This window comes from Bacillus rossius, chromosome 1 (genome assembly GCF_032445375.1).
Source record: "Bacillus rossius redtenbacheri isolate Brsri chromosome 1, Brsri_v3, whole genome shotgun sequence".
In the NCBI taxonomy this organism is placed as follows: Eukaryota; Metazoa; Arthropoda; class Insecta; order Phasmatodea; family Bacillidae; genus Bacillus; species Bacillus rossius.
In genome coordinates, this window is record NC_086330.1 from 314,237,074 (window position 1) to 314,476,098 (window position 239,025).

A 239,025-nucleotide genomic window follows, 5' to 3' on the forward strand; every position below is an offset into this window, starting at 1 on the left:
ATTTAATTTATGACAAATTTAAAGTAAAATTATGGAATTATGGATATTTTAAACCATTTCAAGTTGAAAAGCCAAATTTAAATGTCTATTTATTTATGTACTTGTGCCGTCGTCCGGGGTCTCGGGCTCGAGTCCCGGTGTGGCTCCTAGTGGGAAAAGGCGGTTCTTGCTACGTATTGTCCGGGTGGGCGCCAGACTAGCTCGGTTCTAGTCGTGAGTTTGGGGGTCGTGGATGTATGTGCCCCTGCGTGGCCCACTAGGGCCGGCGGCGGTGTTGCGTGAGATGATTTTAAATAAGAGGCGTGGAGTTGAGGTGGTGGTGTCGTACCTTTTATTCATAGGAACGAGTCGTACACAATACAACACTCTACAGAGGTCCCCGGGGGGGGGTTTACTCGTTATTCCGTGGCGCCGTATGGTTTGTGTTCCGCGTTACGTGGCCTCGGACGCTGTTACGTCTCATACGTCTCACTGGTTACACAGGTAACGTAATTTCGTAACACAAAGGCGGGACACAAAATACACTGAATTAAGGGGGTGCGCACAAGTTACGTTGCACTCGTTACTCGGGTAACGTAAGTTAGCAATACCAAGTACGGGACACAAAAATACACTGAATTAAGGGGGCGCGCACAAATTACGTGGCACTCGTTACTCGGGTAACGTAAGTTAGCAATACAAAATACGGGATACAAAAATACACTGAATTAAGGGGGTGGACGATTGGAGACGGCCAATCCCGTATGCAAATGTCTCGGCGCGGGTGTTGTGCCCACTGTGGTAAAACACGCACCGCAATTAAGTTTGTCCAAGTTCCCTTGCGGGTTTGTGGTCAGCGCCGTGCGCGTGACCTTAAATAAAGTTCTGTAAGTTGCGGGAGGCGGCCCGTGCCGTATACTGAAGAGCAGCCCCGCTGACCAAGTGTGGTGCGGGGTGTCTTTAAATTGATGCGGCCGGATTAGGTCCTGGACCGAAAAAAGGGACCGGGTACTCACGGAGAGGTTAAGTAATAAAAGGGGTTCTGTTAATTAGTGACTATATTTACCGGACGTTACTTTCGATGTAGACAAAGGATGTTGCCTCTCCGTGGGACGTAGGTCCGCCCCGGTCCGTGAGCTGCGCTGAACTGCCGAACTGGCATGGCGTCCGAGGGAGGCTCGGCCTCTCTCGCGCCAGGCGTGACCTCATTACGCTAGACTCCAAACGGGTGTGTCTGGAAGAGATTTTATTGTCGCTAAAATCCTAATTTAATGTTTTAGGAGGAATGGGTACGGTTCTTCTCTTGTCTACTCAGGTTTCCGCGGCTTTGTCTTTGATTGCTGTTCGGGTCGCCTGACTCGGGTGGGCCATGGCCAGGGGTGTGTTCCGTTAGCGGGAGCGTATACTGGCGGGTGCAGGTCGGGCTCTGGGGTGGTCGTCGGCCAGACGACGTCAAACGCCCCCCCCCTGTGAAGCCCGACCTTGCGCCGCTTATGGTCCCGCTAACATGGGGCCACCCCTAGCTCCGGCCACTCCATCCCGGCGTGGTTCGCGGCTCAGCAGCTGGTTGGCTCCGCGTACTGGACCTGGTGATCAAGGCCGACTGGGCCAGCGTGCGCGCCGCCCCGGTTGCCGTCGTGGCAGGCGTGCCGGGGGCGGCGTCGTGGCGCCTGGGCGGGGTCAGCGGCTGATAGGGTCAGCGCACTGGACCTGGTGATTGTGGCCGACTGGGCCAACGTGCGCGCCGCCCCGGTTGCCGACGTGGCAGGCGTGCCGGGGGCGGCGTCTTGGCGCCTGGGTGGGGTCAGCGGCTGATAGGGTCAGCGCACTGGACCTGGTGAACGTGGCCGACTGGGCCAGCGTGCGCGCCGCCCCGGTTGCCGTCGTGGCAGGCGTGCCGGGGGCGGCGTCGTGGCGCCTGGGTGGGGTCAGCGGCTGATAGGGTCAGCGCACTGGACCTGGTGAACGTGGCCGACTGGGCCAGCGTGCGCGCCGCCCCGGTTGCCGTCGTGGCGGGCGTGCCGGGGGCGGCGTCGTGGCGCCTCCTAGCTCCGGCAACAGCTCCACCCGGGTGGCGCTCTCGGTGGCCGCAGTTGGTAGGGCCCGAGCACCTGTCCCGGGTCGTCCCACGCCGAACATCCGGGTGCTGGCCTGTTGACGTTGGCCCTCAGCGTCTGGTACGGCGTGGATGGGTACAGCCTCCTCTCCCGTTCCGGTGTACCGGGCGGGTTTGGAGTAGAGGCCTCCTCGTCCCCGTCGTCCAGTTCCATCATCATGAGGGTGGTGTCGGCGTGGTCGTTGTGCGGTTGTGCCCTAAGCACCTCCCCGGACTCGTTCTCGGGGGGTGACAGTGGTTCCGAGTGTGGCTGCGGTGTCTCGCAGCGTGCAGCGGTGCGGTGGTGGCCAGGGTGCCGGCCGGCAGGGGCGGCGGCGACCAAGGTCAGGTGGCTCTCGGTAGGCGGGCTGCAAGCGCGGGCGGCGCTCGGCACGGCCCGGCTCAGCCTTGCCGACATGCGGGCGTTTCGCGGCCCGTCGTGCCAGACGGATGACAGGTGTCATCGGCCGAGTGGCGGTCACGTGCGGTGGGGGGGCGGTCGGGCGTCCAGGTGCCGTGGCGTCGACCTGCATTGCGTCAGGCAGATGCAGGGAGCTCAGGCGACCCGGTAGCCGCGGTGACGTCACGGTGTGGCGTCGTGGCGCCTCTTGAGGGCGGAGCGCGCGTCGCCTCGGCAGCTGCTGTGGCAGGCTGTCCGAGGGGCGGCGTCGTGGCGCCTCTTGAGGGCAGATTGCGCGTCGCCTCGGTGGCTGCTGTGGCAGGCTGTCCGAGGGGCGGCGTCGTGGCGCCTCTTGAGGGCAGTGTGCGCGTCGCCTCGGCAGCTGCTGTGGCAGGCGGTCCGAGGGGCGGCGTCGTGGCGCCTCTTGAGGGCAGAGTGCGCGTCGCCTCGGCAGCTGCTGTGGCAGGCGGTCCGAGGGGCGGCGTCGTGGCGCCTCTTGAGGGCAGAGTGCGCGTCGCCTCGGCAGCTGCTGTGGCAGGCCGGCCGAGGGGCGGCGTCGTGGCGCCTCTTGAGGGCAGAGTGCGCGTCGCCTCGGTGGCTGCTGTGGCAGGCTGTCCGAGGGGCGGCATCGTGGCGCCTCTTGAGGGCAGAGTGCGCGTCGCCTCGGTGGCTGCTGTGGCAGGCTGTCCGAGGGGCGGCGTCGTGGCGCCTCTTGAGGGCAGAGTGCGCGTCGCCTCGGTGGCTGCTGTGGCAGGCTGTCCGAGTAGCGGCGTCGTGGCGCCTCTTGAGGGCAGAGTGCGCGTCGCCTCGGTGGCTGCTGTGGCAGGCTGTCCGAGGGGCGGCGTCGTGGCGCCTCTTGAGGGCAGAGTGCGCGTCGCCTCGGTGGCTGCTGTGGCAGGCTGTCCGAGGGGCGGCGTCGTGGCGCCTCTTGAGGGCAGAGTGCGCGTCGCCTCGGTGGCTGCTGTGGCAGGCTGTCCGAGGGGCGGCGTCGTGGCGCCTCTAGCGTTTTTGATGTTTCAGGCGGTGCCGAAGACGGCGTCGACGTCGATGTCGTGCGCGTCTGTCTCGTTTTGGTGGGCTCCATCCCCTGTGCCTCGAAGCCAGGCGGGCACCGCGGGGCGAGTCCCGGTGGCGGGGCCTCGCACAGGCGTCTCGGCGTCGTGGCCCTGGGCATTCCGTTTTCCAGCGTCCCTTTTGAGACCGCGCGCTCATGTGGCAGTGACGACGGCTGCATGTAATTGAAGCTAGGCGGTGGCGACGGTGTGGCGCGACGTGTCGGTGCCGAGTCTGGTGGCGTCCCGGATGAGGCGTGTGTCGTAGACGACGCGGGTTGCGTCGGAACGGTCCTTCGCGGCACTGTGACAGTGGTCAGGTGCGGTGGCGAGGCCATCCCGGCGTCGTGAGGTGTCTCCGACACGCTGCGGATTCGGGTCGTCGTGGCAGACTGCGGTGGGACGGTCGGCGTCGTGCGTCGTTCGGTCGGCTTTGGCGGGTCAAGCGTCGTCGCAGTCATGTTGAGTGGCGTCAGGTCTGCGAGGGGTGTTGAGGCTGGTGGCGTTGGGCCCGGAGGCGGAGGGAGCAGGATTGGCGGCGAGAGGGTGACGAGCGTCGGCGTCGGGACGGAAGGCGTCCTTGGTGAGGCGTAGTGCGTCGGCGTGAGTGGCGTCAGGTTGATGTAGCGTGGTCTCGCTGGTGACGGTGTTTCCGGACTTGGGTCGGGAGGCGTCAGGTCTACGAGGGATGCCGAGGTTGGTGGCTCCGGGACAGGAGGCGACGGGAGCGGGATTGTTGGCGGCATGATGAAGGTCGTCGGCGTCGGGACGGTTGTACGTGATGGTGCGGATGTCGTCGGGGCGTGAGTTCGTGATACGTCATGCGTCTGCGTGAGTGGCGTCTCGATGTCGTGAATTGTCGCGGCGTATCGTAGGGGAGGAATTAGTAGCGCTGCTCCCGAATACTGCACTTGGGTGGCTCGTTCTGCTGTACATCGCGCGCACGTGAACGTGAAGGACTCGCGCCTCAAAGTACCTTCACGCTCGTTGGTGCAGTCACGATGCCATAGGTCGGTACACTCGTCGCAGTGGTAGCCCATGCTACTTCCTCCAGGACACGACCGGCTTCCACACATCGTCATCCCGTATGTGCGATACTCTTGACAATAGCCACACTCGTACCCCGCGGCGATCCTGCCGTTTAAGTACCATCTCGGGTAGAGGTGGTAACACCCGCTGCATTCGTCTGCATCCATCTCTTGTTATCGTGCGTGTTCAGCTGTGTCGAGTCGTGTTTTTCACTCGTGGCTCTGTGCGCGCTGTGCAAGTCTGCGCGCGGGGTCGCGCTCGCCGGCTAGGCAGGTGCCCGGACAGCCGCACAAAACAGAGGCCGAGAATGGCCGCGGCATGGGCGGGGGTGCGGATGGGCGTGTGAGGCGATGGCCGAGAGCGCCCGGACAGCCGCACAAAGAGGAGGCGAAAACGGTCCGCGCGGGGTGGGGGTGGTGACGTCGCTCCGTTGCTCGCCTCGCCGTGATGACGTGTGGAGGTGGGGGTGGTTGGAGTGTCCTTTGTCCGCTCGCCTCGTCGCGCCGGTCTGTCTGGCCTTCGACCCTTCCTGTGTCCAAAATGGCCGTTTCGTGTCTCCGCTGTCGCCTGTTGGTGAATTTATTTCGAAAATGTCCAGAAGTGAGAAAAAACAAATTTTTCACGTTATTTTCTGCCCCACGCAGCGGGCGCCAAATGCCGTCGTCCGGGGTCTCGGGCTCGAGTCCCGGTGTGGCTCCTAGTGGGAAAAGGCGGTTCTTGCTACGTATTGTCCGGGTGGGCGCCAGACTAGCTCGGTTCTAGTCGTGAGTTTGGGGGTCGTGGATGTATGTGCCCCTGCGTGGCCCACTAGGGCCGGCGGCGGTGTTGCGTGAGATGATTTTAAATAAGAGGCGTGGAGTTGAGGTGGTGGTGTCGTACCTTTTATTCATAGGAACGAGTCGTACACAATACAACACTCTACAGAGGTCCCCGGGGGGGGGTTTACTCGTTATTCCGTGGCGCCGTATGGTTTGTGTTCCGCGTTACGTGGCCTCGGACGCTGTTACGTCTCATACGTCTCACTGGTTACACAGGTAACGTAATTTCGTAACACAAAGGCGGGACACAAAATACACTGAATTAAGGGGGTGCGCACAAGTTACGTTGCACTCGTTACTCGGGTAACGTAAGTTAGCAATACCAAGTACGGGACACAAAAATACACTGAATTAAGGGGGCGCGCACAAATTACGTGGCACTCGTTACTCGGGTAACGTAAGTTAGCAATACAAAATACGGGATACAAAAATACACTGAATTAAGGGGGTGGACGATTGGAGACGGCCAATCCCGTATGCAAATGTCTCGGCGCGGGTGTTGTGCCCACTGTGGTAAAACACGCACCGCAATTAAGTTTGTCCAAGTTCCCTTGCGGGTTTGTGGTCAGCGCCGTGCGCGTGACCTTAAATAAAGTTCTGTAAGTTGCGGGAGGCGGCCCGTGCCGTATACTGAAGAGCAGCCCCGCTGACCAAGTGTGGTGCGGGGTGTCTTTAAATTGATGCGGCCGGATTAGGTCCTGGACCGAAAAAAGGGACCGGGTACTCACGGAGAGGTTAAGTAATAAAAGGGGTTCTGTTAATTAGTGACTATATTTACCGGACGTTACTTTCGATGTAGACAAAGGATGTTGCCTCTCCGTGGGACGTAGGTCCGCCCCGGTCCGTGAGCTGCGCTGAACTGCCGAACTGGCATGGCGTCCGAGGGAGGCTCGGCCTCTCTCGCGCCAGGCGTGACCTCATTACGCTAGACTCCAAACGGGTGTGTCTGGAAGAGATTTTATTGTCGCTAAAATCCTAATTTAATGTTTTAGGAGGAATGGGTACGGTTCTTCTCTTGTCTACTCAGGTTTCCGCGGCTTTGTCTTTGATTGCTGTTCGGGTCGCCTGACTCGGGTGGGCCATGGCCAGGGGTGTGTTCCGTTAGCGGGAGCGTATACTGGCGGGTGCAGGTCGGGCTCTGGGGTGGTCGTCGGCCAGACGACGTCACTTGGAACTAAACGATAATTGTTACATATCGACCCATTAGAATGACAAGGTTCCACCTCACAAAATCGCAGAAAATAAGTTGATACTGTGACAAGGATCCATCTGATGTCTGGTAAAAGTAGAACGTTGAAATGACAAAGTTCTCTTTGACAGAATTTGTTTCTACAGATGAATTTCAGTTATGAATAACAAAGTTCCAAGTGCTCAGTTGGAACCTTTTCATACGAAAGCACTCTAGTAAGTGATTTTAGAACTATCGTTTCGGCCACTCGATATTGTTTCTATTATTCGTGAACATTAAAGGCATTTTCTGGTTGATTGTTTGGTAATCATAATAAATAGTAATGCATTAAAATGGAGAAAATAAAAATACAAGGAAAAGGATGCATATTGCTCACAATAAGTTATGGAAATCAACAGTAAGAAAAATCCTTTGACGTCGTCCCAAGTGCTCCTCCGGCTCGCTGAGGCCATTATTGCCCGTTGCTGCTTCAGGCTTATGTGTGCGCCGGCGCCCGTGCGCGAAAGTGTAACAAACGGCCTTGGCCGAGAGGGGATTGTTTTAGTTCGTGCACGCAAGATAAACGGTAGTGTTGTTGCAAACAAGATGGAAGCTAACGTGATCAAGCTAAGCTCCGAAAGTAATTGGAAAACTTGGAAATTCCAGATTGCTGTTACATTGCGTGCAAAAGGTGTTTATGACGTAGTAACTGGGACATGCGTAAAACCTGAGCCAGGAAGTGAAAATTATGAACAAACATTCCACGAATGGCAAAAGAAGGACTTTCTAGCTCAAGATATAATCGTTATACGATTTAATGAAGGACCTATGGCGCATGTCTTGACATGTGAAAATGCAGAAGAAATTTGGAAGAAGTTGTTAACTGTGTTTGAAAAAAATTCCGAACTTTCTGTACACCTGCTGCAACAGAAATTCTTTAATTTACAGTGTGTGCCGGGTGAAAGTATGTCTGAATTTCTGTCCAGAATCGAAGAGACTGTTAGTAGTTTAAAACAACTTGGCGAAAAACTGTCTGATAATATGGTAATAACCAAAATTCTTATGGCCTTGCCATCAACATATGCTCACTTCGTCAGTGCCTGGGATTCTGTTTCAGGTGAGAAGCAAACCCTAAATTGCTGGCACGAAAAAATGGCTCATCAAAATAAACAACAGGTAAAAGAGGTGTTAAAGTCGTATGGCCAAGAGATTACAGATGAACTTGATGTGGTATGTGAACCTTGTATTTTAGGTAAACAGACAAGAAGCTCCTTCAAAGACAGCAACACAACAACTTCAAAAACCGGGGAAATAATACACGCAGATGTGTGTGGTCCCATGGAAACCCAGTCCATAGGTGGATCTAAATATTTCTTGCTTCTAAAGGATGATTATTCACATTTCCGGTTTGTGTACTTCTTAAAAAGTAAGAGTGAAGTTGGAGAAAAATTGAAGACGTTTGCAGCCTGGTTTAGAAATCAGAAGGGTGAGATGTTTAAAATCCTTCGTACTGATTGCGGAACAGAGTTTGTTAACAATGATGTGAAACAGCTGTTATTCAATTTAGGAATTGTTCATGAGAGAAGCGTGCCATACTGTCCAGAACAGTCCGGAAGGATAGAACGGGAGATGCGCACAATAGTTGAGTCAGCCAGGACTATGATGATAGCTAAGGAATTGGGAAAACATCTGTGGGCAGAAGCAGTAAACTCCGCTGTCTATGTGATAAATAGAACCGGTACTAGTACAGTTGCAGGCAAAACACCCTATCAATTGTGGGAGGGTAAGAACTATGACATAACATTGTTGAAAGTTTTTGGATCAGAAGCATACATCCATGTGGCTGATCAGACCCGTAAGAAGTGGGATGCAAAATCCAAGAAAGGCATATTTGTTGGCTATAGCGAAACATCAAAAGGATTCCATATTTTCCTACCAAAAGAAAACAGGGTGACAGTGAGCTGCAACGTAAAATTCTCAAATGTGAGAGATTGCAGGGAACCATTACAAACAAGCTCTGGACCTTTGAAAAATGGTGAATGAGAACACTTGTTAGGATTTCCTAATCATCATGAAGAAAAGCCACATGGTGAAATAACCATACCAGGTGCGCTGACACAGAAAGATATAGAGGATAATGAAAAGGAAGATTTTCTTGGTTTTCCTAACCTTCAGGAAGAAGATTTCCCTGATACAGACATACCAAGAAAGCCAACGCCAGAAAAACCTAGAACTGAAAACATTAATTGGGAGAAGCGTGAAAGTGTTGAAGAAAGGCGGGGTTCATTGGAGGCCAGGTGTTTAAGAGATAAAAACGAGTTGCGTAAACCGAAGAGATTTGATTATGATTTCAATTTGTTGTGCATGAGCGAACCTGATGATCCCAACACATATGAAGAAGCCATAAACAGTGTAGAGTCAGAAAATTGGAAAACTGCAATGAAAACAGTGTTGGAAAATTTAAAGGAAAACAATACATGGATTGAAGTGAAAAGGCCGACAGATGTAAATCTTATAGAGACAAAATGGGTATTTAAAACAAAAAGGGATGATAGAAGCGACCCACCAACAGTGTTCAAGGCCAGACTTGTTGCTAGAGGGTTTCAGCAACAGGAATATTTTGATTCATCTGATGTATATGCCCCTGTGGCAAGACTTTCGACAATGCGGGTGCTTGTAGCTATGGCAAATCATAAGGGCATGCCCATTCATCAAATGGATGTAGCAGGAGCTTTCCTTTACGGAGACATAGAAGAAACTGTCTATTTATCAGTGCCCAAAGGTGTAACAGTGGAAGAAGGTAATGTACTACAATTAAAAAAATCCTTGTATGGCTTAAAGAAGTCACCTAAATACTGGAATTCAAAGTTCAACAAAGTTATGGAGAAGGAAGGATTCACCAGGTCCACAAGTGACTTCTGTCTGTACTACAAGAAAGATTAATCAAGTGGCCTGTATATTCTCCTGTATGTGGATGACGTGTTATTAGTGGGTACAGATGAAAAGGGGATAGAAGCAATTAAAAACACATTATGCACATATTTTAAAATGAAGGATCTGGGGACGGTTTCAACATACCTAGGAATCAAGATTGAATATAACCTGTCGACTGGAAGAACCACGCTGAATCAGACCTCATACCTTACAAGTGTCTTACGTAAGTTTGGAATGACAGAATGTAAGCCCGTGGGAACACCTATAGATCCAAACCAAAAGGTCAGTCTTCATAATACTGAGAGAAGTGAGAGAAACGTTGAACTTAGGTGCAGGCAGCTCATTGGTTGCTTAATATATGCAGTGTCAGGTACAAAACCAGATATTTGTTGGGCGGTAAGTTTCTTAAGCCGCTACCAAGAACAAGCAAATGAAGAACTGATGACAGCCCTGAAGAGAATACTCCGCTATATTAAGGGGACAATTAATTTGAGTCTGACATACAGGAAAGGACAAAGTAAATTGCAAGGCTACGTCGATGCAGACTGGGCAGGGGATCTTGAAGATCGGAAGTCAACATCAGGATATGTGTTCCAGTTGGGAAAATCCACAGTGGTGTGGTCGTCTAAGAAGCAGACTTCTGTGGCTCTATCAACGACAGAAGCTGAGTATGTAGCTCTGAGTGCCGCAGTAGCAGAAGCATGCTGGTTGCAGAAGCTGACCCTGGAGCTAAATTTATCTCAGCAGTGTGGGTAACCAACAGCTATTTTTGAAGATAACCAATCAGCTATCAGAGCTGCATCAAACATTGAAAACAAACGACTGAAACACATGGATGTTCGCCATCACTTTGTTAAAGAGAAAGTGAATGATGGGACAGTAGTGTTGTGTTATGTGTCAAGTGAAGATCAAATAGCTGACATTTTCACAAAGGCTCTTAGTAAGCCTACTTTTGAGAGGCTCAGAAAACAAATGGGACTAGAGTAGTCATATGTGTAAAGTTCGATGAGTTACTTGGTTGATTTAATTGAGGGAGGGTGTTTAAAATAATTAAATCAACGAGAATATGTGAACTCAGAAGTTGGTAGTATTTTTTTTTATATGGTATTTTGTTTTTGTAGTGTTTACGGTTGTCGAGGCTGTATCTGTGAGTAATCTAAAATGTATTTACATATTATCTATTGTGGTAAATCTGGTTGAGAATAAAAAGGAAGTGGGCTAAAAGTGTTTATTTACAACAATCGTCTACTGTGCTGTTACATGACTATCCCGTGCACAGAAAGTGTATTGTTTTTATTATAAATAACACTATTTTAATATTATTATTATTTGTTTATATTTTCATGTCTATGTTCTATTGTTGGTTATTTGGACGTATCTACGAGTGCTACACTCTATGGCGTAGCCCGAGTGACTTTGAAGCCTCAATTGACAAGACCCCTCTAGGGAACCAATGACTTAAACGGTAAATTGAACTTTTTGCACACAATTTGTATAAGAGAATTTTCATTGTTGAAAATTCACGTTTTAAATTTGAGACATTTTAGTATTTTAAGATGTATTGTTAAATGTCTGTATTTTATTTTGATGTGTTAATTAAGTCAACGATCTTTGTGCCTCGGCCAATGAGAGGCCAAGTTGCTTAAGTTAAGCATCGTTAAGAAATTAAGAAAAAAAGTTTGGAATGGCTACGGCATTGGCTAGACAGCCTGGGTTGCAATCCCCTTGAAAATCCGATAATTTACCGAGCTAAATAGATCATCCAGTTGAAGGGATGTTTTTAATCGCCGTTTAAACATAAATTATATGTAATTTATATAGGGCACATCCTATATGATGTGTAATTAGGTGTGAAATTAACGTGAGTAAAACCGACTCATATTGGTACATTGAAAAGACAGTTTCATGCTACAAACGTAATTTGATCCTGCCAACACGCATATAAACATTAATTTTTGTGTCGAACTCAGTAAAGCCCTGCAACGACAGTTTTAAGCCAACTATTATTCTGATTCACACATTCTTAGTTCTAACCCAGAGGTGAAATGAGACTGAGTTCTCATGAGGTTCTACCATACCTACATACTGAATTCAGCCGAGGTACACTATTTTAAATTTAAATGACAACGATCATAAACTATATTTTTGACAAACTAACTTCGATCTAAGAGTGAGAGCAACGGACACGATAAATTAAATTCATGAACTTTTGTTGCATTTGTCATGTGTGCAACCTACCTCCTGTTTATTTGAAAACATAAGAGTATACCACTGGTCAAGCCAATAATTATATATATATTTGTCTTATTAAAGATTATTTGCTTAATTCTATTCTCATTCTATATTATTACTTCACAGTGTATATGTTTGTTTTTAATGACACTAAACTACATGTTTTCACTCTTATAAAACTACTAGATCAGAAGTGTTATATATTTTTTTTCTCTTATGTATTACGCTACACCTACATGTATCCTATCCTGATAGCGAAGTTAAGTGTTACATAAGAATGGCGCCCAGAAACAATTCTAAAAATATAATATTCATATTTATTCAGTGTATAATTCCCAGTGTTGTAGAGTAATAATTCAGAGTGTTCACCAACGTGGTTTCTTAGTAACTACAACTAAACCATTATACACTCCAGTAAACAACTATTCAGAGTGAAATATTCACAGAGAGAGTAGGGAAAACTCTCACTACCTAATTGTAAAACCACGTAACTCCAAAAAATTCAATTATGTGATTTTTGTCTTAATATGTTGGTATTATTCTTCCGCACCTACTGTAAAAATGCTGTAACTCCAAAAAAAATATGAAGCTTCTTGAAAAGGAATTTTCAAACCTCATATCTTTTAACAGAGAAATTTGTTATTACAAACCTGCTAACTCCAATCGAACATTGGACTATGTCAGACAAACTACCACAGCTCAGTGAAGTTTGTATCTGCAGTGTATTTGTATTGTGTCAACTCCTGCAGTTGTACAGATAAATAGGTAAGCTATGATTTGTGTTGCCATTGATTTGCAAATTCTGAACAGTTAAATAAAGTGAATAATCAACAGTTGGAGTTATGTGGTATTCCATGTAGATTATAGATTATGGGGTAGAAAAATAAAATAAGAGAGTTAAATGTTTTTATTTTTATACTTTTCTTTATTCATTATCGCGTTTATCTCATGTTCTTTGGCTTATAGTTTTAATCAAATGCCTTATTAAAATATTATGCAGTGATAATAATATGCACTATTATTGAAAATGCGAACAGTTGTAAATAAAATGTGAGTTACCTGTATTGCAAGTAGCCAATTTTCGGAGTTATGTGCTTTGTAATGCAATTGTGGTTTAAGCTATCTGTTTTGTGAATCCCTTTTTGTCCAATATGCAGAGTTAAGTGGCGATGGAGAAATCACAAATTTAATGTTATTTTTGCTTCATAAATTATCTAGAACCTGGAACATGTTTTGTTAACGAGCAATGACGAAAATGAAAATGAGCTACTGGTATCTAGTTTACACCAAAACATGTTAATGGACACTGAAAATAATGACAATGAACAATCTACAGTGTATCAAGATCAGCCGTCGGCCTCAAAAAAGCACAGTGGCAGTGTTTTTTGTGAACCAATTGAGACAGCAGTGATTGAGTGTGTAGATTCTTTTACTGATAATGACTTAAAATCTAGTTAATTCTTTGATGTACAGGCAGACGGAACTCTTGTGCGGATAGACGTTCCTGATATAGTGACTGTTAATGAAAGTATTGCTACAGACTCTCTTCCACCAAATAATCCAGTGAGCTTCAACAATCGTGAAATATTGCTATAGGTAATGTTGAAAATATTGAAGAGAAATCGTAAATATCAGTACTATTCGTGGTGAAAATGAGAAGAGTAGTGAACAGATTGAGGTAGGAAATATGCCAGGTTTTCATTCTGGTGTTTCTCAACTTGAATCTGATGAAAATCTCGTTACAGACAATAATGAAATATCAGAGGGTCCTAAACATCCTAAGTGAAGCAAAAGGCACCAGGTAATTGAAAGTGATTGGGAGAACAAGAAAGCTAAGATATGTAGAGAAAGGGGCAAAGGAATACAAAGGAAGAAAGTTAGTAGATGGCAAGTCACAATTTGTTGTAGTCAAGCCTAAAAGACAAATGAAAGCAGTTACATGTAAATGTAAATACCCTACATTCCACTGTGTTTCTCTATCTACTGAACAGAGAACACAGACTTTTAACACATTTTGGGAACTTTCGTGGGAAGGAAAAAAATGTATGTGAGAGGGTTGACAGACATATATTTAACAGGAAGAGAAAGAGACAGGAAAGTGTCGGGAAAGTCTAGAAGAAAATTTACGTATAAATATCAGTTGTATGACAGCCACACAAAAGTTCGTGTTTGTAAAACCATATTTCTGGCAACACTTGATATTGGTTATTGGATGATAAATAATTGGCTAAATACCGGTGAGGAAGAAATGAACCAAAGTGATGATAGCAGTGAAACAAGGCCAAAGAGAAATGTAGGTAATGAGAATCTAAAATCAAAACGAGAAGACTTGCAAAAAATACAAGAAGCTATGAAACAATTTTTTTGGAACACTTCCACATGTTGAGAGCCACTATTGCAGGGCATCATCAAATAAATATTATTTTGAACCATTTTGGTCATCAAAGGCAAAATTGTATGATGTGTATTGCAATGATTGGTGCAAAGAGAAAAATATGGAACCGTTGTCTACTTCCACATTTCATAAAATGTTTGAAGATCTGAACCTTTGCCTCTATAGACCAAAAAAGGATCAATGTGACAAATGCATTGCATTCAAACTTAATCACATTGATAAAGAAATGTATGATGCACACATTCAAAGCAAGGAATCTGCAAGGAAAGCTAAAGAATTCGACAAAGCTAATGAACAGCATGTGTACAAAGCAGATTTACAGTCGTTACTTCTGTGCCCGAAATCCAACGCATCAGCATTATACTATCGGTGTAAACTATCTGTTCACAATATGACATTATTTGACTTAAAAAGTCAAGATGGCTACTGCTATTTATGGAACGAAAGAGAAGGGGAACTAACAGGCAATGATTTTGCAAGCATATTGACAAATTCATTGTTTCCCAGTTACCGCTCAGAAACAGTATCAATAAAATTATCATTTACAGTGACGGTTGCAATTACCAGAACCGTTGTGCTATCTTGGCAAATGCATTAATGCATTTAGCAAAACATGACAAGATTTCCATAGAACAAAAGTACCTGGAAAAAGGACACACTTAGATGGAGTGCGATTCTATCCACTCCACCATTGAGAGATGCGTAAAATCCACAGACATGAATGTTCCAACAGATTACGTTGCCGTGTGCTCCATGGCCAGAAAGCACCCAAAGCCTTACAAGGTTCAGTATTTGGATCACACATTTTTCAAAGATTTCTGTAAGGCAATGTCGTACATGTCCATCAGACCTGGTGTTGGTGCCGGACAACCAAAAGTAACAGACATTCGCTGTCTTTTGTATACAGAAGATGGTAAAATACACTACAAACTAACTTTTGATGACGAATATAAACCATTTTTAGCCTGCGAACCCAAAAAGTCTACAAATACTCGAGCCAAAAGGAAAGTGGCTATCGACACATCTGAAGGAACTGATGAGATTGGTCACTTCGTTTTCCCACAACTGTACACATCAAGACGAAAAATTCCTCTGGCCAAGTTCAATCACATACAAGAATTGAAGAACTCGGTGCCCACTGACTACCATCATTTTTATGACAATTTACATCAGTAAATGAGCAACTTAGTGTAAAATGTTTTGTGTATGGTGTAACAACAATTTACATAGACTACCGTATTTGTGTTTTATGTACAGTGAATACATTCAGTTTAATTATTGGTAAATGATATTTTACTTTTGAAGAACTAAACTGTAAAGTTATAGGACTAATTTGTACCTATGGGTGATGTAAGAAGGTAGTTAACTTAGAGACAGGTAAACTTATTTGTGTGATGTTGTTTACACTAAAAAAATATTAAGAAGTCTTGAGTACATTTGTATAATCATAGTTATTTTGAGTATTGTACAATATTTTTACTAACAGCCTATATTATTCTTGTAAATATTATGGTATGTCTTCACTTTGTGTTTTAACTAAATAATTTGTGGTTTAAGTTACATGGGTAACATTAAAATACTTGTGTTGCTAAAGATTGATGATTGATGATTTTTTTGGTGATTATTTTTTGTAATCGATGAGCCTAGATGATTTACAAGACCTCTCAAATTATTAAATTATTAAACACGTAACTCCATCGCAAAACCGTTGTAAGTTATTAAACATATGGAATAACCATTCCTATGTTCAAAAAAAGTAACTCCAAAAGATGACATTTACATACCATGTAACTCACTTAATAAATATGACAAAAGGTTTACATTTAACAATATATTGTTCAATAAAATATTATTATCATGTAAACTTAATTATTTGGTTTTATATTATAATTTTAAGAATCCTGAAATTGTCTAATTCATCAGTTTTTTTCTTTCCTGTAAAGTTGACTAAATGGCAGTTACGTGGTTTTACAATTAGGCCGACGATATGTAACTATGTGAGGGTGTAAATATCTATTTGTGTTGTTGTGTACCTCTAGATGTGTTTCCCGGGCGACTGAGTCGCATCTCGCCGCCTGTGACCATGTTGAGCTCCACGCACTCGCACACGAAGGGAAGGAGGGGATTCATGTGCGCGCGGCAATGGGGGAGGCCGCTGAGACGTCATTTTGGAACAAGAAATACCTCTTAGGGTTTAACTAGAGTTAGGCATGGCGAAGTCTGTTAAAACCTTCCTGAAATTTTTTATATGCTCCTTCATGGTATTTACAACAACAATATAATCATTTATGTATACCATGCAGGTTTTCCAAGTCAAACCATGTAACCCAAGTTCCATAAATCTTTCAAAAGTTGCAGGTGCATTACAAAATCCAAATGGCAGCACAGTGAACTCAAACAATCCACTTCCTTTTGAGAAAGTTGTCTTCTCATTGTCCTTTGGGTGAATTTTCACTTGCTATCAACCTATATTTAAGTCCAGTGTCAAGAACCACCTAGGGTCATCACGTGTCCCCATGGTGTCATCAATATGTGGAAGGGGGTAGCTATCTATCATTTTAAGCGACAACATTCAGCTCTCGGAAGTCCACACAGAACCCCAGTGTTCCATTCTTCATTGCGAAAATGACTGGGGATTCTCAGTTACTCGCAAATGGCTCTATTACCCCACCCTATATTCATATCAACAAACATCTTCTTGGCCTCTTATTGCTTTGCTAAAGCCAGCTGGCATGGGGCCTGCCCTATTAGTTCTTCCTTTCCTGTGGTTATGCGATAGTAGAAAATGTTCTTCCTTCCAAGGTCAGTATACCTATGGGAGAACACACCCTGATTGTTTCGTAGAAAAGCAGTAACTTATCCTATTTCTTCAGGGGGAAGGGTCTCCTGAGATAGTTTTAATAATTGCTCTAGTTCACGACTCAGTGGTGGTAGAGTGCGATCGTGAGGTGGAGTAGCTTCACTTTGAGTAGCCCAAATGTCTAATTCGCAGTTACCTATTGGTTCACCCTGTTTCAAAACCTTAATTTTTGAATCGAGGTGCCAACATCACTGGCACAATCTCACCAACCTTAGTAATGTTTAGAGTAACCAGGAGTCTCACCAGGCCTATTTACATAACTGGCTCAATGATTTAGGTCATGTCGCCCCCAATTTCTCCTTTCCCCTTCTGTTATTATCTTCTCATAATTGGCCAGAATAAAACAGTTTTATCGGATATACCCAGAATTATAGGCACTTTTAGTTGTTCGGGAGTGAAAAATTCTACCTCTTCATCTCTGATTTGATACTGCCTCACACTACTCAATCGTTCGTCACACACACAACCCAGTTCCGGATGCTTCGGTCTCCAATGCAGAAATCTTTGCACACGAAGCCCGTCGCTCGGGGTTCACTTTCGCTTACCAAGGGGTCACTCACCGTCTTCACTTCACTGCTCTCTCAGGTCTGTCTTTCTATTTATATATCTGCCAAGTCCTGCCCTGGAAAGATCTTGTAGCCCTCCAAATTGTGTCACATCGTCGAAATCTCTTACCTACTTAAAACTCAATGCTCCAAGAACAATTGTATCCTAAGTATGCCACTTCATACAGATGGGGCTCTGAGGACATGCCAAACCCTTGAGGTCACAGATAATTCTCAGGACCCTTAGGGAATGCGCTGGGGAAGGGGAATAGTTAGTGAGGCACCACTGCAAATCGGATTAGGCATGTGGCAGTAATGGAGAGATAGGCACCACCTGCATCGCGCCCCACTTACAGGTTAGCATGTGGGCTGGCTGGCCAATATCATTGATAGAGTTTCATATAAATACTTTTTTTTTCCTTCAGAATTCATGGGTTATTTGTTTGTACTATTTATTCAAACTAAGAATAATTTTTTATCTGTGTTTCGATGAAGAAATATTTAAATAGGTCCACGGGAAGTGTGTAAAATGTGAACTTATAGTCTTTCGACACTCGTGGCAATCCTCTGCCACCTTGTGGCACTGGTGTTGTTTACAAAAGAGGACCGAGACAGGCATAACCCTGTCTCAGGCATCCTCAGTTGTAGGAATGGGTACCAGAAATGGGGAATGGGCTGAATTTGCGGGCAACAGAAGATACGATTGAAACCTTCCCAGGGGGTTAGAATACTGAGCCATGGTGGTTGTTAGGTCCAAAGGCCTGTCAGACTGTAAAGATCCAAAGGCTAATGCAGAAAGGAGAGTACTGAAAACTTCGGTGGGGTCAGAACTACCTGAGCCTTAATCGGCTATAATACCCCTTGGATCATGAGGAACCAAGGCATGCGGAGGTACTCCTGAGTTCTGACAACAGCATTGACAATTAGTTCTAACCTAAGCAAACAGTGTGAAACAGTGTTAAACCTGCAAGAGCCATTACAAATTGTGTAGTAGTGCGGGCTGATCCATGAAGTGACTAGATCCTCGCTGAAGTTTTCTCTGTTGGCCCAGGATCAAATTGGTATAGAACTTGCACTTGTCAGCAGTGCTCCTATCACTTGGAGCAAGCTCGGGTGGTTCCCTATTTCTGTGAAGAGCTGAAGTAGTGAGCGACAACACACCTTTGGTTACTAGTCTAAACAGCTAGGAGAGGCGATGGCTACGAGTGCTGGGTTAAGAAATAAAGGGGGAGAAATTCCAAAAAAACATGCGGGTCTCTCTAGGGAATATTCTAAGACAATCACTGAAACTGTTAAAAAATATGTGCTAAACATATGGTGACAGTCAAGAGCAATAACCTGGATTACCCTTAGTGGCACCATGAATTAGAAAACAAGAGAGGATATTAAATGTATTAGAGAAATAAGTTGAAGGGAAAGCATGATCCTGACCTAATCGAAGAACTTCTAATGGACTATAGGGTTCATAAACGAGCATATAAGAAGACTGTGAAAGACAAATTGAAACAGTATTGGGAAAAATTGATGACTGAATATTAATGGCTTGAACCTTGTGACCTAATCTACAGATTATGTGCAGAAAAGATCCTCCACTCTTAAAAATTCTCAGACTGGTGATTCAAGGTCCCCAGAGGTGTACAGTATAAGATAATATAAGTGCTATTTGGGAAAACTTGCTTCCTGATGATTACATAGAGGTGAATTGAAGAATATGAAAAGAAACAGCATGCCTACATTATTCTTGACTAAAAAGTCCTTAATCTTACCTTAACATAATGGTAGTAAAAATGTGAACAAAAATTAATATTATCTTGATAAATCAATTCTTTGGATTGACAAGGTATTAACTAACACTTCACTTGTTTTGTGTAAATTGATGTCAAAGTTTCAATAACTCATTATTCAGTTATCTCTCCACCAACAGTAGTGAATTATTGATATTATACTGGTCAAAGCCCATCACAACGATCTGTAATGAGCATTCACAAAAACATTGTAATAATATTACAACATAACTGTGTTAAGCTTCCCTCTATCTCATTCTTTGTAAAACTGATGCTGCAATAAACCTCCAAAAACTACAAGAAATTGGTATCTGATCATGCTTTCAAGCATATAGTGTATTTTCAAGTATCACTTACATCTATACATACTTGTTTCATCAGACAATTTATGAGAGGAAATTTCCCTGTTTAAATCTGCTAGGATGATAATTTCTGATTAACGAAAACAAATAGTTGTACAAATATTCAACTTTAGTTATCATTACCTACAAGAAAAACAATTCAATAATAAGAAAATTTAAGTCCATTTAAATCAGCCTAGGTATATTTTTTTCATAAGGAAATTCAACCTTAAAATAGCTTTATAATATTCTTGATCCACATGAGCTATGTACTTCAACATACCATTGACATCTTTCTCATCTTCTAATAGGAACGATTTAATTTTTTTTTGTTTAAGTAACTGTCCATTCACTTCAGTACATTAATTATCTTCATAAGTGAATGTTGGGCTCTTTGATCGTTTGCATCCACAGCGAAATTTCAATTTGAACTTTTCCACAGTGTTGTGAGTACAAGATGTTTAGTATGAAATATGTGCCAGGCTTTGTGCAAATTCCAATGCTGTAACTCGTGCAAATGGGATAACTTGAAAATTAAATATCTTCAACACAAATCCAAAGTCATAAAAATCTCAATTTCAGAGCAGTATTGGTCGAAGAGTGTGTGTTTTTTTTTATCAAAACTTTTCGATAATCATATAAATCCAGAGGGATAGAAGAACTCATTTTTTTACCATGGTTTTTTTTTTTTATTGGCACTGTGTGCACTATCAAACTCCTGAATGCATGAATGTCCCGGTAACGAATAAAATATTCCAATTTTATTCACATGAGGATTTTCATTGAGGAAATTCAAAACCGCATAGGAAATAAAAGAATCCAGATTCTGCGGAATGCAGGAATTGCTCCTTGTGATCAGCTCAGTAAAACAATGTTTACCATTTACCTTGTCTATAATCAGGGACTGGAAGTAACGCGCTACTAGTAACGATGTTATTTGTAACAGTTACTTTTTATGGTAACGATCGTGGTAACGCAATATATTAAGTTTTCAGTAACTGTAACTGTAACTGAATTACATTTTTCCGCCTTAAAGTAACGATAATTGTCGTTACTTCTTGCGTTACATTTTTTAAATGTATTTCTTATTGAACGAACAACGATTTGTTGATTTTTTCAATCCCAGAACAAAAATCCCGACAAGCATATTATTTGCGATGGTATTTCTTGTACTTGTAAAACTACTGTTGGCTAGCCTGCGCTCGTATTTTGATTGTCATTTATTTGATATTTGCGACATGCGGCTTTACTGCTGTTCTTTAGGGCGCGGTTACACGGGACCCTGAACTACTTCAGGTGAACATGTTTAAGTAAACACGTTTACAAACGCGAAAGTGTGCGGTTACACGGTAGTTGCTGAAAAGTGTGTTTAGCTCTAAAACCGATTGTCTACTGTCAACGAATGACTGTGTTGTTGATCTCTATTTTTTAATTGCATCCAGAAAACGCGGGATTTTCTCACTTGTTTATACAGCATTATCAGCAGAAATGAAATGTGTTTACATATTGCTCAATATTTTTTTACAAATCGGGAATTCAAACATGCACAGTAAAATTTTTAAACTTATTTTTTATTATTTTTTGAGCGAGAGTACCTATCTCAGTTTTAAGAAAATTAAGGTCAGGATAAATTAAAAAAATATGTATAATTATCTGTTGGTTTTTTTGTTGCATTCGGTAAAATATTACTCGAACTTGTGCCAGAAACACTTTCCATCTAGAATTTCTGCAAAAGACTGTTTATATTCTAACCAGCCAATCAGAGGCTAATGTAGAAGATATGTCGATCTGAACTACTTTGCCAACTTTATTAAGTTAAATGAGAAATGGCCTCGAACGAAACATGTTCAGACTGTGTGTAACCGCACTCAACAGCTGAACATGTTCACCTGAAGTAGTTCAGACTCCCGTGTAACCGCGCCCTTAATTAACCTACCTGTGCACATGCGCGAAAGCAATGACAGAATCTAATGAAGCGACAAGCCGAGAAAGCAGTCCAGAACTTCCGTTGCCTTGGCCTTCATATTCTAATTATTTCGAAGTTCGGTCGAGTGAGCAAAATAACCTTATTGTGAAGTGCTTGTTGTGTGGTGCTGCGAACAATAAGATGATCCGAACGAACGCACATTATTTTGTTGTGTTAACTAATTACTCAATGTAATTTAAGACCTAATTTAAATTTTTTTAGTTTAAATAAACATATATCTTTACTAAACACAATATGTTTTATTAGCTTTTTATTATAACAATATTACATATCACATTTTTAGTTTTTCACAAAGTAACTGTTAAAGTAACTTACAGTTACTTTTCTCAGAACTGTAACTGTAACTGGTTTATTTTCAGTAATGTAACTTGTAGTTGTAACAGGGTTACATTTCCAATGGAGTATTTGTAACTGTAACTGAGTTACTTTTTAAAAGTAACTTTCCGGTCCCTGTCTATAATGAATTTAAAGGCACTAGCTAGGTAATTTCCGGATCTTCCAGACAATGCTTCTGTGCACAAATCACAATATACAGTTTAAATGCTTGAGTAATGAGCCGTTTTATTTTATAAATTTTATTTTATTTTGTAAAAAATGTACTTACTTCTGCTTTTGGACATGAGATTACATTCTGCAGGTCAAAGCAAAGCACAGGAAGAGACTTCTGTTTCCTGTGCTCATCTCTCAGTTTTCACATCCGTTCCTTTTTCTTTAATATGTTTACAGTACTTCTTTTTTTGCAAATTTTTAGTGATGCTATTGTATGATTTTGACACTTTGTATGATAAAAAAAGGTAGCACCGATAAAATTCTCTCACATTGGATCCTAATTTGAATTCGGTGACAAAAATACGCCTATACATATTATACAATGACGTCGTCCACCCTAAGGCCACCTCAAAGCCCGACCTACACCTGCCAGTATCCGACCCCGCTAACGAAACGCACCCCTAGCCATGGCCCACCCGAGTCAGGCGAGCATCCAACGCCAAGGTAGAATCAAGGGCCGTGCCTAATTAATTAGACACCTCGACCCCAGTTCATTAATAATCAAACATGATTTAATAGTAACTCCACTATTAATTAAAACCCCCGCTCAAGGAAAGTGCGATGCAGGAGTGCCCGAGTCACTCACGTGTGAACTTACCTTAATAAGTTTGTGAGTGCTTCCTTTGCGGCCTTCAGTCTTAATTAATTATAGTGTTGTGTTAACTTAAATATTACCACCCCGTTTTTTGTGTGTAACTAGCCACTGGAGCAGTCAGCAAGTGACGAACTGTCTCTGGTGTGACTCAACTTAATTTATGTAAATTAGTAAATAATAATTATTAAAGGGTATCTGCCACTCAGGTTAATTAGCAATAATTAATGTACGAATTTAGAGCTGCTCTCAGCTTCTTCTTATTAAAAAAATTCCGAATAATGGAACTTTAGCAACTTTGGCGCGAGAGAAACACTGAGACCTTCCCTCGCGCCAAGGGCAAACGCCAGTAGGTACCGAGCGACTCGCGGACCGGGGCGGACGTGCGTTCCACGGGGAGTCATCATCCTTTGTCCACACTGAACAGTACTTCTGGTAACTATAGTCATACAACCAAACCTATTTGCTTCGTTTATGTTAACTCCCCGTGCATCCCCGGTCCTTTTACGGTGTACGGCCTAACCCAGCCGCTTAACTTTAAACTCACTGCACGAGATATTACGCAGGGTAGTTCAACTTATGGCACGGGCCGAGTCCGCTACCAATGAACTTTTTATTCAATGTTGAGTGCACAGGCGCCGATGACAACTACGTGTAAACTTTGTATTTAATTTAACTGCGGGCCGCAGTTCACACAGGTGAACACGGGCGCCGCCAAATGTACAATTCTCGGGATTGGCCGCGTGAGGGCTTAACTAGTGACAGTGCGTCAGAGCACTCATATTGAATCAAGTGTCATTTTGTAGGGTAATTTTGTGTACGCCATGTATGTGTAATTTGAATGTAGGTATTTTGTCTAGCTGGTTAAACGACCACTCCGCACACTCCGTGCGCGACGTTTCACCGACAGTCTAAACCTCGAGTTAGTGTCCGTTACTGTATTGAGTCTCCCTATCCCAGCTAGGAATCAGTGTATTATGCTGCACAGGGCCTGTGATGTGATACCAGCTAGGGATCCCTCTCACCACGAACTTCGCCGACGGTCCTAGTGGGCCACGCAGGGGCAACGCACCCACGAAACCCAAAATTGGTTAGACGCTGAGCGAACCTGGCGCCCTCCCGGAACACAATTTGAATCAGAGCCAGTTTTCCTGCTAGGATACGCACCCGGTCTCGAACACGAGAACCCGGACGGCGGCAACATGACTGGTGTTTTAACTTTTTATGAACACTTATCTTGAAAAAAAATAATACATTTTAAATGAGAAAAACTTGAATCAATGTATTTTATTGCTGTTTGAGCTCTGCAATAGTGTAACTCTACAATTGGAAAATAATTACTATGCTACTTCTCATATTCTTTTTCAGCCTCAGAAAGCTTCCTGGAACTTTCTAATTCAAACATATGTTGTTATGTGGTAGTGTATTACTAAAGGTATCCTATTTTATGAACATTGTGTACTGGTTTTTGTGAAATACAAAGTGTCCCTAGAAATATTTATTGCATACCCGGATTTTTTCTTCTCGAACATAAAAAAATCTATTTGAAAATCTATTTGACATACATGCCTTTGCATTATCCTTCAGTGTTTAGGAAAACAAGTTCCCAGATCCAAACGGTATGCAAAATTATTGTAAAGGAATGGTGTAATAGTGTTATTATAATTGCTCAATTGGTATAAGTATACCAATTATAACAGATCGTACCTAATTTCAATAGTACCTAGCTACTGTGGATATAATATATTGTATAACTTCATTTGTTCTATATGATCATAACATAAAACTACAATTCTGTAGTAATTTTCGCACATATAAGAGTACCTTGATATAGATAAGAGTTTCTTACTCTGCTATACTGCATTGAGCTTAGCTATTTTTTATTTGCACTTAATAATTTTCTACTAATAGTAAATACAATTTATATGATTTTTCTTTTGTATGTGACTCAATAGTTTGCCCGATTGGAAATGTTTAAATGGTGATTTAAAATTGGAACGGTAATAAGTACAATTGCATAAAATCTTCATTAGTCATTGAGATAATAGTAAAAAATATTATATCCTTTTTTATATAATCATTGTAATTGTCGGTGTTACATTCATGTACGTTGATTTAACAGAATAAAGGATTTTATCACAATTATCGAGTCAGTAACCACTTATTTTCAATCTCTATCTCACACACATATTAGAATCACGGTTCAATATATTGTAATCTCACAATGGCGCCCTATTTTTTTGTGAAACATAATATATTTTTGTTTATGAACTTCTATGTGGAATAGTTAATTTATAAGAGTAACGCAATAACATACTTTTATTTATTTATTTATTTTTGTTCCATTGAGCCTTCTTTTGGTAAAAAATCATAAGGCTATGGAACATGTCATTTACATATTTACAGTTATATATATATACCTTTGAAGTAAAATAAACATTGATAAAATTTTTCAGATAATCTGAATTACAAATATTACAATAATTCTTTTATACATACCCAGACATGATATGGGAAGCGATTTATTATACATTATTTATTAAGTAAGAAGAAAGAAAAAAAATAAGCAGGATTTAGGGTATAAGGATATTGTTGTTCTTGTAGCCAGAATGCTTCCCCTCTTTCAGCAGTATACTCCATAAATTCTTTTCAATTGTAAAATGGATTGCATACAAGTGTATTTTTTATGGAAGCTTTATATTTATCTATGTTGCTAATTTCCATTATTTTGTAAGGTAAGCTATTAAATAGTATTCTGCCAATGTGCTCTATTCCTATTTCAAATTGAGTAGTGGTGTGTTGTATGGGTCTCAATTTATTGCAGCCTCGAGTATTATGGTGATGGATATCTTTGTTTCTTTTAAATTTGGTTTGGTGTATATAGCAAAAAATTAATGTTCTGTATATGAATTCATTTTTGAATGTTAGTATTCCTAATTTTTTAATTTTTTTTCAGCAACTAGATGTTTTTTATCTTTAGTTATTATGCGAATGGATTTTTTTTTTATTTTTTTTTTGCAATTTTTGTTTTTTTTTTCCATTTAGTTTGGCGTTTCCCCAGATTTCGATATTGTATGACATGATTGTATGGAAATATGCATGATACACAGTTTTAATTGTTTTTTAAATCGACTAATTCTACAAGATACCTCAAGACATAGCAGGCTGAATTTAATTTTTTCGCACTATTATTTATGTGTTCGGTAAATTTTAATTGTTCATCAATATATATACCTAAGAATTTTACTGAGTTAACCTGCAATATATTGTTTCCATTGAATTTTATGTTAAACTTGTTTTCATATGATTTGGTACTATTTCTGAATTTAATATAATTAGTTTTAGAGACATTCAATACAAGTTTGTTGTATGAGAACCAATTTTTCATCCGTTCAATGGCTCCATTGGTTTTCTCCTGTACTGATTTTGAAGTTTCTCCAGTGATTATAACTGATGTATCATCTGCAAAAAGGATAAGCTGACCTTGGTCTATATGTAGAGGTAAGTCATTTATATATATTAAAAATAGTAATGGTCCTAAATTGCTGCCCTGTGGCACCCCATTTCTGACAATTGACCAATTTGAATATTTCTTACCAGTTACATTTTTAATTTCTACCCTCTGTTTCCTTTCCTTCAGCTATGATTCCATTAATTTGTGTGCTGTGCCCCTTATGCCATAGTGATATAGTTTATCTAGGAGAATTGAATGATTGACTAAGTCGAAAGCTTTGGATAAATCACAAAAAATTCCTAATGATAAGGTATTATTATCCAGTGCATTTAAGACTTTATTTATGAATTCATTAATGGCTGCTGATGTTGTTTTATTTTTTTGGAAACCATATTGACTTCTACTTAATATGTTGTTATGGGTAAAAAATGAAATAAGTCTTTTATATACAACCCGTTCAAATATTTTTGCCATTGTAGGTAGGATACTAATAGGCCTATAGTTTTCTGGATTTGTTGGGTTACCTTTTTTACACAGTGGCAGGACCCTGGCTAATTTTAAACAATCAGGTACCACTCCTTCTACCAATGCTTCATTAAAGATAGCTGTAATTGGTTTCACAATTAGGTGTTTGGACATTTTTATTATTTTGTTTGATAAATCATAAACATATGTAGGTAGTGTGTGTATTTTTTAGATTACTAATAATGTTTATAATTTCTTGTTATGTGGTTGGAAATAGAAAAATAGTTTTTGGATTTGGCTGGCACATGGTTTGTAAATGTTCTATAGCTTTCGTTATCGGTTCATTGTTGTTTGAATTTAAATCCTCACTGATGTTAGTGAAGTAGGTGTTTAATGCTGAAGCAATTTTTTCACCTTCTGTAAGTTCGGTTCCTTCAACCTCTAGTTTTTTAATGCAATCACTTTTAACATCTGACTTGCCTGATTCTTTCTTTATAATACCCCATGTGGTTTTTATTTTTTCCTGGCTTAGGTGAATTGTTTTTTTTTTAATTGAATCTTTTTAGCTTGATGTAATACCTTTCTGTAAATGTTTTTGTAATTTTTGTAATATTCAAGGAATGAAGTGCTTACTTCTTGTCTCTTACTTATTTGGTGGAGTATTTTTAAATATTTGCTGGAAGTTCGTATACCTTTGGTAATCCATTTGTTATTCTTGATCTGGTTATTTAGTTTTATGTTTTTTGTTGGGAATGATTCATTAATGTATTTAACTAATGTACTTATTAAGGTAGAGCATTTTTGATTAACACTTTGCATGTTATAGATATCTAGTCAATCCTCTGATTGTAATCGTTTAATAAAGTTTTCTTCTAATTGTTTATTTATTGGCCTAAATGTTATAAATTTATCACTATATGATATTTTTCCATTCATACGTATTGTTATTTGTTGAGAATAATGATCTGCTATTCTTAGGTCCTTAACTTCGCTAGTGTAATTTTTAGGATTTATATTTGTTATGATATAGTCTAATATTGATTGAGTGGAGCGTGTTTCTCTTGTAAATTGAGTAATTGTGTTGGTCAGATCATTTGATTTAAAAAAAATTATTAATTTGTCTCCATTTCTGCTGTCTTTTGCAAAGTCTATGTTGAGATCTCCGCATAGTATTATATTATTTTTTTTGCATTCTATACCTTAATAACTATTTTGTCTAACTGTTGAAAAAAATATATTTAAATCCACTTCTGGAGATCTGTAAATGTAAATCAGAAAATATTTTATGTTTTCCAGTTTTATTTCAATTTACAATGTTATAATCGAAAGTGAAGCCGTGGGTAGTGTGTAGCTAAGGTTGGCAAGAAAGAGGAGGGGGGGGGGCTCAGTATCAGTGCTTAATGAAGCACCCCCTCAGCAGACTCTCGTCTGACTGATAAAGGGATAACATCATCGCCAGTGAGGGCCGCGGGGCCCGAATGCCGCAACTTGGCATCGAACTCCGCGACCCTTTAGGAGTACCAGGTGGCTTCCTGCCGACCCATAACCTCCTGTTTTGACCTATGTGAGTTCAGTTTTGACTTTTTGTGAATAACTTTCTAAATAAGCGGCGAAGCTGTGTTTTGATGCAAATGGCCTGGTGTAATCTACTTTAAATTCGTGTGGTGACTCTACTTTAAACTCGTGTGTTGTCCAGCCCTCCCTTTAAGTTTAAAATTTAAATTCAAAGGGGGGGGGAAGGGGGTGAATATTAATTTAAGCTGAGCAGTTGGCCTTGGCTGCTCAGTTTGTTTTGATTTTTATTTACTTGCTTGAAGAGCTTGTTGATTTATTTATTTGCGTGTGGGCAAAGGCTGGACTGATTTACTGTGTTAGCTAGTGTGTTGTGTGTGTGGCGAGGTTCCTAGACCGTGGGCTGCTGACCCCCTCCCTTTAACGGGAAGAGGGGCTAGGCCGGCGGAGGGGACGAGTCCCCTCTGCCCACGGCTGGCTCGGTGTGTACCTAGCGCGGCTCAGCACCGCAGTTAGCATTTCTGCCAACTGCAGCACCGCGCCGCGCGGAGTAGACTGCAGCTCGGTGGGGCCCCAGGCCCTGGGGAGCTGCTGTCTGGTATGGGCTGGTTCAGCTGCGCAGTGGGCGCCTCTGATGGTGAGGCCGGCCTCTAGCAGGCGAGTGGCCTCCTGAACAGTGGCGAAGGCCACTCTGTAGAGGCCAGTGAGGCGCCCTGTTTCCCTGCTGCAGACGCGCCAGCACCTGGTCGGTTTGTGGCCGGCCGAGCGCAAGGCTGCGTCGACTTCTTCGGCAGGTGCCCCAGCTCCTCTGCCGCCCCTGAGGACGACAAAGTGCCAGGGCGCGCGGTGATCTTGTGGGCGCTGACTGGGCTGCTCCTGTGCTGGCTGCCGCGCCGATTTCCCCGCAGCCGAGGCCGCCTTGGGGGCGGTCTGTGTGGCCGCAGAAACTACCGGTGGCGGCAGCAGTGGAGAGAACTCTGGTGCCACGTGGAGAGCTGCAGTGGTGCTCTTCTGAGCTGTTGCAACTGCTACTTGAGTGCCAGTTTCCTGGCATTTTCCTGGGGCGGGCGTCTGGCACCACTGGTGCCGACTCCGCACAGCTGGGTCCGTCTGGCAGCTGCTGTGGCGCAGCTCTGGGGCAGGCTGGGCTAGCGAGCACTGCGTCCAGACTTCAATCTTCGGTTTCGGCGTTGCTACTAGGGGGCTGTACTGGCCGCGCGGCGCCGTGTCCAGCTCGACCGTCAACATGCTCTGGTATGTGATCCACGAGACATATTTGATGGGACCTGAGCACACGCGCACCGCCTGCTCCTCGATGTCGATTTGCAGCGGAGGTTGCGAGAGCGTCACAAGAATCTGCAGACTGTACATTTGCTGTGAGTTCCACATGTAGATTTTCGCCCTATTGCTGTCCTCCAGGTAGGGCGAGAAGTGGGCCTTGCACAGTGATGGATGCTGCGAGAGCTGCGCGCCTAGGTATGCCGGGAATCCACTTGGTGCGTGCAATTCCGCGGCGAAAATCGGGCCCTTGAAGTCGGAGGAGATTCCGCTCTCGTAGCGATCTTGAAAACTTGTTCGTCGAGGCATGGTAACAGAGGGACAGGTCCGCTCGCTCCAAATGCTAGGGCAGGAATGAAGAAAGAGGAGTGATAAAGATGGTAGCCAACAAGGAAGTGTGTGTATTATATGATAGTATCTTATATACAGTGTAATCGTTATACAGAAATAGTGAACAAAGAATATGAGGTCTCTTTTTAATTACTATAAATTTGAAGTACAATTGTAATCATAACATGGCGCAGTCGGAGAAGAGTCAACGTGTCGCGAACAGCAAATAGACACCACGCGGTAACGATAAGGTATTGCAGAGCAGCGTGCCAAGCAACGCAGTCAACATCACAATGAATAATTTGAAACTGCCTAATCCATTGCAATTTATGGAAAATACAGCGGAAAATTTTCGGAGGTTCAAGCAGCAGAATGAATTGTATATGCTAGCGTCGGGATCCACGAAGCAAACGGTGGAGGTGCAAACGGCGATTTTACTGACAATAATTGGTGAAGAAGGTTTGGAGCTTTACAATACATTTGAACTGACCGAGGGATAAAAAAATGACCCAGTCAAAGTCTTAAGTGCTTTTGAGAACTATTGTGTTCCGCGAACCAATGTCAGTGTGGAACGGCATGTATTTTTCAACAGTGACCAGAAGGAAGGGGAAAATATTGATATGTATGTAACAGACCTGAAGAAACTAAGCCGGAATTGTGAGTTTGGGGATATGAGGGACAGCCTGATAAAAGACCGAATTATTGGTGGTCTGCAAGACAGGTAAATTAAAACCAAACTGCCCATACAGCACAAAATGTTACAGATATGTTTCAGAAATATAACTTTTGAAACATTGTAACATGTTTGAAACATTTCGCAACCTACCTGAAACATCTCGGATATATTTCAGAAACGTCAAAATGTCCGCCCTGTGAAATATTTCAATGAAACCTCCCTGCAACATCAAATGGTAATGTTTCTGAAATGTTTCCACTAATGTCCCATCAATATTTCTGAAACATTTTGACGTCCCTCGGCTTCAGGTCCCCGTTTTCCCGTTGAAATAAATGTCCTGTTATGCCCGTACTGCCCTCGTCGGAGAGGTGTGGGTCCAGGCCAACGTGGCCGGGACCGGGAAAGGCGGGACCTGGAGGGAGAGTGAAGTGATTGCGAGGAATGTTGGTAGGTTGTCGCAAGCAGAACATGGCATTAACGAATTTCACGAGCCGTCTTTTATTAACGCTTATAAAGTCCTGCCGCAGCCTGGCGGAACCGTCGCGGAACAAGTGCCCTACCACGGCGACACGGACTCCCTGATGACGGGGCGGTTCTCAAATACGTTTCGGCGCGAATCGTAAAGTTTATTAATGCTAGGCTGACCCAGTGAGAGAGGGCCCGAAGACGGAGCGCTGTACATACGCGGCCCGTTACGTAATGTTCCGTGGACGGCGAAAAGTTCAGAGACTCGTAGCACCACGTTCGCGTTGTAGAAACTGCCCGCTAGACACGTCTCCCGATGACTCGTAAGTTAACAATGCTAAGCTGATTCGCGGTGGCAGCTCAGCTGCCGTGACCGACTGCGGACTGAGCGAACGTTCAATCCCGAGCGCAACGTGCGCGGCTCGCGGAGCAACGAACACATCTGTCTCCGCTCGAGACCAGGACGCGACTGACTCTCCCCGCTCGCCCGCGGGCCGGCGCCCGCGGGTGGCGGGGAGGGAGGGGAAAATCGGCCGGCGTGGGAGAGAGCTCCGTCCCGCGGCGCGCCAGGCTGCAATTACATACTACGGCGAAACACTTCAGAAAAAGTTATTGAATTATTTACAAAGACATACACGAGACATTAATTACACAGCGAACTTGCACAATGAATAATAAATAAAATAAGTTAATTACACACATTCAAATCCCTTAATCGTTTACAAATATATACACACTGAAATAAAAGATAAAGTCACATAGAAAAAACACTCGTTGGCATGCTAGGGCGCACGCGGGTGCGTCCCTGGCCGTCGCACACACTGGGGTTCACTGGGGGGGAAAACAGGCCCCCTCAGGCCCGCGTCGGTGGCCAGGTACGGCCTCTGTATCTGGGAGGGTACGACGACTGTCGTCAATTTAACCGAAATATTTCTATAAATGTTCTGAAATACGTATAAAATGTATCATGTGACCTAAAATACCTCTGGAAATTAGGACGACTGAGGGTATATTTATAATTTAAAAGAGTATTGCACTTTAAAAGATACCATAATGTTACAGATGCATTGGTCAGCTAGTTGCAGTGAAGTGCAGTGACTGTGTTCCAATTCATCACAGCATGCCCTCGTACACTTCCTCTTGATCACTTTGTGCATAATGCCCCTTGACCACTCCCTTAGAAAGTGTTAATCGGTGGATTGATATGATCTTGTTCGTATCTTCTTGTTTTCGTCAAGTTTTGCTTGTCCTTAGTAATGTGTCATTTTTTGATTATATAAAAAAATAGATATTGTAATATTATTTTGTTTGAAATTATTTTAAAGATGTGCTCTGGTAGGGCATAGAATGTAAATTTTTGTCGTTTTTAATGTAATGATAATTTATTATATTACTTAATAATTGGCTTGTACAATTGCTGAAAAACCAATTAAAAATCTACTTATAATTTCTAATGTAAGATTAAAAAGGCCTGCCGACAAAATCCAACAATTCATGTAAATTAATGAAACCATATTCTCCATCCTACTGAGCTAAATTTATATATATATATATATATATATATATATATGAACCAAGTTAAAGAAATAATTTAATTAATCTAATTAGACATCAGATGTGTTCCCAGGTCAGCGTACCAGACTTGCCTAACATTAATTTTACAAACTATTTTATTATTCTAAAAACAAATTATGGTCATGAAAGTAAAATTTAAATAAGTCTTCAGTATGCTTGCAAAGTGAATGAAACTTACATGAATGTCATAGGAAGCCCAGCACTGGTGTCCATGGTTCCTGTCCATTGCATTTTATTTTAATGGGGAATTTGAATGTGATATAGTGGCAGGCAGGCATGCATCTATATCACTAATATACCTATATACAATACACTAACATATTATAATAGAAAATTCCTACTTGTATGTTGCACAGGAAACTGGTATTAACATAATGAACAGCCATGAGACTTGACCTGTGCTCGTATTGTGATGTACTTTTCTCCTTATTGAATGCTATAGTAAGTATATATGGCTGGTGCTTGTGATTTGGACATTTGCAAGCAAAAAAATGTGTGCTTGAAAACCCTCAAAAGACATGTAACAATTTTATGTTATAATTAATGTCTTTTTCTTCTTAAACACACATATACTAATTTACAGAGGGTCTAAATATGAAACAATGCAGTCTTAATACAAATTCATCATATAGCTTTATAATCGACATATTGTTTTCCATTTCACACAAGCTCAACATAAATGAGACTGGACTGGAATCGGCTGTCCTCACTAAACGAAAAACTTGTCTGACCAGCCTAAATGAAGTGAGATGGTGGTGTAGTAGTGGAATATATGTAAATGGGAATGAAACAAATGTGCAATGAGAAATACTCTTTAACATTGCAATGTCACTTTCCCTAATTGAAAGACTTATTGTATCAGACAAGAGCTCAAATTGATCCAGCTTCCCTAACATTGAGTGGCCAGTGACTTGCTGAAGATACAATAGTGGCAGTCCATAAAAAATCTGGTTTCCTTATTTTTTTCTATAGAAAGCATGTTAATCTACCTAAAGTTCGTGGATTAAGCTAGGTTTTATATTTGTATTTTAATACTACCAAATTGACTAAATAGCCTAAGGATAAAACAACAAATACAATATGGCAGTAGTATATAGGTTCTCTAAAATCCAAATTTTCAAAGTAAATACACAAAATAATATTAACACAACAGTACTTCCACACAAACTATATTCAAATGAGATCACAAATTTATTGTAAACAAATAATATAAATAATTTTGTAATATGCAGTACAAAATTTTAAAATAATATGCATGGCGAGTTATACTTTGTACAAAATAGAAGGTAGCTAGTTTGGCCTAACTCGTCAACAATGAAGTCATTAGAGATAGAGAAACTTATTCAAACAGACAATAGGGTTTTGGATTGTAACTTCTATGATCTATGTTATGAAACCAGCCAAGAATGCACCTGAAGTAAGTTAAGAACCATGTATAACCATAATCAGAAAGCCACACCAGGTCAAACCAGGTTCTTTCCATTTGAATACTTAACAATCAGGCAAAGATGAAAAGGGGTATTTTCAATAACAAATAACAACGTAGTCTGAGAAGTAGACTTTAATAAAAAAACTATATATATATTATATATACAATACATGAAATTTTTAACTGACTCTCTATGCAGATGTTCTTGGAGATTTTTGCTGAAAAAAAAAGAGAAGAAAAAAAAATTATTTTTAACTTGTTTCAGGTCAATTATGACATGTGAGATTTTTAAACATGTAGACACTAAGTTGTTACATTATTTATTTTTAAATTACCATGCAAACAGAAAAAAAAAGTTTCTGATGCCAATGATTAATTTCAAAACTGAAAGCATCTTAAAAGGGACAAATTGGTATTGCAACCTATGCATTTTTTTTTCAAACTTATTAAGCAGGAATACTTCTTCACTGGGAATTTCTTAACATGCTATTTACATTCCTAATAATCAATTTAATGGTGTCTGGTTAATGCAAAGAGGCCCATGACATTGTATAATAACACATTTTAAGCAAAGTTTTAAAAGAAAACTTATAAATTTAAATCCTAATGATTTCCTAATAAGTGTCTGTGTGAACAGTGCCTGTGATGTTAGTACATCATTACAATTCAGCCCATATTTTTGTGCAATAATACTCTAAAATTTCTAGTAATTTTTTGAGCAGATTCTCAATATTATCCTTTGTAGTGCACATTTAATGTTTATTTTCATTATTTAAATTGCTACCACTACATAACTATACACATGTAATCTAATAAATCATCATTAAATGTGTTTCCTTTATTGTCATATAATGGATGGAATTAGGTTTTGTCAAACTCTCCAAATCAAACATACTTGGTTACTACCATAATTTAGGATAAGAAAAACTAATTTAAATAGAAATACCAATGATGCTTATGCTTAGTACAACACAACTCGAAGACTTGTACCTTCTCTGCGGTAAAGGACAAAATTTATTTCAATTATTTTGCGCTGCAATTCCAGCCCACCAATAAAATGAAGGCCAGATTGCAGAAATAACTTTGTTAAGCGAAATGGCAATTAATTAAACCACTGTCTAATTATATGTGTAGGCCTAGTGCATTCACTTACAATAAATTACATTTATGACAAGCCAGATATAATAGCAGGCTTTATTAAATTTCCGTTAATAGTAATACGTAGGCCTACAACATACAATGTAAGTACTACAGAGTGCGGAACATAATAAAAAATAATTAATTAACCAGTAGAATTGTAAATTATTTCAAATTAAACACTTCAATATTTATATTAAAATAAACACAACATAATTAATTTATGTGTTGTGCACAGTAAATAAACATAAATTACCCTTAACTACATATTATAGGTTATGAAATATATTTACTTAAGTATATTATAAAAGCCCGAAAGTGATAACTGAATAAAATAAATTGGTTTAATCAAATGCTATTAAAACCAAAATATTTAGGAACCTATAAGCCTATATTTGTGATTTTTAACTAAAGATAACATTAAAGGGACTAACCCATACATTAGCATTCGTGTTCTACAGTCAACGACCATATAGCGGCATAGCTACAGTAAGTAGAAAACTTGTTAGATGCTTTAGCAATTTTATTAAATCGCGAATATCCTGTTAATGCATCACATAAATTAAAAATCAGACTGAAAACAGCGCACATATAAATATGGCACGGGAATGTTTGAGCATAATAAGCATACCGACATTCCTTAACCTACAGCTTTACACATTTCGAAGACGCATAAAAGATTGTTTCTATACCGGTACTTGCTTAAGTGCGAAAGTAAAAACAAAAAATATTAAACTAACATGAAATAAATAATGTACAAACTTACAATTTATTCACCACATATAAAAATCCAAGTACCAAAATACTGCGCCAAAACAAAAAATAATACACAAAGACAAAGATTTCTAAACTTCAGTGCCAACAAGCATGATGGGAAGTTTCAATATAATGTCTCAGATACATTTCAGAATCAACCACAATGTAATATTGCCAAAGGAATCTTGCTGAAATGTATCTGAAACTTCATTTATAGACATGAGTACTATGTGTCCAATGAAATGTTTATGAAATATTCCAGAAACATGACAGATGAAATGTAATCTATTCGAAACATAGTAATGTTACTGGAATATCACAGACATGTTACTGAAACATTGTGTGCTGTATGGGTGTTAAACACAGACGAATTAACCTTAAACAAGTGTGTCCAGATATGCAAAAATGCAGAACTAACACAACTCCAGTTACAAACCGTATCCCGAGGGGAAAACGTGGCAAGTGTGTGCAAAATCAAACAAGCTAATATGTATCAGCAAGCACAACCTTCAAGATCGGCGTATCAAAAACAATCCAGGTATTCGGGGTCTCCACAATCAAGATCAACAGAACTTTACAGAGATGGAGAGGAGAGCAGCAAGCAAATGCCACAGCGGTACGGAGGAAGAAATTAGAATCAGGTCGAGGGCAATGCTTTTAGCTGTTCGCGATGTGGTAAGAAGCATCCACCTATGAAGTGTCCAGCATATGGAAAGGTGTGCAAGGTATGTAACAGACTAGGGCATTTTGGAATAGTGTGCAGATCAAACGTCAATTCCGTACATCAAGTGAATCAGCAAAGCGGTACAGTTGGGGTAAAAAAAATGAGTGATCAGGACAAGGAATTTAACGGACAACAGAAATGGGACGGGAGTCAAGTACATGAGCAAGTATTGTTATTAGGTCAAGTTTCATGTGTACAGAGTGAAAGTGCAAACGGTAAGGAGGAATGGGTTGAAAAAGTGTTAATTAGGAATAGGTATGTCAAATTTAAATTAGACACTGGAGCACAGGTAAAGGCAAGGCACCTAAAAATAAAAATGGTGCCCCCAACAGTAAAATTGGAGAATTATAGTGGTCTACCCATATCTGTAGTAGGAAAGTGTTTCTGTTATTGTAGATTTAAAGCAGGTAAGGAAGGTGTGGTGGAGTTTCAAGTTGTAGAAGGTAACAAGAACGCTCCACCAGTGATCGGCCTACCCACTATAAAACAATATGACCTGGTGAGGAGAGTACTAACGGTAGATACAGTTGAAAACAATGGGGCACAGAAATGTTCTAAACAGGGCACCATGGAAGGAGGTACAGGTAGCTCAGGGTTCATAGATAGTTTAGATAGCAATGCATTGCCTGGCAGCGTTAGTGAAGTGTTACAGGAGTATAAGGAATTGTTCGAAGGAATTGGGGTATTTAACTATACATACAAAATAAAGGTAATGGATGGAGCAGAACCACATGTTGCAAAACCTAGAAAAATACCATTTCACTTGCTAGATGCACTGAAACAGGAACTAGATAAAATGGAGCAGTTAGGAATAGTCAAACCAGTGACAAAACCGACACAATGGGTTAACTCCCTCGTGGTGGTCAGGAAACCGGATAATAGTCTCAGAATTTGTATAGATACATTTAAATTAAATAAGGAAATAGAAAGAGAATACTTTCAATTGCCCACATTCGAAGAGTTAGTCTCACAGATGCCGGAAGCGAAGGTGTTCACAACATTGGATGGTTTCAAGGGTTTCTGGCATATCAAATTAGATGAGGAAAGTCAGGATGTAACAACATTTAATACACTGTTTGGGAGATACCAATTCACTAGGCTTCCATATGGGTTATGATCGGCCCCGGAAGTATTTCACAAATGCTTTACAACCATTTTTGCAGGCATATCAGGTGTGGAAATTTACATAGATGATTTGATTATATGGGGGAAAGATCAGGCGGAACATGACTTGAGGTTACAACAGGTTCTACAAAGAGCTAAAGAAAATGGAGTAAAATTCAACAAGTCAAAATGCAGGATCAGTTCTTCAGAGGTAACTTATGTTGGGCACAAAATCAGTTCCAACGGCATTAGCCCTGATGAGGCAAAAATCGAAGCAATAAGGAACATGCCCACACCTAAAAATAAGAAAGAATTAGCCACTTTTTTGGGAATGATCACGTATGTATCAAAGTTCATCCCTCAGGTAAATAAAAGTAGCCATCCACTGAGAGAAGTTAATAAACTACATGCAGCGTGGCAGTGGAATGATCACCATGAGCAGGCCTTTAGGGAACTTAAGCAAGTGCTAACAAAAAACCCAGTACTACAGTACTATGACAGAAATAAGCCGATAGTTTTATCAGTCGATGCGTCTAGTCATAGCCTAGGAGCAGTTATCCTTCAAAAGCAGTTGCCAGTAGTATATGCAAACAAAACACTTAACAAAAGTGAAGAAAATTATGCACAGATTGAAAAAGAGTGTCTTGCAATACTCTATGGTTGTGAGCGCTTTCACCAATATCTGTATGGAACCAAGTTTGTAGTACAGACAGATCACTTACCTCTCATTTCTATTTTTAAAAAACCCTTAAACGAGTGTCCGTTGCGATTGCAAAGAATGCCCTTGAGGTTACAACCATACGAGTTTACCCTGGAGCATGTACCGGGTAAAGATCTCATCTTCGCAGATGCTTTGTCGAGGCTAGGGGAAAAGAATTCACAGAATAGTGATGTTTGCCAAGAAATTGAAGCACACGTAGGGCTAGTAATAGCTAAGCTGCCAGTCACTCAATGTAGACTAGAACAGTTTAAAGTAGTGACTAGTAAGGATCCAGAATTGCAGGCAGTAATACAGCTGGTTAAAAAGGGTTGGCCAAAAGACAAGAAAGAGTGTGTGGATGTCACAAAACCTTACTTCATGGTGCAGGGTGAGTTAAACGTAGTTGATGACTTGTTATTTAAGGGAGAGCAAATTGTAGTTCCTAAGGCCCTACGGAAGGAGATGCTGAATCGGGTGCATTATAATCATTTAGGTATATCTAAGTGTAAACATCGTGCCAGACAACATTTGTACTGGCCTAATATGGGTCAAGAAGTAGAGAATGTGGTGAATAATTGTGTAATTTGTTTGAGGAGTCAAAAGAAAAATGTCAAGCAACCAATGTACATGAGAGAGGTACCAGGTGGTCCGTGGCTGGCTGTAGGCACGGATATTTTCGCTCTCTTCCAAAAGAATTATGTGTTGGTGGTGGATTACTTTACTAAGTTTGTGGAAATAGAAGAAATCAGAGATATGTCTAGCGAGGGTACCATAGATAAATTAATATCAGTTTTTTCCCGGTATGGGATACCAAACGTTGTGTATAGTGATAATGGCCCACAGTATGCCAATGCGAAATTCAAACAGTTTGCAGAGGAATGGCAGTTTAACCATGTCACCTCCAGTCCACAATATGCACAGTCAAACGGGCTAGCAGAAAGACACATACAGACAGTTAAGCGGATGTTAAAGAAAGTCGGGGTAGAGAACAAGGATGTCAAGTTAGCAATGCTGGAATTAAACAACACTCCGCTAGAAGGAAACTGGAAAACGCCAGCAGAAATGATGTTTGGTCGTCAACCAAACACCATGCTGACAGTGGGTAGAGATAGACAAGGCAAAGATCATTAGCAGACAAAACAAACAGGAGTATTACAATAGGGGATCAAGAAGGCTCAAGCCTTTCAAGCCAGGCGATAATGTATTCTATAGCAGACAAGGGGATCAGGAAAGGACCATGGGGCAGGTACTGGGGTACTCCTCCAAAAGACCACGATCTTATGTGATTATGACCCCTGAGGGCAAGCAGGTTGAAAGAAATAGAGTTCACATACATAAAGGAACTAACAATTTTGAGTTCAGAGTTAAGAACAGGATCGACGAGGGGGAAGGAGGTGAGACAAACAGGCAGGCGAGGGGAAGAAGGGAAAGTATAGACGAGGACTTTAAAGGATGGGATCATGAGAGTAGGGAGTTTAAGGAAACAATACGGTGGGATCAACATAACAAACAGATGTTACACCACGATGACAGTCAGTTAGCCACGGCTCAACCTGCCACGGCTCAACCTGACACCACTCTCACAACACAAAGTGGACGTCATGTACATAGACCTAAGTATTTGGAAGAGTACTGTTAAGAAAGGGAGATGTAATAGTAGAGAAATTCATGGATCGCCAGGAGGAAGTTGTGTAGCTAAGGTTGGCAAGAAAGAGGAGTGATAAAGATGGTAGCCAACAAGGAAGTGTGTGTATTATATGTTAGTATCTTATATCCAGTGTAATCGTAATAAATAAATAGTGAACAAAGAATATGAGGTATCTTTTTATTTACTATAAATTTGAAGTACAATTGTAATCATAACAGGTAGTAAGCTAATCGATCATAACAGTCAAAAATATACACATCAATAAAGCAATCGAAGAAAAAGTCTTTATGGCCGATAGGCAAAGCATTTTCCAACAGTAAATCTATAACCCTTACACAAATATTATGGATTGAAACGGAAATTTGTGATGAAAAAGTCACTTTTCAGACAGAGGAAAGCTGAGGCGAAAAATCAACACTTGGTGTGAAAAAAAAGTGGGAGAATTTCAAACACAATTGTTATATATTTACATTTACCTGAACACTTTTTTTAAGATAACCGGCACAAGGCCCTGCATACATAATGTGACAAAACAGATCATATTTTTTGAATGTATAAGTAGTCATGTTATTTATGTCAGAATTAGTTATTAGTATAAACATTAGTATACCCGCAGTATCTACTCCCGAAGTATCACAATTTTTGTTGGTGCATTTACGCTCAAGTTTTCTTAGCGTCAAATGTCACTTTCTCCATGTCGAAGTCTCAGGTTTTGAAGTCATCGAGAAATTGAAGAAGTGTTGCTTTTAGCATGTCCTAGATACACGAATGTCAGAGGGATTGCTCCCCCTTTTAGTTGTTAACACAGCCCTCTTAGCCGTTAGGCCCTGCCGGGCTGGGGCCCCCACGGGCGTGCATACGGATACGCCGTATACGCGTAACAGGAGAGGCGTTAGAGATCAAGCTCTGTCCAGAGGCTGAGGCTAACCATCTCAGTATAGACACCATCTTCACCCCCTGCCTCACTCAGCTAACCAGACAATTGGCTGCGTCCAAAGATCTATAGACGAATTCAGCATTGCTGGCGCCTACCCCGTTGTCCCACATCTCACTGGGACCACTCAATCAACCAGTGAACCCCTGGTCCAGTGGATGCCTATCCAACCTCTACTAGCTGTCCAGGCTAGCACCGGAGCTGTGTCGTCGCTCACAACGTCGACCCCGCATCGGGCTAGAGAATCCTTGGAGCCTGCTCCAAGCGATAAGAGCTACCACTACCAAGCACGAGGCCTACCCAACAAGAATCCAGGGCCTTAGAGGAAACCTCATCGGGACTCCATTCAAACAAGATGGATCCTTCCCGTACTACTACCAACTTGGCGTCGTCTTGGCAGACCGTTCGCCGGCAGCTAACCGACCGTCATTGATCAGAGTTACTCCACTGGATGTCCTCGTCTCCTCGGACTACCCTCCTACCCACCGTACCTCGGCCCGGCGGATTTACAGCCGATTAAGGCCCGGAAGTGCCTATGTCCTAGTTACAGTTCGAACCTGACTGCCATTTTAGTATAATATGATTTCACACAAAATATCCCAAAACTCAAGATGAAAATAAATAATCACCACGCTAATAACTGCAGTAGTAACTGCTCCCTGATGATGGCGACTGCAATGTCGACTGAAACGTCGGTGAATTATTCACCAAGGACGCGGCTTCAACTCAGCAAGCTACTCCATGCTAAGGCTTGTTCACTTCAAATAACAAGGGGACTAGTGTGTTGTTAGCACTTCTTACACATCCACTATTCAGTTAATTGACACAATTTCATTGTTACACACCGGTTAGGGAGTGCAAAGAAAACTAAAAAAAAAAAAAGCAAGGAGTACTGTATACTAACAATTTATTGACAAATTTAGAAAATATAATTTTATCACAATAATTATTAATAACATTTAATACTGGTAGTAATACTTGGGATCGAGTTTTGAACACACATGCTCGTTTCTGTTGTGAACACACAAATCGTTACGATTAAATACAGGCAAAAAGATTATCACAAAAAATAAGTAAAAAATGTTAAGGGCTGGTTATTAAAATGATTGAGGCTACACAAAAAATATATAATTAGCAATTACAAAAACCAATTATTTGCTGATTATTAAAACGACTGAGTAATCATAAAAAAAATGTTGCAAGTACAATAACAATTAGTTTACCGAATATTTAAAACAAACACATAGAGCTCGCATTAAAACTTTAATAGTAAAAATCCCGCAGAAAAGTGTAGCCAAAGAATTATCATAGCTCATTACTCAGGTGGGAAAAATATGCTAATATTTAATAATACATATAATTAATTTTAATGGTACTTATCTGCGTGACAAAATAAGATGTATAATAAAAAAAATCTTATTAAAGCTCACAGTGGGAAATGCGGTTCTTACAAATGTCGTTACTCGCCTTCTGACATTTTAGTGTCTTCAAAATTCAGGTGGATCACGCCTCCCTAAACGAGTAGTCTACTCGCTCTGTCGACTCTGGCTGTTGACGTGGCCGAACCCAAACGCCCCTGAATTCGTCAGCCCGAACTCGTCCAGTTACCCGCCACGTCCCAGAGATGTCGAACGCTCGTTCCTCGGCGTGGTCCAACACGGGCATTCGTGGACCAGCCGACTCGTTCGCCTGCAGTGGAAAACACTTCAAAGTTTTTTTTTGTGACACACAAAAAAATAATACTTTGAATTTGAACTTACGAGTTTTGGGCTTCAGTGGGACTATATTCCTTCATAGATGGCATGTATTATTCATTCGTGGAGTTCATGAGAAGATATTGGAACCGACGTAGTGCGGAAAATTAGCCATTCCATATTCAACTTCACTTTGAGTTGTTTACATGTGAACAACACACAAATACCACGGAACAACCTGACAAACTGTTGAAGTTACGGCTACACATTTCCACACTGAATTCTTCTTTTCCAGACGTGTACTGTGGCAATATGGAAGAAAGAGTAGATGAACCAGTTATTTTACTCAAAGACAGGAGATGTCTTCAACAAAATAATACAATGAAGGCTGTGAAGAGAGTATGTAAGATGTGGTGTATATAATATTATATGAAACGATATGTTCATGGGTATGATTTGTGCCAAAGTAGCAATGAAGTTCTTGAAGGAGAATTTGCAATGTATGGGCAGGGAAACAGGCCTACTTATTGTTATTTTGTAATGCTCACATAAATGTGTGTTTAAACAATTTATTTACATCCCTGCCACTTTCCGGTAGATTCAAATATGAAAGGACACTTACTTGAGGAACTATTCGTTCTAACTGCAAATAAATATCACAAAACTTTGAAAACGGTTTTAGCACGAAAAGAGTTGAAATTGATTGCAGAATTTATTCTACAGAAACAACAGGTTTTTTTTTTTTTCAGTGGAAAGATGATAAACTGTTAGTTTTTACATCCAATTTTCATAGACACGAATAAAGAATAGGTATCCAGAAAGCTGAGGTTTGAATCGAGTGTTCTATGAATTTCCCTTTTGTGGATGACTACAAGCACATGAGAGGAATCGATTGTGCTGATCGTTTTCGTTGTGTGTAGGTACGGTTCTTCGTTCCAACAAGTGGCGGAACCAGCTTTTCTGGGGCATTCTGGGAATCTTGTTTGCTAACTCGTATGTTATGTACTGTGAATTATTCGAAAGAAAATTCACATTATGAGTTTAGACGCAGGTTTTACATGGTCTTATAAACAAAACTGGTATGTCAAATTCCTTCTAAAACCCACGAAACAAACTCGATTGCAAAGAATAGCTGTATGAAAAGAAGAAACTCATGAGTATTCCATGTCGAAATATGTTCGACTTGTCAATCTTGGAAACCACTCACACAAAGTGAAATTTTTTGGAAATATTGGAAGGAGTGAGGTGTTTCTTAAAAGCTAGATCCAGTGAAGACCTTATTCTAAGAACACTGCATGATAAGTTTTCCTGTGGTGCAATGATAAAAAATAACGGTTTTTATGGGGACTACTAAGTGGCAATTGATTCATCGTGCCAAATGGTGATAAACTTTACAAAATAGGCTTACTTTTTTGTGAATATTTCGTATTTTTCATTTCATTTTGTTGAATATTTTGAAGATACAACTAAATGTTTTGTTTGTCATTTATTACATTGTAAATAAAATTCAATCAGTTTGCTCACACCAGATAATATGTTAAGTATTATCATTTTTCATTTTTAAACAATACTTTGAGTTGCGCGGTCCCTCTCGGTAGGTACTCAAAAATTTATACATTATAATATTAGATATAGTTAAAATACTTTTAAAATACCAAAAAGGTAATATTTGAAAATTACAAAGGTAAAAATAAATTTTATTTTTGTTGTTTTATGCTGTCAGGCAACTAAAGGCTATTAGGTGTATTGGATCTGAACGCTTTGTTCAGGAACAGGTAATATTAGCGGATTGCCGTTGCGATCGAACTACACATCAAAAAGTCCCAGTCGAATATTACGAGTTTTAAAGGAATACCAGAAACGTAATATCTCGTGCCTTCATGTTGCGTAAGGCAACAAACAATCAAATGTTGCCACAACACTCTTGTTTTCTGTCAGCTGCTATTTGCATGTCACATTTTCACGACACGTCCTGACGCCAGCCGATAGTGCGCCTCTTAGTCGCACAGGCCGCGATGCCTCTCCGACGCCTCTCAAAGCCGTGTGCCACGAACACGCCCGCGCGTGCAACATGGTGCAACGAGTGTGAGTGCACCGAACGACCCGCAGCTAGCACCACTACCGGCCACCTCGGCGGAAGCACTCCGCCGGGTGTGGCAATGTGCTTCCGCCGGACTATAGCATCAAGGGCACATGTTTTCTCTCACAGACATAAACTATGTAATGTATATTTCATCAAATGTTTTTATTTGTTAATTCCATTGTTCAACGTGCGAATAGGTCCTAAACTTGGCCGCGTCTGTTTCCCGCGCGCTGCGCTTCTGGCGCGCAATTGGCAGGCCTGCTGTAGCGCTGTGCTACACGAGTGAGTCAGTACCCACCGGGAGCTCGAAGAGGCTGGTCGTCTTCGCGCAACGTTGAGAGGCCACCTTCGCGCCAATTCCGCAACCGCATCTAGATCGTGAGTTACAACACCACTGGCCGTGCATCACCGCGCATCACCGCGCAGGTCTTAGCAGCAACGTCCGCCACGTACTGTTCGCTCAAAACTCCCCCCTCTCCATAGTAAGCGGGGTCATCGCCGAACAGCCGTACATGCGCAGAGCTCTCTAACCCCGAACAGTCGCGGCCAGGGGATGGATAGCACCATGTAGAGGTTGGTGTGTAATAAAAACCACACTTCACGTAGCGGAGTGCATCATTTGTAGTATAAGGCGTCTTGGGTGGCCTAAACAGCCCAAGGATCACCTCTACGGACACGTCCCTGCCTCCCGCCACTTGGCCGAACCCAAACCCCGAGACCCATCCCGCAAAACTTGATAGCTTTGACGGGGAGGCAGCCGGAACGGTGTCAAAATGGCGCCCACCTAGTGTGGCAACATAACAACGCCGCAAACGCCATCCGAATCGCTGAAAATCCGGCAGAGTTACGCGTAGGGACAGCACAAAGGGGAGAGAAAGCGCGCGCAGACGTGCAGGCACCGTGGAACGGGACGCGCCGGGGTAATCAGGCCACACCACCCCCCTCCCGCTCCAAGATCGTTCGCTCACTCCCTCCCGCATTCCACGGTTCCACCCCCCCCCCCCTTACACTCGTACAGATCGTTCGCTCACCCCCTCCCGACTAACCCCTCGAGACCCGACCGATCGCGCGCCGAGGACAAACGAGCGCGCCCGAAGATCACCGAGCCGTCACCAGCCGCGGCCGCGTAAACAACCGCGAGGCGCGTGCGTGCGGGCAAGACCGCTCGGTCGTAAGCGCAAGGGGGCGCACCCCCGGATCTGCCCGCGCCCGCCACCGACGCTTCATCTCGACGCTCGGGTCGGACAGCCGCGGATCGCGTATGGACAAGAGGCCGGACGTAGCCATCACCATGGAGAGCTATTGCGCCGGGTGCGGCAAGCCGCACACCACCAGCCACAGCACCGGTGAGTACCCCCACCTGTACTGCACATGCGAAACGGTACGCGTCAAGATGGAGGGGCAGCCCAGAACCCAAGCGGGTCCCCAGTGCGCCGCTGTCCACTGTCCCGGTTACCGAGGCGAGATAGCGAGATGCCAGCAGTGCGGAACAATTAAACACCGCGCATGCGCAGACGCGCTGGAATTCGTAAATTTCCGGGACGGACTTTTTCTGTGTGGGGGGTGCGAGCGACGCGCACGAGGGCACCCAGGGTGTCAGATAGCTACCACGTCCCGCCCCCTCACCGGGTCTATTACCCTCCCGGAGTTCGCGGGCCTCAACCACGAGGATCCGCGCGTGTTTTTGCGAGCATGCGAGGCGAGGCTCGTGCGGCACCAGATACCGCGGGAAGAGTGGGCGGAACGCGTGAGTGCGCAGCTGCGCGGGGAGGCGCGCGAGTAGTGGGCCCAGGCGGGCAGCTACGACGCAGACTGGGAAGACTTCGCCCGCCAGCTGGAGGCGCGCTTCAATGACACCCAAGCCCTGAACACATGTCGGAGTGAGATGTTCAGCCGTTGCCAAGGTGACGGGGAGGCGGTGGAGACGTTTGTTTATAACAAGCTCAGACTATACCGCCGCCTAACACCCGGGGGTCAAACTAGCGACATACTGCCCTTCATAGTGGAGCTAGTGTCCCCCGAACTTCGCCCATTCTTGCGCGAAGCAGTGACTCGCGGGCTGGATGTTTTTCTCGCACGAGCACGAGCCGTAGAGCATGACCTCCAATCAGCTCGCAGCGCCAAGGGCGTCGCGACGCCCCGGTCAGCCCCGTCCACCAAGGGGGCGGCGCGTGCAGAGGTCGAACGTGCCGTAGTGCCGTACACGGGCCCGCCGCCGCCGAGGGGCAACTACCGGCCCACCGAACCGTCCCCGATGGGGGAGGGGATGCCCCTACCGGGCCCTCCTCACCGTGGCGCTGTACAGACGCGTCGCGACGACCACCGCGGGGGAACACAGGGCGCCCAGGACAGCCGGCCACCCCGCTGCCGCTACTGCGCGACAGAGCAGTACCACTGGCACACGGTGTGCCCGACCCGCGAGGCAGTCTGGCGAACGCGAGGGGGCGAGGTGAAGCTCCCGGGAAACTCCGTCTAGGGGGCGGTGACGCAGCTGGCCACCACCCCCCAATTAACAGCCCAGCTCCGCGGAGAGACGCACCCCGGCGCCGTGGAACCACCCAGCCGCCACCCCGCCCACCTATCACAGCTGGAGAGGGTCCGCCTCACCTGGACGCGGTGTCCGCGTCCCGCCCCAGGTCGCCGGCGAGCGACGCTGTCCACCTGACGTCGGCGCCGCCCACGCACGCTGCTGCGGGGGCCACCCAGCTGCCGTCCCATCCACCTGGCGCGGGTGGGGGCGGCCCGCCTCACCTGGTCGCGATGTTCGCGTCCCGCCCCAGGTCGCCTGCGAGCGACGCCGTCCACCTGATGTCGGCGCCGCCCACGCACGCTGCTGCGGGGGCCACCCAGCTGCCGTCCCAACCACCTGGCGCGGGTGGGGGCGGCCCGCCTCACCTGGTCGCGATGTTCGCGTCCCGCCCCAGGTCGCCTGCGAGCGACGCCGTCCACCTGACGTCGGCGCCGCCCACGCACGCAGCTGCGGGGGCCACCCAGCTGCCGTCCCATCCACCTGGAGCGGGTGGGGGCGGCCCGCCTCACCTGGTCACGATGTTCGCGTCCCGCCCCAGGTTGCCTGCGAGCGACGCCGTCCACCTGACGTCGGCGCCGCCCACGCACGCTGCTGCGGGGGCCACCCAGCTGCCGTCCCAACCACCTGGCGCGGGTGGGGGCGGCCCGCCTCACATGTTCACGGCCTGCCCCAGGTCGCCGGCGAGCGACGCCGTCCACTTGGCGTCGGCGCCGCCCCCACACGCTGCTGCGGGGGTCACCCAGCTGCCGTCCCATCCACCTAGCGCGGGTGGGGGCGGCCCGCCTCACCCGTTCGCGGCCAGCCCCAGGTCGCCGGCGAGCGACGCCGTCCACCTGGCGTCGGCGCCACCCCCGCACGCTGCTGCGGGGGCCACCCAGCTGCTGTCCCATCCACCTAGCGCGGGTGGGGGCGGCCCGCCTCACCTGGTCGCGATGTTCGCGTCCCGCCCCAGGTCACCTGCGAGCGACGCCGTCCACCTAACGTCGGCGCCGCCCACGCATGCTGCTGCGGGGGCCACCCAGCTGCCGTCCCATCCACCTGGAGCGGGTGGGGGCGGCCCGCCTCACCTGGTCGCGATGTTCGCGTCCCGCCCCAGGTCGCCTGCGAGCGACGCCGTCCACCTGACGTCGGCGCCGCCCTCGCACGCTGCTGCGGGGGCCACCCAGCTGCCGTCCCAACCACCTGGCGCGGGTGGGGGCGGCCCGCCTCACATGTTCGCGGCCTGCCCCAGGTCGCCGGCGAGCGACGCCGTCCACCTGACGTTGGCACCGCCCACGCACGCTGCTGCGGGGGCCACCCAGCTGCCGTCCCATCCACCTAGCGCGGGTGGGGGCGGCCCGCCTCACCCGTTCACGGCCTGCCCCAGGTCGCCGGCGAGCGACGCCGTTCACCTGGTGTCGGCGCCGCCCCCGCACGCTGCTGCGGGGGCCACCCAGCTGCCGACCCATCCACCTAGCGCGGGTGGGGGAGGCCTGCCTCACCCGTTCGCATCCTGCCCCAGGTCGCCGGCGAGCGAAGCAGTCCACATGGCGTCCGCGCCGCCCCCGCACGCTGCTGCGGGGGCCACCCAGCTGCCGTCCCATCCACCTAGCGCGGGTGGGGGCGGCCCGCCTTACCCGTTCGCGGCCTGCCCCAGGTCGCCGGCGAGCGACGCCGTCCACCTGGCGTCGGCGCCGCCCCCGCACGCTGCTGCGGGGGCCACCCAGCTGCCGTCCCATCCACCTAGCGCGGGTGGGGGCGGCCCGCCTCACATGTTCGCGGCCTGCCCCAGGTCGCCGGCGAGCGACGCCGTCCACCTGGCGTCGGCGCCGCCCCCGCACGCTGCTGCGGGGGCCACCCAGCTGCCGTCCCATCCACCTGGCGCGGGTGGGGTCGGCCCGCCTCACCCGTTCGCGGCCTGCCCCAGGTCGCCGGCGAGCGACGCTGTCCACCTGGCGTCGGCGCCGCCCCCGCACGCTGCTGCGGGGGCCACTCAGCTGCCGTCCCATCCACCTAGCGCGGGTGGGAGCGGCCCGCCTCACCTGGTCGCGATGTTCGCGTCCCACACCAGGTCGCCGGCGAGCTACACCAGCCACCGGGTGCCCCCGGCATCCCCGACAGCACCTGCGGTGCCTCCTTATGCACCGGCGTACCCAGTCAGGACTGACGGGCATGACCAGCGCTACCCGTCAGCGGCCCACACCAGGTCGCCGGCGAGCTACACCAGCCACCGGGTGCCCCCGGCGACCCCGACAGCACCTGCGGTGCCTCCTTATGCACCGGCGTACCCCGTCAGGACGGACGGGGATGACCAGCGCCACCCGTCAGCGGCCCACACCAGGTCGCCGGCGAGCTACACCAGCCACCGGGTGCCCCCGGCGACCCCGACAGCACCTGCGGTGCTTCCTTATGCACCGGCGTACCCCGTCAGGACGGACGGGGATGACCAGCGCCACCCGTCAGCGGCCCGCACCAGGTCGCCGGCGAGCTACACCAGCTACCGGGTGCCCCCGGCGACCACGGCAGCACCTGCGGTGCCTCCTAATGCACCGGCGTACCCCATCACGACGGACGGGGATGACCAGTGCCACCCGTCAGCGGCCCGCACCAGGTCGTCGGCGAGCTACACCAGCCACCACGTGCCTCTGACGACGTCGGCAGCGCCCTTGGAGCAGTCGGGTGAGTCGCCCCACCTGGGACAGTTGGGACCTGAGGCTGGGTACCTACTTAGGATACCGGTGGCCATGAATGGGCAACCTGTGCACGCATTAGTGGACACGGCTGCCAGTCATTCCTACGTGTCAGCTCAACTCATACCCGAGGGAGACCTGATCCCGGAGCGTGAGAATGTATAATTAGCCACCGAGGGGGCGAAGGCACTTACGGTCGGCCGCACCCAAATCACCCTTGCCATTAGAGATCACACCAGTCAAACCACCGCCCTCGTGATGGATGGGCTCAGGGACCAGTTGATTTTAGGGTTGCCATGGTTAGCCCAGGAGGATCCTACAGTAGAAGTGCGGGCGGGGAGGGTGCACGTCGGCAAGCAGGAGAGGCGTACCGTATACGGCCTGGGTCGGTGGCTACCACCTCGGCGAGAGAACCCCATCACCCTAGATGAATTGCAAAAAGGCGTACCACCCGAGCAGATAGACCTAATTAACCGGGTATTGGCACAACAACCGCAAGTGTTTGCTGCTACTGATATGCTACGACGCACCACGGTCGCTGAGCACGCCATTCCGACCAGGCAACATGAACCCCGGTTCGTCAAACCGTTCGGGTTCGGGCCCAAGGAGAACGAGGTCATCCAGACGCAGATCGCTGAGATGTTGCGCGATGGCGTCATTGAGCCAAGTGAGTCCCGTTACAATTGTTTGATTGTGATGGCCAGTAAGAAGGATGGCTCAATGCGCTTTTGTGTCAACTTCAAGCCAATTAACGCAGTCACCATACCTGCCCCCCCTCCCCTCATCAACATCACGGATGCCTTGGCGGGGCTGGGCGATGCATGCATCTTTACCTCGTTAGACCTAAAATCAGGATATTGGCAGGTGCCGGTACGCCCGGAGGACCGGCACAAAACAGCTTTCACCGCGCCTGATGGGAGGCGTTTCCAGTTCTGCGCCATGCCGTTCGGGCTGATGGACGCCCCTGCGACCTTCCAGGCCATGATGGTCCGCGTCTTGGATGGCTACGCCGGCGAGTTTGCTGCAGCGTACCTAGACGACGTGATCATCTGGTCGCGGTCGTGGGAGGACCACGCACGCCACCTAGGCCTGGTCCTTGAGCGGCTGGCCAGACATGGACTCACATGCGCCCCCCACAAATGCCACGTGGGTGCGCGAGAGATTGAGTACCTGGGGCACCTCGTGGATGCCGAAGGCTGTCGGCCGCTGCCCAAACACCTGAACCTCATTGAATCCAAACCTGCACCCAGCACCCGTAAGCAGCTACAAAAACTCCTAGGTCTCTTGAACTGGCTAAGATCCTTTGTACCCCACTTTGCCAGCATAGTTGCCCCTATGACCAACCTATTGTCACCGAAGACCCGGTTTCGGTGGACAGAGGAGGCAGATCATGCACTGGCCACCGTCAAGCACGAGTTCCGGGAGTGCCACCGACTCGCCCGCTTGCGGCCCGACTCCCCGCTATACTTGCAGACAGATGCAAGCCAAGAGGGGATGGGGGCTGTCCTATACCAGGTAGGGGAAAACGAGGAACGCCGGATAGTGGAGTATGCGAGCGCCAAGTTCGGCCAGCCCGAGCGGCGGTACCATGTGAACGAACAGGAGTGCATGGCCGTCGTTTGGGCGATGCGGCGGTACCGACACCACCTGGAGGGCCGGCGTTTCACGTTGAGGACAGACAGTCAGTGTCTAAGCTGGCTGGATTCCGCCCAAGGCCGCAAGTCGAAGTTCACGCGGTGGGCACTCATGCTCCAGAGCTTCGACTTCGCGGTCGAGCATGTGAAGGGGCAGGACAACCAGCTCGCTGACGAGCTGTCACGTCACCCCGACCCTAGGTCCACTTTCCAGGACGACCACAGCTGGGAGGGGCTACTACCCCCACCAGGTACCCTACCTGTCGCCACCGGGGAGGAGGCACCAGCGGTGTTGTGCGCCGTGACCACGCCCCCGGACATTGTCCCAATCCAGTTGTTCGAGACCCTCACTGCCCTAGTGGCGGCCGTGCAGCATGCCCAGCAGACGGACGAGGCCACTCAGACCGAAGTGCAGGCGGGTGAGGGAACAGTCCACCCCTACCAACGGGTAGTAGACGGAGTGCTACAGACACGGGTGCCTGGCGACATGGAGGCATGGCGTCTCTACGTACCCGGGTGCGCACGAGCTGGCGTACTAAATTTTCACCACGACCATGACTTGGCCCGGGGCAGACCAGACGCAGACGGACATCCGCAAAACATTTCATTGGCCAGGCATCACCCGCGACGTTAGGGGTTATGTGCGACAGTGTCAGCGCTGCCAACAGCGGAAGGCGCGGCGGATGGACGGAGTGGAGCAACAGCGCCCCCGTCGACCCCGTGACCCGTTCCACACACTGGCACTCGACATCATGGGGCCATATCCCCGGACCACTCGGGGCAAAAGATTTTTAGTGGTCATCACGGACATCTTCACAAGGTGGGTTGAGGCCTTCCCAGTGTCCAATGTGCGAGCTGGGACCATAGCAGCTCTACTGGACCAGGAAATTTTCCCGCGCTACGGCTTCGCGAGGGTACTACTGACAGACAATGGGTGTCAATTCACTGGGAAGCGCTGGCGAGCTGACTGTCGTCGGTGGGGCCTAGACCACCACACCACCCCTGTCTATCACCCCCAGGCCAATCCGACCGAGCGTCGGAACCAAGAAGTAAAAGCACAGTTAAGATTGCGCCTGGGGGACGACCATTCTAAGTGGGATGTACATATACCCAAGTTACTGTATTGTCTTAGGCGCCGTACGAATGCCGTCACAGGCCACAGCCCGGCCGAGCTGCTGTATGGACAGAACCTCGCCCTACCAGGGGAGTGCCGGGTGGCAGCGGCCATCACGGACACTCTAATCCGTCCGGAGATTGAGGAAGGGAGGGAACAGGCCAGGCAACAGCAAAACCAATTCCTATCGGAGCACACACCACAGACCAGTCACCCCCCAACGCCCCTACAACCTGGACAGTGGGTGTACGTGAGGCAGCACCATCTGTCATCGGTCGCTCGCAATTTCTGTGCGGGGCTGGCCCCCAAGTGGTCGGAGCCAAGGGAAGTGCTCTGGAAATCCGGACCCACGTCATACGCGGTCCGTACCCCCCGGGGACGGCCTGCCAAGGTCCACAGGGATGACCTGCGGTTGGTAGCACCCGGGGTAATGGAAGGCGTGTCACCAGGGCCCAACTCGAGGGTGCCTCAATCAGAGGGCCAGCAGGTAACGAACCAGCAGGTTCTGCCAAAGGGCACCGCCCCACCATCTGATGATAACATGGGACTTGAGCCGATACATATTGCCCCCCCCCCCGAACTGGAAACTCCAACTGCCCATACACTGAGCCCTCCGATAGACACCGCGGGTGGCTCCCATCAGGACTCCCCGATATGGAGGAGGAGACAGAGGAATGGGATGAGCCATCATGGATGCTGAACATGAGCTTGGTAGATGCCAACCCCCAGATGTCTGTCGACGAGTCAGGTGATGAGTCAGAAGGGGGGGAGGAAGGAACTGACATTGGGGGAAGGTACCCATCACGCACGCGGCGGGCTCCAGTCCGGACGTGCTGTCTAGACGAACATGAGTCCATGGATATCACGCCCCTGGACGAGCCCGGGAAATACATAATTGAGGATGTCACCCCCCCGGACGAGCCTGAGAGAGACCAAGCTAGCCATGCCTACACCCTGGCCGAACATGGGACATACATAATTGAGGATGTCACCCCCCCGGACGAGCCTGAGAGAGACCAAGTTAGCCATGCCTACACCCTGGCCGAACCTGGGACATACATAATTGAGGATGTCACCCCCCCGGACGAGCCTGAGAGAGACCAAGCTAGCCAGGCCTACACCCTGGTCGAGCCCGGGAGATACATTATTGAGGATATCACTCCCCTGGACGAGACTGAGGACAATACCTCGGACAAGTTCTTGCCCCTGAAGGGGTGCCTCCCGCCGAACATCACACCCGAGCAAGCGGCAGCCCCCTCCCCTCCACTGCGGCCACAGAGGACCTGCAGGGCTCCGGTTCACCTTGCTGAGTACGAATGGACCAATCATCAGGGCCAGGCCAGGGACCCTACAGTGCCACCACAGTGCAACTCAATGGAGCTTATCCACATCAAAACATCACTGCCCCTACTGAGGGGGAACGAGCATAGTGAGGGAGGCACACAGTCATTTTCTTGTTTGAAGAGAGATGCTCAGGGCCTAGAATCTCACCCCAGGCATAGTACACCACCCCAGTGCCGCGCTTCGAGTTAATCACTCCCGTGCGATCATTGTGAGGCGTCGGTGCACATAGCGGCCTCAGATAGAGGGGGGCATTTGACGCCAGCCGATAGTGCGCCTCTTAGTCGCACAGGCCGCGATGCCTCTCCGACGCCTCTCAAAGCCGTGTGCCACGAACACGCCCGCGCGTGCAACATGGTGCAACGAGTGTGAGTGCACCGAACGACCCGCAGCTAGCACCACTACCGGCCACCTCGGCGGAAGCACTCCGCCGGGTGTGGCAATGTGCTTCCGCCGGACTATAGCATCAAGGGCACATGTTTTCTCTCACAGACATAAACTATGTAATGTATATTTCATCAAATGTTTTTATTTGTTAATTCCATTGTTCAACGTGCGAATAGGTCCTAAACTTGGCCGCGTCTGTTTCCCGCGCGCTGCGCTTCTGGCGCGCAATTGGCAGGCCTGCTGTAGCGCTGTGCTACACGAGTGAATCAGTACCCACCGGGAGCTCGAAGAGGCTGGTCGTCTTCGCGCAACGTTGAGAGGCCACCTTCGCGCCAATTCCGCAACCGCATCTAGATCGTGAGTTACAACACCACTGGCCGTGCATCACCGCGCATCACCGCGCAGGTCTTAGCAGCAACGTCCGCCACGTACTGTTCGCTCAAAACTCCCCCCTCTCCATAGTAAGCGGGGTCATCGCCGAACAGCCGTACATGCGCAGAGCTCTCTAACCCCGAACAGTCGCGGCCAGGGGATGGATAGCACCATGTAGAGGTTGGTGTGTAATAAAAACCACACTTCACGTAGCGGAGTGCATCATTTGTAGTATAAGGCGTCTTGGGTGGCCTAAACAGCCCAAGGATCACCTCTACGGACACGTCCCTGCCTCCCGCCACTTGGCCGAACCCAAACCCCGAGACCCATCCCGCAAAACTTGATAGCTTTGACGGGGAGGCAGCCGGAACGGTGTCAGTCCCTAAAATTCATTTTTTTATTGTGCGGGAAACCACGTCTCGCCATCAATACGCTGGACTCCGTTTTGTGACAGAGCTTGGTGTGACCTGACATGCAGGCTATGCATAGAAGTTATTTCTCACTCAAGCAGTGCCCTTTGAAGTTCACGTGACTTTTACTTTAACTTATGTTTTAATTCGAATGAATGCATCTTCGCTGGTTGCATTAAATTTAGTTGTTTGTTAGAATTGGTGAAAATAAACGTTAACAATAAATCATCAATAGATGACTAAAAATGCATTTTTCTGCGAAGCCAAATTCTTGACTAAAGTAATAATTTAATATGTTCTCATATTTTTAATTCAAAGAAATTTTTACAATTTAAACTCAGCGATAATGATTTATACATATTAGCAGATAAAAACAAATAATACTTTTATTTCAGTTTTGCTGTGCACTGGTTAAATGTATGCAATAAAATAAGACTACTTAAATCTGGATTCACTATTTTGATAATAATTAAATAGAACCTCAAAATACGAAATTATTTAACCGGATTTAAAAAAAAGATTGATTTGATTACAGGTACTTATTTAAATACATTTTTGGATTCTGAAAAGCTAGATAAATTAATTAAAAAATTGTTTAGTTGAATTTAAATGTTCTTTATTTTAAAAAGTAACGAATTTGTGTACGATACATGAGTAGTTCAGTACTTCTTCAGTTCTTCAATCTACTTCTTCAGTGCTCGTTAAAAAAAAATGTTTTTATCCAATGGAAACATTGCAAATGTTTGTAGACTTTCTGAACTCAAGATAAATACTTGTATTTGTCGACCAAAACTGGTCAAATAATATATCAAACAATTTTCAACCGTCAGTTCTGTTACACATTCGTTAAAAATAGAATTGTTAAGAATTAATGCTGAAAGAAACATAAAAAAAAGTTTTCTTGCTGAGAAAATATTAAAATATACTTAAAAGTAAAAATATCATACACATTCCTTTAGTGGAAGAATTTAGAAGTTAATTTTTATTTCATATTGTAAAATATTTCTTATGTAAGCTTCTCTATTAGTGAATCACATATCTTCATATACAATATTGTTCACATATTTTACAGGTGTTGGTGTACCATGTACTTGAATCCTTAGGCTTGAACTAAACATTTTCTTGGTGAGGAAATCGTTTAGAGATAAAATGGGCAAAGTCTTAAAATGGAATTAAAGGCATAGTTCATCTACAATTCATGCAAAAGAATACATCAGGAGTTTAACTAACCATTGTTAAGTTATATCTTACATTAAGTACAAATACAGGATTACAGCAATATATAATTCTGGCAAATGCAAGGAAACAATTATCTTAACTATGCTGTGATCTGTAAGAACACGATCAAATAAGTGACCACGGTACCGATAAAACCACACAGGAAACGCAAATTAAACGTGAAGAAACCACTCGCTGAGAATTCAACCGAACAGCAAGATGCCTCCTGGAAGAAAAGCTTGACTTCTTCTAACTCATGTTCGTCAAGCACTCCCCACAAGATGAGTTTCTGCAAGGATTTTCTTGTCTTCCCAGCTTCAGAGGCAACAAGTCCACCGGCGAATGATATTAAAACAACATTTAAGAAAACCAAGACACTCCACATAATGTAATAAGTAACTGACCAACGAGATGGGTCATAACCAAATCTGTGCTTTACAATACTATAGACAAGCATGATCTCTGAGGAAAAATCAGAAGTAATACTAAGTAACATTGGTATACCATATAAAGAGTTTACCAATTCTATAACCTCAGACAGAGTAAAATAAACCTTTCTTAAGAGGTTTATTTTGTATGGTTGAAACCCATCTTCATTAAAATGTTTTGTCATCGAAGAAGGTTGTGTAGCCATTATATTTCTTTGGAAAATTGAGTTAATTTTCAACGTGATAGTGAACACTCTTGAATTTATATCGACAAAAGGGCGGTTAAGTGAGTTGTTCAAAAGCCTGTATCGATACCATACTGTCACCATCAGAAGAAAAATGAAAGAGTGCGTCATGACGATAGCACTTCCGCAGTACCATGTGATGAATGTAAGTGGAAATGTTTTTCCTTTTATTTTCAAGTTCGATCCCACAAAGATAAGTGCTCCAAGAACTGCAAGCAGGGCAGGTACGACCAGCAACTGGATAGCGCAGGTTTTGCGGTACATCTGTGACGGGTGTTTCAGCAGAATGCCATCCAACACGGACATCCTCGCCATGATGTCTCCGGTGATCCGACGACCCTTCACCAGGTTGGCCACCATGTGCGAGACCACAGTGCTGTAGATGAGGATAATCTGCAAGATGTACGCTAGTTCGACCCGCATGTCGGGTCCTCCTGTAGAGAAGGTGATGATGGTGTCTGCGGCGGAGCAGACGACCACCGCTGCGGTGCAGACGACGTTGTAGAGGACGTGCAGAGCCGACTGTCTGGAAGGCGCGAGGCCAGCAATGCTCAGGACCAGGCGAGAAGGCCAGAGAGAAGCTGAGAAGTCCGCCATATTCCACCAGTTAGGACTCATACTGCAAATAGCAACACACGTATATAAATAACAAAAACAGGCTATATTTTTGGAAAATTATGCTTTGAGAGCCATTTTTAAAAGGTTAATCACATTTGTAGATAAAAATTTGCTGTAGTTAGGATATTTTTTAAAGATTACTCTGTTTCTAATGAAAGTTGCACACTTATGGCCAGACATATTAATACATTTTGATTAAATGAAGGCTACTTATTCACTTTTTTTCATTGTTTATTGATTTCTATGTACATTATAAAATTTGTGTTTCCTCCTTTATTTTGATTTATACATGTTAACATTGTAAAATAAAATCCATTTTCTGAAAGTTTGAGCAACTGTTTTTCTCAGGTGAAATTTTGAAGACAGTATAATAAAAAGGGTCAATTAAAAGTAAAGAGTTCCTAACTCTGAATAACGACCAAAATATATCAAATGACAACAAAACTGAACATAATGGAACTTTTTTGTTTTCTTTAATTAATAATATTATATAAACACTATTCAAAGATATAATTGAATGCCCTTAAAATAAACAAATAGTAAAACATTTTAAATTTATTTGCATAGTCCAATAAATAAATGTATTTTATATATATATATCTTTCAAAATACAGTATTGAAAAAAAAGTTTATAGACAGTGAAGCAGGATCCACCATGACCGTCTCACCAGTGACCACCCAACATTCCCGTTGAGTGACACGGAACACCGCGGAACACTGAAATCAGAAATACCTGACCTGAAGTCGAACCCAAGTCCTCTAGAAAGTGAGTCATGTTTCTTACCATTGTGCCTCCTCGCTCATTAACAATAGTGGTTATAGTAAAGGCAAATCAGTGGTGAATTCAATACTTTCGTATATTCTCTCATTTTTTGTTGTTGTAAATATGCGTTTGGCATATGCATGTTTGTGTATGCCACGCGGCTTGATTACATTCCAATCGCTAGGATCTGATAACGTTTGCATATATTTAAAATATAATTTAATATCTGGGATACATTTGCATTTTAACTCATATGTCGTTAGAGGATATGATGCTCCAGGGGAAACAGTGCGAGGCTCGGGCTCTGTGAATGCAGGTATGTATACTATCTACAAGAGCTATACAGCATGTCCATAAAAGAATGTCCCAGTTATAAATTTCAATTGTATTAACAGTAAGCGTTATAGAGTAGGTATTGGTTCGAGGTGACAATTAAGTAGTAACGCAAATAGTTTTGGATAAGCGCATGCGCGAGTAGGTACTGCTACTTTGTTTTCTCGCTTGCAGCACCACCTCCGCAAAATGACGACTCCTGAGCGTAAAGAGTTTTGAGTACTGCAGTTTGCTAAAAGTGAGTCTGTAATTTCAGTTCGACGTGCGTTTCGTTTGTACGAGAGTGGTTGAACGTCAAAATCACTGACCGATGAATTAGTCATAAGTTGAGACAACAGAGCTCTTTTTCGCTGGCCTCTACTTACACCTGATATAACGCTATGCGATTTTTTTTCCTTTGGACCTTTATAAACGATATTGTCTACGTTCCGTCGCTACCTAATGATCTGCCAAAGTTTATAAACAGAATTAAACAGGTTATTGCATCAATTACTCCGGACATGTTAACCAAAGTGTGGGAAAGAATAATTGGATTTTAGATGAGATGTGTGCCGTATAACTAAAATGCACATTTTGAACATTTCTAAGAAAACTGGGTTAGTTTACTTTCAGATTTATGTCAGATTTGTTGTATGTAGTCTAAATTAAACTGATATAATATACCATTGAAACTGGGACATTATTTTATGGACATCCTGTCTTATATCCGTGATTTCCGGGGCGTTTGTTGGACTTCTGGGGGGCTTTATTATTTATTTCTGTTGTGGATATTTACATTATTTAAAGGGTTAATATTAATATTAAAATGTAATTACATGAATATTATTGCATTTTCATTTTTTCTTGTAGCTTGAGTTTCCATTCTCAAAGTATCTGTATTATGAATTTTATGTTTTACAATTTTAAATTATATGGTGTTTTATTTACCGTTTTGGTGCTACGGCTACTTAGGTCAATGGTTTTTAGCTTAATAGATGTTCCACTAGCGGGCGGTTTCAGTGATTTTTCCGAAGATATTTTTAACATCAGGTTTGTTTGCAACCATTATTTCCTGATTTCCTAGTTGGATTGGTGTTTATTTCGTGACAGACATAACTGCGTCGTTATATTATGCAGCCTTGCATACATGTATCTTATTTCTCGAATGGATATTGCTCTAGACATCCACTTCTGAGTGTGTTGCAAATCTATAGCGTCGGTTGTGTTATATATATATATATATATATATATATATATATATATATATATATTAATTTGGAGATTTGTAATTATTTTTGGTAATTGGATTTTTTATTGTGTAATTTGGTTAAACCATTGGATATAAATAATACTAAGGCCTGTTCCACAATGACACGGAAACGGAACAGACGGAAACGGAGACGAAAACGGAGTATTGTTCCGTCCGTATTTTTCTCGTTCTACAATACACGGACCCGTAAGAAATCTTGGCCAATAAGAAAGAGCGAGCGTGACGTAACTGAAAACTACGAGTATCAAGTGACCTACCTGTTAAATCGAAATGTATGGTTGTTAACTTGGTAATGTAGTAAGTCGATTTGTTATTTTTTTTTTTTGCGTTGTGGTGGTGGTAAAGTAGTCCTTCTCCGTCTTTTCATATTTAGCAGGTATATCTTTAACCATGAAAATTAAAAGTTCATCAAAATTCGTTATGATGAAACCCACGTGCACAATTCAAATTTTAAAACAAATCATGTTTTGTTGTTCACACATAAAAAAAGTAGTCGAGAAATACGGAAACCAACATTAGTCAAAACTAGTATTTTAATTAACATGAACGCGCAACTGTAGCTTGACAACTGCAGTGAATAAATAACGTGCTCCTATTGGTCTAACGGAGTAACGTCTCCGTTTGCGTGTTATTGTAGAAGCTCTGTTCCGTGAAATACGTCTTCGTTTCCGTGTTCCGTCTCCGTTTCCGTGTCATTGTGGAACGGGCCTTATAGAAGTCAATAAGCCATAAGAAATATTTTGTGCACTTTTAAAGTTAGTAGGACTGGCTGACACGAGATGGCATTTTAATCGCCTCTTCAATCTGGTGGCGCCGTTGTGCGGTGGGCAGGGAGTGTATTAATTCATTCATTATTCCTGATAATTTTTTACTGTCTTAGAAATAAAGTTAGCTGGTTTCATGAATGACCCTGGAGAAAACAGACCACAGAAAAGCTGCCCGCTTTCTCCTTGGGAATCTAAGGTCATGTTAATTGGCTTGATCTTTGATGATTCACATTTTGCGATTTATTGTATACTTGCAACGGGAACACATCATTCAATTATGTTGCTTATATCTTGCTATTTTGGGTGTGCTGGTTTTTAATCAAACTTTTATTTTAAAAAAACTAATCTTTAACCTGGACAATAAAAAATTTTAAGATTGAAGACCTTTACAAATTTCATCATAAAATAAAACAACCAAAACTTTCTACATATATATAAAACGAAATATTAAATTAAAATGACTCATTACATTAGGATACTGTTCTTCCGATTCTACCGATAATAGATTGACATATGTTGTGGCTGAAGATCTCGTTATCTGAATTCGAAAGAACAAAGTTTGTCGTAACAAACACAATCTGATATTATCAAACATATAAAAGTAATTTTTTCTCACAATTAAAATTTTCTGTATGGGACCTAGAGATGAAAAGGGCTGACTAACCAGAAAGTTGCTTTTTTGAAAGCTTCCTTATTAATAATAATTTTGTTAGGTATTGGCCATTATAGCCAAGCAAAAAAATTTTTTTTTTGTATTACTTATTTATGGTTTCATTCAAATTAAAACATATAGTGAATGCTAATATGTGATTAAAGTCATGATTTAATGCTAACTTAACGTCACGAAAAGTCTTGTTATAGCTTGACTGTTTTTTTGAAGTTATACCTACTTATTTAGGCGCGTTATGAAAAAATGATGAGAGTGAAATTTTGGGGGAGCTGAATTGTTGCCCCTTGGATGGGCAGCCCTTCAGGATTTTTCTGGCAATGGTTTGTTTGTACAGTGACTGGAAGGGCAGCCCATCCAATTTCTGAAAACATGTTTCTTTAAGTGTTTAAATAGTCCTGAAAACTTGCCCCTAGGAAGTGCAGCCCATCAGGATTTTCCTTACAGTAGTGCTTTTGAAAGGTTGTCTGAATTGTTGCCCCTTGGATGGGCAGCCCATCAGGATTTTTCTGACAGTGGTGTTTTTTAAAGGTTGTCTGAATTGTTTCCCCTTGGATGGGCAACCCTTCAGGATTTTTCTGACAGTGGTTAGTTTAGGTTAGGTTAGGTTAGATTAGGTTAGGTTAGGTTAGGTCACTTTACAATGCATCTGATTATCCTTGTCAATATTATGGTGGTTTTCTCCGTGTAGTCCCGATTATTTTAGTTAATATTTTGATGGTTTTCTCCAAATTCTTCTGATTATTCCTGGCTAGATATCTTATGGTTTTCTCCGAGTGCTCCTGATTAATCTTGTCAATATTATGATGGTATTCTCCGTGTGCTTCTGATTATCCCTGTGGTTTCTTCAAGTGCTTCTCTCTATTCTGAGAAACCGCTCTCTGCATGATGTATTTTTACCTAATGAGTCATGTGATTTTATTCAGAGTTACATTTAATTAGTGGAATTCTGCTAATGAATTGACACTTACAATATTTTTACCAGGTGGAATTCAAAAAATAACCATTACTCGGTCAAATAATATGCTTTGAGACAAACTGCATTGAACTTGGTGGTTAAGACAGGTAATTTTATTCAGATACTCAGTCAAATAATATACCATGAGGCATCTGTGAAGCACTAACATGGAAGACGAACTTCCTTCTCCTTGGTGACTAGCGAAGCCATCCTTCTATTGCAATCGTTAGTGAGCATCCCGCATCATGCATAAAAGAAATAAATAATATTTACCTGTAAGCAACGTGTGGTGTCATCTGATGACAATAATCGACACTACTTTAAACAGGTTATTTTGCATGAGATAAATTAACTCTCACCACTGAATGGTGCTATTGTAGTCAGTTAGAGTCATGTAGTTTCGTAGCCACGCGGTCTTTTAGCCATGCTGACTCGTAACCATGTGATCTGGAAGCTACGTAGTCCTATAGCCTCGCGATCACGTAACCTTGAAGACTCGCAATCGCGTAGTCTCGTAACCTCATGGCTCGTAGTCTCGTAGTCATGAAGCATTGGAGTCTCGTAGACTTGTAGCTACGTAAACAAGTAGTCATGTAATCTTATAACATAATGCTGCTGGAGTAGTTGGTGCTTATACACTCGAAGGTAGTTGGTGGAGACTTGTAGACTTGTAGAATTGAAGCTTTGTATCCAAGTGGTCTTGTAGCCATGTCGACTTGCAGACATTTGGAGCCGAGGAGACTTGTATCCTTGTAGCTTCATAGACATGTAGTTTCGTAGCCACGTGGTCTTTTAGTCATGCAGTCTCGTAAACTAGAAGATTCGTAGTCATGTAATCTCGTAACCTCATGGCTCGTAGTCGCGTAGTCGTGATGTCTTTGGGACCTCGTAGCATTCTAGCCAAATATCATTGGTGCTGTTGAAACAAAAAGCTGTAGGAGCAATTGGTGTCTTATGGAGCCTTCGATGTCTGTAACTGTATCAAAACAACATCATTGTCAATGAATATTGGAGCCAATGAATATGGGAACCATGAATACCGGAGCCAATGAATATTGGAGCCAATGAATATCGGAGTCAATTAATATCGGAGTCAATGAATATCGGAGCCAATGAATATCGGAGCCAATGAATATCGGAGCCAATGAATATCGGAGCCAATGAATATCGGAGCCAATGAATATCCGAACCAATGTATATCGGAGCCAATGAATATCCGAGCCAATGAATATCGGAGCCAATGAATATTGTAGCCAATAAATATAGGAACCAATGACAAATGTGCTGCCTTTTCGTTGATTGTGCTTCCTTTTTGATGATGTTTGGACTCTAGTATTATAGTAAATTGTTCTTGATTTGACTAGCGTATTATTCCATCCGGTGCATGTATATCAGCGAGTCCTAGATATCAGGTCTCTCAGTTTGTTACAGTCGTCGACGGTGTAAGGATCACCTAGTTTGTTTCAACTGGTGCATAAGTCGTGTCAATTACCTGTACTTGCGAACTCGATGGCATCTTTACCGACTTTAACGACGAACTCGATGGACGTTGTACCATCGTCTACGGGAACCTTGTCGTCAGCAACGTCGATGGTGGAGCAGATCCCGTTGTCAACGACGACGTCAACATTGGAGGAGACTTCATCATTCGTGGTACCACCAGCAGAAGAGACTTTAATGCCGGTAGTGCTGGCTGTGCAGGAAACCACGATGAACGACGATTCTACCTCGATGGAGACTTCAATGGATGGAGAATCGTCAACAACTAACGATCATCGGTGCTGTTACTGCGACAAGATTTTCTCAAACATCAGCAATGCACGACGTCACGAGAAGAGAGAATGTACTAAGAACCTATATCGTAAAATGTTTGTTTGTATTAAGTGTCGCAAGCAGTTTACAAGAAATGCTAATTTGAAGCATCACTTGGAGACATGCAAAGGTCCTGCAGTGCGGCAGAAAGTAAAGGTTTCGGTGCAACAGCGAATGATTGATGTGCATAAGAGTATGCCTGGAAATTGTACTACTGTTGCAACGCCAGTATCTGGAACAGGTCTGAAAGGCTCGTCTTCATCACCACGGTATCCTTGCAGCTACTGTGATACGTCGTTCGCATTTTCCCATTATGCACGAAGACATGAGTGGAGCAAATGCAAGAAGAATCCTTCTCGCATGAAGTTTCGCTGTGATGAGTGCCTTAAATGGTTTACTCGAATTGATAATTTGCACCGACATGTGAAAAACTGTAAAGGTAAAGTCCGTGTGCCTACTGCTGAACTACCTGCAGACTTTTAGACTCCTCGCTTTAGATTGGAGACACGGAAGTGTACAACTATAAAAACCGGTGTGCAGCAACCGATTGCTATGACGTCTGTACATGAAAATAAACCTAAGACTGTGATCGGATCATAAGTAAACGATAATGGCGTCTAGTTGGCGCAGTCTGCATTTCGTGGAACATTGAAAGACTACTATTATCTAAATACGTTTAGTGAGACGAAATACATTTGTAATTTTCTTAACGATATCAGACAGAACAAAATCAATCAGCTTACTGATGACGTAGCAACAAACGGACCTTTGAAGTGTAATTTGTGGTTGGACTGTTTATATGAAAAGCCATATTCGTTCGATGACAAAGTGAAGAAGTATGCATTCAAGACATCGGATGCAGTAATTTACAGTTCTGACGATGTGAAGCAAACTGTTAAAAACGGTATCCAGAAACTCTGTCAAGAAGAGGAGGACTATGTCTGTAAAGGTTCTGGTTGGTCTCTGTCTAGTATAAACCGATTGGAGCTAAAAATTAGTCATTTCACGCCTATGCAGGGCTAAATGCTTATAATATTGCTGGCTTTCGCAAGTGATCCTGTACTAAAATAAAGATTATGTAATAAATATTATGTTTGAGAAAGTACTTGTGTTGATTTATTTTCGAACCTGTCGCTATTATGTTAAATTGATGTTATATTTAATTTTTTTTGCATCAACCAGGCTCGTACCATGGCCCTTAGTCGATCTAATTAATCAGTATATTGATTGCAAATTTAATGCCTTTTGAACCTTTTCCTGAATTTCTAGGTTAATTATTACGAGCTTCCAATATGGTGGTCTTGATAGCTTATAGGATGATGGTAGTAGAAGTAAAGTCTCATTAAGAATTTTGAACATGGTTTATTGAAATTATTATTTTTTTACATAAAATAAATCATTACTGCATCGATCGAGTATCGAACCAAAGACAGGAACTGATCGAATCAAAAGTAATTTGATTGCTAATTTTTTTGGTGAATTTTGGAATTTTTCCATAATTTCTAGCTAAATAATTACACAATTCCAAGATGGCGTCTGAATGAAAAGATGGTGGGTGTCACAGTAATAAATGATTACTGCACTGTAGCAGGTTAGAATAAAACTAGCATGATGGTAAGACGAGTACACACAAGATGGTGTCCTCCAGCAGACGAAAACAAGGTGGTGGTAATGACCACTAGCAGGTGGTAGCTCCTGGTAGCATGTACTGAACATAAAATGTCGGATCTATGATGGTCGTCAAGGTCAAAGGCAAAGATTAAGGTCAAGGTTAAATTTCAAGTTCAAGATAAAGTTTAATGCCAACAGTCGAGGTTAAATGTATGGTGAACAGAAAATTATACTAACATGTCGCCAGCACACTCTAGCAGACGAAAACAAGATTGTGGTCTCCAGCGGACGAAGACAAGATGGCGGACATGACGTCATACCAGCTGACGATGTATACCTTGGTATTGGTGGTAGGTCAGTCTGTAGGTGGCTTGTGTGGAGGAATGATCTGTTTTTTTTTTTGCCCTTTGTAGATTCGAACCAAGGACGGAAATCGATCTAATCAATCAGTTTTCTAATAAGTTAATTTTTTGATGAATTTTGGAATTTTTTTCATTATAATCGGATAATAAATATTTTCAAGATGGCGTCAAAATTTCAAGATGGTGGACATGACGTAATACTACCTGATGATATATATGCTATGAAACAAGTGGCGGGGTCAGTCTGCCTGCAGCCATAGTGAGGGAAGGATTGGTCACCATTTATAATTTTATTTTTGCTCTCGTCGGGTTCGAACCGAGGACTCCGAGCTCCGTGTCGTAAATGTATGTTTTTTTTTTTTGATAATTTTTATTAAATTTTTTAATTGGATATTTTTATAAATTTTAATTTTTTTCATTAAAATCGGATAGTAAAAAAGCTAAAGATGGCAGGCGCAACGGAAATTGCAACGGTGACGTCATAATCCATGATGACGGCAGAGACTTATCGGAGGCTGTAGACATGGATGCTTAAGCCTCTATACTGACATTTTCAGCCTCTGGTATTTTTATGGACTAAAACGGGAAATTTTCCCTCACAAATGGAATTTTTCCCTCGAAAACGGGAATTTTTTTCTTAAAACGGGAATTTTTTAGTAATTTTGAGCCATTTTTGAGGAAATTTAAGGAATTTTTGAGTCAAAAATGGCCGCCGTGACGTCACAAATCCATGATGGCGAACCGACAATCACAATCCACGCGCCGGCGCCAGGCGCAGGACCGTCTATTACACACTACTCTGCTCCTGTCACGAATTCTAGCGGCCGGTGCGGAAACTACGAATGATTCGCGTCCAAAAATGTAGTCGGAAACACAATTTGCGTACTATTATCATCTTCAGCATTATTTTTTAAGAACTCAGCGTTAAATTTCGTGTCCGAGTATCGTATCATAAGTGTAGGCCAATTTGCAACAAGATAGGTAACACATGGTATTTACTCGTTTCCGAAGATAATTGTTACACATCACTGGCGAGTACTGAAAGACTCGCTCACGTATTTTTTTGCTTCTCCTCCTTTCTCTCTCTTTCTCTCTGTATTCCACTCTCTTAATTTCTGTGTGTGTGGTAGGCAATATGTGGTTCGAAACTTCTTTGCATGAGGATTTCTCATTGGCCCAGGTTACTCCAAATGAACTATGAACCAATAGCAGAAGTAGTATTTCTGCAAATTGGCGAAAAATGAGTCCACGCATGTTCTGGGGCACAATGTGTAAAACAAGCTAGCGAGTGAGAACTAGTTGTAGGTTACTCACGTGGGCAGCGGAATCGGTTGGAGGACAAAGGTCGCCGGTCGCGGGCAGGACTCGTGCAGCCCCGGGGCGAGATGATGGCGGAATACCCGCCCCGAGCGACGACTTCTTCGAGGGCGAGTTTCGCCTGAATGCTTTATCGACCTGTTGATCGTTTATTCTTTGTGAAGAAAGTTATGTGACTGACACTTTGACAATATTATAACATACAGTCACTGCACATACTTTTGTATAACGTCCTTATGCTACAAGAAAAGTTCAGAAAACTTTGCATCGAATAACACAGGGTGATGATCGATATATGATCGATTCATGCCTCAGCCCCGTTCTCTTGGTACAATCGTGGTTAAATAAACTGAGAGTTTGAAATAAACTAAGCCCACTTTGGCAATGTTCGACTCCAGAGAAGAAGGGTACCCTACGGACTTAGTCAACACGCGAAGCGAAAGCCAACATCTTTGAATAATCACTCATTCTTTTATTGGTAGAATCTCTTGACTACGAATGTCAATAACCATGCCATTATTGCTGAAATGGCAAAACCCAGCGCGCGAGCCAAGTTGTCACAGTGAATGGATGAATGATTTATATCAGTTGAACTATTTGAGACCATTTGCTTTACCGATTAATGGCGTTTAGCATTGTAAAGTGAAATACAGTGAAGAAAGCACAAAACTGTAAAACTACACTAACGATATTGGTTTTTAAAAGTGTTTGTAAGTTCAAAGGCTTCCATACAGGTTTAAATAATGTAAGCTTCAATTTTATCGGACGAGTTTACGAGTTACTCGCCTACTAATTTATACATCTAGCAAACCAAATCGCTAAGGAGCTACCTAGCTGGTATCAAGAGCTCTAAAGGCGCTGGGTCGCTAAGGGCGACACTGGCTCGTTCATCACACGCCTCCTCGCCTTTACGCACCAGGCACTGGACTGGCGTGCAGTCTTCGCGTCGGTAAGACGCCTCTATGGGACTTATTACTCTAAAATTTTTTTCTTGTAACTAGCTAATAACCTATGACATCGCTTGCGCAATTTCAGGGTATTGCTGATATTTTGCCATGTAAAGAAATTAATGTGATTAATTCCAAATGGTTTTACTAAATGGCCCAATAAAACGTCAACTGTATTAAGATTTAGTTTATGACAAAACCGTTTAAGATTAAATTTTCTAAATTGTTAATACGTAAGTGTGTTTAATTTTTAGTATAAATCAAGTGTGCCGATTTTAAAACTCCCGTTTAAGTGTAATCGAGAAAAAAATCTTCCTTGATAAAATAACGTTTAATGTCATGAGTTAGTTAACTTAAAAAAATAGTGAACTACGAGCTTGTTTATTTTTAATTAAGATTATGCCATCGTTTACATTTAAATTTTCATTTTTTATAGTTAGTTCAGAATGATTAGTTATTACAGATACGTATAAGTAATAATTGCAGATAACTACAGTATTTTAAGATTCTTGAAACTATTGGACCTTTTTTTTTTTGGCTTATATAGGCCTACAGGATTGATCTAAAATACATAAAAACTGTTGGTTCACATGCAGGACACGTGAACACTGTTATATACTGTGTAACTGCTATGTGGAATGTAATTTCGGTAATCGTATGGAGGGTACATTTGGGCATGATATGGGTGAAACCGAGCCTGAAAGGATGATTAGAAGTATATTTTTCTCTGTCTTACTTCTTGTCATGGCTACGGTCTTATGTGTATTAGTTTAACTTCTGCTGAGCGAGCTTTAACCATGATATAAAAAGGTGGATAGGGTGTGGTGGTTTGGGGGGGGGGGGGGGGGTGGTGTTAACACTCTCAACAGTGGACTGTACGAATATGCCTCACACATTACAATTCCAATGTCTCTTACAAGTCTGTAGCTACCTTGACGAAGCACACCCATTTTTTCCTCGTGGCCTGACGCAAACAATCAAATAAGCGACATTTATTTTCTCCAGGCTAGACTCCACAGTCGTACTTATACTCGAGGGATGGCACACTGATCAAGTACTGACTTAGTTGTACAAGCCATTTAAGGCTCGCTTCCTTCCGAACTGAATGACAGTGATTCGTGTTCCGACTGTAGACATGTATTTAAAACAAATTCAATCAATCACAAAACAAAAGTAAATTCCAACTATTCTGGGAATCGTTTTCGTGAAAAATTGAAACCGAAGTTCCTATTACACAATAATAAAATAAGTGGAAGGGAGCTGCTGTAAAGACCAGTCCTATGTATAGATTGTTTCGTCGAGAATCAAATTAAAAAAAACATTACATCGCTTAGAGCAAGAAAGATTACAGCAATACTAAAAATAGTGAATACATATCTATACACGTATTCTAGTATTGGTTAAATTTAATGAATAAAGACATACAAAAATTTTAATTTTATGTGGTTACATTTGGTTAAAGACAATGTGCGACATTCATTAAGAGAGACAGGGAATAACTCGCATTTAACCACGTGTCAAATGTCAGCTTTACAAGCCCACTCATCAAATGTAAAAAGTAAAGAAATTATGAAATTACAGGAAAAAGCTGAACTTAGAAGCTGGGACTTAATAACGCAGCGCTAGAAAGAAATATGTAAGTACCTGGTTCCAGCTAAAGACATGGCAAAAGGTCTGCAAATTCAAACTACAATTGTAGAAAACTACATGTAATTTAAAAAAGAATATGAAATTATGAACTTAACTTATCATAAATCACGAAACGAACTTTAGAAACACCTATGGAAAAGAAATTACTTGAATACAAACACACACACTACACGTTGTCCTCGTTAAACAGCCACAATGTACTCCCTCAGAATCAAACCTATTTATTGTTCTCAAATTCATGACTACATCTCGATAACTGTTTTAGTGCATTTTAGTTTTCTGTAAATATGTTGCCATTAGTCCTCCAGCTTGTATCGCAAAAAAAATATCTATCATTGATTTATGTAAGGACTTCATTGTTCATATAAGAAAACTTCCCATTCTTTTCTTTCTGTAGGACGATGTCTCGTTTCCATCTCCTTGATGCCGGAATGTCATTATCTTTTATTGCAGACAGTGAATTAATTGTCCAAGTGTGACGATGTTTTTTTTTTTGCCAATTTCACCTAGATTCACCCCAACCAATGTCTTTTTCTCAGAAGACGAAGGATGTGTACCTTCACAAGTCATGATATATTTTGTTAAATTAACACTTCGTTTAAAATGTTAACAACACTTTTCACAACTTAGCATTCTCTGCATATAAAAAAATCTTTGCACAATTGCCTTTTTCATGACATCGATCATTGGTGGTTTTAGTGAACAAGGTGTTTCAGTACTGGCACACATATGGTGAAAATGACCTAACCGAACCTTTCAGAAGCATGCTGACTTTTTGTCAAATAGTTTGGGCCTTAATTAAAAATTAAGTTATCCATTAAGAACGTTCACACTCACTATAGCAATGTTTCAATCAATATTTTATCTCTTATACTTTTTATTTAAATATTTCATCTGCGAATGTTAATTATTTCAATTTGAAAAGACATTGTCCAAGTAGTTCCATTTATTACCAACATATAACACTACATGTTATGTTGAAATAAATAAACATATTATTTTTAATTTTTAGTTAAGATACAGAATGCTCTATCGTGATTACAAAAGAAGTAGAGCTTCGCTAGGCCTCAAAGGAAACAGGCATCATCTTGCATTATAGTGTTTATTAGCTGTAGGTACTTAACATAGTTATCGACAGAGTAATGGATATTTTTATTTGAGGACAGCCTGATTAAAATATTAAAAAGTCTATTTGGTATCAGGAATTCACAAACCAATTGGATTGATCTCAATGTGTCTCAAGTTCGATATAAAAAACTTTATGGAGCATCAATGACTCAAGTATAACTGGAAGTCCACTACATTTAGAACATAAAGTTTTATTTTAAAATTCAGAAGTTGATTTTACCATTGGGTACTATCTGTTGTGATTGGAAGTTGGCAGACATGAAGGTCAGCAGTATTCATGTAATGGCGGACCTTTGATAGATCACAACTGGAACGTGTTATTATATCTTGTAAGCAATAAGTGAATAATAAAGAAATAAAACATGGCACAGTCGGTAGGATCGCCTACAGGTATTCAAAATACCGGTAGCCAGCGGTGGGCCATGTGGCGCTAGTGGAACGAACTAGTTTGAGCAGTCTGTGTGTGTGTGTGTGTGTGTGTGTGTGTGTGTGTGTCGGCGGGTTAGACAATGGAGTCGTTCAAACAGCCACCGTGTCTAGCTCTCGATGGCAATTTGTGTAAAAATTATCGCAAGTTCAGGCAGAGTTTTGACATTTTCATGCTGGCGACGGGCTATGAATCGAAGTCGTCGGCAGTCAAGGTTGCCGTGTGGCTCAATATAATCGGAGACGAAGCTGTGGATCTATACAACACGTTTGACCTCTCGGACGAAGACAAGACGGATTTTACAAAGGTAACAGCAGCGTTTGAGGCCTACTGTAACCCGAAAAAGAACATCGTCGTGGAAAAGTTCAACTGTCGTTCGCAAGAAGAGGGTGAGTTGTTTGACTCATTTTTGAGGGATTTAAATAAACTTGTGAAAATCTGTGACTTCAAAGATCAGGCAGATAGTGTGGTTAGGGACCGCATAGTGCTTGGCATTCGAGATAAAGGCCTACAAGAAAGATTGTTAAGAGAGCCTGATCTCAGCCTAGGCAATGCAGTTGAACAATACCGAGTGGCAGAATTAGGCAAACAGCATGCAGGTGTTGTACAGAGCAAGGTGGTCACTCCAGTACAACACCATGTCGAAACAATGAATGAGGAGTCCCAGAGTGAACAGGGGGTCGATGCAGTTTGGAGGACATCAAAACAACAGAGACAACCCCATCTACAGCAGGCGGTCAAAGGAGGCTTTCGGTGTCGATGGTGTAGAAGAGAGCACAAGACAAATGAGTGCCCAGAATTTGGAAAAGCGTGCTACAAGTGTAAGAAATTCAATCACTTTGCAGTTGCATGTACTAGTCAGGTGCCAGAGGTTAGGGTAACTGAGTCGACATATGGGCCAGAGGACTTCTTTGTAAGTACGCTGCAAGTTGTAGGATCAGGCGAATGCCGTGCTATCATAGAGTGTCAAACAGTATCGTAAGGAGTGGGTCCAGGATGTGTGTGTGGGACAAGAATGTACAATTTAGGTTGGACACGGGGTCGGAAGTAAATATACTGTCACAGTCTCTCGTGAAGCAGGTTGACGGCACAACTGAGCTAAAGCAACCTAACGTAACCCTGGAAGGATTCGGTGGTCACAAAATAAAGCCAGTGGGGGTGGTTGCGTTTCGTTGTTGCCCACGGTGGACAGAGGAAACACAGTGCGCGAATGTTGTTGGAATTTGTTGTGGTCAAAGACAATGATTGTAGGACGCCAATTCTGGGACTCCCAGGGTGCGTCCTGTTGGGACTCGTCTCCTGCAGTGTGGTTCACAGTGTGAGCAGTAGGCCAGCTGGTATTGCATCGGGTATCTCATACGCCAAGTTTACAACAGAGTTTGTGTCTGTTCGAAGGAACAGTGTGCATGCCTAACAAATGCAGCTTGACATTGGACAAGTCAATACAGCCAGTCGCGAAACCCCCTAAAAGAGTGCCTCTGGCACTTCGAGACAGGCTGAAGCAGAAGTTGGAGGTCCTGGTAAACTTAGGGATCATTGCAAAGGTCGATCAGCCATCGGGGTGGGTCAGTCAATTAACGATCGTGGAGAAGACAGATAATTCACTTCGGCTGTGTTTAGACCCAGTGGAATTAAACACATCAATCAAAAGGAAATATCATATCATACCAACACTGGAAGAATTAAGTTGTCAACTTAGAAATAAGGCAGTCTTCACGGTGTTGGATCTGAAAGACGGTTTCTATCAAATTGAGCTAGATGAACAGTCAAGTCGTTACTGCATGTTTAGCACACTATTTGGGTGCTACAGGTTTAGAAGACTCCCATTTGGTTTATCCAGTGCACCAGAAATATTTATACTTGTGAATGTGGAGAACTTTGGTCACATTCCAGGGGTAATAGTATATTTTGATGATTTGTTATTTGCAGAAGCTGATGAGCAGGAACATGACAAGATCTTATTGCAGGTAGCACAGAGAGCTAAGGACCTTAATGTAAAATTCAACAAAGCCAAGATTCAGTTCAAACAACCTGAAGTGAAGTATTTTGGTCATGTCTTTTCCAAGAACGGTATGCAACCAGATCCAGAACAGGTGCAGGCAGTGCTCGTGCTACAGGCACCCACCAACAAGGTAGAACTTCAACGGATATTGGGTTTCATAAGCTATCTACGAAAATTTTTGCCTAACCTAGCCTCCGTCATTGCACCCCTGCATGCATTACTGAAAACTAATGTTGAGTGGCAATGGCTGTCGGTACACGAAGAAGCATGAAGGTACGTCAAAGAGTTGGTCAGGACGACTCCAGTGTTAGGTCTGTTCGACACCAAAAAGCCTCTGTCGATGCAGTGTGATGCATCCAAGGATGGCATGGGGTGTTGTTTGATGTGCGGGGATCAACCCATCGCCTATGCGTCTCGGAGTTAGTCTCCAGCAGAGAAAAACTACGCACAGGTAGAAAAATAAATGCTAAGTATAGTGTTTGCAGCACGGAAATTTCATCAATTCATATACGGGAGTAACGTTACTGTGTACACAGATCACAAACCTCTTGTGCCTGTATTCAATAAAAATGTGGGAGAGGTCTACTCAGTACGACTACAGCGTATGAAACTTAAGTTGCTGCGGTACACAATGTCAGTAGAGTACATTCCGGGCAAACTGATGCATGTAGCGGATCTGTTGGCACGGTCTTATATACGATAGTGTGACGATGGAGAGGCTAAGCTGACCAACGAGATGGTTCACACCGTCGGTGTGTGTGACGGTGTTCAGATGTCAGAAGAGCGAAAGGCTGAGTTCAGACAGGCAACGTCAGGTGATGAAGTACTAAGTGAGGTGATGCAATATTGTCAAACAGAGTGGCCAGAACATACAAATCGAGTCAGCCAACAGGCACAAGCATATTTTGTTCAGAGACATAACTTGCATGCCGACAATGGTGTCCTATTTCTAAATGACCTTGTAGTTGTACCAGGAACGCTGCATCCGCAAATGCTACTCCGTCGGCACGAAGGACACCTAGGCATCGAGAGAGCCAAAGCTCGTACCAGACAGCTTTTGTACTGGCCGAACATGTCAGTGGACATCGAAGCAACGGTTAGTAGGTGCTTTGTGTGTCAGAAGTTCAGAAGCATGAACACAGCAGAGCCACCAATTAGTCATGAGGTCCCAACGCTACCATTTGAAAAAGTTGATGTTGATTTGTGTGTCTTTGGAGGGAAGAGTTACTTGGTCTTGGTGGACTACTTTTCCAAGTGGATAGAAGTGGTACTAATTGAAAGCAAACAAGTTGGGGGTGAAACGACAGCACTGTTGACCGTGTTTGCAACACACGGTGTCCCGAAAGTGATCGTGTCTGACAACATGCCGTTTAATTCATACAAGTACAAGCAATTTGCAGCATGTTGGGATTTTGAAGTTGTGACAACAAGCCCAGGTTACCCGAGGTCTAATGGGCAAGCAGAGCGGGCGGTGCAAGTTGTAAATAACATGCTCAGAAGATGCCTGGATCTGAAAACTGACTTGTCAGTCATGCTACTTGAGTATAGAAATACTCCCCTGTCGGGAGTGGGAGTGTCACCAGCACAGCTACTCATGAGCCGGTGTGTGCGGACCAATTTGCCAGTCAGCAAGAAACTGTTAACACCGCAAGTACACACCAAAGTAACTCAGGCATTACAAGACAGGCAAGATAAAAGCAAGCAGTGGCACGATCAAAGGGCAAAAATAAAAAGAGGGTTCAACCAGCAGGACCAATGAGTGTTTCTATATAGAGACAGACAATGGGAACCTGCAGAAGTAGTGCGAGAAGCGGGGACACCAAGATCGTTTTTGGTCAGGGATCAAGAGGGTCGGCAGATCAGAAGAAACTCTGTACATCTGAGACCGTCGGCTTTGCCTGTGGAGAAGCATGATAGACGGTCCAACCTAGACTTCAACTTCAGAGGGTTTACACCAGAAGAAGCAGCAAGGGGCCAGGGAGAAGAGCAGTTGACCGGAGGACAAGGAAAAGTCAGCCAGCAGGGAGATGCTGCTGTGGAGCCGTCGAGCGGAGGACAAAAACAAGTCAGCCAGCAGGGAGAGGCTGCTGTGAGTGAGCGTGAGAACAAGGGGGCAATTGTGGGGTGTCCGGTGCGCACAAAGAGTGGCCGGGAAGTCAGATTGCCCACAAGATTGAGAGACTTGTTCGTCAAACGCTGTGACAGTGCGTTATTCGTTAGGGAATGGTGTTGTGATTGGAAGTTGGCAGACATGAAGGCCAGCAGTATTCATGTAATGGCGGACCTTTGATAGATAATAACTGGAATGTGTTATTATATCTTGTAAGCAATAAGTGAATAATAAAGAAATAAAACACTATCTGCTTGGCTATCATATGTATGCAGATTTTCGGGAAGCCTTTAACGAAAGGTACTAGTTTTTTCCTCTGCTGGATCAGTTAGAGTCCAAGCCAGAAGGCTTCGTAATACTTAAAGCATCATTCGCATACATGAACAGCCTCAAAATGGGTTCTAGTGATTTTTTTTCGCAACTAACGAGTGTGTAGTGTTCTTTGCCTTTTCAAGTGTTATTGTTAATTTCCTGTGCAAATTTTGTAAATGTACAAAATGTAACATGTGATTAAAACCACTTATTATTACAAACATATTTTTTAGTAGTTTGCAATCTTATATAATGCAGGAATCAGACCTCTTTGCTGTCAAGGGAGTGTGTACCTGATTTAATAGTTAGTTAACTCATTCAGCAGCATCCGACAGTCTCGAACCTAGTGGACCACACTGGGGCCGATGACCCACACAACCACAATTGGTTAGTTTGCTAGCTAGCCTGGCTCCCTCCTGGATATATTTCAATAATCCACCTCCAATCATCCCTCTAGGCTCACTCTGATAGAATACACTGCTTGTTCAGGATATATAGGTTACCTCGTGAGAGAAGGGTCGATAAGATACACTGCTTGAATGGTTTAAGTAGGAGATGTTAAGAGAAGAAATATGTAATGGGAATAATAGGATTAAATGTGATACATATAGTAGGATAATGTGGACTATAGAGGGATATGATTGGTTGAATATTATGGAATATGATTGGAAAAATATGTAGGATATGGTGGGATATGGACGGTGGGATATAGTGGAATATGGTGGGATATGGTGGGGTATGGTTGGAGAGATGTAGTTGAATGTGGTTGGTGGAATATGGTTGGAGGGATATGGTGGTATTTAGTTGTTGGGATGTGGTTGGTGGAATATGGTAGAATATGGAGGGGTGTGATGATATTAATGGGATATGGTGCGATATTGTTGGTGAGATATGGTAGGATATGGTTGGAGGGATATAGTGGGATATAGTCGGATATGGTTGGAGATGATGAGTAAATAATTTTTGGATTGATGTAATTTTTTTTCTGTTTATTTGAAATGATTTCGCATTCTTTTACTTCTGCCAGTAGAGATAGGCATAATCTATCCTTTGTTCACGACCATGTATTATCAACTGCCATGCTGCCACCTCCAACCCGCATCACACGGCTGGGTGCATGACGATCAGATTGTTGTGTAGTAGACCTGTCGTAAGCTGGTCAACAGTCCCCAAAAATGCTGCTATCCTGCCGGCTACTCAGGGTTCGGTAGAGGGGGGTCCTGACTGCGTGGCCGAGGGACTTAGTCCCCAGAATTGAAATGAGAACAACTCGAATAAAGTTTGCTGGTCTTTTATACTCAAGACGATGAACACTTTACATGGGGCTGCCGCGTTTTCGCCTGTGACTATTTCTATATGGGACGAAGCCCGGTTCCGCGCACTAATATGGTAATGAAAATACGGGACATCCCGCCCGTGACGAGTATTACCCACACTGTAAGGAATAGAATTCTCTATGACTCGCGTGCAATAGGATGTCTGTCCGACTGTACACCACAATGTCCTGGGAGAAATGTGAAAAACACAGAACATACGACGGCGAATGTCCAGTTTGCAAAATAACCGCAAATCGCAAAAACTATGAGAAGAACACACGTGAGACAAAAATGACAAGATGAGAGAACGCGACTGAATGACAAAATAACAGTGTAACTCCGGCCTCCAGCAATCTCAAAAACCTTGATCGCTACCGGGGTCTACAAAAAACCTTCCACACACACCGCCACAGGGAAGCAAAGGAAAATAATAAAAAAATCTTATATGTACCCTTCCCCTGTCTTGTGTGTATGGGATTCGAAAAAGATTCTATAAGCAACAAATTGAAGTGGGATCGATGGGACATCACATATAAAGCAAACAGACGTACGGAGTATGAATTTAATGCAATACTGTAACTGCGAGTGATGACGCCGTACAATAATAATAATATACATTTAGCACTGACATGAAAAATTAATAAGTGATACAGGGAATATAATCGCAACAACACCATGCGCATGGATTTACTAAAAAAAAGGAATATTATTACTAATTATTATTATGAAAGTTCAAAAAAACGTTTGTATGGTCATTTTTACCGAACGGTATTTTCCACATTGTTTTTGTAGCAACATATCAAGCTATATCGAGCACGCTTCACAAGTAGTTATAAGTTCTTCAGGGTATTAATCACGTTAGCGCCAGGCATTAAAAGCAGTCACGATCGTTTTACGTAGCATTAAGTCAAATTGCAATTTTCTTTTTCCACCTTCCGTGCAGGTGAACCATCACCAGAAAATAAATAAGGGTCTCTAGTCTTACTTTCAGAGTCGCAGCGAGTCCGCCGCTGCCGTGGCACTTGACCACCCCGGGGCACCAGCGATGCGTCCATCGCCTCGCGTCTCTCCAACGCGGCCCGGCCGTCGAAACCTCCACGCTTGTTCAGCGTAGGCACTCGTCCCTTGCGGTCCGTCCACACCGGCATCACCTCGAGCAGTCTCACTTCCTCGCTGTCTTCACACTGAGTATTCCACTCGGAAATCTTCGGCTCGGCCCGAACATTACCGAAAGCGTGCAGTATAGTGTACCAACTTAAGGGCGGTATTCCAAAACATTCAGGTAAGGTAGCGAATAAGCACTATCTTGTTGGGATACAACTGTAACCTATCTCGCAGACTGTATTCCAGAACGCGTCGCAATCCGATTCCTGGTAGGAAACGAAAAAGCAACTCTTTTAATAAACTGTGCCCTGTACGAGGCTAGAAACTGATTTCAATGCATTCTAGCGGATGTTTGGCAACATTCAATGGATTTGCTATGCCAAAATCCTACAGATAGCAGCACTATCGTGCGAATTAATTGGCGTAATTTTTATTTTCTCAGGTAATTTTAAAGTTGTTGATTATTTGTTTTTATGACCATTAAACTATTCAAATATATTCCAGAATAGTTTTTGCTATTATAAAGTTTTATTTGACACACTAGGTAATTTTAAAGTTGTTGATTATTTGTTTTTATGACCATTAAAGTAATCAAATATATTTCAGAATAGTTTTTGCTATTATAAAGTTTTATTTGACACACTAAAACACATTATACATCCCCCGATTATAATCAAAATGACTATATATGAGTTAATGACGCCAGATACGATTCAGCCATCTGGGAGAAATCAACGAAAAAGTGAACTCTGCGCACGCGCGTGATTTTGGCAACGAAACGGCAACAGATAGGACACCAAAAATCAGTGCCTTAAAAATAAGGTACTGGCCGTGTCCTATCGTGCACTTGGAATATGGTTAGGGTACAGGTATCGCATATTCAACACCTAAACCCTTATTTTTGTGTCTTGGAATACGGCCCTAACTCTCGCTAGCTCGACAGTGCAAATTCATAAAAGTTCAAGTAATTAATTTTACCCATTAAATTACCAAAAAGTAATAAAAGTAATTAAATATAACAAGAAATTGAATAAATATATAACAATTAAATATAGTGACCAGCAAGTAATCACACACGGTCGAGGCAGTTACCAACATGGTAACAACCTCCCCCCTTAAAAAAAAATCCGCGCGCCAGAGGTTTGGGCTGTTCAACCACATACCACAAAACTCCCCTCACGAACAACAGATAGTGAAAGGAGAAGCAAGAAGGAAAAAGTTAGAAAAGCTAGGAAAAACTCGCAAGACACAAAAGTTACGACCAAAAAGCACAACAATTAAAAGCTCATGAAAACAAAAAAAAACCAGTGACCCAAACGTCTACCGCGCGTTCACAAAAAACTATTCCTATATATATAAAAAATCTAGGGAGCTATGATATATATAAAACCAGGCAAAATCAACACAAAAAAAATTAATCATCTGTTTTATCACAAAATTTATTCAAGTGGCTTAAATGAGCCTTTCTAGTCTTAAAAGCATTCTCACAGTCTTCCAAAAGAACCGTAACCGGTCCTAAAAATCTCACAATCCTGAATGGACCCACGTAGGCATTTTCCAGTTTAGCACTCTTATATTTACTTTTCTGGCTCAAAACAAATTGCCTACACAACACCAACTCTCCTACCACAAAATTATTTTCCTTTCTACCTTTATTGTATTGGATACTACTTTTCAACCTAGACTTTTCAAGATTCTCCGCAGCCAATACCCAACTTTTTTCTAATAGTCTGGGGCTCGATGTAGCCAAACATTCTGGAGGAACGCCCCACACATTCAATAGGGGATGCCCAATACCGCGCCCTAGAAAAAGTTCCGCAGGAGAAAATTTGGTAGAATCGTGTTTGACCATATTAAAAGCTAAACTTAGAAACTGTAAACGTTTATCCCATCTCCGTTGGTCTTTCTGATGGAAAATAGTGAGCGCCACTTTAATATTCTTATTGAAACGTTCTACAAGATTCGCACAAGGATAATAAGGACTAGTCGTAGTATATTTTATACCCCATTCAAAACACATCGCGTTAAATTTCGTACTGACGAAGTAACTAGCATTATCCGATATAACCTGCTCCGGACCGCCAAATATACTCCACACTCTACTTTCCAAGGCTTTTACAACTTGATTACTCTTCAAATCTCGCATACTCAACAGAAAACTAAATTTCGTGAAACCATCGATAACTACCAACAAACAGTTATTTCCAGAAACTGAACGTGGTAGAGGACCAAAAACGTCTATAAAAACTCGTTGCCAAGGCCTTACAATGGGCTCGACGGAATACAGCCCCACTTTAGTATTCCCCGCTTGTTTTGCTAGCTGACAAGCACTACATTCCTTAACATACTTCTCGATATCGATTTTCATTGTGGGCCAAAAAAAATGATGAGATATTTTTTCCAAGGTTTTGTCTATTCCGCCATGGGCGCCTAAGGCGGAATCATGGAAATAATTTAATACCATACCTCGCACTCCATTAGGTACAAAAACCCTTTTCTTACTATCTTTAATTCGATACAAAACCCCTTTTATACATTCGTACCCCTTATTTTGCATATCATCAACATTTCTCAAAAATTTTTGTACATCCTCATACTTACATTGCCACTCCTTCATATCACAAAAGGCTTCAGGATAATTACTTAACACATTACAAAACTCCTTATGCGACTCCATTTCTTCTGGTCCTAACTCACTCGTCTCCCCTTTTTCTACATTTTGTTCTTGTTCCAAATCCTCTTGGTGGAATTCCTGAGCATCAAACATGCGGGACAGCGCACCGGCCACCGCATTATCGGCTCCCTTAACGTGTTTTATGTCAAACCTGAATTTCGTTAATCTCATAATCCACCTCCCAATTTTTCCTAGTTGGCGGGGGTGCGAAAATAACCACGTTAGGGCCTGATTATCAGTCGATAATTCAAATTTCTCAAATTCAATAAAAGCTTCGAACCTCTCTAGAGAAAAATACATGCCAATGCCTCCTTCTCATATACACTATATTGTTGCTCGGTGGGAGTGAGGGTCCGACTCGCGAACATGACAGGTTGTAACCCCTTCTCGCCCTCTTGCAATAGCACTGCTTCTAAAGCTAAACTGCTAGCATCACATTGAACCACAAATTTATTTTTAAAATCAGGCAATGCTAACACGGGCGTGTGTGAAATAGCATATTTCAACTGCTTAAAAGCCTTATCTTGTTCCTCACCCCACTGAAAATCGACTCCTTTTCTTTTTAGATGGTTAAGTGGTGCGCATAGAGACGCGTAATTTGTGATAAACCGGCTAAAATAACCTAACATTCCTAGGAACCTCATCACCCCCTTTACATTCTTAGGTATGGGGAAATTAACTATCGGACTTATCTTTTCTGGGTCCATTTCCAATTTACCGTTTCCCACCAAATACCCCAAAAACTTTATCTGATTTTTCGCCCAACATACCTTCTTGGGATTTACGGTTAAACCTGCCTCGCGTAATTTAGATAATACTATACTCACATGTTCAACATGTTCCTGAAAGCTGTTAGAATATATACAAATATCCAAAAAACTTATCATAAACTTGAATTGAAACTCTTGCAACAAGTGACTCAAAATACGGGAAAGGCACTGTGCACCAAAATTAACACCAAATGGCACCCGTTTCCACTCATATTGCCCCCACGGCGTCACAAACCCGGTGCACGCTTGACTCTCTTTATCCAAAACGCATTGATGAAAAGTGGTATTGAGATCCAATACCGTGAAATATTTTGCCTCACCTAAATATTGCAAAATAACCTCAATTTTGGGTAATGGAAAAGGATCTAGCCTAATACGTTGGTTCAACAACCTATAATCTAAAACCAAACGAAATTCTCCCGGAGTTTTCTTTTTTACTAAGAAGGCAGGGGATGCAAATAAAGATTTAGACTTAACAATTATATCTTCGTCCTCCAAATTACGTATTATTTCCCTAAATGCTTTTATTTTAGGTGGCGCGCATTGATATGGAGCACACTTTATGGGGCTACTGTCCGTCAAATCTATATGGTACGGCATTATCGTACATTTCCCCACTTTCTCCGTTATGATGTCATCAAAATCTGAAATTATTTTTTCAATCCTATTTATTTTTTCGGCATCTAAATAACCTGTAATTCCCTCTATACTTCCACAAATTGTTTTAACCTTTTTATTTTTCTTTAACTTTACTCGTGCCTTATCATTAAACAAAAACTTCAATTCCCACCTCCTACAATCAATTACCGCTTGAGTGTCTGTCAGAAAATCCATTCCTAAAACTACCTCCTGGATCAGATTCGGCACTATCCAAAAATATCTGCTCCATGAAAATTTATTTATTTTAAATTGTAATTTTATTTTCACTTTAACGACCATCATCTATCCATCAGCTAGATAAACTGTCATTCCCTCCCCCATTTTTATTAAATGTCGGAGTTCCCTTTTCTCCTTCACTAAATTACTCACGAACTCTTGATTTACAAAACTCCTACTCGCGCCCGTGTCTACTAAACCCTTTAACTTTTTATCGTACATTAACAAATTAACACAGAGATTGTTTTCGTCGCGAATAACCGCTAAGCGATGCTTATTCCCAAAACGATATTTATTTTCCCTTTTCTTAAACCTACAAGAATTGCTAACATGCCCACGCTTATTACAATATCGGCAAACAGTATGTTGTTCTCTCCTAATCCGACACGCATATTTCTTATTCCCTATACCTCGGCAGTAATAACAGAATACCTCGCCGCCTCGCCTAGAGCTTAAATTCCCCGCGGCACAATTATATTTCACATGCCCACTTTCGCCACAATTATAACATATTCGCGGGAATTTACTAGCATCATTGTTTTTCTTCAACTCTTTCTTTTCCTTGTTACTACGTTCGTCTTTTATTTCTCCCTTATTCTCGTTCGCAGAAGACTGAATTGTGATGTTTGCTTTTATTTTATTTTCGTCCGAAATTTCCTTTTCCCGGCCTCCGCACTTAGCGGCTACGTGACCTACTATCCCACAATTAAAACACGTAACATTGTGTGCAGTACGGCCTCGCTTTCTGTTACCGATTACCCTTACGCGGCCACTTTCCCCACAATCGCAATCTTCAATAGTATCAGAAAAATTTTCCTTCCGCCCTCCATTAGCTTCTAAGTAAGAAAATTCTTGCCGCACACACCACAAATTATCGACTTCACTAGCCCACCGCAAAATCTCCGTGATACCTTTTGGCTTATCAGTAAAGCTACACTCACATCGCAAAACGTGTAACATGTTCTCAATAACCAGGGAAATTAATTTGTCACGTCCACCAGTTTGGCCTCGGCTGGTATGATAGCACAAGCCCCAAGTGCGCCACCCATCCTACACAATCTATGGGGAGGAAAGTTAGTTCGCCACCCGCCCCTAGATGGCAGACAAAGGGGAATGTAAATTAAGGAAACTTTGTCTACCTGACCAGCCTAATTCAGGACAAATATGTAAATACCCAGTGTTGTATCAAGAAGCCTTTAAATTATACAAGTAAATTTAAATAGTATTGTAATTCGAATATGTATGCACAGGAAGGGTACAGATGTGCCCTCCCTGATGAATATGTACATACATTGTATATTTACTCAGGCTGAGCTAAGCCAGGCAGAAAGCTCTCCCCAGTAATTTCTGGGCTAATTAAAGTTGCAGAATGCTTGAGCAGTATTATTTAAATAGCTCCTCTTCCTACCTCTCACTGCTCTGGGCAGCGACCCCTGATCGGGGACCGTTTCCACTCCCCCCCCCCCCCCCCTCTGCCCGACTACTCCCTGCTCTTGGGCAGCGACCCCTGCTCGGGGACCACTCCCGCTCCTCACTCGGCCCGACCTTCCACCTGCTCTTGGGCAGCGACCCCTGCTTGGGGACCGCTCCCACTCCTCCCCTCTGTCCCACCATGCCAAAAAGGGCTGGCCACAAGCACTCTTGCCAGCAGGGACGACCCCGGAAGGGGACCTCGGAGGAGCTGCTGAAGCCGTACCAGCGGGGCTATTTCACGGGGCCGACGGAACCCAGCCCTACCTACCATCCCGAGTCCCTTGGGCAGTACTCCCCTGTTCCCTACTCCCCAGAGCACTCGCCCTCTGCTCAATTCCTGTTCCCTCAACACCCTACCCCAGTCTCACCCCCCAGCTCTCCCGCTCCTCCCCTCATCCCCATCGAAGTTCCTCCTCTTCCCGACTGCCACCCCACGAAGCCCTACACGGCCGGTGACAGCCCTCGGGACCCGCGGCCGCAACCCATCTCGGCCAGACTTGCTGCCTGGCTTCAAGAGCTCTTCGGCCCAGACGCCTGATAGCGTCATCCATCGGGGGTTTTTACCCCCACCTGAACCACTCCAGGGTCCCCCGCAGAAGCCCGGGACAAGTCAAATTCATTCCCCGACATGGGTATACACATAGCTTTACTCAAGTCAGAAATACATGTGACATACTCGACCATACTTTCTCCTGATTTTTGAAAACGGTAAACTCGTTCCTTTTGTAATTTATCTTTGATTCTACGCGGGCACATATTTTCCCACAAACTTTCTTTTGCTTTCCACCAACTCAAGTTTTCATCTAGGCATTTCCCCAAAATATTTCGAGCTACTCCGTGACATTTTCCGATTACACAATGTAATAAATCCGTATCATTTTAAAACAATTTAAGCTCTCTTATTTTATCTGCTTCCAAACGAAATTGTACAATGTCATCAGCTCGACCACCACGTAAAAACGGAACGTTATTCTCATTATCGTAAGCAAATTTGCTTTCTACATTTAGCAACAAATTCTGTTCTAATTATCTGACGTAAATTCCACCGTACGACCGCCCGACCTCGAGTCTCCTTTAACATGCTCAGCCAGTTTCCGACGTAAGGAATCTACATTATCATCATCATCAAACGGTATTTCTGCCGCTTCAAGATTGACCATGAGCCCTTGTTTGTTTAACTTGTATATCCAACTTACGGCCATGATGATGATTAACAAGTGTAAGTGACGTGTCCCCATTTGACTCCCGTGTAGCAGAGTGGCGCAGCTATTTTTTGTAACCCCGGCCTCCAGCAATCTCATAAACCTTGATCGCTACCGGGGTCTACAAAAAACCTTCCACACACACCGCCACAGGGAAGCAAAGGAAAATAATAAAAAAATCTTATATGTACCCTTCCCCTGTCTTGTGTGTATGGGATTCGAAAAAGATTCTATAAGCAACAAATTGAAGTGGGATCGATGGGACATCACATATAAAGCAAACAGACGTACGGAGTATGAATTTAATGCAATACTGTAACTGCGAGTGATGACGCCGTACAATAATAATAATATACATTTAGCACTGACATGAAAAATTAATAAGTGATACAGGGAATATAATCGCAACAACACCATGCGCATGGATTTACTTAAAAAAAGGAATATTATTACTAATTATTATTATGAAAGTTCAAAAAAACGTTTGTATGGTCATTTTTACCGAACGGTATTTTCCACATTGTTTTTGTAGCAACATATCAAGCTATATCGAGCATGCTTCACAAGTAGTTATAAGTTCTTCAGGGTATTAATCACGTTAGCGCCAGGCATTAAAAGCAGTCACGATCGTTTTACGTAGCATTAAGTCAAATTGCAATTTTCTTTTTCCACCTTCCGTGCAGGTGAACCATCACCAGAAAATAAATAAGGGTCTCTAGTCTTACTTTTAGAGTCGCAGCGAGTCCGCCGCTGCCGTGGCACTTGACCACCCCGGGGCAACAGCGATGCGTCCATCGCCTCGCGTCTCTCCAACGCGGCCCGGCCGTCGAAACCTCCACGCTTGTTCAGCGTAGGCACTCGTCCCTTGCGGTCCGTCCACACAGGCGTCACCTCGAGCAGTCTCACTTCCTCGCGGTCTTCACACAGAGTATTCCACTCGGAAATCTTCGGCTCGGCCCGAACATTACCGAAAGCGTGCAGTATAGTGTACCAACTTAACTCTCGCTAGCTCGACAGTGCAAATTCATAAAGTTCAAGTAATTTATTTTACCCAATAAATTAGCAAAAAGTAAATAAAAGTAATTAAATATAACAAGAAATTGAATAAATATAAAACAATTAAATATAGTTGCCATCAGCCGGGGTTTCGGGTGCGATTCCCGCGGCGAGTCTAAGGAGCTGTACGTGAAAATTGGGGTGTTTTCCGGGAGGGCGCCAGGCTAGCTCTGTCGTCTAACCGTGAGTGGGTCGATCGGCCCCAGCGTGTCCCCTAGACTCGGTGGATTGACTTGGAAAGTAGCGACGGCCGGGTTAATCCCTGCACCGTAGAAAAAAAAAACCGACCCGGAGTCGCGTGGGGAGTTGCGTTGAAAAAGGTATTCGGTGATGACTATAGTTACCAGTCGTGAGGAATCAGAGACAAAACTTGAAGGCTCCCCACGGTACGCGCTTGTCTGCTCCGGGCCGCGAGCTGATCAGAACTGCGTCAGGGGTTGGCGTGCGGAGGGGGGGACACTCCCTCCATACACCAAGGTTACGCTGCTCGTCTCATTTGGGTGAAGACTTGGCGAGGGGTGCGTTCCACCAGCAGGAGCCAGTAATGCGGGCTGAGGCCGGGCTAATGGCCTTCGGTCGGTACGACGTCAAACGCCTTCCACTGAAGAAGCCCAGCCTTGCACGCGATCAGGCTCTGCGGCAGTTTGCACCACTAGCATGTCGTTGACTCCCCATCCTGGCGCCTAGGGTGGCTGCGGAAGGTGGGGCCGGCACTCTGGACCTAGTGGCTGCGGCTAGTGGGGCCACGTGGAGGCGTGATGAGGTAGGTGGTTGTGTGCAGTGTTGTGGTCGTGTGGTGGTGTGGTGTGGTGGCCTAGTTTTCACAGCATGTCCAGGCGGTTGGGGCTCTGGGCGGTCGCAGGTAGTAGTGCGTGTCCACCGGTGGTCGAGTTTTCTCCGTCGTGCCCTCTGGATTGCGGGGGCCGCGGTGGCCTCTCTCGGCCCTCCCGAGATCGTACTCGGCCAGGTACGCGGGGGGCCGCCTGTCCCTGGCGGGTCTCATCACTTGACGTGTGGGCGGTTCGTCGGGCGCTTCTGGTGGGTCGTGAGGCATCCGAGTGGTGGTTGTGGTCTTCCGTCGGTGTTGTACGGCGGTTGCTCGCGTCGTGGTTGTTGGATGGCCCGCTAGAGTAAGGTTGCCTCCTTCATTCGGGTATACCCGGGGTTTCTCCTGCCTCGTCGTCGGGTTCCTCCACGACGGGTGTAGTGCCCTCAGGTAGGGTTGCCGCCTCCTCCTCTGATGCGTGGGCGATCACTGGCCCAGCCGCACAGAGTTGTAGTTGTTGTCTGGTGGCGCCGAGTACCATGTCGTCGGGCTCGTTGATGACAGTGGTGGTGTCTCCCAATAGGCCCTCCAGATCGCTCAGTGAGACGTCGGTGATGGTCACCTGTCCGTGGCGGGTCATCTGTCCTGGTTGGCGTGACGTCATCTCGTGCATGAGATCTTGTGCATCAATTGGTGTTTCCAGGTCATCGAGGGCCTCTTCTGGTGTCCTGGTTCGGATGTCGTGGTGTTGCTCTCCAGTAGCCGGTTCGGGCTCGTCTGCTACCGGTTGTTCATCGTCGTGCATGTCGTTGTGTGTCTCGTCGTGGTCGGGTACATCCGGCATCAGCTCACCCGGTGTCGTGGCCAGTCGTAGATCGTCGCGGTGGATCTTCCGGATGCGCCGCCCCCCGAGTCTGACCAGATATGCGGTCCTGCCCACGCGTCTCTGGATTTTGTAAGGCCCACTCCAGCGCGGTGCCAATCCAGCGCAGTAGTTGCGGGGGGCTGCAGACAGCGGGTGGACCCGGGCGTAGACTTGGTCTCCCGCTCGGACTAGGGGTGGCTCCCGCGTGGTCTTGGGGGTGATATTCTGCGAGTAGGTCGTTTGTCGTCGCCGTGCGTCTTCATACATGTCTTTCCTGCGCTGGTCACGTTCCTCCATCCCTTCTCCATCGTGCAGCATCCCGTGGGTGGCCCATTCGCCTGGGAAGTGCAGGTTACTCCCTTGCACCATCTCGGCGGGTGTGTGGCCTGTGGCTGCGTTCACACGACGGCGGATGCAGAACAGGGCGTCGGCGAGGTGTTGGTCCCACTTCGAGTGGTCGTCAGTCAGTCGGAGTCGGAGTTGGATCTTCAAGTCCTGGTTCCTGCGCTCGGTGGGGTTGGCTCTGGGATGGTAAGCTGGGGTGGTGTGGTGCTGGATATGCACCCGCGCGCACCAGTCCTGCCATTGCTTGCCGATGAACTGGCTGCCATTATCGGTCAAGGCCGACTGTGGGTAGCCCCACCGAGGCAGGAATTCCTGCGTCATGAGGTGGATGATGGTGGACGCCCTGGCATTGCTGCACGGATATTCCTCTGTCCATCTTGTGAACATATCTGTCACGACGAGTATGAACCTCTTCCCTCTGGGCGACCTGGGGTAGGGCCCCATCAGGTCGAGTGCGATGGTCTGGAAGGCGTGGGTCGGTTGTCGTGGGTGCTGTTGCTGTTCCCCGTCGCATCGGCGTGCCTTGCAGACCTGGCAGACCTCGCACTCCCGGACGTACTCCCTCACATCCCGCGCCACGCCAGGCCAATGGTAGTGTTGGGAGACCGCGTGTCGTGTCTGGTCCGTACCGGGGTGTCCTGCCAGGTTGTGGTCATGGTAGAACCTCAAGACGGCCTCGCGCGCCTCGGGAGGCACATAGGTCTTCCACCACCCAGCTACTCCAAGTGCTCAGTGCATGATCCGGCCGTCCTGGTCTCTCCACGTCGGGTGTAGTTCGTCTTCGGCTTGTTGTCGTCGTCGGGTCATTTCGGTTGATTGACGTTGAGCGGTCATGACCCGTTGGTCGACGTCAGTTGCGGTGTCAGGTGGTGGGTCGGTTTGGTTGGCGTCGGTCGTGATCTGTAAACAGGTGTTTAGTGGCGAGAGGTGTTCGGTGTTGGGACCGGGCGGCAGCATGTCCTCCCACTCCTCCACGTCGATGACCTCGTGTTGGTCGCTCGTTTGCCGCGACAGGGAGTCTGGCAGCTGGTTTTCTCGCCCTGGCACGTGCTCCACCACGAAGTCGAAGGACTGGAGGAGTAATGCCCACCGTATGAGTTTCCCTTTTCTGCCCTGCATTGTCTGGAGCCAGGTGAGGCAGCGGTTGTCGGTCCGGAGAGTAAAGGTCCGGCCCTCGAGGTGCGGCCGGTACCTTTTAACTGCCCAGATCACAGCCAAACACTCCTGCTCATTGCTGTGGTATCTACGCTCAGCAGGCCCAAACTTCGCGCTGGCGTACTCCACTACGTGCTTGTCTCCTAGGTGGTCAACTTGAAACAGGACAGCGCCTACCCCTAAGGCGCTGGCATCTGTCTGCAGGATGAGTGGGCGTTCTGGGTCAATACGCGCAAGGGTGTGGCAGCGAGTGAACGCGCTCTTCACCTCCTCGAACGCACGTTGCGCATCGCTGCCCCAGTGGTAGCGCCTTTGCGGTGACAGCAGGTCGGTGAGGGGTGCGATTACGCGGGAGAAATCGGGTATGTATACCCTCAGCCAATTGATCAGACCGATAAACCTTTGGAGCTGCTTCCTTGTACGTGGAGCCTCCGCGGTTACGATCTTCTGGAGATTGCCAGTCTGATGCTGGCTCCCCTCCGCAGTGGCCTTGGTGCCCCAGGAATTCCACCTCCTCGGTACCCAGGTGGCATTTAGCGGGGTTCGTGGTCAGGTGGTGGGTAGCGAGTCTCTTGAGCACGAGTGCTAGGTGGCGGCAGTGGTCCTCCCATGTCTCCGAGAAGACGATAACGTCGTCTAGATACGCGAGGGCAAACTGGCCGAGGTACCCTTCTAGCACCCGCGTCATCATTGCTTGGAATGTCGCTGGTGCACACTTGAGCCCGTTAGGCATGGCCCTGTACTGGAATCGCCTGCCATCAGGGACGGTGAAGGCGGTTTTCTCCCGGTCTTGGTGTTTGATTGGTACTTGCCAGTACCCTGACTTCAGATCTAGCGTGCTGAACACGCGGGCCCTCCCGAGGCCGGATACCGCCGTCTCGACACTGATCTGCGGGGGTGGTGCGCTGATGGTTACAGCGTTGAGGGGGCGAAAATCAGTACAAAAACACAGGGTACCGTCCCTTTTGGGGGCCAGAACGATACACACATTGTAGGGGCTGTTTGAGGGTTCGATCACCCCACTGTGCAGCATTTCAGTTACCTGCTCCCGTATGATCCTCTGCTCCTTGTACCCATAACCCTGGGGTGATTCATAGATGGGTTGGTCGGTGGTGGTCGGGATGGAGTGCTCGGCTACAGTGGTGCGCTGTAGGGGCTCGGCGGTCGCGAACACGCCTCGTCGTTTGTGCAGGACTTTGTTGATGGCGCTACGGAACTCCGTTGGTACATCGTGGTGGAGGTCGTCTAGGGTTATGGTTGGGCCTGATGGTGTTGTGGTGGACGGGGCTTGTCGTGGCTCGTCGTGGTTGTCACCGGTGCTCATGTGGCGTATGTCGGCACGGTGGATGCACTCGGCGGTTGAGCATGGTGCGGCGCTGGAGTCATCGCGTCCTGTCGTGAGTGTCGTAGTGGGTGGTTTACGTCGTGCTGCCCTTGTCGCGGGTGGGTTTGCAGTGGTCGTGGCATCACCTGGTTCGCGCGTCGTAATTGCGGGTGGGGGGCTCCATCTGTGTCCCCCCCTTACTCGTTTCCCATCGGCTCTTGGTCGTGCGAGGTGGTGGGTGGCCGGTAGGCGGGTTGTTTTGTCCGCCGGGCATTTGCCCCCCTAGGACAGTCGCTGTGCCAGTGGTACGTTTTCTGGGAGCATCCTAACCTGCACTGCGGCGGTTGATAACTCGCGTTGGCTTCTGGCCGCGTCAGGCCGTCGGTGCGTAGCGTTCTTGGCTCCCTGAGTTTGGGGCCCCTCTGTTGTGGTTGGGGTGGTTGTGCCTGGATTGCTAGCAGGTGTCGGCGGTTGGGTGGGCTGCTCCATTCTCGCTCGGGGCCACGTGCGCTCCTTCCCCACATCCTCTGAACATTTTGCTCCGTCGCCACCGCGAGTTGCACGTATTCCATGACGGTGTTTACGTGGGTGACGCGCATGAACGGCTGGAGCTCGTCCCTCAACAGTAGGGTGATGGTGGGGAGTGCTCTGGTGGGCTCTGCGAGTTGTGCTATGCGCTTGAAGAGCTGTAGCTTGTGTGCCACGAAGTTCTCAACGGGTTCGCCGTCTCGCTGTGTGTTCCCGTAGAATTGTGCGGTGCATTGCACCATCGTCGCGCCTGCATCGAACCGTTGGCTGAAGGCCTCCGTGAACTCCTGCCACTCCATATCGAAGCGGCCCCATAGGCGCCACCATGTCAGAGCGCTTCCCCGCAGCTCTTCGCTGGTCCGCTCGGGCCACTCGTCGATTGGGGTTCCGCTTCGCGTGAGTCGGATTTCGCACTGGTGGAGGTTTGCGCGAGGGTCCTCGTGAGGCGCACCACTGAATTCGGGTAACCTCGATGAGTATGGGGCGGTTCGCACCGACTCCATGCGCGTGTTGGTGGGTCGCGTTGCTATGTCGTGCCCAATCGGTTGTGCTGTGGTTTGGTGTGGGGGCATTCCTTAACATGTGTTTGGCTTGTTCCCCGTGACTGGCACTGTCAGTGTGGGTTGTGGTGGTATTGTATACCATGTCTCTAATTTTTCCTTCCAAATCTTCTCCCAGTCTATGTTCCACTGTTCGTGGTTCGCTTGGTTGGTTGGTGACATGGTATTGGTTTGCGCTGCGCATTGGCACGTGCTTTGCCAAGGCAGTGAGCCTGTCAGCAAGTCGGCGGTTCTCGGTTGCTTGCAGTGTGCGCATGTCCCGTTGGATGTTTGGTGAAACATAGTTGTGTTGCGATTCTTGGTGCTTTGGACAGCTGTTATCATTGACGTGCCGCGCGCGCCTTAGCGGGTCCGCGGGCTAGGTGCCCGGACAGCTGCACAAAGCGGAGATCGCGATTGGGAGGGCGGGTTGGTTGCGCGCGCCGCTCCAGTGGCCGGGCGAAGGGGGTGGTGCGGACACCCGTGTGAAGGTAGGGGCCGAGAGCGCCCGGACTGCCGCACAAAGCAGAGGACCGAACAGGCGGGGTGGAGGAGGGGGAGTGCGGATAGCAATGCGCAGCGGCGGCCGAGAGCGCCCGGACAGCCGCACAAAGCGGAGGTCAAGAATGGTCGCGGCGGAGGAGGGGATGCGGATGGGCGTGCGAAGCGACGGCCGAGAGCGCCCAAACAGCCGCACAAAGCGGAGGTGAAAAACGGTCGTTGAGGGGAGGGAATGTCGCGCTCCCGCATCACGAAGGACGCGAAGCTTGATGATGCAGGTGGGTGGGGAGAAGCTCCTATGTCTTCTCGCATCGACGCGCCGTCTGTCTGAATCTGATACGTTCTCGCCCGCAAAATGGCCGTTTCGTGCCCGCTTTGTCGTCTGAGTTGGGAATGGCTTGAAGAATTCTGTTTTTAAATTTCCCCTAGATTGTTTTCTATCCGGTTTTGCTTGACGGGTGTTTCTCTTGCTAATTTATTTTGCACTATTTGCCACACGCAGGGGCGCCATTTGCCATCAGCCGGGGTTTCGGGTGCGATTAACGCCGCGAGTCTAAGGAGCTGTACGTGAAATTTGGGGTGTTTTCAGGGAGGGGGCCAGGCTAGCTCTGTCGTCTAACCGTGAGTGGGTCGATCGGCCCCAGCGTGTCCCCTAGACTCGGTGGCTTGACTTGGAAAGTAGCGACGGCCGGGTTAATCCCTGCACCGTAGAAAAAAAAACCGACCCGGAGTCGCGTGGGGAGTTGCGTTGAAAAGGTATTCGGTGATGACTATAGTTACCAGTCGTGAGGAATCAGAGACAAAACTTGAAGGCTCCCCACGGTACGCGCACATCTGCTCCAGGCCGCGAGCTGATCAGAACTGCGTCAGGGGTTGGTGTACGGAGGGGGGGACACTCCCGCCATGCACTAAGGTTACGCCGCTCGTCTCATTTGGGTGAAGACTTGGCGAGGGGTGCGTTCCACCAGCAGGAGCCAGTAATGCGGGCTGAGGCCGGGCTAATGGCCTTCGGTCGGTACGTCGTCATAGTGACCAGCAAGTAATCACACACGGTCGAGGCAGTTACCAACATGGTAACAACAGCTCGACTGCAAGGCTGAAATCGCTTCCGCACGGCAAAGTCTAAAGCTACTGCTAATACCTCGCCCGCTCAATCTCACCGTCCCGGAGCGACGTCACGAACACGTCTGTCGTCTCTCGTGCCGGGTCCACGACTGCCCTCCCACTCCCCTGGCGCGCCCGAGCGCCCGCATCTCGCCCCCCCCTCTCTGCGAGCTCGTGGAACACGCTGATTGGTCACAGGCGGAAGCCACGGCCTTGGCGCCCGGTGAACAATTAAAACTTACACAAATACATAACCCTTCAATACAAAATGAATTATAATAACATATAAGCAATATATATATAAAAAACTTAATACAAAAATATATTTACAATAAATTAATATGTCAAATCCTGTAAAGAAAAAAAACGGTCGCACGTCACCGTCACTTGCGTCTCACTACACACGTAAGAGATGGTGCTGGCGAGGCATAACGGCCTGAAGGAGCCGGGGAGACACTTGGGTCGACTTCAGACCTTATGCCGGAAGTCATACAAGCTGAACTCACTTCACATCTCTTTTGTTCTTTTTTAGAATTTGAAATGATATTTTTGTTGTAAAACATGTTTGCTTACAATGAGGGATGAAACATATTTTACTGTTATTTAAAGGCTTTAATAGAACAATATTAAATGCTTCCTTGCAGCATATGCAGAATTAGGCAGCGAAGCGACTACTTTGTGTCCCACAGTTCCTCCCCTCTCTCTGTGTGTGTCATGTGACACCATGACATCAGATGATTGTACCTCTAGTTGACCATTGCTCATGCTTCTCTCTTGTTCCCAAGATCAGAAAGAGCTAAGGGAACATATCTAATATTGACGTCGACCCAAGTGTCTCCCTGGCTCCTTCAGGCCGTTATGCCTCGCCAGCGCCATCTCTTGAGTGTGTGGTGCGACGCAAGTGACGGTGACGTGGGATCTCGTGTTCCTATACAGGATATGACTTTTTATTTTATTGTAAATATATTTTTGCTTTACGTTTTTGTACATATTTTTGCTTATATTTTATTTTAATTAATTTTGTATTGAAGGGTTTTGTATTTTATAAGTTTTAATTGTTCACTGGGCGCCAAGGCCGCGGCTTCCGCCTGTGACCAATCAGCGTGTTCCGCGGGCTCGCGATGAAGGGGGGGAGACGCGGGCGCTCAGGCGCGGCAGGGGAGAAGTGAGTCGTCGCGAGGACTCGGGAGACAACGGTCACGCGAGTGTCATCGCTCTGCGCTAGCGGGAGCAAGTCGTGGACCCGGCACGAGAGGCGACGGACGTCTTGAGGACGTCGCTCCGGGACGGTGAGGCAAGCGGGCGCGGTATTTGCAAAACCACTAGACTTTTGCCGTGCGAAGACGTTTTCATATACTTTGCAGTCGAGCTTGTCGTTGAGTAGTTACGGTCGCGAGTTTTCGTTTTACTTTTCGCAAACGCGTGCTCTGTTGTCAATTCGGGCGAGTCGCGATTCTTTGTTTCATCCTGGTCATTCGCAGTCTTAGGTTCTGTGTTATTTTTCTTTTAATTTCTATCTGGCCTGTGCAGAATACAGTCAGACAGACATCCTATCACGCGCGGGTCTTAAGGAGTATATTCTTTACCGTGGGAGTGATAGTCATCACGGGCGGGACGTCCCGTAATTTTCTTAATTGGATCAGTGTGCGGAACCGGGTTTCGACCCACCTCGAATTAGTCACAGGCGGAAACGTGGCAGCCCCATGTAAAGTGTTTGGGGTCTTGTGCATAAAGGACCATCAAAATTTATTAGAATTGTTTTCATTTAATATCTGGAGACTAAGTTCCTCGGCCACGCGGCCTGAACCCCCTCTCTACCGAACCCTGAGCAGGATGCAGTACAGCAGCATTGTCAGGAACTAGTCGACCAGACCACGACAATATAGCTGCCATATATGCACTACAATAGACTGATTACTGTTCAGGCAAAGCAGATTACTTCATGATTACATGTTATTGTTGTGCCATAATAGTTAGATGCCGAAACATTGGCTGATGTGTAGTGTTTACTTCGTCGAAACAGTTTGAACTTAATTTTTTTTTATTAAAGTGACTGTTTTTAACGACCAGTTTTCTAGCTCATACTACCTACAATCTTCTGACACTATCAAGCACCATTTCCACAATGTTTTGGGCCAAACCATATGTCTTTGGTGACGTTAAATATTGACTTTAATCACGTCACAGAATATCGTTTCCTAATAACTCTTAACTCTATGAGGCAAAGAGTAAAGATTGAAAAAAAGAAAAAAAAAGAAAAAAAAGACAACCGAACCATAATACACGCGCCAAGAAGTATTTCTGATCACTGGCGCCCGCGTTTATGTGAGTTCAGTTAGGTTTTGATTTTAAAAAATAGGTTGTCTATGTGTCGATCATAGAGAGTTTAGTTCAATAATTATCGTTTTTCGTGGTTTATTTATTACAGACGAGTATTTTGGTTCATTGTTTCAATATATAATTTTTTTTGAGGTTATGGCACGTTCTTTGTTTTGATTTCACGAAACTTCGAAATGGAGTTGTCAGAAGAAAATCTGAACACTTTATCAGGGTACCTGCGCCACACATTAAATCCGGACGTTAATGTTCGGAAACCTGGTAAGTGTACATATTAATTATGTTTTAATATACTGTTTTACTGATAATTATTCAGTCATATTTAGTACACGAAGCTGCTAACTCAAGAGGTTCACTATGTAATTACATAGTATAGCTATATGGTAATGCTGTAATAGCATGTTAAATTTATCGTAATATTCATTATTCAAAATAGTTACAATGTATTAGAAATGTTCGTTAGTTCCGTTCTACAGTGACGTAGAAATAGGGAATTGTGAAGTTTGGAGTCTCTTCTGAAACACTAAAAAGTTGAAAATTATTTTCTTGAGCAGATATAAGGTTCGTAATATTTTATTTAAAAGGGTGTTTTTCAATTCTAACTGGATTCTTTAAAAAAAAAAAAAAAGGTTGAGGTTTAAGAAAACTACGGAAATAGTTGATACAGTTAACTGAAGTATATGTATATAAATAGTTACCGTCATAAGCTTTTACATAATACAAACCTATCACAGTGGCCTGGCTAAAACAGACTTTAATGTAACATCATTCCTTTGTTATCGCGGTAGATGTAGCCTTTGAAAAATTAATGCTGCTGGAGTTTGTAATGTTTAATAATAAGGGGAAAAAATAGTATTTACACTATAAAATCCATAGTATAATTGAAAGTTCAAAATTAAATTCGGAAATAAAAAAGCATATCGGAATTTTAGCAATAACACAGTATTACGCAAGAGAAAGTTGGAGCAAACTGTACTTAATACCGGTACTAATGCCAGGCTTGTGTAGATGCTAATAGATTGGAGGTTTTAGCTAGTCAGAATGAATCGCGTGAAGTCAACTGTTATGCATATGACTTGCGTTGTGGTTGTAAAATGTTGATTGTATCCGGGCCTTTAAGACTCTGTTTTGTATGTTATGTTGATTCTTTTCATTTTATTGTCATTACTATTATTTTAGGGCTATTTCTGTAAATTTTGTCACAAATATTTTCAGCAAATATTCACTAATTGTAATAAATCTAACCCTCACTTAGCACGACTAATTCGTTCCTAAAAATGCTCGTGTTATTCGGAATCACATATTCTGAAGCATTAGTTTCCATAAATAGCAAGGCTAATGTATTTAATGTGTTCCAAAATTGTGCACGATTATACTTAACGTAATATAAATGCGTTTAATAACACTCAACTATAAATATGTCACACCATAACTTTATATGCCTCTTATCACACTTTTTATGACAAATATGACACTGAATAATGGGAGATACGTGGTTATTTACTTTGTCAGTCGGCTGGCTGACCTGCCCGCCTGGGCGTGACCTTCAACTCACGTAGCGTACTTTTCCAAACCATCCTTTACTGACTGAAACCGATATTACTGTCGGGATAACTATAATTTAATTTTTGAAAAATTAAAATGCTTATTCGCGTATCACCACCTGGTTCACACCAATCCTGTCAAGCCAATTTTTTTTCATTGCAACATTCACTAACAACCTTTTCCACATAAATCTGTTCATTTCTGTTCTGGTATCTATTGTCAAATATATTCGGGTCATTCTCATTGAAAGGGATTATTTTCAAGCTAAAAATTTGTTAAACTAAATTTATTTTAAAATTCATGAATAGAGTCCCGGAAATTTCGCGGATTCATCTGGCATCAGGATAGAATTCAAAGTTATGGGTGTGCTCGACCCATGTTTACTTTCCCATTGGTTGATTTCTTAGCGAGAACATTTTTAACCTTGATATTTGGCACTACCTGATTCGCTTACTTCTCTCCTAGCTGGACATCGTTGGCTCATGGTCGTAAAGGGGCGTGTCCAAACAACTGCGGTCCAATCATGAACACGGTGCGATAGTGTGGAGGTTTGCATTCTAGCTTGCGACTAAATGAATCCGCGAAATTTCCGTGACTATTCATGAAATATATTTATAAATGATCACATCATATTTCTCACATTAATAAAGCAAATGATCAAGATGACTCTATTAAATTAATTAAGTAAAAAAGTATTTAAAAATTGAACTGTCCACGGAGGAGAAATCAGTGTCCACGGAGGAGATTTTTAAGAAAACTTGTGGTCAAGACTAATACAATGGCAGAGGAAAAAAAACATTTATTTGTGCAAGAAGAAACATTTAATTAATACTTAACTTAAGGACTGTAGACTAAAATTTAGAAAGGCAAAATATTTTAATTAAACTGCCTTCTTACATACCAATCATATCAGTTTTTAACTTTCCACGTTGAAAACTTCAAAGATTAACAAATAGGCCTATCCCCTAACATACATTATCATAATGGGATGCATCATCATTGAATACATACTGATCCCGATTATTTACGTACAATTGGGTAACTTAAAATACTCTTAATATCACTTCTCTCTACAACAGCTATGTCGTCAGCATCTGGAAAAACAAATTTATATCTGCCAGATTTCCTCATGAATCTAACTGTAAATTCATTTAACCACTTGTCTTCAGAAACTATTACACTTCTTGTATTTGTCAATACTTCTTTGAATTTGCCTATTTTTTTCGTTCATACATTTCATTTCTTTCAGCATCTTCTTCCTCTGTTTCTTTGCCCTTTTTCTACCACTTTCAACCCTGCTAGTGTTCTTACTCTTAATGTTTTCAGTACCTGGACTGTTCTTAAGTTCTGAAATATTTGTACATTGTGGAACATTTTCTTCTGCAAACTCTTCTGAAATTGTTCTCTTTTCTTTTGCTTGGAGATATTTTCTTGCTTTTTCTTTCCATACTTTTCTGGTAGCTCTTTGTTCTCTGCTATTCATTTCAGTGATGTTTTTTATTTTACCACTTTCCTTTCCTTCTGCTTTTCTTTAGCGTGCAGTTCTGGACAGTCTCGTATTTTTGTCTTGCCTTTCTCATACTTAATTTCTTCTGCTCCTGTCTTTTTTTGATTTTATCAGAACCAGGTTGTTTATTTTTTAAATTGTCCATTTTTCCTGTAAACAACTACAAATAATGTAAAATGTACATTATGGCTTTATTTTTAGTTTCAAAGCTACAAAACAACCTTACAAATAGCTGCATGATATTCTGAGTTAGGCACCGTAGAACAGTAACTTGAATCAGGTGGACACACGCGAGACATTAATTTATATATATTAGTTTTTGTGTTGAAGGAACTGAACATTGAAAACAAAGTTGCGGAATGTTTTGAGAGAAAAAATTGTCTACAAATTGACCATGTTTTACAGTAACATTTATATCTTGTAATTTTTTTTTTACACAAATTGTACTTAAGGCTGCATTGCAGCTAGTGAAAGTGAGACAATCTTGAGATCTCCTCCCAATGCATTTTTATGGTGAGGAGACCTCAAGATTTTCTCTCTTCGGCTCTCCAATCCAGCCTAATTCTGGCTGGCTTTAAAATCAAACAGAATGAGTTTTTTTTAAATACAGTATTTGTGAGAAGATCTAGGTGCATTACAAATTCACAACAAAATGTATTCCTTTTTTAAAAATAAACTGATACCCCCTCGCTTACAAGAATGTGTTGATTGACATGTTAATGTGTTAATGTTATTAATCAAAACAAATGCTACAAAAAAGTTTAATTTTTTTGTTGAATAATAGGCTTTTGTTTATTTTTGTCTCTTCCGTGGACAATGTGTTCCTCTCCGTGGACAGCAAGTGTCCACGGAGGAGATGTCCACGGAGGATACAAAAAGTCATAAATTTTTTTTCTTAGCTGTTAATTTTAAGGTTAGAAAAATTAGTAAACAGTTGGTAATATTCAACCTAAAAATAACTTGCCAAGTGAAGACATCTATGAAAAATATCCTTTTCTTTTCGTATTACAGTGGTCACGGAGGAGACACATTCATCTCAACACAAAACATTCATCAAACTTTACTGAATGATCTTCACACAATGGTCACATTTACTATTCAAACAGCAGTGATATCACAAAATGGTTACTTTGACATTCAATTTTCCTTAAAACGAAAGATATTGTAGCACTAGAGTGGTAATTTTTTTTAACTTTAAGTTGTGTCCACGGAGGAGATGCGCAGTCTGAAGGACAAAATGTAAACAATTTTAAGAAATGTTCTGCTTCATTGATCATTGATGCTTTTGAGTAGAATTCATAACAGTAATGTCTAATTAATTTTAACAACAATACATTTATTATTTTAAATTAAAATATACTTGAAACAACAGAAAATGTTAACTAAAATGTCTTGGGTGACAGTCCACGGAGGTAGCCATAGCTATACTGTGAACCAGTTATCTATCATAAATTAAATTTAAATTTTTTTTTGGCTGGACATAGAAATGTCACTCTAATTTTACTTGTTATATTAAGTTAATACCAATATGTAGAAAACATTTTATTAATTTTTAAATGTTAAGGGACGTCAAATAATCCCTGTCAATGAGAATGACCCATTCCCGTTAGTACAAACAACATATAAAAACTTTTGGTAGAGTCCTTATTTCGTACGATTGTGTGCACAGTTGACTTGCTTAAAACTGAAGTGCGACCAACATAAGCGTGTCCTTCATGATAATCTGCGCCCTGTAATACTTCTAGTTTTGTCTCAACTACTTGAACACGATGCATTATAAGTGATCAAGCACGTACAGTTACCGGTTGCTGAATGGGCAGATGTTGAATTTTTTTGAGTGAATTCCCTGCCACTGGCTAGACTGAGTTCACAGCCCGGTCTGTGGCCAGGCGACAACGGTACGGTACGGCGGCATACACGCGGACATAAAAAACATTTGATCCTTTACACTCCATAGCTGCAATTTAAGTTGCCACAGCTGATGTTTGTACAACAGCCGATAGCGTAGATAGACCTGCACACGATTCTCTTCCCCCTCTTGTTTGGCTAAATGTATCCCACAGCAGATGTTCACAGAAGTTGAAACAGACTTTGTGGCGTCATGCTCGGCTTTTTTTTTGCCTGCTGAGATTTCGAGCTAACTGAAGTTTACAGACGTGCTATTTCAATTTGAGACTGGGGCAGTAAAATTGACATTGCGCTAAATGAATTCGCACAATCTGAAGCCATGCTAAGTGAGGGATAGGTGTATGTGTAATGGGTGCTAAAAGTCGTGCCAGTGTTAGTAACATACAACTCATTACATGTTTTACCTTAGTGAATATTTGTTAAAAATATTTGTGACAACAACAAATGCAAGGGAGGCAGCTTGTTTTATTAAAATTTACAGAAATCAAAGTTGCTTATGTGACAGAGCCTTAAGAGGCCACTCCAGTGTTTCAGGGGCACTACGCAACCCGCATTAACCTAATAAGACTCAATGCTATTTTCATTTTGCTTATAACTTATTAACTAATATAGATTTCGAAATGATGCTTGCTTGATATGCAAGACAACGATGCTCTTATCAAAGCCCCTTTCTTCAAAAACGTGCATAAATTATGGTTCAAACCTAGACAATACACTTATGCATATTAGTAAAGATTAGATTAAAACCATAATTTATGCACTTTTTTGAAGAAAGGGGCTTTGATAAGAGCATTGTTGTCTTGCATATCAAGCAAGCATCATTTCGAAATCTATGTAAGTTAATTAGTTATAAGCAAAATGAAAATAGCATTGAATCTTATGAAGTTAACGCGGGTTGCGTAGTGACCCTGAAACACTGGAGTGGCCTCTTAAGAACAAAAAAGATCTTAAAATCAGGAACAGTTATCAGTATCAATGTAGCTGCGAGTAGGTCAGAATGAATACATACCGTATATGCTTCAACATTCAAAATGGTACAGGTTTATGACAATTTTGACATATTAACTTTATATCCTTAAAAAATGATTTTTTGTAGTTTTAGTTATTGCAATTTTGTGAAGTCTTCTTTCGTTAAAAATACTTCTAAAAACACAATTTTTGTATTAGTAGGAATTTAAAAAAAACAAGCTTTTTGAAACTTTGAATTTTTTTATAATGATTTTATTGTACTTTTTTTTTTTTTTTTTAATATGGCTAACAGGACCCAACCAAACTTCATGTTCATTTAACTGGGATAACTCGTTAAATACCTTACCTAGGCTTCCAGAAGGCTCTTTCACAGGGGTGGCTTCAGGGCTGGCATAGGGCTTGGATGATTGCCCTGTCACATTGTTCACCCCTGTTTATTATATAATGATGAACATCAATTATTCCAATTTTAATAAGATAAAGAAAATGTCTTAAAAATTAGCAAAACCATAGCCAAATAAAAGTTGCAGATTGGCTTAAAACTGTTTATTTTTCTAAATTTCCCAGAGAGGAGACCCAGAAACCCTTCTTTTTAATTATGTGGTATCACTAAAATTCACTCTGTAACTATTATTGAAACCACAAGAAGTCTCACTATTATAAATTGTGCATTGACAACAAAATGAAGATACCCTCAACACTCATTACTATAGCCAATCAATGTTTCATACATTTGAAAGAATGACCAAGCACTCCTTTTACACATCACTTTTTAAGTCACTTTTTTAAAATCAATATACTAAATGTAGCTATTTTGTGAAGTATTATTAAAAAAAACTCTCTAAATTTTTAGAATTAATTGAATTCATTTAGGTTTCAGCAGATTATTTTTTTTACATGTGTTACTGTTGAGTCCTTATGAAGCACATCTGAAGGACTTGATATAATAGGCCTACTGCCTGCTGATAACCCAGACTGTTGCAGCTTTCTCTTACAGGGGTATGGAGAACGAAACACTCATGGAAAGTTTCACACTTTTTTTTTAAATTTATTTTTATATATTACTACTATACTAAGAGAAAGAAGAGCTGCTATTAATTGTTTGTTTTTGGTAAATAGTTAGGTAGGTACAAGTTGATTGGAGATATTTTTCTTGGGCTTGGGCTTTCAAGCATTTAGAAATAGCTACCAACAATGCTAGACTATATTAAGACAATCATTGCTAGTGCTTTGTTCAGATGGGCTAAATGTAATCAAAATAACATTGGCTCATGAATAAAAACCTAAAATCTTAGTACAATAAGTGATGTCTGGAAGGTTTGAGATTGTGATGATGTTGCCACTACCGTGTTACGGGTCAGGGTTGGGACTTTGCCCATGTGGTATCACTGCAAAGACCTGATCTGCTGTTGGCGTTGGGCACACATGCGGGTTCTGGGTTCCCCAGGTGTTCCACACACCTTAATTTAAATTAAACATGGGGTGCTGTCATAACTTAGAAACACACAACTTAGAAACATGCAACTTAGAAACACATAACTTAGAATTTTCTAAGTTATGACTTTCTACGTTATGACGTTTCTAAGTTGTGTGGTTCTGCGTTGCGTGTTTCTAAGTTACGTGTTTCTAAGTTATGATCATTCTAAGTTGTGTTTCTAACTTGTGATAGTTCTAAGTTGTGACTTTCTACGTTACGACGTTTCTAAGTTGTGTGGTTCTGCGTTGCGTGTTTCTAAGTTACGTGTTTCTAAGTTATGATCGTTCTAAGTTGTGTGTTTCTAACTTGTGATAGTTCTAAGTTGTGACTTTCTACGTTACGACGTTTCTAAGTTGTGTGGTTCTGCGTTGCGTGTTTCTACGTTACGTGTTTCTAAGTTATGACAGTTCTAAGTTGTGTGTTTCTAACTTGTGATAGTTCTAAGTTGTGACTTTCTACGTTATGAAGTTTCTAAGTTGTGTGGTTCTGCGTTGCGTGTTTCTAAGTTACGTGTTTCTAAGTTATGACAGTTCTAAGTTGTGTGTTTCTAACTTGTGATAGTTCTAAGTTGTGACTTTCTACGTTATGAAGTTTCTAAGTTGTGTGGTTCTGCGTTGTGTGTTTCTAAGTTACGTGTTTCTAAGTTATGACAGTTCTAAGTTGTGTGTTTCTAACTTGTGATAGTTCTAAGTTGTGACTTTCTACGTTATGACGTTTCTAAGTTGTGTGGATCTTGAATTGTTAACATTCGGTTGTGTGTTTGTGGCGAAGGTTTTCATACGGTCTTTCATGCAGTCCCTACATAGTTCTCACTCTGCCCGCTAGATGGAGATGAATACCTAACCATCTTTACCACGAGTGCTTTCTATTGGTTACTTTAAACACTAAATTTTATAAACTTTTTTTTATTAACAATGGCATTTCCACACAGTACGTACATTAAACAAAGAACATTTGTGAGAAATAAATATTATATATTATTAATTGTAGAATAGTCAAAAAATGAGCTTATCTCCAATTGAAACACAAAGTTGAACTATGATATAAAAAAATATCCTAAATTATTTGAAGCGCAATCTAACAAAAAATTACTTCTACTGAATTAAAAAATAAAGTTAACATCCAATTACCAATATGATGGAAATAACGGCCATTAAATGAGCTAGTAATGCCTAATACTTGATGGGTAGTTTTGATTGCATGGTTTTAAAACTGGGAACAATACGATTGGTTTATTCTTTGTAATAGTGAACACCAAATAACTCTTCGTGTTTTGATACTGCGTAATTAAAACAAGTATTTTGAATTTATATGTTATTTCCTTTAATTGTTAAAACTCCGCTTTGTTGGTCATTTGTGAAACGGAAAAATTCATTCACAGTCCAATGTTCAATAATAATGTATGTTCGCTGAAGTATTACGTGTAATAAAATGCATTAATGACTACGGCTAGTCGACGTCTTATAGAAAATGTATAATCATCCCATACAACACAGAAAGTTAGCCAATAGATTCACAATGAAACATTTTGTTAAGTTTTCGTTATGTGCGATTCACAGTTAAGTAGTATTATTTTAGTTTAAAAATTGGTCTAATAAATACATACTTAGCAGACTTACGGGTCTATCTTTTGACAAAAGTTTGAAATCAAAATATTTCATATGTTTTTTTTTTTTGTATATGTAAATTTACTATTTACTGCAGAGCTTTATAATCATGCAAATTTATAATATATACTTGATAGTTCAATGGTTTCATTACACGTTACAAGATATTACTTCAACCATTTGTTATTTGTAAGTAAATCATCTAGAGTTTGTGTTGTAGGCCAATGGAAATGAGAAAGAAAAAATCTTAGCGACATAGTTTTGTACCCTTCAAACGGATTGTCGAATAGAGTTTGATCGTGTATTGGATTATCAAGAAAACAATGCCAAAAACACGTACAAAGTTTATGAGTTGTGTTTCGAAATTATATTCGATACTGCTGTAGCGACCAGCCATCCTATCTTATTTTAACTCAATAACGTTCATTGTTTAAGAGAGTCTTTATTTTAAGAACTAATTTTATAACCGTAAATTAATTATACTGTTCCTGTGCTTACTTTTACTATCCATAATTTATTTGTGTTAACGCTTAATAGGCCCCTTCTTCAGAATTCTATTTTAAAACGATTTCTCTAGACTCATCAAAAATTAAAAACTTTGTTTTAAATTTTATATGAAAAAATTAGGCTGAAAACAAATTTAAGTATTTTTTTTTTTTCGTAACCCTGAATATATTTCTTGGTGGACTGATTCATACTGCTATATTTTTTAAGTGTACTTGGATTTGGTTGCCAAAATAATTAGTGTAACTTCTGCAGTCACAAACATTGTGTCGTTATTTTTACCAGTTACTAAATTCCATTAAATTAAATGAATAAGGAAAGTAGCATTTTAACAAATATTTTAATGTTGGTTAACTTGAATATTTTAACATTAAAAGAGAACAAAATTACATAAAAATTTCTTGGACTAACAAATTTCTGAATTCTTGCAACTAGTAAGGTCTGGCGAGTCGAAAACATAATTTAGAGTTGTTATTGTTGTTAAAGTTGGATTCTACCCGACTTTGACGTATTACTTTTACAGAAAAATAACAGATCTAATATTGTTTCATAACTCAGGTAGAATTTGATGCTTAGAGTGAAATTTGAATACTAGATTCCAATTTTACCTAGAAACTAAAAGATTCAAATAAAAAAATTAAAATAAATTACAAAAATTATGAATTCTTTTTTCATTCTCTTTTCTTCAGACAACTATTTATAAGTATAACTTATATTAAGACGTATTTGAAACCAGTCACATGAAAAAAAAATATTAGTGTCAATTAATTCAATTACGGTATTTGAACTTCGGGAAGACAAAAAATCCACAGCTGTCTTTACACTTCCAAGCCTATTAGGTGACTGATCTCCTCCGCAACAAGCAGAATGTCTTTATGTTCAAATACTATTTCTATTATTTAACTTTTCAATCTCACTGCACATGTCATAAAAATATACAGAATGCTGGTATGTAAATCTTCATACAATTAAAAACAATTAATGACAATTATTCTCATATGATGAAATTATTTCATAACATTTAATGCAAATAATTATTTTTATAAATGTTTGCCAACTTATGGTATATACATAAAGAGTAATTTTAAATATTTTAAGGTAGCAAAAAAATTTTAACGTCATTGTTTTCTTGTCCTATATTTAATTGAATACAGAAATATACATTTAACAAAAAAAAATCAGATTTAGTTGTTGCTTAAAGAAGGCAACACAAGTATTATGTGATGTAACATCATTAAAAAAAATTGCAAAAGTTCTAACCAAGAAGACACAATTTTCTGTTTATACAAATCAATAATTTATAAACGCCATATTTGTACTTATAATTGGATTCACTTACAACATACAAAAGTGCGTGCATTTTATTAGATTTAAAGGCGTAAAATGCATACGCCGTCCATTTCACACTTCTTTTATTCGTCATGACGGGTGAGCGCCACTTAATGTTTACAAATACAAATAGGCTTAGTTATTCTTTTATTGTATTGAATTAAACCTTACATATGTAAGAAATTAATTCCTCTTTCGCTAGACGTGATTTTAACTTTATCGTTGGAAGCCTCCGATTTGATTTACTTCGCGGGCAAATTACTTTAAATGTTGTGAGACACACTGTGCTTAGTTTTCGTTTGGCGAAAACAAGGCTTTGAAAATAACGGTTTGTGGTAATGTTTTGTTCAGAAAACATTTGTATTAAAAATTGTGTTTATGTTTTAATATTGTAGTAAGAAGCCACATCGAATATTCTTTTATCAAATATCCGTCTGATAGTTTTACTTTTCTTTTTGGGTATTTCTTCTTCAATATCTTCATTTTTTAACGAGGATGCTTTGATATCTGTATTTATAAATGGACGTAACTGACCTATTTCTAAGCATCGCTTTGTTTTTAAGTGGGTTCTTAAGCCAGTGATATAACGTTGACTGATTTTCAAAAATTGAGAACACATTAGGCCTTCAGATGTATTTAATAATGCCATTAACCTTTAACATTACTGTCACCAAAATTCTTCTGATGTGGTTTTGAAAGAGCCATACTTTACTAGTACCCGCAATTAAAAATAATAGATTAGGTTTTGTACATGAATTAATGTAATACACCTTACGTGAATAGATAATAAAATAGTTCTAAAAAGTTACCACAATTCAATGGGATTATCTTGAATCAAGGTAAAGGCAGAAATTATTTAAATGAGCGAAAAAAAAAATATACTTTACTAACACACGACGGATTGTTCGTGAAACCACCCATGTTTTTTGCGCGAATCAAATGCCAACTGGCGAGTGAGACGGCGGCGCGGCGGCGCGGCTATGTCCGAGTGCATGCGAGATGCAGAGCGACGGAGCAGCAACGTCGCGCTAGGCGATTCAAAGAGCGGCAAATTTGACTGAATTTTGCGCGATTTGTCAACAAATTCACGATATGGATCCACAAGCCAGTGAGGGATCCCCCAGGCCTTCAGATGATGCTGGATCCCGCGGGATTACGGGATTCCTCTTAGCTGTATTGCAATCCCTAGTCTCAGTGCCTTGCTCCTGTCAAGCTTATACGCCTATAGCGTTACAGTCTTTCATTGACATGTACCTTATTAAGTAATGCGATTGTAGTCTCGTCTTTATTTGCTATCAGCCACGCACACGGAGCTCAGAAGGGAGACGCTAGCCATCAGTGTGTACCTAAATACGTTTTGCTAACTAATCAAACCATCTATCTTTACAATAAATATATTTTTAAGTTTCTCTACTTTTAAGAGCAATGCATATATTTTAAACCATGTTTTGCTATGCATGTTTTATCAATTCTGACTATTACCACATTTCTACAGCTATAATTAAATAAATTTAAATAAAAACTAAATATAAGAAATTGTTCGAATTTTACATTCAGTTTGATATCAGTTATCTGTAGGGACCGGAAAAATTCGCGGTTTCAATTGCCTTTAGGATAGACTGCACATTCCCCTGTACGCTCGGACAAATAATGCAAGTTCATTGGCTGCTGACTTGTAAGTCGTCTCAGCTGGTTTGTCTGTGATTCGATCCTTCTTTGGTTGAGGGTTTATAATTGGTTGATATTTGTCCAGATGAACAATAAGCCAATAGCAAAATCATCTCAAAGGTATATTTATTTTAATTTTAGCCTATCGCTGAAACAATCGGTGAATTTTTCCGGTCTCTAGTTATTTGTACTGCTTCTATAAAGAAAACATGCTAAATCTGAACTATCCATACAACTTACTTAGTCCCACACCTATTTCATTAGAAAAATCTGGTCTAAAATTAAAAAATAAAGAATTATACAACTAATTTTATAAAATAAATGTTTTACAAGTAGTCAGTATGTTTATAGTTCACTTAAGATAAAGTAAATTTCTTAGTTGCTCGTGTCAAAAGTAATATATATTCAATGTAAGTTTTAGCCGCAGCGTCAGAAAAGCATAGTGTAATATTAGCCTAACAACTTCAAGCGCGCAAGGAAAGAATATATATATACAAACATATACACACACCTAATATGTGTGTGTGCTTGTATGTACATGTGTGTATATATAAAACATTTTCAGCAGTTTGTAGAACAAGAAATGAATAAATGATACATAATACATTCATTTCTTAAAATATAATAAAAATAATATCCATCACATTTATTACTTCCTAGCTTTATCCCACAAGGCTTCGCTCTCGTTTAAGTAGATTTTGTCATTCAATTCAGGTTGTCGGTCGACACAGGAAGAAAAACTATTAAATTAAATTAATTAATAATATAATTAACTCATTTCATTCATGTTGTTCAATACGGGTAGAGGTTAAATATTTACAAAAGAAAAAAAAAAACTACAAAAAATAAATCAGGGTTAAGTGTTGGAGAAGAAAAGAAATAGCGGAGTTTATGTTAGTAGAGTCATGGGTTCTGCCTTGTCGCGAATTTAAGATCCCACTCCATATTAAATTTTACCTACAGTTAATTAACATCCCTTATTAACTCCGCTTGTAATCTATATCTTACATAGTATAAACCAAAGTCGCTTCCCGCTGTCAAACTGTCATTATGTATGCTTAGATATTTAAAACTACGCAATGGATTTTGATGCGTTTTTTTTTAAAGATAGATTGATTCAAGAGGAAGGTTTATATCTATAAAACATGCATAATATAATAGAGAAACACTGATAATTTTAGAGGTTTAGTGATGTTGTGATGAATTGGTAGAAAATCACCATGGCAGCGGCTGTAACATTGTTGATGCTTCATTCGTTTCTATGGCAACGACTATTTCATTGTTAGTGCAGTCCCCATCACCGTTGAAATTTTGCGGGGAATTTAAATATATAAAAATTGCTCTTTTTTTTCCAAATATATATCCTACCGACTTGAAACTTTACAGTAATGTTCCTTATGTTACGCAGGATGACGTTTTCCGAAAATCAGCTCTCAAGGGTGGTTAAGTCCGTGCAACAGTGGTTACTTCGTCTCCATGGCAACGGGCATCGCTTTGATTTCTTTTTCCATTCGAGGCGCTGCAGTGGCGTACCCACAAGGAGGGGCATGTAAAATGAGCGGCGTAAAAGTGTACTGCCTGCAGACTGCCGAAGCGAAGTACGGGTACACCAGTTGACGTTGCGTGCTCGAGAGTCGGGAAACCATCGGTGCTATTCGTTTTCTCTCCGATACATTAAAAAACATTGTAATAAATTAATTTCCATGGTATTTCATTAATTATTACTGTAAATGGGAGATTTGGTCTTCTTTGCCCTGTAGTATAGCCGTGCGAAGTCGGGTTGCGCAGCTAGTATATATATAAATGATGAAATTTCTTCTGCTTTGAGGTGCAATCGCGTAAACACGACTAAAAGTACCGGTATGGGACCATCACCATTCGAAGCGGGATCGCATGTAGGTGGTTCTAGGTTATTATTAATTTTTTGAATTCCGTAGACCCTTTCACCAATTTTTGTTTAGATTTTTAAATTTGATAAGATTTTTCACCAGTAAAAATATATACATACAATTTATGTTATGGAAACGTTTCTCCGTGCTAACGGATTGCTCATAGCAATGAAAAATAACTACACCCAGCGATATATTAGTTAGATTTGCTGTAAAAATTTTCTTTAAGTTTATTAAACTATAATTTATTTTTTGATGAAATATATCCTATGTCCTTTTCTGTATCCCTGACAATGTGTATGCAAAATTAAATCATGATCGGTTGAGTAGTTAAGGCGTGAAAGCGTAACAATCAAACAATCAAAATCAAATTTGCATTTATAATATTAGTAGGATGAATGAATAAAAGTGCTAATTGAACGGAACAGGCCTGTGTTTATTTTTCATAGTCGTTTACCTATATTTGTTTAAGTCATTGACATTTCTTTCAATGAAATTAGATATGTGCCTCCTGAAATCAGATACTAAAATAAAAAAAAGTTAATTTAGTTTTGTTTATGAATAGGTTGAACGAATATTTATGCTTGTGTATACGAGCACAGCGACTGCTTGTTGTCAACGGAAATGTTTGCAGGTTTTACTGTATGGCTTGTCATTGTGATGCCTCAGCGGGGCGCCTGAGATCCCGGACTCAAGGTCGTAGGGTCTTGGAGAAGAATACCTGAAATGTGCTGGGGTGGGGTGTGGCAGGAAACCCGTGCGTCACTGGGGAAGGGAGATAAGTTGCCAAGTGGTGGGGGAACAATTTACGGGCAAACGGATTCTCAAGACAAAGGACAGAATGAAACTTACGCAGATATTCGTGCTGGTTTGTATGAAATATAATTCGAGTATTCACAAACACAAAATATTATAAAAACGCAATACAGTCTCCTTGAGTTGTATGGGGAAATAAATTTTTGTTTAGTTTAAGTGTTCCAAGTTACTTCCAAAATTAAACCTTCACATTAAATAATGTTATAAAAATCTACAGTTTTTCACTTTTTACAATCGTATTCTAACACATAAAATTTTTTCACCCGTTCAGATGGTAAAACAACGAGCTTTGAGAGACGCACGTGTACACTTACAAGGGGCCATCCATAAATTGTCACTGGAATCATGATTTTTTTGCCCCCCACCCCCACCCGGGACTTGTCACAGATGGTGTGACGTCACAAATTTTCCAATTTTATATATTGAACTAATTTAATTAAAACAGCAGTTTTAAAATTATTTTTACTCTCATTAAAAATATGTTTTAAACAAAATAACATTAAATCAAACATTTTTCGCTTACATTTAAAGTTTCGCATTTCAATATTTTATATTTGGACATGTGACATCACGAAGCTTATGACTCCTCCTACCCCTTGTCACACAATGTCACACTTCGTCGACCACCTCCCCTCCCCTTAACTCATGGCGTTATTTAGGGATGGCCCCCAATGAGACCGAGTCTTATCAGTTTCAGACAAGAAACTCAAGAAAAGGTAAATAACAATGTTTTCAAATAACCTTTAAAAATCACACAAGACATCTTGTAATTCTGTCCTCCATATTTAATGTAACGTATTCCGAGAACACTGAAGTTATTTGTATGGAAGCCAACGACTTTATTTTTATTTCACGTTTTCACTTATGAAACTACCAAACAGTGAAAGCACATGAAATTTTTTAATGAAATTATAAAGAATTGCTTACTTTGACATAAAAATTAACATTACTTATAGAAATAAGCCAACTGTAAATTGTTTCGACATTTGTATTGTTTCAAGTTGCAGGGTCGGCGATGTTAGCGTCTGGCGTATTTTACCTATAAATTGCCGCAGTTTTATTGCACTTGTTGCATGTAGCGTCCTGTGCGTTTGATTTTCTTGCGAAGTTTATAACATTAGCCTTGTAGTCAACTAGTGAACACCTTAAGGTGTAGCCAAATTATACTTGTTGATTTTATTTAATTTCAGACACCCGTGGTCAATTCTCAAACATAATTTACTACAGTTACATCCAATTGTTAAATTTTCATGTATTTCACACTTCTTCCACGTGAAAAGTGCCACGTATCTACCGCTCAAGCCCGCTCCACAATGTGTAATGGAACTTCAAGAAATTTAGGTTTCAATATGCGTTCGCTGCTTCCACAGTGTGTGAAAACTTAACAAATGGTAATGAAGTGATTGAATTTCACGGTTACGAAAAAAATAAATTAACTGAAAATTGGTTGAGTTACGATAAAATAACCACGGTCATGATTTACACACACACGCCTACACGCACACACACATGTATATAAACATAATTATATAATTAAATATAATTAAAAACAAAGTAATGATTCTGGAGGCAAATTGAAAATAATGTCTTATAATAGCGAACTACATATTAAAAGTTCTCAAATAAAATGAAAACAACAGCATACTCTGTTTATTAATTACTGAAATCCAGCGGTATTGGACGTCTACACTTTTAACTACCATGATTCATAACTGCATTTGCTTTACGAGAACTTGCAAAAAAATCAGTGTAAAAACAACAACATACAGGATTAGCATATATGAATGACCGGATGTAAAAAAAATCATATTTTCAAAGATATTATTCCATCAGTGATACTGAAAAAAAAAAAATTCCAATTTCTTATCAAAATCGTTCACTTCATGGCAGCTTTACCTTAGAACTCGATGATAATCGGAAAAAATGATAAGTGTTTATAAACCAAGTATACATTAATAGTTAATAATCAGGCATTGATATGTTTACATCTCATGACCTAACTTCGTATTACGCTTCATATCCTAGTAATTTCGTCATTGTAGATCCACAAAATGTACTTGTACTAGACCCCAATTTACATATGGGTCAACCGGGCATTCGCCCAGATTTCCAGTTTTTGAGCGGCGAAAGAATTCGTGGTACGAAAAAAATTGGACAAAAAGGTTTGAGGGACGAGAAATAATGCCTAAAAATATAAATTACTAAATAAAATAATTTAGAAAAAGATTTAAAATTTGTTTAATAGTATACTGTAACTCATATTTTATTACGGTACGTATAACAACCGTATAAAAATGCTACAAGCATTTATTAAATTTAAAAAAATACACACAGCCTTTGTCTTTGAAAAACCTTTGTATTTAGTTGCATAACATGCTGTTTTAAAACTTATTCAAATAAGCTTGCCATTGAAAAGTTTTATTATTTTTGCGGGGAACTGGAAAGAAAGGGGGCAGCTAAAAATTATCTTCCCAGAGCGCTGGCTCCTGAAATCGGGGCCAAGTTAGTACATAATACAAGAGCAACCAAATTACTAAAATTGTTTACGATGAAATGTACATATTTTCCACTTTCCCTACAACCAATTCTATAGATTTTGGTGTAAAGTCAAAATCATCCTCACAACGAATTAAGTGAAAGCTTACATTCGAAAATATCTTAAAATAAATGTATTGTATAAATAAAATGGAAAGGCTGTTTGCAAAACAATCTGTTATTCACAAATGCAAGGCTACGCACAGTTAAAACATACTTGTTTTTCCAACACTCAACCCACTCAATACTAAAGAACATATACTGAGAACTAAAATTAACCTAGCCAAACTCAAGAACTAATTATTCTTAGATGACGCTGAGGGCACTATTCATTTGGTTAGAATTCGTATATAAGGAGTATAAAATCTATATTGTAACACAAAAAATTAGGATAGGTTCGTAATATGGTAATTTTATAAAATAGCAGCTTCTTGTAAATAAGGCTAATACAAAACCGTGAAGTGGAAGATTCGTTGCGTAAATTCAGAAGTAGTAATATTCATTTGGTACGTAAGTAAAACTTTATTACGCAATTAATAAAGGCAACCTAACTAACCTTTAACTGTAGTTACTATTCAACTTGTTTTCCAGGAGCCGCTACTCTGTAATTTTGCCCTAAAACATTCCGATATGGCATACGAGTAATATATAAATGTATGTCCGGCATCTGGTGCCAGTACATTGTGTGTGGTTGAGGTCCATCGTGTGTGGTTGAGGTCCATCATCTTGGATTGTGAATTCACGGCGGCCATTTTGCATGACCTTGACTTTGACCTCGGCCGCTTGATATTCCTGACAACATTTTGTTGGTGTTCTCCCTGTGCTCCTGGTTATTCCTGTCAAAACTTTTGTTGAATTTCTTAGTGTGCTTCTGGTTAATCATTAGAAAGTAGGTTCATTTCAAGCATTTTTTCGATATGAGACATGCAATTGTATTCAGTTTTGCGTTTATTTAGTGAATTCCTGTTACCAAATTACTTTCCATATGAGAAATGCAATTGTATTCAGTTTTACGTTTAGTTAGTGAATTCCTGTTACCAAATTACAACTACAAATTAAATCAGGTGAAACTCACACATAAATTAGATTTATCACTGAGTCGATTTCTATGTATTAAAACAGCTGAGAACCACAGCATGCAAGACTATTCTCCTTCTGCTTGAGGTCTAGCAAAGCTCTCCTTCTATTCCGATCGTGAGTGAGCATCCTGCATCTCGCCTAAAACAGTGGCCGCTTTTACAACATAACAAATAACGAATGTTTTATACTTGCATTATTATACAAGGTAAATTGTACTAGATGGATTCAGATATATTGTTTAAAGCAAGAACACTGTGAGCAATTACATGAGGAGACATCTGTAGGTGAAAAGCAGATCTACTTGTAGATGAATTTTTCAACAAATGTAAAATTAACTCTAGCTGATGGTTTACTGAAATTCCTACTTGAATGTCTGTTTTAGTTTGGAACACTCAGTATGCTTCTGACCACATTCACAGAAGCTAGTATGGATTCCGTAGCGATGTCTGTAGCCGTTATCGAACGGACACAAGTGTAGTTATTGCAGCAAGAAATTTACCTTGCAATAATTGTTAAACGTCATGAGAGAAGCGAGTGTATTTTGGGTCATTACCAAAAATTATTTAGTTGCACTCATCATCATTTAGTTGACGAAATATCTTGAATAAACATCACAAGATCTGTACAACCAAGCTAACTGATGATAAAAAGAACGGTGCTTCAACATCCAGAAAGTGAAATAAAGACAACACTATCCCAGATTTCGTTAATGATTTGAAATTAAATGCTAACGAAGAAAGTAGCATCTTTAATGGAAATGAAAAAAAAAAAAAAAGAATTATCAATAGCAAATTGAAGTCATCTTTGCATAACTGAAAACAATATAAAAGCATCTGAAGTTGACAAGTTCGAATAACGTGATGACGCACTTGAACCTTTCAAGATCGAAGACCAAGCTGTAGCACCTGAATCTTACAAGATCGACAATTGTGATGAAGCACTGAGATCTAAACGATGGAAGCGACATGTTCAAATTATCAATTCTGATCATTTCCGTGATGATCAATGGGACGATTATGATTATAATAACTATGAGGCTGGTTTGAAAACAGAAGACTATCGAGTTTCTCAGAAAATTGGCAGTAAAAGCGTAAAGAAGATGGAGGCAGCAGCAGCAGAAGAGATTGATTACACAACATGAGAAGATCCTAAAATATTGGTCGATAGGTTTAGACTTCTACTTGCTTCCCAAAATGTTAAAAATATATCCATTACTAAAGAAAAAGGTGTTATACTTCATGCACTAAGATGTACGGGATAGTACAATAATGCCTTGTTTTACCTGCAAATGTATTTTATTGAAAAAAAAAAATATATTTTGTATTTTGGAAAATATGTTTTATTTCTTGTATTTTAATTTATCGCCTAAGATTGTTTTCTCACACTACAATTTCTAACTAAAATATGCAAAAATCGTCACCAAACAAAATAATAAGTAACAAAAAAGCCTTCTCAGCAATCGAGACAATTTCGGGCTAAATATGACTGAAACCAATAAGAGCTAAATTCAGTTGTAGCTGTTGTAGAGAGTTGGAGACATTGTAGCCGTTGTAGCCAGTTGGAGCTGATGTAGCGATTGTAGCCGTCGTAGCCAGTTGGAGCTGTGGAAGCCAGAGTAATTTTGAGTTGTTGATTTTAATCTTTACTCGGACTGGACAGTAGCAGTCGCAACAATGACGAAGACCTTGATGACGTATGTACCATCAGCAATTGAAGGTTCTTCAGTTCAGTCTGACCTATCACCTATAACAACAGTAATGCTGACTATCGTCAGTAGAGATCATTGTGGAAGGTCTACCATCGTCGTTTACATACTAGAGGAGACTTTAACGGGTGCAGTGTCTTTATCAGCAGTAAAAACATAAGTATCAAAAACGAATACATCGTGGTTCGGATATGCTTGGCCTACAAGGCTGACATTGTAAATGATCTGTTCGAACAGTATTCTGAGAACCGATGAATTAGATCTTATGGTTCGGGATACTTTGTCTATACCTGAAATGGTACATGAGTAAGCTGAAGGAGTTTCCAAACCTCTTGGTGTGGAGACGCTTGTCATACGGCCTGTCTAGAGTGACGTTTTGTTGTAAGGCCAACTATCCAATTGTCAGAAGGTAAAGAGAGAAATAAAAAATATATATTTTTAGTCTAAAATCCCCTTTTTTGCATCGACCAAGGATTGAACCGAGGACTGAAATCAATTGATTCAATCGCTATATTATTTGGCTAATTTCCTAATATTTTTTTTATTTTTTCTCGATTATTAATTTAATAAGTACAGAATTTCAATATGGCGATCAAACCTACATCTGCGGCTCACTAGGAGCCGATAGATTAGGAAAGTAAATATATATATTTTTGTATTTTTAAATGAATTTAATTAAATTTTAAACATAAAACTTTATTTGTATTGCTCAAGGATTGAACCAAAGACTTAAATCAATCGGGTCAATCATTACATTATGAAAGATTTTCTTTTATAATTTTTGGAATCATTTCCGGATATATAGGTTAATAATTACAGAATTACAATATGACGGCTATGATGTCCGAAAATATGGCGGAAGTGACAACATTCTTGCAATAAATACTCCTGCACTCTTGCCAACATAGCGGTAGCGCTCTATAGCATACGGCTGGATACTAACGTGCCTGGTAGCTAGAATTGAAAACAAATATGTTGGCAGCGCCCTCTAGCATATGGTTGGTGTACTACACATGACACTCACGCTCCTATTATTGTGAATTGAAAACAAGTATGGCGGCAGTTCCCTCTAACAAATTCTGATATTTTTATTTCATCATATTGAAAAAAATTACGTCTGAATTTGCGACATTTTTTATATATACCTTATATAATCTCAGTCTGTTAAATGTCTCGATGGTCATGTGGTAAAAGGCGTATGTTTCTAATCCAGAGTTCCGAACTGCCATGGTTCGAATAACCTAACTGCCAATGTATACAGTATAAAAAATTAAATTTAATATGTCGATAAGGGTCATAAACTCATTAGTAGGTAATGGAACATCGAACTTATGTGCATGAGACAGAGAGTATTTGACAAACACTAGGAAAAAATAGCAGTAACAAAAATGGTAGACATTACATAATCCAAGATGGCGACCTCCAGTAGAAGAAAGAAAAGCAAGATGACAACTTCCGGCAGATAAAAACAAGATGATGGAAAAACCCAGATTGCGGCCGTAACGAATTGGGGCATTCGATTTTAAGATGGTGGAAAGTTTCAGAAACAAAATGGTGGATTCCAGTATGGCGGCGAGATCATAGTCCAGGTCATTCAAGATAGCCGCCATGATGTCACAATCCAAGATGGCGGACTCCAAACACACCACGCACCGACTTCAGTTTCCGGACATACATTTATACACTTCTCATACGGAATGCTAGAAAAAAAAGTTTATTTTGAATGCATACTGGCGTGAACTTCTTAATAATTATAAATACTTTTTTTGTTAAGAATTCTTTAAAAATATATCAAAAGGAGTTTTGTGTGTTTCAAGGGAAAGGCCCTGCTGTTAATTTCAGCTGCAAAAAAAATGAGTCAAAATATGACAAAACAACACAAGTGAATATGTTAAAATTACTAGTTAATGGAGTGTAGCACTATGAGGCAAAAAGCCACAGACTAATGTAATGTAGGTCTACACATAACATAACCAACCGCAGACATTCAATTAAGTAATTGTGTCACAGCATTTTTCTCAAGAAAACAATTAGTTAACTCATTTGTGAATAATGCCTCTCCACTCAACCTACTCGCATTTGGCAATGAATTAGTGAAAGTGTTAATTCAAAGTCGAGTACAGTAAATAGTTATCTGGTTGCAAGCAATAGAGCTTAAAATTTTCGTCCAAAACACCTGACACAGTTCTTACTTTTAGAGTAAAGTAAATAATAAAAGGGAATTTTTTTCATAGAACCATTAAAATACATAATATTAAATTTTAAAGTTTATTGTGCGAAATACGAAACCAAAAATAATGTAATCATTAATTGATGAAAACCCGTACTTATATTGTTGACATTACTATAAAAAAAATGGGGGGGGGGGGGGGGAGCTGCCGTAGTACGTACATTTCAACATATTTACTAAGACATTGGAAACTTAAAAGTCTGTAGACAAAATACTCTGCAATCTTACGTGAAGGAAGAGAAAGTCCGCGAGAGATAGTAAAATTTCTGATTTATACGTAGGGCATAACGCAGGTCACACCGAGCAGATCGACCGGCATTTTCAGCTACATGAGTCACGCTGAAATATGAACTCGATTGAAACTTCTACGAGCCGAAGAAAAGAAACAGCAATTTTTCCTAAACTGTTACTAATTCAAAGTTATGATAAATATATAAACGGAAAATACCCTTAAATTTTTTTATAATATTAGTCAAAAATAGTTATAAATAACTACGGGTAACTCATTCAAAAATATGAATAGGTATATTAAAGGAAAATAGTTATCAAATTTTATTTTACGACTTTGAAAATAGGTTAGGCAAACAATAAATTAATTAAAGTAACAATGAAAAAAATTGTAAAAAAATATATACTTTTAAATTTAAAACCTAATTCCCGTGAAAATACCTCATTATCGCACATCAAGTAATGAGTGTTACTCGGAAATGCACTACGTATAATACAACGAGGTAGCGAAAACGCGAAAGCTCAGGTTCGAAATCATTTCATGAATCTTTATTTTTTTACCACCTCTCCTATAACCTTGCCGTCATGTTGGAACCAGCTGTCTGGCCAAAAGTTTTCTGCATCCCCAGTAAACATTGCTTGTGCAGTATTGCCCCGGAAATCAACAGGAAAATAGTACCTTGATATAAATTTTATGAAATGGAAAAATTAAATATTTATGTTCCTCATATATAAAATTTTTAAAGCTTTTTATCTCAAAATGTGTTAAAAAGATTTTAATAACTACCCTGCGTCTGAACATTAATGTTTCTGCTTTCTCTACATTACGTGATTTATCACTTATTACAGTTTTAACGATTATTTTACATACATTCTGTATTTATATTCTCAAGATTATGTTTATCGCTACATTTAAAAAACTGTAAAAATTTTATATTAAATAAAAGACACTAATGTAACCTTCGAGAGAAGAATACCTAATGACGCTACAACGTAAGTAAATGAGATAATACAAGTTTATTTTTATTTAGTTTTAAATTTCCGTCAACAGCGAATTTATTATAGCTCTACAAACAAAACAAACTGTTTTACTAACACAAATTAAATCTTAATCATATGAAAACAGGAATAAAATAAACGTGTAATTCAGATATGGCGAGCAAACCATTAGCTGAAGTCAATTTAGCTATGTGTGGAACTAACAGCACCATCTATACACAGAGAACCAAACTGAACCCGAAAGTAACTGTTTAGCCACAAGAGTGCAGCTCTGAATGCGGGGAATGCAAGCAAAAATATTTCTCACTACAGTCCTTTCAAAATATTTACGCCTTCTCATTCAAATTCTAAGTAACGTGATTCGGCGTTATGTGTTTCTAAGTTACGTGTTTCTAAGTTATGATCGTTCTAAGTTGTGTGTTTCTAACTTGTGATAGTTCTAAGTTGTGACTTTCTACGTTATGAAGTTTCTAAGTTGTGTGGTTCTGCGTTGCGTGTTTCTAAGTTACGTGTTTCTAAGTTATGACAGTTCTAAGTTGTGTGTTTCTAACTTGTGATAGTTCTAAGTTGTGACTTTCTACGTTACAACGTTTCTAAGTTGTGTGGTTCTGCGTTGCGTGTTTCTATGTTACGTGTTTCTAAGTTATGACAGTTCTAAGTTGTGTGTTTCTAACTTGTGATAGTTCTAAGTTGTGACTTTCTACGTTATGACGTTTCTATGTTGTGTGGTTCTGCGTTGCATGTTTCTAAGTTACACGTTTCTAAGTTATGACAGTTCTAAGTTGTGTGTTTCTAACTTGTGATAGTTCTAAGTTATGACTTTCTACGTTACGACGTTTCTAAGTTGTGTGGTTCTGCGTTGCGTGTTTCTAAGTTACGTGTTTCTAAGTTATGACAGTTCTAAGTTGTGTGTTTCTAACTTGTGATAGTTCTAAGTTGTGACTTTCTACGTTATGACGTTTCTAAGTTGTGTGGTTCTGCGTTGCATGTTTCTAAGTTATGTGTTTCTAAGTTATGACAGTTCTAAGTTGTGTGTTTCTAACTTGTGATAGTTCTAAGTTATGACTTTCTACGTTACGACGTTTCTAAGTTGTGTGGTTCTACGTTGCGTGTTTCTAAGTTGTGTGTTTCTAAGTTATGATCTTTCTAAGTTGTGTGTTTCTAAGTTACGTGGATTTTTCCAAGTTTTCTAAGTTATGACAGTTCTAAGTTGTGACTTTCTAAGTTATGTGTGGTTCCCATTAAACATTACTTTTTCATTGTAAAATTAAAATGATATTTTTGTAAATATTTTAAAGAAAATTTTTTTTCCCCTAATATCTTCAGTATCAAGTTCTATATTAGTTATATAGCCTAAATAAATATTAATAAAACTAACCAAAATTAAACAAATATGTAAAACAAATTAAAGCTAAACACTGATCTGTTGGTACTACAATAATTATAGTTGCTGCAGTAAAATATGCTCGAATGTCTACATCTATTCCTACTGTAAAAATATGATAGGTTCAAACTACAAATCATAATAAATCAATAAGATCCAGGATTTCCTAATTCTATTTGAATTAATATACTTATTGATATTCCAAATATTCCTGATCATCCCTATGGGTGTTACCATGTGATCGCTCATTAAAACACGTGGTCATTCAAAGGCAGTTTTACTGTGGCAACATGGCCTACAACTTCTCTTCCATACTTAACGCAGTCGTATAAGTGAAGCGTCTGGACCTAGTCGATCTTAGACAGAAAAGTGGCACAGCTGGCAAAAAGCAATATGTCTGCTTGCTCTGGGTGACGACAGCTTGGCTGGATTGTATCTTACAAATGATAGTTGGGATGGATTTCAAAAGCTCGCCGTAAGGAACAAGGAATTGTTAAATTATCACACTCGCATAATTAAACCCATTTGCTCAGTGCAATATGTACCCTTTAATAAAAACAGCAACATAATTTATTAATCAAAGTATGCTTTAACTTACACCCCTTGGGTGTAAAGATTGCCAGATTTTCTCTGAATAATTTTTGATAAACCAGCCATTATTGTAAGAAACAAAAATTTTGCAGTTGAAAGAAAGAAAAACTTAATAACTCCCTTAGTATGCACAGAATCAAATATGTTTCAAATAATTTATCTGTAAATATTTTTGTTTAGACCAACCCTTATTAATTAAACTCTTAGTAGTCATAACATAGAACCTGTTGAAAATGGTTGTAAATCTTATAAATATTACAAAAATCTTATGTTTTTAAATTGTTTGATAAGCACTGCAACCCTTAGCTTAACTTGTGAGTGATGCATTGGTGTGTTATTTTCATGGGAGTTTCCATTAGCGGCACTGGTTCTACCTACCTCAGCTGCCATTGTCGAGCTCATGGTCAAGTTATTTTTATCGAAAATATTATAGAAGTCATACGAAAATACTGGATGCATTGAACAGAAAACATTTTAGCTATTTTGGCTACATGGAGTATGCTTAAATGGTTTAATCAATCCTTTTGCAATATTTGTAAAATATAGGGTGCTTTCTAGAATGCTCCAAAATTTTCCGTAAATTTCCAAAGAAAACGGATCTTCAAAACTGCTTGGGCCTTTAGGCTGAGCCGAACAGGGATTTTTTTTTAAATTTCTGGTCAGTCATTATCATGCCGGCATGTATGTTTGTGGATAAATTTTAATTTTGATTGTTTGTGTGTCTTTTTATATTGATTTAATGAATTAGTGTGTGTAATTGTCTAACATTTTACCATTATTTCAATATTTCACTAAATTAATGGAACATAACACATTTTGTCTACGAATGTTAATGTATCTAGGAGTCATGCTTATCATGTATGACTGTAGGAAAGGTCCGTCTCTTGTGGGATTTTATCTAATTTTCATCTTAATTTAAATTGGTGTCAGTTATGTAAATTTTTAGTGAATGGTAGAATCTTGCTGTGTGATTTTTTTTCTGCAGTTGATAGGTTTTTCAGGTGTAGATTATTATAACTTAATTGAAGGTTTATTAGATTATGTCTGCCATGTATTAAAAACAGAAAATTTAGAAATTCTCTGAAAATGTGGTTTGGGTTCTGGAAAATTTGCTATTTATAAAGGGCTTAGAAACCAGAACGTGGAGAAAAAAAAATTAGTTGAATGTTTTATAATGAGTAAATATTAAAATATAAAATTTTAAATAACTATGAAAAAATTTCTATTTGTATTTTTTTAATTTTTGATCATGTCTACCTCACAGTTTCCATGAACTTAAATTAATTTCTATTCCTAACCAAGGAATGTATATACTGCTTAATTTTTTTGTTTTACAACTTTGTTTGTTGGTGTATGCCGAGTAAAATAAATTTTAAGTTAGAAGCTTATAAGGCCACGCAGAATACAATTTCTTTGAGGTCTATGAATCTCTTGCTGCCCCAGTGAAAGTGGAATAAGTCAGGAATGTTCCGGCTTGGTCAGGAAGAGTCAGAAATTTGAAAATCATTTTTTAATTGTGGATTACCTGTTGTAAATCTGGAGAACTTGAAAATGCAGGGAACTGTGAGGGAATTTAGACATAAATCAGGTAATAAATTGTGTAATGGGTAAGAAATAATTTTTTGATGGGGAAAATTTAAAAAAAATTTTTAGACATTCATTATTTATTTGAGAACACCATGAAAATAATTATAAATAACATATGGATCCTTATATTAGTCACATGGTTGTTAGCTAACTAGTGATTACGGTATATATTAGTGTGTACCATAGTTTATGTACGCTAACTAAACAATAAACTTGATAAATTATGTTTAAATAATATGAAAACTAAAATACTGTAGAAAAACTATAATCTGATGATGGACAGGTATTAATACATTTTTAGCAGTGCATGCAAATTTTTAATTTGAAGAAACACTTAAGTGCAAATTTTTCTGTTTTGTTTTAGCTGAAAAGTTTTTAGAATCAGTGGAAATAAACCAAAACTATCCCATTCTTCTGCTGCATTTGGTGGACAAACAAGAAGTGGACCTAACTGTCCGTATTGCTGGAGCAGTTGCCTTCAAGAATTACATTAAACGGAATTGGGGTATTGTAAGTAATAGTTTACATCGGCTCAAAGCTATTCTAATGAAACGATAATACCTACTCACTGTTGAATTGTTATGCTGTACTTACCAGATCGGAGACCACTTTGAAGTTATTTAAGAATGTCATAATATGGTTCTTTATTAATACCCAACTCTGGCTAATAATGTGGGTGTGGTTTTAAATTTGAGAGAATTTCACATCAAATTTTCATTATAGTAATGGGTGTCTTGACTTTTGAATTTTTTACTTGCTTCTTCACTTTAGACACTGTGCTAGTTGCAACACTTTAGCCTGCATGCTGTTTCTTACATCCTTTTTTATGTTGCATGTATCAATAAAGGTAAATTTATCATTTGTATAATGCTGTGGCCAATTTCAGTTTCTGTTTGATGCTGTAAGATTACTGTTTTATTCATAGTGCTAGTTGGTTCTTGTCATGGAACTAATCAAGACTTGTTATGCAATTAATCAAGACTATATTCTTTCTCTCTATTTCTTTATAAGTAGATCTAAATTATAATATTGCTCTATTATTTGGAACAACATAAAGATGACTGATAGTAATAAAATTGAAAGCTTTCAAAATAAAGTAATTGAATTAATTAATCTAAAGAGATGCCCTGATTCTTTACTTACACCTCTCTCTGTTCGTAGAGACTATTTGAATGCGTGATTTATTCTAAATTGCTAAAACTCTAAAAATCAATGTAATTTTATCCTTGATAACTCTGATTGAGAGTACCTACCTCAATTTAACAGTCGCTTAAAATCCACTTTATGTACAATTAATAATAATGACATTATCTATATACTGATTTCTAATTATAATAAATTAGGTTTGTAATTATTGTTATGAATTATTTGGCATTTGTAAAATGAAGTCATGAAATCTAGTAATTTATTTTGTTATAAACTTAGTTAATAATTAAAACACAGATTTTTAAATAAATACACAGTTTAAACTCTATATAACGACATTTAACGGACTGAGCATTTTTCGGCGTAGTAGAGAGTGTTCGTTAAATGGAGAGGAATAAAATATATCATTTTACTGTTCTATAATAATACTAGATAATGCCCGGCATGCGTTGCAATGCCTCAATCAATTTTTTAAACGTATACTAAGCATCTCTCTTTATCTCTCTAATTCTCTATCTCTTTATGTATATCTCTATAACTCTCTCTATCTTTCTATTTATATCTCTATCTCTATATATCTTTCTACATATATATCTCTATATATCTTTCTAGCGGACCCAACAGACATTGTCCTGCCCAAATGTACATATGGCGGTAAGTATTTCTACGCTGGACATTTTGTATCTTCTCATTATACATACCCCTCCTCTTGGGCACGCCACTGCCATTACCAAAAACCTTTCCCATGTTTACGCAGAAGGCAACAACAATGCAAAAGTCCGTTGCCATGGAGGCTAATTATCAACAATGCTTAGTTTTTTTGCTTTTAAAGCATGTTTTTTTAGTTTTTTCTTAACTCAGAATCGAGATAAAATATTCAATTGTGAATCTAAACCATCCTCGAATCCCCGTGAACTCACACAAAAAATTTCATCAAAATCGGTCCAGCCGTCTAGGAGGAGTTCAGTGACATACACACGCACACAAGAAATATATATATAAAGATGTATTTACTAATATAGTACACATTTTACTAACAAACATTAATATTCATACTTATTGTGTATTATCTGTTATTATTTCTTTGTTTTACCATATTGTAGACACGGTAGAGCGGCTAAATCCAAAGCATCTTCCAACATAACTGATCTTTTCTCCCGCCTCTATTGAGCGTATTAATAAAACTTTTTTGCCAATGCACAAAGAATTTTGTTTACTCGCCATGTTTACAGTTCGAAAGTCTGTAAGCAACTGCGATAATGATAACGTGTAACAACTTGACAAAAGTCTAGTGACAGAGGTAAACATGTGCAAGTTCATCATACAAAAACAAAAGACAACATTTCTTAGAATCTCCGGTACGTCAGTCGAAGTAAAAACTTGCTAGATAATACAACAACAAAACAGCAAACAAAAGAACGTATACAGCTGCAGTTCTTATCAACTTCGGCAACTTAGAAAGTACTGCTTAATGATTTATAATGCCGTATTGTTGTCGTTAAATAGAGTGATCGTGACGCTATATAGAGTATATTATTGTATGGAAAACAAGGTAAACCAACCAAAGTCAAGCAACAATTTTGAAGTTTTAAGGAGTTTGTTGTTAAATCGAGTGATGTTACAAAGAGTTTAAACTGTGTGTGTGTGTGTGTATGTATATATATATATATATGTGTGTGTGTGTGTGTAAGTATTTATATATATGTGAGTGTGTGTGTGTGTGTGTGTATATATATATATGTAAAATTAATTTTGTGTTGTTTGTAGTTATTGGTGTTTATTATTTTATTGTATTGTATTTGTCGTGTCTGTTGTATTTCTCGTGTCTATTCTTGTATTTGTTGAGTTTGTTATCACCGCCAATATGTAGTACTCTGCCTTTGTGTGTTGGCCATCTGCAGTTGTCTTACCTGCTATGGTACCGCCGGGGGCTGGAGTCCACATGTTTACGGTGATAACCATATATTTGTCCATATATATTTGTCATGCCCACCATCCAAGTCTAATGACTGTCTGTGGGCATTTAACAATTTTAAATAAATAAATAAATAAATAAATAAATAATTGCAGTAGTTTCAGTTTTGGCACAGATGCGTAGAAACACCATCTTAAAAAATTTATGTTCTGTGTATTATAGTTGTCTGTTGAAGGAATATCAAGGAATCCATTTTTATACACTTTTGGAGTCTCATAAATTTAGGATATTTTTACTGTTATAATTCTTATTTTAGATATTTTATGTTGGGGTGACAGTCTTAAATATTTAAAATGAGAAGCCAAGTGGTTAGTTGAGATACTATGTTTTACGTTAATGGAGCTGGAAGTACTGTGTTTTGATGGATTAATGTTGCATATTTTACACTTAAAAATTTAGTTTGAATATTAAGGGTGCAAATTTTAAGCTAATAAACATTAAAGAAACAGTAGAAAATCACACCTTTAAAATTTAGTTTGAATTGAATTTATTTTATTTTTTGAAAATTGTTTGCAAAAAATAGTTGTTCTCTTATTTTAAATGTTGAGAGTGCAAAATCATATTGAGTAGAACCAAAATTATATTGTTTGGGAACAAACTGTACAGTATAGTCTGCATGCACAAAACTGCAGACAGGAAGTTCAAATTTAATAAATAACTTCTTAGTAAACCACATTAAATGTTAATTTTGTGGTCGAATTATCTGATGCTAAAATCACCAGGTAGCTGTCAGAGCTCGCTCAAGAACAGGCCACAACTGCACATGTGAAAAGTAACCCTCTCTTCGGTCGTCTGCCACTTTTAACGATTGGCTATTAATTTAACTGACATTTTAGCTATTAATAAAAAAAATAAATGTTGGCATGGCTGCATGATGGTGCAATTCTCGATGAGAAAACATAATTTTCTGGATGTAATAAGTTGTTATAGCATGCAACAACGGCGATGTGTGCCCTAATGTGTGTGCCCGTTCGGGTGGTCGACCTGGCGATGTTAACTTCATGAAGACTCATAAATTACATGGGAGTATTCGCCAGCACTGGCAGCATTGCTTTTTGTTTCTCAGAAGCTATGGAGGGTTATGTTTCGAGGGGTATGGTAGGCTATGGTTGGAGGGATATGGTGGGATATTGTCAGTCTTTTTTTGTAAATAATTATTTAATTAATAAAATGTCTAATTTTTTTGTAGGCAATTGTGAACATTATGTTTGCACAACCGTATAAGTGAAATAAGCTATTTGGATGTGATTTTCATTTCTTAATGCAGGTAGGTTCATAATTAATGTCTGTGACATTTAACATTTTTTTAAAATTATTTTTGCTCACGTACACAAATATTTTTTCTTAATTAAATGTTTTCCTAGTTTGTTATACGGTGTTGTTTTTGCATGCAAGCTTCAGACAAGGTGAATGGAAGAGAGTGTTTGTGTGTGCTAGGATGAAGATGGTGTCGACCATATCCACGCCCAGGACCGGGAGGCTGTGAAGAGCCTCATCGTCAACCTGATGCTCCACTCGCCCGAGGCAGTACAGAAGCAGCTCAGCGATGCTGTGTCCATCATTGGTCGCCACGACTTCCCGGCCAAGTGGCCGAATCTCATCTCTCAGATGGTCGAGAAGTTTGGCACTGGTATAGTGGCAATGCATGCCATGAAAAATAGAGAGCACACTTAACTCAGTACATATGGTAGAAGTGAAACTTCTTTGGCAATTGAAATCTCGACTCGTAAGAATATCATAAGGGGTAAAACGGAGGAAATAGAGAAAGACAATTTAGGTGTACTAATAATTTTGTGAAACAGCAAAGCTATAGCTGTAATATTTCATTACCTGAGCAATAATTATCTCTCTTTGGCCAGGTACCCATTCTCTGGCCTTTTCGTATCAGAAACTATTACACACACTCTTCTTCATTTGTGTAATGTAAATGTCCCCTTAAAATAACTTTGGGAGACTGGTGGATCTTTTAGTTTCAAAGGCAAAATAACAACAAACGTGATTTCGTCTAAATTTAAGTGCCTCTATATTTATTTTACTTTTAATTAATTTAACATAAATAAACAAAACATGAATTTAATAAACAGGTTAAAAAGTAAGTTAATTTATGTATACTTATTGACAAATATATTAAAATTATAACATTTAATGAATGGGTTGACAAATATATTAAAATTGTATTATTTAATGAATGGGTTGACAAATATATTAAAATTGTATTATTTAATAAATGGGTTGGCAAATGTATCAAAACTACAAGAGTGACTCCTAGCGCTCCGCAAGGTAGCCGGCCAGAATGTGAAGCTTGCGAACACGCGCGGTTGCTGCGGACGTTTCCATAATTTATAATTATTTGTAAATTAGCGAAGTATAACTATCTCTACTAGGCACGCAGACTGACTAATTATTGGTTAGGAAATGAGTTTAGGGACAACATCCCTTGACTAGCCGACTACATTTTCGTACGACGACCAGACTGAAGTCTTGCTGTGCTGTTCGCCGAGGATTCGAGGTGGTCATTCTGCTAGCGCTGTGCAGAGTCCCCGCGTGGCTGTAACGACTCGTAATTGAAAACAGGCGATGGCTTTCGAAAGAAGGGGGGGACTTCGGCTTCCGGACTGAAAGGTTCCAAAGATTTCTGAGGGGGTGGTCGTGAAATACTTACTTTGATATCTTGAAATTGGTGTTAGTAGCCGATTGCAGCAAGACCTACTGAGGAGGGGTCGAAACAAGGAGAGATTGACTCGTTCATCTCTCGCACGTGACGACTTCGAAAGCCTGGAGCTTATGGAGGGGACTAGTGCAGACTCTGGTGGCTTGGAAATGAATTCCGGGGCACTGATTGTTGCGTGACATGCCAGGGGGCAGGCGTTTAGTCGTTAAAACACCCAGGGGAAATGACTTGCAAATCCGCCATGGGAAGGCAGAGGCAGTACTCCGAAGACTAGTGTCGAGACCTTGAGACAGGCCAGGGTTGGTGGCCGGTCAGTGCCCTAAGCTGAGTTCCCAGGAAAGTCTGTAGGAGGAGGGGGTGGTGGAAACTGCACTGCTGTGGGAAATTAAGCCAGAGACATGCCGAAACGTTGGTTTAGACGACTTGCAGGTGGGCCTCTCGGTGCTTGCCTCAGGAGAGCTCCGAGAAAAAACAGTGCTCTGGAAGAACGCCGAGATACGGCATTTTAATCACGGCTCGGAGGAGAATTACAGGCTACGGGCGTGCACTCAAGCGAGAGTAGATACACAGGCTGACTCGCAAAAGACTTGGCAAAATCAGATCTAAGGCTGGGAATAGGTTTGGGGAGTCTGGCCTGACAGATTAAATGGGAGTGTACAGAGAGCGGAAAAAGTTTAAGTTTTAGCAGCAAAATGACTGGTAAAATTATTTTTCAAAATTGTGCCAAAACATGCTAATTGGCGGCACCAAAGTTTCACAACAACATTTCAAGAAAACGTTGCATTAAAATTTTACACTCATTGTGCCCAAAGAAGTTTCACTTCAAAAAATTGTTGTAACTAACTATACTAAACATGTGCTAAATTTGTTAAGTTTTCATGTGCCTCAGGATTGTGACACAACTGGTGTTGCAGGAGACTTCCACGTCATCAACGGTGTCCTGCACACAGCACACTCTCTCTTCAAGCGCTATCGTCATGAGTTCAAGTCTCAGGAGCTGTGGACCGAGATCAAGTTTGTCTTGGACAACTTTGCAAAACCACTCACTGAATTATTCCAGGTAAATATACTGAGTTGGAAACATTTGAAGGACATTGCTAAGATAATTGTGTTTTAGGGCTAGTCAAATATTTAGTTCAATGTGATAAGAAAGTAACTTTTTGAAGCATTGCATGCAGAATTTCTTAAAAATATTTGTTAATCCAGTCTCATTGCGGATAAAATTTAGAACAGAGTTAGTCTATAAACTGGATTAGTCCTTATGTTTAAAACCTTTAGTCCCAGACCTAGAGAAAATTTAGTCAGAAATTAGAAAAATAGAAAATTGATGAGTATACAATGAATATTATTACACAGTTGCTTATTATTACAAAATTGTATATTACTACAGATTTCTACCCCTAAGGAGGTTAAAATGGGGTAATTTCTGTTTTACTATGTACATAATAGGTAGAGTATGTAGTGTTGCCTGGGCCTTGCGCAAGTGAAGAGGCTTAGTTTTGAGCGAAGGGGGTAGCTTTTTTGCAATGTCAGGCGGACAGTGATTTTCCTCATAGTATTTTTTGTCTAAGGGTCAGTTGTGCAAAATTTCACCAATCTCATATAAAACTGTAGATTTTAATTATATGTATAGAAAACAAACAACCAATAAAACATCCTTTTTATATATTAAGAACCTTTTATTGTAGAGCTTGAAGTACATGTGTCTGTGCAAAGTGTCAAAGGATGCAGGCCGCAAAATTTCATCTAAAAGTACCAATAGTCTGCTTCAAGGTGTGGGAAATAGGAGATTGGGGAGGTTTTTTGAAACCACATACACACAGTGATTTTCCTCTCTAATTGTTACTCATTTCTTTACTACTGAATCTGTTTGGATGATATAGGATCTGGGTATGTGGCTTGGATAATTTGAAGTTCACTGTATTGGTGGATGCTATTCTAATATGAATTTATACTATATCCATAGTTTCTTTTTTGAGCAACAATTTACACATTCTAAATAAATTGACAACTATGTCTGAAACATATTTGTGTATTTAGTGTTTTTTTTTTATAACTCCTGTGTACTTTCTTGAGTTTACTGTTTGTTACACCTATTGCCTCAGTTCCAATGAATTTTAATGTTTTCTTCTTATCTCTTCTAAATTTGCAGATGGTTTTACACCTTAAAAATTGCCTATTGGAAGTTTTGGTTGTGTCTCAGCAAAGCCGTTGTAACTGTAACTTTAGTAATGACCTATTTGTAGATTTTGTAGTAATTCCAATTCACATCTGAAATTAAGTTAAGATAATAATTTAAAGAACTCTACAACACATAGGTGTGTCAATTTTGCAGAAATGAGTACATTGTATCCAGTGCCAGCACAAAAGTAGATTCTTTGGATCTTTCAGTCTGGAACTTAAATTGTAATAATTTATAAAACCAGTTACATGCTGAGCTTTACTTTTTTTTTTTTTTTTGTGTAGGCACTGATGAATTTTGCCAGCACCAATGCCAACAATCCAGAGGCACTGAAAGTGATTTACAATTCTCTTGTGGTTATCTGCAAAGTGTTCTACTCTCTTAATTGTCAGGTAAGTGTGTTCTATTTCATAACATTGTAAACATTATTTTTATGTCTTATAAAATCTTTTAGCTGCAAAGACACCAGTGAATTTGGTTGACTATTGTGGTGTTTCTGTATGTGGCATGTGAATAAATACAGTGAAACCTCGTTTATTCGTTCCCGCATTGTAGAATTTCCCGGTTTTATTGTTCAATGTCCGTGGTACTGAAAAAAATCCCGCAAGAACAATGTTAAAAAAATCCAGTTTCCATAGTTTACGAATATTTTTTAACCCGGTTTAACGGGTTGAACTTTACAGGCTTTTTACCGATTTCACATTCAAATTCCCGAGAAATATTCCAGTTTACGTGTGTCTACACGACACACGCAATACCAATATTTACATATGGCGGCCATTACCAAAAGAAAACGAATAAAGTGAGCATGACGCTGTTGCTAACAGGTTCACCAACTTCGATAAAACAACAGATGAAAGCTAACGCTCGCACGATAGTTCTTGCTTTGTGCGATAATCGACACAACAATATAACAGTGGTCGATATACTGTACATACTAGCCCAACGTAAACACGTTTCTATTTAGCGACAGTGAAATCCTGCGAGAAACATAGACAAAATTGTTCATCCTAGCGTTTCAGTGGCTGGCCGTATATGCGAGAGATTTTCTTTGTTTACGGTAAATTAGCTTTACGCATTTAACTCTAATGCACGTGTGAAATTTGTAAAGGTTCATTCATATGTATCGGCCTACAAAAGAGGTTAAAACCATTAAAGAGCGTTTAGAAATTATAAATGCCGTTGAAAAAAATCCAGGCAAAAAACGGGTTGATTTGGCAAAGCGCTATGGTATTCCTCCATCGACTCTTAACAAATTTGTGATTACCAACACCAAAAATATTTTGCTGCATAAAAACTCATCTTATAATTTCTCTGCATTATAAATAAGAAAGAAGTGTGCATCTTATAACATGTGAGTATGTACCTTTTAAATTTTGAATAATACATATGTAATTACTTGCTTAAAACATACAAATTTGAAGTTTATTTTGTTTTGTTCATTTAAAAAAATTAAGGAAATATAATTTTCCAATAATGATAGTGTATATACAGTGTGCTGCTGGTGTCAGTTTATGGAAATATCTAACTGATTCACTGAAAGTTTTTGCAATAGTACATACATTGTGCATTTGGTAACTTTAGGGTGTATTCCCACATTGTAGGATTTCCTGGATTATCCGTTTTTTACTCATGGTCCATTGGAAAATGGATAATCAGGGTTTCACTGTAGTAATCTAAGCCACGGTGAAAGATATTACCAAATTTACCCGCAGGTAACAGCTATAAATCAATGCTATAATATAATTTTTGGCATATAAATCTAACATTGATATGTCAAGGGTCGCCCTTTAATAATGGGCCTCAGTATATATTTGTCCGCACTACTACAACAAAAAGACAGAAAATTAAGTTTTTTACACCTTTTTTATTTTACTCTCCCATCAATTGTATTTTATGTATTTTCCTACCCATTTACTTCTTCAAGACCCAAAAGTAAAGGTGGTAAGCCACTGTTTGTTATTAGTTCAGTCTATAAAAACTAGCACACATGTTACATTACTAATGCGGGGGCTGTAGGAATATAAAAGTAAAAATTCACATTACTAATATTAGAAAGTTTCAACAAGCAAAAAATTGGATTTCCACACAACTTGTACGACTTATGAAATGATGGCTGCACTGTTTATCACGAAATGTGGCAGTTTTTGTAATAAATTGCGTACACTCAGCTGTGGGTAGTAAAACTATCAACACTGCTGGGTCATGCATGTGTGCATACACAAAATCTGATTAATTTATTGTAGTTTTTTTGAAACTCAAAATAGGCATAAAATGTGCTACCCATTGTGGATACATAAAGCAGTTTATTGGCTATTGCAATTCCAGAATTTGTCATAATATGTCATGTACTCGATTTGCACAGACCCATTTACCTATAATTAGACAGATGAACATACATACCAGTAATATGTGTTTGTGGAGGTGGGCTTTATTGTTTTTATTTCACGTTGGTACTATGTTAAATGAGTATTGCTCAATTCATATTGAAATATATGCATATACTTTGGCTAAACTGGAATAATAAACCTATGTGTCCTTGCCTAGCTAGTAAGAAAGTCTTAGCGTTCTGCCCGCTACTGTCAAGTCTGCATGGCCCAACTTGTTGACGAGAAAAGAATTAGACTTGATACTGAAAAATTTGTAAACGTGGTGGAATTTATAACTTAAGACACTGTTAATATTGTTTTTGTCAGTGTTTTTTTGCATGCATATCCTCGTAAATACTTTGCACCTAATTCAGTATTATTGTCGATTAAATCAAGGTGGCCAACCATCAATGTAGTTAGAGCCACTTATTGTAATTTAAAAAATGTAGTGATCCACATTGATATTTATTAAAGTTAGGGTTTCTTAGTGAATAAAACTGAGAAAATATACTTTAATATGTTTTATATTAAAGTAACAAACGATTGCACAGCAAGAATACACAACAGTCATAGACATCTATACAAAAAATATGTAACACAATGGGCAACGACAACGTGGATATTCAACCAAGATCAAAATTTTCTTTTTCTTTTTTAACACTCCCACTAAAATTTTACATCATGAGAGCAAAAAAAATATTTTACATTCAAACATTACACTATTACAGCTTATCCATTATTTGTTCTCTTAGAAAGACAAAAGGTTGAGTGGGCAATGGCTTTGTTAATATATCAGCAAGCTGATTCTTACTTGGGACATAGGATATATTTATTACACCATTCTCCACTTTCTCTCGGATAAAGTTGTATTTGACATCTATATGTTTGGTTCGTTTGTGAAAAACTGGGTTATTAATTAACTTAATGGCACTCTGATTGTCAACATATAGCTTAATACAATCATATTTTTCATCCAAGTCCAACAACAATTGCTTTAACCATAGTATTTCCTTTGCAGACTCACAGGCTGCAACAAATTCTGCTTCGGTGGTAGAGAGAGCAATGGTCTTTTGCTTTTGGCTTAACCATGTTTCTGGCCCGCCATTCATTAAGAATATATATCCAGTAGTAGACTTTCTAGTATCAACATCGCCTGCAAAATCAGCATCGGAGTACCCGATAAGATCATTGCTTTCTCCATATCTAATACAAACATTTTTTGTATTAACCAAATATCTAATCACACGCTTCACTGCATTAATATGTTGTAGACTAGGATTATTAATATACCGACTCAACATGTTAACCGCATATGAAATATCAGGTCTGGACACTGAGCATAGAAACAACAGTGAACCAATAGCTTCCCTATAAGGGAATTTCACAGCAGTTTCCTCAAGATTTTTACATATAACAACATTCGGATCAGCAGGAGTTGATGCATGATTGCATTCACTCATATCAAAAGTTTTAACAATTTGATCGATGTACTCTCGCTGATGTAAACAAATATAGTTATCAGACTTTAACACTTCTATGCCTACAAAATGTGACAAATTCAATTCCTTAATTTTAAATGCCTGTTTCAAGAAACTAATTATATCTTTAATTACCATTTTACTTGATATTATGAGAGCATCATCAACATATATTATCATTATAACCTTGATACTTTCAACATTTCTAACATATACACAGTAATCAGCTTGTGACTGAACAAAACCATATGATTTTAAGAATTCAGTAAACTTCTTGTTCCAACACCTTGCTGCCTGTTTTAACCCATAGAGTGACCTATTCCATTTTAATACATTACTTTTGTCAACAAGCACACCATCAGGAATTTCTAAATAAATTTCTTCTTCAAGATCCCCGTTCAAAAAAGCAGTTCTGACATCAAATTGTTGGATTTCTAAGTTATACTTAGCTGCAATACTTAAAATAATTCTAATTGAATCATACCTTGTGGTAGGGGAAAATATTTGCTGGTAATCAATACCAGGGATTTGATTGAACCCTCGTGCACATAATCGAGCTTTGTAACGGTTTACTTTTCCATCGTCACCCCTCTTAATGGAAAATACCCACTTGGCTGTGAGTGTTCTCTGTCCAGCTCGCTTCACTGGGGTCCAAGTCTGATTTTCATCATGAGCACTTAGTTCTTCTTTAACGGCTTGCAACCATTCATTCTTCTGTGAACTCTTCATTGCATCATCAAATGATGATGGTAATACAAATTCCATTAAATTGGCTTCTAAATTCAAATTTCTCCTGGGTCTCAGATTCATTGGTTCACATGGAGAATCATTGAGGGTATGTGATGGTTCATAATTAGGATCATCATTCTTACAACTGAGCATACTTTCCTCATTCTCATTCAGTGAGATTTCATTTAAAGAATTATCACTCAAAGCAGGGTCGTTTTTGAGTATGACTTCAGAGTTATCCTGTTTGACATTTTCATCACTTTCTTCTATGAATATTTTTGCTATATTCTGTCTTTGTTCAGGATATTTATTCTCATCAAAAACAACATTTCTTGATACTTTAATTCGTTTTGTTTTCATGTTGAACATTCTGTAATTGGTATTATCATATCCAACCAATATCATCTTTTCACTTTTTTTTTCTAATTTGGTCCGCAACTGATCAGGAATATGTACATATCCTTCACTACCAAATACTCTTACATGCCCCAAAACTGGTTTGACTCCATTCCACAACTCTGATGGCGTTTTGTCTGATGTTTGGCTAGATGAGGTTCTATTAAGCAAATAAACTGCACAATTTATGGCTTCTGCCCATAAATCCAAAGATACATCACGTGCATACAGCATGGATCGAGCGCTTTCTACTATTGTTCTGATATCTCTTTCTGCACGCCCATTTTGTTCTGGGGTATATGGAGCAGTACATTCATGAACAATTCCTTCTTTATCTAAGTAGTCTTTAAATGCAGTATTAATATATTCACTTCCATTATCTGTATGCAAGGCTTTTACACTGTGCAGGTATTTGTTTTTCACAATTGCATTATATTTCTTGAAATATTCAAGAGTATCGCTCTTATTTCTCATGAAGTACACATGTCTGTAGCTGGTTGCCGCATCCTTGAATAATAAAAAATACCTCATACCTTGAACCGATATATGACTCATTGGACCACATACGTCACTATATACTAGGTCACCAGGTTGTAGTTCTGCCCGACTTGATTTCTGGAATGGAAACCGAGATTGTTTCCCATAAGCACATGCTTCGCACACACTAAGTCAGTTTCATTACTTTTTTCAATATTTAAACCTTCAACTATATTGTTCACGCTCATTTGTTTTATTTCTTTAAAGTTTAAATGTCCTAATCTTTCGTGCCATTTTTTAATATCACTTTTATTTTTCTGCACTAAGTTGCATGTGTCAGGAACAACTGTTTCAATGTCCAGTTCATATAAATTGTTCAACTTCATTTTTGCACACATCACAACTTCATCACCATTGTAAATTAGAGCATTACTGTCCTTCTTTACAATGGCATAACCTTTTCTTGTTACCATGCCTTCAGAAACTAAATTTCTTCTTAAGTTAGGCACATGTAGTACTTCATGTAACATGCTTAGCTCCCACTGTCCATTGACACATCTTTTTATTAAAATTTTTCCAATTCCACATACTTCTATGGACTCTTTGTTCCCCAATGTCAATGATTTCTGAGTACAAGCGGTATATTCTTCAAAAAATGCTTTTCTATATGTCATATGGGCCGAAGCACCACTATCCAAGATCCAGGTGTCTTCTTCTGAACCACTGCCTATATTTGACTCATCAACTACATTAAAAGCTAGCATGGTATTCTTACCTTCAGCTGGTTTCTTATGTATTTTCTTTGGTGCATGACATTCTCTGGCAAAGTGCCCCCTTCTTCCGCAGTTGTAACATTCAAAACGATGCTTCGCAGGTTTCTCTTTGCTAATTCCACTTGTACTAGGTTCATTTTTGGTTGATTCTTTCTTCGGTTTAGTATTAGCAACCAAAAAAGCCATTTCTTGTTCTTCTTCACAAGTAATATTAGCTTCCTCATCAAGTAGTCTTGCCGTTAAGTTATTCAAGTTTTGTTTTTCAGAATCCAGCGACATCCATGCTTGCCTAAGTGATCTATATTTAGGAGGCAGAGTTCCCAATATTTTCGTGATTATAGCATTGTCGCTGATGCTTTCACCACTTTCCTTGAGCTGCTTTGCGAGATTTTCAACCTTTGCAATATGTTGTGCAACACTGTCACTTGGTGACATTTTATACTGGTAAAACCGTTCATGAATTAACATTTTGTTCAATTCACTTTTTTGTTCATATATGGATTCTAATTTCGACATAATTTCGAAGGCAGTTTCACAGTTTTCTATTAGGGTTATTTGATTTAAATCCATCGACGACGTGATAATGTACATAGCCATGCCATCCTTTTTTAGCCATGCATCCGCATTTGCTTCTGTTCTTTGTATCGAAATATCGATTCCTTTTGCTTTCAGGGCACATTTTATCTGGAATTTCCATTGCCTGAAGTTTCTTCCGTCAAATTTATCCACACACAAAGTTCGTTCCATTTGGAGGTTATATGGCGTGATTTATTCGATAATGCAAAATATGACTTCTTCTTTGCTGTTTTCTTAATTCTTCAGTTTTCAGCGTTTCCTGGGGCCATAACCTATTAAAGTTAGGGTTTCTTAGTGAATAAAACTGAGAAAATATACTTTAATATGTTTTATATTAAAGTAACAAACGATTGCACAGCAAGAATACACAACAGTCATAGACATCTATACAAAAAATATGTAACACAATGGGCAACGACAACGTGGATATTCAACCAAGATCAAAATTTTCTTTTTCTTTTTTAACATGATTTCTATGGCTTTACTACTTACTACTACTACTACTACCACCACCACCACCACCACCACCACCACCACCACCACCACCACCACCACCACCACCACCACCACCACCACCACCACCACCACCACCACGCCCAAGAAAAATACAGACGGAAGCTCGCCGCCCTCCGAGTAGCCTGCGCATATTGCACAATATCTGAAGCGGCGACACTCGTCATAACCAAAACCATACCGATAGACCTCATGGCAAACGAAAGACAAAGACTCCACGAGCGACGCACAAAGGGCACCCTTGACGACTACTCCTGTGAACTCGAAAGGAAGAAGACCCTAAGAGAATGGCAAACTAGATGGGAAAATGCGGACACAGGGAGATGGACAGCTAAACTTATCCCAGCACTCTAAACATGGTCTGACTGCAAACACGCGAAAACTAACTTTTACCTTATGCAACTACTCACAGGGCATGGACTGTTCGAGGCGTACCTGCACCGCATGGGGCTAGCAGACAGCCCTGCGTGTAAATACTGCCCAGCAAACACTGATGATGCCTGCCACACCTTCTTCCACTGCAGTAGATGGGAGACAGAAAGAACAGCGGCCGAAGAAACAATCGGAGCCAAATTGAGCCCAGGAAACATAATTCCCCTTATGAGCAGCTCTCCGCGGAACTGGGAGACAATAATGAGCTACGCCGAAGCAGTACTGAGAGCAAAGAAGCTTGAGAACTGATTAAGAAGAGCGCCTAGTCTCGTAACCTGGGCCAGGCTGAAGTAATGCGAAAATGGTTTCCGGTCTGGCCCCCTTCCTAAAAGAAGGGCAGAAAGAGAGGACTGTTTTTAGTCAGTAAAAATCTGACACTACCAACAATCCCACCTGTTGGTGTCTTTTGAAGATTTTTAAACCTCTCTCTCAAATATAAAAAATATATAAAAAAAACTACAACATACTACTACAACATACTACTACTACATACTACTACTACAACATACTACTACTACAACATACTACTACTACAACATACTACTACTACAACAACATAATACTACTACTACAACAACATACTACTACAACAACATACTACTACAACATACTACTACAACAACATACTACTATAACAACAACATACTATTACTACTACAACATACTATTACTACTACAACATACTATTACTACTACAACATACTACTACTACATACTACTACAACAACATACTACAACAACAACACACTACTACTACAACAACATACTACAACATACTATTACTACTACAACATACTACTACTACTACAACATACTACTACTACAACATACTACTACTACAACATACTACTACATCATACTACTACTACTACTACTACTACTACTACAACATACTACTACAACAATATACTACTACTACTACACACTACTACTACTACACACTACTACTACTACAACATACTACTACTACTACAACATACTACAACTACTACAACATACTACTACAACAACAACAACAACATACTACTTCAACATACTACTACAAACCATTCAGTTTTGTGGCAGAATGTATGTGCTATAAAGGAATAACCGCCAAAGTTAAAGACTGAGGGGACTATTTTTTTTTTTTTAATTTGGGGTGGACAATTATGATACAGAAACATTGCCAGAGATATAGTTATTTTGTGGTTTTGATGACACATTAGTTACATAAAATAGATGAAAGTGTACTTCTTCATGACAGTGCACATGAGCCATTTTAGCTGCATTGTATTGGAACACATATACCTGAGTGCTGTTTGTGCATTTGAAATGTACAAAATGAAAATGGGTTTGTTTCTGTATATTTATATTCGATTCATAAAAATTTGTTTTATATGTATTTATCATTGCAATTTTAGTTGTTTATGCAAAGTTGGTTAACATCATGTCAATAGGAGTGCCAATAAAAGCCATTTTTAATGTTTTTGATAAAAAAAAATTTTTTGTTTTCGTAAAGAGTTGTACTTTTCTGGATTTCATATTTACATAGTTTTTACTTTGGTTTTGCAGGATCTGCCTGAATTTTTCGAGGACAACATGAATGTGTGGATGCCACATTTCCACACACTTCTTATAGCAGATGTCAAGTGTCTTCAAACTGATGTATGTATTCATTATGAATCTATCATTTATACTTATAAGTTAATTTTTTGCAAACGTTAGCACATTGGTTTTAATACATTACTATTAAGTTAGCTGTGAATGTAAAAATGATTATATGTGACTTGTGGCATAAATGCAACTGCAGACGTAGTGAATTCCCTCGTAGTCCTCCATCTTCATTAGTGCCTGGCTCGGTGTTGTTGCGTGACCAACTCTATGCCTCGACTCATTTCATCCTCCACCCACTGAAACTGCCTGCACCTCAAGACCTGCACCCTTCAGCTGTGAGAGCCTGCTCGCCGCCACTTTGATTGTTTGTTTACGGGCATCACCAGTTTACAGGCACACTATAACTTCTGGCGTCCATTTCGGTATGTGTCATTGCACAGTCTTGAAAGGTAACTTGCTCTCGGTCATCTGTTTACGGACATGTCCCATCGGTCAGTTCTTGTAGCATTGTGCGCCCTGCATGACTGGAAAATTGACTCAGGAAGTTCCGCATTCCTCCATGTTTCTTGTGTTAACTCAGTTGGCACAGTAGGGCAGCTGTCATAGTGTGTAAGTGGGCCAGATTCTGTTATTTGTCCTTGTTGGGCACAATAAACAGCCTTGCACTTGAAATTTTCTTGATTAGTCTTTACTGTTATAATCCATAGATCTCCCGACTAGCCATGATCTGAACTGCATAATTTATAAACACGTATAAAGTGATGGAGGCACTGTAGGTTTTAGATCAATACAATTCATGAATATTAAGATTTTTAATTTTAATTATGAATGTAAAGTGACCTGATTTAAATAAAAGAATTAATAGTAAAATTTTGTGGACTTATATTACAGTTAACCATAAATGGTCACACTGTCCACAATTACTTAAAATTGACACAGTTCCTGGCAACTCATCACCTGCATAGAAAAACTTATGGTTTGACATCAATAAAACAGAAAATGATTGAAAAAATGATTTCTTTATCAGTGAAAATGTCCTGTAGTAGTTTCCTAGCACACAATACTACCAAGGAATCACAATGCCCAGGGATGACTGAAAATAAATATGTTTGCATCAATTTAGGCTGATACGGACATCTCTGGCACAGAGCCTGGACCAATAGATGTGAAATTTACTTTTCACTTCATTTCAAATTATTTTTTACTTAGTCATCGACTGATGCTACCTTGTTGAGTGATATCCGAGCGCTGACAGACTAGTCAAAACATACTACAAACACTTAAAATACATAATTGGGGATTTCACTGATGAAACTACCTGCCTATTTACTACAGTGTTTTTCTTCACTGAAACAACTACGGGATACCCCGACTTGAAGTATTTCCCATGGTTCTGGCGAATGCCTTTCTCTCCAATACATATCATGAAGGATATAATTTCTTCTATCAGCTCGGCACCATGATGTTGCATTGTCTTTTTTTTACCTTCATTCTTTAACTGTAAAAATTGTCCAAACATTCCTGAAACAATACCAACTGATACTAATACCAACTATATATATAAAATAAGATGTTGGTATGTATGTACGACATCGATAAACTCTGACACAGTTTGACCAATTGCCATGAAAGTTGGCACATTGAAGTGTTTTTTTCATAGAGAAAGTTTTTATGCAATTCATTTTTTTAACTTGCCGCTAGAGGGCTCTGCATCACATCAACTTCGAAACCGTTCAACCGATCGCCACAGGTAAACAGAAAATCATAGGTCATAGACATACAAACAGCAAGTGTGTGTCATTCTCTATGTCCACCACACCACTCTCCATGAATTATGTATACATTGATTTTTGAACACAGAGTATATTTTCACGATATCCATTTTGCTTTAACTCACGGACAATATATCACCCTGTGTTCAGCCTGGGCAACGTCAGGTACTGCAGCTAGTATTCGTATAAAATAAGAAACATAAACTGATTTTGTACATAATATCTATTGATCAATATATTTTAAATAAGGTAAAGTACTTAGACAGATTTGAGGAATAAAATGTACTCAAATACCCTTAAAAACAATATAAAACATCAACAAATAAGATTTATAACTAGCAGCTAGGGCATCATGACCTTGAACTATGAGGGTCATTTAATAAGTAACAAAACAAGACAAATCAATGTTGCTCAAAACTTGTGTATTTAATAAATGTGAAACTTTCAAAAGTTTAAGTTGGCATTCTTGCACTGACTTCTGATGAGCTGTTCGATAAAATTTTGTAAATACAGACCTAAGTCGAAAAGATAAAGCCTTGAGAGGAAACACACAAGTTACACATCACAGAAAAAATTCAACTCAACCATCTGCTGGTGAAGTGATGCACTTTTCTGGGACTCTCAAGGTCCTATTTTATGTGATTTTCTGGAAGACCAACGAACATTCAACATTCATTATTACACTGATATGCTGGAAAACAAATTAAAGCCCGCAATTCGCACTAAACGTCTTGGACTTTTGAAAAAACGTTTGATTTTGCTTTACAACAATGCACGGCCGCATACAGCAAAGATAAAGCAAGAATGCAAGAATCATGGCAGATTCTTCCACACCCTCCTTACAGTCCAGATCTCGCCCCCTCAGACTTTCATATGTTTAGTCCCCTTAAGGAAGCCTTGCGCGGCAAAAAAATTTGGATCCAATGAAGAAGTCAAGATTCAGGTACAATTGTGGCTCCGAAAGCAGCCAAAAGAATTTTATGCTAGGGGCATATGCAACGTAAGGAAATGATGGGACATGTGTATAAGTGGTGTGGGGGATTATGTTGAAAAATAGGTAAAAATTTATCTTGATTAAATAAACTGTTTTTATGCTGCATTGGTTTGTCATGTTACTTATTGAATGGCCCTCGTATATGACCTGCTGATTTACAGTAGTTACAGAAATAGCAAATTTGATTAATTTTAGTTAGGAGGGCAGGGACCTGAAATGTTACAATCAAATATCGACCTTTTACAAAATGGTCTGGAGGGATACTCTCATCATCTGGAGATACTGTCGCTCCTCTTGCGACTCGCCCATTCTTCCCATAACTCTGCTGTCTCGTGGGAAGTTGGTTACTGAGAACCTGTCAGCATCTCAACCCCTCGTCGCAAGGACAAGGTTGATACATCTGGACCTCTAAAGTATAGCACACTATGTCCATTTTTTTCATGAAATTTAGCTGACTCCTTTGTCTCTGATGTTCACTTTTGCTCTTTATATTGTTACTAGCGACCCGCCCCGGCTTCGCATGGGTGCAATGCTGATACTAAATATACTACAGAATGTCTTTATATACAACGTTCACAGCTTTTTGTCATTAGACAATACAAACATGTTTTCTTTAGAGGTTACTCTTGAAAGAGCGACATATAATTGGCCATGTGAAAAACACTCAACACTCTCTCGTAGGGTTCAGCAAGCGTTTGCAATGTAAGCGCAAAAAAATGTGTTTATTTAAGACATCACATTAGAAACCTCTAAAATTATCAGTGTTTCTCTACTATATTATGCATGTATTTATTATACATATAAACTTTCCCCTTGAATCACTCAATCTATTAAATAAAAACCACATCAAAATCCGTTGCGTAGTTTTAAAGATCTAAGCATACATAGGGACAGACAGACAGTTTTTTTTAAATTTTAAAGCTTGATTCATGGGAAGTAGTGATGTGTATACATGTATGTAAGCAGTACTCAGGTACTGAACTTGCTGTATCTGTTACGGGCGTTGCGCATTGTGACAGGATGACGAAGAGCCGGGCCTGCTGGAGAAGTTGAAGGCCCAGGTGTGCGAGAACGTTGCTATGTACGCCCACAAATACGATGAAGAGTTCCAGCCGTTCCTTCCTGGGTTTGTGACGGACATTTGGAACCTCCTCACCTCTACTGGTCAGCAGCCAAAGTATGATCTGGTAAGAGTTTGGCATTTGCTGCAGTTATTCTATTATTATAGAGAGTTGTCAAGACTTTTGTTTTTATATTTACGTAAATTACAGATATTTTGTTATTGTCTCACTTATTAAAACAAATTTTTTTTCACTGTCTCTTAAAATTAACTAGGCATTGCCAAACTAGTTCATAAAATATAGTTCTGATATGGTACAAAATAGTGGTTTTAAAAATAGTACTTTTTTATATTGAAATTATGGAAATTCAAGCAATAGCCAAATATAAAGAAAAACAGTTAAAAAAGCTTAATTAATTAAATATAGACCTAGTTCCTTAAAAAATATTAACCCTAATAATATTTTTTATATTTTTTAATTTTTTTTGTATTTTTTACATAAGTTTCCTGTGAATGTGTTCATTAGGTATAACATAATTTGTTGCACAATAATTCAGCAATATTATAACCAGGGTATGTTGATTTTAATCAGCATGATTTAAATCGTGATTTAAATCGTGATTTAAATCATGTTATTTTTTTTAATCAGTGAATAAAATCATTTTATAATATGATAGTATGAACGTTAATATTTCCTATACTGTATTGTTTAAAACAAGTAATCATGCCTACTTACATAAAAATTGACTGCTGCAAAGATAGAATGATAATTGAATAGTACTTAATTTCTTCTACAATGTATTTCTACTTATTTTGAAAGACTTGTTAAATATAGGTGGGTGGAATGTACCTTTAAATGCCACCTCATTTTCTCTCTTCTCTCCTCCACCTCATGTGTTTGTGTTGTGTGTGTGTCATATCTCCTAGGCAACAGGTTTGTCTTCCAACAATGTCAAATGCTATTTTTAGAACCGTAGGAAGGAAATTTTAAGTTCTTTGGTATGTCTGGTTTGGTTCAGTCAACATTAAGAAATCGACTGGGTACAGAAAAAGCTGCAAAACTTGTATTTTTGTTAAAAATTTTAAATAAGTAATATTTTATGTAGAAGTTTTACTTTGAATACTCTCGTATGTGTGCAATTCTGAGAAGAAGAAAGAAAGGAAATTGTGTTTTTTGTTTAAATTACGTACTTTATTTAGAACAATTGGACTATAAGACTATAACACTATAAGGGATGACAGAAGTGACAAAGCTACATTTAAATATGATATATTTTCAATGATGTAGTTATTTTCTATAAGACATCTTTTTTTTACTAATGTTAACTATGTTACTGTACTAAAAATTTTCATAGTGACATCATTAATGTTTCCTTAAAACATTATGCAATGTAAAATGTGGTTATTTCAAAGAAAGAAAATTAGGTTAGTTGTCTTTACAAAATGAATTAATCTGTTATTATGTTATTGATTGTACTGTAGAGCAAAGTCAAGTCATGAAGACAATCATGAAAATTTTTTATATTTTAATCAAAAAAATCGTATTTTAATCAAAAAAACAGATTTTAATCAGGATTTTTTCATACCCTGATTATAACATTTATATGTGTGAAATGATTGCTAAAATTCAAAGTAGTGTTTACAAGTTCACATCTGCAAGCAGAGGTTTTTCAGATGGAGTTGAGTTCGAGTCGAGTTTTAGGCAAAAACTCACGAGTTCGAGTCAAGTCGAGCGAGTTATATTTTTCGTATAAAAATTAAAATTGACTATACAAAAATAATTCAATGACTTACAACTGCCATGCTTGTTATAAATTATCCAAATTACTGGCTCTCCTAAAAACTGCAAAAAAAAAATTTTTTTTTGCAATGTAAAAACAAAAAACTGACTTCTGGAAACTTTTTTACGACCTTACAAATAGAGATGGGTCGATTCCATATTTTCTCGATTCCAATTCCGATTCAGATTCCAAAAATGCTTTGATTCCAGGTTCGGTTCTGATTCCGATTCCACCAAAAAAAATGCCATTAGGTCTAATCATTAAGAACTTAAAGGAAAAATACAATATACCATGATTCCAAACAAACTTCTATTTCAAGACAAAGTTTTTAATGCAATTATAATAAGAACTCAGCTGCTTGTATTATGCTAATTAATTCATAAGCAATACAAGGTTATAATTTCATCAATTTCTAGAAATGAGAATTCAGGTTTATTTACAAAACAAACTGAAATATTAAAACAGTATATAAATCAAAAATAGAATCTTATGGTACATTATGAATTTCACTGGAGTCCCCCAAAGCAAGATAGGTCCTACTTATGTTGTCTCCGAAAATGTTTTAATAGATTGGTTGTGGTCTTTGTTGGCCCACGACATATTTTCGTGTTACAATAATTGCATATTGCAAATTTGTCATCGAACGGGTAGAATGTAAAATGTTTCCACACTTCAGACATAATTTTTTATTTCTAATACACCGTTTCACGTGTGTTTCTGCAAAAACGAGTTATATACATCACAGAAATACGTGTACTATACTATAGCAGAATTAAACTGACCTGATCTCTTGAAAAATAGTAATTGAAACCATGTGTGTTAATTAGTGATGTGCGAGTCTCGGCATCATCGAGAACGAGTCGAGACAGAAATTTTCTCGATCTCGTCTCGAGATAATATTTTTGGCTCGGAATTTTCGAGAATTTTGTAAACAAGAAATAGGTTAGGTAATATAATATATTGAGGCAGCATTTTGCGTTGCGTGTTGAAATAATTAACATATCTTCAACGTAACGTAGATCGCATAAAATAAAATATACTTGTTACGATAGTATACACGATAAATTATTAAAAAGTTAAAAACGAACAACTTCCGTTCACAAGTCACTACATGAAACGGTAAACGTAAACAATGAATTGTGCTGTGGTTATCACATTAAATTACAGAAGAAAATGATTATTTTCCGTTAATAAAACCAACATTAAAGTTAAAAATAAATCATTTTCGGTATCAATATCAAGTATCAACGTAAAACGGTACGGTAAAAAATAAAAATATAAACATGACTGCAGAATTCTTCCGCGATTGCATTTTGTTTTATGGCCTTAGGTTATACACACAGCCAGCAGTATATAACAAGCAACATGATGTTTAAATTGCGGTCCGTATCGATAGTGACATATCGATAGTGGTGAATGTTCAGACTTTCATGATCAAGTACCGTCCATGGCTCAAGAAAACTGTATAGACTATGGAGTCAATAACGTATGTTTACATACGACAGTAGGCAAATAAACTGTTGAGTGTAAAGGTAAAGTTGTAATTGCAATTGCAATTGTGGATACTTGATAAAATTATTGAATAATTATGTATGTTTGTCAGATTATTGAGTTTTACTTTTTTGGATCATATTATCCTGTTCACTAAAGTACAGATTTCTTGATCTCGACTCGATTCTCGAGAATTTTTAAATTGCTTTCTCGATCTCGTCTCGAATTCAAAAAAGTCTTTCTCGCACATGCCTAGTGTTAATATAAACAAAAGTGAGGTTACAACATGTCATAAAGTATTCGATAATATGGAGGCTTTCGTGTTTCATCTCATGCAGCAAATGCTCAGCCACGTCAAAATGTACCATCTATTTGCGAAGCAAACAAAAAAAAGTTAATTAATCAGACATACTAGTTAAATATATTATTATATTAAATAAAAATACAGTGATATATTACGTGTTTTAACCCAATTTTAACCATTTTAAAACTTTAAACAAAAGAAATTACGATAGATAGTATTGCTTTTGTTGTGTTGCACACTGTTAGCTGTTTACGATGTTAAAGTATGTCGGACTCGGCTAGATGAGATTATGTATTCTTAATTTGTTTCTTTTCCTTTCTTTACATATTGTGTAATTCAACCCGAAATAAGTTAAAACACGGTTATGATTCTAGAGTTTGAAACACAAATATTTCATTTGATCCTAATGACTTTTATAATGCAATTGTATAAGCTGAAACTGCAACCAATATAAACGTGATATATGGTAACTATTACGTAATTTACCGAATTTTGAAATCAAAGTGCAAGGTGAGTTACGTAAATATTGTGACAATATTCTGGCCGGAAAAAACCGGTAATTTTAGCAGGAATTGCTGGTTTCATTCAGGGAAAAATTTTTTTTTCTAAATTATTAAGAGTGCTTAGTACCATACTAAATACGATACAATTCCTTGAAACTTGGCGGAAGAATCGACGGTTCAGATTCCTGGCAGAATCGGTGGAATCGAAGCACTGAAGAATCGACAAGACCCATCCCTACTTACAAATTCTGAATGCAAAAAAAAAATTCACAATTAATTGCACCATATGATGCACAAATTTTGGTAGAGATCAGTATCCAAATGTTGGTATGAAAAAAAAAAATCTATCTGGTAGTCATTGTAGAGATATTCCAAACAAAATTTCTCAAATTTCTTTCAAAACCATTTTTAACTTATTTCAAAATGGATGTATATATTTAGGAATTGAAAAAATTAAACGTTTCCGGTACAATTTACAATGTTTGGAATTTCACTGCTGCCAACTGATTTTCCAAAATATGTGATATAATGAACATCGCCTAACATGCATGAAGACTCCATATTTACAGGAATTTGGTATGTTGCTTTAAGGCCCAGAAATCCACTATTTATGTAAAAACATCACATATGACTTATTTTGTTCATAATAGATTAAAGTTTAAAGGGGAGGGATATAAAACTGAATTTAATTTTGGCATTCACGTCACTTAAGTTTTGGTTCATGGCCGTATGGTTGGCCGTGGAATGTGGCACAAAATAAAGTGGTTGTTTACAATGACAAATGAAGCTGCCGTGACCACACATAGTAACGTATAATAAACAAACTGCACACTTTTATGGTTCAGTCTAAGTTTTCTGATGGTTTGCTATTAAGTGCAGTACTGTTGCAACATAAACTGCGCTAATTGCTTTTTTTTAAGCGGGAAAGTAAGGCATTAGTACTACAGGAGAAATAACGATGCAAGTAAAAATATACATTAATCACCTGAATTCGTAAATACTGGGTTCTACTGTATTTATGTATAGACAGTAGATTACCTATGTTAAGTTATAAAGTAAAGGATACTTTGGTGTTAAGACTTTTATCCCGAAATAATGAAAGAAAGTTGTAATTATTTAAAGGTACAGAACAAGAAAAAAGCTTGCTCAAATTTCGAGTTTTTTAAACGCAACAAGCTCGAGTCGAGTATTACAAAAAAACTCAACTCAAAACTTGACTTTTGAGAACTAGCAGGTGTTTATTTACGAACCCTTCCTCCTTTTTTTCTTTTCTCTGCAAGTTTGCTTTGTTTGTGCACTGTTTCATTCATTTTTTTATTTGTAGAAACAAGTGACATTCAATACATACATACATACATACATAGTACAGTAAACTCTTGATTTACACCTATGCGTTTCTTAGAAAATAAATTGTAAAGTAGTTGTACATATTACTCTAACAGATTGCTGAAGTTATGGCGTCTTCAAGAAGTTTACAATAATGAGACGTGACTGTGTTAGTTTATGTCTGCACATTTGTCCAACTTTGTATTGGTCAAATTTTAACTTCCTGTATGTTGGAAGTGTGGTTTAGTTTTTTTTTTGGAAATAGAGCAGAGGGTTGAATGGTGACCTCAAATTTGTCCCTAGCTTGTCAGCACGGCCTTGCAGTTTTTGGCGACCGTAGCGGAAAGAGCACAGTATCGCCACCTGTTCGCAGATCCGATGGTCCTCAGCAGCATATGCCAGAAAGTCGTTATTCCCAACATGGAGTTCAGAGGTAGGAACTGGTAGCATAGACAGCATGTACAAAGAGAACAGTTTGTTTGTCAACTTCTTTAGTGTTTGAGGTGAGGATGTGAGGAGTTTGGTTGGGTATATATTTTATTTTTTGTTAAAACTTACATTGTTAATTATTTTACGTAGGCTTCTGTGAATACTTTTTTTTTCTTTAATACAATTTCAAATTAAATATAAATTTATTACTATTATCAATTATATAATATTTTTAATTAAATTATAACATAAATTTTGTTTTGTTTGAACTTTATACGTAGTTATTCAAGAAAAAATAATATAGGTGGACAGGATCCCAAAACTCTGAATAAAAATTGGGAAAGAGACCATTTTTGAACTTTGGGAAATTAATTTTTCTTAATGTGATAATACTTCAGGAAAAACAATTTTTATAAGTAAGTCACGGGAAATAAGTAGGGAATAATATGTTCGTTTTTATTTCCATTATGTGTTACTTATTATTTTTCCTTATGTATCACTATTTTTTTATGAACTTGAAATCATTTGGACTGCTAATTTTTTATGCAATGTATGGATGTGTAGATTTATTTTACTATTGACTGGTCAAACGAAATGCTTGTTGACACTTGTAAAGTATAATTATTCTGGCAAAGTAGTGCAAATTGTGTAAGAAATGGCATCAGAAGTGTGGCAGAAATTTACTGTTGACTGTGGAAACAAACTGTATTTGATGTAGATAATAAGTTTGATGGACAATATACCGTATATACCCGAATCTAAGACGACCTCGAATCTAAGACGACCCCCAAACTACAGCCTTAAGTTTTCAGGAAAAAAATTTTTTTATTGTATTAAACACATGCCAACAAATTAGATATAAAATTGAAAATATGAATGTTACAAAGGATTCAACCACCACTTTTGAAATACTGTTAACAGTTCATGTACAAACAGAAATAAATACCTATATGGCTGGTACTGTAACTGTTGGAAATTGTTAGAGTTTCATTATGCTGATGCATCATTTTCATTATTGTCATCTTCACTGCTGTCTACTTCAGCTTCAATTGCATCTTCTTCCCACATGACACTATCTTCACTGCCATCCAATGCATTGGAAATGCAACATTTCTTGAAGCATTTGATGATCACTTCTGATGAGATTGTGTCCCCTGTAGCCTTAATCCACTGACACAAGACTGCTACACTTGGTTTTCTGATTTTGCCTGTTGGTGTTAGAGCATGGTTGCCTGCCAAGAGCCATTCAGATTACAGCACTTTTAGACGGTCTTTAAATGGTTTGTTGACACACACATCTACTTTATTACCATCATCTTGATTGTTTTGTCATAGAATTCTCTTTCCCTTTTAGTAAAACGGCTTGCAGACGTACCTCTAGTTTCCAGGTGGTCGGCCATTTTCACATAATAATTTGTGTTTAAAACATAAATAACATAACTCGCGGAACCGTTCGTCCAACTGAAAAAAAAATCACAGCAAGGAAGTACTGAATAACCTACATTAATGTTTTTGTACAAGAAACTAGTCTATAAGATGGGCGCCATATTGTGCTATAGGCAATTCCAAAAACATCAGTCATAACATGTGCAGTCAGTAAGTACTGCACAACCCGAAAACATTGACCCAAATTGGTATGTTTACCTAAAAATCAGTGTATCTGAATCTAAGGCGACCCCTTTGTTTTGAATTATAAATTATGGTAAAAAATGTCTTAGATTCGGGTATATACGGTATTATTTTAATTCTTTGAAAGTTCGCCATCAGTTTATTTATTTCTATATTGTAATATTCTCTTTTTATTCCTATGTTTTAAAGGAGGGTGTATGTAGATTTCTTGAGGTAATTTTTAGATTAATATAGTAAATTTTAGTTTTATTAAGTGTTCTCTATATTATTTAGAATTATTTTTCACTAATACATATTACATTTGTAATAGGTTGGTGCATTTGCTGTAGCTTGAAAACTATACGAAACCCTTTAATTTGCTTTGATAGCCTCTTTAAAGACTGAAACATTATGCCAATGCATTTTTTGTAAGCATACAATAAAAAAATTGAGGACAGAACAAAACAAACAAATTATTATTTTCAGTGTTATAGTAAATTGTTGTAGATTTGAGTCTGGATACAGGTTTTTTAGTGTTTTTTTTTGTAGCCAAAATAAAAATAATTTATTACTTGAGACACCTCATAAATAATGTGTGAATAATGTTTATTTTATTTTTTAAGTCAGAACCGAGAACATATTTTTAAGAACTGGCACCGAACCGAGAAGAAACAGGAATTGACCCATCACTTTTATATGTGTGTGTGTGTGTGTGTGTGTGTGTGTGTGTGTGTGTGTGTGTGTGTGTGTGTGTGTGTGTGTGTGTGTGTGTGTGTGTGTGTGTGTGTGTGTGTGTGTGTGTGTGTGTGTGTGTGTGTGTGTGTGTGTGTGTGTGTGTGTGTGTGTGTGTGTGTGTGTGTGTGTGTGTGTGTGTGTGTGTGTGTGTGTGTGTGTGTGTGTGTGTGTGTGTGTGTGTGTGTGTGTGTGTGTGTGTGTGTGTGTGTGTGTGTGTGTGTGTGTGTGTGTGTGTGTGTGTGTGTGTGTGTGTGTGTGTGTGTGTGTGTGTGTGTGTGTGTGTGTGTGTGTGTGTGTGTGTGTGTGTGTGTGTGTGTGTGTGTGTGTGTGTGTGTGTGTGTGTGTGTGTGTGTGTGTGTGTGTGTGTGTGTGTGTGTGTGTGTGTGTGTGTGTGTGTGTGTGTGTGTGTGTGTGTGTGTGTGTGTGTGTGTGTGTGTGTGTGTGTGTGTGTGTGTGTGTGTGTGTGTGTGTGTGTGTGTGTGTGTGTGTGTGTGTGTGTGTGTGTGTGTGTGTGTGTGTGTGTGTGTGTGTGTGTGTGTGTGTGTGTGTGTGTGTGTGTGTGTGTGTGTGTGTGTGTGTGTGTGTGTGTGTGTGTGTGTGTGTGTGTGTGTGTGTGTGTGTGTATATATGTGTGTATATTGAAATGTTGAATCAATTTCATTATTCATGAATACATATTGAATATCAAATTCTTCACAAATATCAAATATTTTTCTATTACTCACAGACCCTTAATAATAATGTAGGTACAATGAACTTAATATTAATGAAAAATTAATAATAAAAAAACTGGCAATGCATTTTCTTAAAACAGGAAAATTTTAAGTTTGAAAATTGTTTTGTTGATTCAAATTTAGGGAAATATAGAGTAAGTATTATTAATAATTTAGTCATAATCAAAGATATTTTGTTTTATGTAAAACCAACTATGGTTAATGTTTCAGAAAATAAATCTAAATTTCTTAATTAGTTTTTAATACAATCTTTTGTAATTGAGCCCTACTAGGTGGATCTATTAGTAACAAATAATTAAAAAATGATTCATTTTAAAATGTTGAATCAAATATCAGATTGTTAATGAATACTGAATATCATATTATTGAAGAATATAGAATATTCTATGAATACTTGCATCCCTCTATTACTTTCTACAGAGGATCGAATTACTTTAAAAGTCCAGGTGTTTGTACCTTTTGGACCTCACTGAGGAATAACAGGTGCTGAAAATAATATAAGTTTTTGTCTTTTTTTAAGCTGTGTTGACTCAAAGTAGAACCAGATTTTTCCTACAATTAATTAAACTATAAATGTTTTTCAGAAATAACTTACCATGACTAAAGTGGCTGCCACAACATATAGTACACAAATGCTGACTTTACTTTTTTTTTTTAATAATTTTTTTGGGAACCTTAATATTATATTTTTGCGTGGCACCATAAACAAGGCTTCAACTTGAAGCTGTTAAGCATTTCCACTGCATGTCTGTATCTTCTGCCTCTCTGTTTGTTCTTTTTCAAAAATAAATCTAGGTTCACTGTTCTGATATTTGTTAATATTCTCAATTTGGCCTTTTTCACTGATCACCTAAACATATCCACCCTCCTAGTGGTGGCATCGTGGCCTTCTGTCCTTATTACATGCACATCTGGTTTAAAGAAAGAGTGTTAGAGGATTGGTTTTAATCATTACAGGTTATATTCTGAACAAAATTTGTGGAAATGTTAAAAAAATTTTGATACCGAGAATTGAATATTAATAACATGTTAATTTTAAAAAAATTTAATTTTTTATAACTCTTATATTTTCTTTAAAGCTGTTTCACAAATTCATTTAAAAACATCCACAAAAATGTATGCTACAAAATTAAAAAAAAAAAAGGTCTAGCCCAGCAGGCCGCACCACTGTGTACACTCAAAATGGTTTTGGTAGGTGCAGATGTACTAGGTGCACTCACACACAGAGATGATAAATATGGCAATTTCAGTACTGCTAACATAAGGCTTTCTTTATTTCTTTTCATATAACTGCCCATGCTTTCTCTCTATCCAACTTCTTCAAAAGAAAAATATGCACACACACACACACACTACACACATTTAGCTTTGTATGGTATGGTTTGCTTTGCTTCTATTTCATTGGCCTAATTTGTCCTCTTTGGACTTGAAGGACAAGGTAAGGTATAAAAATGACAAAAACTCTCTTACACCACAGCGAATGACAAACTCAGACGAGGTATAATAGTTACAATAAAAGCCTTGGACAAGTTAAATACAGCACCGCTGCTTAACGTGTTGAGCATTATTATACACGAACTGTGAATGTTCTTCGACTGTAGTATCAGGGCGTAGGGCAGTGACAAACTTGAATATTCAAAACAGCAATAAAATCATACAGTGTCAGTGCAAAAATGTTTTCATATAACTGTTACAAATTAACTTCCTAAATTGTCACCTTATTTAAGAATAACACATGTTTTCTTTTAACATTAAATAATACCTTTTATAGTGTCGTTGCGGGGATGTACATATTTGTTCGGGATAGTAAAGTAATTGTAAATATGGGTGCCACTATGTGATTAGGGCATGTGAACCTGGCTAACGACTCCATCTCTGGCTCATGATGTGGCCTGGGTGGGTGCTAGACCCGATTCCCCTATATTCAGTCGTAATCTATCCTGCTAGTTTGCCCTCAGCTGCAAGCATGTTTCCACCTTACTGCTAGATGGTCATTGGTGGGTTCTCTAGGCATCCCACACGCCTTGAGACAGAGGAGCACGTGGTCATATTATAGATCACTCACTATTGAAGTTAGGATGGTTTTCATTCATACAGTTTTAAACACGTAGAACTCAAGTAGACCTCTTAAATACTTAAACTGTAAATGTGCCAACAGCATCGAAATTGGTTTACTCCGGACCAGCTACGACATTTAATTTATACCAATTGATAAACTGTGTTGTATAATTTAGTGATTTTCTGTTGTTTTGTAGCTTCTATTCTTGGCTGATCTGTATTTTTTTTACCTTCTGCAAGCATCAACATACTGAAGTTCTTATATTTGAGTATTGTGCTGTTTACCGACAGTGTCTGATGAGGAAATGTTCGAAGACAACCCTGAGGAGTACATTCGAAGAGACATCGAAGGCTCAGACGTGGACACGAGGCGTCGAGCTGCTTGTGACTTGGTCAAGGTGCTGTCTCTGCACTTTGAAGCAAAGATGATGGAGATCTTTGGACAGTACATCCAGGTGAGCTGGTAGTTGTCACTGTGCTGTTAGTATCGCGTGTTGCTAGAAGCTGTAAGTCTTACCTTAGGTCTGCTGACTTGTGTTCCGTCGTTCTTTCTTCGTCTTATTCCAAAAGGCACCGCAGTGTCATCTTGGCCACTGTCTGTGACATTGCTTGGGGCGCACACTCCACACTGACCACAAGAATATAATCATCATGTGATTACTAAATTAAAGTTAAGGCACAATTGTTTCAAACAAATAAATTTAAAAATTAGTCTTCATTAGTAAAAATAACTATTAATAGCACTCATAAAATATTTATTTCTTGTTCGTGTAGGGTTTTATCAGAATACAGAAAAATTTTCTTATAAAATTCTTTCAGACGTGCATTGTAAGTTAACATTCTTATTAAATTGCCCCTTAAAAATTGTAACAACAGGGTTTTATCACACACTTAGTTGTACAGTTCTTGCAAATGATAAAAGGACTCTAATGTTAATACAATAATGTTTACAACATTAGAACATACACGTAATATCTTTTAAAAGTGATTGAGACTAGTTTAGAATTTTTATTGGAGGTTTTCGAATATCTCCTTTTTGTTGCCAATTCCCCATATCCTGATACCACCATAATTAGTACCTGTATAAGTTTGTTTTTAATAAATTAGCGTCACGAGTAAGTAGAAATTGTTTGCATTTAAATGTGCCACTACATTACATGTGAAGCACCATAAATTGTGCCAGTATGTTGTTACGTCTACTGTCAGTCTTGCCGATCAGCCTGCCCTGCCGTCTCCCAGAAAGTCTCAAGAACTTATATTGCCAACACACCTAAGTCCCAACTTTGTGCGGTCTTGGTAGTTCTCCTTCCTTCTCCCTTTGACAACCTATGAAATCTTCAAGTGTCTCACATTAGGTTTTATGATGTAACCGTGCCCTAACAGTGTTCTTTTTTTTTCATGTGATTACCCTCGCTTTCAACTGCAACATTCCATTACAATGTTCTGCACGTCACCCCCGTGTTACACAGTCCATCTTCTCACTGTAACGTTAAAATGCCCAGTTCAAAATATTAAGTACTGGGAATTCACTTTTTCCATAAAATTTTAATCCATTATTAAAGAACCACATTTCTCTTTTCCTCGTTGAGAGATGAAGTCAAGTAAACACGATGCAATGTTGAAGGAGGGGGGAGGTAGCTGAGCGATGGTTATTTATCCATGCAGCAGCCAGACGCGACATCACGATTGTCACCAGCTAGCCCAGCCTGCCTGCCTGCCTGCCTGACCTGCTGATGGCTTGCATATGTGTACTGAGCTGCTTTTGGTGATCTTGCACATTATTTTGTTGCATAATAGGATAATAAATATGTACTGCCGGGTTTAAATCAGCTTAACATTTAGTAAATTTTTTTAGAAACGTTTGCTTCAATAAACCTTTGTTTTAACGTAGTCAAGTATGGGAGTTAGTTTTTTTAATACATATTTCAAAGAGTAAAACAGTTTCCATGTGACAACTACTTGGATTAATAGTTAACAGCAAAATTATAGGAATTATTCTGCAAATACAGTGAAAGTCCGAACAAATACGGTCTATAACGTAAAGTCCGCTATAACGATAATTGCCATCGGCACCGTCAGTTTTGCATATGCTGCGTAGGATAAAAATTTTGGAAATAACGAATGCAGCGTGGGCTCATTTTCGCTATAGCGACAGATTACACGCCTGTAAATTTGCCCTAAAACAATGAGAAAACATCTACAATTTCCTTAATAAATGAAAAACAGCTTCGCACAGTTCCACGCGTCCGGCAAACGAAACAGCGCGCATGATGTGGCCGTCTTGGCAACACCGCACAAGGTGGGGCCCCACAGCGAGCATAGCTTGCCTCGCGGCGACGAAACCAAGACGGCCCCGCTGCGAGCATTACTTATTTAGAATCACGCCGACTGTAGGGGAAGCCTACAACTCACATAGTTTCGGTTCCCTACCACGTTCGTGCAACTTCGGATTTCTCTCAAAAATTGAAATTTAAAAAAATCGAAGGGTTAGGTTAGGTCAGTCACAACATGCTTATTTTCATTGGAAACTTCTGATTTAGCGGCTGAAGTGGCGTTAATACCACAACGCATTACTTCGGAAAAATTTCTGAAATTCTTGCAGCGAACCGAAACTACCTGAGTTGTAGGCTTCCCCGATTGTAGCCCGTAAATGAGCATCGTCTCACACTTGCATCGTTAGGGATGCAACATCGCTCTTAAAAACATCGATATCACGAACATCGATGTTCAAACTAAAAAGTATCGATGTAAAAAAACATCATTCTGACAACCGATACATCGATGTTTTTAAATATTAAGAAAAACATGCCGAAATGATTAAAATAATAGTATGTATCCAAAAGCCATACTTACTACAGGTTCCTGACCACAATATCCACAACCCAATTACAGTGGTGTCTCATGCAGAACAAAAAAAAAGTATTATGAGCTGTTGTCTGTAAAGTCAGTTTACGGACGATAGTTTAACGTGAAAACGTCATAACAAAACATTGATGAAATGATTGCATACTTTTATGAATAAAATTGAATCATTTTTATTGAATTATCACTATTTTGTATGGATACGAAGATGGAGTGAAATGAAATCCACAATTTAATTGATAAATGTACTTTTATTTGCACTCATTAATTCAATTATGTTTATTACTTTAACGAAGAGATTATTTAACTATAACTTTTATACATGTTTGCTATTTAACTTCAAGATCGTCGAGAATGTTTTACGCTTTTTCGCAATTACACATTTAACGACGAAGTTTGTTCGTCGTGAAATTAAACGTAGAATTTAATAAAAATACCTTTGCAGTTAATAAAATAAGTATTAGTAAGTTTAAGAAATAATTTCAGCTTTAATCTCTAACCCAGACACTCGTGGTGCGCGATAAACAAAGGAAAATATGTATTAACGAGTGCCTGGTTGCCGCGGAAGCGGGTAGATAGCATGATTCGTTCGGCTCGCGCCCGTCACCATAGATGACAGCACCGTATGGGAATAATATGATTTCGTTTTTATAATATAATTTTATGACAAATACGCATCCCAAATACACCAAACTTATTTATAATGTGTTACAATATTTTTTTAAAACATTGTGCAAAAGATCCCGGGTGTAATTAGAATTATTATGTGTAACTGTAAATCACCTTTGTGCGTACAAAAACGTATTTGAAAATTCAACATTACATTTAAATAACCGTACCGATTGTGCTTAAAATCGGTGGAGGATCGTTAAATTACATAATATTAATAATTCAAACGACGAAAACATGAATGAAAAGTCAAATCGATGGGTGTTCCAATCGAGTGGAAGAGAGATGCGGCACAAGCGTACAATGAGCGTAACGGGATACATCGTAGTGGGACTTGATGTAAGTTTTTGGACATACTCCATTGCTAAGAACTTTTTTCTGTTGCAGAAAAACTAAAAAATAAAAAAATAAAGAAATAAATAAATAAAACCCAAAAAGGACAAAAAAAATAACAAAATTAAACAAAAAATTACTGTTGTCAACACGGATATAAACACCACAAACTATTCCGTAACAGGAATATGGTCAACAAAACAAAGAAAAAAAATGTACTAAGAGAACGAAAAAAAACCCACAAATGATGATGACACGGAAATATTGAACCCAAAAAATTCAGCATAACGGTTGAAACGAAACAAAAACACGACAAAACGAAAAGACGAAACAAACGTTGCGTTACGGAACACTTTTTCGTGCGTGCAGCCGGCGTTCTTCGATTTATTAGACGTTGTCACGTAAAAAATAGGGGAAAAGCATGAAGTGTATGTGCAGGTTAAAAATGTAACATTAATTTTCTCGATAGAGCTAGCGAAACCGTATCGGTACCAATCACTAGCTTGTATGCAGAGGCGCAACAACTAAATTTTCAAAAGGGTTTGAGGGGGGGGGGGGGGGGGCAATATACCTTTTTTTATAAAGAATCATCGATCCCCCTTATTGAAGCGGGGGGTCCTCCCCCGGGAAAATTTGTATTTCAAGGTGGAAAATGGTGCTATACAAGCAGTTTTATTATCTAAAAATTGATTACACAGCTAGTGGAAATAACATATCCGACTTGTACAGCACTTTATTTGCCCTCGTTTGCCCCCACTTCAAGGTTTCAAAGGGGGGGGGGGGGGCAAAATACCCTTGCCCCCCCCCCCCCCCTGTTGTTGCACCCCTGCTTGTATGTACATCAAACTATGAAATTGTGTATGAAGTCTCGCTGCTTTGTCCCTATATTTTTCAAAATGTAAATAAAATTCTAATGTAAACAAATATTTTTTTAACAGTATTTATTTTTTCCCAAACGATTTTACACATCTTAAAGTACTGGAAAAAAATTGATACTGAAATCAACCAAATAGTTCAGTATTTACAACATTTTTGATACCTACTTAAAAATTTAGGTTTTTATAGTAAGATAGACAGTTAAAAAAATTGTATCTTGAAAACTAAATGTCGTATAGTAATGTTTTTTATATATTCAATAAATATTCATGAAATGATAGCCAAAATATTATAAAAAACAAGGGCTATTTTAATGATGAACAATGTCGATGTTTTTCGACTTTTTCGTCGATGCATCGGCGATGTATCGCTCTTCAAAACATCGATGCTAACATCGATGTTTCATAAACGATACATCGATGTTTTGAAAACATCGATGTATCGTTTGCATCCCTATGCATCGTAAGCGTGCGGGGAGTTGACGAACACGGAACTTGTCGAGTTCGTCATTTCTAATCAAAACGAAGCGGCGTCTGAAGATGATGACAATAATGACGACGAACCACGTGACGTATCTGTTCCATCGAAAACGTCAATGATGGAGGCACTTGACACAATCAGTCGTTTTTATCAGCGTACAAATGCTACGACGAAAGATTTGATGAACTTCCAAGAGGTCCAGTCGTTTATTTTGTCCGAAAGTCTAGTGAAATCAAGGCAAACGAAAATTGATTCGTTTTTTAAAAAGTGATTTTTAATTTTGTGTTATTTTTCAAGGGTCTGTACGAGTGATTATTTTTGTGTTACTGACCAATTATCGGAAAAATTATTTTATATAATTTGTATGGTTGTCCAATGTAATTAGAGATTTTTTAATTTTTTTTTGTATTCAAAACTTCCCAAATATGCACCCGATATCATCAGCTTAGTGCACATGTCTCCAGCAAACCAGCTGCGGTCAAAGCGACAGGAAGCGGCCGGCATGACCTTGCGTGACCTCGCCCGCCCGTCCATGTAAACAAACAGCTTTGCACTTAGCCACGATGCGTGACGGCCTAATCACGGCCACGCGGTCTCATATTTCGCAGCTGGCAAGTGCTGATATAGCTTAAAAATGTTATTTTAGTAAGTTTTATGTATATTTCCTTTACTTTTGTTGTGAATTTCCATAGTAAAAACAAGCGAGAAAATATATTTTAAAAATGCTACAAAAATAAGATTTTTTTTTTTTAAATTTCGGCTATAACGAAAATTCGCTATAACATAAACTTTTGGTGCCGTTATAAATTTACGTTATAACGGACTTTTACTGTATATACAAATAAAATTCAATACACTTACAAAAATTTTTGTTTTAAATTACTTAAAATGATGTCACTGTTTTTAACTAATATTCCATTTATGGATTAAAGTGCAGAAAGTCCTTAAAAAGTTTTAAACATTTGGTTATCTCTTTTGAACTTAATGTTTGTGTAAACTAAATGTTTGTGAACGCATAGTTTTGTTTATCGCATAAAGAAGTAAAGGAATGGCAGACGTTACTTGCTGCATAGTCCATGCTTCTATTCACTATCATCATAATTACCTTCAGCTATGCCAACACTGAGCTCACATCTCATCTGCACATCAACAATCAGTGAGACTGCATGGTTGATACAGCTTCAAACTACCTTCAACAACCCAGTCTTTCTTCCTAATCTTCATCACTGGCAAAATTTCTAAGTATTTTCAGCTGTATCGCCAAGCTCACTTTGGGCAAAACAGAGGAGGATTGTCATAGCAATAAAACTGAAATAACAACCGTAAAGCATATCAATATACAACATATAACACCAAAATGCATGTTAATACACCATTTAGCACCAGAATTTATCTAGAAACATCAAATTAATCAGCTTTTTGACAAAACTTAACTCAAATTACAAGAACTTAATGTTTCATCATGGTAAAATCAGTGAATGAAGTTTATGTAGCATGAATACTAAATTGGATTGAAAAAAATTAATATTAGTATAGTGTTTGAACTTGCATGTCTTATAAGAGTAACTAATTTTTTACATTAATGACAACATGTTTTTTGTGCATAAAAATTTTTGATTAATTTTTATTTTTCTGAGTACCCCGTTTTATCGGATAATCGTCGCACGCGCATTATCATCACACCCATATTTTAGGGCGTCAAAATTTGGATAAAAAAAACTTGCGTAAACGTTGCATGATGTTTTTGGTGCCACTATTAGATTCCGAGCGTTTTGTGTAGACATCTTTTCCATATAAAACAATGTATTTTAAAGTATAAACCTAATATTTATTCGAACATTACCACATACTTATTTAATTAACAGAAATACGAAGTTATCTGACGTGTAAATTTTCTTTTAAAGACGTTTTAAACTGTATAACCATTATCTGTTGTCTGCGTTGCTGTGGTGTACTGCTTATTAAAATGTAGCCAGCGCTAGTTGGCATCATTCATGTTTGGTTATGTTGCTTCCCGTATAGAGCGCGCACACGTAGTCGAATATTGTAATCTCGCCGATTCATGCAACGCACGCTCTCTGTCAAGTGCAGAGTTAACTACAATTGATAGCCCGCACTTTTTCGTGGTAAGTGTATACTACGACGATAGTTACGCGTTAGTTCACATCACATATTCAAGTGGCGTGTGTTCGGGTCACAGATTTTGTTTTTCTATTTAAAGTTTAATAAAGGTTTTTGTTGCATGACTTATTAATATAAATTGTTTGTGTGCTCTTGTATACTCCACTTATTTTTAAATAAGCATACTTTCAATGAATGGGTTTTGTTTTTAAGAATAACTTTACCTAACAAAAAAAAAAAATTTCCCCGCATAATTGTCGCACCTCTACTTTTCAAACTTGATTTTAGTATAAAATGTGCAACGATTATGCGAGAAAACACGGTAGTTCTGTGCTATACATGCTTATTACTAATGATTTTACTATATATGTGCATAAGGTGTCAATTAAAATTAGACTATTTTGGTAAAATTAGACTATTTTGGTAAAATAAGTGTTACTTAATATTTTAGTTTAATTTTGTTGAATAATGCATGAATAAAGATAATTTGTAAAAATAAAAACAAAAACAACAAAATCTTCTGTTTTAAAAACAAAATTGTTGTAGAAATAAAACCATAAAATCTTCTCCCTAGTAATACCTCTTCACTGTTCTTAAGGCAGCATAGCTGGCAGGAACCACTATGTCGTGCAGCATGCCTTTCTATCTTTCCTGCAATGACCAGACTTCCTTTTCACAGTCAGCATTTTGTTATGGAGTGAGATATAACACACACACGTCTCAACCATTTTAAATAATTCACAAGATGCTTATTTGTGTATTTATCCTTGATATACAGATTCCAACCTCCTTAAAGCAGTTGCCTTTTCAACAGATGCAAACTCCCCACATGCAGTTACTATGTAGTTAAAGTATAACATCAAAACTTTATACATACTTAGACCTATCCCTCACTTAGCATGTCTTGAGATTGCATGGATTCATTTAGTGCGATGTTAATTTTACTGCCCCAGTCTTGAATAGCACATCTGTAAATTTCAGTTAGCGCAAAATCTCCACAGGCAAAAAAAAAAATCGGGCACGATGCCACGAAGTCTGTATCAACTTTTGTAAACAACAGATGTGCCGTGGGGTTCAGTTAGCCAAACAAGGGGGGAAGAGTTGTGCGTGCAGGTCTGACTATGCTATTGGCTGTTGTACAAACAAAAGCTATGGCAAGTTAAATTGTGGCTATGGAGTGTAAAGGACCAAATTTTTTTACGTCCGCACGTATGCCGCCGTGCCGTACCGTTGTCGCCTGGCCACAGACCAGGCCGTGAACTCAGTCTAGCCAGTGGCAAGAAATTCACACCAACAAAAGCAACGTCTGCCAATTCAGCTGCCGGTAACTGTACGTGCTTGATCACTCAAGTATTTGAGACAAAACTAGAAGTATTATGGCGTGCAGATTGACATGAAGGCCACGCTTATGTTGGTCGCACTTTAGTTTTAAGCAAGCCAACTGTGCACGCAATTTTCTTTTAAAGAAGTTTTTAAAACTATAACCTTAATCTGTTAGTCTGCGTCGCCGCGGTGCACCGTTTATAAAAAATGTAGCCAACGCCAGTTGGCATCATTTATGTTTGGCATTGTTGCTTCCCGTATAGAGCGCGCTCACATAGTTGAATATTGATATTGATATCTCACCGATTGCATGCAACGCACACTCTGTTGACTGCCGAGTTAACTACATTTGATAGCCCGCATTATTTCGTGGTGTGTACTACGACGATAGTTATGCGTTAGTTCAGTCTCACATTTGGGTCACAGATTTTGTTTTTCTATTTAAAGTTGAAGAAAGGCTTTTGTTGCATGACTTATTAATTTAAATTGTTTGGCAGCATGCTTTTTTATACTCTACTTTTTAAATAAACATACTTTCCATAACTGGTTTATGTTTTTATGAATAAATTTACCTAAAAACAATTTTTTTTCGCATAAAAATCGCACCCCTACTTTTGAAATTTTATCTTATTATAAATTGTGCAACGATTATGCGATAAGACATGGTAAGCAGTTTAATTTTTGAAAAATTAAGTTGTAATTATCTGGACAGTAATATCGGTTTCACTGTCAGTAAAGGATGGTTTGGAAAGGTACGCGACGTGAGTTGAAAGTCACGCCCGGGCAGGCAAGTTAGCCAGCCGACAGACGATAAAGTACATAACCACGTATCTCCCATTATGCGGTGTCATATTTGTCATACAAAGTGTGATAGGAGGCTATAAAGATTAATGGTGTGAGGTTTTTATCGTTGAGTGTTATTCTACGCATATATATTACGTAAAGTATATTTTCCTAGACAATTTTGAAACACATTAATTAAATTAGCCTTGCTATTATTATGGAAACTAATGCTTCAGAATACACGATTTCGAATAACACGAGCATTTTTAGGAACAAATTAGTCGTGATAAGTGAGGGAAAGGTGTATTTTCATTTAATGCACCATGACTAGCTGAATACGTACAGTGAAGAAATCAAATATTATGGTACTTTTTTCTTTTTTTTACCAGTGAACCCTGGTAACTCTTTTGAATAACTGGCTTACCTTTGTCATATTCATTTATAAAACTATAGTATTTATGGCCGGATGACAAGTTGTTACTTATTACAGGTATTAAAATTATTTAATGTCAACATTAAAATTTATCCCATTTTCACGAACAAAATATGTTGTTTTGTTCAAATGAGAATTTTGGGTTTAGCAGTATTTTACTAATGAGTATATTCCTTGTACAGTGTACTTCAGGCCATATGTTCTCTGCTGTCAGATTGTCAAGTTATGCGTGATGTTGCAGCTGATGCTGCAGACGTATGTGGAGAAGCCACAAGAAAACTGGCGCAGTAAGGACGCTGCTGTGTACATGGTGACATCGCTGGCGTCTCGTGGCCAGACCAAGAAACATGGCATCACTCAAATCAGTCAGTTGGTTAACCTGGAGGAGTTTGCTACCAAGCACGTGCTGCCTGAACTGCAGAGGGAAGATGGTGAGTTCCCAAGACAGTTTGAGTAGCATGACTATAGCTGCTCGCTATAGCTAGACACAAGATTTTACGGTTTTAATTAATCCAATATTGTTTTTAAAACACAGGATTTTGTTGTTTTTATTTTTATTAAAGTAATTTTTTATTACTTATACCACTAAAATAATGGTAACATTTATATGCATAATTTTTACGGTAAAATAATTTTTGGTTTAAAACTTATTTAATAAGAGATACACAATAAAACAAATCAAATTAATTTTTCTGATCCATGCTCTATGGTATAATTTTTGTCGAGAAATAAAGACATTCCTTGAATTTCAAACATTCAAAGATTAATATTTTTTGATTTGAATTAAGTTTTGGCTAAGTGCTACTTAATTCCATGATGAACTTGCATTTTGGTGCTATGCAGTGTTTTGACATGCTTTTCAGTGTTATTTAAGTTATCTCAATTCACCATTTACTTTTGTCTCTATCTCTACCATATTACTTGTGTGTTCAGTTTCTTGCGTAAATTGAACACATTTTTACAGTTTTATATTGCATTCAACTGTGTAGATCAACATTTTTTTATTTTTTAATTATCAATTTTTATTTTATTTTAGATGTCACCACAACAATATAATTTTGTGGTATTTTTTCTGGTTTACTAGAGATGTCTTTTAAAGGTAGCAACAGTTCATGTTGCCTACATGTGTTTTAGTAAATTTATGTACTGCTGTATTCTTCCAAGAGTCTGCATTTCCAAACAAATAGTGCTTGTGGCTTTGTTTGGCAGTGAACTCTTTACCGGTGCTGAAAGCTGATGCCCTGAAGTATGTGATGATATTCAGAAACATATTGCCACAAGAAATGGTAGTCCAAACGATACCTCAGTTGGCCCGACATCTGCTTGCTACCAGCCAGGTTGTACATACGTATGCTGCATGTGCTATTGACAAGATTCTGCTCATGAATGTGTAAGTTTTTTTTTTTTCAGTAACTATATAATTACATTTTGCTTTTATGTGAGTTGTTATTTTTGGGGTTTTGTTATGTTGTTTGTAAATCTTTCTTATTGATCACATTATTATCCTTTGCAAAATGTTGGAATGGATCCATAATGTTCTAGTAGTCTGTGATTAAGGTTAAATTCCTGGCAAGGGGTCAAATTTGAGTTTTAATAAGTGGGGATGTTGCTAGAGTTGGTGGGTTTTCTTTGTGTACTGTCATTGCTTCATCTCCATTTCAATCCTTGATTGTCTTTAATGTCAACAGGATGATAAAGTTTTTTTTTTATTTGCACTCACAATTTTGCTATAAAAAACAGTGTCGATTGTATGAATCAAAATTAGTAAATAATTATAATTCATAAGTTTAAGATACATATATACACCAATCCCTCACTTAGCACGACTAATTCGTTCCTAAAAATGTTCGTGTTAATCGAAATCGCGTATTCTGAAGCATTAGTCCCCATAAATATAAGGCTAAATTATTTAATGTGTTCCAAGATGTGTAGGGAAGTAATCTTTACATAATATAAATGCGTAGAATAATACTTGAAAATGCATATGTCATATCATTTATCTTTTTAAGCCTACCACCGAATACGTTAGATAAAGAAAACATAGCACAGTGTAACGGGAGATAAGTGGTAACATATTTACCGTCAGTCAGCAGGTTGGCTTGCCCGCCCAGGCGTGACCTTCAACACGCGCGCGCGTCTGTCTGCCTGCTGTTGCAAGCAGCTGGATCCTTTGTTATTACGTTTAAAACTTAACAAAATTAAAACACTTTTATGAAATTAAGAACCGGTTTTATATAACTTTAAAACACACAGCCATATGTAAACATTTAATTTGTTATGCACACCTCTTATAAAAGCGGCTATGTAAACAAATCAGTTAACAGATAAACAGATTTAGATTTTCCCTAGAGCACAAACATAACATTAAAATACGGGTACACTCCCTATTTAACGCGGTTGTCGGGGGACATAACTTGCATAACCGCGATGTTTCGATGTGACCAAGGTCAAAAGGCATAAAACACCGCCTGTGTTCTAATAGGTCGGCAAGCACGCACAGTATAGACGGCCCGCCTTTGTGCGGACTTTGCATCCGCAGTTTCCACTAAACACGGGTGAGAAAATAAAAATAATAAATTTTAAAGATAAATATTAAATGTTGAATTGTTTTTATTTTTCCGCGTGCCGCGCACAGTTTGTCGCACGGCCTACGAGCGCGCCACACGCCGCCATACACACGTGCGGCACACAAGCTGCTGCTGTCAGTCTCGTGGTGTTAGCCACAGTATCTGCTTCGTCAGTGTCCGTAAAAAAGTAAGTGCAGTGTGTGCGGTTACACACGATTCTGTGGTCAAAGTCTTCTAAAAAGAAAGGCCGTAGTGATACTTCAAACCGAATATGAATCGCAAAGTACCGAGTTTGATTGACAAAATAAAAATTCTAGATTTACTTACAGATAGCTTGTCTTTTGTAGAAGCAGGCCGCAGATACAGGAAAAAAACGATTCTAGCATTCGTACAATAAAAAATAAAGAATCGTCTATCGTGTCAAGTGGTTAAACTTTATTATCCATGCTTACAGTAAATTATAAATGGTCACATGTGGGAAACAAAAATTGCGCCAATTTAATTTTAGCGCAATCAGTGACGCCGTATTAAAAACCGTGTTAAACTTTGTCTTTACTTATTTCACCAAACGCTGTGTCGAGTTGCTGAGTGTGTGTGGCTCGGATCGGCAAGTGTTATATTCCCCAGCCTCTGTTTAAAGGTCGGGAGACCGCTACACATAAACATTTCCGGGACTTGTTTACTACCTCACGGCAAAAGTGGTACAGTATGGTTCACGTAAATATTGGACCACTGGGAATTCCTGGGCAAAGATTAAAAATACGCTAGCCGATTTACTTTACTATTTAATGTTAAAACATTATACCAAAGTAAAAAGATGAACTTTTATAATACAATGAATTACCCAATAATATTACATCTGTAGGTTTAAGTTGTAACAAAACATTTATATACAGATGTCCAGTAAAGTACCAATTAAGATTCTGGAGTGGAATTTTAAACACCGGACTACCTGATTTTGCCTTGTACGCAGCGACGCTGCTCAGTCAAGTGACTCATGCTCTGCCTGTGTGCTGCGTGAACACATTCCCTCCCCCACTCCCCCTGGTGTTTCTGCCCGCTCTAATCTCTACCTCTCTCCATGTTCTCGGCTCGCCTCTCCCTACCCAGCGCTTGCCGACAACCAAGCCTATCCAACATCAATCCCCAGCCGAGTCAAGCTGGATAATGTCGCTGGATGGTGGGCTTTATCAGGTCCCCTGTCCGATGCTTCATTTGTGAGATAAAGCGACGTTAAGAACTAGTGTTTCAGAAAATATCACTGGGCTGGATTGGACCATAATTTGAAAACCCTACAAGATAGAGGAATAATGTACGGAGATATCTTGTTTAGAATTTTACTGCGGACATTTTTTACGCCTAGGCTTTTTTCTGCCAGATGCTTAGTTTGTTAGTTACAACGCAAAATTATCCTAATCGGCTGTCAACCATTTATTCCATTATTATTATTCATTTCTGACTGGGGGACATGGTTTGACCCGCGATATACCCGATTCTGCGATCAATCGGGGCGCGATATACCGGGAGTTTACTGTATGTACAATATGTACATATACAAAACATAAAAGTTAGTTAAATATTTTCTGGGGTGAAATTAACACTATCATCTTGCTTTTGTTTAAAAAAACGTGTCCAATTTCATCTGCTTTGGTTTCTGTACGGTACGGCCTGGTCTGCAGCCGGGCATCAACGGTAGGGCCTGGTCTGCGGCCGGGCATCAACAGTACGGCCCGGTGTTTGTTTATCTGCGTGCGCATCTCTTTCCCCTCGCATTCCAAACCACTCTTCCCCCCTCGAATTCCATACCTGACGTCGCGTCGTTTCCGAGATTTTTTTTAGCCTGTGGCGATTTCGTGCTAACTGAAATTTACAGACGTGCTATTCGAGACTAGGGCAGTAAAATTTACATCGTGCTAACTGAATTCGCATTAAGTGAAGACGTGCTATGCGAGGGATTGGTGTACTTCAAGCACTTAAAAAACATCATTTTTGCTGTTTACAATATTAATTGCTTCTGAATTGGAGAAAAATGATCTGACATTTGCAACCTGCACCGTTTGTTGTATGGCTGATATTTGGCAGTTCATGCATATACTATATAAAAAAATATTCAAAACCATAATTTAAGGATTGAAGGAACAAAGACCTCTTTCTAATGAAATTTTTATAGATTATAAAAAAAAAAAAAACCATTTATAAATTTTTTAAGTGTTTCTAGATGATTTGCTGTCTTGAGATGTTTCTCAAAAGGGCCGAATTTTAAATCTAACCAATTTATTTAAACAACTTTGTAGTTGGGAGGGCTATGAAGTCTAATCCTTAAGGTGAGCCGTTAAAAATTCAAGATTATTATTTTATTTATTTCCTTGGATGTTTTCTAGTCCTCCTCACAAGACTAGATATCAGCAATAAATCTGGATCAAAGTGTAGGCTGAACAATGCCTTAGACATTCTGATGTGCATACTTGCCAACTTTTACGATTCTGTCGTAAAATGTACGAAAATCTGGGCTTGTTTACGATTTTACGAACGTGTCCAATTATTTACGATTTTTGTTGGCGACAATAGGAAGGTTTAGAGAAAGAGCCATAAATGCACGTCTCAAGTGACCAGTCAAGAAAGGCCATAAGTAACGCAGAGCGTGTTGTTGTTTCAGTGCTGTTTTGACGCAGGGTGTGTAGTTTTTCAACTAAGTGCTGCCAACTTCCTTCCTTGTCTTTTACCCTCTTACCCTCTTCGGGCTGCTGGCGACTGAAGCCAGACAAAGAGAGAGACAGAGAGAGGGAGGATGATGTGTGCTTGTGGAGGAAGGGGCGTAAGGGGAGCGCCAAAAGGAAAATATGAGGAGTGGAAAAAAAAGATGCTATGTCGCCCTTTTCCTTCTTCCACTCTTCCAGACACATCTCAGCGTGTGTTTATTTGGCAGTGGTTTGTGGTTGGCTATCGTTGGGTGTTTAAAGTCATTTGGTAATGTTTAGCTGTCAGAAACTAGTTTCTGTGGCACGGATACGTTTCTGAAGCAGGATACTGGAGATTATTCTTTTCGTCAGATGTTAGCTTTATATCAACATCATGACTGAAAAGAGTGAAAAGTGCGATAAACATTATTCTCAGGCGTTTCGTGACATTTACGCTAAGGAGTTTTATTTTATTTCGAAATCTGAAAAAGGTAACAAATATGCATTTTGTAGTGTTCGCCGGTGTGAAATAAATATTTTGCATGGGGAAAAAAAAGACATTTTAAAACATGCAAAATTGCAGAAACACGCGAGTTCTCTAAAGTGCAGAGAAAGCAGTGCTAAAATAAATAAGTTTTTTGTCAGCAGTTCAACTTCTCATAGTGCCATAAGAGCTGAATGTTTGTTTACCTCGTTTTTGGTTGAACATAACCTTCCCATAAGTGTAGCTGATCATGCAGGACCTTTATTTCGGAAAATGTTCCCCAAATCTGAAGAGGCGAAGAAGTACGCTTGTGGCAGGACGAAAACTACAGCCATTTTTGAGGGAACGGCCATGCAGACAAGAGAAGGAATTGTGCATCATTTGCAGAGTGGACCTTTTTCTCTGGCGACAGATGGCAGCAACGATACAGATGCAAAGTTGTATCCAATAGTAGTTACATTCTTTGATACTAAAGTAAAAAACATTGTTTTTTGTGTTCTGTCATTACCTGCTCTTCAAGGAGATTCCACTGGCCGGAATATTGGTGGGTTGATGCTGAGTGAACTTGAGGGACTCAATGTACCTGTGACACACATGATCAGTTTCTCTGCCGATAATGCTGCTGTCATGTTATGAATCAAAAATGGAGTGGCAGCAGTATTAAAACAAAAACAAGTACATCTTATTGTAATGGGATGTTTATGTCATTTGATAAATCTAGCTGCAGAGAAAGGAACCATTTGCCTTCCACTAAGAATTGAGGATGTTTTAGTTGACATTTATTATTACCTGGAAAGGAGTGCCAAGCAAAAAAGATCTTGAAGAAATTTCAGGACCTGCATTCTCAAGAATCAAAGAAAATCTTGAAGCATGTGTGTACCAGGTGGTTGTCACTTGGAAGATGCTTGCAGAGGTTGGTAGAGCAATGCTTGGATTTTTTGAGGCTCAGCAAAATGTTGTGAAATCACAGACATCAACTCTTAGTTCATTTAAGATTCTGAAGCAAACTGATAGGCCTGTTCAAGTAGAAAGTTCTGTTTGCAAAAAAAAAGTCAATTTTTCTTAAATCAAAGAACCCTGTGTCTTTTGACAAATTTGCTACTCAAAAGGTGCAGGTAGAGGAAAAGTTGCCTAACAAATCTGTTGAAACTTCCAAAGCAGGAGACAAAAGAAAGCTTGCTGTGGATACTACAGCTTCATGCAGCAGTAAGAATTCTGCTTCAAAAAACTGTGCCAAGAAATTTGCAGCGGATAGGCCTACAGTGACAACAAATGTATATCGCGAAGAATTTTTTTATGGGTTTTTATCTTCTTCTGTTGTTCCTTCTTCATGTGATACCAACTTTTGAAAGATTGAACACAGTTTTGCAGTCATCTGTTCCTCAGATCCACACACTAAGACAGCAGTTATTTGAATTTTTGGAAGAGATATGTATTGTCAAAGTTTGTGAAACCTACTGTCATAAAACAGTCTAGTTTGCTTGATGTTAGGTATCATTTGGCAGAAAATGAACATTCAGATTTTGATTTAAGTATTGGTAATGAAACACAGAATGTTGTTAGTACACTCAAGGAAGCTGAAAAAAAACTTTTTTTTTCTCTTCAGTCAGAAAATACTTTGTTTGTGCTGTTGATTATATCATTAACAAGTTTCCCCTGAAAAATGATGTCTTGAAAAAAGCTAGTGTAGCATCTATTGACCATATAGAACATGCTAGTTTTGTTGATGTTAAGTACTTTGTAGAACTGTTTCCTTTCCTTCTGTCTGTTGGTGATGATTAAAGTATTGTGAAAGCTATGGATGATCTACAGAGCCAATTTAATCTCCTTCAACTTGAAGATATTTCTTCTATGGTTGCAAAAGAAGATACCATTGTGGAAAAGTGGGTTAAAGTGTCAAGCATGAGTGTTGATGGCAAGCCAAAATTTGGACGGTTGGCTAAGGTGATGTCAATACTAATAATACCACACAGTAATGCTGAATGTGAATGTGTCTTCAGTTTGGTCAGAAAAACTAGAACACAGTTTAGTTCTCAGATGTCTAATAGAGTTCTGGAAAATACTTCCATAATTAAATGTCGGGCACTAGGTAATTGCTATGAGCAAGAATTCACAGAAGCCTTTTTCCTCAAAGCCAAGAAAGCAACTGTGGCATCACTGAAGTGTGAACCCTTAAATTTAATATTGTCCTAATTACTTTGTATTGAGACAGTGTATATTTAATTTTTTTATGTGACTTTTAAAAATATATTTTGACATTTAGGAGCAAATTGATTACACAAGAAAATATGGTAAGGCATTAATTTGATTTTTTTTTTTTAAATTAAGATGACTAAACAAAAGTTTGTCCACATTTGTACACATATTGGTAATGTTTAATGAAAAGTTGAAAATAAGGATATAACTCAATCCTTATTGTAATTAGGCCTATGGTACTGCCCATTTTAATAATAAGTTACACTTTTAGTGCCAATTATTTGTATGTTTGTAAAAAGATTTTTATAGCCATGGCTACATTCATCATTCTTGGGTGAAATGTGTGTGAACATCACTGTTTAGGTCTAAAGTGTTTGTCAGTTGGTTTAGATGGGTTTATATTAGAAATAGTTTTTTTAATATTTAAAAAGAAATATATGCATGCGTAGGATCATGTGTTTTTTAAATGAAAAAATTTCCTTGCAGTTTAGGCTAAAATTTAATATTTTGGAGAGGTTTTACTAATTCTCATTTGGAAAAGTTGTCAAGTCTGGATGTGTCTGATTATTGCATGTGGTGACTATAACTGCAATGATAATTATCTCAATGCATGAATACTCGAAGTGCCCAGTGCTAGGTCCTGCGTCACGTCAAGCCAAAACATTTAATGTGGAAACTCTAATCCAAGATGTGACAAAATATTTTTAACTCCAATTTGGGGGAAGGTGGAGGAGTTAACACACTTTAAGAAAAGTTGCTAATGTTTACCAAAGTCAAAATGTGTGCTGTATACACTTACAGTATGTAATACAAATTTTTGATTTTTGTTGTACAATAAGAAAAAAAAAAATTGTTTTGCATCTGTTTTGATTAGGAATAGTAATTTTAATTGATTACTTTTTTCAGAGTGAAGGCAGAAGATTTGTCGCAGATATCTCGTGAAGTTATCATCAACTTGTTTGCGGCAATGGAAAAGCCAGGTTCGCAAGAAAATGAATATCTTATGAAAGGTAATGTGAAGTGATAATCTTCTTTATTTTATTTACTTTATAGTTTTCTTAGTGGTTCAGCTACATACACTATTCCAATTTAATCCAATTATAATCTAGTAAGAATGAAAAGTTGTTTTAGAAATATGAACTAGGCAATGTGACACTTCATCAATAACAGTGCTTTTACTACTACTTAAAAATGTTGTTTTTTCCAATGAAAAATAACAAGTCTTATTATACGTTCAAATAAAGTTCATAAATAAATTGAAACTTGAGTTGCACGCCTTCCCGGTAATTTTCCGATCCGAAATCATGGATCAGCTAATTAAGGTCATATGATACTTAAGTCTAACAATCAATAAAGCATTAGAGTTATTAGTGTCGTAAAATTTGTTATGATCGTTTTGTGTCATATTACAATTACTTTGAGCAACTTTTCATAAAAAATGATCTTGTTTTAATAGGAAACATTTTCTGTAAAAATAAATTCATTGAAAATAAATATACCTCTCATCACCAAAGAATCATAAGCACAGAGTGACTAAACTTTTAGCAAGCAACCAGCTAGAAGTCCATTTTCAGGAGCCTGTTGCAAGAAAATAAGAAGTGCTATTATCAAATCATAAAATAATTTTGCTAGCCACATGTCTTCAACACAAAATATTACTATAATTATAGATATTGAACATCTAGTTATCTCAAAAGTTTTATTTCGTCATTGAGTGAAGCATTAGTTAATCAGTAGACAGGCAAAGTTAATTCCTCATGGTTTCTTACTGTAAAGTTGAAGAATAATTTATCAAAATGTAAGTTTTTTTTTAGGTATTTTAACATCCTAGGAATAAAATTATTAAGACATTATCATGTGTAAAAATAATGTTAATGGTCATCTGTGCCTGACAAACTAAGTTTGTTTTGTTTGGTGTTATGCATTTTAAGTGTGCTTCACACAGTAATTTACAACTCTGGTAGTGAGAAGCGATCAGCCAATAAGAAACTGCTTTATGTTTATTCATGCTGTACTGTAGTATTTGTATGTCTCTGAGTAATCCTGTAGAGGTTCTGTAATTCAATGTTTCAGCTGTTATGAGAATGTTCTCCGTGCTCCAAGATGTTGGGGCTGCTTTTCTCGGCGAAGTGCTGCCGAAAGTAATTGAAAAGATGAAGCGCGTGGCAAGCAATCCAACCAAACCGTATTTCAATCACTACTTGTTTGAAACACTCAGTCTGTCAATAAGGTATGGTATCTTCTGTAATACATTGTAGTATTCTGTACTCAGGTCGGTATTCCAAGACACAAAAATAAGGGTTTAGGTGTCGAATATGCTACACCTGAACCCTAACCATATTCTTAGTGCACAATAGGACACGGCCAGTCCCTTATTTTTAGGCAACCGATTTTGGTGTTGCCAAAATTATGCGCGTGCACAGAGCTCACTTTTTCTTTGATTTTTTTCAGATGGCTGAATCACAACTGGTACCATTAACTCATATATAGTCATTTTTATGATCATTGAAGATTGACCAAGAATTTTGGTGTGCTAAATGAAACTTTATGATAGCAATACTATTCAGGAATACATTTCATACACATTTAAATGGTCATAACAAGAAATAATGACAACTTTAAAAGTACTTGAGAAAATTAAAACTAAACAATTTAATTTGCACAGTGTGGATGCTATCTGTAGGATATTTGGCATAGCAAGTGTATCTATGGTTGCCAAACGTTCACTAGAATGCATTGAAATTAGTTTCTAGCCTCGTGTAGGGCACAGTTTATTAAAACGGTGGTTTTTTTGTTACCTAACAGGGATTGAGTTTCGACATGTTCTGGAATGTGGTCTGCAAATTAGATTACAGTTGTATCCCAAGTTAGTGTTTATTCACTACCTTACCCAAGTGTCTTGGAATACCACCAATATAGACAAGTATTTATGTTTTTATTTTTAGTATAAATATGTTTTTAAAACAGAATATTTCACACCATTTTTTATTTTTAAAAATTCTTTTTACTTATAGATTTAGTGTATATTTCAACAACTATGACATTAAAATGTTTCTTTAAGTTATTTCACCAAAATAATGTAATGTTTTCGGTGGTTCATTGTTGTCTGTGCCCGAGTACAACAAGACAACAACTACGGCTTTTAAAAATACAGGCGGATCTGAAACTAGTCAATTCTTAATAAAAATTGCAATTTTTTCCTCCAGTCCTTGATCGTTATAATCACTAACATTTTACACAGCTGTGGTAGGGTCATTTTTTCAATCCCAACACTCTGGCTTGACTCATTTTATAGCCACAGAGTTGCTAACCGAGTGGTTTAGAAGTCCTAAGGCCCTATGCCTCTGTGCATAGCCATGCAACATAAAATCCTATCAGTTCTTATAATTTCTGTTGCTTTTTGTATATATTCCTTATAGTATATATGTTTAACGTATCTGTAGGCAGCAGTCTTAAAGCCACTTCTCTCCACTCTCTTCTTTGTTCAACCTCTTATTCCGCTCCTAACAAAAAACTATTTTATTTAAATCAGTGTTTCTCCTTATGGCTGTAGTATGGTATATGGTTATTTTTTTATTTTTTTTATTTTTACCCGTTTCTTTTCCTAAGAGAGGAATGGTGGAAAGCTGATCTTTCTTGTCACCTTCTGTAAAAAAAATAAAAATAGCATTCATTTTACAGTAAGCAAGAAACTTTTGTGGGTGGAGGGTTGAAAACACCAAGGATGGTACAGTTTTGCAATGAAATATTTCAGTTGAAATGACTCTCACACACACACACACACACACACACACACAAACTCTCTCTCTCTCTCTCTTACTCTCTTTCTCACACTCTGACTTATTTTTATTGCCTTCTGCTCCTGCTGTATGCCACAGAGATTCACACACACTGCTGAAATATTAAAATTAAATAAATTAAACGTACTAATGAAGCTATATGTATTAAAACCAACATCTTCTAGTTATTTATTCACATATTCAACCACACAGTGCAATGTTAAATTTTTTTTTTTCTTGAATGAAAAACTTACCTAAGGATTGCACTACATTTTTTAATTTTTAAACTTAAAATTGCGAGTAAATACAATAAATTATTATAAAAGGTGACTGTTTTGTTTTCAGAATTCTTTGCAAGAATAACCCTGCTACAGTAAAAACGTTTGAAGAAACGTTGTTTCCAATATTTGAAGCATTTCTTCAGCAGGATGTACAGGGTAAGTTAATTTTGTGAAATAATATTTCAGTGAATTGAAGTATAAAAAATTGAGTATTCCACTTGTTGTTAATAATAAATATTATGGTTGCAGGGGTATTAAAATTTCGGGTTGAATCGAGTCGAGTTCAGTCCAGCAGCCTATAGTTCACATTTGCTTATTTTTGGTCAAATTGATTCCTTAATAAGTGAGGTGCCTTGAGTATTGAAATAATTTTTGAGAACAGTTTGTATTCCTGCTGTATATGTAAATTTACCATTAGTGTGAAATTAAAGTCCATATATATCTTCTAAATTACATTTATTTGTGTCAAGTGAATACATAAAATTTAACTTATTAATTGTACCAATTTATGAAATCTTTTGAATTATTTTATACTAGGGATGGGACGAATCCACATTTTGGTCGAATCCGAATCCTTGTTCGAATCCTCAGTGTTTGTCATCGAATCTCGAATCCCAGTCCCACACTAAATTTCACATGTTATTAAAAAAAAAATCACATGTGTATTTATAAAATTATAAAATAAGTGCATAGTGTATACACCTGATATAAAATAGACAAATAACCTCAAAAACCACACACGTAAGTTTGCATCCGTCTAATTCTCTGTTACATTAATCCTTCCTATGTTTTCAATAAAATATGTTTGTACAACAGACACCATTTAAAAAAAGTTAAGTTTTTTTTCTACAATGTTATATTATTGAAGGTTGGAAATGATCGAGTAGTTATGCTAATTGACAAAATGCAGCGTAGTTTATCTTATGTTTGTGCTATTTCCGTTACCTTCATAATATTGTTTAGGTATACAATTTTCTAGAGCTGGACGAACCTCAGTTCTCTAGTTTCGAACTGAATCGAACCATAGCAAAAAAATTTCGAACCGAGACGAACCAAACCTCATACAGAAATAATTGTTCGGAATTAAAATGAACAGACCACCAGCATTTTGGTCTTTAACTGAATGGTGAGAAAGAAAAGTTCTCCAGCCATATGTAAAATTAAAACATATGGCTTAGCTTTATTAAATTGCAAATCATTTTATAAGTTATGTTTATGCAATAAATAATGAAGGAAAGAAAACAGTTTAGAGAAAATCATTTTGCATTTAATTTCTTTATATATACTTTTAATTCATGAAGAAGTTCCATCTAAATTTCAAAAAGACTAGGTATCTTCCTTTTTCAGTGTACACTAACCTTCATTAAAAAAATATATTATTATAAAGGTGACGAACATTCAGCATAAGGCCACATAACATTTTTAATAAGTAACACTTTTTAATAGGACATTAAAAAAAAGTCGAATGTGAATTAAGTTACCTATCTACATTACAAAACCCGCTGACTGCAGTTGCTGTTTTCTTGGAAGAATGCTGCTCGTCAGAAGAAACTTTAGACATTTTTTGGGGTGGTTCTGGGTCATCTGGGTCGTTATTATCTTTTCTCCATTTAGAAAACTTCAACGACGTAAGCCTGCTCATCGCAAATCACCTCAAGAACAATAATTTTGTTAACGTAACGTAAGAAGTGTGGTTATAGAAATTTGCGTCGGAAAAAAGAAAACACGAGAAATAATGATGGCTGCCGCAACTACGCTAGTCAACTTAGTACCGTACTGTAAAATTTACTGGACCAGTACTTTTAATACACAAGATTAAATTAATATTTTCAGTACCTGACTGTTATAACCAAAAAGGCCAAAGAACATAAATACATCCCAGTAATTCAAAATAGGTACGTAATTTACATAATCATTTCCTACCGCATTTGTCTTGTGTTAACTTGATCACGTTAGTTTTGCCGAAATACGAGAGTTCACGTACATGCGCTTTAGTTAAAGGTATAATATACAATACCTTTGGCATTTGTACGATAGTATATATATTACGTAGTACGAGAAATGCATACAAAAATCTCTAAAGTAAATAAAAAACAAAGCGCGCCTATATGAAAAAAATTCTATGCGAGTTATGCGACAATTAATAATATTTCTGTCTGCACTTGAAACTGTTGAGGCGACGATTATGCGATAAAAGTAGGATTATTACATGTAATGGAATTTTGTTGTGCTGTTTTGTGAATGGTCTCAAATGGGGGTTAGAAAATTAGAAAAACGTAATTTTTTTTAAACGAACGTTCGGTTTTTCGAATATATTTTATGAGGTTTCGAACCGAACCGAACGTAAGGGTTCGGTTCGGTTCTAAATTTTCGAACTTCGCCCAGCACTACAATTTTCAATTACTACCTAAAACTCTTAAAAACCCACTTCGAATCCTACCTCGAATCCCACCTCGGATCCTACGAATCCTCGAATCCATAGGATTCGGTATATTCGACGAATCCAAGATTCGAAAATCCCATCCCTATTTTATACTCATTGCACTTTGGAAAACTTTGTAGTTGTGAATAGTAGGCCTGAGTGATTACCAGTTCTTTAGTTTTATTTGAATACGAACTCAATACTGAAGTATTCTTGAATAAGAATATTGAATTTGAATATTAATAGTGAGAGAATCCCATTCCCACCAAAAAAAAATTTTTTTATTACTATTTTTTTTACATTTTGTAACAAATAAATATGGAAAGCAAAAGTAAATGTTTAGTGTAGTTGCTTCTGGAAAATTATACAAATAATACTACATATAGTGAAAATTTTGGTTATGTTGATTCAGCTATAATATACAGTAGAACCCGTTTATAGTGAACCCGCCTATAATGAATTCCCGTTTATTGTGAATTTCCGTCTCGGTCCCGGCAAAATGATGTGAGGTTATGTATTAATTTATTGGATATAGCGCACAACTTTTGTCAATGTTGATACGTTTTCCCGTGTACCACGAACAAATTTTGCCGACATAATGCACATTTATTTCAAATATTTTCATATAATTACAAGTATTTTCACAAAACGTCTATTCTGGATCACATTAACGTTTTTCTCCGCAATATGCTACTCGATTGTCCACTGTTCATATTATAAACAAGTCGTAATCGAGTGGCCTCGGTAGGCTACGTGTAGCCAGAAATGGTGCTCAGTTTGGTGAAAATAAAAAATAGTTTTCCCTGCATAGTTAAAGAATGGGCGAACGCGTGTACATTTAATAAGTTATCAAAATTAAACATAAATTACCGCCACACAAATACGTATGTACATTATAGCAACAAATTCAAAATTTTCCGTCTCATTTTTATCGTTCACGTTTCGGACATTTTGATCGAGTAAGGTTCGTAAGACTACCACTAGATAGAACTCTGTGGACTAATTTTTTCCATAGAAAGTAAGAAATTTTCGTTCCAGCTTTAGCAACTGCGATACTAAATGATACGTAGTGATCTTTGATGCGCCAGACTCGTTATTTTTCGTTTATTTACTTTTGACGGTAAAAAGAATTTCGTGTTATTAAGCTGCAAATGTGCTTCAATAAGAAATACGTACATAAAAATGGGTGAAAAACGCGTTAAAAAACGTAAGGCATTATCTGTGCGAGATAAACTGGACATTGTTAAAAAGGTAGACTCCAACCCCACTGTCCCGCATGTGTTAATATCAAAGGAACTGGGAATTGCAACATCCACATTAAATACAATATTAAACAAGCTGAACAATCTTCTTTCTCAAGCAGCGAATACGTCACAGAGTATTAAACGCCTGAAAAAAGGAAAATACGCCGATGTCGAAGAACCATTAATAGAAAGTTTGTACATGTGTAGTGTATTAAAAATATCTGCATTTGCTCATAAAACTGTTGCTTTGAGTATTTTCATTCGTTCTTTTCTTGGCTTAGGCCTATGTGTAGTTAAGATTATGCTTTTGAGTATGTATTGCCAATATAAAAGTTTTCCCAGATATAAAGTTTCCCCTCTATAGTGAACATATAAACTACTCCCTTCAGATTCATTATAACAGGGTTCTACTGTATGTAATAATTTGGTATATATTTAAATTTTGATAGAAAAGTTTTTTTTATTTTTTTATTATTATGCTGCTAACCTATACTTCATTCCACTTTTTATCCACCTAATTTTCCATAATCAGCTATTCACATATTGATTCAGAAAATGTTTGAGAACCGCAAACTACGTAAAAACTGATTCATTTGGCAAAAAAAAAAAATGGTTGTCTGTAAAGTCGGTTTACGGACGATAGTTTAACGTGACAACGTCATAACAAAACATTGATGAAATGATTGATCCAGAAGAAAAGGAAATATCATATTCGGCCTGAGACTGAGCCGTAATAGGTTTTTGCAACCAAACCATTTAGGCATTAAAAATGTTATATTCTTTGAGGAAGAATTTTTGTTTTAATTTTTCTATCTTTTGTATGATAAAAATCTACCTCTGCATATATTTATAAATAAAATCGAATCATTTTTTATTGAATTATCACTATTTTGTATGGATACAAAGGAGTGAAATGAAATGTAAAATTTAATTAATAAATTTACTTTTATTTGCATTCATTAATTCAAATATATTTATTACTTTTGAAATGTTGCGCACGTCGTATTTATTTTTACAAGAACAAAAATAATTTTTGCAGCTGCCAGGATTCGAACCGACAACCTTTGGATTAGAAATTAGCCACGCTAACCGCAATACCACGAGGCCAATCTTGAAAATTGATAGTTTCAGATGGTATATACTAGTAAAAAAAAAATTGTTCACGGTAGGGGAATAATATTATTTTGTTTTTATAACATTATTTCATAACAAATACACATCCCAAATACACCAAACTTATTTATAATGTGTTACAATATTTTTTAAAACATTGTGCAAAAGATCCCGGGTGTAATTTGAATTATTATGTGTAACTGTAAAACACCATTGCTGGTTCAAAATGTATTTGAATATTCAACATTACTTTTAAATAATCGTACCGATTGTGCTGAAAATCGGTAGACGATCGTTAAATTACATAATATTAATAATTCAAACTACGAAAATATGATTGAAAAGTCAAATCGATGGTTGTTCCAATCGAGTGGAAGAGAGATGCCACGCATGCGTACAATGAGCATGAAGAGAGATGCCACGCATGCGTACAATGAGCATGAAGAGAGATGCCACGCATGCGTACAATGAGCAAACAGGACACATCCGTAGTGGGACATCCGTAGTGGAACACTTTTTCGTGCGTGCAGCCGGCGTTCATCGATTTATTAGACGTCATGTCAAAAACATGAATTTTTATTAATGCTGTGTTTCCAAATTATTTACATATTTAAACATAAGTTATTTAATGCATTTTTGTTGTTAATGGCAGCCAGGTACACTGTATTTTAGCTCAGCAATATAAACACAATTTCTGCTAATTTCATCTTATATCTAAAACCATATAATTTTTTTTGCATCTTTTTCATTATAGATGCGTAGAGTAAGCTGCTAATGCATCACATGCTGTTAGATCGATTGTGACTTAAGATTTATATGCAATTCAAACTATGGCATTCATTTATATTATTGGCCATTGCAATGGAGTGTCGTGTTTAGTGGAGGTGTTCATGGTTGTTGACATTATTTATATTTTCCAACTTATTGGTTACGTGTGATAAAACAAATACAAATAATATTTTCAAGTTTGAAATGTTACAAACATGCCATGTTTTGAAATGTTTACGCGATTTTTCCGTTACTGTTTAGAGAGACAGTAGTGAAAAAACTTTTAATACTTAGTGCATATTTCAAACTCTGCATGTTTTAAACATCCCTTAGTTAAGTTTTTTTTATTATGAAGTCCCAATATATAGATTTTTCACAAATGACTGAACCTCAACAGTAAATGTTGGTATATGACAAGCACGTTAGGTAGGCTAGGTCAAATATAATTACGTACAGTATTTACCTGCGTATGGGTCACGAATTTTATACAGTTTTTTAGTTTTAAAATGTGAAGTGTGATTTTTATGTGAATTTATAGCTTTGGGTGAAAAAAATTGATAATTGCTGTGTGTCTCGAGTATGTATTGATTTTTAATAAGTCATGAACGGGTAAGTATAAAATGTTAAGTTAAAATATCTGAGCAGTGCATGAAAAGCACTACGAATGGCGTCATTGTGCTCGCCTGCCCGCTGCTGTGCCTGTCGCCCTGCCACAGCTCAGCTGGCGCCGGTTAGTGTCTGCTGTGCTGGGATTTGGCGGTTCTTCCTCCCTCTTTTCCCCACACTTGTGAATGTCAGTGAACTGGCACAATCTCCACGTTACTATTTCAACAGGTTTACTAAGATGCAACTGTGACCCAACATAACTGTTTTTTGTGTGAGTTTCCTCAGCTTTCAAATGCAACATTCCATGACAAAACTATTTATTACGCACCAATAAGCTGAGACATGGAACAAAAACTTCACTTGAACTCTACTGTAGACAGATATTATGGTGCGACTAATACTTGAGGGAGACCCTATGGGAAGGGGGGGGGGGGGGGGGGTTTGTTTGTATTTTTGTGACCCAAATTATAGCTGCTATCCATACACAGGGGTGACTCTTCTGCAAGTAAATACTGCTGTATTTAAAAGTATTAGTATTCAAGGGTGAATTTGAATATTTGCACAGGCCTAGTGATTATTGATTGATTGGTGGGCGATATGGATAAAAACCGATAACTGATCTTGTAACAACCCAGATTACAGCCTTCCTCATGCAATCCATTAATAATAATTTTTTATAAATTTTTTTTGTCACATTTCAGGTTAGATGTAAAGTTTTTTTTCTTTTAAAAGTTATTGTAAACGTAATTTTCCGGGTTTATTGTTTTTATTTTTAAAATTCATAAGTTTATTTTTTCTAGTATTTTTTTTGCTGGCTTCTTTTTGTGGCAAGGCATGCTGATGTGATTTTCCTTCGTTATTTCCACGACCGAGGCTTTGTTTCACACACCAGGCGTGTGAGTCACGGTCACGGGAGTGTGAGAAAGAGACAAAATCGCTGTGTCGTGGGAACAGAAGTAAGCATTTCGTTGAGCCTCTTTTTCCAGGTGCCGTGATTGGCTGAAAATTACGTCAGCGAGCCCAGGACACTGCCCGCACAAAGGGAAGGAAGGTTGTAAGTTAGTCATTGTCCGAGCACCGTGCCGAGCGGTGGTTGTTCGGGCGGCGTGCCGAGCAGGCCGTGGCCGGGTGATGGCTCAGTGTCATATATATTTTTGAGGAACAGTTTAACTTTTTTTGTGAGCTCTGTCCGGAATATAGTGTAAAATTTACATAAATAAATAAAACAGGCAATACATCAAACATTGTTTATAAACTTCTTCTTTCTTCGTGACCCGCAACCTGTATGTTTCACTCATCACCAAATTTGAGCTAGCCGGAGGTGGTGGGTGGTAACAATCTCAATACCAAATACATTTCTTTAACAGATCTGATAACTGATATAGAACTGATCAATGCAGTTTGTGAATAATCAGAGCACAAGTGTCTATAAATTCAATTTTTAAAGTATTTTATTATTCAATGTTTTAAAGTATTTTTATAGAATTTTTAGTATAAAGATTTTTGGTAGATGACAAAGTATTTTAAGGTACAAAATTTGTGCATAGCACAATACACATAATGCCGTTGACTAAATAACAAACACAACATCCAAGTAGAGACCTAAATTAGAGAAAAATTTGTATAAAAGATGCCTACGGGACTATAAAAAGGTAAACTGAAAATATGGGTGATAACCCAAAAGGATGAAATTATTGTACTTTTTTCATAGGTATGGTTTTTTTTTTTAATATAAATTGAAAACGATCATATCAAAATTTAAAAAAATTGGGAACATCAACAGATTCCAATACTAAATTACATTGGTATATCACTAGTTGTGAAGGAAAATCGTGTGGTTTAGCGTGGGCCTGTCACCAAATTTAGTTTCTATATCCTGTTTACAGCATTTAAAAATCCTGTAAAATCCTGTAATATTTAAAGCTTTAATTTACATCATTTATTTTCCATGCCAATTTTAAAAATACAATTTTAACCAAAACATAATTTTAAGAAGTTTGAAGATAGTAAAAAAAAAGATAAGATTTGCGACTTACCTTTCAAACTATTAGCTGGTATCACAGTAAGATGAAATAAAAGTTGAAAGTTTCACTTCAATATAGGCCTGCTTAGTGTTTTTCCGTATTTACAAAATATAAATACCTACAGACAACTGAAGTTATTTACAAGTTTAAAAAGCAAATGTATTTTACATCATTAAATGGCTAATTATTCAAATTTTGTGCTTTTTTTTTTTTTTTTCTTCACAAATCATCAGTAGGCTTGTAAGCCAGACTTGCAGATTTTCTCATTATGTAATGCAACAGTGCATTCAGCATCGAAGATTCCATTTATGATTGGTGAGCTGTTTTCACCATCTTGAGGTGGCTGAAAACTCTTTCCATAGCATCATTGCTGTGGGGAAGAATCAACATTGCTTTCGCCCATTTTTGTGAGCACTGGGAAACCCACCACATCATTTTGCCCATGTTGAGAGACACTGTGCCAGTATGAATCTATTACCTGGTTTGGTAAGGGTAGTACAGGTTCCCATAGTAAATATGAGATAAATTCATTATTTTGTCCCAGTCATCTGGTCCAGTGACATTTGGAAACCTGTTGGCAAGCTGCTCCACTTTTTGCCAGTCTTCTGATGGCTTGTTGCAGGGATAATAAATTATGTTCTTCAACACATCATCCTAGAGAGGCAGGAGGTGATACAGCTCTTTGGTTCGTGTCTAATAGAATTTTCTGACATTCCTGAATAATTCTATTTTATGTTCAGTAGCCAAATTGCAGGTTTCCAGGAAATCTTGGATTTTGTGACCAATAAATTTCCTTCATCTGGCTGTTGGTTTTCACGCTTGTCGTCTACTTTACTGATACCACATTCCTGAATTATTCTAAATTATACATAACTTGTAATAATTTTCCTGACAGCACACACATGTCAAGATAGATTTTATGGATGTATGGTTTTTCTTGTTGAAACAAGTTGAATTTTGAAAATCTTGGCAGTACATATATTGGAGGAAGAAAAAGTAAAGTTTAGCCAAATCTGAGTGTAAACAACTAACAATGCGATGAACAGTGTCTGCCTTGCTTTTTTTTTCATCCAAATCTCTAAAATACCCCATTTGTGCAGGCCACTGTCTAAACAAGTGCTCCACACACTGTAGAAGAGCCAACCATCACGTGAAACATGGTTGAAGAATGTTGTGCATCTCCAATTCCATTGTTTCCTGAATATTCTTGAATTCATCTTTCCACTTTCCTGAGGTTTTGAAGTGCACATAGACATCTTTCGATGGCTGTTCACAAACATCTGGCAGCTCACTGCAGGCATGAGATAGATGCTAGGTGTGCCACATGGCATGTGCAATATAAGAACCAGATATTCCCCTGTTGTTCCCTCTGGATAGCATAGAATTGAATTTACCAACTATTGCTTTTGCTCCATTAGATGACATATACAATTTTTCCAGGGAATACCATCCTCATCAAATGAGGAACTCACCAAAACAATGAGATTTTCTCCAGTTGCAGCACCACTCAAAGCCATCACTTTGTAGAGATGAGTTTAAACAATCTCGGATGGAAAAAAACCTGGCCAACACTACAACCTGCCTAGTGACTGTAACATCAGTTGATTCATCAATCCTCAGTGTGAAAAATTGTGTTTTCATATCAGAGGAAACGTAATCTGCAGCTGATGTACCAAAAGATTGAATAATTATCTGGCTAGTTTTAGTGCAAGAACAGTGAAAATTTCTTGCGATTTTGCTATCTGGAAACATTTGGGAGACAAGTTTTATGAAAATTATCACTCAGTTTCATAGGTAAATTGTTTTCACAAACGAAGTTTGCCCATAACAGTTCCGCATCAATAATTTTGTTTGGTTTTGTTACAAAACTCGTGAAAGAAAAACTCTGATCAACAGCTCGTTGTTTTTTTTTACATGAATATGTGTATTTTTGTACTGCCGAAGATCCTGCAAGCCACCCTTTGTCACATTTAGTTCTGAGCTGCAAGTCGAATAAACAGCGGAAAATTCAGTTTTTCCATACTTCAGCCATTTCAATTCTTGCTCCCATCCGTTACGATAATGTTGTGATAGAAATTTAGGGCAACAGTGAAAAAAAGGCCATAATATACTTAAGATAAACGCATGTAATCTTAAATATGAGAACACAAACAATGGCCGACATACATAAGCACAAGAGAAACAAAATATTGAAGCGAATAAAGGTATTGACAACAATCAATATATCCAAAGAGGTTGTTCATATAAGTACACTTTCCAACATGTTGTTTATACAATGACCTGTCAGGCGAAGCCTTTCGTTTTTTCTCCATCACAAGCTTGCAAAGTCACAAAACTACTGAACTTATTCACGTAAGTACTTTCAACAAATACGTCTAAATATTTGAAATGACAAAGAATTCTAATGGTTAACGACACCATGACACTTCTTAGCATATAACTCAACATACCAAAAACATTTTTCCAGAAACCATAAATATTGCTGTTCATGAAACTATGTGCGAGTTTATGTTTTTGGTTTGTGGTTAAATGCGGGGCCTCCAAAATACTTGGTTTTATCCTTTTTCTTCCTGCTTAAAGCCAGCTTCTGCCTCACACCAGTGACGGGGAGTTCATTTTGATACACTTTAAAAATGTCTTGTTCATAATCCAACATGTTTAATAACAATAAAACAGTGACTAAATAAAATTGATAATTTTCAAATTCTAGTTGTCTGAAACTGACAAACATTTATCATCTCTGCATCCCACTACCGCTCCAGCACTATGGTAATAATCTGCCATCCAGTACCATGATTTTTGGTATCGTATACAATAATTTGTAATATTGAATCCCTGTAGTGTACCGTATTATTTGATGCAATATCATATATAAACCATAATAAAACCATTTACAAATAAGTTTGCGGGTGAATCCAAAGCAAAACTACCTTTTAAAAAATATTTTACTTTAATTTCTCAAATAGACAATAAATAAATAAATAAAATTCCTACTTTTTAATAGTGTTAGGTGATTTTTCGCAAATTCGTGAGTCACAATGTTTCCAGGGGTCTAGTTATAATTGTTGTAAAGCTGAAAAAGTCGTAGTTAATTAGTATTAGACAACTTTAAATCATGGTAGTTTATTTTTTGATATTTTTAAAGGTATATTAAGCCTGTGTTATTTTTCTATAGGTCTACTTTCATTTGAAATGATCATCCCTGTATTCTAGTGATCTCAACACAAAGAACTAACTCTGTTTACGTTTGAACACTTCCTGCCAGTGTTATCTTTCCATCTGGGCGGGCTGACGACTAGAACGAGGCGGTGAAAGACGGAAGGGAAGGGTAGCCTTCCCTTTGTCTGTGTCGCTTGCAATTTTAAAAGTTATACCAACCATTCTCTTGTCACATGCATTTTAAAGTGAAGTTAAAAAGACTGTGTGCTTGTTGGTCACCGGTACCGATCCGTGGTACCAGTACCGACATATTTACAGTTCTCAGTTCCGCCGATTCTCAGCAAATTAATCGGCTGAGAACCGGGAACCGGGACCGACCTGAGTTATAATCTTGTTCCTCTACTGATTTGTAATGGAACTGTAATAGTGCTGTTCTGCTTTTTTTCAGAGTTTATCCCCTACGTATTCCAGATTCTATCACTGCTGATGGAAGTGCAGTCGTCGGGATCCATTTCCAACTACTATATGATGCTTTACCCCTTCCTGCTGTCCCCACTCCTGTGGGAGCGACCGGGAAACGTCAAGCCACTGGTTAGGTTGCTGCAAGCATATGTGCGGCTGGGGTCCGAACAAATAATCTCCGTGCACAAAGTGGTGAGGACATCTGCAAAACTGCTATGCCCTGTGATGCTGTGCACACGCAGTTTTTTAAAACTTATATTACATCTTTTAATATTTATGCAAAAAAGATTCCAAATTTGAGTTGTTCTTAGGTACTTGGTTGGGTTTTTCTGTGTATTATACAAACTTTAACAAAGAATGTGTTTTTAAATTGTTTCACTGAATTTTTTTGTTTCCTTGTTAATTTGGCAGTATTTAGGGAGGGGGGGATACCATTAATAAGTTGTAGCTACAAAAATGCCATTCAAGCTGCTATAAACCTTACTATGCTGTAGATAGAGGCAAGATTCTATAATGAATATGTAGTAATAAAATTCAAATAACAGCAAAATTAAAGTCAGTACACCACCAAACAAAACATAAAATGCAGTAATATTCACCTCTATTAACACATTTTGTCAATGTATATGTACAATATTTCATAAATATTTAGTTTAGGCTTTTATTTAAAAATCTAAAATATCATGACCTAAGTAAAAAAAAAATTAGTTTTTATCTATGGTTTTTTTTTTTCAAATAAAGTAAATAAAAGTACATACAGCTGGTACTATAAATAATTGGTTAAATGCCTACAGAGAAACATCCCAAGGAAGTTTATAAGTATAATGATTTTAGGCTTTTCATTGCATATTGATTGTTGTGATTCATTCTAATAGTATTGATGAGAAGTAAAATTTTAATCTGAGAATATGTTAGCACCAGAAATAAACATCAACTAAACATTCAATCAATATTTTGTTCTCCCACTAAAAGTTATAACACCATTTCTTGAGTGTATGTGTTGTGTTGTATGTGGTATTGTGGGGTATATAAATGCACAATACGTTAAAATAAAAATGGCAACAAAAAAACTTGTCAGAATATGAAACTATAAAATTGTGGCTCTAGACATGCATCTAAAAATTGTTTCCCTCCCTTCTATTTATGAGAACCATTTTTTTTTGTAATAATGAAATATTAGCTTTAACTACAAGTTATTCTAAATTTTATTTAAAAAATAAATGCAATTTTTTCCTTCATTATACAGTAGAACCCCGATTATCCGCGACTCGATCATCCGATTCGCGGATTAACCGCGATTTATGTCCATCAAGTCCAATTTTTTAGTTGCATATAACCAATGAATCAAAATGTATGTAAATGTTAAAATACTTTGCAAAATGTATGTTGGTCAAAGTACTTTGACTCAGTTATGTTTATATACACAGAAAGTTTTTAAAAAAATACTAGTATATACATACGTATGTACAAAATATTTTTGTGTTCCATGTTACGTGAATAGATTATACACTGGTGCGCGATTCCACGTCCGCATGACCGGACTGTACACTCCCGCGCGCAGCACGGCGCCGTGCCACAGAGATTACCCGGCGCATGGAGACAGTCAATTTCATTAGTGTACATTGTTGAAGTGTGAAGGTGGTGATAATTTTATGTATTGTAACAGTGATCTTCATTCCGACGGATTATACCGTTGTGTTGTGCGGAAGTGTTGAGCGCAACATTTCATCATGTCATCAAATGAACAGAAAAGAAAGCGAGTGGTACTGTCCATCGACAGAAAACAAAAATTATAGAAAGATTTCAGAGTGGAGAAACGATTACAAACTTGCGACTGAGTTTGATGTCGGTAACACAATAGTCCGCGACATCATAAAAAATCGCGAAAAAATCCTTCAGTTTGCTTCACAGGCTGACACTTCAAGTGGATTAAATAAACGCAAGACGATGAAAGAATCCACATTTAGCAGCTTGGACACTTGTTTGTTTGAATGGTTTCAACAGAAAAGGTCGGAGGGTGTACCATTAAGTGGCGTAATTTTATCACAGCAGACGTAAATTTTTTAAAAAAAACTAGGCTTGACAGAAGAACCATTTTCCTCTTATATTACTTCTCCGTTATTTTATGGGCACCGACTGTACGGAAGTGTGTGTGTTGCAACTAGTGCTTGGCACGCAAGATAAATTCAGCCTATCACTTGCTGACGCGGCGCAGTGATACGAGGGTGTTTGTTTATTTCAAAACTCAGCTAAGAGTGAACGGAGAATAGATATAACAACCCCTTACGGTTCCCGAGATTAGGGTCGTTATAGAGAGGTGGTCGTTATAAGATTTCCGACCCATCTGCAACACTAAGTCATAATAGGCCGTTTTTGCACTAATTCCACGTTCAGCAAGCTAAAAATAAATAATCTAACATTTAAAATTCATATAAATAAAGGGGGATAAAAACACCGTGAATTATACGAGACAGAGACACCGTTTCAAAACCATAAAATCAAGTCTCAATGCACTGGTATGAAAAATCTTATCTCGAAAAGAATTTTGAAGGCAGTCGTTCTGTAAAACAATAACCAGCCCGATGGTGTTACTGACAACAGAGCAATGAGCTAAGTGTGGCAGCGTCGCTTACGGGCGATGAAAAGAATGCGTGACCTTGGCAGCTATCAGCCGTCTTGGGCCCTCGGACTGGCGGGCGGATAGCCACACACCTCGGTGCAACAACGACTCGCGTGTCCACGTCTCCGCACACGAAAGACTTAAAAACCACTGCTACCCAGCACTAAGCAGTCCGCTTCTATGTCAACAACGCACACGCACACAAAGCATGTGTATATATGTAATCTCCGAATGTCCATAGATGGCTGTCTGTGGGCTAATGACCTTTGAGGCAAGCATGACTCGGCTAACCGCGATTTTCGATTATCCGACTCACTCGTCCCCTTCATTAACACGGATAATCGGGGTTGTACTGTATACATATAAAATCTTGGAGTCATGCATTAATTTGTATTTAATAAATTCAGTTAATCAAACCCCAAAATAAAAGTGTTGTTTCTATTTGTTATGGCTGTTACATGCTTTTTGACCCATGTTTATAATAATTGATACTATGTATTGTTTTGTTTCAGACAAGTATATTGGGAGTTTTTCAAAAATTAATTGCATCAAAGTTAAATGACCATGAAGGTTTTAACTTGATACAAACAATATTGGAACATTTTCCTCCGTAAGTTGTATGACATTCTTTTGGACTGTTGTAAACTAAGTAGAATTTACATTTAGTGCTTTATTGATAAATATTGTTATTTTATCGTTTGTGTTGTCCATAGGGCATCACTTGAACCATTTATGAAGCAGATCTTCGTAGTCTTGTTTCAACGTTTGTCTTCCACTAAAACTTCAAAGTTTGTGAAGTGCCTCATCACGTTTTTTTCGTATTACATTGTCCGTTACGGAGCGTCAAGTCTTGTCAGTACTATTGATGGAATCCAACCCAAGTAGGTATTTCATTTAATAATGTATGAATTAGTTTTAAGAATGAGATTTATTCCTGGTAAAAGTTGAAAGTTATTCCTTGATGATATTATTTGTATGTATTTAAATAGTGTTTTATAAATTTCAAGAAATGTAAATCCAAATTTGCGCGCCACTGTTTACACCTTTAACGTTTGTAGGATTGTGTCACAGAACATCTGTTCATTTAACAAAAATTGCTTGTTTGGGCGTTCCCAGCCACATATTAAATTTATTAATCTTGGCTGTAAAGCACCTAATTAAAACATTTTAAATGGAGGGATGTAAACTGTGAGACACCATCTCGAGTTGGCTGTTTTTTTGTTCTAAACTATTTTTTTTCTTTATATTGTGACTTTGACTTTGCTAAAGCTAAACGTTTAATATTGTGGACTGCCTGGAGTCGACAGTGATTGACTGCAACAAATATTCTTCCTGTGAAATCACTGGGGTTCAGTATTAAATTCATTTGTAAGAATGACTACAAATCACCTTCAAGATAGTCTGCACCAGGTGCAGGACAGTGGTTGTAGAGCCCAACACATGATAATGGGTTGAAGTCATGACTTAACGTTCCCAAGTTGTGGTGGGGTAGTATTGTAGTGCAGGTTGAACATCTTGTCAGCTGTTATCATGTCAGCAGGGCCGTGGAGCGTGAGGGGTCATGGGGGAAGGGAAGGGGTGCAGGCAAGGAGGTTTAAAAAAAATTTTGTGTGTGTGGGGGATGTGGGGGGGGGGGCTCTTTTTACCTATTCCAATTATGTTAACAATGTAGTGCTTCATGAGCGGCAAGTCTTGTCAATACTATTGATGAAATCGAACCAAGGTAGATATTTTGTTTTAATAAATTATAAATCAATTTGAGGAATGAGATTTATTCCTGGCAAATTTTTAAATTATTATTTGATAATAATTTTATTTGTAAATATTCAAACAGTGTTTTGTACAGTTCAAGAAATGTAAATTTAATCCCAAATTTGCACATTACTGTTTGCACCTTTAACTTTGTAGGGATGCTCCAGCATCATTACATTGGTTAATGATTTTAAAACTGTTAATATGTAACCAGGACGTGCCTAGTCGGCAATATTTGGTTCTGTAGGTCTCCGCTTATTATTTGGCTCTGCGGGACTGTTCCAAGCAACATGTTTCCATCAAACTGTTGAGCCCAGCTCGCAGGGGTTTGGCTCACTAACTCCGACCACAAGTCTATTGTGAAATAGTATTGAATTATTCATAATGAGTTACATTTTAGTTTCATGTTTTTGCACATGTCCGACCTTTTATTTCTTTGTAGGTTATTGCTGCTTAGTGCTGTGTTCGAGAAGTTGTCTGAATCTCTACTCGCAATCTTTCAACCTTATTTTTTATATATGTTAAGTTAATTTTAGTTATTCTTATGTTTTATTCATGAGATTGTTCTATGGTGGAGATATTTCCGTTTCATAACTGTATTATTTTTGTTTACAAAATTAAATATTTTTTGAATACTGAAGTACAATTATTGTGCATGAATAAAACAAAATTTCAGAATTTACTGTGTAAAATTAAGGCCAATTTTTTTTTTTTACATTTTTGGTTGTCTTGAAGAATAGTGTATGCATATTGCTCATGTGTTGATGGTGTTGCAGTATGTTTGAAATGGTGATTCAGCGAGTCATCATGCCTGACCTGCAGAGGGTGTCTGGCGCGGCTGACAAAAAGGTGACGGCTGTAGGTATCACCGAGTTGCTCTGCAAGTGCCCGGAAGTAGTGGACGGGCCATACCAGGCATCGTGGTAAGACTCCACAGCTGATTGGGACTTGCCTAATTGTTCTATAAGCATTGCATGAATTTTTTAGGAGTTCCTTTTTTTTTTGTCTGAGTGCAACTAAAGGTAGTAAAGTCCAAAATTTGTACATTAAACTATTCACGTTTTAGGCCAACGGGGGTAGATCAAAGCTTAAAATGAACACTATCTATTTTAGTACTCTAGTACTTGAGCAACACATTTAGTGTTTCAACTTAAGAAAAATGTGCTTAGCATGAATGGGTAACTACAGTAGGTACTTTAACAGATTGCACAGTTAACAGATAGAAAAGAATTTGCCAATAAGTATAATAACTTATAAGTACAGCACCATTAAAATGCCTTTTAGAGCGCAGTGGTCATCTTCCTGCATTTAGTGACCTTAGAGAATTTACACACACAACATTTGTGATGTCTGTCTACAGTCATAGGGCCACCACGGTGGTTGAATGGTTTAGTGGCTCACTTACCACCAAGGGGATCTGGGTTCGGTCCCTCGTAAGGTAAAACCTGTATTTTCAACGAGTGAGAAACAAGGCGGCCATTTTCCACCCATTTATTTCATCATCTCATTTCATTTTGTAACCTCTATGTCAATCAGACGTAAGCTCGAACCATTTCATTATTAAAACACAGCTCTATGACCTGAACCTGATTTTGTGAGAAGACTTTAGTGAAAGAACCTGAGCCTTGATGCTTTCAATTTTGAAGCTCTATAAAATTGCTGAGTGTGATTTGAGACCTTTTTAAACTGCTGTATGTTGTAAATGATTTATTGCTTCAGCTTAAAACAGGTGAGCGGAGATAACTACTATTCAATATTTATCTGTGAATGACTTTGTGTCTTATTACTTTAAATAAAAGTGATTTTTGACTTAGGATTATGTTGTTGCATCATGTTTAAGTTTGTTTGCTGTTAAATTGATCATTTAGAGCCATACTGTGAGTCAGTAGTCTTGTAATATCCCTGAACTGTATAATTTTATTTTCCATCTTTATGTCTTTACTTAAATGCTGATGTGATATTTTCATGTTTGTTTTTAGGATGCCCCTGTTAAGTGCATTACTGGAGTTTTTCGAGCTCCCAGAATGCCACTCCCCTATCTTGGAAGACCTGGTGAATCAGTCGGATGAAACCGATGGTGGTTACCAACCAGTGTACTCGCAACTTGTCTACGCTACCAAGAAAGAACATGATCCCGTGCCACGTAAGCATTCTCAAAACGTATTCTCAAATGTATGAAGTGATTTTTTTAAAATAGTTTGTTGTCAATTTAGTAATTAAATTTTATCCAAAACCTAACTGGAACATTTTTTTATAGCTTGTATAAGAGTCTGTACACTATGTTCAAGATAAGGTATCATTTTTCTGACATGTGCTTTAGCAAATATTTAGACTTTTGACAGCTGAATATTGTGACATTAAGAATAAAAAATACACATTCATGTAGCATCATGCTAGCTTGTCAAGCATGAGTGATTTTTTGCTAATTTGATAATAATATTCAGTTGTCATGGTCTGAATACTCGCTGAAGGAGTTGTCAATTAACTCTTTGTTTTGAATGGAATGTACAGATACAGTAGAACCCGTTTATAGTGAACCCGCCTATAATGAATTCCCGTTTATAGTGAATTTCCGTCTCGGTCCCGGCAAAATGATGAGAGGTTATGTATTAATTTATTGGATATAGCGCACAACTTTTGTCAATGTTGATACGTTTTCCCGTGTACCACGAACAAATTTTGCCGACATAATGCACATTTATCTCAAATATTTTCATATAATTACAAGTATTTTCACAAAACGTCTATTCTGGATCACATTAACGTTTTTCTCCCCAATATGCTACTCTATTGTCCACTGTTCATAATATAAACAAGTCGTAATCGAGTGGCCTCGGTAGGCTACGTGTAGCCAGAAATGGTGCTCAGTTTGGTGAAAATAAAAAATAGTTTTCCCTGCATAGTTAAAGAATGGGCGAACGCGTGTACATTTAATAAGTTATCAAAATTAAACATAAATTACAGCCACACAAATACGTATGTACATTATAGCAGCAAATTCAATATTTTTACGTCTCATTTTTATCGTTCACGTTTCGGACATTTTGATCGAGTAAGGTTTTTAAGACTACCACTAGATAGAACTCTGTGGGCTAAATTTTTCCATAGAAAGTAAGAAATTTTCGTTCCAGCTTTAGCAACTGCGATACTAAATGATATGTAGTGATCTTTGATGCGCCAGACTCGTTATTTTTCGTTTATTTACTTTTGACGGTAAAAAGAATTTCGTGTTATTAAGCTGCAAATGTGCTTCAATAAGGAATACGAACATAAAAAAGGGTGAAAAACGCGTTAAAAAACGTAAGGCATTATCTGTGCGAGATAAAGTGGACATTATTAAAAAGGTAGACTCCAACCCCACTGTCCCGCACGTGTTAATATCAAAGGAACTGGGAATTGCAACATCCACATTAAATACAATATTAAACAAGCTGAACCATCTTCTTTCTCAAGCTGCGAATACGTCACAGAGTATTAAACCCCTGAAAAAAGGAAAATACGCCGATGTCGAAGAACCATTAATAGAAAGTTTGTACATGTGTAGTGTATTAAAAATAATATCTGCATTTGCTCATAAAACTGTTGCTTTGAGTATTTTCATTCGTTCTTTTCTTGGCTTAGGCCTATGTGTAGTTAAGATTATGCTTTTGAGTATGTATTGCCAATATAAAAGTTTTCCCAGATATAAAGTTTCCCCTCTATAGTGAACATATAAACTAGTCCCTTCAGATTCATTATAACAGGGTTCTACTGTAGATTAAGATTATAATTCCACAAATGTTGTTCTATGTGTGTGTAACTTTGCACACGCATCAATTAGTACATTGTATCCCATAAAAAACATTCAATTGACACAAAGATGGTGGTATTAATTTAGCATCTGTCATGTTTTCTTCAGGTGAAAATCACATTCTGAATTTGTTGGAACTATAGACATCATGATTAGAGGCATGAACATTTCAACTTTTTGTCAATTAAATTAAATTAATTTGTAAAAAAATATCCTAATCTAAAACTGGTAAATTAAAATTATCAGTTAAATACTAAATAGACAACAATCTACAACTGATTTACTATTAAATGTTCAAAGTGCAAATGTGCATTTGTGGCTTGTGAATTCAAAACATGGTTTTTCACTAGAGGTGGACGAGGTTGCAAATTTTTGGTTGAGTCAAGCCAAGCCCAGTTCAGTAGTATTAATTTATAGTCGAGATGAGCTCAACTAGTCTTATGTTTTTATTTTTATTTTTGCTAGAGAATAAAAATAGTTTATGCTATAATTATTTTTCATGTAACTTATTAAAACCTAATATGTTCTAAATGTTTGAAGAAAAAAAATTTCATGGATATAAGTGCCTTTAATAACACACATAATATTACAGTTTTTACAAAAAAAAAATTATTTATACATTTCTAGTAGTGATGTGTCAGTTCTACTTTTTTCCTAGTTCTCGGTTCGGTTCTGGTTTTAAAAAATTGGTTCTCGGTTCGGTTCTGGTTTTAAAAAATTGGTTCTCTGTTTAAGTCACACCAAATACAGTATGCCCTAATAAATGGTGTTTTTGTTTAACATGATTCATCAGTGCCTCACTTTACCATTATTAGACCACAAACAAAAGTCACCTAACCCCTAGTTAGCACAGTTGCTTCATGTGTCACAAGATGCTGGAGTAGCACTGTATGAACATCCTGTGGTGCAAAAATATGTAGCAATACATATTAACAACTTTTTTCTTATGCTAGGTTAGTATTTCATTTAGACACACCAATAAAAATTACATGGAAAAAAATGTAAATTTTGTTCACGCGGGATTAAGTAAATAATAAGAAATAAATAATAAAAATTAATACTACAGTAGCCATATGTATTATAATGGATAAGGGATGGAACACCCAAGTTAACAGAGTTAACTGTTAAGAGTACACTTATCCCTCACTAGCATGTCTTCAGATTGTGCGGATTCAGTTAGCGCGATGTGAATTTTACTGCCCCAGTCTTGAATAGCACGTCTGTAAATTTAAGTTATCACAAAATCACCACAGTCGAAAAAAAATAGTCGAGCACGATGCCACGAAGTATGTTTCAACTTCTGTAAACAACAGATGTGCCGTGGGATACAGTTAGCCAAATAAGGGAGGAAGAGATGCGCGCGCAGGTTTGTCTACGCTATCGGCTGTTGTACAAACATCAGCTATGGCAAGTTAAATTGCGGCTATGGAGTGTAAAGGACAAAATGTTTTTACGTCTGCGCGTATGCCGCCGTGCCGTACCGTTGTCGCCTGGCCACAAACCGGGCTGTGAACTCAGTCTAGCCATTGGCAGGAAATTCACTTAAACAAAAGCAACGTCTGCCCATTCAGCTGCCGGTAACTGTACGTGCTTTATCACTCATAATGCATAATGTTCAAGTATTTGAGACAAAACTAGAAGTATTACGGCTCCCAGATTGTCATGATGGCCACGCTTATGTTGGTCGCACTTTAGTTTTAAGCAAGTCAACTGTGCGCACAATTGTATGAAATAAGGCCTCTTACCAAAAGTTTATACAAGTCTGATGCTGTTGGTTGTACTAGCAGGAATATAGGTATTTGACATTAGATATCGGAACAGAAATAAACAGATGATTCACGTGGAAAAGGTTGTTAAATGAATGTTGCAATGAAAAAAATAATCATTGGCCTGGCAGGATTGGCGCAAACCATGTAGTAAGCACTTTCATTTTTGAAAAATTAAAATGTAATAATCCGGACAGTAATATCAGTAGTCAGTAAAGGATGGTTTGAAAAGGTACGCGACGTGAGTTGAAGGTCACGCCCGGGCAGGCAAGTCATCCAGCTGACTGATGATAAAGTACATAACCACATATCTCCCGTTACGCGGTGTCTTATTTGTCATACAAAGTGCGATGAGAGGCATGTAAAGATAAATGGTGTGATTTTATTGTAGTTGAATGTTATTCAATGCATTTATTTTATGTAATGTATATTTTCCTACACAATTTTGGAACACATTAATTAAATTAGCCTTGCTATTTATGGAAACTAATGGTTCAGAATAGGCGATTTCCAATAACACAAGCATTTTTAGGAACAAATTAGTTGTGCTAAGTGAGGGATAGGTGTATATTAATACATGATATGTTAGTTGAATTATAAGTAAAGACACAGAACTTTCTTGAGTAGCAAGTCTTAAAATGTTAGGGTGATAGAACCAAAATTCTTGAGTAAAAAATTTATTTCTTGAGTAAAAAGACACACATAACAAACCCAGTAACATGTTTATTTATATAAACACTAAATTGTATAAAAAAATTAATCCCACTTATATTCTACATACAACAAAATAATTTCAGAGAAGCTAATTTTAATACTTAATTTAATAAAAGCGAGTAGGTATTTATATCCTTGAAATAATGACCCTTTGTCTTACAAAACTCAACCATAGAATATTGTTGTCTTTTGAGTCGTTTGGCGTGAAAATCTGTGGCTGGGAAAAGTGTAGTTGGCTGGATGAAAGTGCTGAGGCTGTAGTGTCCAGGTGTGTCAGAAGGGCTTATGATGGAAAAAACATCCTATTGGAGAAGTTGGTGGGAGTGATGAAAAAAAGATCAGCGAGCCCTGGAGGAATGAGAGAGTGGGGAGTTCATTCAGATAAATATATCATCTCTGCCTCCCACTACCACTCCAGTGATGCCGTAATAATCTGCCATCATCCACCATAGTTTCGGGTATAGCATATGATAATTTGTGACATAATTCCATTCAATGTACCATAATATATGACAATGTATCATGTCTATGGTTCAGCATACCATTGCTATCGTGCATTCGCTCCTATATGTTTTAAGATTAAAGAAAAAATAAAATAACTAAAAATTTGTAGATATTCATCAGTAGATACTAAAATTCATTAATAAAAACATATAAAGAAATTTTCGAGTGATTTACCGATAAAAAAAAACTTTAAAACACATTTAACTTTCTTAAAAGACATTTCCCACTATTTTATAGTGTTTGCAATTTTTTTTGTGAATTCATGAGTTGTTGATTTTTCTGGGTCTCTAGTTATAAGACATGGAACGCTGCAAAACACCGCAGGTAATACCTACAGTTAATGAGTATTGGTCAACTTTAATCTTGGTTGTTAATTTCATGATAAGTTTTAAAAGTATTCTGAACCTGTGTTATATATCCACAAGTCTACTTTTAGTTGAGGTGATCATCATTCTCTGCTAGTGAAAGAGAGACAAAAAATGTGTTGGGATCTCGGGCCCAAAGAATTTTTTTCATCTATGTTCTGGAGAAGTGAAGTGAACATTGGGGAAGGGGAGACTGCCCTTTGTGGGTCTGGCCTGCAATACTCAAAGATTTAGGAACCATTCACTTGTCACAGGGGACTTAAAGTGGAGTTTAAAAGACATGGGTGTACATTGATTGCCAGCATTATACCATGGCATTTTACCAGAAGTCTATTGTAATTTCACCTTGTTTAAGGAAGGGGGGGGGGGGGGGGGAGGTGTGTTGCTGTTATGCTTTTCCTGTACCTGTACCGGGATTATATTTATGGTTCTTGGTCCCAGTTAATTTGTGGAGAACAGAGTACCCGAAAACCCCCGGAGGGGGGACCCGTCACTACTTTCTAGATTAACACCACATGAAAAATTCAAAAGTTTATGTTACTTATAAAATAAATGGTTTTGCAATATGCTTGCACAAATTAAGTTTTAGATTTCATTTAGAGTATTTTAAAAAATTCACTGGATTGATTGGGTTTGGCTTGTATTTTAAAGTTATCTTGAAAGCTTGTCACTTGGTTGCATCACAGAGACATGGCAGTATCATGAAACATGGTCACAAAAACTAGTGTGGAGAGCAATTACCAGAAAATCACCACATGGGTCAAGTTTAAAATTTGGGAGAATGCCAAGTACCATTTTTTAAGAGAAATTTATTATAAATATACAGTTTTATATTTGTGTAGAGTAAACAAACTATCCAGTGTACTGACTCTTGACTCTTGAGCAAGCCATATGTAATTAATCATGTGAAAAATATGGTACCTTGTTTTATCACATAATAGTCGCACCATTATTTTAGGGCCTCAAAATTTGGAGAGAGAAAAAATTCTCGTATAAAAATTACATAATGTTTTTGGTCCCACTGTTAGATTCTGAGTGCTTTCTATAGGTAGTAAACATGACAGGGTAAAGCACAGTGCAATAGCAATTGGTTTTAAAGCAGCTGTCAGGCAGTTGGTAGTTATAATGGGAAAATAAAGTAATTACAATTACAGTAAACCTCAAAACTTGTTTAAGATATACCTGCACATTAAGATTTCCCATCAAATATAGTCAAATGTTTCGGTTTAATTTTCTCAATAAGATGAACGTTATTTTTTCCATGTAAGATATTGCTCATAAACTTCTTTTCCCGCATAAAACAATATATTTTAAAGTTGAAATCTGTTATTAGTTCAGATATTACCACTTATTTAATTAACAGAAATGTGAAGCTGTCTGATGAATAAATTTTATTTAAAAGATGTTTTCTTCATACGTTTATCTGTATACCTTTATCTGTTTGTCTTCGTCGCCACTGTGTACCGCATACAAAAATGTAGCCAGCACTAGTTAGCATCATTCATGTTTGGTTTCGTTAATACCCATATAGAGTTCATGCAAAGTCGAATATTGATATTGATTGCTCGCTTGAGTACATGCAACACGTGTGTGCCCGGTCTGTGCCAAGTAAACTACATTTTATAGTCTGCACTCTTTTATGGTTAGTGTGTACCACAACAATAGTTAAGCGTTAGTTCCTGCTCATGTTCGGGGTCACTGTTTTCGTTTTTCTTTTTAAAGTTCAATGAATTTTTTTTGTTGCATGTCATATTATTTAAAATAAAATGCTGCTTTTGTATACTTTACTTTTTAATTATACCTATTTTCCATGCAAAAGTTTATTTTTATTAAACAAAAATGCTTTTCTCACATAAAAGTCACACCCCTACTTCTTAAACTCGAGATTATGTGATAAAACACTGTATTTCCATGTTAATACCTGCTACACCAAGTGATTGTCTCTATGCCTTCCATGGTGCATGCACATTTAATTGCATACTAAAATTTCACCCTTAACATGACTAAAGGAGATTATGTATCTCCAAATATTTTTAAAATAATTTTTTATTCAAGAAACCAAACCTACAGGAATTAAACTTGAAATGAGCCCTGGCACTAAAAAAGGGTTATGAAAGGGGGATGGGGGTAGTTTTTTTTTTTTTTTCAGAAATATGATGTAGACAAGTAATATGTATTTATCATTGTTATTTTTAATGTCAAGTGTGCAAAATGTCATCAAGCAAAACTAGAATTGTTTTTTTAAAAAAACACTCCTCATTATACACATAGATGTATTGTACAGAAAAAAGAGTAGCCATATTTAATGAACTCTCTAAGGCTATCGTATGATTGTTATATGGCAAGAAGCTGGTGCGTTCTACGGTTGTGTGATTGCCGCAGATGTGTCGGACGCGAGGCTGTACCTGGCACAGAGCCTGGGCAAGCTGGCGTCGCTGCACCCGGGCCGGTTCGTCCCGGCGCTCAGCTCGGGCCTGCCTCCGGAGAAGAACCAGTGCCTCAGCAAGTACCTGGCTCAGGCCGGGGTCACCTTGGCGTGAGCTCCCGCCGTAGCTGTATTTATTACAAGAGTGTTCCACCTCTGGAATACATGTCACCTGTTTCAGTACGCCACTTGGAAAATTTGTTTAGGAAAAATTCAGTCAAATTGTGTGCTTACTTGTGATATTACATTTAAAAATTTAGGTTTTTTTTTTTTTGCAATTTGGTTATAAATTCTGAAGACCAGCTCACTTAAATTTTTACTTGTTTTTACTCAAAAATGTATAGTGTAAGTACTCACATATAAAATAAAAATCTTTTTCACACTTATTTGTATTATTATATTTGTGTTAATGTTTTTATTTTGCAGTAATACTAACCTCCACTTTGAAAGTCCATAAGTACACTATAGAAAATATTATTCTCTTTAGTTAGGTTTACCGAAAATTCTGATTACCAATTTTAAATAAAAACATGATTAATTAAATAAAACAAATCTTGAAATATTTTGTGTACCTACTCAACAAGCATCTCTCATTTTACCATTTTACATATATAACAGCAGTATAAACTGTCCTTCAAAGTGTATTCAAATATTAAAACCTATTGGTTAATTAAGAAGCTGTACAACCACATACAGTATTATTTTGTATCTGGAATGACAACATAGAGTAAGTAGAGATTCTGCAATCACAAATCACTTAGAATTATTCTTAGTTAGTGACATAAAATTTGTTTGAACATAATTATGTCATGCTCATTATGTCATACACATACACTCTCTCTCTCTCTCTCTCTCTCTCTCTGATTTTTATATATACACAACCACACACACGCGCACACACACATACACACACAAACACACACAAACACAAAATAAGTGCTACCACTGGTTTCTAACTTACATCCTGGTCTTAGCCCTAAAAATATCCAGTAAAAATTCCTAGAAACTTAAACTGAAATCCTGTACAATAACCATACACCAAAATTTTAACCAAGAATCTTATCAAAAATGTGTTCGCCTTTGTTACTTAAAGACTGGTAAACTAAAAATAGCCCAATTAAAACACACACACATTTTTAAAGCATACTCTTGAAACAATACAAAAATCCATAAAGTTATTTCCACCCAATAAATTGTTTGTGGTCATGAAGCTGGTTTGTTTATGTTTTCGTTACTGAGTAATACATGGTGGTTGTGGATTGCTATACTTAGTTGAAATAAATGCTGTCTTTCACAAACCAACTCAATCACTTTTGAGATTTCTTGCTTTCTTTCTCATTTAATGAGTGGGCTTGTATTTACTCTTTTTTTTTCCTAGCAGATACCCTCTTTTTCGCATAATTGTCGCACGCGCATAATGTCGCACCTATATTTTAGGGCGTCAAAATTTGGATAAAAAACCTCTCGCGTAAACGTTGCATGGTGTTTTTGGTCCCGCTATTAGTTTCCAAGCGCTTTGTGTGGGTATTTTTTCCATATAAAACTACAGTCAAACTTCTCTGAAACGACCCCTCACGGTTCCCAGGAATATGGTCGTAATAGAGGGGGGGGTCGTAATAGATGTTTTCCGAAATTTTCAGTTGACTGACAGACCGACAGGATGCGCTCCCGCCCTTGCCGTCAGCGATGTTTATTTTGACAGCTCAAGCAATTATCATTTCACGTCCGTTCACAGCGTAAAAAAAAATTTAAAAAAAAACACGTTGGAATGCAGATGGATAAGTAACTATGCAGTAAAATAAATATATTTAAGGCCCTGCTATTTTTTTCTATTCAATAAAATTCGAGGTATTAGTGATTTTTCAGCAGAAACTGCTGTGTGACTAATAAACAAATTGTATCATAATAACTTAAACTTATAAAGTATTTATTAACGGCGAAGGACAGTCGTATAAGCCTATAAAAATATTTATTTTACCGAGAATAGACTATACAACCTGGCTTTTGTCACACGCGGTGTGGAAGGGGAGGAGGATGCTGGCCGGACGAGTTTCTTACGCTCTCGCAGAAGCTACCACAGCGGCTTTACGTGCAGGCAGGTAAGATAACATGACAGCTGAGACGGCTTTTCGTGCGATAGTGGACGCGCCGAGCTTGGCTAGACACTGCCGCGTTGACAGTACAGCTCTCGCCAAGATAAACGTGAACACATAGCGCCCAACAAAGTGTAACAGACTTGTTTTTCAGCCGATTTTACTCAAATTGTCGACTTTCTCTGCTCAAATTTTTCACGTTCTCAAAAAACGGTCGTATAAACGGAATGGACGCATCAGAGGGGGGTCGCATCGGCGGGATTCTACTGTACCGAATAAAATCAAGCTGCTGTCACCAAACAAAGCATAAAACAGCCCAATGCGTGGTCGCTGCGTTATTGCTCGCGCGAGAGGCGCGACGTGGAATGTTAGAAGAAAGATAAATGCGTGGGAGACAGACGGCAGCCTGTGTGTTTCCTGCGTGGGGAATAAGTGGCGTAGCTTTTTTTTTTGTTGCCTTCCTTCCTGGGAGAAGCGACCTTTTTATATCAACCCACGGGAAAAGATAATTGCTTGAGCTGTCAAAATAAACATCGCTGCGGCAGTTAAAACAAGTCGGCACTCGGCAAGAGAAACGCAGTAACACGCTACTCACCACAAAAAACTTATTTTCTGTCCGATTTTCTTCGGATTTTAGGCAATTTTTATACGGTTCCTCGAAATCGGGTTGTAATAGAGAGGTGGTCGCAATAAATGGGGTCGCAACAAAAAGGTTTTACTGTACAGCAAAACCTCTTATTTGCACTTTTCATGGGGACTAAGTAAAAAAGTGTAAAAAGCGGGAAAGTGTAAATAAAGGGAAAAGTAAGAAATACGTTAAAAATAATTAAAATACAGTCGCATCCTGCAGCATTCAGCATTGCACCACAGTAAAAAAATTAAAAAAAAAGGGCCGCAAATTGGAAATTTACTGTCAATAGCGCGCCGTGCACGGAGAAAGGTCATTGTACTCAATCAGCTGTTACGGCGCGGCGTAGCCGCCGGCTGGCTCTCTCTGTTCTCTGAGCTGCGCATGTGCAGTATAACTCAACGCTCCGCCCAGACTCGTGACGTTCCATCAGCAGCCAGCCAATATATACGAGCTTAGCGGAAAAAAATATAAGCTCCACCTCCCGTGTACCAGTTTTGTCCACTTCTAATACCAGTTTATTGGTATACGCACCAGTTTTCTCGCTGCCGTGACATGTTTAAGTTTCATACCAATAATTAATAATTTACGATCCCCAGAAATAAATGGTTAGTTTAAAAAATATGTGTCAACTGTACAATACTTCCGAAATTATAAAATACGTATAAAACAGTTACCCTGACTCCGCTCATTTTATCTTGTGAAGTTATTTCGGCTAAGTTGCGACATAAATATAGTATCAGAACTTACAAGCAGCCTCGTAAAGTCCTAATATTCCCGTTACATGTATACATTCGTGAGGTTACTTTTTTCTCTAGTACATTTTAGATTGTCTCCTACTATAATTACTCAGACTTTTACACGCCTAAGCTTATATTATTATATGTTTAGAAAGAAAAGCAACTTTTCATGTTATAAAACATGTATATTTTGCGTTTTAAAATGTTAATTGCCGACTATAAACGTTACGTTTTTCACAATGTTTTTAGGCCTACTATGGTTGTTACGTGACGTAAATAGCGGGATGGATTCGATTTTTGAGACGTAATTCGCGTGAAAGTATTGTATTTAACTAAATGGGAACTAAACGGGACCTGAAGAATATAGTGCAAATAACGGGAAAACGTAAATAACGGTAACGTAAATAAGGGGTTTCGCTGTATGTATTTTAAAGTATAAATCTAAATTTTACTCGTACATTGCCACTTATTCAATTAGGTAAGAGAAATGCGAAGTTATCTCATGTGTAAATTTTCTTTTAAAGATGTTTTCTTCAAACGTTATAACCTTATAACCTTTATCAGTTCATTTGCATTGCCGCGGTGTATCACTTACAAAAATTTAGCCAGCGCTAGTTGGCATCATTCATGTTTGGTTATGTTGCTTCCCGTATAGAGCGTGCACACATAGTCGAATATCGATATCTTGCCGATTGCACGCAACATGCGCTCTCTGTCGAGTGCCAAGTTAACTACATGTGATGGCCCACACTCTTTCGTGGTGTGTACTACGACAATAGTTAGGTACGCATTCGCTCAGGTTTGCATTCGGATCACAGATTTTGTTTTTCTATTTAAAGTTGAAGAAAGGTTTTTGTTGCATGACTTATTAATTTAACTTGTTTACCATGCTTTTTATACTTCACATTTTAAATGAACGTACTTTCCATGAATGGGTTTTATTTTTATGAATAATTTTACCTAACGATTTTTTTTCCCATAAACATCGTATCCCTACTTCTCAAACTTGATTTTAGTATAAAATGTGTGACGATTATGCGACAAAACACTGTACTTGCATCAAAGCATTTAGCATTGGTGACTACAGAGATGACCGATGTGCTGTTTTGATGAGTTTCAATTGGCTGAGCTCTCTCTACACTTGCATTACTGTGAGGGGAATCATCATTGCTCGTGCCAACTTGTAGTATGTTGAAAATGTGGTTTGCCATTTCTCTCACATTTGGACACTTTGTGCCAAAAAAAACATCAATAGAGTCTGTAGGCTGAAATGTCTAATGCAGATAAATCCACAAGTGAATAAGGAAAATACTCAGCATTCAAGGAATCATGATCAACATTAGAAATGTCATTTGGGAAAGCTTTGACCAGATTTCCCACCTTCACTTATTCTCCACACACTTTCTTGGCTGGTTCGAAAACATCTATGTTTTGAAGAACATGAACATATTGCAGCAGAAGGCCATACAGCTCTTTAGTCCCATTTTCTTAAACAATTAAAAGAGGAAAAGAGTGAAATTCTCATTGTATTCACAATGTCGTCTTCGTAAAGAGGCTAATGCCTGCTGAATAATCATACCCATTTTTGGTGCAACCACAATGAAAGTTTTTTGCTATGTCACTAATTACCCAGCATCCTGTTTTCATGATATTTAAAGATGCCTTGTTACAGAATTTACCCACATATCATAATTAGAGTCCCGGAAAATTCGCAAATGCGAAATAACCGCGATAAAATGCGAAATGACTCGATAAATGCGATAAAATGCTAAATAAGAATTTTTCTGCCATAAATGCTAATACAGTGGAACCTCATAATTACGAGTACGGGATACTACGAGATCATCGAAGTTACGACAGTTTTGTAATGCACCGTCGATTGGACTACGTAAATCATGCTAAATTAAAATGGCTAGAGTGATTTAAATTAGGGATGGGGCGACCGAATCCAATATCCGCCGAATCCGCCGAATCCTAGGGATTCGAAGATTCGGCGGGTCTGATATAGGATTCGTCAAAGGATTCGGTTTTTTACTATTTACGGGGGAAAAATACAGTAAAACTCACTTACGAGGTCCCGCATGGTAGGTTTTTCCGTATAAAGCGTTTAAATTGCCCGAGGTCTTATCATTTACGCCATTAAATGTGTGATATAAAGTCCGTTAAAATTTTTTCTCAAACTTTCTGTCTCAAATTATGGCGCACGTAAAACGTAAATGAAGAAAAGACAAATGAACAACAACATACGAAGAAATATGGATGATGTACCATAACTACAGTACAAACCCAATAGATATTTTAAGATAATTACCATAATAAGAACTAAAGATTCTTTGTAGAATACCATAATTACCACAGAAGCATGATGGCTACCATATTTGCACTATATTTACCGTAACAACCGAGACGTATATTTACCGTGATAGTAATGTATTATGTATTTATGACATATTAAATTAAAGAACATTGTTGAAAAAAAAAGTATGTTAAACTTTGATATGTACGGTTGGCACATTTTGCTAAGAAATAATGTGATGTGAAAGAATGCAGTACTACTACGAAAAGTTAAAATGGTACTCGTGGATTTTTAGGTTATGTCAGTCTCTTTCGTTTTTCAGTAATATCGGCCGAAAATTAACAAGCGTACTGTATCGGAAGTCGGCAGAAATGCCGATTCAACTAAATATTGGCAAAATCGGCTTCTTCAATACAGCTCTACTTTTAATGACATGAGTAAACATATTTCAGATTTCAGGATATTGAAAAAGACTAATTTCCATGTAGGTTTATGTGTGTATGTTTTTTTTGCAAGTGTAAATTGAATGAAGTAAAATGATTTTATTTTTATTACTTTCAATTGATTAAACTTTAATGACCAGTTACAGATATTTATGACACTAATTTTGAGGTTAAGCAATTTTACTAAAGCATTCCAGCCAAGCAGGTTGCCAGCGAGAGACGCTTCTCTTCTGCTGGAAACACTATCGCCAATCGTAGAGCTAATTTAACTCCTTAACGTGCAGAACAAATTATTGTTCTGCATGATAGATTAAAGAACAGAATTTAATACTCTGTGACAAATCTCTCTCAGAATTATTGTGCTGAAAAGAGGAAATGTTGAAACAATGTGAATGTACTTTTCAAACAACATGATTTTTGGTGCTAAGTTTGTTGAAGCTCAGTAAGGACTCCAGAAAAATTGACAAGGATGAAATTTTCCCAAAGATATGTTACATTTACACAAACATATACTTGGTTATGTTAGTTGGATGATATCAGTTACTAATGAACCAATGGAAACAGGTAAGATTCAATGGGAAAAAAAAATGTTATTTTTTTCTAGCAGTGCAAAATGTAAACACACACTGTCAATACTTTCCCAAAATTAATAAGCTCACTTCATTTTAATACTTTATTCAAACATTATACTAAGTTTAAGATAAAAATAATTTCCCAAAAGTGTAACTGTACCACAAAAGCTCAAGCTCGGCTCGAAGTAAAATTCTTAGGCTCGCAGACCTCTAGCTTATTTATAGAAAAAACCCTAACCGCTAATCTGTACTAAAACTGAAATTTCTCAAGAAAATTTTTTTGTCTTTATATACACTTAGGCTATACCAGAAATGTACCAAACTACATGTGATAAAGCCAAGGGACTTTTAGTGCAAGCAGAATACATCTCACATTAGATATGTGGACATCTGTTAAAAGATTCGGATTCGGGTTCGAGATTCGGCAATTCCAGTCGAGGATTTGAGTTAGGATTCGGATTCGAGGAAATCAGGATTCGCCCCATCCCTAATTTAAATGGCATCTTCAAACAAGGAAAAACGCCTGCTGTTAGGAAAAAAAAACATTCACGTAGTATTAACACAGACTGATAGCCTTTGTGTGTGTTGCTGGGTCTGAGGGTGTGTGCATGCATGCGTGTGTCTGTGACAAGATGGCAGATGCCCTTCCCTTCCCCTCCTCTTTCAACTCTCCGGTGCTTTCCTTCTTCTCTCCACTTACCTCCCCTCCCTGAACAAGCTAGGCGACGGTGACAGCTTTTTTTTTTTTTTTTTGCTGCATCTCGGAGCACGGTAATGAATGTGACCATTTCATTCGCGATTCAAACAAAAACTGTTGCAGATACAAAACAAATCACAGAGACCTTTTATATTAGAAATTTAATTTGCTACAACTTTTATTCTATGCGTTTTTTTACTACGAGGTACCGTTTCCGAGATATTGTGCGACATTAAGACATTCTGGGAATGTTCAGGATTTTAACTTTGACTTAAATCTTATATATTTGGTTATTACGAGTACTCGTAGTTATGAGGATTTTTCTCGCCATTGTCAGCTCTCGTAGTAGCGAGGTTCCACTGTACTGCCGTGAATGCATGATAATCCTGCGGATGGTCCAGCGGTAGCCAGCCAGCAAGCCAAGTGTGTGTAGGTGTGTTTGTAAGCGGTAAGAATGATGAAGAGTTGGAGAGGGAACAAGCAAGCCGAGTCGACCCAGTCAGCAGGTGTGTTTGTGTGCGTAAGAGATTATTAGAAAGAAGAGGAGAGAGAGATAGTGTGAGCCCAGCCTGCGCACGCGTGTGTGTTTGTGAGAGAGAGAGAGAGAGCAAGAGGAAGTCGCCAAGGTCAACTGGTACAGTCTGTTCACACCAGCAATACCCCTCACGTGTCTCATAGGGAAAGGTTATACGGGTAGTTCCGGTGCAGAGTTTTCTTTGCAAATTGTGTTCCACAAGTTAAACGTGGTGTATCCCTAAAACATGTCGCACATCTAAATATAAGAATACCTACTGATAAATGTTAAATAAACAGTATCTAGGTAAATAACATTTTAATAGGTTGACAAAGAATTAATCATGTTTTTTGAATTTATATATATATATTTTTTTCAAAATGCTACAAAGTGCTATATTTCACTTTTTAAAATGCTACAAAATGCTAAATTTCATTTTTAAAATGCTAAATTATACATTTTAAAATGCTAATTTTCCGGGACTCTAGTCATAATTTATGCTGATTTTTTTTGTTTAATAACATGATATAATATGTAGTGCAACCCATTGAGTGTGGTTGAATATGTGCTTAAATAACTAGCATGTGTTGGATTTTAATAAATAGTATGTTACAAGTATAAATTATTTAATTAAAATTAAAAATATCTCTGCAGTGCGTGTAAAGCATCATGAACTGAGCTGTTAAGCTGCATCTGCCACCGTGTTATAAATGTTGTGAACTGTCTCCGTACACAAATATCATTTAACGGTAAATTTACAAAAATTTGCGGCCTTTTTTTAATTTTTTTACTGTGGCGCAATGCGTATGTGTAATGTAGCCCATATTTGTTCTGAACGCTGCAGGATACGACTGTATTTTAATTAACTTTTACGTATTTCTTACAATTTTTCACATTTTTTGTGAGACAGCTGTGTCCAAACATTGTTTTTGGTGTAAGATTTCCCATGCTTTCTGCTTCAACATTCGACAAAAAATTTTATAAATGGCCTGCTTGTTTTTATTACAAGAATTGACAAAAAAACTGACAAGAAATAGAAGCATGGTGACTTTCCTCTCTTGGGGTAGGGGGTGGGTAAAACAAATATTCAATGGATGAAAAGGGAATCATGGGTAAAAAAATATTATTTTCCTTTGTATTTTTTTCAAATATAGTGCAGGCAAGGTCATAAAGGGTGAAAAAGGGAAAGATGAAAGAAAACCAGTTCAGTGTTGCTTATACAGTAATAAGCTGAGTAACGGGCCAAGATGTCACTTGTATTCTACTGGAGACAAATAAATAGTGCGACCTATATCCGAAGGTGACCCTTACTACAAAATTAGTTGGATTTTTATGACCCAAATTATAGGTGCTTCCCATATGCAGGTGCAATCCTTATGCAGGTACAGTCAAACCTCTATCTATCGAACTCGCATGTATCGATTGTCCGTGTTTATCGTATACTTTCTACGGTCCCGGCAAAATTGCCATACAACTAAGGTTAAAAAAGTTCACTTGTACCGATGTTCGAATTATCGTTTTGTCCACATTGATCGTACAAAATATGTGGTTCCGTCACTATAAATTATAATAGATGATAGTTTAACCATAAAGATTTTGCAGAAATAACCATTTCTTAGAAAGAAACCGTCATAAAAACAGTAACGATAGTATATAGAAATAGTAAAAATCACCTTAAATATGCAGCCATTTTATAATAGCAACAAGTAAACTGTCAACAAACAGTAGATGGCTAACATTGGTGCCATTATTCTTTGAAATCGACTCATCACGAAACGTTGCCACACTATCGACTTGTATTTATGTACGAAACTTTTTCATGTCGGCTAAAATGGTAATGTAAAAAGAAAACATTTCATACCTTACGTATATAAAATCACTTCACAAGATAAAATGAGGGGAGTCTTGGTAACTGTTTTATACGTATTTTATAATTTCGGAAGTACAGTATTGTACAGTTGACGCATATTTTTTAAACTAACCATTTATTTCTGGGGATTCGTAAATAATTAATTAGTGGTATCAAGACATCAAGATGAACGTAAACTTGAACATGTCACGGCAGCGAGAAAACTGGTGCGTATACCAATAAACTGGCATTAGAACTGGACAAAACTGGTACACGGGAGGTGGAGCTTATATTTTTTTCCGCTAAGATTGATCTATTGGCTGGCTGCTGATAGAAGGTCACGAGTCTGGGCGGAGCATTGAGTGAGTTATACTGCACATGCGCAGCTCAGAGAACAGAGAGCCAGCCGGCGGCTACGCCGCGCCGTAACAACAGCTGATCGAGTACAATGACCTTTCTCCGCGCATGGCGCGCTATTGACGGTAAATTTACAAATTGCGGCCTTTTTTATTTTTTTTACTGTGGCGCAATGCATATGTGTAATGTAGCCCGTGTTTGTTCTGAACGCTGCAGGATACTACTGTATTTTAATTAACTTTAACGTATTTCTTACAATTTTTCATATTTTTAAACTTTTTTTCCCTTCGAAAATCTGTACATAGGACCGAGGTGTACGTACGAACCGGGGGCCGTAAGAGCGAGGTTTTACTGTAGTTGAGAACACTTGATGAACGAATTAGGATTATTAAATAAATTGAAATTGAATTGTAGGTATGTTGTGCATAGACTATGTTTTTTTTAAAGTGTAAATTGAATTAAGTAAAATGCTTCCATTTTTATTTTTTTCAATTGATTAAACTTTAATGACAAGTAACTGATATATTTCTGACACTAATTTTGAGGTTGAAATATTTTTTTCAAAACCTAAGAGTGAAGTCCACATCTATTGAATGTCCGCATCTACTGAATTATTTTGTTGGTTCCCTGAAAAACGATAGAGGTTTGACTGTAAATACAATATAGGCCGTAATCTTTTGTCCACTTTCTAGCACTTGGAAGTTGTATACAGATTTTTCTTACTGTAGGTAGCAAAATAATTGATCTTCAAATTCATTTTTAGCAAAGACATGCTAGTTAAAATAATTGTACACCTGTAATACCTAATATGTATAGACAAAAAGGGTAGTGTCTTACCTTTCTGAAGAATTTCTGGCCAAAAGAAAAAATTCACCTCCACTCGGCATCCCTCTGCAGCACACTTTTAACCAAGTAGATATGACTTTGCCATTTTGCTGTTTCATTATCAAAAAATATCAATATTGTTTCAGTTCAAGTATATTGTAACAATAAATCCAATTAAGATATATTTTAACAAGATTGACATTACTCCAAGTTGTACTTAACCAAATAAAATTGTTGTCAGCATCTGACCAATAAATGTTACACCCCACTAATAAATGTTTATTTTAATGTGTTGGTTCTGGGATCTGGGTAATTCAAGTCAGATGTAAACAAAACAAGTTCTCAGTGCTGAGCTCAGACAATTATGTCCAACCTTTCATTAAGACAGCGATGTTCTTTGTGCCTGAAAATTGACCTGTGGAAAAATATAACATAGGCCCAAGTATACTTTTGAAATTTATCTTGTAAATAAAATATCATAATTTAGAATTGTCTACTGCTCGTGAACCACGTGTATTTACTAGCACTTTTGCAGCCCTACGTCACTATAACTGAGTGAACAGATCATGTGTGTCTATACTCCTCTAACAGACCTCTGGTCCTTTTATAGATGTATCACTCGCCCATGATAAATAACTTTCAATCACTTTACTGTCTTTTTTTTAATGAGGTCGCAGGCGAGTTGAAGTTTCAGCGAAGTCGCAGCGACAATTCTGAGAGGAGGTAAGGAAGTGATTATAGGCAAGCACAATTTTTTTTATCACATACCTACCATATTTACCCACATATGGGTCACTCATTTTATGCAGATTTTTAAGTTTAAAAAAAATTTGGGTGACCCATATGTGAATTATAACTGTAGTGTGTCATTGAGATTGTGTGTAAATAACTCCAGTGTTAGTTTTTAATATGTATAACATCAAGAGTAATTAAACATTGTTTGTTGAAAATATCTCAGCAGTGCGTGAGAAACACTTGGTGTGTCTATTATTACAAGTGTTTAAGATGTAACTTTGACCCACAATTCTTTTACCTGAGATTTTTCAACTTTTAAATGCAACATCCATGACAATACTGCAGACATTGTTGGTGCTTCGAAAGCCTCACTTCAAAGCACTGTTTTTTACGTTCCTCCAGCTGCCGCACAAATTTCTCAGACTGTAATGCACATGCTAATTTTTATAAAAGAAACTGATGACAGGGTAGCTTGCTGCCTTTTTTTCTATTCTGGAAGAGGAATGGTAAAAAAAAACCAAACATTACAAAACATCAGTTTTTTATTAATGAGGAGGGGCCATAAAGCAGTAGTGGAGAGTAGCACAGAAATCTGACAAAAAAAGGATAGAGGTTTAACACCAGTGACATATTTCTTACGCACCAATAAGCTGAGACACGGAACAAATACTTGACTTGTATCTAAGGAATTTACTGTAGACAGATATATGGTGCAATCCATATTTGAGGGTGATCCTTCTGCAGGTAAAAACAATACCTGACCAGGAGGGGTAGACAATGGGAAGCAAGTGCAGTGCTGATTGGTCAGCATGTGGAGTAGGTAGAGAAGATGCACTGCTGCAGCCCTCATCATTGGCTAATGGCTGACCAACACAACATCCAAATGTTTTCATTTTGTGTTGTTTGATCAGTCATATAGATAGATCTAGCAACTTACCTTTATTCTCCATCGACTTAGTGAAGTTCGCAGCGGCCTGAGAACGGTGCTAGTAGTGGTGGAACCCTAACCTAACATTGGGTTTACTGGGAATATCATAAAAAGGATATATATTTTAAAACTGTTTCATTTTAAATTTTGGGTAAAGTTTAGGATTTTTAATTTATTTGGGAGTATTGTAACTTTGGGGGTAATTATTTGGCAGTAACTTTGCCACAATTATCAATTAAAAGTTCGAGTGGCAAGATTGCAGATCCCAAACAAACTGGGGTCCTCCATAAGAAAGCGTGTTTTGAATGGTAAGCATTTTAAACTTCTAGCAAGTGTCACTTTTCATTGTGATTTTAAATGTAGTAATTCTTTTTAATCTAACAATGGGAGGGTCCAAGTTGGGGCGATATATTTCAAAAATGTTGAAAATGGCAGCATCTTTCTTCTACTAACACAGTTTAAGCCAAATCGGTGATCCATGACTCACTCCTTAAGATTTGAACTCATAATTTTCCTGATATTGCAGCATTTTTCTTTCAACCATGTCATTAGGTAGGTATAAAAACTTGACAGCTTTAAAGCTGTAACCTTCATTACAGGCAGGTGCAATACAAGAGTGAGGTTCTCTCACTTCAACTGAAATCTTGAAAAATATTAAGGCAGTGGTCCAGAATAGGCATTTACCAAGCACCCAAACGAATGTAAAAACTAATGTAGGAAAAAATTTAAAAAAATGAAAATAGAATAAAATATTCTATACGAAACTCCCATTTCACACAATGTTAATAATGGGTTCCCCTACTAGCGTCGTTAGTTCCCATGAAACCATGAGCTTCACAAAGCAGACAAGACACTCCAAAGCAAAAGATAGGATTTTGACTGTGGTTTGGATTGTACCGCCATCCTTTTATTTTTAAAAAGCAAGGATACATTTGTGCGAGAGTTTGCATACTGACATTTCAGAACAAAATTTTGCTATGGCATGTTTTCCTGTTCTATCTTTCAGTTCTTCAAACACCGGTACTACACCGGTACTGTTTTAGAAATTATCAACTTTAGTACTTTTTGTCTTCGAAAACAATTTTACGAGCCAGGCAAACCAGCAATAATTTATATAAATATTGCTATCTTCCTATATGCACAGTTAAAATCCTGAAATTTATAAAGAACTAGGCACACTCTAAACCTATTATATTTACTCGGGGTTTATTAAAGTATATGGCCTGTAAAAATTCCTAGAAACACAAAATTAAATCCTGTAAAGTCTTCACAATCAAAATAAACACAGAAATTTTAAACAGAAAGCTTAGCAAAAATGTACTTACCTTTGTTGCTATAAAAATGGTAAACTAAAACAAATACCTAGATAATGATGTGTAGGCATTACTCTTACCCTGCTGGTAGCAGTGTTTCACACAGCACTTTCATAAATTCCCAAAAATATTAACTCCAGAAGCCCTCGCTCCAACTTTGTTGCAGATAAAATACCATAAAAAACATAAATTCAGCAGAGCACAAAAACATCATGAAGTAGTGATATGGGTAACAGTAACAAATTCTCAAAAATATTTTCTGCTCATTTAATACTTGGACAAGTAACCTAATATTTCTACCATAGATTTTTTTTAAAACAATTTTTAAACTACATATGACCAAAATTATTAAATACATGACATTAAAAAATTTATACTTCAAAAATATAGTTACTTGCCCATTAAAAACATTAACATTGACTATATACAGCAATATTATTGTTACATAAGCCCATGCCAAAAAAAATTGGTTGTCTGTAGTCGGTTTACGGACGATAGTTTAACGTGACGTCATAACAAAACATTGATGAAATAGGTAATTGCATACTTTTATGAATAAAATTTAATCATTTTTTATTGAATTATCATTATTTTGTATGGATACAAAGGAGTGAAATGAAATCTACAATTTAATTGATAAATTTACTTTTATTTGCACTCATTATTTTAACTATAACTTTTATACATGTTTGCTATTTAACTTCTTCCAATCTGCGTTATGCTGTTAAGGATAGGACGATGATAGGAGAAGTAGGAAACGAATGGGAGTGTTTCAAGGATGATGTGAAGGAAAATGGCTTACTCAACACCAAAATGCAGTCAAAAAATATATATTTGCGCCACGGAATCTGCAGCAATGCTAGGAGGAACGGGTTAGCAAAGAGCAATATAAAATGAGCGTAACGGGACACAGCGAAACAGGACAATGTGTGTAATGGGACACTTTTTCGTGCGTGCAGCCGGCGTTCATAAATTTATTAGACGTCACGTCAAAAAAAAAGTGCTAAAAAAGTTATTCAAGTTCATACTACGTGTGGTGCATTAAATAACGGCATGAAAAATATGTGAATCGATGTCCAAACACAGCGCAAAATCTTCACACAATTCTAAGGTTCGCTAGCATAACTCAACTCAAAGTTACTAGGAGAGTTCCAGCAAATTCCATTGATTGGCCATAATGATAAAGGTTGGGCCACACTTGAAAAATTTATTGCTATGTCAAAACCTCCTAAGGGCGTGTAAAACATTTGGCACGCACTCCCTGTATGACAAATTGCATTTAAAAAAAAATAGTAAGGGGGACAGGGAATGCTGCTTGAATAAGTCACAAAATGTGCATGCACACAACCTGATTAGGGAGCAATAAAATGGGTGAATAATACAGATACTTCTCAAAGGATTAGAAGTGATACCCCAACGATGGCAGCATTAAAAAAAAGTGTAATCAACAAGTCATTCTCCATGTTACGGCAATAATTTTAAAAGTATTTTAATTTAGAGTAAAAATTAAATTTTATTAGTTAAAATTTGATGAACTGGTAGGGAATGATACTCCAACTTAACAATATTTATAAAATATTTATATTTTTCGTTATACACTATTTCCAGATTTTATTACATCTGACTGGTCTTCAGACCACCTTCAATACTGATAACATACATTTTAACAATAACATTTTTCAACCCAGCTTCTGTTATCCATCTGTACAAACAAGATATGCCAATGCTCATGGCACACATTGTTACAAGAAAAATATCATGAATAAATAACATTAAGCATCACAATTTTGCAGACCAATAACTTTATTTTTCATAACTGTATTCGGTATGTAAAAGAACAGACTGGTCAAATTATTTTAATTTTATTATTCTACATCGGACACTAGGAACAAGTCTTTAATTACAAGGATTTACTTCCACTTGTTGTTCTCGTAATCCCACTTGGATGCCAGACCCTCTATGGGATTCGCCTGCATGTCGATCAATCTCTTAAGTTGCGCTTGCTTTCTCTCCACAGAGAAGGATTCAGGCAGCTCTGGGTACACTGCACAAAGGCATGCAACATGAAAATGAGAATTAAACATATATACACATCATAAATACCTCTTAAAAATTAGGGCTGTGCAATTCGATTGCACTTCAGTTACACGTCAAGAACCTGTTTGGCTGCAATTATTACCAAAAAAAAGTTATTTCTAAATGCTAAACTAAAGATATGCAATCCCAAACATTTTTATTGTGAGTTTACGAAAAAGACTATGGATTGGAAATTGCAGTTAAAGTACATAGCTCTTGAAAATGACTAGCCGCTCAGAAAGCAAAGAATGTGGTGATGTAAGGTGGTCATCTGGGAGGGTGAACAGAGCAGCCACCACGAAGAGAAGCAGAACAAACCCAATGACAAACTCTATTTGCAGCCTCTACTAGGTCTACCAGATCTAAAATGGCATAAGTGACACATTTAAGAGGCAGAGCCTGTAGTTTTTCACCTAAGCTGTTTCCAATGGCAAGATAAAAGCGTGTGATTCATTATAATGTGACACCCACTATTAAGACATTTTAAGTTTCCACTAGGGATGGGTCAATTCCACATGTCTTCAATCACGATTCCACTATTTCCCTCGATTCCAGGTTCGATTCCAATTCTAATTCCCAATTTTCCAAATCCATTATTATGTGTTCTTGTGAAATTCCTCTCTTCTGTCATGCTCTTTTAGTTCTGCTTGTTGTGTTTCACAAGAAAAAAATAAAACTAAATTTTTTATGAACAACATGATGGTTGACCAGCATGCTTCTAATTATTTACTTCAAGGTGCTAGCCAATGTTGGAAGTTAAAGATATGTATTATGTTTACGAGTGAAGAGAAAGGTTATGCTAATGTTTTATTTTTGAAATAAAGTTATTATATTGAAATGAGGTTACAACATTTTCCCGGTAAGTACAGAAATCTAACTTAACCTGGTTAGTAGTGTTACAGATTATAGGTGATTGTGGTTGTCATCTAACCTTCAAACAATGTACCGCATCTTTTGTATTTTGGTGCTAGGCGAGTTGCGCAGATATTGTCAGTTTACTGGCTGGAAAATATATTTGTGGTAAGAATCAATTTATGTGAATCTATTTCACACCCAAATTATTGAAGGTTCCGATTATAGGTGGAATCTAAGCATCAACATGCCCAACCCTAGTTTTGATAGTTTTAACGTCTTTATTTTACAACATAATATTTCTCGCTTGAATGCTTTATTCATATTGTAGCAGCCTTTAACATATTAACTGCTAAAAGTTAAATCATTTTAACTGGCAAAAATCAGTACCACTAATATGTATATCTACGCTTAGCAAACAATACCGCCTAACTGTAAAATTACTGAAATGTATTGTTAGCGACCATATGAGAGGAAATGAACGACACCATATTAATTTCAACTGTGTTTGTGACAAAACATTTTTTTTTCTTCATTATTAACCGAAATTTTGTTTGTTAAAGCAGAGATCACACAGAATAATGTTCACAAATTCCAATTAAATATGTTTTGCTTTAACAAAACATATTATTCAATTGAACAAAATTATAGCCTAAAAAATGGCATCTTTTGGTTCCTATCTCTTCCCAAATTCACTGTGGCAAATAAACAATACTTTATGACATTCTTTCATACATTATTAATTGTGAGACATTGGTGACATTGAAAAGATGTGTGTTTAGCTGTTTACCTTTCCTGCTGGATAACCATTTCATTTACATTACAGCTCGCAAAGGAACCGAAACTTACAAAAATTACTTGGAACTGAAACTAATTTCAGTATTTTCAAGCTCACCTCAGAGCCTAACGACAAAGTTACATTCTCATTTCTAGTTAAACATTATTGACACTTACAGTAGAATCCCGCCGATGCGACCCCCCTCTGATGCGTCCATTCCATTTATACGACCGTTTTTTGAGAAACCGTGAAAAATTTGAGCAGCGAAAGTCGAAAATTTGAGTAAAATCGGTTGAAAAACAAGTCTGTTACACTTTGTTGGGCGCTAAGTGTTCACGTTTATCTTGGCGAGCGCTGTACTGTAAGCAGGCAGGCATACAAAAGACTGCTAAAAATAGATACCACCCCTCTAGACTGTCCACGCTAGCCAATACCGGTAATCTGCGCGCATCACCTGATAGCATCTACGCGCGCGTCTATTGCCGTTCCGGTCCCATGCCTTTGTCTTGCGACTGGTTAGTGTGATCTTGCCAGCTGCATCTCAGGTGTCACTGGACACACAAAGCTGTGTTCACTGTGTTAACGACGTCGCCAGGTGTTTGGTTCTCTGCTATTTTTCTATAACATCGCTGACTTCACACATGCGCAGATAAACAAAAAAAAATGTGTGGAATTATGCTATACACCTCGGACTCGCATACCCCGAACAATGGGTTCTGATAAATACTCGCGCTACGTGAATTCGCGTCACGCGAGTTCGGCTATGCTAGCCGGCTGGTGGTTATTTTCGTTCAAAACGTGGCGAAGGAACTTGTGTGGATCAGGTAGAAAACATTCGGCTATAAACGAAAGATATAAGAACAATGCTATCCTGAAATGCTGTGACATGTTTTTGGAGTAGATAATCACAGCGACAGACCGACAGGATGCGCTCGCGCCCTTGCCGTCAGCGATGTTTATTTTCAGCTCTTTACCTCGTCCCTTCACAGCGTAAAAAAAGAAGAAAAAACACGTTCGAATGCAGATGGAAAAGTAACTGTGCAGTAAAATAAATATATTTACGGCCCTGCTAAATTTTTCTATTCAATAAAATTCGAGGTATTACAGTAAAACCTCCATTAACGAATATTCTATTTAACGAAAAACCCCATGCAACGAAATAAAATTTTGGTCCCGCCGAACCGCCACAAGATCAATGCTGTTTTAACCTCTAAATACCAAATTTTATTTTTTCCGAAACAGTGAAATTCCCTTTACAACGAACTGCCGCTTTTGAAAAACACGCAAAAATAAACATCTCCTACAAGACATCCACTAATTTTTTTTGCAATCACTGCTTAAAAATACGTTAATATAACCTTAAAATAATAAGCACCATCGCGGAAGGCAATAAACAAACAAAGCATCATGGATAACACACGTCGTGTATACATGCCACACTTTGTTCAAAATGGCGGGTACATTTAGCGCTAGTGGCGGACACCTCTCGTACCATTTCTCTGGCAAGACGAACAGCTAGTATATTTTGCGTTTCTATGGTTAAAGATGCGCACACGCAAATATTTTTAACTATGGTGTAGTACAATTTCCGTTTTTTCAGTTTTCACGGTTGTTTATTTATTTCCACACGTAGTTACGGAAATCAACACGGTACTACTGTAAAATGAATTATAATCCTAAAAAGCGGCGACAGATTGACGTCAAAATAAAATAAGAAATTTTAAATGCAGTTGATGAAGGTGGAAAAAAAAGTGATGTAGCTAAACGTTTCGACATCCCGGCGTCTACACTTTCGACCATATTATCCAACTGGGAACAGATCGATAACAACGCTTCTCTGGTAGGGACAAATCGAAAACGTGTGAAAGTATGTAAAAATGATTTGGACAAGATACTTTTTGACTGGTTAATGGAGGCTAGGGCATCAAACATCAACAAAGGCATGCCAGGAAGCACTGGGGATGGGAATTGATAATTTTGAAGCATCAAATGGTTGGCCATTAAACAAGTGTATTCTATGTACTTTTTCATGTTTAATTCCTCATATCGTATTAAACAGTCAGAAAGACAGTTCTAGCGATTTATGTGAAGCTTTATGATGACTAGAAATATATTGTGCGAAACCTCCATTTAACAAACCCCTTTACAACAAACACAACAAATTTTGGTCCCTTGAGATTTGTTAAATAGAGGTTTCACTGTAGTCATTTTTCAGCAGAAACTGCTGTGTGACTAATAAACAAATTGAATCATAATAACTTAAGTATTTATTAACGGCGAAGGACAGTCGTATAAGCCCGTAAAAATATTTATTTTACAGAGAATGGACTGTACAACCTGGCTTTTGCCGCACGCGGTATGGGAGGGGAGGATGATGCTGACAGTTTCTCACGCAGAAGGTTGGAAATAAGGGAGGGAATGTGTTGAAATGTTAGTTGTTAAAGGGGGGGGGGGGGGGGTTGTTTTTACATGGTTTGTGGCTCTGGGAGGGATGAGCCTTTAAGAATTAGCAGGGGATGGGAGAGGTAAGCGTCGCGTCATGTCACGTATGACGTCAAGCCGCCGCTACCACCAGCCTGGCCGGACAAGTTTCTTACGCTCTCTCAAAAGCAACCACAGCGGCTTTTCATGCGGGCGGGTTAAGATAACATGACAGCTGAGACGGCTTTTCGTGCGATAGTGGACGCACCGAGCTCGGCTAGACACTGCCCGAGCGGCATTCACGTGTATGTATCCAAAGATGCGATGCGGTGACACCCCGAATTCTCTATTGCGACCATTCCGTTTATAAGTCCGCTTTTCCGGAAACCGTGAGGGGTCGCATCAGCGGGATTCTACTGTATTTATCTTTTACTAGCATTTAGAAAAAATATTCTATACATAGTGACATAAGCCATACACTTTGGCACCCATGTTTCATAAGTTATATATATCCTTTATGTTGGTATGATTGGACGAAAGTGTTTTTTTTTTTCCTAAAGGATAAACTTTATGTGAGTAATATAGGTCGCAAGTCATAGAAACGAACAGAAATAATCAAAACCGAAACCGGATAGCCAGAGAACCGCTCAGACCTTATTATAAACAACTAACTATGTTTAGGCTCACCAAATAACTTCTCAAGGATGTATGCCCATATTCCTGCAGACATTAGAAGAAGTGTGATGCCAATGATGGACTTCCACTCGCCCGTGGGCGCATGCATCTCTGCGAAGGTCAAGCAGAAGCTGGCACGGTACAGTGCCTTCTTCTCTTCCAGGGTGAGCTTGTTCCAGTCTCCCTTCTCTTTCTCTCGCAGTACCTGCGAGCAACACAACATTGTCACACCACAGACTGCCACATCAATTACTGCATTTATCCAAACAAGCCTTGCACCACAAATATGTTGACCATACCCAAAAATATTTGTTGTTTAGAATAAACCTACCATCAAACTTTTAAAACAGAACAAGTGTCTATTAAATGTATATTCAGGACTTTGGTTATTATTCATAGTAATATAATAATTGCATTTAAAGTTTTCTGTAAATCTAATAGCAAATTTTTAGAACTGGTGTTGACATCTGTGGGTTATTGTTTTAAGCACCATTTATTCTTGCACAAAAGTACTATTAAATGTATAAATATTTCCGGTAAAAATCGTTTTGCAAATATACATCTCTACAGATATTAGGCAGTAAATATTAAATGTAAATGATTACATTTTTACCATGATATAAGTGAAAAAGTATCATGAATATAAAATGGCTACAGACTGCAACCTGTTTTGTTTACTGCAGTGGAGCGCTATTACATCCGTGTCACCAACAACCGAAACCCTGTTTAGAAATTTTTAAAGGACTGGATGCTAAACACTAACTAACAGGGAAAACTTTTTAAGAGGGAGATAGTTAAAAATCCTTTGCTCCATAAAAAAAATTTCACTCAATTGACATCCTGAATTAACTAAAAAATTACCCTTTCCTATTTTCATTATTGTCAGCATGCTGGAAAAACTAAATGTATAATTATATCAGCAAACTGAATTATTTAAACTGGATTTTAAGTTTTTAAGTACAAATGAAATAATTGACAAATAACATCCCTGGCAAAAAAAATGTACTATTCCATTTAAAGTAGATAGCCGCATATTTGCCATAGTCTATCTTGGTATCAAAGGATTTGCATCAACTTCAGATATTATTTTCCGTTTTTCTTCAAATGATAACGTCTTCCTTTTAATGGGTCCTCCACTACTTACAGAAGCTATTATGCACTGTTTTTCAAAACAAGCATTTATTATGCTTGATAACCTTAAAATCACCCCTACCAAGATTGCAATATTTGTGGGCTATCAACTATAGTTAACTCAACACAAGACAAAGTGTGTGTGCTCTGCGCTACTTGCAATCTGCAAGCTATTGATATTTTACTACGTGCACGCATACTATACAGGCATTAACTCAACTAGCACTGCCTACATTTCCATACATGCTACACAACTGCCTGAAAAATAATGAAAAATAATTAACATATTAGACAACTTTGTATTTCTGTTAATTAAATAAGTAAACGGTAATTTCTTGAGAAATACTAAATTTTGATGTTAAAAAAACATTGTTTTATACAGTAAACATAGTTATTGAAAAACTATGTACATAGAAAAGAATGACATAAATCGTACATCTTAGAGAGAAAATCGCGGGACTGAAACATATGTAACATTGCAAGACCCTGCATTCCCCAGCTTTTAAAAGAATTTTTGAGGAATTAGCATGATGTTTTATTCATTCAGCAGGATAAGCTGGGTATATAGTTTCAAGGTTATAGTGAACGAGTTTTTACACTTATATTTTCCCCATTATTAATATTCTTGTCAATAATTTTAGTGTAAAGATTAATTTATAAAAGCAGTTTAACTATATTATTACTGTTTTTCATTTTTCTTACAAAGTTATTGTGTGTAAATGCATTTATACTTTCAATTTTGTTTTAATGCCTATATTTTATGTCTGGAGCTATTCAGTAGTTTTCATAATGATTCTATAACATTTGGTATCATTTGAGCGAAAGAAAAGACAGATGCGCGACTTGATGGCAACCAATTTTTTTCCAGACTTTTATTCAGTGCACAGGCTTTTAGATGTTATCTGAATAAATCGTGTGTGGCAGTGGCTCAAGCCATAATAATATGAGCCAAGTGACAAACTTTCCGCCTGTAGTCCGGGCTGCGCCAGTAAATAACCTCATTTCGGACATGTTACATCAGAATTTCAGCGACCGCAGTCATTAGCATTCAGCCCATGATGGAGCTTAAGTAAATTTTCGCCGTCATCCCAAGAACACCTTTGTCCTTGGCTTGTACCGTTGACGCAAAGTGACTTTGGAACGTATTTATAAAATGGAATGTGTATTTGTTAATAAAAACGTTTTTTGGTATCATCAAAATTAACAAACATTAATTATTCGAGCAGAGAAAAGTCGTGTTGCTGAGAGGCCTGAGAGGATCAGTTGTAAACATTGTGTAATGGCAGACAGTATTTTGTTTTTGTGCAGATCTAAAAAGTAAATCTACATGAAAGTTCTGCTAAATCTTGTTCTTCAAACATAAATGAACATTTTTGGGCAAACATTCTTCTTCTTTATTATTTTTGAAGTGGTCTGTGAACTTGCAAGTCAGGTCGTCTTTTAGCCAGGCCGATCTGAGTTGTATTACATTTGTATTTAAGGCCGATCTGAGTTGTATTTAATGGGAAATTGTATTGTGCGAGAAATGACAAACGAGTTTCACATAAATAAAAATCAGTTTTTTACTTTGTATGCATTACAGTTATGACATGTAAATGGGACCTAAAGAAAATGTTATTAATTGCGGGAAAACGTAAATATAGAAAATAAAAACGGGGTATCTCTGTATACACTTTCCTACAAAAACAAGTGACATGCCAACATGGCAACGAATGGCTTGTGGTTTGCTGCATATAAAAGGATAGTAGTTTGCTGTGTATTCATCAAACATGATGACACAAATGAGGGAAATGGTGTACAGATGGAACAGCCTCACTAAGTCTATATGAAAGCAAGCAGACGATTGGTCGGAAAATACAACTTGTAACAGCATGTGGCAAATGTTTTGACGGTCAATGCCGTTATCAAATTCCTTGTTATTGTCTGGAAATACGTAAATTATTAAAGATCAACGATAAACATAGTTTCAAAGTTTAAAGATAAACATTATTTAATTTTTTTTTCCAAAAACGCTTAACTTTATATGGAAAAACCATCTATAAATGTAAACATTTTAAATAGTAAGAATTACTATAGGGATATATTAGATACCTGTGAGTTCTCAAAATTCAGGCAAACTTTTTTCTTGTCCTGTACCTTTAGATAATTACGACTTTCATTATTACGGAATAAAAGTCTTAGTACCCAAGATCATTTACTTTATAATAGGGATGGGACGAATCCACATTTTGGTCGAATCCGAATCCTTGTTCGAATCCTCAGTGTTTGTCATCGAATCTCGAATCCCAGTTCCACACTAAACTTCACCACATGTTATTAAAAAAATCACATGTGTATTTATAAAATTATAAAATAAGTGCATAGTGTATACACCTGATATAAAATAGAGACAAATAACCTCAAAAACCACACATGAAAGTGTGCATCTGTCTAATTCTCTGTTAAATTAATCCTTCCTATGTTTTCAATAAAATATGTTTGTATAACGAACACCATTTAAAAAAAGTTACGTTTTTTTCTGCAATGTTATATTATTGAAGGTTGGAAATGATAGAGTAGTTATGCTAATTGACAAAATGCAGCGTGTTTTATCTTAAGTTTGTGCTATTTCCGTTACCTTTATAATATAGTTTAGGTATACAATTTTCTAGAGCTGGACGAACCTCAGTTCTCTGGTTTCGAACCGAGCCGAGCCGAACCGAACCTCATACAGAAATAATTGTTTTGAATTAAAATCAACCGATGACCAGCATTTTGGTCTTTAACTGAGTGGTGAAAAAGAAAGGTTCTCCAGCTATATGTAAAATTAAAACATTATATAGCTTAGCTTATATACCAATTTTTAATTAATGAAGAAGTTACATCTAAATTTCAAAAAGACTATCTTCCTTTTTCAGTGTACACTAATCTTCATTTAAAAAAAATATAAAGATGACGAACATTCAGCATAAGGCCACAAAACATATTTTTGTGGTAGACATAACCTAACATTTTTAAAAAGTAAAACTTTTTAATAGGACATCAAAAAAAAAGGCGAATGTGAATTAAGTTACCTATCTACATATTTTTGTGGTAGACATAACCTAACATTTTTAATAAGTAAAACTTTTTAATAAAACATAAAAAAAAGGCGAATGTGAATTAAGTTACCTATCTACATTACAAAACCCGCTGACTGCAGTTGCTGTTTTCTTGGAAGAATGCTGCTCGTCAGAAGAAACTTTAGACGGTTTTTTGGGGTGGTTCTGGGTCATCCGGGTCGTCATTATCTTTTCTCCATTTTGAAAACTTAAACGACGTTAGCCTGCTCATCGCAATTCACCTCAAGAACAATAATATTGTAAACGTAACGTAAAAAGTGTGGTTATAGAAATTTGCGTCGGAAAAAAGAAAACACGAGAAATAATGATGGCTGCCGCGACTACGCTAGTCAACTTAGTACCGTACTGTAAAATTTACTGGACCAGTACTTTTAATACACAAGATTAAATTAATATTTTCATTACCTGACTGTTATAACCAAAAAGGCAAAAGAAAATAAATACATCCCAGTAATTTAAAATACGTAATTTACGTAATCATTTCCTATCGCATGTGTCTTGTGTTAACTTGATCACGTTAGTTTTGCCGAAATACGAGAGTTCTCGTACATGCGCTTTAGTTTAACGTATGGGGTACGCAATCTTTGGTGATTTTACAACACTTCTCGTACACGCACTATAGTTAAAGGTATAATGTACAATACCTTTGGCATTTGTACGATAGGTTATATTACCTAGTACGACAAATGCATACAAAATTCTCTAAAGCAAACAAAAAACAAAGCGCGCCTATATGAAAAAATGCTATGCGAGTTATGCGACTATTAATATTTTTTTTTTATTTTGTTTGCTCTTGAAACTGTTGAGGCGACGACTATGCGATAAAAGTCGGAATATTACAAGTAATAGAATTTTGTTGAGCTGTTTTGTGAATGGTCTCAAATGGGGGTTAGAAAATTAGAAAAACGTAATTTTTTTTAAACGAACTTTCGGTTTTTCGAATATATTTTAAGAGGTTTCGAACCGAACCGAACGTAAGGGTTCGGTTCGGTTCGAAAATTTCAAACTTCGCCCAGCACTACAATTTTCAATTACTACCTAAAACTCTTAAAAACCCACCTCAAATCCCACCTCGGATCTTACGAATCCTCGAATCCATAGGATTCGGTATATTCGACGAATCCAAGATTCGAAAATCCCATCCCTACTTTATAACGTAACATAATCTACAGTGTATACATGAATACAATAGAACCTCATTTTTATGAATCTGGTATTTACGAATTCAGGTGATTAACGTATTTGTTTACTTGCTTCGTTATTTCCCTTAAAGTACGAATGCCATACTTTCATGTTTAAAAAAAAGCATTTACCGCAGTTTATGCTGCAAACGTATGTATTTCATTTAATAGCAAACCATCAAAAAAGTTGAAAGTGAATAGTGTGTAGTTTCTACATTATAATGTTACTATGTGTGGTCATGGCAGCTTCATTTGTCATTGTAAACAACCTACTTTATTTTATTCCACTTGCCACGGTAAACCTAATGGGCATGAACCGATGCTTTAGCGACGAACGCCAAAATTAAATTCAGTTATTATATCCCTCCCCTATAAACTTTAATCTACTATGAATGAAAAAGTCGTAAATGATGGTTTTACATAAAAAAAAACAGTGGTTTACTAGGCCTTAAAACAACGTACCACATTCCTTTTAACGCCATGTACCAAATTCCTGGTAACATGACATCTTCATGCATGTTAGGCGATGCTCATTTTACCATATTATAAATATTTTGGAAAAACAGCTGGCAGCAGTGAATTACCAAACAATGTAAATTTTACCGGAAACATTCATTAATTTTTTATTTTTTCAATTCATAAATGTAAACTATCATTTTGAAAGAACTTTGGGAATTTGTTTTTGCAATATCTCTACAATGACTATCAGATAGATATATTTTTTTCCAACAATTGGATACTGATCTCTACCAACATTTGTGCATTATATGGTGCAATTAATTGTGAATTTTGTTTTGCATTCAGAATTCATAAGGTCGTAATGAAGTTTGCATAATTAAGATTTTATGCTGCGAAATAAATACATTTTCCATATCAGATGGATCCCACATTATCTCAGTCTTCGCAGTTTTCAGAAAAGTAGGTAATTTGGAAATTTTACAAGCATGGCAGTTGTGATTTTTTATATTATTTTGGTATATTAAATTTTAACTACTACATGAAAAATGCAAACTAGCAAGTTTTTGTTTAGGACTCGACTCAAACTCAACTCGACTTGAAAAACCTCTGCTTGCAGATGTCTAGTATATATGGAAGTGATGAAGGGAGTAATTTTGCGAACATAATATGCGGGAAAACATTTTGTGCTGGAACGTCTTAAGCGAGTTTTACAGCATGTTACAAATAATGTAACAAAATAAATTAGGAATAACTGTTTAGAAGAGGTGCACATACCATATCCTCGCCTTTAAAATAAAATATTTATTGCAATACACCATCATACTCCGTAGTCTAAGTACGAAGATGTACGGGAAATAAATCCCAGTGGAACCAGAGGACCACTCGGGACTACCCTCACATGGGGGGGCCTAGAAATTAAAATTAAAAGCCCTAAAATAAATTAATAAATAAAAAAAATAATTAAATAAAATTTTGTTAGAAACTTAATTGTGGAATGGCTCAGGCACCCAGACGTGAACTTGTCAGCCCTTAAACACTCATGACATAATATATTATTTGTAAGCCGCCACCCCTGCACGCCCTTGAATATTGATTAATGAAACTCAGCACAGTAAAAAACCCTTATAAAAATTATTTTAATGGGGACTTCCCTGAGAAGCTGCCTTTGCTGTTGGCTATACATATTATTCAGTGATTCCCTCTATGTGGGCTTCCCCTGGTTCTCTCGCACATCTCTGTCCCTTTCTAACCTACGGCACAATTCTGGGATTCCCCACTCAGATAGCCTTCCCACAGTTCTGGCGAATGTATATCTCTTACACAGGATGTGATAAATTTATCATCTTAACATTTCAGCACCGCTGTCTTGCCGCACGTCTTTCTTTCTTCTTACACCAAGCATTTACCTGTTATAAACACGCCACAAACACACTATGAACGCCATATGTAAAATTATCACATTATAAAAATAATATTTAAATGCAATACAATACTGAGAATCAAGAGTTACATAGGTACATAATAATCTAGCCAGCAAAATGAGAACCAGTAAAAACATAGTTAACAGGCTTTTCGCAATAAAAAAATTAAATATAAAATTTATTTACAATAATAAATTATTAAGAATGATAACCTCCATTAAAAATAGGTCACTGTAACCTTGAAACCATGTACATTATCAGCTGATTTACTGCATTACTAAGAGGTATCATAGCATAAATTTATTCTGCAAAGCTGGGGAGGGCATGGATCTTGAAACGTTACATATAAAATATAGCTTTGTACCAAAAAATTACAGAAAAAAGATGGTGTAACAAGCCTATTTAAAACCAACCCGAAAGAAATATCGACGTTAACTACTCACCTGAACATCTGGTGTATTTTCCCTAAATCGAACAGCTGGCATTGGGAAATCCGACCTGTCTATGTAACTTGCTTGCCCATTGAAGCCATAGCCAACAATTTCTCGGCTACCAATTCTCGAACGGTTGTGTATTCCAAATTTCTGGATGTGTTGAATTTTCCGGAGGAGTGACTGTGATAGTAACCTTCCTGCCATCGTGAAACAGGCCTGAAACAACAATAAAGGAAAAGAAAGAAGTCTGAACCAAAACAGCCATTTTTAGATCACAAAAAAGAAATCTCTCTGTTACTTTAGTTACTAAATAATGTCAATATTACTTCTGTTTTCGCATTATGATTACAATTTGGACAAAAAATGGTAACATTTTGCATTTAAGTATGTGGTAGTTATTATTTCCCAATATGACTGTTAACCATAACATACACTAAACAGTAATAGCCATGTTAGGCAAAAAGGAACTACTGTAAAGAAAAAAATAACATAGCAGAGTAAACTTATTTCTATAAACCATAGTAACATTACCAGAAAACAAATACAGCTCTGCTTTATTAAAAACGTATAAAACATATAATATCAAAGTGTGTATCAAACAAATTACAGAATGCTGAGAGCCCATTTACAACAAACCCAGTGGCGTAGCGTGCCATCTCGGCGCCTGGGGCGGGAAACCCATTTTGCCGCCCCCATTCTATAGGTGCTTAGTTAAAATTAAATTTCACATACAATGAGGTACCTTTTATTGAAGTTAAAATAGGATGAGCGGTTTTACAAGCGGATTCTACGGGCCTTATGAGCAGCGAAGTCAGAAATAACTTTGTCAAAATCAATATTAGCAGCCAATTCTTGTTCAATCGACAATATAGTCAAGTTTGATAGTCTAGCGGAGTTATGTTCTTAAATATTTTTAATGCCTTTTTGGTAATTATATTTAATTTTCGGAGCTACGAAGTATATGATCAAATTATAATTTTTCGGGGGAATTGTTAAAGTATTTTTTTAGTATTATTATATAGCTATTTTTTATAAGTAGTAATAGGTTATGTATTTTATGATGGATGCACCGATTTGTGATAAAACGATGTTATGATATATATATATATATATATAGATATATATATATATATCTATATATATATATATATAGATATATATAGATATATCTATATATATCTATCTATATATATATATATATATATATATATACATATATATATATATATATATATATATATATATATATATATATATATATTAAATGTTGTCATATAAATTTTGTGTCTTTTTAACTTGCTGCCTCCTCTCACTGTTCGCAACCTTATTAGTATTTTTTAAGCCTGCTATTAGTTTGGGTTTTAATATTTTTTTGGGTTTACCTGCGCTCGCGGTACGGGGAAATATATGAGTTTTACTGTGTCCCGGTTTGCGGAAGTTGTTTGGTTTGCCCTGGGTTAAGGTCAAACTTTACAGTACAATGCGTAGTACTAAATTCAATGAGTGCGAAAGAGAGGCATCGACACGGGCCGACGCGTGAAACAAAAGATTTTGTATGAGTAATTAACATAATAAGGAGTGCCGCTCAACTCGGCTCGCGCGCGCCGGGCGGCGCGGCGTGATGCGATGTTGCTGTTCGTATGTAAACAAACAAACGTTATAAAGAGCTCTGTCAGTGATTTCGCAGTTTTTCTTTTAAATAAATATTAAAAAATAGTTGGTGCGCAAAATTTTTGATAAAAATGGAACATTATAGTGTGTCTGACACATGTAATGAATGAATCATAGATCAGATCTCAACCCGCTTCACCGGCGGCCCGCCCCCGCGGGCTGCCGCCCGGGGCGGGCCGCCCCCTCCGCCCCACCCACGCTACGCCACTGAACAAACCATTTATATTTTAACGTAATTTAATTTCTTTTTTTCTTTGGAAAGTAACATTAATCTTGAGTGTATTAGTAAAGAGCTATAATTGTGTAACTTGCTCTTATGGTTCCCAGGGACCTATTCTACAACAGTACAAGTTACACATAAAATATTCTACAAGTTGTAGAACATGAAAAAAATTGTTTATCACAAACGTACAAGTAAACACTTGTAAATCCCAGCAAATCTGTACAAGTTAACTTACAAGTGTGTTTTACATAAGTGATTATTACTATCAACTAACTTTATCAACATTTGTTTTTGCTAACAAAATATTTTTTAAAGCTTAAATGTTATTTTAAAATAAATAGCTACCTACATATATTAGTTTCATACCTTTATTAGGAAAATATAATGGAAGGGTCAAATCTTTTGACAAATGTTTCATGCAGGATTTTCCGATGTCCTGAATTAAAACAGCAAGCATCATGTACCACAGGATCAAGCAACAGGATCATGCAAACAGGATCTTTTGACGTACTGAATTAAAACAGCAAGCATCATGTACCACAGGATCAAACCTACAGGATTCAGGGATATACTTCAGTATATGAAACTGAAGAATTAGTGTATTTTTAATTCGACATAGTTGGCTACATATGTGCTAAGCAAATAGATACAAAATCTTTTTCTTCTATGCAATCAAAGGACACAGATTGGGACAATAAGTTCAAGCTGAACACTGTATTCAGACCATCGCCACACCACCAATAACATCAGAGGGTCATGCAAACCAAACAGAAATCAGTGTCCATTGGGCACAATTTAGGACATTGCAATTGTAGATAGGCTTTAAAGTAGCTACTATATTATGTCACTGGTATGCCATTTTCAAATACACAAAGCTATAGTAGAACCCTTGAATGATTTTGAACATTCCTTACTTTTTTAAAATAAAGATATAATTTATGAATCCTAACACAGTGCTCTACTTCAATGTATAATCTGTTAAGAATTGTACAAAATGCCCGAAAAATTAGAAAACAGATTACATCAGGGGACCAAGTGCTGAATGGAGTGGGGGTCGAGACGCGATGGGGAAGCCAGATCTAGGAAGGTTTTCAAGAAGCGAAGAAAGACGGACAGGGGAAAGAATTCTATGGTTGTGAGAGCAATAGGGGAATGGATTTTATTCGGGGTGTGTGTGTTGGCTAGGAGTGTAACTCAGCTCACGAGAAGTGAGAGGAAAGTACAGGGAAGGCCCATTTACAACAGAACCAATAATAAAGATAAAACCAACACTCCACGTCACGCTTGGTTACGAACAAATTTTAAATTACTGTAAAATTCTAAACAAAAGTACAAAAAAGGGTACGTGACACGTAGAAACAGTTATGTTTATAAAAAGCTATACAAAACACCTAAAGAACGAGTATGACAACAAACCGGCTTATTTTGACTTTCATCGAACAAACATTTAGCTATATCTTAGAAATAATATTCAAAAATCACAAGGCGCCTCACCTTCCCGAAATCCGATTTTCAAGATGGTGCCCACCAGCTCCAAGTACTCTCGAATCCTCGAACCAAAGAAGCAGGGTTGTCTGCTAGGAAAAACTAAGAAGAGATCTTTGATACAGAGAACAGAGAATTTAAACTGACATCTTGAATTCAAGTGCTTTTTGGGCATCACTTGTTTAGGTCTGCCAAATTTGTTCAGCATTTCATATTTTTTTTATTCCAAAAGAATAATTTTAAAAAATTCTAAGAGTGTAAGGAGCACAAATTTTGGAAATTTTTACTTGTAAAGTCATTATTTAGGATGAATTCAGAGTTGGAACCCAATGATTTCACATGTGAGAACAATTATTCCAGCCAATGGCTTTTGGTAAGCAAAAAATTCACAGATGTCGTGGGATGGTGGGATTTCTTAAATTACTCCCGTTTCCTCAACTCATTCAATTAATAAGTTTTGTATTCTCATCCTATAACCGCTCAGAATTTATAAAGACATTGATGTCGACAATGTGTTAAATTGTAACACTTCTGAACATGGCATTAATATGTTAGGGAGTATGTGTGTGTTGCCATCACCCGGCCTCCGTGGAAGGCCCGGGAAGTACCTGATGGGCGCTATGGGCGTCGTGGGGCTGCTGTTGTCCGGGGGGGGGGGGGGTGCGCCAGGCTAGTGAGACACTAACCCGTTGATATTGGGTCGTGGGTACTCTGCCCCCGTGTGCCCCGCCAGGTACGCGACTTGAAGTCTACCCTGAAATCCCCTGAGGCCGCTCGGCCATGTGGAGGACAGGGTGGCGCGAAATATTTGTACGTGACACCGGTTACGTTGATTTACGTTTATGCTAATGCGCTATGTGGCGTCTCTGCCATTGTACAGTTACATGAACATACCTTACTTACAGAACACACGTCACTAATCTCACACAATGAACTCGCCGCGGCAGTCTCGCGGGACGCAGTTAGGAGTGTTCTGGAGATGGCCAGTACCGAAAGTCTTAGGGTGGCTCAGTGAGCGTGGCCTTAAATTACACTTACTTGTGGTTGCAGTCGGCAGGCGTATGCACGGCGGTTTATGAAAAGCATGTTGGCTGGAGTCGGCCAGTGCCGTATGTAGCGAGGTCCGCGACGCGGTGCGGAACCACTAGCGAAGGCATATGGGATAAGCCCGGGCCAGCAAAATAAATGCCGAGTTGATGTGAGTAGCGATGAAATAAAAGAAAAGGTTTAGGTTGCCGTCGTCCGGGGTCTCGGGCTCGAGTCCCAGTGCGGTTCCTAGCGGGAAATGCAAATGTAATGAGTCCAGGTGGGCGCCAGACTAGCTCTGGTGCTAGTCGGTAGTTGGGTCGTGGGGTCGATTGCCCTGCGTGGCCCACTAGGACCGTCGGCGGTGTTGCGTGGGTTTGAGGGGTTCCCTACTCGGCGGTGGTTGGGAATAGCAGGTTTAATGAAGCGTACGCTGAAGTGAGGTAATAAATGACGTGCGTCATTTATTCAGTCGACAGTGGCTCTGGTGTAACGTTGTTGGTTACACGCCACGTCGTACAATAGGTGACGTTACAAGATACAAATTACACAATTACACGCAACTGAGTCTGAGAGTTACTGAATTACCGTAGCACAAGTTTACAAAAGGAATGTTACACGAGGTTGCGTTATACAAGTTTACGAATGTTACGTGGAGAGATGCGTCGCACAAGTTTACAAAATAAATGTTACACGAGGTTGCGTTGCACAAGTTTACAAAAGAAAGTGTTACACGAGGGTGCGTTGCACAAGGTTACAAAGAAATGTTACAAAGTCACTAATTATTCCGTATTATCGTGTCCCTAGGCGTTTCTGAGCCTGGCTGCTCAACGAGGGGTGAGGGTGATTGGAGGCGGCCAATCCCGTAAATCTGCGTATTGAGGCGGTGCTCGCGTCCACGGCAGTGGAGCGCGGACCGCAGCTAAATTCGCTCAAGAGTTCCCTTACGGGGAGTGTCAGCGCCGGAGCGACTGAGATTAACAAAAGTTCTGTCCTCGGGAGTCGGCCCGTACCGGATAATGCACCTACCCCGCGGACCAAGTGTGGTGCAGGGGGGGTTGTGATATTTATGCGGCCGGATTAGGTCCTGGACCGAAAAGCTGGACCGGGTACACGCGGAGAGATTATTAAAAGGGTTTGAAGAATGACTATAGTTACCAGAAGTGAACTCGGTGTGGACAAAGGATGATGTCTCTCCGTGGGACGTGCGTCCGCCCCGGTCCACGAGTCGCGTTGAACTGGCGTCATGTCATGGCGTCCGGCCGAGGCTCGGTGGCCCTCGCGCCAGGGTTGACCTCATTACGTTAATTTCTGATCTGATAAGTTAATAAGAGAATTTAATGGTGTGAAATTCTTATATTAATTATAAAGGCTGAATCAAGGTCATTCGTCCCTTCTACGAATTGAAAGTTATTACATTTAAGAATTATTATGCTTGAATTTTTACGTCACACCAGCGACTGTTCGTCTCTTGTCAGATTGCTCTGGTGAGGTTAATGACGCAACACAAGGTTTGAATAATTATGTCATAAGGTCTGATTGATTGATTCAGGCAGAAGGCCGCCAGGGGAACACTCACACGCGTATTGCTGTAGTTACACACGTGAGTGACCGGGCACTCCTACGTCGCACTTTCGTTGACCAACTTCAAATAATTACGTAACACTGTTTAATAATCTATGCCTGTTTTTTAATGAGGTTGGTTATAATGACGGTCTGTTTATTTTGGGGGGGCCGGGTTCTACCTTGGTTGCTGGTGGCTCGCCTGACTCGGGTGGGTCATGGCTAGGGGCGCGTTCCGTTAGCGGGGTTGAATACTGGCGGTTGCAGGTTGGGCTTTAGGGTGGCCTTCGGTCGGACGACGTCAAGGTATTACAATGACTGCAGAATGACCGGTCGGTGAAACAAAGTGAAAGGCTGCTCACGGACAAATGTCTTGACCCGGCGCGGAGTGGTTGTAGACTGCCGAACATGGCCGCCTCGCAAGGGAGAGAAACTTTCCCTTCTTTGTGAGTCGGCGCCAAAAAAAACTTTTATTAACTTAATTTACTCTATTATAAGTTAAAACACGTTCTAGGTGCCCAATTAAAAGGTAGCACCTGGTAATTGGGTGCTTAAGGCTTAGCAATGGTTTTTAATGTATTTAATTATTTAAATTGTGACATCATGTTGGCGACTGTAAATTTACTAACATATTGTCCCACTGTGAATTGTTTTAGAGGGATTTCTCCTAGTCTGACTCGATCATAGTCACGGGCACTTTAATTAAGGCCAGTGGCCGCGTAGAATGTTAATAAGGTTTGTTGTCTTCTCCGTGCGTGCGGTACTCGCACGGAGTGGCTACGATGCACTTGTTTCATGTTGGGTAATTAGTAATTTTGTACTAATGGCTTTTCCCTTAATTGAATTATGGATTCGAGCCCCTGGGGTTTCAAGCCGTTAAGTTTCTTTACGTTTTTTGGTGTCACGCCTGAGGCGCTCGCCTGACCTATTCCCGCTGGCCTGGGGGTGCGCTCCGAAAATGGGATCGGGTACTAACAGTGCAGAGCACGTGCTTAGAGGCCATGGTCGGTACGACGTCAGTTTTTTTTTGTATTACAAATGAAGTCAAAATGAAAACGACCAAACCCAGTATGTATTCAAAAAAAATTTTGTTCCAATACAAAGACAAATTTTCTACAGGACCAGTACTAACTTTAGTGTTTTCATGCCATCCTGCTTGCCTCGAAAAATAATTTATGGCACTGGTTTCCCGGGGCCAACTAGTGAGGTGACACGTACGCTAGTACACAGTTCTCT

The 239,025-nt window shown here is 38.9% G+C and overlaps 2 protein-coding genes across 2 annotated transcripts; one reads left to right on the top strand and one right to left on the bottom strand.

Annotated features, from left to right (window-relative positions):
• Positions 1-95,847: 95,847 nt before the first annotated feature.
• Positions 95,848-203,684, top strand: LOC134527920 (exportin-2). The gene is made up of 20 exons (XM_063360956.1): positions 95,848-96,301; positions 123,963-124,108; positions 128,157-128,349; positions 130,305-130,450; positions 131,857-131,964; positions 140,867-140,959; positions 144,694-144,861; positions 150,443-150,572; positions 155,995-156,158; positions 165,825-166,014; positions 166,793-166,973; positions 174,415-174,518; positions 175,582-175,738; positions 177,633-177,724; positions 189,353-189,558; positions 192,499-192,596; positions 192,700-192,867; positions 194,515-194,661; positions 195,718-195,881; positions 203,260-203,684. The coding sequence occupies exons 1-20, from the start codon at positions 96,217-96,219 to the stop codon at positions 203,415-203,417; spliced, it is 2,898 nt and encodes a 965-aa protein (XP_063217026.1). The 5' UTR covers positions 95,848-96,216; the 3' UTR covers positions 203,418-203,684.
• A 15,166-nt stretch (positions 203,685-218,850) lies between these two features.
• LOC134527921 (cytochrome c oxidase subunit 4 isoform 1, mitochondrial) lies at positions 218,851-235,342 on the bottom strand. Its single transcript, XM_063360957.1, has 4 exons — positions 235,210-235,342; positions 231,831-232,037; positions 224,107-224,299; positions 218,851-219,336 (listed from the first exon to the last, which is right to left on the bottom strand). The coding sequence occupies exons 2-4, from the start codon at positions 232,023-232,025 to the stop codon at positions 219,203-219,205; spliced, it is 522 nt and encodes a 173-aa protein (XP_063217027.1). The 5' UTR covers positions 232,026-232,037; positions 235,210-235,342; the 3' UTR covers positions 218,851-219,202.
• Positions 235,343-239,025: the final 3,683 nt, after the last annotated feature.

Bases quoted from the DNA above. Each gene is read 5' to 3' on its own strand.
- LOC134527920 (XM_063360956.1), top strand. From the start codon at position 96,217: ATGGAGTTGTCAGAAGAAAATCTGAACACTTTATCAGGGTACCTGCGC. The intron at 189,559-192,498 runs GTGAGGACATCT...GTTTTGTTTCAG, and splicing joins TAATCTCCGTGCACAAAGTG to ACAAGTATATTGGGAGTTTT. The intron at 195,882-203,259 runs GTAAGCATTCTC...TGATTGCCGCAG, and splicing joins AGAACATGATCCCGTGCCAC to ATGTGTCGGACGCGAGGCTG.
- LOC134527921 (XM_063360957.1), bottom strand. From the start codon at position 232,025: ATGGCAGGAAGGTTACTATCACAGTCACTCCTCCGGAAAATTCAACAC. The intron at 224,300-231,830 runs GTGAGTAGTTAA...TGTTGCTCGCAG, and splicing joins AAAATACACCAGATGTTCAG to GTACTGCGAGAGAAAGAGAA. The intron at 219,337-224,106 runs GTGAGCCTAAAC...GCCTTTGTGCAG, and splicing joins CATCCTTGAGAAGTTATTTG to TGTACCCAGAGCTGCCTGAA.